Genomic DNA, 284,413 nt, shown 5'->3' with positions numbered 1-284,413 from the left:
GGAATGTAAGGTTGATTCAATATTTGAAAATAAATCAACATAATCTATTCTACTAATAGTCTAAAGAAGAAAAAATATGTGATCATATCAATTGTTGTAGAAAAAGCATTTGACAAAATTCAGTGTCCATTCATGATAAAAAAAACTCTCAGAAAATTAGGAATCTAAGGGAACGTCCTCAACTTGATACAAGGCATCTACAAAAAATCTATAGGTAACATAATGGCAAAAGACTGAATGTCTTCCCCCTAAGATTGAGAACAAGGCAAGAATATCTGCTCTCTCTTCTCCTATTAAACATCATAATGAAAGTCCTAGCCAGTGCAAAAAGGGGGGAAAAAAAGAAAGCAAGAAAAAGCATACCAGTTAGATTAGAAAGAAAAAAACCCAAATTAACCCTATTTTCAGATGACATGATTGATTGTCCATGTAGATAATTCCAAAGAATATACAAAAAATCTTCTATGGGCTTCCCTGGTGGCGCAGTGGTTGAGAGTACGCCTGCCGATGCAGGGGACATGGGTTCGTGCCCCGGTCTGGGAAGATCCCACATGCCGCGGAGCGGCTAGGCCTGTAAGCCATGGCCGCTGAGCCTGCGCGTCCGGAGCCTGTGCTCCGCAACGGGAGAGGCCACAACAGTGAGAGGCCCGCGTACCGCAAAAAAAAAAAAAAAAAAAAAAAAAACTTCTAATAAGTGAGCGTAGCAAGGTCACAGGATACCAAGTCAACACACAAAAATCAATCACATTTCCACAGATCAGCAATGTACAACTGGAGACCAAAATTTTAAAAACAATACTAATTACAATCACTCACCCCATAAATGAAATAGGGAAAATAGGTTAAAAATACAAAATAAATATAAATAATGATAATATAAAATAAAAATATAAAAATAAGTAGGTAAAAAAATCTAACAAAACATGCATATAATCTGTTTACTGAAAACTACAAAATGCTGCTGAAAGAAGTCACAGAAATCACATAAGTGATGAGACACACTGTGTTCATGGATTGGAAGATGCAACATCATAAAGATGTCAATTATCTTCAAAATGATTTACAGATTTAACATAATTCCAATAAAAATCCCAGGACAATTTTTTCATAGATACAGACACACTGATTATAAAACTTAATGGTTTTATAATCAGGCAAAGGCAAAGAATATAGATTAGGTAAAAAAATAAAGTGGGAGAAATCAGTCTATCTAATTTCAAGACATTATATAGCTATAATAATCAAGAATGTGTGGTGTTGGAGAAAAGATAAACACACAGACCAATGGAGCAAAACAGAGAACCCAGAAATAGATCCACATAAATATGATGAGCTGATTTTCACAAATGTGCAAAAGCAATTCAATGGAGAAAGCTTAATTTTTTTCAACAAATGGTGCTAGAATAATTGGACATCCATCCACCCAAAAAACGAACTTTGACCTAAACCTTATTTCTTATACAAAAATTAACTCAAGGGGCTTCCCTGGTGGCACAGTGGTTGAGAGTCCGCCTGCCGATGCAGGGGACACGGGTTCGTTCCCCGGTCTGGGAGGATCCCACATGCCGCAGAGCGGCTAGGCCCGTGAGCCATGGCCGCTGAGCCTATGCGTCCAGAGCCTGTGCTCCGCAGCGGGAGAGGCCACAACAGTGAGAGGCCTGCATACCGCAAAAAAAAAAAAAAAAAAAAAAAAAAAAAAATTAACTCAAAATGGAGCATAGATTTAAATGTAAGATGTAAAACTATAAAACTTCTAGAAAAAAACAGGAGAAAGTCCTTATGGCCTGGACTTAGGCAAAGAGTTCTTAGGCATGATACCAATAGCATGATCCATAAAAGAAAACACTGAAAACTGTACTTTTTAATAAAAAAAGTTTTGCTCTGTAAGAGATATTGTCAAATAAAAAGAGAAACTACAGATCTGCAAATCACATTTCTAACAAAGGACATCCAGAATATATAAAGAACTCTCAAAATATAGCAGTAAGAAAACAAACAACTCAAATTAATGAAAAACCTGATCAAATACTTCACCATAGAGGCTATACTGATGGCAAATAAGCACATAAAAAGATGTTTAACACCATTTTCAGTTAGGGAAACAGAAATTAAAACCACACTGAGGGACTTCCCTGGTGGTCCAGTGGTAATGAATCTGCCTTACAATGCGGGGGATGCGGGTTTGATCCCTGGTTGGGGGACTAAGATTCTGCATACTGCTGGGCAACTAAGCCCACGCGCCACAACTACTGAGCTTACGCACCTCAACTAGAAAGCCTGTGTGCCCCAAGCTACAGAGCCCATGTGCTCTGGAGCCCATTCACCACAGCTAGAGAGAAGCCGTCACACCACAGTGAAGATCCCGCATGCCTCAACAAAGATCCCGCGTGCCCCAACTAAGACCCGACGCAGCCCCAAACAAAACAAAACAAAAACCCACAATAAAATACAACTACACACCAATCAGAATCACTTACATAACAAATATTGTCAATATCAAGTGCTGGTAAGGATCTGGAGTATCGGGAACCGTTATACTTTGCTGGCAGGAATGAAAATGGCGCCGCCTCTCTGGAAATCAGCTTGGCAGTCATTTACAAGCACACACTTTCCATATGGCCCAGAAATCCCACGCCTGGTTATTTACCCAAATGAAATGAAACCTATTATATTCATATAACAACTTTAATGCAGATGTTTAGAGCAACTTTATTCACAATTGCCAAAAGCTGGAAATAACCCAATATCCTTCAGCTAGTGCATGGATAAACAAACTCTGGTACCTCCGTAAAGTGGAATACTACTCAGCAGTAAAAGCGAACAAAGTGTTGATACACACAGCAGCATGAATGAATCTCAAATGCATTAGGTAAATGAAAGAATCCAGACTCAAGAGGCCACGTAATGTATGACTCCAATTATATGACATTCTGGGAAAGATAAAATTATAGAATATCACAGGGAAGGAGGATATATCAGAGGCTGCCAGAGGCTGGGGGTTAAGGGAGGGGTTGACTCCAAACGGGACAGGATGAGGAGATTTTTTGTGGTGACAGAATTGTTCTATATCTTGACTGTGGTAGTGGTGACATGACTATCTATTTGCCAAAATTCATGGACTGGACATCAAAAAAAAAAAAAAAAGGCAAAGTGTACTGTATATAAATTAGAAAAAATAAAAATAAAATAAAACTTAGAATAATTGCCTCTAGGGAAAGAGGGAAAGGAGGGGATAAAAGGGAAAAAATAAATAAACAAGAGATGGGTTTGAAGTGGGTCAAGACTGATATTGTCTCGAGAAGTTAGTAAGGAGTCAATTAACTTAATCCTCTGCCCCTGGGGGCCAAAAATAAAATAAGACAAAAATCCCAAACCAGCTGCTATTTCTTTCATCGAAAATCCAGAAAACAAAACTCCGTTGACCCTACTTTCCCCTCAAGCTAGTGCCTTTTGCTGTCCTTTAACTCACTGTCTTCACTTCCTCTCCTCCTAGTCTCCCTTGATCTTACTTCTATGGGGCATCTGCCACACCGCGCCACGCAAACTGCTTTTCTAAGATCACCAGTGATCTCCATATTGCTAATCCAGTGATCAGTACAGTCTTCGTGATTCCTAAATCATACAAGGACAACACAAGAATGAAAAGTAGTGACAACATGGATGAACTTTGAGGATATTATGCTAAGCGAAGTAAGTCAGACATAGAAAGACAAATACTGTATGATCTCACTTATATGTGGAATCTAAAAAAAAGCCAAACTCAAAGAAACAGAGAGTAGATTGGTGGTTGCCAGGAGATGGTGGTGGTAGGGGTGCGGTGGGGATTGAGGGATGGGGAGATGTTGGTCAAAGGGTACAAGAATAAGTTCTGGGGCTTCCCTGGTGGCTCAGCAGTTAAGAATCCGCCTGCCGAGGCAGGGGACATGGGTTCGAGCCCTGGTCCGGGAAGATCCCACATGCCGCGGAGCAGCTAAGCCCGTGTGCCACAACTACCGAGCCCGTGTGCCACAACTACTGCAGCCCGTGCGCCTAGAGCCCATGCTCCGTAACAAGGGAAGCCACTGCTCGCCGCAACTAGAGAAAGCCCGCGTGCAGCAACGAAGACCCAACGCAGCCAAAAATAAATAGATAAATAAATTTAAAGAAAAAAAATGTAACTATCCAAAAAAAAAAAGAATAAGTTCTGGGGATCTGATGTACAGCATGGGGATTACAGTTAGCAAAACTGTATTGTATACTTGAAAGTTGCTAGGGGAGCAGATCTTAATTGCTCTCACCACAATAACAACAAAAATGGTAATTATGTGAGGTGATGGATGTATCAGCTAACTTTATTGGGGTGATCATTGCATAAATGTACACAATGCTACGTGTTAATTATATCTCAATACAGCTGGAAAAACAAACAAACAAACAAAAAGAAAATTATGTGCCCATTTCACTTTTGAACATAGATGCAAAATCTTAAACCAAATGTCAGGTAACTGAATCCAACTGTATTTTTCTTTTAAAGTACACCAGGATCAAGAAGGTTTTATTTGTAAGAGTACAAGGAGAGAAAATCATATGAAAATCCTAATACAGAAAAGGCATTTGATAAACATCCACATCTATTTATAATTAAATAAATAGACAAAAATTCTTAGCAAGCTAAGAATCAAAGGGAACTTTATGAACTTGATGCAGCTTATATTTGCAAACCATATCTTTATTTACAGACGATATTAGGTTTAATGGTAAAGGCTCAGACACATTTTCTTTAAAATTTGGGACAAGCCAAGGTTGGCCACAGTCACCACTAATTGATGTCTGGCCAATGCTCTAAGGAAATCTTGAAAAAGGCAAAAAAACCCAAAAAAAACCAACCCCCCAAAACAACAACAAAAAAACCCCAAACAGTGTAAGAGTTGGGAAGTATAAGATAAAACTAACACTATTTATAGATGGTATGGTCCCTACAGTGACAAAAAGAATCAATATACCTGAGAGTTCAGTAAGGTTGCCAGATGCAAGATTAATTTATGAAAATCAATAGCAATTTTCTACACCAGTAAAAACCACCTAAAAAATATAATAAAAAAGATAACATTCATAAGAGCAATAAAAATGAAAAGTATCTAAGTATTAAGCAAAACTCGAAGGACTGCTATATAGAAAGATAATCTGAATAAATGAGACATTCTATTTTAGATAGGACCATAAAAACATTATAAAAGATGTTATTTCTCCTGTAATAAACTGTAAATTCAACACCATCTCAATCAAAAATCCAGTTGGATTTTTTGAAGACCTTGGTAAATTTACTCTGAAATGTGTAACGAGGAATTTAAAAATCCATAAAAATCTAGAAAGGAAGAGTAAAGAGGGAGTTTTCCCTATTAGATACTAACACATATTCATAATCACTGTAATAAAAATTGTGAGGCTGGTACAAGAATGGACGACAACTCCATCCTGTGGGGGCTCATGCCGAAACCCTGGGCATAGACCTTCCTCCCAACCCTCAATCCCCACGCAAACCCTGCCAGCGCTACCCTCAACCTGCACCTGCCTCTGAGCCCCTGTGGCACCTCCACTGCCCCCACCAGGCTCCAGAGCTCCATCATCCCTCCCGGCTTCTCTCCCTGCTTCTGCCCTGGATCCCATCGGTCTATTTTTGAAATCGTGCTGGAGGAAGCTGCTGAAGACATATCCTCAGGTACCCCTCCGTGCAACAACCTCCTGCACCAAAGTCCTTAAATGGCCGGTAAATGTGCTCCCCCGCCCCCAGCTCTGACCTCATCTCCCAGGTCCCTCCCTTTGCCCTCCCGCCTTCAGCCACGCTGGCCCCTCTGGCCCCTCAAGCCCACCAGGCACACTCCCTTGCTCTTCTCTCTGGCTCGAATGCTCTTCCCTTGGAGCCTACATTTCCTTCAGGCCTCTGATCAATCATAACCTCCTCAGGGGTGTCACACACACCCCGCGTTCCTATCTATCCCTCGTCTCTGTTTTACTTTCTTCATTTGGCCATGACTCCCTGGCATAGGCATAGTTCTCTGTTTACTGGTGCAATGGAGAGAATTGTGTCCCTCTCTCCCCGACACATATGTTTAAGCCCTAACCGCCAATGTGATGAGGTCTTTAGGAGGTAATTAAGGTTAAATGAGGTCATAAAGGTGGGGTCCTAATCCAATAGGTGATGGTGACCTTATAAGAAGAAGAAGGAGAGTGATTTCCCCCTCCAACATGAGGGGGAGGAAAGGCCATGTGAGGACACAGCAAGAAGGTGGCCGTCTGCACACCAAGAAGAGAGGCCTCACCAGAAGCCAACCCTGCTGGCACCTTGATCGGGGACCTCCGGTCTCCAGAATTGTGAGAAAATAAATTTCTGTTGTTTAAGGCCCCTGGTCCGTGCTATTCTGTTATAGCAGCCCGAGCAGAACAAGACAACTGGCTCTCCTGCCTGCCCTCTGCTGCACCCAACCCTGGAACAGTACCTGTATGTGGGGCACGCTCTGTAGCACATGCTGGATGGGCGGATCTCCCATGGCTATGTTTGCTTGGGTGGGTTCGTGGATTATTGCCTTGGGTGTCCATTTTAACGCCTCTAGTCCAGGCTTACCTCCTGAAGCAACATGCCGTGTGGTTCACACCTGTTGGGCAGGGAGTGGGTGGGGAATCAGAGAGAAAGGTGATACTCCAAGACTCAGGTGCAATGGCAGCATGGTCAAAGGGCACCCTGGGCAGAGGGTCCAAGGTGAGCCAAGGGATATATGGGCACGGGAGCCACGGAAGGGCCAGAGCGGAGGAAGGGCTTGTCTGATCTTCATTCCAGAGTGGCCACTCTGGCCTTGGGTGTCAAATGAGGTGACACAGAGAAGAGAGACTGGCAGAAGGTGTCAAGAAGGAAGAAGCCACTACCCCTGGCTACCAAGTGGACCAGGGCTTGGCGGGCAGAGCCCAGGATGACCTCATGTTTCTGACCTGGGAGACTAAGTGACTGCTGGTGCCTTCCACCAAGACGCGGGTGTTGATTACCCAGAACTGGAAGATAAGGCAGGAAGATCGCCGAGGGCTTTACAACGTCACACTAGAACACTTGCTTTAGGAAACTCTGCTTGACTTATGTTCTATCCATCAGAGCCCAGGTGCTGCGAAGCTAGATGTCAACCAGACTGATAGGTTGCAAATGACTTGTGTCCACTAGGGACGGAATGATGTCCATCCTTGGAAAATATGGCCCTTAACGTTACTGGCTATTAATTTGCCCTTTGGGACATCAACCAGTTTTGATTCCTATGTAGCATCAGTTTCTGAAACAGCTTTGCTCTCCTGCTTTTCCCTAAACAAGTGAGCGTCAAGTTTTTAACTTTGACACTTGCACTTGGGCCGGCAGAATACAAGAGGCAGAGGAAATCCCCCGTTTCTTGGCTTGGGAAACAGCTACCAGTTCTCTACGCCCACCCGACTCCCGGGCTCTGTGGACCCTTCCCCATCCTCCTTCCTGAGGAGCTGGCTGCCCCGTCCTCCAGAAGCCCGATTCCACAGCATCCTGCCCAGCCCGCTGGCCTCACACTGGGCTCTGTGGGGTCGTCTCAGAAGCAGGGGGCCCGGTTCCTTCCTGACGCCCATAGCGTCAGGCCAGGTGCCAGGGACCCTACCTGCTCCCAGGGGCGCTGGAGGTCTCTCCTGCCTCTTGCACAGGAGAAATCCACAGGTTCCTCCCTCTTTGGTTAGTTTCAGTGGAGACGCAGCCAGATGTCTTAGGAGCTGCCCAAGACATCATACCCTCCTTCTGCAATCACAGGTGCACCGGCGATGAACGGACCTAAACAGCCACCTGCACGGCTTTCCTCAACACGCTGAGGAGCCTTGTTTGGCAAAACTGTGAAGTCAACCTGCCTCTATCGTCTCCCTGTGCTCAGCCCTCCCCTCCCCTCTCTAGGGGCTAGTCCGGGGCCATCCCCTCCCCATTAAGTAGTATTCATTGATAACCAGAGGGTCAGCAATACAGATTTCACCTCTCTATCAAACAAGCATTTTGTCAAAGGAGTGAAAGCATGAGGCTTGAAGAGAACTGTTTTAAGGCTAAACGTCTCAAGGTCGTACCATAGCCTGATAGGTTACAAACCAGGCTTTCTTCCCACTGTGTAAAAGTCTCAGTCCCTGTTCCCGTCCCCCACTCCACGCAGCCCCCTCTGTGCAGGACCCACCTGCAGGGGCCTGGGAAAGGTGGCTCCGAGTCTTTCATTCTCTGAGCTAAGGGCACCAGGTACTGGGTGAGGGGCTCTTTTCACCTGCCCCCGTGCAGGAGCCTTCCCACAACCCTGGCTGCCCCGACACCTCTACGAGGCTTCCCACTAGGCTGCTTCTCCTGCCAGCCAGCACCCAGCTTTGCTTCCCTTGGCAGCAAAACTCCAAGCTGCTGTCCACACTCAATGGCTCCAGTCCCCCTTGAACCCAGCTGCTGGTCAGCATGCCCTCGGTGGGCTGCGGTGCATTCCTGCAGCCTGCAGTGAATGGGCAAATCCAGCCGAAGACTTAGCACATGTAGGAACCAGGGGTGGGGGCACTGGCACAGCCAACAGGCAGACCAGCTCCAGATCAGGGTGCCAGCGAGGCGGGGGCACCAGGCTTTGTTGTGATCGAATTTGAGAATTCACAAGACATCCATGTGGTCATCAAGGGGAAAGCTCAGGGACTTCCTTACACCAAGGCTGGGTTACAACATGAAGCTTAATTTGATTTACCAATGGGAGGCTCTATAGTCCCTGCATTCTTGGGGCCTCTGAGTCCTCCATGTGGTCCCCACACTAGTGACCTAACATCATACCCCTCCTTAGTGAGTGTGGGTTGAGGAAGAAGGCTGCGGTGACTTTGCATGATCCAAATTAAGCCTCTGGGGACCAGGAGGGAAGACGGTCCTAACACTGCCCCAGGGAACCAGCCTCTTAGGGATACAAGAGCTCGGCTCCCAAGAGCCACAGATGAGCCTGGAATTGCCCACAGGTGCCTCTGGCTGATGGTTCACGAGGGCTCAGAGAATAGGAGGCTAGGCCTCCAGCACACAGTGAAACGGGCCCCCACCCGCCCTACTGTGGGTGAGAGGCGCTTTTTGGTCTACGCCAATGCATGGGCCTGGCGTGGACTCTCTGGGCTGCTCCAGACGCCGTTGCAAGGCTCCCCTGAGGCTGCGGCATCTCCTCTTGACGCCTCCAGCCATGGCCATCTTGGTTCACATTCCCCGGCTCCGGCCCCTCTTGAACTCAGCTGGCGGATCTCATCCCTCACTCTCTGCTGGTCAAGTGACACCTAGATCTTGGGGTCCCACAGAGAAGCCCCAGGGACTGCCGTGGGGTAATGGGAGGCCTGTGGAGCAAGACTCCCTTCTCAATCTGAGCAGCGCCCTTTCTATGTGTCGGGGGTACAGGCTTCTAAGTAAGGCTTCTTTTGAGGTTCCATCAAGCTGCTTTGAAACCTCTGACTGTGTCTAGATGTGCAACCACCAAGGCACTGACTTGGGGAGGTGGGGAGGGGGCCTTGCCTAAGTCCCCCAGCCCACAGCAACATCAGGCCTGGGCTCCAGCCCACCTCCCTGTCTTGCAGAAGCCACCCACACAGAGCCTGCCTCTCTCCTTCCCTTTCCCAGGCCCGGGGGCCCAGGAGCCAGGACCTTACAGAGCACACAGTGAAGGACACCCACCGTGGTGAAGTGCCTGTCAAGTGCACCCTCCTCTCCCGAATTTGGGCTAGGACATTTTTGGTAAGAAATGACGAGAGCTAACACATACAGCACTTACTCCACGCCAGGCCCTGCTTTTATGAGCTTTGCGCACATTCACGCAGCTCTACGAGGGAGACTTTTCCCACTTGGGATATGAACCCAGACAGCTGCTTCCACTTTGGACTCCTGACACGTGCACTGTAGGAGGCTGGGACACAGAGCTGTGTGCAAAGCCGCCCTAGCTGTGCAGAGTTAGAAATGCATCCAGGACGGGTGCGCCAGAGTTCGAAAAGGTACTAGCTCTGCCACTCCCTGAGCCTCAGTTTCCTCATCTGTAAAGTGGGCCTGCTGTTGAGGACAAAATTATGATGTGTATAAAGTGCCTAGTGCAGACAGCGCTCACTAGATGCCAGCTACTGTCATTGTCATTAGCATCCCAGATCTGGAAACTCTGCCCAGGGGCTGCAGGAGTCTTGAGGGACTTGCAATTTACCAAGAGTGGTGGACCCCGCCAAGGAGAAGGGAATCCAGGATGCTCAGAACATCACCACGCCCTCAGCAAAGGTAGCAGAGGGTGTTGGGGGGAAGAAGAGCAGGAGAAGGAGTAGGAACAACAGCAGACCCGTGGGCCTGCTCCAAGCCAAGAGCCGGCTGTGGACCCACCGGGCTCCCAGGTCACCTTTGCAAGGCCAGGTCCCCATGGGCAGCTGTGCAGAGGGCAGCTGCAGAGGGCTGGGGCCTCCACCCACTCAGAGGGAGCAACAGGGTGGTGGGCCAGGCTGCGCGTATCTCTGCCGCGGGCACTACTCTCTCTTGCTCTGCCCTCTATACCTACCTGTACTCAGGCCCTCACAATCCAGCCTCCTTGATGCCACCCCAGCCAGAGGGACCCTTCCCTCAGAGGGCACCTCCCAGGGCTGCCCTAAAGGGAGGGTCAAGATCCTGCATTGCTTGCATTCCTGGCAGCGTCACACTACCTGGCATACAATGGGTGCCCAACAACTGTGGCTGAAAATGGCATATGGTTTACACAGACTCAACACCTGCTGTTTGCCAGGCAGTGCTGGGCACACTCTGGGGCCACAAGTTCATGGACACAAGACCGTGCCACCCTTGGAGAGCTCACATTTGGTGAGGACAGGGACATAGAAAATTTCAGGACAGTGAGAAAATTTCAGGACGGTGTCGTCTAATACAACCTGAGGGTCAGGGATCCAGAAGGGTCAGGGCAAGTTCCCAGGGGAGATGGTGCCTCTAATCCAACCGCCCACTTACAGACAAGGAAGCAGAGCTCAGATAGGAAAAGTGATTTTCCCAAGTTAATGACAGCAGGTCAGGGACCACATCAGAGCTGAAAGGCGGTTCTCCTAGCCCCAGGTCAGAATTCCTTCTAGAGCAAGGATGCTCATCCTCACCACTGACATTGGGCCTGACCATTCTTTATGGTGAGGGCTGCCTGTGCTTTGCAGGGTGTTTAGCAGCATCCCTGGCCTCTGCCCACTAGATGCCAGTGGTATCCTCCCTATCAACCGTGACATCCAAAACGCCTCCAGACTTTACCAAATGTCCACTGAGGAGCAAAACTGCCCTTGGTCGAGAGCTACTAGTCTAGAACTTGGGAAATCTGAACCGAGATAAGACAGGCAGCAGCCAAAGTCAAGCCCTGCGCCACAGACGTGGACGAACAAGTCTGGTGTCAGGGCTGGGCCAGCCTTACAAACAGGCACCAGGCTTACCAGCCCAGGCTCACTTTTTACCAGTGTGCCCGCACTTCTGAGATCCCTTAGATTTGAGTCTCGCTTGTAACTTTTTCAAAGTGCGTCAGCTCACCACACCCCTGTGAGGTGTATAAGAGAAAATATTCTGTTATTATCCTCATTCTACAGATGAGGAAATGGAGGTTCCAGAGGCTTAGAGGCACCAAAGTCACCCAGTGAGCTAGTGGCCAACCCCGGCTGGAACTCCCCCCGATGGAGCCGCCCCAAGACAGAGACTGACAGGGCGGAGAGAGGAAGGTCCTTCAACTTCATCTACTTCTGGAAGCCTGCGTTCCTAGAACTCAAATCCATTAGTTCCTAACAATCCCCAGGGGCACCACAACTCTGGTCCCTTACAGATGAGAACTACGGGGGCTCAGAGAGGACAAGGGCACATCCAGCTGCACACGAGAAGGCCTGGAGGGGAGCTGGGCACTAGCCCCCTTCCCTCAGTGCCGGCTCACCTCCAGGCTGGGGCCGAAGGGTCTGGGCCACTCCCAGTCCATGACCACCCCTTAGACACTGCCTGACCAATGGGTCCTTCCAGGCACTTAGCGGGCACCACTCCCCAGCAACATGAAACATCTGGTACTTATAACTCCCTCCCTCTGACGCAGGCAGGGGAGGCCTGTCTGAGTGAGAAACGTTTTCATCTGTGAATCAGTTCTTCTATTAAGAGTAATCATTCTATCGCTAATTATTGGTGATAGCAATGGTTCACAACGTTTGTGCATTTATTACACACCAAGAACAATCCTGGGGGCCACTAAAGCCCTACTGACTAAAGTGTGCCACAGCTCCAGGGGGCAGGAATTATTGGCCCCACTTTACAGATAGTCAAGCTGAGTTTCAGACAGGTTAAGGAGCTTTACGGCCAGTATGTGTGGGTGACAGGATCCCAACTCAGACCTGGTTGACTCTAAGGCTCTGTGCTTCTCCCACTGCATCGAGACCCCAGAACTCCAAGGGGCACAAATGGGCAAATGTACCAGAAAAGACAAACTCATTAGAGCCCGAAGTGGGTTTTTTAGCAAGTTGAATAAACCATCTGTAGTCTTGCACATCCGACCCACCCTGTAAAGAAATCCCTTCTCCTTAGAAATCACAAAGGTAAACTTCAGGCTGCCAGACCTGTGAGCATGTTGGGCTCGGTTAAGAAGGGTTTGTATACTAAGTAGAGTGAGATCGGCTGCTGCTCCCGGCCTCTGGTGGTCCCAGGAGGGCCCAGGAAATGGGGAAAGGGCAACATAGTGGCCTTGGTTTCCCGAGTACCAACCACCCCACTGCAGTCTCCAGATGGGGAAAGGATAGGGGATAGTGGGCACGCTAGTGCCCCCAGGAAGCATGGGTCCTCATGGCACAGCAGTGTGGGATGCCCACCTACCCCTACCTGTATTGCCTATGGAGTCGCCTGTCATAGATTCCTCCTGCCAGCGTCAGCATCCATCCAGCCAAGTGCAGGCCCAGTTTGGGCAATTTTCTTCCCCAACTAAAATGTAAAGTTCAAGGTGGCACTTCTCAGAGCCACCTTGAGCAAGTCCCTTCTCTCTGGGCCTCCTGAACTCACCTAGAAAAGGTGTGATGCCGCCCAGTGGCTTCTGAAGGGCACATGGCCGTGGACTTCAGGTAAAGAGCCAGCCCTGGGCTCTGAATGGAGCCGGGCCTTGCTTCCTGGCCCTGGGCCCCTTCCTGCCCTCAGCAGCCGTTTGCAGGGGGTTGGGGCGCATCCCTAGGCCAGAGAGAGGGGCTGCGGGGTAGTCCAGCGGCAAGGACAGGCTCCTCCTCCTCCCCTCTCTGGGCCTCTGGGTCTCAGTCCCAGGAGCTGGAGCCTGGCAAGGTCAGCAGAGTGCTGAGGCAGGCAGGATGCCCATCCTCCTCTGAGAGGACAGCAGGGGCACACAGGTGACAGGAGCAGGACTGGCTGGCCCCTTCCCCACAGTGCAGAGGTTCAGGGCGCAGACGATAAGTTACAGCCCTGGTGGGTCAAGGTCCCCTTCACAATGGGTGTGCCCTGGAGGGGCTCCTTCTAACCTGCCCAGAAGTGGGAGGGAGGTGCCTAGGGTTGGGAAGCAACTCTAAGGGTCCCTGTCAGGGGTCCCAGAGAGGCCATCAGTGTCTGATTTAAGGGTAGGTCTGTCTCCTCAGTTAATATTTTATTGGGACCGAAATGTGGCGCCTGAGGGTTTGGTTACCTATCCCTGAGCCTTGCCTGGGGAAGGGGACTGTGGGCTAAGAGTCGAAGGAACGGCCCATCACTCAGCAGAGGTTTTATGTTACTCGCTGCTGCAGCCTGACGCCCTGGGCTGAGGGTCCTTCCTGTTATCTTCACCCTGTGCCACCCCCCACCACCGGGCGGCCAAGCCGGCCGTGCTCACTGGGGGCGGCTAAGACCGGCGGGCCTAGGACAGCCAGGGGTGCCCTCTCAAGGTGTCACCCGGCACCTCACTCACACCCACCCCAAGCGCCGCGGCTCCATCCCCTCTGGGACTCTTCAGAGCCCGAGCCTTCTCTGCCCCCTTAGTCCCAGGCCAGCCCTCCGGAGCCGGGAGGGGGCGGCGGCCGAGGCGGGCAGGGCCGCGGAGCGCAGCGTCCCTGAGGGCCGCTCCTCGCCGCACCCGGGAACCCGCACCCCGGAGCGCAAGTGCTGCTCCCTCCCCTCTGACCGCTGGCCCCCGGCGCAGGGCAGCGGAGGGGCGGGTGGCCGTGCGTTACCTTCCATGGACATGGGCTCCAGGATGCCGAACTGCTTGAGGACGGCGATGAACAGCAGTACCACCACGGCCATGGCGCACAGCTCCATGCCCTGGATGCCCATGGCGGCCCGGGCTACCTGGGGCCGGGGCGTGCCCCTCACCCGCGCGCTGCCTCTGGAGGCACCCGGGCGGGTGCAGCCTGCCCGGCCTCTAGGGGAGACCGCGGCTCACATGCCCCAGGCAGGCGGGGCTGCGGGTGTCGGCGGGGCCGGGGCCCCGCGGAGGGTGGCGGCGGCGGCGAGCTGGGACCGGCCAGGAGGTTGGACCCCGCGCGGCGGCCGAGCAGAGCGCAACTTTCCGAGTCAGCCGGCAAACTTCGAGGCGCGGCGGCGGCGGCGCGGAGCGCAGCTCGGGCGGCCGGCGCGGGCCAGAGGTGCCTCCATGCCCGGCGCGGGCGCCGCGCGTCTTTCGCCCCCTCTCCAGCCTCACGGGCTCCGGGGCGCGGGGGCGCGGCGGCTGCGGGGGTCCCGGGCGCTCCCGGGCACTCCCGGCCGCCCCAGCCTCCATCGCGGCTCCCGGCGCGCTCATTGGCCTAGGCGCGGCGACCACCCGGGGAGGAGTCCCCTGCGGCCCACCCCGCGCCAGCCCGAGAAGGGGCGGAGGGAAGCGGCCCCGCCCCGCACGGGCCAGCCCCCACACGGAGTCTGGCTCCGAGCCACCGCTACCCCGCCAGCCCCCGGGAGGCCGCGCAGTCGGCGGTTTCACCGAACCGCCCGTGCAGGGTGGGGCCGAGTGGCTGGGCAGGGGGCCGGGGCCGGAGAGGAAGGGAGCCGCAGCGCCGCTCCCAGTGGGGAGTCGGGGCTCCCCTCTCCTGGCGGAGGAGCACTGAGCCTGGCCACCGCCAATCTCCGCCCGGCGGCCCAGCGCAGAGCTGGCCTTCGGAGGATCCGGGAGGTCCTCTCGCCCCAGGGTATTTCCCACAACCATCAGCCCACGGCCGGAGATTGAACTTGGCCCGGGTCTGGCCCCCGCTGAAAATGGAAAAGTTGGTATCCAAAGTTCTCCAGTTCTGGAAACCCGCATGCGCTCGAGGCTTTAGGAGGGAGTTGGGCTTTGGCATTAGAGTCTATGGAGCTGAGTTCAAATTCTGACTTTGCTGCGTGACCTTGGTCGAGTCACGGACTTGCCGCCGCCTCCTCCTCCTCCCCAAAGAGGGGCTGGTGCCTGCCTTTCCGGCTGTGGGAAAGAGCTGAGCGGATGCCAAGTGCTACGCGCGGGCAGCGCAAGGGAGTGCTAAATCGTCTGTGGATCGATTTCTTCCAGCCCGGGGACACTGGGTAGAAAAGGAAAGCCGCGGAAAGGAAGGAGAAAGGAAGGGGAGAGGAGGGGGCGTGGCAGGGCGGAGCCCGGAATCCTCCAAGCCCCCAAACTCCGGGACTTGAGGGCCGGAGCCGTGACTCTCTGCTGCCCTCCAGCGGGCGCTCCGCACCGCGGTGTCCTCACCAGCCCAAGACTCCAAGCGCTGGAAGCGTGCGCTGCTGTGAACACCAAGTTCTCCTTTTCTCTGTTGTCTTAGCGGAGGGGGAAATCCAGCCCCGTACCACGCTTGTGAGCGTTAACCCTGTTTGGACCTGGGGCCTGAACAATGGCAGCTTCCATTTATGGAGCCTCTGCTACCCACTCTGTCATTCATTCAACAAATACTGAGAGTGTACTGCGTCCCAGGCGCAGGGGACAGTTCCCAGGGCAGGGCAGGGCCGGGCGGGAAACCGCCGCGTGCGCCGCTGAGGGCCCCGCAGAAGCTGCAAGCGAGCCAAGCCTTTAGCTTTACTTGTAATCCTTAAGGGCTCCCCCAGTGGGCATTCCTCTTCCCCCATTTTACAGGTGAGAAAACCGAGACCTAGAGGGTGGATTATGGAAGGGGATATAGGTGCAGCCCAGGCCTGCTGGATTGCAGAGCAGATGCTGTCCCAGGGAACCGCACTGCTCCTGGTGGACGCTGAAGCAGAGAGAGGCTGTGACGTCTCCTTCTGCCTGTGCAGTTCAACCTCACTATTTAACACACCTGGTTAAAAGACTGAGTTACTGGAGATATTTTTAAAGAACTGTAAATGCACAGCTTTCAGTTCCATTTAAGTGGGCATGTGGTGAGTCTCCAACAAAGGCAAGAGGTCTAAGTAGAGATGCTAACGATTGCAGGAGAATGTGGTTCTGTTAGAGCCCATGAGTTGCTTGTGTGTAAAAGTCTAGAAAGGTTAAAAAGCCTCCTGCCATCTAATTTACACACTTAAGTGCTGAGCAAAATCTAGCCTGTGTCGCAGCTAGTTCCCACCAATCCTCGCTCAACAGCCTGGTTAAGAGCCCAGCAATACGAAACCTCCCTAAGCCTGTTCCTCATCCATCAGATGGGGGTGATAATCCAACCTCTCCAGGGGCTTGTAAAGGATTGAATAAGACAAGGACTGGCATGTGTCGCAGGCTCCGATGGCCCCTGTTCTTGGAGCAGGGTGTGTACAGGGTGCCAGACCTAAGACAGGTGGGGCAGAGAAGACAGCAAGCAAAGGAAGCCATCTGTGGGGGGCGGGGGGCGAGGTGCAGGTCCTCCTGAGCTGCCCCAGCCCTGCTCCCTGCCTCAGTTTCCCCTGGTGCTCCCGAGCATCTCCCCTGTGAAAGCTTCAGTGACTGCCCATAAACAGTGAGCTAGAAACGAGACATCGATCTCTGGCTCTGCGGCGTAAAATATTAACGACGCCTAAGTGGATACCAGGGCTGAGAGCAGAATGTCCGCTCGGCATTAGCAGCCCGGGCCAGGGGCCTAATGGATGGGAAGCTGATTCCCCTGCTCGTTCACTAGTCCGGGGCCTGCCAGCTCTGGGGCCAACCTACGTCCACTGAGGCTGTGCTGGCAGCCCTGTCACACCTCCTCTTGCCCAGGACCTGGAGAGGGGAGCTGGCAGACAATCCCCCAAGTCCCATACCTCCTCCCCACACCCATGAAGTGCCAGGCCAGGCCTTTCCCAGCTGCCTCTAGCTCCCCCCAGGGGGGCATTTGCCCTGGCATGCACTCACCCCTCCCCCACCCCCCAAAGGCAGGCTGGGTGTCGGAAGTGCTCCCTGCCAGCTCCCTGCCTTGGGGGAGGGACAGGCTCGGGGGAGGGGCACAGACACAGAAACCTCTGCAGGGCAGGGGGCTGAGGGCTGCCACAGATGTAGAGAAATAAGAGGGAGCCACTGGCTTTTCCTCAGATGACGAGGGAAGCCTGGAGGGCCCTGAGCCCTCGCTGGAGAACTCAAGAGGTGGACGAGGTCCCCGAGGCACTGGTGTCCTGATCTAACTTAGAACGTTTCAGAGACCCAGCTGCTTCGGAGCTGGGTGGGGTGCCCTCTAAACCTAGGCTTGCACCCCGACGCCTGAGGTTATGGTTTTCCTTGGGCCTGGAATTTTGGGGGGTGTTTGTGGCCTGGAATATTTTTGATGCCACTCCAGTTGTGCCTCCAGGAAACCAGCCCGGATCACACCACCAACCACCTGCATTAACCCTCTCTCCCCTGAACCCGCAAGGCCTCTGCTGCGTGGGCCACTCCTTCTGCGCTGTGTGTCTCAGCTGTCAGCCCAGACATCTTCCATGTCACCCGTGCTGCCCCACCGCTCTTGTGGGCAGGGACCCTGTCAGTTTGGCCAACATTCATTGGATGCCACCTGCCTGCTGTTCCTGATCACCTAGCTGCCCAAGGATTTCAAGAGGCCTTTTGACTCTTAAGGGAGGAATGGAGACAGACACATACTGTTTAGAGGGACACGTTGCCTGCAAACAGCCCAGCAAGTTAGTTGTTCCTGTCCCAACTCTCTGGAGGGCAGGCCTCCCTTGGTTCTAGTGCATTCTACTGGGCAGAGCAGACGTCATGCAATTTATTCATCCTTCTCATATTTCATAACAACCAGACAAGAATTCCACAGGCCAAAGAAATGCCTCTAGGACTCCTCTCCGCGATGTCCCAGGGCTCCTCAAATGCAGCTCAGCCAAAGCCCAATACTCAGTCTTGCCCCACACCAGCCCCTCCTCAAGCTCCCTGTCTCGACTGCTCAGGCCCAAACCCCGGCTCTTAGACTGGGCTCTGCCTGTCCCCGCTCCTGCCCGGTCTGTCACCTAGCTCTGGCACCGTGCCTCCTTCTCATCCATCTCTGCTCCCGGTGGCAACCGGCCCAGCCACGCCATCGTCCCTCTCCCCTGTACTCGCGACATCACCCACTGCCCCAATGCCTCTCCCCACCTCCACTCTGTCCTCCTATCTCTTCTCCATTCGGCAGCCAGGATGGTCATCTCAAGGTGAATGTCAGGTCCCATCCTTCCCTGGCTTGGTAATCTCCAGTGGCTCTCTGACTCAACACTGGTTGTGTTTGCCTGCTTGGTATCCCTACCCCTGATTTGGTAACAGCACCCTGATTTTCTTTGTTGAAACCCCTGCCCTTGCCAGGCTCAGGCCAGTGATTTCAGGGGTTTGGGGATATGACCGGTCGATCAGCATCAGTTCCTCTTTTCCTACTCCACAACACCCCTCTGCTGCCATGTGATTGGCTCAGGAATGGCCACCACATGGGAGCCAGGATGATGAGAGACCTCACGGGACTGGCCCTGGACAAGCAGGAGAGAAGCAGTCTCTCTTACTATGGCAGCTAAGTGTCCACCCCACCACCATGTGAGGACAGCGAGCCTGAGAATGTAGTCGCCTCATGAGAAAGCAGAGCAGAATGTAGAGAGAAAGAAACTGAGTCCGGTACACAATACTGTGTCCCTGGATCCAGCTGTGCCTGATGGCACATTCAAACCTATATCTTTCAGTTAGAGGAGCCAATAAATCCTCCTATTGTTGCTTAAGCCAGTGTGAGTTGGGTTTCTGTCCCTCGCAACCAAGATGGTCCTGATGAATGCATTTTCCACTACTCACAGAACAAAGACCAAAATCCATAACAAGCCCCATAAGAGCAGCGGACATCTTCTGAACACTTACTGTGTACCAAGCACTTCAACACAGCTCATGTCCCTCATTCCTCACAGATCCCGATAAGGCAGGGGCTTGGCAAGAGGAAGACATTGAAGCACAGAGTGGTTAATGCTTTGTTTAAGGGCACACAGCTGATAAACCACAGTGTTAGGATTTGAACCCAAGCAGTCCAGCTCCAGAGACTGTGATTTTTTTTTTCTTTTTTTTTTTTTGCGGTACGTGGGCCTCTCACTGTTGTGGCCTCTCCCATTGCGGAGCACAGGCTCCCGACACACAGGCTCAGCGGCCATGGCTCACGGGCCCAGCCACTCCACGGCATGTGGGATCTTCCCGGACCGGGGCACGAACCCGTGTCCCCTGCATCGGCAGGCGGACTCTCAACCACTGAGCCAACAGGGAAGCCCCAGAGCCTGTGATTTTAATTCAACGCCACCCTGTCCCTGTAGACCCATGTGGTCAGGCTCCTCCTCCTCTCCTTTGCTCATGTGACCCCAGCCACACTTGCAGGTACCAGGACTCTCCCATCCCCAGGTCTCTGTGCAGGCTCTTCCCTGAGCTGTAGAACCCTTCCTCCTCCTCCCCTACACACATCCTACTCGTCCTTTGGTTCTCAGCTTAATGTCATGTCTGCAGAGGTGACTTCCCTGCCCTCCTCCCCTTTATTAGTCTCTACACGGTCCCCATCCCATTCCCTTTTTGCAGTTATCACAGTGTGAACTTAGATATTTATTTGTGTGTTCACTTATTTGTTTATGCTCTCCCACGAGATTGTAACATTCCTGAAGATACAGGTATTACCTGCCTCGTATGAGTATTTGCAAGATGGCAGATGATGCCTTTTCTCCAATTATTACAGCAGAGGGTGTCCTGTGTCACTAGCAGGAACATTAGACTGGGAGTCCAGGAGAACCAGGGCCAAGTCCCTAGGTCCAACCCTAGCCTGTTAACGGACTTGGCCAAGGCATACCACCTCTCTGAGCCTTCCTTTCCTTCTTGCAAAATGGGGTAACTTGCTGACATTTACCTGCCTGTCACACTATGAGCTATGAGCATCTGATAAGCTGATGGATGTGAAAGAATCCAAAAACACACATGAGGGACCTTGTTCCTGAAGGAGCCTGCTTCCTCGGAGCCAGGACCAGTTCTCTTTGCCTTGTAGCATCACCCAAGCGCTGCAATCAAACAGACCCGTGGGGCCACACAGAACCCATCCACACAAGGTCTGTTCCAGCCCAGCTTCAGATGAAATGTGAGAGATTTATGGCCACAGGTAACAGAAAACCTCCATTCATTAGCTTAAACTATAAGGAACTACAGCCTGTCACACACAGGAAGTCCAGTAGGAGGCTGGCTCCAGGGGCAGTCAGCTCAGATCCAGCAGCATATTTAAGGATCTGGGATCTTGTATCTACCTACACTGCCAGCCACAGAGCATCTACCTTACCCACAGCGTACTGACCTCATGATCACAAGATGAATGCCTAGTTCCAGACATCACGCCCTGACATGACAACGTCCTGGGAAAGAAGGGACCATCTCTTCCTATGTCTCTTTCTTACAGCAAGGAAAACTTTTCCATTAAGCTTCTCATGAACAATCCCTCATGTTTCATTGGCCGGAATTGTTTCACATGCCATCCCTAAATCAGCTGCTGGCAAGAGGAGTGAGACCACCACTGTAGCAGAGACTGCTAGCCCTCCATCAAAGCTCATTCTCTTCTCTTCTACAGTAAAAAAATGTCTTAACCAGGGACATGGCTGCCTGATAGTGACAGCATTTCTCAGACTCCTTTGCAATTAGGGGTGGCCATGTGACTAAGTTCTTGCCAGTGGAAATGATAGGCTGCTTTGGGCACACTGTCACTTAAGACAGTGAGTAAGTCTCCTACTCATTGTCTCTTCTCTTTTCCCACTGGCTGGAACCCAGACATGTTGATGACCAGACTCAGCCATGTATATCATGACAAACTTGGGAGGGGGCTGGGGGGATGGCGCCACAAGATGGAAGGGCTCTGGCTCCCTGAATGACCACATGGAGCACAGCCTCCCACCCATCTGGACCACTCACCATGAGCTGTTAAGGGAGAAAGAAATAAACTTTTAAAAAGCTCAAGTGAAAGTTGGCTGTTTTGAAAGTAGACATGGAAGAGAAGAGGGAAATACCAGATATTGAAGGCTTCACAGTGCTGGAAAAGGAAAGTGCTTTTGGACCAAACAGAAGAGAAAAGTGCAAAAAAGCATCTTTCAAGGGTCCTTTAAGATTTACCAGCCAGGACTTCCCTGGTGGCACCATGGTTAAGAATCCGCCTGCCAATGCAGGCGACGTGGGTTCGAGCCCTGGTCTGGGAAGATTCCACATGCCGCGGAGCAACGAAGCCCGTGTGCCACAACTACTGAGCCCATGTGCCACAACTACTGAAGCCCGCATGCCTAGAGCCCGTGCTCTGCAACAAAGAGAAGCCACCACAATGAGAACCCCGCACACTGCAACGAAGACCCATGCAGCCAAAAATAAATAAATAAATTTATAATAAAAAAATAAAGATTCACCAGTGGAACATTTAGCCAAACAAAGGTGAGAGGAAGTGATGGGTAGGACAAGGAAGCTAAGAAATAGAGCAGCTATCAGAACTATATTCGGAAAAGAACTTTGGCAATGGTTACTGACCAAGGAACCAACTGGAAGCAAATGGATCAGAAACTGACCAAGTCTTTGAGGGAATTATATTGTGGTCAGAAGCCTAGTCCCCAAAAGCCTGTGACTAATTAAGACTTACAATAACTCTTGGGCCTCCCAACTTGCACTAGCAGAAAACTTGGGCAGCTCTATGGCCTCAAAGGAGGGCACACCTCCCAACACCTACTTCCAATGTGGCCAAATGAACACAAATGGGAAATGGAGAGGGAAGGTCCTCCTGGAGGGTAAGGCTGGGACCTTGGAGGAGGGGACATGGTGGGTGGTCTCAGAGAGCAGAACTGGGCCGATTGAGCTTTCTCATTTCACTGCCAGGGCAGGTAGCCCAGGAATCCTCACTATACAAATCCTCACTCTACGTGTTTCCTGAAGTCAGATAGTGAGTTATTTTTAGTGAGTTTCTTAGGGAACCATTGACTGAAACCGCCCACCCTGGCAAGTCAGGATAAGGACAGCTTGCATGAGGTATCTCACAACAGGAGGTCCCAATAAGGAACAAAGAACTAACAAGCTACCGCCAGCTGGAAGAATTCGGGAGGGGCCAACAGGAGGAAGGAGACATCAGCCCATAATATGTCCTGCCAACCTCCCAGAAACCTTCGAGCTGGAATCCATCTTGGCTGAGAGATGTACGCACCACCAGGAAGGACTCTGAGTCAGACCAAATATGGGCACAAGCAAGATGATTGGCCAGAGACACCCTGGAAACGAACCCCATTACCATAAAACCTGAGACTGCGAGCCACGTGCAGAGCAGTTCTCCTGGGTTCCCTTACCCCACTGCTCTCTGTCCAGGCGCCCTTTTCCAACAAAGTCTTTTGCTTTGTCAGCACGTCTGTCTCCTCAGACAATTCATTTCCAGGTGTTAGAGAAGAGCCCACTCTCGGGCCCTGGATGGGGTCGCCCTACCTGCAACAAGTTCAGGTCATGAGTAATGTGTTACCCAAATCGATCAGATTCCTGAGTTTTGGATAACAAACATGAGAGTCCATGAAGGAAAGACAGCTCAAAAATTTATCTGAATCTGTGCAGTTCCTGAGTTTGGATAGGGAGAGTTCTGACAGCAATGATACTTCTATTTGTAATTTCCATCTAGCAGGATTTGATAATTGCAATGGACCACTGTCTACTGTGTGTTTCCCGTTCTTACCTTATCTCCCTTAGGTTGGGAGGAAGTGTGCTATAGACATGGAAGAAGGATGGGCACAGGTGTTTGCTGGTGAACAGGGACAGAGACTGCCAGTCCCCCACCAAAATTCATTCTACCCTTCTGTGGTGACAAACAGAGTTGTTCCTGAACACATGGAGCTTGGGACTGCATTTCCAAAACGCCCATGGCCTGGGAATGTGATTAAGTTTCCTCCAGCAGAATGTGAGCAGAGGTGAAGTGCGCCCCTTCTGGGTGGAGCCCTTACTGCACTGGGCCTAGCTTCCCCTCCCCAACCCTACCGCTGGAGCCCACAGGCGGTGGTGACCAGCCTTAACCACGTTAACAGTGACACAGCTCTAGAGGTTGGCAAAGCCACAAGGTGGAAGGCACCTGAATATCTGTATAGAGCAGAGTCTCTGACCAACCTGAACACAGAGCTCAAGATGGTCAAGGAGAGAGAAATAAAGTTCTTTGTTCTTAAGACACTGGGTTTTGGGTGTCTCACTGTTACAGCACCTGAGCTACCCTAATTAATACAAATGTGATGGCTCAGATCAATCAGGACTACCCCCTGGGGCGAGGAAAAAGGCTCAGCTCTTCTCATGGTTGAATCTGGGGCTGAAACCAGAGCTCTCTAAAGAGGGAGAAGGTAAGGGGTAGATTGGGGCAAATAAGCAACACTGTCTTCACTAATACCCCTCTCCTTATAGTATCTAAGCCCAAGGCCCACGGTCTCACCCCTCTACCCTCTGAGTAAAGAGATATTGAGTAAAGAGAGTCAACTTCCTCCAATGCAGAGTTTTAAAAAGGGCTGTGTCTCACCAGCCTCTACTGATAGGCCTCTCCTTGGGTGGGGCTTAGACAAGTCAATGCCGCAGTATTTATTGAGCCCTCACTCTATGGGTGGTCCTGGTGAGCGGTCTGCAGAGGAGTCAGCCTCTTGTGAAGACATTTCTTATTTATTTATTTTTTTTTTGGCGGTACGCGGGCCTCTCACTGTTGTGCCCTCTCCCGTTGCGGAGCACAGGCTCCGGATGCGCAGGCTCAGCGGCCATGGCTCACGGGCCCAGCCGCTCCGCGGTATGTGGGATCTTCCTGGACCAGGGCACGAACCCGTGTCCCCTGCATCGGCAGGCAGACTCTCAAGCACTGAACCACCAGGGAAGCCCTTGTGAAGACATTTCTTAGATGGGCCATTACAAAAGTTCAAGTTCAAGAATACTCACTGCCACTTACTGAGCCAGGTACCTGCTAAATGCTTTATAAGAATTACCTGGTTTCATCCCCACATCAACCCTAACAATGGAGGAAACAACATCATTTACCCTTGTGGCAGAGACTTCTGGTTACATAGACTTAGTATCTGTTCTTCCCTTCTTTCTCTCTAACAGAATCCTAATTTTGTAGAGGGGTAACCATGTGTTCTGCTAAAAAAACACTACATTTCCCAGCTTCATTTGTGGATAGAGATGGCCATGTGACTCAGTTTGGGCCAATGAAATATAAGCAGAAGGCATTGGGTGGGGCTCCTAGGAAACCATCCTAAAGGGAGTGGGACAGACATATGCCTTTTTGCATTTCTTCCCCTGCTGCTTTCTGGAAGGGGGTTATGATGGCTGTACCGGGAGCCACGAGAGAAGAATACAGGATTCTGCTGACTTGAGCTGCCAAACTAAACCTAACAACTACCTACCTCTGGATTTCTCATTATTTGAGAAAACTAACCCCGTCTCCTTTAAGTCATCATTACTTAGGTTTTCTGTTCCATGAAGCTGAGGAGAAACTGAGGCTCACGAGATGTACCCCAAGTGTTCCCAGCTGGTAAGAGGTAGAGCCAGGGCTTGAAGTCACTCTAAAGTCAGTGCCACAGAGAGATGGCTGTGTGCCCCACAAGCCCTTCCCCTCCATCCTGTCCTTGAGGCCTCTTCCTTGCCAGTCTTCGAGGTGAGAACTTCCTTCTAAAGGTCCAGCCCCCACCTGAGGTCTCCAGCTGTTTGTCCTGCTGCTCCTCACCACCTCCAGGTTGCCCCACTCTCTAGCCCAGTGGCTGAGTGGGTTTTCTTGGCCCCAGTCCTCATCAGCACTCCCCAGCCTACCTTCCTGCCTTTCCTCTCTGGCCCTGCTGCTCCAAGAACAACCGTGGAGGCACAGAAGCCCACGATGAGGACAGAGGAGAGCTTGGCTGAAAGATGAGGGTGGCCTGGATGGAGGGAGAGGCGGAAGGTCTGGACAGGAGGGAACCTCACTGAGAGAATGTATGAAGCCGACAGATTCTGCACATCCCAAAGGCAGCTGGGGAGGAAAAGCTGTAGCTTTTAAGTCTCTGCTGCTGATACAGCGATACAGTGATCTTCTCATAACTTACTATTTATAACAAAATGGTAAAAAAAAAATTGAAATTGTTTTTAAATGGCAGTGAGGTGTAGAGGTTAATAGTGCAGGCTTTGTAGTCAGGCTGCATGGGTTCAAATCCTGGCTTTTCCACTTAGCCATGTGATCTTAGGCAAGTAACTTAACCTCAATATGACTCAGTTTCTGCAACTACAAATGGGAATGGTAATACTTATATCACAGAGTGAGTGTGAGGGTAAAATAAATTAGTACATGTAAAACACTTAGAACAGTGTCCTTTGCCAGTTTGAGGGCTGTAGCTTCTGTTGTTATTACAGAGAAAGGATTTATGGCACATCCTAATGACACTCAGAGACCAAGCAGGAACATGGGTGAGTTAGCATACATCGGTGTTTTTAACCATACAAATGTCACTACCTCAGCTCCCTTGAGTGCAGAAAAGGAAGTTCCAATCACAATGGATTAGCTGGCATCAGACTTATCTTACCACTAAAAACAATTGGACAAAATATGTAAAACAACTCTATGCAGGCACTGGACAGCAATGAACACAGAGTAATGGTCCTTGAGAGAAGGAATCACATTAAATGATTCCCACGTTCATTTCATCTTTATCCCTGAGCATATTTTCCAAAATGCTGGGCAGTAAAACCTCCCAGCACTGGTGGTCACACTGGGTGGATGAAAAAGAGATCAGAGTTCAGAACTGTTAAAGTGGACATGATTTGAGGGGGCAGGGGTCTGGAAAGGAAGAAGCCACTGACAAAGATCAGCCCCAAAAATCTACATGAAACTATCCCCTGCATTCCTGGTCAATTCTTAGGCTGTGCATGAGCAGGGAGAGACTCCAAGATGGCTTGCAGAGAATAACTGCTGGAGAAGCTGATTGCTGAACAGAGATTTCAGAGGTCATACAGCTCCAAGGAAATACTGAGGTTCAGGCCCAACCAAAATGGAGGACACTGGTGAACCCCTGTGCTTTCTTTTGAGATCCCAGAAAGGCCACACTCTGGGATTAAGACCATGCCTTAAGAAAAGAGCTACAGTCTATAAATAAGGAAAAAAGCTGAAACAGACGTGCCTTAACAAAGCCTAAAAGCAAGCTTTGACAGAATTAGTGTGACTTGCCAGGAATTTAACTGCCTGCCGAAACAAAGCTTAACACTCTTTACAGGGAGAGAAACTAATCCAGAGGATCTACCACATATCATTTACAATTCTCAGCTTGTAATAAAAAATTGCTAAGGGCTTCCCTGGTGGCGCAGTGGTTGAGAGTCCACCTGCCGATGCAGGGGACACAGGTTTGTGCCCTGGTCTGGGAAGATCCTACATGCCGCGGAGCGGCTGGGCCCATGAGCCGTGACCGCTGAGCCTGCGCATCTGGGGCCTGGGCTCCGCAACGGGAGAGGCCACAACAGTGAGAGGCCCACGTACTGCAAAAAAAAAATGACCAATGGGCTTCCCTGGTGGTGCAGTGGCTGAGAGTTCACCTGCTGATGCAGGGGACACGGGTTCGTGCCCCGGTCCGGGAAGATCCCACATGCTGTGGAGCAGCTGGGCCCTTGAGCCACGGCCACTGAGCCTGTGCGTCCGGAGACTGTGCTCCACAATGGGAGAGGCCACAACAGTGAGAGGCCCGTGTACCGCAAAAAAAAAAAAAAAATGACCAATGACTTAGGGGATGGAGAATCTCAATAAAGTGATAGAAAATATAAAAGAATCAAATGGAAATTCTGGAGATGAAAAGTGAAATAACGGAAATTTTAAAATTTGTTAGAAGGGTTCAATAGCAGATTTGAACTGGTAGAAGAAAGAATCAGTAAACTTGAAGACAGATTAATAGGAATTATCAAAACTAAAGAACAGAGAGAGAAAACATTGAAGAAAGATGAAAAGATGTGGGCAAATATTAAACATACTAACAATATTAAACATACCAAATTAAACAATATTAAACATACCAAAAGATGTGGGCAAATATTAAACATACCAACATATATGTGATGAGAGTCCCAGAAGAATAGGAGAAAGGAGCAGAAAAAATATTTGGAGAAATATTAGCCCCAAATCCCCCAGTTTGATGAAAAACATAAATCTACAGACCCAAGAAGCTCAAATAATCCAAAATATAATCATGAAGATATCCACACCTATACACATCATAGTCAGTAGTTGAAAAACAAAGGCAGAAGAGAAAAGCTCAAGAGCAGCAACAGAAAATTGACACATCATATACAGACAACAATATGAATTTAAGCTGATTTCCCATCAGAAATTATGGAGGCTGGAAAGCAGTGGAATGACATAATTAAGGTGCTGAAAGGAAAGACAAACTATCATCCAAGAATTCTTTATTCAGCAAGAACTATCCTTCAGAAATGAAGATAAAGACATTCCCAGATAAACAGAGACCGAGAGAATTCATTGCTTTCAGACCTGCCTTATGAGAAATACTAAAGGAAGTCCTTCAGGCTGAAAGAAAATAATTCAAATCCACAGGAAAAAAATGAAGGGTGCCATTAATTGTAAATATGTGAATAAATTTAAAAGACTGCATAAATATATTTTTTAAAAGTTCTACTCTTGGGCCTCCCTGGTGGCACAGTGGTTGAGAGTCTGCCTGTCGATGCAGGGGATACGGGTTCGTGCCCCGGTCTGGGAGGATCCCCTATGCCGCGGAGTGGCTGGGCCCGTGAGCCATGGCCGCTGAGCCTGCGCATCCGGAGCCTGTGCTCCGCAACGGGAGAGGCCACAACAGTGAGAGGCCCGCATACCTCAAAAAAAAAAGTTCTACTCTTAAGTTCTTTAAAAGACTTAAGTCTGCATAAACCAATAATTATAACACTGTATGCTTTGGCTTATAACATGCATAGATACAATATATGTGATGATAAAAGGAGGAGAGAGAAAAAGAAAATATATTGAAGGAATGTTTTTATATTTTACTGGAATTAATTTAATATTATTCTGAAGTAAACTGTGATAAATTAAAATGTATACTGTAATCCCTAGAAGATCCACTAAGCAAGTAACTCAAAATAATATTTTAAAAAATCAATAGGGGGATTTAAATAGTACAGTAAAAAAATATTTGTTTAATACAACAAACGGCAGTAAAGGAGGAAGGGAGAACAAAAAAGAGACAATTAGAAAAGAAGTTATGGGCTTCCCTGGTGGCGCAGTGGTTGAGGGTCTGCCTGCCGATGCAGGGGACATGGGTTCGGGCCCTGGTCTGGGAGGATCCCACATGCTGTGGAGCGGCTGGGCCCGTGAGCCACGGCTACTGAGCCTGCGCGTCTGGAGCCTGTGCTCCGCAACGGGAGAGGCTGCGATAGTGAGAGGCCTGCGCACCGCGATGAAGAGTGGCCCCCACTTGCCGCAACTAGAGAAAGCCCTCACACAGAAACGAAGACCCAGCACAGCCAAAAATAAATAAATAAATAAATAAATAAATTTAAAAAAAAAAAAAGAAAAGAAGTTGTAAGATGGCAGAGGTAAATCCAACCATAACAATAATTACGTGTGAATGGATGAAAAATGAATGCAAAAAAAAGAAAAAAACAACAGAAAAGAATATAAGGAAGATATGGGACAAAGGCAAAGTTTAAAAAGCCTAACAAATGTGTAATTAGAGTCCCGGAAGAAGAGGAGAGAGAGAAAGGGACAGAATTAAAATCTGAAGAAATAATGGTAGAAAAATTCCCAAAACAGATGAAAGATATCAACACACAGTTTCAACAAGCTCAACAAAACCCAGGCAGAATGAATACAAAGAAAACCACAGCTAGGCATGTCATGGCCAAACTGCTGAAAACCAAACGGAAGGAGAAAACCTTAAAGGCATCCAGAGGGAAAAAGACATCCAAGGGAATAACAGTACAAATGATGATAGAGTTTGCAACAAAAATCATAGAAGCCAGAATACAATGGAATAACACTTTTTTCAAAGTACTCAAAGAGGAAAAACTGGCCAACTTATAATTCTATACCCAGCAAAAATTAAGACATTCAGAGTTTAAAACTGACAGAATTTGTCATCAGTAGACATGTTCCACAAGAAGTACTAAAGAGATGAAGTTCCCCATGTTGGAACCAGCTTCTAGGAATAAGTCTTTGCCCATCACAGGAATCATGGGATCTCTCAGCATCTCGGACCAGAATCAGGGCCAGTGGTCTCTGGGAGGAAAGGAACTTCCTGTTCCTTAATTAAGCAGTTCTAGGTCCCACGGTTCTCATGGTCTGGAAAGACTTAGAAGGCATGAGAGAACTGAGCTACTTGACCATGTGCACACATCTCCAAGTGTCACTGTGATGGTGGACCCCTCACTGCCTACTGAAGGGAAAACTCTCTTTTGATTGTCCAGTGACCTGTTTGATTCCCCCTTGGTCAGAAGGAGAGGATCTCTCTTCATGCCTCCATCCCTACACCAGGCATATCCAAATCCCCTTCTAATGTCCCAGGGGTTTACAAGAGTCTAGTAATACTAAATGAGTGATGGAAGGAGGGATGCTTGAGGGCACCCTGTTCTCAGGGCCCCTCATCCTATCCCTGGTCCACCATGATGGACAATTCCCATTCCCTCTGTCACTTGGAGGACTTCTCATTTCTTCCTGTGTCTTTTCTTAACCTTACCCAGCTCCAGCCCAGGGGAACCAACCAGCTCCAGAATGACAGGACTGGATAAAGCCATCCGTAGCTCTTCTCAGCAACTTCACTTCAGACCCTTAGAGTTTATGCAATGTCCACCATGTTGATTTGTGTCTCTTTGGGTAAATTTATATTTCTTGGCTGAACTTGGCTTTCCCATCTCTCTGTACTGGCAAGAGGATTGGGTAATGGTTAGTCAGGAGATCTAGGGCTGTGTAACCTAAGTTACATTGCTTCTCACTTCCTTGGGCCTCAGTTCTTCATCTCCAAAGTCGGCGATTCCTTAATCCCAAGGACACCACCTCATATGTTTTCATGAGACTCAAGTGCGCCCAGGCACGTGAGAGTGCTCTCTGCACTGAGGGGGTCCATGGACATAATAACTACTGTCGTGGTATTTTAACGCCATGCTGAATTAAGGCCGGGGCCCTGTGTGCAAAAGGTACACGGGAAGCATCACTGGCCAACTCAGAGTCTGCTTGTTCCCCCTGGCATTCACCCCAGTCACAGGGGCTCATCAATCCTCATGTTTTATGACACCGATGCTAAGTGCTCCTTGTTGCTGATCTGTGAAGATGTCTGGACATAAGCATTTCTTTGTTTGAACTTGAGCTGAGGGCCCAAGGGTGTCCTGGGGAATTTCCATCTGGGATGCTTGGTGCCTGTTTCTCGTCTTCTGCGGTGGCCTCGGGCAGCTCAGGGAGGTATGTTTATTACAGATGCTCTGAGTCAGCTGGATGCAGATGAATGACTTGGGATCTGAGATAGAAAACAGCAGGGGAGAAGCCAGAGCTCCAGACTGGGAGCTGGAAGTCCAGGATCTGAGTCCAGCCTTTGCCTCCAGCCTGTGGCCCCAACCTGTCCATTCTCCTCTCTGAGCTCAGTGAAGTGAGGGAATTGGGTAATAATAATCATAGTAGCAGCTTCATCTATTGAGTGCTTACTGTGCGCTAGGCACTCTCCTAGGCACTGACATACATCATAGCATTTAATCCTCACAACGCCCCCATCAGTATCCCCAATCACAACTGCAAATAACAGAAGCTGCAGGACTTGCCCTGCATACTGCTCTCCAGATGCATCAGGATTCTAACCTGAACACGCGCACTGAGAAGTTCCTTGGAAACACCCAAGCATTCTCCCTTCTCAGAGGGCTGGACTGCCCAAGGGCGGGTCCTTGTGAGGCCATCACGGAGGAGAGGTCAGGGCCCAGAGGAGTCTGTTAGCTAGACCCAGAGGAGGAAAAATGGTTTTTGATTCTTCCTTCAATCTGGCGAGTTCAGAGTTAGAAGAGTCTTCATTCGTGCGTTTACCCATTCAACATATATTTTACCGAGTTCCTACCTTGTGCCTGGCAGATACAGTATTAAATGTGGCAGACACAGCCACTGGCCTCAAGGAGCTTACATTCTCGAGGGGAGACAGACAATGAAACAGTTATAATCGACATGGCAAAGACTGTGATGGGAGAAATACAACAGAGGAGCTCCCATCTCAGACTCGAGGCCCAGAGCAGGTTTCCCAGAGGGAGCTGGGATGTGTCCAGGCAGAGGTCTGAAGGCAAAGAAGGGTGAGAGGAGGATTTGGAGCGGATGGGCCAGGCTATGGAGCTCCAGGGCAGAAGAGTGCCCCACAGCGCGAGAGCAGGGGTGGGTGCGGTGTGGGACTGAAGGGGTGCCGGTAGCGTGGTCGTAGTGAGCAGAGGCCAAGGTTGTGGGGGGAGTAGGAGCCTGGGCCAGGGAGGGGCCCAGGGTCAAGCTTGAGTTGGGACAGGGCTTCATCCAGAGGGCAAAGGAGCATTTGGTCTGCCTTCTCTATAGCAACCACTCTAACTGCAGTATGTGACATCACTTACTGTAGAATCTAAAAAAACACAACAAACTAGTGAGTATAACAAAAAAGAGGCAGACTTGCAGATATAGAGAACATTCTGGTGGTTACCAGCGGGGAGAGGAAAGGGGGGAGGGGCAATATAAGGGTAGGGAAGTAAGAGGTATAAACTATTAGGTATAAAATAAGCTACAAGGGGGGCTTCCCTGGTGGCGCAGTGGTTGGGAGTCCGCCTGCCGATGTAGGGGACGCGGGTTCGTGCCCCGGTCCGGGGAAGATCCCACATGCCACGGAGCGGCTGGGCCCGTGAGCCATGGCCGCTGAGCCTGCGCGTCCGGAGCCTGTGCTCCGCGACGGGAGAGGCCACAACAGTGAGAGGTCTGCGTACCGCAAAAATAAATAAAAAATAAGCTACAAGGATGTATTGTACAACACGGGGAATATAGCCACTATTTTATAATAACTATAAATGAGGCATAACCTTTAAAAATTGTGAATCACTATATTGTATACTTATAATTTATATAATTTATATAATATTGTACAGCAATTGTACTTCAATTAATTAACTAACTAAATACAGTAAGTCCCCCACATACGAACAAGTTCCATCCCAAGAGCACATTTGTAAGTCCAATTTTTTCATAAGTCCTAGGTACCCTAGGTACCTAGGTACCCTACTAACGCAATCAGCTATATAGTACTGTACTGTAATAGGTTTATAATACTTTTCACACAAATAATACATAAAAAACAAACAAACACAAAAAATAAAGAAAACATTTTTAATCTTACAGTACAGGACCAAAAAGTACAACCACTTGTAGAGGATGCACGCACGTGACAATGTATGCCAGACACGTGAACTAACTTACGTGATTGGACGTGCAAATGCACGTTCGCATCTTTGAAAGTTCACAACTTGAAGGTTTGTACGTAGGGGACTTACTGTAAATAAATAAAACCTGGAAGCAGCTTGAGGGGGTGGGGGGAGCACGCACAGCCCACGCCACCGCAGCAGCAGGAGGGACGGGCCTCTGGCTGCCCTGTGCTGTACCCCAGTGTCCAGGGCACAAGGACAGGTGCCGCCCAGGGCTTCCCTGAAGTGAGCATCCTGGCCTCTTCTCATCACTCACATGTTTACCAAAAGAACAGACTGGAGTCCAAATAAATTGTGTGTGAAACGTTGAGTCTGTACAGCTGCCCATCATAGCCTGAAGCAGCAAGTAGACAGAGGATTTAGTGACAGAACTCACGGGAGACAGGATGTTTTGTATTTGTACAATCTTATACGTTAGGGGCAGTTTCACAGCAAACATTTCCTCTGGCCCCTAAAGCCTGGAAGACATCCAGGGATGTCAGGGATGTAACTATGATTCCTATTTAACAGATGGGAAAACTGAGGCCTGGCAGGGTGGGAGGGTAGGGTGGTGGTGCAAAATGTCTTCCCAAACGTCATCCAAAAAAAAAAAGAAAGAGGCAGAGAAACATTGAGAACCCAAGTCTGACTGATTCCAAAGCCAGCCAGGGCTCTTAGCCACCACATTGCTTTCAAAATATAAAGAGGGCATCAATTCATTAAACCACCTCTGCTAGTACTTCTCAAATGTGTTTGCAACAGAACCCTTTTCACGGAACACATATTAAGGACCCATGGCCCACACTTGGAGAAACTGTTCTCCCGTGTAAGCTTTGTAGGGAGTAGCCAGCGTGTCTTAGCGTGAGCCCAGCTCTGGAGTCAAGCAGACCTGGGGGCAGATCCTCGTCCTAGCTGTGGGGACCTGGAAAAGCCCCTTTCCCATCTCCTCTGGGTTCCTCACTGCCTTGTTGAGAAAATTAAATAAAATGACGCTCAGAATTTTTCTATTAATAGTTCCTTCTCTCTGTTCTCCCAATGCCTGCTTTCTGGAACTCCTTTTAGATGAAAATTGGACCTACTGAAATCTCCTCCATGACCTTTAATTCTGTTTCATATTTTCATCTCTTTATCTTTCAGTATATATAACTTGATAGAAATTCTAGGCTACAGTGCCTTGCCTTTTAGGGTAATCATTCTGCTATTCAACCCATCTACGACATTTTCTACATTTCAGCAATTATAGTTTCACCTCTAAGATCGCTGATGCTTTTGTATGCAGATAACCTCTTCTTGGATCTCTGAGAATATTAATTATACTCATTCTGTTCTATACTTTTTCTCTTGTTGGTCTTAGTAACTCTGTGTTATCTTCATTTCATTGAGCTTAACGCCTCTCTTTGATGTTGTTGGTTTTCCTCAAATGTTGGGTGGCTCTCGGGCCTGTGTCCACATCTGCTTGTAAAGCGCGTATGGACCCATCCCTGCAGAGAGGATGGGGCAGGTGGGGTAGGCGGAGCATGGGGTGTACCCGTGGCCCGTCTTCTGGGACTAGGATCCCTGTGCTTCTGGGGCGTTGCCAGTCACCCCAGGCAACTGCTCTGCTTCTGAGGTCCACATGCCCACACTTAGCTCTGGTCTGGTGTGGGCACCTCCACACACAGACGGGTGGTAGGGGCGGTCCTCACCGGGACGCTGCTCCTTCTGGACCCCTTCTGCCTCCGCCCAAGTCCAAGGGCTGCGGCACTCTCTCAGTCCCTTTGTTCGGTGGTTTCCCTCTTCAGTGTGATCCCACCTGCCTTCTGCCTTTTGGGGATTCCTCATAATTTCTGGCCCACTGAGGGCACCCCTTCTACATTCTTTTCTGGCTATCTTTTCTGCCTTTCTAGGAGAGCTGGAAGCACATATGCAGCGTGCTGTCTTGGTCCCGTCTCCTAACACGTAAAGCAATAGGAGCTTGATCTCAGTAACTCCCACCTCTCTGAGGTTTGTGAGAAAGATTCACGAAGGCGACACTTGCCGAGCCCTGGTGTGTGCTGGGCCCTGAGCAGGGATGCCCATCTCGGTTCAGCTCTCCAGGTGCATGCAGTCTGGTTTATCCATTGCTAAGGATGCACCAAACAAGGGACCTTGTAAAGGCCTGAGCCCAAAATGCGAAGGGAGCACCCCTGAGCCTTCAACCCCCAAAGGACCCCCATTACCTGCAAATGAACCTAATCCATATATTCATCATTTCCCTGATTCTTAGTGGAGGAAATGAACAAACATGGAAAGTCAGACCTCTGTCGGGAACCCAAATGAACCAAGATAGGCCTTACGTATATTTTAAAACAGTGGACTCCGAGTACAGTCGGATCCCAGTGAAGGCTGCCTGGCCTCAGTGACCACTGGTGTGTCGCATGCTCCTCTTAGGCTTGGCTCTGGGCAATCTGTCCAGAGCTTAGGAGAGTCGGTCTTTCCCTTGTGTTCTGGGCATCCCTGGCTCCCCTGTCCACGCCTCCTCTCTCCATCTGACTGCTGAGATGCTGTATTAGCGTTCCCTAGATCGAACTTGCTCAGCAAAGGGATTTACCAGCCCTTAAACCAAACTGCAGGAAGAGAAAGGACAAGAATGACCAGACACATGGGCTCAAACTGGGTCTCACCTTCTGACTCTGCATGTCAGCCTCTCTCTCCCCAAATGGCTTCTTCCACGTGGCTACTAGAAGACACCAGGCCTGTAAGTCACAGCCTCTCTGTTCCAGACCTAGGGCCACTCACTGTCAAAAGATCCGAGAAAGGCTGTCATTGGCCCAGCCTGGCCTGCCCGTGGAGTTTCCCCTCCATTACTTGGCCGGCTGGTTCGGGGGTCCACCTCTAGACCAAAAAGCATGTGAAAAGCTGGGGGCCCTCATCCCAACCAATGTGTAGCACAAAATGAAGGTCTGGAACACGGATAAGTGCTTTTCTGGATAGAATGAACAATAGAACCCTTCTGCAGATGCCAGGGGCCAAGCTCTGGGGGTGGGCACAGGAGCCAGAGACCTTTAAGTGCTAATGATTCCCAATTTTCTCTCTCCAGTCCCAACCTCTTTCATATGCCAATTGCCAAACGCCTACTCAATACTTCCGGTAGGATGTTTTTAGATGTTTCAAACTGAACACACTAGAGCCGAGCTACCGCGCCCCACCCGCGATGGGGAAACGGAGGGTTTTCCCACCACAGTAAATAAGCGCTCAGATCTCCAGATGCTCAGGACAAAAACCTTGACCCATCCGTCATCCTGGACTCCTCTCTTTCTCCCTTACGCTCTACAAGCTGTCCATCGGTAAACCCTTTCAGCTCCACCTTCAAAATGCCTCCAGGACCCGCCTGCCTCTCATACTTCTGTTACTTCCACCCTGCCCCAACCCGTGGTGCCTGGTGACCGGTGATCGCACAGCCCGGCCACCCTCCCAGCCCCTGCGGCCTATTCTCCACCAGCAGCTGGAGGGGCAGCTCCCGGCACGGCGCTGCTCAGATCCCTGGGTTCCACCTCACTCCTACGAACAGCTGGAGCCTCCACAGGGGCGCACAGGTGCTTCTCCACCTGCCCCCAGGCTCTCTGAGCATCTCCACACGGGCCACCTCTCTGTTCCACAGACACACCAGCTTGCCTCCACCCTGGGGCTTTGGCCCTGGCCCTCCCTCTGCCTGGAAAGCTTCCCCTCTGGCTCTTCTGTCACCGCCTGAGGTCTGTATTCAAATGTCACGTTCCCTCCAAGCCTTGCCCTGGGAGCCCCAATCCATCTTCCCTGCCCTGTGTAATTTCTATAGCCCTACTCTTTTCTAACTATCATTTATTTATCACTCATTTTATATCCTATAAACTCTAGGGGGATTTTGATCTGTCTAGTTCCCTGTTGTGTCCCCAGGGCCCAGGACAGCACCTGGTAAGCAAACTCGAGGGTTTGCAGAGTGAAAATACAACTGGATGCTCTCAGCCTGGCCTGGGGCTGGAGGGCAGGGGGTCCTGGAAGTTTACACGGGGCCAGGACCAGCCCAGAGACCTCGCTGGGATGGGAAGCCCTGGCCCAGTTGTTCTGCAGCAGCGGGTGCTGGCCTAGGACAGGCCACCACCGCTGGTTCCCTCCTGACTGCTCCCACCATGGTGTCCAGCCCAGCTGGGCCTGGCCCAAGTGGCCATGAGGATTTCACCGGGCAAGATGCTCTGCCTGAGGAATCAGGTAACTCTTCCTTAGCACCCCTGTGTCAGCTTGGCTGGACCTCGAGGAAGAAGGGATGTGGAGCTCAGAGTGGTGCTTCTAGTAGCCCCTGCTCACCCAGCCAGGCAGGGGTGGAATCCAGTGCAGGCCCCCGGTCCCCCCTTTATGGAGATGGCCCCCAGAGGGCGCTGGAGAGCACCGCTAGCCGGGAAACCCAGCACAGGAGACCTGGCCCGGAGATGCTATAATATTGATTTGGCTCCACCCGCAGCCCCCTGGCCCAGGCAAGAGAAGTTTCCGGCCTGAGGCTTTTCCAGGGACCCATTCAGGATGGCCTCCCCTGTCACCCCAAGAAAGCTGGTGTCCTTGCCCCTCCCCTCCATTCTTCAGCGCTGCAGGGCTGTAGCCGCACCTTCCTGCCCCTCCCAGCTCAGCCCTGAAGCTCAGCAGCTTGAGCTGCTCCTCCCTTTGGCCACAGCAGCCGGAGCGGGGAAACACCGGAAACCTGGGCCCCTCCCCGAAGCGATCGCAGGCCAGGCAGGGGGGCAGGGTCTGCAGCAGAACCCGGGTGAGGGCCCCACCCCCCGCCCCCGGCAGGGAGGACGAGAGAAGGACCCGAGCGGGGAGGAAACCTGAGTTGGCATTTTCGGGTTTGTGTTGGGAGCTGAATTATTAAAGCTGTGTGAGAGAAGAGGCCGGTTTTAAGAAAGCGTGAGTAAGCGGGACTCTCACAGCAGGGCACGGGATCGAAGGCAATCAATTGCCATAATGGCTGCAAATATTTACTCGGCTTAATTGTGAATTTGTGCGCCAGCCACGTACTTAACACGGGGCGGGGGTCCTGCCCAACAGACCCCCATCAGGCTGCCCAGAGGGATACACCCCCTGGAGACTGGCCAGTCCTGTGTGAGGGGCCCCCATGCCATAAGCTCCCCCGGGGGCACAGGCTGTGCTTGGTCACATCTCACGGGCTGCTCAACCTCCCGGGTCTTCTGGACTCATCTGTGAAATGGGTTGATGAGGCCCACCTCAGCGCACGTGAGCCCTCCCAGTGCAGCGCCCAGGAGGTCAGCACTGGGTAAATGCAGATCCTGTTGGCAAGGGCCCAGTGGGTCAGGAGGTGGAGGCCCGCCTGGGAGCAGATGCTTGGGGCTCCAGTCTTACCCTGGACCCTTGCTCAGTTAAAATACAGGATCAGCTTAAGTCTCAGAAGTGGGGTGCTCTAAATAGGAGCCCCAGAAATGTGAGATGGTTGGTGTGGGGCTGCCCTGAGGCTTGGCCTTGAGCCGGGAGCCGGAGCATTTACTATGTACTCACTGTGTGCCAGACACTCCTGGGCTAAGTGCTGTGTCTTATTTAATCTTCACGGCAGCCCAGAAAGGAGAGTTCTTTGTCTTCACTCCCTATTTTACAGATGAGGAAACTGAGGCTCAGAGAGGTGGAGTGACTTGCCCAAGGTCACACAGCTGGTAAGTGGCAGAGCTAGGACTGGAGTCCAGGTCCCTCCCGCCCTTTCTAGGAGCCCCGGGGCTACGCTGGGACCTACCCATTCTCTGCTCTCTCCTCCTCCTCCGTGGCGCCCCGTCTTCCTTCCACAGGCCACTAAGAGGTGCCCCAGCCCCAGCCAGCCGCCCACATGCCTGAGGGCATATCTAAAGGCCGGTCTTCTGTTTATTTCTCTGCCAGGTGTGTTCTACCCAGCAGCCCCTGCACCCGAGATCCACGCTGGAAGGGGGCCTGCACGGACCAGGCTGTCCCAGGGGGCGCTCAACTGATCTCTAAGGACCCTCTCGGGACCTCCCTGGCGGTCCAATGGTTAGGACTCCTCGCTTCCACTGCAGGGGGTGCGGGTTCGATCCCTGGTTGGGGAACTAAGATCCCACATGCAGTGTGGCGTGGCCAAAATTTTTTTAAATTAAAAAAATAAGGACCCTCTCGTTGTGGACTGAGGATGTCGCTCAAGGAAAAGCACCTGGTCTCTTCCTCAATGAAGCCCACGTGGATCGCAGCGGACATGTAGATGGTGAGCACGTGTGCATGCACACACACACTCTCACACACGTACACATGCGCACACCCACGCGGCGGAGACAGCGCGTAGTGGTTTCCAGCCGCCCCACAGACTCACCTCAGCCACCTTCCAGCCGCCCACTGCACACCCCACCGCCCTGCTCAAAGCGCCTCCCTGTCTGGGTCCCTCTTATTTCCCAAACAGGGACACTGAGGCTAAGACAGCTGCGTGGAGTAGAGGGCAGAGCACGGTCCTGGGAGTTCCCAGACCTAGAGCTTGGCCAGTTCACATTGTCTTCCCAGGCCTGTTTCTCCATTTGTACCAGGAAAGCTCGGCAGGTCCAAGAGTAAGGAAGGCAACAGGGGCTGGGGAGGGGCGGAGGCTGCCGTTGTATTGATTTCTGACGCATCTTCCCAGGCCCAGGGGAGATGGGGGAGGGGGGATTTTGAGATCCTGGTGGGGGGCGAGGATAAACTGCTCCCAGACCCTTGCCTCTGTTCCCACATCCCCCCTAGAGGGTGCAGGGCACCTGGAGCTCCAGATCTGTCCAGCACAGGCTGGCAGCAGGTCTTCAAATATCCCCAACGAAGGCCAGGCCCCGACAGCCCAACCACAGCAGGTTCCAGGTGTGTTTGGGGGGACAGGTCCGATGGGGCCCTGCAGGCATGGGGTGGGCAGAGGGCAAGGCCTCCCCGGCTCCTGTTCCCTCCCAGCTGTCCAAGCCCTGCTCTATGCCAGGTGCAGTAGGTGCTTCATAGACGTGCATTGGACGGATGGACAGATACTTCCCTCTGTCAACCTCAGGCACTCCTGGAAGGCGAGGGTGATGGTGATGCCCACCTTGCAGGATCAGCGTGAGGATGAGCTGAAGGCAAAGGCGTGGGCACCAGCACCTGGCCACTCCGGTCCCCTCTTCACCTGGGACGGTCCCTTGCTCAGGCCACAGCAGGTGCTCAAAGCCGCACAGACTGTGGCTGTAAATGAAACAATGCCCCCCCCCCCGCTTCCCGGTGTACCAGGAGGTGTGAGTGTTTATGTGCGTGCCTGCGTGTGCAGGCACGTTTCCTGAGTGAGCCAGCAGGGGGCCTGCCTGTCACCTCAGAGTCATTGAACTGGGATCCCTGAATGCAATGGGGCCATGAGGATCCTAGGTGGCAAAGCCAAGCAGTGGCAATGAATGGCCAGAGATGAAGTGGACGTGGTTAGCGTAACGCATAGGCAGCAGTGTAGTCTGACTGGCAGGACGTCTGGCCTTGGCTAGTTGACCCAGGGTCCCCAAAACTGAACTGGATGAGCAGCCTCCTAGATGTGCATCTAGCTCTAGATCTAGTGAACAGAGTCTGGCTTGAAGCCCCAAAAGACACAGAGCGATCTTTGCAAATGCCATTTGATCAGGCACCTGGTATGTGCCGGGCATGGTGGTGATGTGACGGGGCAAGTCCTTGGAGGAGCTGACATTCGAAGGGGGAGAAAGACCAAGAGGATGGCCCCGGCTCACATCCTCCCGGGGAAGAGCAGGACGACGGCGGGGCCAGAACTTATTCAAGGTTCAAGGGAAACCACCAGGGGGGTTTGGCAAGAGAGTGACTTGTTTCAGTTTGCAAAGCTGCCTCTGGCAGGAGAGACAGAACTGAGAAGAGGCAGAGAGGAACAAGCAGCTAACCTCAGGTGCTTTCCCCACCTTTACAAGTGCGGCCAGAGGCTCACACAGGTGAACTGGTCCGCAGGGGTTACTGGCTGATGGAGCAGACCTGGCGGGGGGCCCTGGCCTCCCCAAACCCTCACACTCCAGCCCAATGCTCCCAGCCTCTCCATCCACCCCTGACCTGCCCCCGCCCTGGCTTCTCCCTCGCCTCTGGGGGCAGCCCCTCTGTTTGGGGGTGGGGAGGGGACGTGGTAGCCTTGCCCTGTGAGCCTCCTCTCCGGCTGGGGGCCCCCCCCGCTTGCAATCGCCCCGCTCTCAGCCAGACCCCGGGGCTGCCCATGGCTCGTGAGCTTCTAGTCACCCTGTCACTGCTCTCTTTCTCTTTTCTTTTGCAAACTTGGAGATGGTTCGAGGCTTCCGTTAGCTTTTCCCTCCTGCTGGGCTGTGCTGGGTCAATGCTCTGGACGACTGCTTCCTTGGTTTCTCCTTTCTCCCTTGCCCGGCCTCACTCCCTCATTCATTCACCTACTCGGGGCTGTGCTCGGTTCCAAGGCCGGTGTGGTGTCTGTCACTCCCCTCCCCAGTCCCAGGATTCTGGTCACTGCTCAGGACCGATCCTAAGCTTGTCCTTCTCTGGGAGGGACAGCTCTTGGTCACCAGAGTGGGGGGCCCAGGCCTGTGGACCCACCAGCATGGCTGCCCCCTGCTCTGCAGGGAGGCCCAGCCAGCACACCCGCCCTCCCCACCTCGTCCCTGGTCGCTGCCTGTCGCTCCTATCACTGGAGCCCCCTTTCGACCCCCCAGCCCAGCCTCAGCCAGGCAGGGCTATAGACCCCTCATATTTCCCTCCACACTGGGAAGAGGTCATAACAGTGTTGTCTTTTATTTTGCAATGCAAGGGCAGGAAAAACAAACATATTTTTAAAAACCCTAACTACTCTCTACCTTCAGCATTATTTCAAAAGAGAATGAAGAAGCGAAATTGTTCAGTTTACTGACAGTTCACTGCCCATCTTTCTGAATTTCACCTTGGAGACCCGTACCAGCCTACAGACTGGCAGTCAGGAGCCTGGTCTGTCCATCGTGGGAAGCATTTCCTATCAGATCCTTATAGGCTCCCCCCACTCCCCATCTGGCACAAACCCATGGCTCCTGTCCGAGCCTGGTCCCTTATCCACAGGAGCAGGACAGCTAAAGAAGATCTGCTTTGTGACACACTATGATCCACCCTGCCCTCCTGAGGCCTCTGGAGGTGACCTGAGAAGGCAGTACTGCCACCCAGGCACACCCCGGCTCAGTGACTTCATGGGCAGCAGCAGGAGGGGAGGGCTGTTGGGGAGAGGATCCCCAGCCAGCCCTGGGCTTAGCTCAGGACATCAGGAGACAGGATGTGTCCTGGAAGAGAGGCCCGGGAAGCCCAGATCCCTCTGTCCTTAAGCCCCAAAGGTGTGAAGATGCGGGGTGGATGGGGCAGGTTGGTGACAGAAAATGCAGAGCTGGTGATTTAAGATTAAAATAGTCCTGCATGGTGGACATGCTGGTCTCTGCCCCCTGGTGGGCACATGGGAGAATGCCTATCAAGAGAGACTGGCAGGAAAGGAGTGAGGCAAGCAGTGGTGGCCAGGCCAGTGAGCACCAGGCTCGCCAGCCTGTAAGCGTCTGCCCAGCAGCTCCAACCACCTGGTCACCGGGGTTCTGCCTTTTCCCTGAGCCGCCCCAAGTGCAGCACAAACGTTTCCTCCCATCCTGGAGCATCTGGAAGCTATTGTTTTCCCTCCCCACCACCCCAAATAACCCCCAATCTTCCTCCACCCCAGAGGGCAGGGAATTGGCTCCCACAGCTGCAGGGCCACCTCCCCAGTACACACACCATGTGGACACAGGACCATTGGGCCCCTGTGTCTGGGCGGGTGGCTCCCAAACACCTTTCTAGGGTCCCCCTGCCCACCCTTCCAGTCAGTGCCCAGTGACCCCTTCCTCTGTATCCCCATCCACCCCCTCCTGCCTTTTTTTTTTTTTTTTTTTTTTGCCGTATGCGGGCCTCTCACTGTTGTGGCCTCTCCCGTTGCGGAGCACAGGCTCCGGATGCGCAGGCTCAGCGGCCATGGCTCACGGGTCCAGCCGCTCTGCGGCATGTGGGATCCTCCTGGACCGGGGCACGAACCCATGTCCCCTGCATCGGCAGGTGGACTCTCAACCACTGTGCCACCAGGGAAGCCCCCTGCCTATTTTGATATGGACATTTGGAGGCCGGCAGTCGGGGAGGCCAGGTGGGCAGAGGCCGGTGCAGAGGTGGAGACCACAGCAGCCCATTATATCCATCTGGAGAATGCCAACCTCCCTGCTAACGCTGAGGAAGAGAGTCAAGGTGCTCAAGGTTGACTTTTAATGAACTTTACCTTGTTAGCAAGGCCCTGGGGAGAGGTTTGGGAGGCGTTCTGAATGCTGGAAGGGCACAGAGTCTCTCAGGACCCAGAAGGAGCATCTAAGGAGAAGCCAGGAAGAGGCAGGAATGGGCAGTGGCTGTAAAGGCAGGAGTCACAAATATTTTGGTTGGCCAAAAAATTCATTCAGGTTTTTCCGCAAGATGTTACAGAAAAGCCCGAACGAACTTTTGGGCCAGCCCAATACATCCCAAGCTCCCAGGCCCCTGTGCCTGGGTAAAGGGGATGGGGAGAAATCACAGATTTTCGAGCTGGTTCTTGGCCTTGAAAATCGCCCTCTCCAGCTCTAATTTCACAGATAGGGAAACTGAGGCTCAGAAAGGGGGAAAACTCCAGCTCAGAGTCACACAGTATATCCCCATTATCACCAGCGATGCCTCTAAAACCATAAGGGATAGCGTTACCCTAGCCCTTTACAGACTCTGGTAGAATCCCCAAAACCACCCTCTATTGTATCTATTCAATGGATGAGGAAATTGAGGCTCAGAGAGACCAAATAACTTGCCCAAAGCCACATACCAACAAAAGGTAAGCCAGTACAGGAGACCACCATGGTATCACAGTGGAGAAGGTAAAAAGCCATGCCACAGGTGTAGAGGTTTTCGTGTGCATATGACAACAATCTTCTTCTTTTTTTTTTTTAAGATTTCTTTTTTTGATGTGGACCATTTTTAAAGTCTTTATTGAATTTGTTACAATATTCCTTCTATTTTATGTTTTGGTTTTTTGGCTGTGAGGCATATGGCATCTTAGCTCCCTGACCAGGGATCGAACCCGCACCCCCTGCATTGGAAGGCGATGTCTTAACCACTGGACTGCCAGGGAAGTCCCGACAACAGTCTTCTTAATGACCTCATTATTCTTGTAACCATTTTACAGATGAGGGAGGAAACAGGCTCAGAGAGGTGAGAAGCAATTTGCTTCATGCAGAGCTTGGTTAAATATTTAAACAAGGAGGCCATTGGACTGAGGTGCCTCTAATGCCTTGGTAGCCTATGGAAGCAAGCCAAAACCTTAGTCTGAGTCAATGTACTCAAGCTCGAGAAAATAAAATTTAAGAACAACCAATCACAAACAGCGAATTAGGCTTTCCGAAATAAGACAACCGCGTATGCTATAGCCAATCAAATAATTTCCTTGCCTTGCTTCTGCATCTCCTTTATAAAACCACTCCCCTAGCTCCTGTTGGTGGAGTGCTCCCAACCATCTTTGGTTTGGCACTGCCTGATTCAAATCAATGTTTGCTCAGATAAACTATTGAAAATTTTAGTGTGCTTATGTTTACCTTTTAACGGCTCTGGTGTCAAAAGTGGGATATGAAGGTGACCTCCCTCCAGTGGTTCCCTGGAGCAACATGCAACCAGGCATAGCCACCTGCTGAGCCCTTTGCACTCACTGCTTTCTCAATGCACCTAAAGGTCATGGGTAAGTCCCTCTTGGATAACTGAGCTCCACAGTTTATGCATCATGAGCTCCCTCACTTTGAGCATTTCTCTTACCAGACTGGGTCCAGAGTTGCACTGGGTCCACCTTAAACATTATAAATGTTTCTCTGACTTAAACTGGAACGGGTCAAACTTAAACTGGACTAAGGCCTCAGAAAAGCAAATTTTGTTTTAAGGAAAGGAGAGGAAGGAGAAAATGGGTCCCTCCGAGTCCAAAGAGTCTGGGACTCCCCTATCTGGTCTAACTATATGTATAAAAATTACAGGCCCAGAACCTGTGTCTGTCTGAACAAGTGGGTTAACCTAACTAAAGATAATCTTGAATCACAGTGGCTGCAGTGGGGAACTTTTAACTAGATAAGCTTATCCATTTACGAGATGCCCTAGAGATTAAAGGAGCCCCCCCAAAAAACTCCCCCCGAAAAATGGGATGCATTTTTGATTGGTACACAGAAGCTTCTGAGACTAAATGAATCAAAATTGTCTCTTTTAAAGAGTTCAGTACTGCCAGGAATATTTACTGTTTGTCCCAGCTAAAACCTGATGGTAAGATATTGGAAAGGATTTTTTTCTTTAAGAGGAACTCTATGGTCAGAAGTTGGCTGAATTGGAGACTGATATTCAGAGCCTGATAGGAACTTTTTTGAAGCCTTCTTTCCTAAGCTAAAATAGAACTATGGGACTTCCCTGGTGGAGCATTGGTTAAGAATCCGCCTGCCAACGCAGGGGACATGGGTTCGAACCCTGGTCCGGGAAGATCCCACATGCCGTGGAGCAACTAAGCCCGTGCACCACAACTACTGAGCCCGCACGCCTAGAGCCCGTGCTCCGCAACAAGAGAAGCCACCGCAATGAGAAGCCCGTGCACCGCCACTAAGAGTAGCCCCCGCTCACTGCAACTAGAGAAAGCCTACGCACAGCAACGAAGACCCAATGCAGCCAAAAATAAAAATACAATAAAATAATATAGAACTATGTATCCAGAGGGAAAGACAGTATTCTGAAGCCTCTGTGGAATCATGTGTTAAAATGTTCCAAAGATACACAGCTCTAAATCTAGAACATAGAAACCTTTTAATTTCCATCTTAGTTGGAAATCTCCCTGATATAAAGAAGCAAATTGGATGGGTGGGTCCAGCCCTTGATATCATTTAGGCTGCAACCCAGTTCTTTGAGGAACTGAAAACGAGTGCTCTTGCCTTTCAAATTGCGTCTTTACAAGAACAGAAAAAGCAGCTATAGAAGCAGTTCTAAGCCCACCTATTCTTTTCACCAGTCCCAAGGGAGAAGAGCACACAGTGCTGGTTTCCAATCCCAGGGAAGGATCCTAAACACTTCTGCCCACTGCATCTTCTTCTATTGGCGTCTCCAAGGAAAACAACACGGTCAAGCACTGGATGGAACGCTTTACTTACATAGAGAAGAGACCAAGCAAGATAGATTCTGATCATGGAGGCTGGTTCCCCATGGCCAGCAGGTCTCTCCTGGCAGTGGACACAGGGCAACTGACCTATGAGCTCTCTCCTCTCATGCCACAAAGGAAGAACCCTGTCCCCTCCTCGCAGAGGACAGATACAACAGTGGGTCGGCCAGCTACCATAGGACACACACGCTTTAAGCAGAGACAAAGGAATACTCAGAAAGTTAAACAAGGAGGGATATTCCCATACAAGGTGAAAAGCCCAGCACAAGCTGTGTGAGCTCTTTATCTCCTGGTAAAAAAGTGTTCTGGGTCCAAGGCCCATTCTCATGCGGCTGAGTGAGGGGCTCAAAAGACTGCATATATGAGTCTGCCTTCCCAAACAACTTTCACATAAGATAAAATACTGAAACACAAAACATGTTTATTAATAGACCCAAATATCTTTAGTCCCTCTGTGATAAGAAGCCAAAAGTAGATAAACCTATGTTCAGTAATTAATGTTTCGGGATTTTATCTCACTATGAGGAAGAATATGCTTCTAGAAATTATGAAATGTATTGATAAGTTTGCCAATGTACAGAATGCTGGTGTAACAGTCCACAATTGCTCATTTCTTGGTTTCAATAGAAATTAAGGTTTCTAAGGGTTAAGAATTCTAATCAATGTATGTAATCAAAACTACAAGAAGTAATAAGAAAAATGACTCTGTGTACAATAAAAGTAGGATGTGTTTTGGTAAGAAAAGGTATGGAATGTGGAAATGCAATTTTAAGGGAAAACAGAGTTATTTTGTTTTAAAGCAGAATAACTGGTTGTTTTAGAATGAGAAATTGTATAAAATTCCTAGAGATCTGACATGTCCTGGCATAATATAATCATAATTCTACTTATTATCTTAAAATGTACGTCACAGAAACAATAAAAATTCCTTCTTAACTGCATTATAATGAACTCTCATCAGATATTTAGCCATGGCCACTTTTAAGTCTTTTGACATTTACAGACAGTTATGGTTTTACTCTGATCCAATTGCAAAAGTGCTTCCTCTTCAAAGAGCTTCATTGAAAGAATTCTTACAAGTACAGATTTCTGATAACTTTAAGATCATACCACTGAACTGAATCAGAATTTTCAGAACTCTGATGGAGAAACTGATGAATTCACAAAACTACTGACCCAAGGTCAAGTACTAATCAAGAATTAATTACATGGTGTTGGTGGGAACATAAAGTGGTATAGCCACTATGGAAAACAGTATGGAGGTTCCTTGAGTTGCCATATGATCCAGCAATCCCACTCCTGGGCATATATCTGAAGAAAACACTAATTCAAAAAGATACATGCACCCCAGTGTGTTTGCAGCAGCACTATTTACAATAGCCAAGACATGGAAACAACCTAAATGTCCATTGACAGATGAATGGATAAAGAAGATTGGTATATATATATATATATATATATGAAATAGAATACTACTGAGCTATAAAAAAGAATGAAATAATGCCATTTGCAGCAACATAGATGGTCCTAGAGATTATCATACTAAGTGAAGTAAGTCAGAAAGAGAAAGACAAATATCATACGATATTACTTATAGGCAGAATCTAAAATATGACACAAATAAATTTATCTATGAAACAGAAACAGACTCACAGACATAGAGAACAGACTTGTGTTGCCAAGAGGGAGGTGGGGTGGAGGAGGGATGGATTGGGAGTTTAGGATTAGTAGATGCAAACTTTTATATATAGGATGGATAAAAAATAAGGTCCTACTGTATAGCACAGAACTGTATTCAATATGCTGTGGTAAACCATAATGGAAAAGAAAAGGAAAGGAATTAATTACATGAGAATGAATGAACTGATGAGGATAATTATAAATTTTATGACTTTGAAACATTGCTGATTTTTCAGTGGTTTGTTTTCAGATTTAAAGAACCCCCTTTCTCCTTTCATTTAAGTAATCATAGCAATTTGGTAAAGTATACTTTTGTAAACAGAAATGGTATATATTTATTTTTTTCTCTCTACCTGATCTCTGCAGGATTCAGAAACTCTTATTGAATATTCTTATTTTTTTATGACAATGTAGGTATTTGCAAAAGTTCAATAAGAATCTGTCCTCCTTGTAACAGGACAAAATTGGACAAGTCCTTGACTTGGCTTCTTAGACTAAAGAGGCTTTTAAAAATGTAATAAACTAGGGTTGAGCCAATAAAGACCCAAGGTATTACCAAGCTTTAAGTGGAATATCATATTTAAGAATAGGCATACGGGCTTCTCTGGTGGCGCAGCGGTTAAGAATCTGCCTGCCAATGCAGGGGACACGGGTTTGAGCCCTGGTCCGGGAAGATCCCACATGCTGCGGAGCAACAAAGCCCGTGCGCCACAACTACTGAGCCTGTGCTCTAGAGCCCGCGAGCCACAAGTACTGAGCCCACGTGCCACAACTACTGAGCCTGCAAGCCACAACTACTGAAGCCCGAGCACCTAGAGCCCGTGCTCCACAACAAGAGGAGCCACCGCAACGAGAAGCCTGCGCACCGCAACAAAGAGTAGCCCCCGCTCACCGCAACTAGAGAAAGCCCGTGTGCAGCAATGAAGACCCAACACAGCCAAAAATAAATAAATAAAATAAATAAATTTTTAAAAAAAGAATAGGCATAAAATCACTATTCTTGCTGCTCTTATGCAAATAATCAGGCCAAGTTCAATGAGACTAGGCTTATTTTGAAAAGAAATTCATCTTACTGTGATTAGAGGGGTAATTGTAGAGAGTAAAATTATGTTTCTGTAGAAAACTTTAACACCCCCTTGTGGAGGTCAGATTCATTGTCTCGAGGTTTTGTTATCTACCTGTAAACTGCACTGGATCCTAAATTCTTCTAGTTTCCTCCAGTATCTGGCTACAACCCTCCAAACTAATGTTTCCAATTTTCTTCCACCCTTCTGACTTAGAATCTCTGAGAACAAAAACTGTCCTTTTCCCCAAGCTCTGCAAACTACAGCTGAACGACTTGATACGAACTTCAGAGAAATCATCACACCAGCTCACGGATGGATAAACTTTGTGCCTGTTGTTGTGTGGTCCACTGAGAAAGTTCACTAGAACATCCAATGATATCACCAGAGACATTCAAACTACAAAAGATGCTTCCAGCCCAACATCCAGGAACCCAGCATCCAGAAATCTTCTCAACTGGCTGTCCTCTGGACTCAGAAACTGATCTATAACCTGTTCCAACCCTTATCCTTTGTTTTTCTTTTGTTTCCATAGAAACACGTCTTATTAAATACGATTGCTTGTACCATATAGGCTTAATTTTGGAAACCCACCAGCAACACCTCTTCCTGAAATGAGACTCAACTGTTTAACTGAACTGACCTGCTGTCAGGAATAAGAGACTGGTTCAGTGAGACGGAGACATCTACCAACTCGAACTCTAGACTGTGAGACTTCTTGGAGAAATTTCAAAGGCAAGGAACACAGGGTAACAAACTATGCCGCCCCAAAATGTGCCTCTTTGGCTTATGGGTTATTTTGAGCTGATAAAATGGTTTCAGATAACAGAACTGCTTTAGATTATTTGCTGGCTGAACAAGCAGTCTGTGCCATAGCAATGACCTCCTGCTCTACCTGGATCAACAGCTCTGGTATAGTAGAAACTCAAATACAAGAAATTAGCAAACAAGCCACTTGATTTAAAAAGGTTGATGCCTCTTCAGGTACGTTCTTTGATTTACTTGATACCAACTGGTTTGGTTCATGGGGACCCTGGCTAAGGAGCACACTCAGTCTCTTGATATTATCCTCCTGACATTCACCACCGTAGTCTCCCTGGGGACCTATGTTCTCTTAGGGGTCTTAAATACAAGTTTGAAGCCATCTGATGTACTGTACTCTCTCTATATAAAAAATAGAATACCACTCAGCCATAAAAAAGAATGAAATAATGCCTTTTGCGGCAACATAGATGGCCCTAGAGATGATCATACTAAGTGAAGCAAGTCAGAAACAGGAACAAGATGGACAACGAGAAGAAAAGCAAAAACAATTCTCCCATGGCCCGACATCATAACCTATGAATTTCACGATGACATAAGTCCCCTGAGGGTGATGGACAGTGGCAGTAATACCAAATTGTTGGTCAGTCTCTCATGCATGAGAGGATGACCAAAAGGGAGGAATTGTTAAAGTACTTAAGAGGCTGTTGGACTGAGGTGCCTCTAAGGCCTTGGTAGCTTATGTAAACAAACCAAAACCTAAGCCAGAGTCAACACACTTAAATCTGAGAAAATGCAACTTATGAACAACTAATCAGAGACAGGCTCTCCCAAATAAGACAACTGCTTAAGCTATGACCAGTCAATTTCCTTGCTTTGCTTTGCTTCTGCAACTTCTCTATAAAAACCTCCCCATTAGCTCCTGTCAGTGGAACACTCCTAACCACCTTTGGTTTGGTGCTACCCAATTCAAATAAACTCTTGAATTTTTTTTGCCCACACGGCAGGACTTGTGGGATCTCAGTTCCCTGACCAGGGATTGAACCCAGGCCACAGCAGTGAAAGCCCAGAATCCTGACCACTAGGCCACCAGGGAACTCCCTTGAAATGTTCAGTGTGTTTTTTACCTTTTACCCTTTAACAGCTATGAGTGGCAGAGTTAAGATTCTTTGCTGTTTAAAAATTGTTTTTAAAATGTGGAAATAAAGCCCAAGAGCATTGCATGATCTTCCGGGCCCTGCCTGCCCAGGGCATCTGACTGGCCAGGGGAGCAGAACTAAGCAGTGCAATTGATTAGGGCCCAGACATTGTACAAGCTTGTAAAGCTGATAAGATGTGATGATTTCCTCTTCTCTGTGTCAGAGGGTGGTGGTTTCACTGCCCTGGATCTTTCTTAGTCTCATACCTGAGCAGTAATACCTCTGTGTTCCTTTTATTTCCATCCTCTCTAAAACTCCCTGTGTTTCTTTCTCTTTTGCATCAGCTTTGTCATTCTGCTGGTTGCCTCATTAAGGACTTCAATAGAACCTGACACACGCTGTCTATTTGTAGGAGAATGATATTTTTAACACATCGAGAATGATGCTTTGACAATTCAACCCAGCTGTGCCCAACTTTGTCTGTAACCTTGGGTCTCTGCCATCTCAATCTGGAGCCCAAGCCCTCTCTCCTGGCCCCTCCCAGCCTCTGCCCCATACCTGCCTTGTCCCTGGGAGCCCCGGGCCTGGGCACTTGCTGCAGGGTGCGGTGAGAGGCCCAGAAGACAGGGCTCTCCCCGACTTACTGTGGACTCCATGTCTCATGTCCAGGTATTAAATGTGATTTTTTCCTGTTGAGTTTGGGCAGAGGTCCAAAGGCAAAGATCAGCTCTGCAGGTCACACTAGGGGACTGAGAAACTGACTCTGTGACTCACCCCTCCTCACCCAGAGAAGAGAAAGGTTGGCGAGGCAAAGGAAGGGAATGTCTCTGGAAAGGCTGGTTGGTGTGCTGGGGTGTCACCCCTCCTCCTCCCACAGGGGGGCTTTGGTCCTCTGTCCAAGTGAGGGGCTTCTGAGAAGCCTGTGGGGATCTGGGCACGTGTCCCTGGAGTCTGGGGGATGCAGGGCCAGGTCGGTCTGACCCACACCTGGAAGAGGTCAGGGTGATTGTCATGGCTACACTGGTCAGAAGTAGCCAGGGTGATGGGAGGGACGTGGATACCCACATAGCAACAGTCATGGAGGCAGAGGGTGTGTTTCTGCAGGGCTCCCTTGGACCCTGTGGAAGAGGGCTGGGGGCCCATCCTCCTCCAAGAAAGACTGCCTGGAGAGGGGAAGTCTCAACAGTTGGGTGTGATAAACAACAACTGGGCGGTGGCATTGGCCTGGCCCCGGCACCCCGCAGGAACAGAGTGGAGAAAGAGCGGAGATGCTCAGAGATGCCCACGCCCTGCCCTCTTGCCCTGCCCTCTTGCTCCAGCCGTAAACCTGAAACAGTCAGGGGGAGGGGATTCCGGGGTGAATGAAGGTCTGGAGCTCTAAGGCTTCCCTGAGTACCCGCTAACACCTGAAAGATGACCACAGGATGTGCACAAAATTTCATCTGAATGGCTGGGAAGAGCAATTCCACAGAGCAAACTGAAAGGCTCAGAGGTGACAAAGAGCCGCACTTCCTCCAGCTTGTTTCATACGTTGATGTCAAGTATTTGTGCTTTAGCAGCCGCCCACGTCCCACCTCCCCGCTTCCTGCCCCCAGGCAGCTCCTCCCACCCTGGCCATCCTAAGAATGCCGGAACCAGCATTCCCCGGAGCTGGAAGGGGCTCAGAGGGAGCCCAGGCCTTTGTGATTGTTGTCAGATGAGGGACCTGAGGCCTGGGAGGCAGACTGCACCCTTAGGTGACACAGACCTGCAGTATCCCCTCCTTCCCTTTCTAGAAAGACTGAGACAGAGAGAGCAAGAGAAAGCACCCATGAGCCTGCAGCGGTATCAGACGGGTAAGGTTTAGAAAAGGTGCATAAAGCTACCAGCAGTAAAGACACCCATGGATTGAAGCTCCACTAAGCCAGGGCGCTCACTGACCCTTCCAGATGCCCTGCGGAGCAGGTGCCGTTTCCTACACCCCTGCCGGGTTGGACAGATGAGGAGGGGGCTCAGTGTGGGCAGGAGAGATGCTCCAAATCACCAGCCAGCAGGAGTATGTGGGAGTAGCTAGAAGGATCATGGCCAGAGGCTTCGAGACACACGCCAGGCACCTCCCTCTGCCCCTGGGCCCAGCCCCCAGGCATCTCTCTTCAAGGACCACCATCTTCAAAGTTCCATCCTCCCCCAAAATGACAGCTTGGAGAGAGGAATTCTCAGCAGCTGGAAGGCAGGGCTTAGAGGCATCATGGGCAGAGACGGCATTTCCCTTCTTTTGAAAAGCCCGGGGTGACCCTGGGCTCCCATTCCCAGCAGCAGCGGTGGTCCAAGTGCCCCCCGGAGGTCCCTGAGGTTGCCCCTCTGCCTTAGACTCACATTCCCATCTGAGCTCCCTCTGCAAACCTTCACTGTATCAGAATCCTGTCTTCTGATTCCTAGAGATTTATTATTGCTTTTGAGGGTTTTAAACCATTATTATTCGACCAATTTTGAGATGATTGATTATATGCTCAATTTTTAATTTTGATCCTTCTTAAAATAGCATTCATTAACTTGGCAAGTATTTGGGGCCTGTGCTAGGCAAGCACCAAGCTCTGTGCTAGGCACTCGGGACAGGGCAGGGAACAAGATGGGGGACCCGCCCCTGGAGAGGGGACAAAGGTCAGGTTTTCCAGCCCAGCCCCACTCGGCCTTGGCCCTTTGTCCCTCAGTGTCCATGAGCTTCTTTGAGCAGCATAAGCAGCTTTCAGCTTTGGCTAAAAAGCCAACATGTCACATGTCTACACTGCCTCATCTTTATGTTTTAGAGATTGAATTTGATTTCTCTTTAGGGAATCATGTGATTTCTTTAGCTTCCTTCGCATTCCTCCAATAACAGGATAGAACAAAAGGACACACAAGACCCAAGCTGCTGAGGGTCTCTCCTTCCAGGGTCTGAAGCTCCTGACATCACCCCTTCCTGGGGCGTCCTGCCAAGGAAACTGCAGGGCCCCAGACGCAGGAGCCCCTCTCCCTGTGCCTGGTCTGCATGGTCCACATGGCCCAGCCTGGGACGAGGTCCTGCTCAGCCCTTGAGCACCTGGCTCAGAGGGGCAGTGGGACCCAGCCTGCTTGGAGTCACTCCCACTCAGGCCTCCTCCCGCAGGCCTGAGTCTGAGAGCACAGGCTCCAGGGGAGCCCCCCGCTGCATCCCTGCTAGAAATTCCAGGTTGGTGGGTTTTATAGATTTTGAAAGATGGCTATCACTGATTGAGCACTTTCTAGACACAGGCCTTTCTACACGCTTGCTCGTTTTATTTAATCCTTGCTACAGATGTCATATCTGTCTTTGCTAAGGGAGGAGAGGGGTCCCCAGTGAGGGAGGGAAGAGGGGAGAGGACCCCCGGCCCGAGAGCCGCCAGCTCCCTCCCAGCCTATGCTCGCTGTGCCTGAGCCGGTGCTCCCTGGAGAAGGAAGCCCCCCTCCCACCTGCTTTCCCTCCCCAGACCCACGGGTGGGGGAGCCCCGGCTTGGCACTCACCGTCCACCGGTCACAGGGCAGGACTCCAAGGCTGGGCGTCCCTTCCAGTCCTGCTCTCAGGACCGCTGTCCCCCGTCCCCCCTGCCCCATTCAAGGTGGGCACAGTTTTAAACCCCAAGCCTGCCCCTTCCTGCCCCCTTGTCCTCAGTCCTGCCAGAGCAGTCCTCAGCTCGAGCCAGGTTCCCAGAGATGAAGCGGAAGGAGAAGCTGATGATGTTGCCCAGGTGTTTCTTGCAGCCATGCTGGCACACCTGCAGCCTCAGGGCAGCCCCCTGGGCCGGGCCAGGGGCCTCGCCGCGCCCCGCCATCGCCATGCCTGGCCCAGGGGCCCTTCTCCTGCCCTCGCTCTGCTCAGCCAGCCACAGTACCGGCCCCCCAGCCTGCTCTGTGCCTCCTCTGCCTGCGTCTCCCCAGCTTGGCACTCAGTCTTTCCTCTAGAACCCTCTCTCTCTCCCGCCTCTGGTCTGTCTCTCAGTCTCAGCACCAGTCCTGTGGGTCTCAGCCTGTCCCTCCGTGTCTCGGCCTCTCTGGTCTCTCCTTCTCTCCTCTGATCTCTGGCCCTGCCCTCTGCCCTCTCTTGGCCTTTCCCAGGGCCGCCTGTCCCTCAGCCCAGCCCAGAGCCCCCGGGGGCCGGCTGGTGCCCTGCCGGGGTCAGCCCTGCTCCTGCCCCAGGGCCGGCCACTCCCCTGGCTCCTCGGCGGGGCCCAGTGCTCACTCTCCCTGGAGGCAGAAGGGCTCCTGTGGCTTCCTGGGCTGGGAGGGCGTGAGGGCGGGGGTGGGCACTGCTCCTGAGCTCCCAGCAGCAATGGGGGAGGTGCCCCTGGTGTGATTTTCGGCTGAGGCTGTGATCTCATTGCACAGGGGCCTCATCCAGGTCCTGGGGCTGCTGTGCAGCCAGAAAGGGAACAGCCCTGCTCCCATCCACCCCCTGCCCAGGAGGCTCAGGGGCCAGGGACCCTGGGCAGAGCTGGGGGATGAGTGGGGGCCTTGGCCTTTGGCTAGCTCTTCACCTCTGCCCTCTGCTCACTGACCCCAGCCCCCAGCCCTGCGGGTGCCTCTGTGGAATGGAGAAAGGGGAGATGGGAAGGGATCCCTGTGTTGAGGGGGATAAGGAAAAACCAAGGATGTGACTGGAGCAGGCATTGCTGAAGACCCACAGCCCACATTCTCGGAGCACCCGGTGCGCACAGGCAGCTCGCTAAGGCCCTTCTGGGCATCAGAACAACCCCACGAGGTACGTGTGGCGGAGAACAGCACTGCAGCATTCTCCTCTGCTCTTTCACCTACAGAATTCAGATTTCGTTGGGGGTGGAAATGTGCCCAGCTTGAAAAAAAACGCCATCCCCCGCCTTCCTTGCAGTTCGGGTGGCTCAGTTCTAGCCAGTAAAATGTAAGCATAAATCTTCCAGAGATTTCTGTGAGAGTGTTGCTTTCCTGATGTAGGCATTACCACTTCCTCCTTTCCCCTGATTTCTCCTTTCTCTTGTGGAGAACAAAGCCATGATGGCTGGAGCCAGAGCAACAACTTTGCACCTGTGAGGGAAGAAGCAAAAAACCCCAAAGACCTTGACTCTGATATCCCCAAGCTGCTAAACCAGTGCCAGCCACTGCCTAGCCCAGATTTCTCAGATAGGAGATACATACCTCTGTCTAAATTAAACTACTGTTGTTTGGGGTTTCTGTTGGCAGGCAAGTAAAAACATTCCTTCCAAAGTGAAAGACCAACCGTTGTACCTTGCACTCCTAGCCAGTGAAAGGACGTACACAAGGGGCTTCTTGTGTACCACAGGTGCTGTGCTGCTCCAGACTGTTTCCAGGCACAAGAAAAGGCTGTGCGGCAGGTCCAGGCTGCGTACAAGCAGCTCTCCCCTTGGGCCTGACGCAGCACATTCAGTGGTGCACAGTGTGTCTGTGGAAAGTTACGGTGCTCTGCGGGGCCCAGGGTAGGCCCCGATAGGAGCCTCTGCTTTTGAGCAAAGCCATGCTTTCTTTGGAAGAAATCTCTTCTTCTTTTGACACTACTTCTGGCTCACTCCTGGGCCCTCGGGGAGATGGAAGGCCTGACTGTGGGACACCAGGTGACCCTGAGACCTGAGCTGCCCATCAGGAACTAAGTGTCCACCTCTCCCCCAGCTCTAAAGGGGCATGCACCGCACGCCACCATCACACACAGGTGCTATGTATAAGCTCAGGGTCTGGGGTCTAGAAGGCTCAGGTAGGTGTCTGCTCATACATGGGGCTCAGACCCCCATGGTAACAGCTGCATCACCACCTTCCCCTCAACCCACACTTGTGGCCTCATGGGGAGTCCTAAGACCGTTAGAGGAGGAAAAGCACGTGTATGTAGTTTATAGACAGAGCTGCAAGAAATGCTGGCACCAACTAAAAGTTGACATGGCAGCCCACTCAGTGGGGAGGGGCAGTGGAGAAGGGACATCTTCCTGGTGGGCAGGACGTTGAGCCCATCTGCTTGCTCACGTTGTCTGGAAGGAGGGGTGGCCTGAGGTACAGATGGACATTGACTCAGGGGTGGGTACTAAGCATGCGTTCAGGGGTCGAGGAGGTGGAGGGAAGAAGATTGGAGGAGTGGTGACTAGGAGGTGTGAGGATGTCACAGTCCTTTGTGGATGCTGTCCAAAGGGCAGCCAGGCCTGAGGAGGCACTGAGCGTCTGGTGGACAAGATGGCCTGTCCGTGCACATCAGTCAGCCTGCATTCCTGGCCATGAACAAAGGGCCATGGGGGACTAAGATTACTCACAGGTCCACGAAATGAACTTCCCCTCACCGGGCTGATCTGGCTACCGCTGTTGTCGGGTGCCCAGCCTGCCAGCAGGGTGACAAGCCAGCCACCAGGTGGCAGGTCAGCTCCACCCTGGCAGGGACCATCATTTACTCTTTCTGGAATTGACATTCATTCTGAGTACAGGCCTCGCTTTCTGCCCACCTTGCTTCTGCCAACAACACCGCCCATTGCTGTGTCTTACGCATCATTGTTACTGACTCAAAGACTCCCTTTACAGCAAAGAATTGTGGCCAAAGGCCAGTGCTTACAAGACCCACGGGCCTCCCCCTATTCCCCGTGCCCAGAAGCGGCTGGACTTACAGAACAGTGAAGGAGCCCGCCGTACACTGGTTCCAATGCCAGTGGTGAGGTTCAGGTGCTGTCCTGGATGTGCCACCATATATGGGGCTGCTCCTCCAGCCAGAAGAATGGGTCCAGAACCAAGGGAAGCACCAGCCCCCAACCACATACTTGCAGCATTTTTGCTTCTCATCTGCAATACTTTGGGCTCTGGATAAGAGGTTTTAGATCCCTAAAGAAGAATGCTGGGACTTCCCTGGCAGTCCAGTGGTTAAGACCCCGCACTCCCAATGCAGGTGGCGGGGGTTCGATCCCTGGTCAGGGAACTTAAGATCCTGTATGCCGCACTGCACGGCCAAAAAAGCAAAAGAAGGAGAAGGAGAAGGAGAAGGAGAAGGAGAGGGAGAGGGAGGGGGAGGGGGAGGGGGAGGGGAGGGAGAGGGAGAGGGAGAGGGAGAGGGAGAGGGAGAGGGAGAGGGAGAGGGAGAAGGAGAGGGAGAGGGAGAGGGAGAAGGAGAGGGAGAGGGAGAAGGAGAAGGAGAAAAAGAAAAAGAAGGATGCTTCCCCAAATGGGAGACACCAGTGCATCTGCTGAACTGGAAGCTGAGACTGTCCCCTGACCATCTGGGGCTCCCCACACCACTCAGGCCAACTGACATGAAAGGGCGTTGGCTGGGATGCTGATTATCCAGGGGAGAAGGTGTTAGCCCTACATGGGGTGGAGGATGGGAACTATGTCTCAGACCTAGTGAATTCACCACACAACCTATTCATATTGCCAAATCCAGGGATCAAAGTGAGTGGAGGTGGGGTGGAGTTATAGGTAGGATGACCAAGGGCTCAGAGCCCTCAAGAATGAGAGTTTGGATCACTCCACCATGGGTTGGTTCTTAGCTGAGGGCCCTGTGGTGGATAAAAATGGCCACAGATTTCATACTGCAATTCCACGGAAAGGTAGTCTATTTCCCCTCCCCTAGGCTGAGCCTATGATTGTTTTGACCAATAGCATGCAGCAGAAGTGATGCTGTGTGAGTTCTAGAGCCTCAGCCTCAAGAACTCTCTGCCTTACTTATTGGAACACCCCTTCCTGGAAGTCAGCCATCTTGTACCTGAGTCCACCATGCTGTGAGGGTGCTCAAGCAGCCATATGGAGAAAGACAGGCACTGAGGCACCAGACGTGTGGGTGGAACCTTCCTGAACCTCCCAGTCCAGCCCAGTCACCAGCTAAGCAAAGGCAAGTGAGTAATCACAACTGATGCCATGTGCAGTAGAAGAACCATCCGGGGGGAAGGTAGGGGGGGCCCGCCCAAATGCCTGACCCACAGAATTGGGAGAAGAAAATGGTGGTTGTTCTAAGCCACTACATTTGGGGGTATTTCGTTAGGTAACAAAAGGTAACTGAAGCATCTCTCCTTCACACTGGGGGGTGCTGAACTCTCCAGAGAAATCCTCTTCACAAATCATGTTCCCGCCAGGCTCTAACCATTCAACTTTCTATACTTTTGATAAGGGTAAAAGCTTCAAAAGCCATGTACAGTTTTCAGATAAATCCTTGAAAATTTGCACCTGATCTGGCATCTCACTTTGAAACATGATGTTGAGTATATCTTGGTGCTTCAAACACATTAAAATTCTGTTAGGGACTTCCCTCCTGGTCCAGTGGTAAAGAATCTGCCTTCCAATGCAGGGGACGTGGGTTCGATCCCTGGTCAGGGAGCTAAGATCCCATGTGCCTCGGGGCAACGAAGCCCACGCACCACAAGCGCCTCAATGAGAGAGCTCGCGTGCCGCAAACTACAGAGCCCCGGCGCCACAACTAGAGAGAGAGAACGCTCACGCCGCACCTAGAGAGAAGCCCGAGCGCCACAACGAAAGATCCCACGTGCCTCAACGGAGATCCCGTGTGCCGCAACTAAGACCCAACACAGCCAAATAAATAAATAAATAATTTTCTTAATTAAAAAAAAATCCTGTTAGTATATAGTTTTATATCCTTATGTATTATAGACAAGCTAATTTACCTTTTCATCCCCGTACCTTTCTACTACCACTCTTTTTTTTTTAACATCTTTATTGGAGTATAATTGCTTTACAACGTTGTGCTAGTTTCTGCTGTATAACAAAGTGAGTCAGCTATATGCATACATATATCCCCATATCCCCTCCCTCTTGCGTCTCCCTCCCACCCTTCCTATCCCACCCCTCTAGGTGGTCACAAAGCACCAAGCTGATCTCCCAGTGCCATGCGGCTGCTTCCCACTAGCTATCTGTTTCACATTTGGTATCTACTACCACTCTTTTATCATGCGTGCTAGTGGTGGTGGTGGTGACTTTATGATTTTACATGGAGGTGACAAAACCCCAGGAGAAATGAGTATCTCCCAGAGATGGAGGCGGTGGCTGAGAATCTGGGTCTCCACTTTGGGGGAAGGCGCAGGAATGTGTCCCTTTGCGTGGGGAATGGTCACACCGTGTCACACAGGAGCATGTGGCTGCAGCTCCGGCGTCCCTACCGGAATGGGCTGGGACGTGGGGCGTTTCCCATAGCAGCAGGCAGGGCCCTGGCCTTGTCACATCCAGGCCTCCTTCTCTGGTCCTGTAGTTTCTGCAGACTTCCCAACAGCCGAGAGTAAATGCCTCTCTGCTTAAACCAGCCAGCCTGGATTCAGGCGTCTGACACGAAGACCCCAGGTTACTGTGTGGGTGATATCATTATTCCAGGCTTACAGTTAAAGGCACCCAGTCCCACTGTCCTCATGGGAGCCAGACTTGAGAAGTGGGTCTGTCCGGTTGGTGGCTCAGCCGTGCCCCTGGAGAGGGGGCCTGACATTCTGATGTCAGAAGGACATCACCCAGAAGGACTTTCAGGTGCCGGGGAGATAAGCAGAGCAGCTCAGAGTGCCAGCCTCTGGGTCACTGAGGATGGCCTCCCAGCGCTGGGGAGGGATGCACTTCTGGGGCCATGCCAACAGCTCTGAGCGGCCCGGTCCCAGGCCCACCCATCTTAAAAGGCCACCGCTGCTGACTGGCTCCCGACTCCATGCTGGGGCTTTTACAGCCCAGGAGTGACCCCCAGGGCGCAGCAGCAGCAGCTGGCCTGGCCCCCTGTCCTGGTGCCACCCGGTCCCTGAGTCCCGCCCACTCCTTGCCGAGTTGCCGAGGCTCAGGCCACCCTCGTGTTCCACTGGGCCACGCTCCTCGGGTCCTGCTCTAAGATGTCCCAGAAATCTGTGGCTCAGGCCGCTTCTGCTGAATGGAAACCACCCCTACCGCCAACAAGGGTGCAGTGTCCCGGCCACCTGCCCGCCTTCCGCAGGCGCCAGCCCAGGACACCCAGCTGGGCCAGGCTGAGCGTGGGGACAGAGCCACACTGAATGGCACGATTGTCCTCTGCACCCAGAGCCCCGGGAGGCTCCTGAGGAGCCGAGGCACCTCGTCTGCACACGGCTGATCATTTCACGAGCACACGGAGCCCTTGGTGTGAGCAAGGTGTCCTCAAGGGATGTGATGGGACTGCAGAGCGATGCTCAGTGGAGAGAGGGGTGCACTGGGGTCCCGGCTCCTCTGCCAAGGAGGGTGGCTGCAGCCTCCGCAGATCCCAAGCCCCGCCTTCCCGCAGCTCCCGAGAGAAAAGTCAGGGAAGACGCACATCAGGGTGGGCGCCCTGCCCGCAGCACATGGAAGACGCTCCAGGTCAGAGACCTCGCTCAGCCCCTGACCCGTGGGACCCGCTGACTCGTGTGACCTTCTTGAGGGTCTGTCTGCTCTTTTACTTTTAGTAAAACACAGTGACCCTCCGTGCCAGCCTCACACAACTAAGGATTGCGTTTTCCTTGTTCCACATGGCCTGGCAGGGTGTCTGGTAAACATGTCACCAGGGGAATGGGCAGGGCTGGGCAGAGCCCTTGGTGGTGTCCTGGGCCCTGCACCCCTTCCCCACCCCCACTGCTGCATGGCCGTGACCAGCCATTCAGCAAAGGCTTCCACACGGCTCTAGAAGGAGCTGACGGGAATAGACGCTGCCATCTAGGAGCCCACTGAGCTAAAGGTGGGACCTGTGGGCGTGGTCCCCTCAGCCCTGTTTCCTCTCGTTGTGACCCCAGACACACCCAGCCTGCCCCCCGGGCTTGCTCTTCCCCGTGTCCACGCACACTCAGGTGTGCAAAAGGCCTCAGCAAGGGGGGCACACGACACCCCAGCCCCATCCTGAAGACCACCGTGTGCCAGATGTTTCTGCTGGAAGTTGGAAGCTGGAGCCAGGGCTCAGCAGGAGAGAGGCCTGGGAGTGGGGTGGGTGCTGGATGCCGAGGACCGGGGAGGGAGAGACAGACACCGGGGTCAGGGAGGGGTTGCAAGATCCACAGGAGGAAAAGGAGGAGCCTGAGCTGCTGCCAAGAAGACCCTGGAGATGCAGGCCGGTAAGAATTTGAGCCTCGAATGAATGGAGAAAGATGTGGTGTACACATATATGCAATGGAATACTACTCAGCCATAAAAAAGAACGAAATAATGCCATTTGCAGCAACATGGATGGACCTGGAGATTATCGCACTAAGTGAAGTAAGTCAGACAAAGACAAATACCATGTGATATCACTTATATGTGGAATCTAAAATACGACACAAACGAACTTATCTACAAAACAGAAAGAGAATCACAGACATAGAGAACAGACTTGTGGTTGCTGAGGGGGGAGGTGGGGTGAAGGAGCGAGGGATTGGGAGGTTGGGATTAGCAGATGGAAACTAGTATATATAGAATGGATAAACAAGGTCCTACGGTAGAGCACAGGGAACTCCTGTGATAAAACATAATGGAAAGAATATGAAAAAGAGTATATATATATATGTATAACTGAGTCACTTTGCTGTACAGCAGAAAGTAACACAACATGGTAAATCAACTATACTTGAATAAAATTGGTGGTGGTGTGATGAATTGGGCGATTGGGATTGACATGTATACGCTGATGTGTATAAAACTGATGACTAATAAGAACCTGCTGTATAAAAATAAATAAGTAAAGAAATAAAATAAAATTCTTCAGATCGTAAATCTAAAAAAAAAAAAAAAAAGAATCTGGGCCTCCAGAGAGGCGAGGCTGGGTCCATCAGAGCACACCCGAGCCCGTCGGGCGCACAAGGCCGGCCACACGAGGGCGCCACGGCTCACCTCTGCTCCCTGTTCCTACCCTAATGGAAAACAATTGCTTTTACTCTGCTGCAGAATAACAGCCCTGTGAAGATGTGAGCTTCCCAGTTAAGCTGTTTGTATGAAATTGTAGTAACCTCATGTTTCTGCGTCGTCCCAAGAAGCTGGAGAGAGAGAGCGCACATGGACCCCACAAGTGTATTCACAGGCCCCAGGGCCTCCACGGAGGCTGCTCTGGGTAACGGAACGGTCAGAAAAGGGTGACGGAGCAGCACAGGGGGCAGGGGCTCAGGGAAGCAGAAGGCAGGGGACTGGAATCATGCTGGGAGCGCCCTAGAGTGGGTGTGCAGGTAAAGGACAGGGGCCTGGCCTGCACATACTGCTGGCGCCACCCCCATCAAGCCTGGGAGGCTGGGGCCATGAATATACCCATTCTCCAGGCAAGGGGCCTGAGGCTCCCTGGAAAACACAGTGTCTGAGACAATGAAAAAGACACAGCTGTCAGGGTCCAAGTCTGCACCTTTTCCTTAAAGTCAAAGAGGCAGAGTCTCATGCACGCCTATGTGTGTGGTCACAGGAGTGTGCATGGTGTGGTTGTGGTGTGCACACCTGTGTGTGCACCCACATGTGCTTGGTGGGTGTGGGTGTGCACAGGGGTGAGTGGGTGGTATGTGCACACTTGGTGGGTGTGCACAGGTGTGAGTGTGTGGTATGTGTGTGAGAGTATAGGGGTTGCATGAGGTTCCCCCTGCATCTCTTACTGCATCACAGACACCAAATATCGCCAACAGCAAGTGCCGGCCAGCCATTTCTGCCACAAACTCCCAGAACGCAGCATGAGGTAAAGAGCCAGCCCCAGCCCCTGGGCTGCACTGGGCAGGACCGAGGCGGGGCCGAAGCCCGGGCCTTCTCCTCACCAGGCCCCTGCACGTGTTAGCACCCTGCAGGTGAGTATCAGCGCCCCTTTTCACAGAGGACGTAGAAAGGAAGACTGTCACCCAAGGTCATCCGGCCGGCGAGGCTCTGAAGCCCCGCTCCATCCTCCCAGCTGGGAAAATTCCAGCACAGTCCTAAGGATCTGTCCCCACCTCCCTGGGTCCCGCCTTGAGGTCAGCACCCTGCTCGGAGCAGGCACCGATGAATGGGAACAGGCGTGAATGAATAGAAACATGTCCCGGCAGAGGCAGAGGTGGTGTGGCCCAGGCTGGGGTCCCAGGGTAGGTCTCTGCGCTCAGAACAGACCCCCACCTTCTTCCCAGCCAGCCCAACCCCTACCTGAGCCCTGCGGGGCTGTGCTGGACAGGATCCACTTCACCAGGCAGCACCGCATCAGGGCCTGGCGGGTGAGCCTCGGCCGCTGCCACTTGACGCCCTCCTTCTTGCTCAGTGGTGTGCGCCCGGGGTCCCCCAGGAGACTGCCGTCTGACACCTTCATCACCTCCTGCAGCAGGAACAGGCAGAGTGGCCCTGAGCCCTTGCTCCCCCAGGGGACCTCCAGGTCGTCCCCAGGCCAGCCCTGAGGGGGTCCTTCCCTCCTCCCAGGGTCTTGCCTTTCAGGGATGCATGCCAGGAGCCCGCAGTCCCACTGCTGCCCCCGCCCCTGGTCATCTCCTGCCTGGTTTCTTAGCAGCCCCACTCTCTCCAAGAGCCCTTGGTCACTGCGTGGCGAGGCCACCTTGCAGGCACGGACAGTGTCCGCTAGAAAAAGCTGTGCCAGTGATCCAAGCTGGAGGAGTGGGTTGAGAAAGACGTTAAAGGCCACCGTGGGGCTCTGTGCACCCTGTGCTCCTACACACACTCCCCACCAGCCACAGCAGGCTGCTCTGTGAACACACCCCTTCCACACTTGAACCCTGCTCATGCTTTAAGATCCTGCCAGCAAGTCACCTCCCCCATGAAGTCCCCCTGGCTTCTAAAGCTGAGGGAGTTGGGGCTGTCCTTGCATCGATAGTTCCACAACAGCACGGACCGTGCAGTGGGAATTTGCTGGAAGAACTCCCGACTGAAGGCAGGGTCTATGGGCAGGGTTTCCCCCACTGGGCACCCTGGTCTGTTACGTGATGGGGTCCCTGGAAGGAGGGAGGTGAGGGTCCAGACTTTCTCATCAACACCCCCGACCCTGGCACGGGCCTGGTTGTCAGAGCCAGACAGTCCCTTAGAGATCACAGTCCAAACCCCTCACTGACTAAAGCCCAGAGAGGGGAGCAGATCTGCACAGGGTCACACAGCAAAGTTGGTCTCCTCACTTCACGCCAGAGCCCTTGATCTTTTTTCACCTGGAGGCAAATCAAGGCCGCATCAAAGGCCCGAGGACCTCCCCAGGAGGGGGCACATGGATGCAACCCACTACTGTACCCTGTGCAACCATCTGAAGAAACGACTCAAACAACTGATGGGGGAGGGACTTCCCTGGTGGTCCAGTGGTTAAGACTTCGCCTAATGCAGAAGGTGCAGGTTCAATCCCTGGTCCCCTGGTCGGGGAACTAAGATCTCTCATGCCTCACAGCCAAAAAGCCAAAACATAAAACAGAAGCAATATTGAAACAAACTCAATAAAGACTTTAAAAAAAAAAACCAAAAAACAAAACTGACGGGTAGAATCTTGGAAGAGGGAGCTGTGGGTGGGATGTTAAGATGCCGGGCTGTGAGTGTGGCTAGGGAAAGGACAGCCCGGGGTCACAGTGGAGGCCCGGAGTGGTGAGAATTGTTTTCCTACATCAATATTTTGAGCACCCTCACCTGGCCTGCCAGTGGCCCACCACCCTCAGTGCCCAGGCCGGCAGCAGGATGGCCCTCTGGGCATCTGTTGAGTCTGGTTTGCTGCCCTTGTGCCATGCCTCCTGCTTGGGGCGGCTGTGCCATAGGTGTGGCCTGGCCCGCTGGGTCGCTGCCGCAGGTAGCCCCAGGTCCATGGTACCCAGGATGTGCGGTCTGAGCTCCAGACGTGGGAGAAAGCAGCGCACCCCCGTGGGTACCAGTTCTGAGTGGGTGGGTTGACTGGCCAGGACAATGGCCAATGGGGTGACGGGTTGGTGATGTCCCTCCAGGGTTGTGGGGTGTCACGTGGGCTACATTTGTACAGTCCTGAAGAGTATATGGGTGTCCGAAATAAATCACAAACAGATGTACATTCGAGCAAGTTCTGCAGATGCTGAGACCCCAGCGCAGCCCCTGCCTCGGTCAGGTTCTCAGGTACAAGGAACAGAGAGACGGACCCAGGCTGATGGTAACTGGAAAGGAATCAGCAGTGGGGAGCCCAGGCCGGTCCTCCCCGGGAAGGACAGAGAGCCCAGGCTTGGAAGACAGACCAGAGCAAAAAGCAGGCTGCTGGATAGCCAGACCTCAGCCACGCTCACCCACGGGACAGCAAGGGCACCTCCGCTGCTGCTGAATAACCCGACCCTGGGGCTAGCACTGCCATCCCAGGGGCGCTGGGCCTGGGACCCCCCACGGGTGTGATGGCCCTGTTGCCCCTGGAATGTGGAGGCTGCTGCTGGGGGAGTCTCGGTTGAGGCCCTAGCTCCAGGTTCAAGGTCAAGAGCAGAGGGGTCACATTGTCCCAGCCCAGGCCATATGCCTAATCCCTGGCTGCAAGGAGAGCTGGGAAAGCAAGCTTCTGGCCTTTTAGGTTCTTTCATGCCCTCTAGGGAGGCTTTCCTGACCTTGAGGAATAAGAAAAACCCTACAAATATCCCCTAAATTGTGGAGTTTGTGCGAATGCCCAGGTGAGGGGAGGCTGGTGCATGGCCTCCTGCAGGCTCTGGTTAGGAGGGAGAACTGTCCAGGTGCTGAGCTGGCTCATGACCCCATGAGGCCCGTCCACATTTGGGGCTGGGCGACTGGCCTCCTGGTCAGCTTTCGGTGAAGTGGCCGTCTAGACAGGACAACACCCAAACCCCTGATCCTGACTTTCAGGACCTTCCAGCCAGGTCCCAGCTGCCGGTTTTCCCTCCTGTAGTCATCACCCCCCCAAGCCACCTCCCCAAGACACACCCTCGGCGGCACCCGCCACATTCTTCCTCTTCTCCAAGGCTCAGCTTGCCAATGGGGGGGGTGGTTAGTGGTGCCCAGAGCTGCCGTTAGGGTGGGCACTCACCATCCCAATGGGGCAGAAAGAGGGGGTGAGCGGGGGTGGCCAGGGGCCCCAGGGTGCCAGGGATGCTGAGGGAGGTACCCTATACACACGCACGTGCATCCACACACATGCACACGCACCCACACACGCACATGCACACACACGCAGCCCATCCACACACACATGCACGCACACGCACGCACATGAACACACATGCATGCATGTGAACACACACGCATATCCACGCACACATGCACGCACATCCACACACATGCACACACATCCATACACACGCACACGTGCACACAGGCACTGCCCAGGCTGTCAGAGAGAGAGACCTTCTCCATTATTAATGATCTGCTTCAGCAGAGAAATGGCCTCGATGAATAAAGTCTTTCTTTCGGTCCAGGAGGCGGGTAGGGGGAAGTCAGGCAGCTGGTGCTTCGTTATTTCCTGAATTCTTTGCTGTAGGCTCTGAATATGGGCTTAGGAGAGAACATCAGAGGGAGAAACTGAGGTGGCCCTCAGCATCCCAGGCAGGAGCTGTCTGTAGGGACCCCACCCCCCATCTCAGGACGGCGCTGGCGCTGCTGGCAGGGGCCGCCCTGGCAGAGCCTGCGGCTAGTCCTGGGCACTCTGTCTTGCAGCCAGGCCTGAGCTGATGTGGAGAGACCCAGCTGGTGGCCCAGGGTTCTGTCCTCCTGGGATGGCTGGGAGGGCCCACAGGGAGGGGCTGAGAGCCCCCCTCATGCATGTCTATTCTGGGCCTTAAGGTCACCTCGTTGTCATGACAACCCCAGGAGGTTGGCAACACCATGCCCGTTCTAAAGATGAGGAAACTAAGTCTCAGAGAAGCTTGGGGGCATGCCAGGGTCACACTGCACTCATGCCCTCCTGGTTCCAAAGTTCAGGCAGTCTTGGCCACAGGCTGTGCTGCTTAGCTTTCCTGGGCCAGGCCCCTGACAGGCCTTGGAAGATGGGGAGGGGCTCCCAAGCCCCCCAGCCATGTCAGAGTAATGGTTTACTAATGTCCCAGGCTAAGGAGTACCTCTCCTGGTGGAGAGGGTGCACGAGGGTGGAGGAGCCCTGGGCCATGTCCTCCAGCTGGCTGAGGGCCAGGACCCCGCTGTGAGGCCCACAGGCAGGGCCTGGGATGGCCTCCCGCTTGAAATGGGTGAGGGGGTCCTGACAGCGAGGAGAGGAAGGGCCCACAGTGGCTGGGCACGAGCAGGGCCACACAAATGCCAGGAGGGGCCGAGGCCCGTGTACTTGGCCCATCAGAAGGTGGGGGAGGGAGGAGGCCGGGGGAGTGACCACCGGCTCATCCTCAGGACTAGTTGACACTCGTCTGTCTGAGGGACGGTCTGCCGGGGCTGTCAGGGAACGGTAATGGCCACTCCAGACTCCCTCCTCCTGAATAGGGGGGCTCTCGGGCATCGAAGGGGGGAGCCCCGCGAGGGGACACCACCTCGCTCCCTGACGCTTCTGTGCAGGGAGGTGACAAAGTTGACGAGGCCTGGGTTGCTGAGGAGACAGCAACAGAAATTAAATCCCCGGCCAGCCTGCTTTGAGGCCCCAGTGGTTTCTGCTGCGTGTCAGTAAGACCCAGGGCCTGTGCGGGCCTGCAGACCCCTCCGTCAACCCCGCCTGACCCTGCGAGTCCATCGCACCTCCACTGCCCGCCTCAGCTGTTCTGCGTGTGCCCGCATGCCCGGCTGGAGCACCCCACAGCTGTGCACCTGCTGCTCCTCCGCCACACACTCCTCCCCGCACCTCCACACTCCTCCCCCGGGCCCTGCACACGCCTCCCCGTCCCCCTGCACACTCCTCCCCCTCCCCCTGCACACTGTTCCCCCCTGCACACTCCTCCCCCTGCACACTCCTCCCCCCTGCACACTCCTCCCCCCTGCACACTCCTCCTGTACATTCTCCCTGTCAGGCCTCAGTCAGACCAGGTGATGGGAGACCCCTCTCTCTAGGTTGCCGTTCATCATCCATATCAACACCTGCTGTGCTTCCCAGCACACTGCTTATGAACCTACCCCATTTATTTGTTTCCTGGTGCATTTCTTTCTCTTTCTCCTGGAATGTCAGCTCTGAGAGCTGGCCCTGGCCTGCTGTGTGCGCTGCTCTTCCGCATCACAGAGTCCGACACCCAAGAGACCCTCACGTCCAAAACTCAACAGTAAAAGAACAAAGCATCCAGTTAGAAAATGGGCAAAAGACAGCCACAGGCATTTCACCAAGGAAGACATGCAGGTGGCAAATAAGCCCACGAAAAGTTGTTCCACATCATTAGCCATCAGGGAAAGGCAAATAAAACCATAAGGAGATATCACTTGTACCATGGGAACGGCTAAAATCTCAAAAGGTCACATACTATATGATTCTATTTATACAACATTTCAAAATAACATTTTAGAAATGGAACAGATTAGTGGGCCAGGGGTTCAGGATCGGGGGAGACGTGGAAGGGGGGAGGTGGGTGTGGATATAAAAAGGCAACACGAGGGGTCCTCGTGGTGATGGAACTGTTCTGTGCCGTGACTGTGGTGGTGGAAACACAAATCGACATGTGATAAAAGTGAGCAGCACTACACACACACGAGTGCATGTATTATAAAACTGGGTAAAGGGTATTTAGGGGCTGTTTTATTTTCTTTTAGTTTACATCTTTATTGGAGTAGGATTGCTTTACAATGGTGTGTTAGTTTCTGCTGTATGACAAAGTGAATCAGCTGTACATACACATATGTCCCCATATCTCTTCCCTCCTGCGTCTCCCTCCCTCCCACCCTCCCTATCTCACCCTTCTAGGTGGACACAAAGCACTGAGCTGATCTCCCTGTGCTATTCAGCTGCTTCCCACTAGCTATCTATTTCACCTTTGGTAGTGTATACATGTCCATGCCACTCTCTCACTTCGTCCCAGCTTACCCTTCCCCCTCCCCGTGTCCTCATGTCCATTCACTATGTCTGCATCTTTATTCCTGTCCTGCCTTAGGGGCTGTTTTATTTCTTACAACTGCAGGTGAGTCTACAATGATCTCAATAAAGTTTCCATTAAAAAAATACTCTCGTACATACAAAAAAAAAGAATACTTAAAAAATATAAACACACACAAACTCTTCAATGAATACCCTAAAATGCCCCGGTGAAAGCCCCCTAATGCTCTCGCCATAATTTGCCTGAGACCTTCTCCCCGCCTGCTCTTGCCTGATGCATTTTAACAGCGGATGGAGCCATCCCTCCACCCTCCATGGGCCTCAGGGGATGGTCAGAGTTGGGTGGCAGAGACCAGTGAAGCCAGAAGATCTGGGTCCTGAGGTCACACAGCGTCCCCAGCAGTACATCTGGCCATGTAAGCATTGTGGGCCAGGTCCCAGAAATGGCCCTAGGCTGGCCCCAGGGACCTGCAGTCTCCTCGGAGCCTCACAAGGTCCCCTCAGGGCAGGGGCTGCAGGTGGTCTGAGCCATTTCCGGCCACTCACCCCAGACTTGCAGCTCCTGCCCAGCCAGTGGGGTCCAAGGGCAGGTCTCAGCTTCCTTCCAAGTCCCCGGGTCTGTGGGCAGCAGAGGAGGGACAGAAAGGGCACTGCACTGGCGATGCACCTACTTTCCAGCAGGTACTGAGCTGGGTGCTTTATTTAACGCTCACACCAATCTTTCGAGGTTCCGTAGGCCCTCCTGCAAATTGCCCAGCTGAAGCCCAAATCCTGTAATAGGACTTTCTCACACCCTCTCACCAAGCTCACCACGTTACCTGTGGTGTGTGTTCTCTCTCGGCCAAGGGCAACAAGGAGTCAACCAACTTGTTCACCTTCAGGTGTGTCCTGCTGGGCTTTGGCTGGAGGGGGTGGAGCATCTGGGAGAATCTCGTGCCTGGTACAGGGGATGAGTTAGACTCTGGGTGCCCGTAGCATCCCTCTAGCTCCAGCTCTGAGACTCAGCAGCCCACATAGTGGGGGAGGGTGGGAGGGGCTGGAATTTAATGCTGTTGTTTTGTTTTCACGGCGTTGTTATGGTTACCTCAGCGCCTGCTACTAGCTCTCCTTTTACGATAATGATTTACAGGTTCCCTTTTAAATGAACTGACTGAAATTTAAAATGTGAGTTAATTGAAAGGAAAAACAAGAAACAATAGCACAGGTTGTAGCAGATAAAACCAAATCGGGGGCTTCCCTGGTGGCACAGTGGTTAAGAATCTGCCTGCCAATGCAGGGGACACGGGTTCAAGCCCTGGTCTGGGAAGATCCCACATGCCGCGGAGCAACTAGGCCCGTGAGCCACAACTACCGAGCCTGTGCGTCTGGAGCTTGTGCTCTGCAACAAGAGAGGCCGCGACAGTGAGAGGCCCGTGCACCGTGATGAAGAGTGGCCCCCGCTTGCCGTAACTAGAGAAAGCCCACGCACAGAAACGAAGACCCAACACAGCCTAAATAAATAAATAAATAAAATAAAATAAAACAAAACAAAAACCAAATCGGTGAAGGCAGAGTACAAACAGCTAGGAAATTTGGAGTCTGATCACGGACTGAGGTGTCCCGTTCAGTGACCACTCCCTGCGTGTGACTACTGAACATTTGAAATGGGGTTAGTCCAAACTGAGATGTGCCATCAGTGCAAATACACACTGGGTTTCCAATCCTTCTTCGTAGAATGTAAAATAGCTCATTAATAATTTTTATATTGATTACACGTTGAAATAATATTTACATTGGGTTAAATAAAATATATTATTAAAAATAATTTTTTTTTACTTTCTTTAATGTGTCTGCCGGACCATTTAAAATGATACCTGTGCCTTGTAATGCATTCCTATTGGCCAGCACTGTTCTAGATGGTTCTCAGAGCTGCCAGTTGGGGGGTTTGGGGCAGCCTCCCGCTGCCAGGGCACACCCTGACCCCAGCTCCCCTTTCCCACCCAAGTCCAGGCTAGTGTCAGTCAGAGCTGTTTCAGAAAGGTGGTCTGGTGGAGTGTGGAGGAAAACTGGGGGACAATGAGGCAAGTGGCTAACTTGGGGGGCTGCCCAAGTTGAGGGGACGACGGTGCGGGGGTTGAGCCAGGCACAGGCAGTGGGATGGGTGGTGGAAATATCAGTGTGATGAGTATTTAGGATCTGCTGTAGGTGTAGGTAGTGATGGAGGGGTCAAGCTGACTTCTCAGTAACTGTGACACTGTCACCATGGAGATGGGTACCGGAAGCGGAACAACCCCTCATGCCTTCCAGCTCCCCACACATATGGTCCAGATTCTCCACAAGGACACTCCATTCTCAACCATCATCTGAGAGTTTTCACCACCCCATAGAAAGAGGCCAGATCACTTTAAACAAACCACTGGCACCTGGACCGGGACATCCCACCTGGTGGCTCCTCAGCCCCAACAGGCCCCCAGAAAGGCCAGTAGTCCACATGGTGGCTGCCCCTGCTCACTGCCCCATGCCCAGCGTGCACAGCTCCGTCCTGTGGAAGCCCATCTGGTCAGGCTGTTAGGGGCACTCCAAGGCCAGACCATTGAGCAGCTGGCTCAGCTTCTGTGGTTCTCGTCAGCTGGGCTCCAGAGAACCCCCAAAGAGTATCTCAGAGAAGGCTCGGCAGAGGTGACCTGTGGGCACGTGGCAGCCTTTGGGGCGAGAACATCCAGGCTCCCTTCCTCAGAGGTAATGTTATTGAGTCAATGCATATGCAAAAGGCACAGCTAACTTCTCCCAAATGTTTACAGGCATTTATGCAGGAGACACAGCATGAACAGTTTCGTAAGAGCCACCAGGACCCACTGGATGCTGGTTCAGAGACACACTTAGCTGAGGAGGGGGAATTTCAAGCTGCTTGATGTTATTGCAGTCAGGACAGTGGGAAGAGGTCTGTGGTCAGCCAGACAGGGACTTGATTCCTGGACCCTCACCTCCTGGCTGGGCCACCTTGGACAGAGTACTTGACCACCCTGATCCTCAGTTTGCTCATCTGTAAAATGGGGATAATAACAGGGCTTCACGGGACCATGGAGAAGGTTAAACAAGGTGACATATACAACCCCCCCAAGCAGGAGTGATTAGCACTATTCTTCACCCTTCTGATGCTCAGTGCAAGGGGCAGGCCAAGCCCAGGGCCCAGTGACATCAGCGGGGACACCCAACTCGCTCCGCTCAGCTGGCTGCACATGAGAATCACCTGGGAGACTTCCCCATCTCTGCCTGCCCGGGGGGCTGCATTATTGACTCAGTGGGGCCTGTGCTGCTCTATTTTTATAAAGCTCCTCAGCCAATCTGAAAGTGCAGCTAAGGTTTAGAGTGCTTATCCCACCGGATAGGAAACTCTTGGCCTTGTCTGTGGGAGGAAGGACTCTGGGGTTCGCAACCTCCCTCCTTCCCGGGGTGGGGGGGAGGGCGGGGCGGGGCTGGAGCTGCCTCGAGGCCAGAGCCTGGGCCAGCGGGGGACGTGTAGCCCTGCTGAGCCGTGGGTCTGCCTGGCGCCCTGACCCCGTCCATGGGTGCTCCTGCAGGCAAGCTCACTGAGCGCCCACTCATCTTTGCTTGCTCTATTTCCAGCACTTGGGACAGATGGCAGGAAGTGGCAATGGGCGTTGTGTCGTGCGGGCCCCAAGGATTTGGGATAGGGAGGCTTCGGGGAGCCTCGATTCTCCTTCCACCCCTGAGCACCAACAGATACGGGCCAGGCACCCTGCCTCCTGAGAGGGGAGCTGAGATCGTCACGAGTCCCTGAAGAACACAGGCGTGCGCGCGCGCGCACACACACACACGCGCGCGCGCGCGCCTGGGTGCCGCCCCTCCCAGAGCACTGGAGCAGGGGAGGGGAGGACTGGCTTGTCCCTGCCCTGCCTCTCATGCTGCCACCTCGGCCAGGACACTAGCTCTTCACCTGCCTTCTGCTGCCCAGGCAATGAGGGCTTCTCATCGACCCAGGGGTGGACTCTGAGCTACTCACTGACAGCATTCTCCCGTCGGGGTGCCCTTCCCAGGCTCTACTCAGTAATCCCAAAATGATAACACTGACACTCCAACCATTTACGGAGCTCTTGCAATGCGCCAGGGGCTGCGCTCAGCGGGTTGGTGTAGGATCTTATGTATCTAGGAGGTCGATGATATTTCCTCCTGGAAAACGAGGAGACCATGGAACAGGGGAGCTAAATAACTTGTCTGAGGACACACAGCTAGGGCAGGAGGGGGCTGGGACTGAGCCCAGATCTGCTGATGCAGAGCTGGGCTAACAGCTGGTGAGGCGCAGCTGTGTTATCTCCGCAGCCACCTTCGCTCCTGGCCGGGCTGGTCAATTACAAATAGCGGGCGTGGGCCTTGTGACAGGCCAGGAGGCATATGTGTGGGGCGGGGCGATCTGCACCACAGCATCCTGGAGCTTTTGGTGGTGGCCTCCCCACCTCTACACCCAGCCCCCACTGCTCAGCACAGGGCCCGACCTCAAGTGGGGGCCTGGCAGAGGCTATGAGTGCATCTGAGGCTCAGATGGGGTGACTGAGGCCCAGGGAGGGGATGGACCCTGCCGGAGCTCACGGAGTCACTTGGGCAGGGTTGGGGCTAGAATTTGGCTCTCTGGGCTCACCGCCCAGAGTGCCCATCTTGAGAGAGGATTTCTTTTTGGCCTCACCCCACAGCATGCGGGATCTTAGTTCCCCAGCCAGGGATCGAACCCACGCCCCCTGCAATGGAAGCGTGGAGTCTTAACCACTGGACCACCAGGGAAGTCCCAAGAGAGGATCTTAAAACAGGGCCAGGCATAGCACCAGCAGTGAGAATTCGGATTTACCCCTTGCCTGCCCTGGAGGCATGTGCTGGAAGCAGGGGAGGACCGGGGGCGGCCGCAGAGCCGGAGATGAGGCCGGCAAAGGCCAGCAGCTGCTCTGCCTAGCTGAGGCAGAGGGCCAGCCTGATGGAGGGCAGAGCTGGGCAGAGACTTCAGGCGACAGATCAGAGCGGGGAGGCTGGGCCAACCGGGAGACGGGACAGGCCCCTCTCAGCTGTCCTGCCCAGCTCAGCTCAGCAATCCCCCTCCAACTCAGGTGCTTGCAGGTCCCCTTGGTTCTCTCCCTGTCACATGGCCGCTCTGTGGCGCTCTAGGATGTGGGCTGATCACAGCTGACAGATGCACCCGTTCCAGGGAAACATCAGTCAGCTGGGGATGGGGAGATGGGGAGGGCAACACAGTGACTCACTCCACACTGCACCCTCCTTTCTGTTCTGTCTCCTTCCGGCCCGGGGCTGGAGGACCAGCAAAGGAAGACTTGCCAAGTTCTTTCCCTTCTCCTTTCTTTGCCTTGGAAACCAAACTTGCCCCTCTTCCTCACAGAGGCCACATTCAGGGCTCTGCAGCCGCTCCTGGCCATCACCAGAGATGCCTTGGGGTGGGGCGGGAGAGTAGATGGGCCCCAAGCCAGCCCGAGGTGGCAAAGCAGCTCCCTCTCTGGCAGAAGATTTTGATGAGAAAAGGGCTCCTGATATCAAAATGCTGGGGTCCTTTCCTTTGCAGCTCTGGATCTGCAGCCCAGACAAGGGGCTGTGGCTGGCTCAAGGTCACATGGCTAACCGGGAGACGTGGCCAGGGGCGGGATCTGACTTATGTGCACTCTCCAAAGGATTCGGAGGGTGCAACAGGCCATAACTCCATGGAGCCAGCCCCCACAGGGATGGGGCACCTCCTCAGCTGCCTGGTCACAGGCACGCCCCTCTCTCCCTGTAGCCTTCTCCCATGACCTCCCCATCCATCCCCCCAAGCCCTAGGCAACTGAGCTTTAGAGCAAGACAGAGCAGGGTTCAAATCCCAGCTGTAACACTTTATAGCTTGCAATCATGGGTGGGCCTCAGTTTCCTCATCTGTAAAGGGAGCGCAATACCAAGAGCGACCTCAGGGCTGCCTGGGGGTCCAGGGGAATAATGCAGGTGCAGAGCCTGCTGGAAAGACCACGGAGGGAGGAGTGGCCACCTCAGGGCTCCTGCCCTTCAGCCTTGGCCTTGTCCCAGGCTCCACCTAGAGAAGAGTCAGAGCCACCACACTCCCCATTACAGTTCAGGGCTTTGATTACTTTGGAAATAGGGGAGAAGATTAGGGCCCACCTCCCACAAATGCCCCACAGGAAGGCAGGAACCGGGGCAGGTAGCGGGTCCCGATGGACATGCCGGGTCATGAAGACATCCCTCCCTGAAGACCCAGGAGCACAGCCTGCAGTTCTCTTTGCTCCTTTCTCCTAAGAGTTCACGGAGCTCAAGTCCTGGTGCTGGGCTGGACGAGCCCCTCCCACCGCCCCCCCGTCCCCACCGCACTGGAGCCTCGTGTCTGTGAAAGGGGAAGTGGCAGTGCCTGCCCTCCCAGGACACTGTGAGGATCCACAAATGACAGTGACAGGCACTGAGGGTGGCTGAGTCAGGCAACTCCCAGCCTGTGCTCTGAACTGTAGTCCCTGTTGCCACTAGAGGGGAAGGTGATTTTCATAATCCTCCTGCTGACCTTGGTGAGGGACCCAATGGTGGCTTCCCTCAGACCGCTGGCCCTGCCCGGCCCAGCACCAGAAGGTGAGGGGCCCACTCCAGCCTCTGGCCAGCCCAGCTGCAGGAAGGCCCCCGGCAGGCACCGCGAGATCCGCTGGGGCCCGACTGTGAGGGAAGGCGGAGGCCAGTGTGGGGTCACAATGGCCAAGGGAAGGGGAATATGCACCTGCGGGACTTGAGCCACTCACTCCACCCATCCGGCAGGGACAGGCAGTGGCCTCCTGGCAGGTAGGGCCAGCAGAGGAAAGGCAAGAGAAGGAGGACTGTCCCATGCCTGGTGGACGGAGTGGGCTGTGTGCACACCTGCGTGCCGCCTGACTCTGTAGAAGTCCCCACCCCTGTGTGCACACGGGCTATGCAGCACGGGCAGCTGTGGGCACAGTCGCAGGGCGTGGCTGTGCATTGCACGTTCATAGTGACGACCCTGGATGCATGGGACCTGTGCCAGCTGTGGCACGTGTGTGCAGCGAGCACATGGCACGTGAGCGTGCGTGCAACAAGGCGCTAAGTGTCTCTACTTCTGCCCTGTCTGCCTGAAGGTTGTGGGAGAGGCTTAAGGTGCCTGGAGAGAAAATACCTTTTCAACATGCCCTGTTGCCTGCCTCGAAGGGTTTCCTGTCAGCACTTCTGCCAATCCTCCTGGCACCCCTGAGCAATGGAACAGATAGAGCAGGGGTGGCCTGGGGCTCTGGGGTAGTGTGGCCTGGAATCAGCAGCCACAAGCCCACTCTGGGCTGCTTGTCCTCACGGGTGACAGAGAGGCAGGAATCCATCTCTGGGCGGGGGGTGGAGTTGGGGGAGACTGCCACATGCCAGCCCAGTATCCATTCTTCCTCACCCATAAAACCCTGATTTTAGTCGAGATTTATTTTTGCCCTTCTTTCTACTTCCTGCTGCCTGTATGTGCTGGCTGGAGCTCCAGCAGCCATTTTGGACCTTAACGTAACCTCAAGAATAGAAGCCAGTGAGACAGATGGAGCCTAGTCCCTGCTGACCGTAGGGCTTCTGTGCCAGCCTTCTATTGCCTCCCTCCGGACTTCTGCATGAGAGAGAAATGCAAGCAACCTTGGTCAAACCACTGTTATTTGTTCTGTTACGAGCAGCCAGATCTAATCCTGGTCTGTCTTCTTCCCTCCAAAGCAAGACTGTCCCAAACACGTGGGGAGCTGGCAAGGCATCAGGACAGATTTTCTGAGTGTTAACTATTCTGGGGGTTAGCTTATTTTCCTTTCCCTCTTTATTTTTCATTTAATTATCCTTCATCCTTCCCAACACCTCGCTACCATCTCTTGAACTTTGTTCCAGGCATTTTCCTTGCACTCTCTGTCTCCAACCTCCCAAGCGCCCCACAGAGTAGGAACTAATCACATTCGTCCTTGTCAGGGGTCTCCTAGCCCTTTAGGAAGTGGATATTCATTAATTACTTGGATAATTAAACGATGCACTCACTGACCAGCCTTCAAGAGTAAGACACCGCCTCCCAGCACTCAGCCTTCCCCCAACGCAAAAGGCCATGGGCCCAGGCTCAGGGTCAGCACTCTGGCACCTGCCCCAGGGACTTAACTGTACCAGGTGGCTGACCCCAAGCTCCTCTTCCGTCCAGCTTCTGTTCCACAAATACCTAAAGCCCCTGCCGTCCAAACGGGGCCCCAGGAGTCTAGCCTCCCAGCCAGGACACCCCAACACTTACTTTCCCAAAAGCGACCCTACAGGAGACAGCAGGGGCTGGGGTCAAAGGAGGAGGCACAGCAACGCTCCCTGGTCCTGGGCAACCCCCAGAAGCTCCCGCTCTCCACCCGCGCCGGCGCCTACCTTGGCCCGCTGCATCCTGGGCACCAGAGGAAACTGTTGCCGGCTTCCCCACCGCGCAGCCGAGGAGAACAGGACTGCCGGGCCGGGCTGGCAGCTGCCTCATGTTTGCTGGGACCCAGACGTAATTGTTACCGGCGGCTCCGCGCCCGCCCCCTGTCCACCCGCCCTCCCTGCGCGCTTCTACCCTAAGCTCCGCCCCTTCTGCTCTGTCTCCTCCCCCGCTCCACCTCCCCCCACCCCGTGTGTGTCTCTCCCTCTCCCTCTCGCATCTTTTCCGTCTCTCTCCCAGGCTCTCCGTCCCACTCTCTGGGTATAAACCACTCCTAACCCTGCCCTCTCAGCCTGTCGCCGGGGGTCTCTCTCTCTCTCTGTGTGTCCCCCTCCCCCGCCCCGTCTGTCTGTAGCACACACTCTGCTCCCCAGCCTTGGAGCGGGGAGGGGTGGGGGCTTACCGAGAGCCCGGGCTGGGGGCAGGGAGCTCCGGCACAAGTTCCTGTCCCAGCACGGGGAGGTCAGCCCTCCCCTCCTCGCTGCCCCCTCTCTCATCCTACTGGTTCCTATGGACACCAGGTGGAGTGACACCCCCGCCCCATGACCTCGGGCCATTGCAGTCAAGGTGGGCTGTGGAGGGGGATCTCCCTGGTGTCCCTCCAGCCACCCTGCAGATGACCCCTCGTATCCAGAGCATCCTCCTGGTGGGGACATCGCTCCGGGCACTGAGCCCTCAATGGCCCCATTGATGGGCTCGCACCACCCAGAGATGGTGATGGCTACCAGGGCCACGTCGCGTGGGTCACAGGCAGGGGTCCTTCAGCTAGTTTCATGGGTGCCCCACCCTTACTTATCTCCTTTCACCGCACGCGGGGCCTTGCCGTAGGGGAGCCCTCTCCAAACCTGAGCTCCTTATACACTCCAGGGAGCCTGGCATCTGTTCCCATCGTCTGTGTCTCAGGTTGGGACCACATCAGGGCAGCTGAGGGACCTGACCAGACCTCCTGGGGGTTGTGGTGGTGGAGGAAAGGGGTGAGGGCCCCTGAGCATCCTGGGGAGGGGGGACCCTTGCCCCTCAGGAGGGCAGACTCCTGGGCATTTGCTCAGCCCCCAGGGAAACCACCCAGGAGCCAGGTGCCTGAAACCTCAGCCAAGTTTCTCTTTTCTGCACCCTGAGGAAGGAGCCAGCTTGTGCCACTGGTTCCCCTGGAAACAGAGCCCTGAGACACCCCCTCTTCTGGGCACACAAGAGCACTTGCACGTCCTTCTTTTTTTTAGTTTTTTGTTTTTGGGTGTTTTTTTGTTTTTTTTTTTTTTGAGCCAGCCAATCAGCTCCAACTTTCAGATCGTGGGAGGAAGAAAATAGTCTGGAGCTGTTTGCCCATGGAGGGAGGAGGACTATTTCTAGACAGGAGGCAGCCCGTGTGTCTGGCCCCACTGGACTTCCAGGACCGCCTGGGCCTCATGCCAGGCAGGAACTCAGCAGACCCTGGCCCCCCTCCCCGCTGCCCATGGCTGTGTCCTGGAAGAGGTGCGGGCAGCTGTAGGGTGAGGCTCAGAGGCTGAGCTCCTTGAGAACCTGGGGCCCTTTTCACCTGGTGACCTTGGCTCTGAGCAAGCAGGGATTCCCTGAACATGTTGAGTCCTCACAGTGGCCTTGGCAGGGAAGTGTCATTGTCTCTGCAGATGATGAAAGTGAGACCCAGAAAAGTTAAAGGATTTGCCCAAGGTCATAGGCTAGAAAGTGACAAAGCTGGTGCAAAAAGCCTTTTCCTTTCACCCCTAAGTGAACACATGGCTAAGACCCGCCAAACTTCCCACGCTCCATACATCAACTTGGACACTTGCCAGTTGTGCTGTCCAGGACAGGCCTGGCCTTGGTTATGGCCTGGTGCTCGGAGGTAGAACCAGAGAAGACCCCTGACCCCGGGTTTGGCGTCAGGACTGAACTTCCACTACCCAGAGATGCTTTCTTCTGAATTAACAAGTTAATGAGCTTCCAGCTACAAGAAAACAGGGCAGCCGCCCTCCCCCGCCAGGCCCCCATGCCCTTGGGCCTGGGGTACCTCCCACTTCAGCTGCCACCAAGGGGGTGCACCTCATAAAACACACATGGGGGGGTGGCTCGCCGTGATCTGTGCCCCCCACCCTCCCTCCTCCCCCAGCACCCTCGGGGGCTTTTCTAGAGCGCTTCCAGCTGGTCCCACACAGGCCTGTGGGGAATGCAGGGATGAGAAAGGGCAGGAGAGCGTGGAGGTCAAGGACACCCCAGAGCAGGGCTCCCCACGTGGGCCTCAGCGGGCCCGACAGTGCTGTGGGCACATGGGCAGCAGCTGACTCTCCCTGAGAATGTCTGGGAGTTTCCGGAGATTCTTTGGCAGCGCATCAGACCCAAAAAAGATTAAGGAAGGCTTCAGGACGACCTTGCCTTGTCGGCCACGAACTCTTCAGCCTGATGGGCTTCAGCTGTGGTTTTCCTCACACTGCGGAGTGGCGAGCCCGAGGATGCGGGAGTTTGGAAGGGGGAAGGAGGGGTTCATTTCAAGCCTGGAGGAAGGCTGAGTAGCTTGTATCTGAGAAGAGGCATGCCATCTGAGCTGGCTCAGGGCCTCACTCTCATCCCATCGTGGTGAGGGGCTCACACCACCCCTACCCACAAGCCTTGGGGGTCTTCCGGACCTTCCTCAATTGTTACACACAATCCTCTCCACTCCAGGCCCAAGTTCAAGCCCCTCCTCCTCGGTACCCCACACCTGGCCCCGCGGAGTCCCCAGTCTGTATGTTTCTTCCGGACCCTTTCGGGCCCTGGTCCTGCCTTCCCCTGGCTGAGGGGCACAGAGAGACAGACAGACAGAGACAGACAGAAGGATGTTCAGTACAGTTTCACGGTTTGGGCCCTTGCTCCACCAAGAGCCCTTGCCTGTGAGGAAGGCCCCCTCTGGGTGGAGGTGGGTCTCACCAGGCATGTGGAAGCCCCTCCCCACAGGAGCTCAAGAAACGTCTGTTGCCCCAAAACAGTGCTTCCCCGGACACCACAGCACTCAGGTGTCACCATGAGCTGGCACAGCTGTGGAATTGGAAAGCCACCGAATGCAGCCTTATTTGTGTCTTCCACTGGCCCTGGAAACCTCTTCCGCTGCCCGCCGTCCGGCGGCTGGATGGAAACCTAGCAGACCCGGGATGCCGCTTGGTAGGGAGATACGGCGGGTCACTTCACCTCACACAACAGCCTCAGCTGGGGTCCAGGCCCTGCTCAAGGCCAGCCCTCCTGCTGCACAGCCCAGGCCTCCGCCCAGCTCAGGTGGGCTGGGGCCTCCCACTGGAGCTGTCCTGAACGTCACTCTGGCTTTGGCAGAGGTTGGAAACTATACCTCTCCCTCCTGCGGGCACCTCCCTGAGTCCTCAGAGCCTGGCCACCACTGGGCACCTCTGCAGCTTCCCCCTGACCAGCGTACTTCACGTAGGTCTCAGGGGTGCCAAGGAGCCCCACCCCCCCAGGCAGCTCCATCTCCGCACAGCTGAGGCTTGTCCACGCCCCCCCCCCCAGGCAGCCTCCAGCTGACCCTCCCTCCCACGAGGCCCTTGTCTGGGCCAGCAGCCTTCTTCCTGGCTCTGCCGGCAAAGCAGCCAGCCTGTCTCTTGAGCTTTAGGCCTCGCAGGTGGGGCTGGGACTCGTCCGCTGGATTTCTCAAAGTGCAGGGGACACGTGGAAGGCTCTGAAGGCTTTCTTTAAAGCCCCCTCCTTCTGGCTTGATGCCAAGGGAGGGTCCCCCACCCCTCCCCTTGGGCTCATCTCACCTCCCCCAAATCTCTCCCCCAGCCTCAAAGCCTGACTCCTGGGTACCCTCAGTATGGTGAGGGCTCGGGCTGCTGAAACTGTGCATCGCTGCTGGGCAGAAGTCAGGGGCCGGGTGGCGTCATCTCTGTGCACACCCTGCCTTCCCCTCCCCCGGTGCTGCAGTGCTCAGTGTTTGTAAGATGGGTAACTGCTAACTGCTCCAGGAGTGGCACATCCGTGAAGTGCAAGGAAGGATTAGGGGCCATGGAGAAGAGGCTTCATTCCAGCATCCTAGGGTGTGGCCCAGGCTGGCCACCAGCCTCCTGGTTCAGTCCCTGCGTTCAGGTCTGGAGAGACAGGGCACTAGGAACTCAGAGCCCTGGGTCCAGGAGGGTAAGAGGGATGCTGACCTTGACCACCCAGAGAATTCAGGTATCACCTGACTTATAAAGTGCCCCCCTTATCAGTTGATTCTTTGGGGTACGTTGTGCCCTTTCTACTCAGCCCACATCCAGTCCTGTGCCTTAGCTTTCTCACCCATAAATAGGTAAATAACAGTGTCTATCTCGTAGCTAATACATGTGAGTCCTCAGCACACTTCCCGATTTATACTCAGAGCTCAATAAATGAAACTGTTTGTCCCCTCAGGGAGCCTAAGCAGGCCCCTAACCGTATGGCCCTTCCTCTGCACACCTGGGGCCAGACAGAACTACACTGGCCAGCCACCTGGGACCCGACACCCTGGCCCATGTAGCATTTCTCTGGCAGAATCTGCCACTCATTGCTTATGGCCTTTGCTCTGGGATGGCCAGGCTGGCAGAACTCCCAGGGCCTCCAATCTGTCATCCCTCCTGCTACAGGGACAGCAAGGACACTTGGATCACACCTCCTGGGAGACGGAGCCTCCCTCCCACACACCCACAGGGAACGCGGCTGACAGCGTGCCCAGGAGGAAACCTCCAGGGCCCAGGGTCAGGGCATCTGAATCAAGGCCTGGCGGGGCTTCAACTTATGGGACCTTGGATCAGCCACAGAGCTTCTCAGAGCTTCATCTGCTCAACCGTGAAACAAGGATGACGATCCCCACCTGCTTCAGGGAATGTCGTAAGAACAGATGAGACTGTGACCTCGAAGGGGCTTTGTTTCACACATAACATAGGATGAGCGTTGTAGGATCGCAGCATTTTAAAACTGGGAAAATATGTAATATTATTTCTCTCTGTGGCTATTTCTGTCTGTCACCTGCTGAGTGCCACCCCACCCCCAGGTTACCAGAGCCCAGGGTGATGCTCTCTGAACTGAGCTCCTTTGAAAAGTCCATGTGCAATGCCCTAGGCCAAGGTTTCTGGATACTAAATTCAATGAGTGGCAGCCTTTCCCAATTCACAGGGGGAAAATCAGTTAATTTTTTAGGACTATTAACTTCTGATCATGCTGGACTAGGTAATTTGGACTAAATTCCCAACTGAGGACAACTAAAAGCTGCTCAAAAAATATACTTTTTAAAGTTTGATTCAGGGGTATCAGGGAACAAACAAGGCAGTAAAAACATCACAGGGCCAAGATCTGGGAAAAGAAGGAAACCCAGAGATGTGTGCTGGCAGCTGGGGTTGCTTTCTCCCTAGGGGGTCTGCTGATCCCAGAAGATACTGCAAAGGTGCTGAGCAGAGCTGTTAACAGCCTCTGGGACTAAGAAGGTCAAAACTAGGCCCACCAAGAGCAGGGGGTACCCGGCAAATCTTTCATGCTTTGGGTTGGGACCCCAGAGGGTTTCACCCCCAGAATATGAATGAACTAGAAATAGACAAGTGCTCCGAGGGACTGCAAATCATCTCAGTCCCTGAAAGTAAAGTAAAAAAACCTGGTTTGCAGGATCCCAAGGCATCTGCCCAAGGTCAACATAATCCTCATGGAGCAAGATAATTTCATTCTGTGCCTCAAATTATTTCTACAGGTTTTCATATAAAATGTGTGGCACTCCATTTTTGCCAAGTATGCGAGGAGACAAGACGATACTAACAAAAACCAAGAGAAACAACAGACACTGGAAACAGACTCACAGAAGGCTCCATATCAGGGAGTTATTGAACTTTAAAATAACCATACTTAGTTTGCTCAGATACATAAAAGATAAGATGGCAATTTTGATAGAGAACTAGAAATGATTTTTAATCATTTTCTAGTTCTATTTTTATCCCATCAATCTCATTCTTAAAATGCAGGGTGCTACAGTGCCCCACACAGGGCAACATGGAAAGCAAGCCAAGAATCCTCTGGGAAAAGCCCAAAAGAGGCGATTGTGCTACATTCAAGGATGCTGGTCTGAGAGTGTGCGTGCAATAGTGACAATACATTGTGTAGGCACCGTCTCAATTTCTAGTAGCAAATTTGTTGCTGGTTTGTAAGATGCAACTAAACATAGACACCCTCTGAAACTCAGCAGACTCTAATCTTGAAGGGCTTTGCTCCTTTGAACAGGGACCCATCTCCCTCTTCGCTTGTATCTGCCCAGACCCAGCTCTGCCCCTGGCCCAGAGCAGTCATGGCAAAAAAAAAAAAAAAAAAAAGCAGCATTTGAGTATTTGTTTTGTGCCAGGCCCCTGCCAAGGGATTTCCACACATTGTCACATTATTCACAACCCTAGGAGGCGGCTATGACTATTTTCCCCATTTTATAGGTGGAAAAACTGAGGTCTAGGGGGCCCATGGGTCATGTTCAAGGTGCCCTAGTTACGTTAGAGCCAGGTGTGAACCCAGGTCTGCCTGCTCTCAGTGTGGGCTCCACTCCCCACCTGCTGATTACTGGGGGGACCCCTGGATGCCTGTGGTCAGAGGAGGCCTTGGATTCTCCTCTCCACAAACACTCACTAAGCACCAGCCACATCCAGGGCCCTAGCCTTGGAGAGCTGAAAGATCCAAGGCCAAGACTTAGCCAAGTGAGAACATTTTAATGCATCCGAGGTCCTGTCCACCTCTTCTCCTCTCCCCTCCTCTTCCCCATTTCTGGAACTCAGGGTCCAGCACGCAGGGAGGGCACAGGGATGGACTAGAGGTGATGCCCAGTCACGGGCACAGGATAGAAGAGGTAAGGGCCACAGTGCAAAATCCTCTGTGGCCACCAGATCTCTCCTGGGAAAGCTGGGTGTTGACTGTCGAAGAAGCTACCTTCTGGGGAGCCGAGGGGGAGCCCCCGCTCCAGCCCACATCCCAGGTCCCTTCTTAGGGAGTCAATGCTCCCTAAGCCGAGGACAGCAGTGTGACTTCCAGCCCAAGGTGCAGACGGGGGCTCAGCCTTCCCACGGGCGTCCCACACCCCCTGGGGGCCAGACATCCAGGCCGGGGCCTGTGGGGGGTCCCACCCCCTGAGCAGTGGAGGGCTCAGGGGCCACGAGGCAGAGCCTGCAGCCGGCCCAGGCCCAGGCCATGGTGGCCCCTGGCCTGCTTGGTGGCTTTACCTGATTAGTGTAGTTGGGCAGGAGGGGTCCCCGTGGCCGACAGGTAGTGGCAAATGGTAAAGAGGGGACAAAGCGGGGAAAGGGCTTCCCTGGGGGGAGGAAGTGAGGGCTGGGGAGGGGATAGAGTGAAGTGGGGCAAGTGGGGGGTCAGAGGAGAGGGGGAAAGGGGGCAAGGAGCTTGGAGAGGTGTGCGAGGCAGGGGGAGGGGCAGATGGGACAGACTGGGGCTGGGCAGGGCCTCTGTCCTGCCCAAGGGGCTGAGGAGGAGGTTCCACTGGGTGGAGAACAGGCTCTTCCTGGAGCTAACATATTGCAGCAAGGAGGATGAGGGAGACACACCTGGAGGAACCTGCTGGCTCTGAGATTCAACAGAAGGTAAGTGTGTTTTTGAGCATGAATGAAGGGATCATGAGCAAAAGGGGTGCAAAGGGAGTAGCAAGATGGGCTCAGGTAACTGGAACTGGGGGACAATCCAGGCCTGGATGCCAGCCTGGGCTCTGGTGGCAAAAGCGACAGAAATCCTCTGGTCCAGGCCAAGTCAGCAGGGAAGGCAGGCAGCCCCATGCATCACCTTGCGGGCCATATCCCTGTAGCGGATTAAGAACAAACAGGGGAGGGGGAGGGGGAGGGGGAGGGGGAGGGGGAGGGAGTGGGGGGAGCTGAGCTCAGGCCTATCAGTCCCAGCCAAGTCCCAGAACCTTCCTGCCCTCCTGGGCCCTGGAGACCCCAGATCCCAAACCCTTCCCTTCCCTTCTCAGTCCCACCCTTGGCAGCAAGGAATTAAGCGGGGGGAAACTCACTCACTGGGGTCCTAGAGCTTCAGGGAGGTGACCCGGGGGATGTGGAAGGGCTGAGTGTCCTCAGAGCTGGTGGAGCTGCAGCATCACAGGGAATGAGTGAGTGAGGCCCCCAGGCCCAGGCCCTCAGCCCCGACACAGGAACAAGCCCAGAGCCCGGAGTTTCCTGCCTCAGAAGCTCTTCAGGGGTAGCAAGAGTGCCCAAAAGTTAGGTCTGGCTGATGTGTTGCAGCAAGCAGGATTCGGGGCAGACACATGGAAGAACTTTCTGGACCTGGAGCTCCTCAGATTGTGTGACTCTTCAGGGTTAGGCGTAAGCCTCCCCTGCCTGGAGGTCTCAAGACGGGGTGCAGCAGGGCCCCGGCCCAGCAGCTGGAAGGGCTCCTTCCTGGGCCCCTGGCAGCCTCCTCACCTGAGGCGTTTCCGGATGGGACGGAAGTATTTGGAGGTCTTGACAGCAAAGATGACGCTGGGGATCAGGAAGAAGGTGCACCAGCCCAGGCAGAACCAGAAGGCGTTCTGGAACAGAGCAGGGGAGGTCAGCGCACGGTGTCTGGGCAGTGGCGTTTTCCCACCCCACTCTGCACCCCCAGTCCCCCCGCTGGCTCAGTGTGGGGCACGGGGACGCATTCTCAGAGCTGAGGGAAAGGACGGGGGTGCAGGCCCGGGGCAGGGCCCCGCTCACGCTGCTCCTCCTATGGGGGCCTCCACGTCCACGAGCCCTGGTGGGCGGGGGGTCACTCACCCAGGGGTCAGCCACCATGTCACACAGGATCACACGGCCATTGTCCAGGGCTGTGGACAGGGGCTGGCAGGTGGCGATGCGCTGAGTCACCTGTGGTGTCAACGTGAGGCAGGTACATGCAGACACACCCAGACCCACAGGTGCTCAGAGGGAGGTTGCCAGGGACACAAACAGGCCCAGGGACGCAGTGGGGAGCCACTGCACGGCTGTACACAGACACACGGATGTGGCAACACAGAGAAGGGAGGACACACTCCATCAGCTCGTCACTCACCTCCTGCCTTTCCCACCCTGTTCACCAGCCTGGGTTAAGCCCCTACTGTGCGCCCAGAGCTGTTCTCTAAGTCACACTCTCACTGGGAGGCAACACGTGTGCACACACACACAATGCACTGCACACACGTACATACTCGCACACACATGTACAGACACACCCAGGGTTAAGCGAGACCCCTGCCGGTCCAGTGTGGGTGGTAGACAGCCCGGTCCACGCTCAGGCCTCAGAGAAGGGCTATGGCAGAGGTTGGGGGATGGGCAGAACCCAGCCAGCCAGATGCCAGGTTTGGGAGGCTGGGTTCAATCCTGCAGGCCTAGGGCACCCCCAGGGGCTCTCGGGGGGCAGAGGAGGTTGAACAGCTGGCACCGCTGGAAGCTTGCCTGAGGCCAGGAGGCTCTGAGCCCACACTCACCTCCTCTCTCACCCAGGCCACGTACTGGGAGAAGTAGCCCATCTCCCGGGTCAGGAAACACTCACTTTCCTGCAGGGAAGACAGGAGCCCTGGGCTGGTCGTAGTCTCAGGGCCAGCACCCCTGCCCCCCATGCCTGGCACCATCAGAACAGGCCAAGCTGGCTTTCCTGGGAGTCATGGTGAGGGGGCAGGGCTGGAGAATCCTGGGGTGGGAGCCCTGCGAGCCTTAACCCTTCAACTCACCTCTGACTCTGAAGCCCCACCCCCACCCCCGCCCCATCCTCCCACTCACATTCTTCAGGATGCGGGTGGCCCAGGTAGGCAGCTCCCCTTGCAGGTGAGTGACTCTGTCCAGGACATCTGAGGTCTCCAGCTGGGGGAGGGGAGAGGGGCTCAGTCAGGGGACAGCCGCTCGTTCACTCATCCATTCATTAACTCAACGTACGACACACAACATACTCACCTTGGGGTGGGCGGTGTTAGGCCCTAAGGACAGAGGCCACCTATGGTGGTCCTCAAGGAGCTGCCCACCCACCCTCATTTCTTCCCACCCCACCCTCAACTTCCAGTGCGCCTGGGCAGAGCAGGCGAGGCCCCAAGCCAGCTGGGCCCGCACCATCTTCCTCCCTCTGCTGCCCACCTGCTCCCCCCCCACACATCCACCCCCAGCAGCCACCTGGAGAAGTGGGGCGGAGGCGGCCAGGGCATGGACACTGAGGTTGAGCTGAGCCTGTGAAAAAGAGATCAGGGCTGGTCAGGGGAAGGAACTGGTAGGAGGGAGCGTTCCAGCATCCCTCTCCTCTTCCTTGCCCCCTGCCTGCATCTCCTCTCCAGGTCCCGGCCTCCCTGAGCCTCCAGACTTACCACAAGCCTCTGCTGGAGGAGGAGCTTCTCCTGATGGAGGTTTCTGAGCCCCTGGGCCTCCTTCTGCAGCTGCTGCCCCAGCACAGTATTGTCCTGAGGGGAGACAGATCAGAATGGCACTCTGCCCGGGCCGAGACAGGCTTTGGCGACACATCCTTCACCAAACCGTTCGACCAGACATACTGAAGGGATGTGGAAAGTGCTGGAATCAGAGGTTGGGCTCAGAGGCAGAAAGCTGAGGCCTCCTTAAGTTCCTTGGCCAGATCTGGGTTCGGGGGCCTGAGCCCAAGTTCCAAGTCCGGCCCTAGCTTGCTCTGAGCACCGTGGCGGGTAGGGGAGGGGTGTCTATGAGATGTCTTGAAGAGAACTTTTTTTTTTTTCTTTTTGCGGTATGCGGGCCTCTCACTGTTGTGGCCTCTCCCGTTGCGGAGCACAGGCTCCGGATGCGCAGGCCCAGCGGCCATGGCTCACGGGCCCAGCCGCTCCGCGGCATATGGGATCCTCCCAGACCGGGGCATGAACCCGTATCCCCTGCATCGGCAGGCGGACTCTCTCTATATTTATAAATACAAAGTGCTACTTTTCCCAGTACATTTTAAGCTAAGGCAACTATCATGATATCTGATCCATCGGGCTGTCCTCACAGCATCTGTCCCAGCAGATTCCACAAGCGGTGTGCACCTAGCAATGCTTGCCCAGCTGTGCAATGTCAGACCACATCTGACGTCATCTGATCTGAGGTGGGTGATAATCCACTTTAGAGATGAAGATGCCGAGGCCCAGAGGTGAGGAATGATTTGCCCAAGGCCACACACAGCCAGTTGGTGGTAGAGCTTGAGCCAGAACTGATGCTACAGAACCCTTCATCCCAGCCGGGGGTCCAGAGTCTCAGCCCTCGGTGGCAGGGGCCCTCAGTCCCCTCCCCAATCCAGGCACTCCCACCCCGTCCCCCCTCCCAGGCCTCTGGCTCCAGCCTGCCAAGTGGGGTCTCTGCTCCCTTCTCACTTGGGCCTGGGCCAGTCCCTCCAGCTCCTGGGCCAGCTTCTCCACGCTGATATTCACCACAGGCTTCTGAATCTGGAGACGGACAGGAGAGGCCAAGAGGGGATGAACCCCGGCTCCCCCAGCCCCAGAATTCCCAGTCTTCTCAAAAGCACCCACACCAGCTAAGTCTATTGTGACACATCAGTCACAGTGGGTCTGACCTGAAATTGTGAAACACATGAGACACTTTCCATTAGGAAAGAAAAAAAAATGAGGCGCCCTCTGGTGTAACCCAACGGAGAGGTGACGTCCCACCAGCATTCACCACAGCAGTGGGTTCAGGACCATGGACAGCAACACACGCTGTTGGGTGGAGGCACACTCATTCTCGCCCAGCCCATGTGCTGGCAGCTGGGGCACGTGGTCTGGAGACACCCCCAGCAGAAGAGGCCCCAGGGACACGTGGAGGAGTCCAGGGACAGTGGAAGGCCAAGACAAGGCGAGACAGCTCCCCGACCCCCAGCTCCTCTGCGGGCCCCTCCGCTCTGCCGTGGTCTGGCCCGAGGTGCCCACTGCTGACCTCAACAAGGAAGCCTGGGTAGTGGATGCTCTCGAGCCCACTGCTCTGCAGGGCCTCCAGGTCCTGGCGGGCGGCTGGGCTCAGCAGGTCCAGATTCTTCACGTCCACTCTGAGTTTCTGCAACTCCTGCTGCAGCTTGGCAGTGTACTGCGAGGGTGGGAGCAGGGGGGAGCGGTGCTCAGTGGCTGAGCCAGGACCCCAGAGTTGCTATCCTAGGTGAGGGGTCAGCAGGCCCTCAGCGCCCTCCTTCTGGATATCCAGGGCCCCTACCCTGGACACTCCCAGCCCCAGAGAGGCTCCCAGACCTCTGCTCCCCACCCACCCCCGACTCCACCTTACCCCCACCAAGACCCAGCTCTCCTCCAGCACCTATCTGTCTACCGGACAGCAGTACAGACCTTCCCAGGCCACCCAGAAGAAACATAGCTTCCCCGGCCCACCCTTATCACGTCACCTTGTGTTAAGGTCTTCACGGCACCTGATCTGGGTACTAGTTTACTGCCACCAGCTCCACAAGAATGGCACCTCACCTGCCCACTGTGTACCAAACCCTCAGCGTCTACAGCAGAGGCTCATACGTGGTGGGTGCCGTACAGGTTTGTTGAATGTGTAAAAATGAGTGAATGAATGAATGAGTGAATAGACACGATCACATTTCTAAGACAGAGCACAGTTTAAAGAGGGACTCGAGGGCTTCCCTGGTGGCGCAGCGGTGGAGAGTCTGCCTGCCGATGCGGGGGACACAGGTTTGTGCCCCGGTCCGGGAGGATCCCACGTGCCGCGGAGCAGCTGGGCCCGTGAGCCATGGCCGCTGAGCCTGCGCATGCGGAGCCTGTGCTCCACAACTGTGAGAGGCCCGCGTACCGCAAAAAAAAAAAAAAAAAAAAAAGGGACTCGACATTTTCCAACCGTTGCTGGGAGAGATTTAAAGGGCATGAAATTCAGCCTCATGTTTCACAGGTGAGAGGTTGAAGACAGGGAGGAACCTCAAAGCATGGAGCCCAGCTCAGCTCACCTCTCACCATCCCTCACACCGCCTTCCCCAGGGGGAGAAAAGGCCCATCCTCTCAGAGGCAGGGGTCTTGGACCAGCATTTCGGGCACCAGTAACACACAGGTAAAGGAGAGGTCTCAAGGCGGGCAGAGTCCTCCTGGTGCCGGGAAAGCACACCTGTCTTAATTATCTCTGCATCATCAGCTCACTATTATCTCCTTCGAGGACAAGTTCTCCTAAGGTCACATTTGGTTTGTTGCCAGATGGCCCCCAAGGACTGACCAGTCCCTCTGGACCTGAAGCCCTATCTGTCCAGACTCTTCTGTGACCTGGACCCCTCCCTTCCCTGGACCAGGGCTGAGAGCCCTCCCCTTTCAGCCAGCAGAGCACAGGGCCCCCTCCTACAGCCCTCCGTGGCCAGCCTTTACCCCGTGGCCTTGCACCAGGACAGTGCCGGCTCAGTGGACCTCTCCTCTGATTAGAGACGCTGAAAGAGGAGATGGCTACGGCATTAAGGAAACTGCCCCAGGTTATAGTTTAAGGCGTGGAGTTGGGACTGAAATCTGGACCACGTGGCTAGGCTACCCTGCGGACTAGGGGCAGGTGGTGGGTTCAAGAGGAGTTGGAAGGTTTCCGGAGACAAGGCAGAATTAGGAGTTAGCAGTTTAGGAGGGGTCGGGGGAGAAGCACGTGGGAGAAATGTGGTTTTCCCAGAATATGCTTGGGAAGGGCTCCTGGGGGACCCTGGGAGCCAAGGCAGCTCTCCTCCCACCTCATTTAGGCGTGAAGACAGGAAAGGAGGGGGTGTTTTACAGCTTCTGTGCACCCTTAGGAGAACCACGTTCTCAAAGTACGTCTCCTCTCATGAAGGAGCACTTCCTTTTCTTTGTTCTAGAACTGTCTCTTGCCAGTGTGAATAAATCTCTCCAGTTCTACATTGCAAGTTCTGGCAAAGTCCAGTGGTTAGGGAACAGGCTGTGGGGAGCCCTTCTCCAGTGGCACCCAGCTTCATCACCGTCGTTTTTACTGTCACACTCCCTCGCCAACCACCCCCCACCCCACTCCCAACTGGAGCATCCAAACCAATGCCTGTCCTCAGTCAGGACACACACCCTAGTCCTCTCACTCACTGTCACCACCCTGTCCGGCCTCAACCTCACCTGTGTTCAGTTTTTCCGGGAGCACAGTGCTCAGGGCTGGTCCGAGCCTCCAGGCATGCATGCACTCACCCACACACTCTGGAAGCTGCCCTGGGCTCTAGCCCCAGGCAAGGTCCTGAGCTTGCACCTGGGTTCTCTGCCCCTGAGGCACCTCAACTGCTCTTGCAGACTTCTCGGGTTCAAGGAGATGGTCCCTCAACAAGGCAAGATCAGAAGAGGGGGGATCTGCAGGAGGGGTCCCCACTGTGTTCCAGAAGTTTCTCTCACCTGGCTGATATCCAGGTGTTTCTCCAGGTCATAGGAGTCATTGAGCTGCAGGACCGTCCAGAGCGCAGCCCCTTGCTTGCACTGCCTGGGGAGGAACGACACGCATCAGAGGTGAGAGGAGGGAGGGCAGGTGGGGGCTGACGTCATCCTAATGGGATGCCCACCTCAGCCCCTCCTCACACCCCGTCCCCCAGCCCAGTCTTCCCGCTCACTGATAGGCCAGGAGGACGCTGAGGTTCTTCTTCAGGCCAAGAAGTTGGGACAAGTTCATGCGTGACGGCAAGTTCCCCGGCGTGTCTGCAAACTGGGGAAGGAACACAGAGGAACGGGCCTGGAGCAGGGAGTGGGGGGCAAGGCCACCCAGCTTCCCAGGGCCTAGTCCCACGCCGCCCTGGCACAGCAGAGACCACAACCCTGTGACTCCAGCCCACACCTGCCTCTCACTCAGATCACTCCTGGGCCCTAAATCCTGGCAGGGACCCTCCCCGTGACTCTCCAGGAGGGTGGCCAGCCTGGTCTTCAGCAGAGGACCCAGGCCAGCATCTCGGCTCACCTGCTCAATGCAACAGAAAACAAGGATCCCCAACTCCCAGACTCAGTGTTAGGAGGGCGGAGGGCCTCAGGTCTGGGCGCCATCCTTCGAGGTCCCTGCCTGGGGCCTGGGCAGCCTTCCGGGGACTCACCGGCTCTCTTCTCTCACTGGGGGTTTTCCATCTCTTTCCTTGGCCATCTCCATCATTCCTCCTGTCTCTCTCTCTCCCTTCTAACCCCTCGGGCTCCTACGTCCCTCTAAACCTCCTGCTCTGCCCACAGCTCTCTCCACGTCCCCCTGGGTCCCAGAGCGGGGCAGGCCCACCTCATATAGCTCCCCGCTCTCCCAGCTCCGGCACACCAGGGTCTGCACGTTGCCACCCAGCAGGAAGGTGGCGAAGACGAGGAGGATGAGGGGCGCGGCGAAGAGGAAGCTGAAGCCCACACCCCTGGGGAAGGCAGAGGAACAAGGTTGAGACAGGAGGGAGGATGCCCTGCACCATGCCCTCCATCCCCATCTCCATCCCGGGGCCAGCATGGTCAGTGAGTCAGCCCCGGGGCAGAGCCCTTCGGGGAGAGGAGCCGGAGGAGTCAGCCTCCAGGGCAGGAGAGAGGACTCAGAACTGCTCACCGTCCCCACCTCATCCTCCCCCATCCCCACCCTACCGCTGCTGCCCTGGCTGGCCCTGGCAGCCTAGAGGAGAGCACAGCTGTTTTGCTCAAAGAGCCAGGGCTGCCGGCCTCTGGGCCGAGGACACATGGAGGTGACCAGCTCCAGAGCTCGGCCTCAACAGGGCCACCTGGCATGGCCAGCCATGACCCACCAGCAGAGGCAGCAACCTACAGCATCTGAATAGGACCTGTGCCACTGACCAAGGCTTCTTTGTGAGACAGGCATGGCCCCGTGCCAGGATTTGAGGCTTGGAGAGTGAAACATGGGCTGGATTTCACTCTCCCCTTTGGCCAGGCACCTTTATACAGTGACCCTCCTGCACAACTGAATGTGGCAGCCCTGGCCTTAGAGACTATCTAGTTCACGGCTGGCAAACAGACTCTACCTCTGGTGCCACCTCCGAATGGTAGTGCTGCCTGGACACTGGGTTAAGCAGGATTCTGAGGCTGTATCTGGGCTCAGAGAGAAAAGGTGCCCATTAATTATTAAAGTTGCCACTGGTGTGGGAAGGGGAAGTGCTTCTTATTTGCATTCCTGCTCTAGGCCAACCCTTTTATACAAACGAGGACACTGAGGCCCAACTGGGTTATCATTTGCCCAGGGCCACCCAGCAAGTCAGCCCAGAGCCAGACCACAGCTCAGTCTCTTGATCCCCAGGACTCGCTCCGGCAGCTACACCAGAAGCTGTCCATGGGCATGAGAGGAATGTGCCAGCCCGGGGGTGGGGGGAGAGACCCTCCTCCTCTCCCCAGCCCTTCTTACACCATGAGGAAGCGGGTTCCAGCCTTGCCCTTGGCTTCCGAGTGGCTGGGGTCTTCCCCGTTACAGAGCCCCCAGATGCCCAGGTTGAGGCCCAGCAGGTTACAGACCACCACAAGCAGGACCACGGAGCACAGCACGCAGCCCACAATCCACCTGCCACAGAGAAGCTGGGACGTCACGGAAAGGGCAGCAGTGGGCACAAGAGGGGCTGGTGGAGGACCTAGTGGCTGGGTGGGGCCACTACCCCAAGGCTGAGGCTTTAGAAGTGTGACTTCCTATAGGGTTCCCAGGCTCAGATCCCCAGGGCACACAGCCAAGGTGGGGACACGGAGGCCCAATGAGAGAGGGGTCTTGGCTTAAATGGAGGCGGAGACTTAGTATAAGGAGGGTTGATGAGGGCTGGAAGTTGGTTCCAGGGTGGCTGAGAAGCGGAGCTGCCCGTTCCACCCCCCTCCACGGGTTCCCAGGCACCTGTATTTCTCGTATCTCTGCATCTCCTTCAGGTAGGGGCGGCTGCTCTGTTCCATCTCCTCCAGTGCTTGGCTCCAGCGAGAAGCCGCCTCCCAGCCTGGGAATGCTTCGACCAGTGTCCTCAGCTCTCTAGGCTGCTGGGCCACCACCTTCTTCAGCTCTGCCCAAAGCAGCAGGGGCTTATGGGATGGGGAAGACCCCCAGGGGCCCAGGGAGGAGATGGATGCACAGGAAGAACATCTGGGATGCACAGAGATGGTTTACTCTCCGTCCAGGCCCAGCCAAGAGGACAGCCTTCACCTCCCCCACCCCACGACCCCACTCGTCTCTCAAGAAGCCTCGTTGGTAGGGGTGGGTTGGGGGGCATCCTAGGCAGCCAGCCTGGCCCCTGGGCAGGGCCTCACCTCTGATCACGTCGGCCGTCTGCAAGGTAGCCAGAGCTGGGAGGGCGTTGAAGGTACTGTTCTCCTGCCGGAACCAAATGCAGCTGTGCCTCCTGCTCTCCGCCCGGGTGTCCTAGCTTGGGGGACCCCTGCATCGCCAGGTCCAGTGGGAGAGCATCCCCCCTCGGTGCTCCCAGCCCAGGAAATCAGGAAACAGGCTTCCCTTTGCTCTCTTGGTCAGTGCCTTCTTCTCCCCTCCCTCGGCCTAGCCTGACTCAACTCCCCCAAACATTGCTCCTTTCTGTCCCCACCCCTCTTGCTTAGACTACTGCAGTAGACTCCTAGCCATCCTCTTATCTCTCCCAGCCACTCTGCACAGGACCACCAGGTCTATTTCCCTGAAGCCCAGCTCCAGTCTATTCTTCCAGCCTCAGGCCCCATTTCCCTGCTCCTGGAACATTCTGCTCTAGTTACCCAGCACGACTGACTCACCGTTTCCCCAACCCCGGCATTTTCCAGGCCCTGGGTCACAGGTGCTGACTCATGCTACACCTTTCCCCTCAGCCCGTCTCCACCCAGGAGAGCCCGCTTGTCGTCTGGGGCTCAGCTTGCATGCTCGCTCCTTGGCCAACCCCAGACCCCACCCCCTGAGGGTCCTAGCTCTTCCTTCTGAGCTCCAGGCCTGCCTCCCCGACCAGACCCCGTGCACACAAGGACCAGCATCGTGAGCCTCCAGCCCAGGGTGCCACGTGGTAGGCGAGGCCCTGATGTGACCCAAGTCTTAGGTTCAACTGGGTTCCCACCCCAAAAGAGAAAAACGGAGGCCCCTCACATCAGAGTTCCCAGCCAGGTTGCAAAGAAGTCGGGTAGACTGGGGCAGGCACTCACCTCCTGCACCATGCTGGCGAAGTTGGCCTCTGGGACACCCTTCAGCCGATGCAGGACATCATCCACAGAGGGCACCTGAAATGGTTTGAGGGGGTTGTTATGACAAAGTCCACGGAGAGGCCTGGGAGGGGTCCTTGGGGAAAGGATGGGGGCAGAGGTCTCTGAATACTCAGTGTCCTCGTGTGCAAGATGGGCACCACCACAGCCCCGAAGGCCCTGGCTGGCAGTGAGAGCTCAAGAAGCGAAGTCACATGAGGCTCACGGCACAGTGCGTGGCCCAGGGAAGCTCTCACCCCACTGCCAGGCTGACCATCATTAACCCTGGGTGCGTGGAGAGGGGAGGGGCAGCCCAGGGAAAGGGATCAGGAGTCCACTTCAGGAAACACCCAGAACAGAGGCTGCCCAGGGATTCCTGGAGCAGTGGGCAGAGCAGCCCCCTTCGCCCCAGGGGCCTCAGTCCTGGGCCTGCACCTGGCTGAAGTCGGCTCCCAGCTCCAAGGCGTGGGCTCTGTCCAGGGCCCCTGCACAGCCCCGGCAGCCAGGCTCCTGCAGCAGGGCCAGGAGGCGCTCCCGGTGCCCCTGGACAGCCGGCGCCAGGGGCTGCTGCCCCTCCTGAAGTTCCACGGAGGTGGCGTTCAGGGATTGGAGGTGGTCCACGGCGACCTGCAGGGCTGCGAGACCCACATTTGGACTGACTGGTCTCCAATGCTACAGCATCCTTGGAGATCTTGCAGGAGGCAGAACATCTTTCCCTCCCAAACCCAAGGGACTGGTGATCCTTAATCTCTGTAGTTATAATGGAAACTGCCCTGGGGCACGTTAAGCCAGGAGTGGGCAAAGGTGCCAGAAGGGATCCTAGGATAAAGCAGTGAGAAAGTCAGGGGTGGGGACCGCTGACTTAGTGTAAGAAATGCAGGGCTGGGCGAGGGCAGGGCCTGCCCCCCAGCGACACTCACCCTGGCCCAGGCTGAGCACGGAGGCCAGGACCTCATACACAGTGCTCTTGAGCTGCGTGTGGATCGTGTTCCCAATGCTCCTGTGGACACCTGGAGAGCACAGGGCAGTCTGCAGGGCTGGCCCCCAGGAGACTAGGGGCCTCCCCACCCAACCATCCTCCTCCCCTGGGTTCCGGAGGGTGGTCTTGCGGCAGAGTGGCTGCCGTGCCCCCCAGCTGGACCCTCTCCCCGCCTCTGCGAGGGTGTTCCCAGGTGGAGCCCGGGATGAGGGGATGAGAGGCCTCCCCAAGGCAGGCCTGAGCTGGAACCCTCACCATCCAGTTCCTCCAAGACTTGCTCCTGAGGAAGGGAGAACTGCTGTGCCACGGCCTGCAGCTCCTAGGCAAACACAGGGCCGTGAGGCTGCTCCTTCCTGTCACTGGACACCCCAGCTCCCGTCCCTTCCCCAGCCCTTATTCCCTACTACCCGCCACAGCTGGGCGTCTGTCCTGAGAATACGGTGGGTGCCGTCGTGGATTACAGTGACTCTCCAGCAGGGGGCAGTCAGGTGCGTGCTGGAAGGGGCACCCTCTCTAATTCGCAGGCTACGCACGAATTTGCAGGACCTACCCTGCTCTGTCCCGCCCATGGCTGGCGCTCATGGGGGCACGTGCGGGGTTACTCGGTGCTCACCTGGGGGACATCGGAGACCAGGCCCCGGAGGCTGAGCAGAGTCTCCGGCAGGGCCTCGGCACTGGGGCCCATCTGCTCATGCGTGCGCTGGTTGGTGACAAAGGCAATGACCACGCCGATCCTGCAGGGATGGGGGAAGAGGAAGGGGCTGGCTGGATGCCCGTGGGCACCTTGGGCCTCGGCCCACGCCTCCCGCCTGACCTGGGCGCCCCTCACAGCAGCACGAGGGTGGTCAGCAGCAGGAAGGCCACGAGGGTGCCTCGCTCGCAGGCCGCCGTCTTGTGCTCCGTCTTCACTCGGCCCCCACAGCACCGGCGGCGGCGGCAGCAGCAAAAGCAGAGCCCAGCGGCGGGCACCACCAGGAGGTAGAGGCCGGTGAGCACGGCACACAGCACGTAGCCTGCCTCGTACCGCACCACCTGGGCAGGGCAGCAAGGCATGAGGACTGTCCTGAGCCTGCCATCCCAGCCGTCTCCCGCCTGACTCCGGGGGGAAACCCGAGGGGAGGGAGGCACGCTCGGGGGCGGGGGCACTATGCACACATCTCGCATCTCCTTTAACTCTTGTGAGGGGCACCGGGTCCTTAGTGTTATTTACCATCCTACAAACAAGGGAACTGAAGTCCAGGGAGGCTATAGGGCTCCCTGCAAACCCCACAGCCGCTCCGTGGTCAGAAATCAGGTGCGCGGACTGCAGTGCTCACGGAGAAGGGGAAGGGATGCCAGAAAACCCCACCCTGGGGCACACCCAGCAAGGCGGGCTGAGCCGACGAGGCCCTTCTCAGGCTCACCGATGAACACCCTCCCCTCCCCCGGCAAAGCCCCCAGCCGCTCACCTCATCCGCCTTCACGGAGGATGGCTCATTCAGCAAGGCCTTTATCAGCTCTAGGAAAAGAGTCAAGCTGGGTCTGGGGGCAGCGACTGCCCTGCCCCTGAGTCCACCCCCAATGCCAGGCAAAGGTGGGCTCTCCGAAGGGGGTCCTCCCACCACCTGGGCACCCTCGGAGAAGGCTGCGTCACCACAGCCCGGAGCCCTCGTGCCTCAGCCGGGCTACAGGAGGCTGTGTCTGCAGGGAGGCCTGGCTCACCCCGCCTCCTGCGCCCCCCAGGTAGGCCCTGCAGCGGGGAAGCCGGCAGCCCGGTTAAAAGCAGAGAAGGGGCCTGGCCTAGCAGCAGCTCTTCCCTTAAGAGGCAGGGGACAGGCTGGGAGCTGTCCTGCTGGCCACCCTGGTCCTCACAACCTCCACGGCGCCACCAGACCCAGAGAAAAAGCTCAACCGCCTCTTGGAGAGCTTAGACTGTAACTTCCTCTACCTTAGGACAGAGAAACCGCGGCTGCGAGCGGGAAAGGGGCTTGTGCAAGGTCACACAGGAAGGTGATGCCCTGGGTGCCCGGGCCTTCTGGGGAGGAAGATGGGGCTGGGGAGTGCTGGGGACCCTGCCCTCCAAGTGCCTGCCGACGGTGGGTGCGCCCCTCGGTGGAGAGAAGATTAGGGTGCACAGGGGGGACCCAATACCCGCCGAGGCCCGCCCGGGGGAGGAGCGCACTCACCGGCGGGGAAGGAGTTGAGCTGCACCACGGAGAGGAAGCGGCGCACGGTGCCGTAGAGGGGGTCCAGGGGCCCCGGCGCGCGGACGCGAGGGGCCAGCCAGCGGGTCTTGGCCGCCGGGGCGAACGCCAGGCGCTCCGCCGGGCCGAGGGCCCCGCAGTCCGCCGCGCCCGCCCGCCGCAGGGCCAGGGCCAAGGCCAGCCCCAGGCCCAGCAGGGCCGCCAGGAGGCCGGGCGCACGCACCATGGGGTCGGCCGGTGGGCTGCGGGCCGGGCGGACGGGGCTCAGGCGGCCGAGAGTGCGGGCCGCGCACGGGGCAGGCCGTGCATCCTTCACCAGCCTCCGTCCCGCTGCTCTCGAAACCGGCCCGACAGGTTTGGGCTACCTGGGCACCCGCCCGGAGCGCGGCCGGGGCAGGGGCGGAGGCCTGGGCTGGGGGTGGGGTTTGCGGGGTGGGGGGCAGGGCCTGGTCCAGACCCGCTCCCAGCGGCCTGGGGTGGGAGCCTGGGCGCCCTCTCCCCTCCCCAGATGCTCCTGGGAGGGCTGCCTCCGGAGCTGGGTGGGGAAGGCACCTCAGTACCTCTGGGTTATCTAGGATAGCCCAATTTCAACTATTACATCCTGCGCCCAGACGCAGCCGCCAAATCTGGGGCCTGGGAAAACAACCACCCCGTGAAGGTCTGGCCCACAGTGCGGCAAGACCAGCCACCGGGCCCAGGAACCAGGCTCCTCCCCCAGCTTCCTCTGGGGCCTGCTCTGTTTCCTCGGGTCATGCCTGCGCCCGTGCCAGGTCATTCTGGAGCACAGAGGCCACAGGGCTTTGTCCAGAGCCGCTCTCTGAGGGGCCACTGAGACGGGCACAATCCTTTGGGAGAGTGAATCCCAGCAAAGCTGTGCCCAGCAATGTCCCATCCAGTCATCAGCTGAAAGAACTATCAGGAATATGCCCAGAGATGAAGTGAGAGAGAGGCATGGACATATATACACTACCAAACGTAAAATCCATAGCTAGTGGGAAGCGGCCGCATAGCACAGGGAGATCACCTCGGTGATCTGTGACCACCTAGAGGGGTGGGATAGGGAGGGCGGGAGGGAGACGCAAGAGGGAGGGGATATGGGGATATATGTACATGTATAGCTGATGCACTTTGTTATAAAGCAGAAACTGACACACCATTGTAAAGCAATTCTCCAATAAAGATGTTAAAGGAAAAAAAAAAAAAGAATATGCCCAGAGATGTGTCTGCACAGGCCTCTGTTTTGTCAGTGGCTGTAAGCCCAGTACCCAGAGGGTGCCTCTGGGGAAAATATTGCTAAATGGATGGAAGATGTTCCTGGCAGCATTATTCATGATACCGGAAGCATCCCCGATGGCACTACCGTGAAAAAATTGGTGAAATGACCACCTCACACACTGGGCTGTCATTAAAGAAAGTGATGTGGAAGTGGCTCTTTTGACCTGAACGATGCTCACAGTGCACTAACAAGTGTGAATAGCTGATGACAAATGGCTATTGAATACACGGAGTGAAGGCATAAAACGACGGTCATCTCCAGGTGGAATCACGGGCACTTTTTAATTCTCTTCTGCTCATCTGTGCTTCCTAATGTGTGTGCAACAAGCATGCGTTAGTTGTGTTCAGAGAAGTATTAGAAGTTTGTGAGTTTCCATAGCAGCCCCCATGGGAGCCCTGGAGGGGGAGGCTGGGCCTGTCCCTGCATCCCCCCAGCTCAGCCCTGGTCTGTGGGAGGTGTGAGGGGCACAGGGGTTTTTGGCCGCTCACGGGAGTCTGCAGTAGGGAAGTGATTTTTTTTTTTTTGCGGTACGCGGGCCTCTCATTGTTGTGGCCTCTCCCGTTGTGGAGCGCAGGCTCCGGACGCGCAGGCTCAGCGGCCATGGCTCATAGGCCCAGCCGCTCTGCGGCATGTGGGATCCTCCCGGACCGGGGCACGAACCCGTGTCCCCTGCATCGGCAGGCGGATTCTCAACCACTGCGCCACCAGGGAAGCCGTATTGTTAATTCTTTTTTTTGTGGGGGGGAAGTGATTTAAATTCAAGTCACGGCTGGGCCTGCAGCAGAGTGCCTACGCTTCCCACTGCTGCCCTCACAGTTTTCTCAGAGCCGGGGGATAAGGGTACGCAGTTGTGGAAGGAATAGTCTAGTTAATAACGGGGTGCAGACGGGAATCGGAACCTCATCAAAGGGTGACTCAGAGATGAGGGTCACGGCTGCAGTGGGGAATGGGCTGGGGGTGCGCTAGTTCCTCAGGTCCAGGGCGGGGGGTGCAGTCCAGGGCCAGCACTGACCCCTGGAGCCCAACCACAGTCATGGAGGAAGGCCCCTGACCCCTCCACCCTCTGACTGTGCTGAAAAGCTAAACGCAGGCCGTGCCCACCCCTCACCCTTCCCATCTGACTCACCTGAGCTCAGCAGCTGTGCTGGGGGTATCTTGGCCTCCTGGAAGCTGCCATCAGGAAGGGCTGGTCTCCCCACAGCCGGCCCGCCCCGCCTCGATCTCCTCCAACGTGAGCTGTCAGAAGGAATGGCTCCTCTGGCCATCACTTTCTGTCAATAACTTGAGTCCTGCGACCAGCAGCATGGAAATAGCCCTTTCCCAAGTTGATATAATCCACCTATGTGATTTAGTAACTGCCATTTAGGCTTTTTTGTATTTTCTGACTTGGGTGCACCCAAGAGAGTGCAGGAGGTTTGAGGTCCCAGCTTCCTGGGGAGGATTAGAAATCCTTGGAGCTTTGGGAAATAAGCAGCCCAGGCCCCCAGGTCCTGTCTCCCCACCAAACTCTTCTCAGCTATTGTAATTAAGCCAATCAGTTGTTACTGCTATTGTTTTCCTGTGTCTCTAATAAAAGCACTGCACTTTGAAGATAAAGCGTTCACCCAAGAAAAAAACAAAACATACCAAGCCTCTTTTTTAGCATAGGGCCAGGAGGGTTGATAAAGATACTGAATCTGCCTATTTGATAGGTGGACAAAGTGAGGCATCGAAGAAGGGATTTTCCCAAGGCATTGGCCAAGCCAGGAATCTCCTTCCTGAGCCAGATCCTGATGGAACAATCTATCATCAAACTGGCTGGTCAGCCTGAGTCTCCTCCCCTCCCCCAGCCCTAACTGGGAGAGCAGGTGGGGCTCAGGGGTCAGCCCTGGGTGCTGGGCAGAGGAGGAGATGAAATTGCTGCTAGAATTGAATTCCTTGGAGGAACAGCCCGAGCAGACTGTGTGGGGCTGGGCCCCTCGGCAGCAGGGATACCCCTGCAGCAGCCTCTAAGGGCATGGGGCTGGCAGGCAGCAGGGCTGGAGGGCTTCCAGATGTTGGGAAGGGGGTCCAAAGGAGGTTCTGTCCTGCGCCCTCCTGTTAGTCACGCCCTTCTGGGCACACCTGCACATCCCTGCCTCCTGCTGCTCCTGGGCCCCGCTACCATCCATGGAAATTCTTTTTTTTTTTTGCGGTACGCGGGCCTCTCACTGTTGTGGCCTCTCCCACTGCGGAGCACAGGCTCCGGACGCGCAGGCTCAGCGGCCACGGCTCACGGGCCCAGCCGCTCCGCGGCATGTGGGATCCTCCAGGACCGGGGCACGAACCCGCGTCCCCTGCATCGGCAGGCGGACTCTCAACCACTGCGCCACCAGGGAAGCCCCATGGAAATTCTTTGGTTGATCTGGGCTAAGCTGGCCCTTGTTACCTTGGGAACACTTCCCAGGGCCACTTTCCCACACTTGACTTCAAACATCATCAGAAGTTTGATGGTCCCCAAACCCCACAGCCCTGAGGTCAGGGAGGGGAGAGTGGAGGTGGAGACCTGGGGGTGAGGAGAGGGACTCTGCCCTGATTCAGAAAGCACTTGGGCCCAAGGACACCAGGTGCGGCCCTCTGGGCTACCTCACGCCGCCCACCCTTGAAACAGAGAGGAGGAGATATCCAGCAAGGAAGCAGCAGGTGAGAGGGCTGGTTCTTCTTCCTTCTGGTCTCAGGAGTCGATGCTGTGCCCTGGGAATGGGATGTAAGTCAACCCCAGGGAACAGATCATCGAGGCTAGAGCACAGCGTTGCCTTAGTCAATGCCCTTTTGATGGCAGGAATCAGAGATCCACTTTGGTCGCTGAAGGACCTGCTGAAGGATCTAAAAAGTGAGCATTTACTATAGGGATACGGGACATCTGAGGAGCCCAAGCATGGGAGGTGGAGCCGGGTCTCAGGAGGGCTTGGGGCTGGAACAGGAGACCCACTGAGTGCCCCCTGCTCTGTCTCTGGGGGTCTCTGGGTGGAGGCCTCCCCCGCTGCACGCTGGCCGGTATCCTCTGCAGACCAACAGGGCAGAGAGGGCCGTGCTGCCAGCCCAAGGCTACCTGTTCTCCCAGGTCTGCTGGTGCCAGAGGTCATAGCACCGCACGCCACATCCTGAATCAGAGCCGGAAGAAACCGATGGTGCCAACCTGAGACAGCGTCCCCCAGGCCACGGCAGTCCGGCCCTTGGAGACAGCCTTGCGTGGTCCAGTCACTGCTGCTGGGCCCACTGCGGTGGCTGGTGGGTGTGTGGGGGGACAGTCCCCTGAGGAGGAGGTAACATCTGAAAGATGTCGGTCCCAGTCATGGGAGCTGGACTCTGGTTCCAAAAATCCAGCAGTGTATCCTTCTGAAACGCTTTTGGTTCAGAACTCAATGAGAGGAGAAGGGGTAACTGGGGGTATATTTTGGAGAATTTCTACCATCGTGAACCCTGACCCACGAGAGCATCCCTGACTTCTCGTCCCTCATACCTGCATCCAGCCACTCAACAGTGTCCTTCCAGTGCCCCCTCCTGGGCATTTCTTCAGAATCGAAAGTGGGTATCAGGCTATGTGACTCCTTGGCGTCAAACCCTCCAATGGCTCCTGCACCAGCCTCGGGATAGAAGTGAATTCCTTCACTCGGCTCACCAGGCCCTGGGCCACTGGTCCCACCTCGGTCCCCCTGGCAATTTCCCGAGTACTCTGCCCTCCCTGTGACATTCCCCCTGTCCTGTTCCTGTCACAGGATCCCCTCTTCTTCACTCTTGTTCCCATCTTGCACCCCACTTCTGTTCATCCCCTAAGACTTGGCTTGGTGGTCATTTCTAGGAGGTTCCCCAGACTGCACCCCCAGGCTGAGTTGGGGGCCCCTTCAGGCTGCTTCCCCATCACCTGTTCACCAGTCTGTCTCCCCCACATAAACAAGCTGTATTTATTCATTAGGTTTTTTTTTTTAATTTATTTTTTGACAGTGCAATGCGGCACGTGGGATCTTAGTTCCCCTTCCAGGGATGGAACCTGGGCCCCTGCACTCAAAGTGCAGAGTCTTAACCACTGGACCACGAGGGAAGTACCAACAGGTTGTATTTTATTCACCTTCACCTCCTCCTCAGCCCCATGCACTGTCCCTGGCACACAGACTGTTCTCCATAAATGTTTCCCTAGGCTTGAGGAAAGCAGATTTCAAAACCTTTAAAGATAAGATTCTCTTGTAGCCAGAGACTACGAAAGTGAATGTGATTCAAGAATAGATGGGAGACGGGACTTCCCTGGTGGTCCAGTGGTTAGGACTCTGTGCTTCCACTGCAGGGGGCACGAGTTCAATCCCTGGTCGGGGAACTAAGATCCCACATGCTGTGCAGTGTGGAAAAAAAAAACCAAGAATATGTGGGAGAATTTCCCCAAACCGAAATTCCCCGTGGTGGTGAGTGAAGCTGGCGAGGAAGGGGTGGGGTGGGTGGGGAACGGGAGTAGGCTCTTTGGGGAAGAGTGTGTCCGTGGGAACGTCTTCATGAGCCTTGCCCAGCAGTAAGGATGGGGCGCAGCCCAGAGGGAGGCCACAGGAAGCACGTGGGGCTTTCAGCAAAGTGCTCCAGCATCGCAGTGATCACTGCTGCAGGCCGGGTGCAGGTTTCAACATGGCCAGCTAGCTGTGGCCAGAAGGCAGCAGGTGTGTCGGGACCTCAGGCAGGCAGCTTTGTCAGAAGCAGTCAGAGTCAGGAGGGCAGGGGCCCAGGCAGACAGAGATGGCCGCGCTCTGGTTTGCCATGGCAGGATGAGCTTCTAGAAGAGGCAGCCCAGAAGTGAACAGATTCTCCAGGCAGACTTGCCGTAGGAAGGTTCTTGGTCAGCTGAAGACTTCAGTCTTTGCAGCCCAGGGCCCCTGGGTGGGCTCAGCATGGCCAGGGGAGTCCCCTTGAGACCTGAGGGTCACCATGTCCTCAAGGCTTGACCTCTGTGTCAGTTGGGAGGACAGCATCTTCTGGCCTGAGCCAGACTTCCTCGGCTGCCCTCTCTCTCCAAGGTCAGGGACAAGGGCTTGTCCCAAGGTCAGGGCCCAGGCCTCATGTGACACTGACATCAGCTCCCTCCTCACCCTGTGGCACTTGCGGCCATGGCCTCTCGGGGAGAAGACAGAGGCCTGGTTTGCAGAACCTGGGGGCCATCTGGGGAGTCGTGTGGTCCAGGAGCACCACGGGAGCCGGCTGCGCCTCCCCTAGAGCCTGACTTAGAAGGGAAGGAGGCCCAGGTTGGAGATGGGCCGCCGGCCCTATTCTCCGGTGCAGCCTCCTCCCTTCACCACAGTAGGTGCCAGGGAAGGTTGTTGATGGCCCCTCTTTGGAGGTGCCATGTGTCCATTGCTTCCCCTTGGGTGCTTGTGACAGTACCACTGACCGGCCCCTCAGGAGCTCTGCTGACCCCTCAGTCTCCTCTTGGGCACATTCAGGTGCCCAGGAGGTCCAGACCCAAAGTCTTAAAGAGCAAGATCCTATATTGTAGCTCGGAAAAGATGGCTTCTCCCTCTGACCCCTTGAGACAGCTCTGCGAGGACACAGGCTATAGATGCAGAGGCTCCCCGGGAGTGGAGGCCTGGGAGAGGGGGGTTAAGCCCAAAAGACAAGCCCACCCAACCATGACCAGCAGATGCGTTACATCGTGGAGAGTTGAAAAGTGATATCTAAAGTCCACGGGGTAGTTTCAGGTGGCGTGTTGCCTGCTCTGAATCAGAACCTGTGTCCTGTTCAACATCGACTACGCGAAAGCAGGAGGAATGGTGTGTGGTCCTGATAACAGAGTGAGGATTTGAAAGAATCTCGATCCACTGGACCGGGGGGTTCAAACCCGCAGCATGAAATGGAGCCAGGAGAACTATAATAGGCAATTCACAAACAGATTCCTAGATTCATAACTGTTTGTGGAAACAAAAAGACCATAATGGGCCAGCTGACCACAAGGTAGCATAAGGTAGCACCTCAATAATGAGGTCAGACAGCGAAGATGCCTTTGTAATGCTAGCCAGCCTGAGAGGTCAGAGGTCCCCCCTGCCGAGGCCCAGGGCCATTGTCCTGTGCTGCTCAGCCCTGCCTGCTCAGCCCTGCCTGCTCTGGAAATTTAACTCCCTCCCGTGACAGCCACGACTAGGTAGGTGAGGCAAGGCCAGAACACCAAGCCAGGAGCGGCCACCTGTGCCCAGGAGAGGACCACCCCCAGAGGGCAGGAGGAAGGACAGGAGAGTCAGGGAAAATACCCCGTTGGCTTCCAGTCTTCCATGCTGGAAGCAGCCAAGAGACCTGCCCTGCCTGTCCCCCTAGCCCCGCCCCGACACGTCTCCTTCCTTCTCTGCCCCACTGCAGACCGGGCCACGAACCTGGTCACAGCCACTGAGGACAAGGTCGGGCACACGCAGCCGGGGCTCCACGCCAGCAGCATTTCCCCTTTTCCATGCTGCTGGTGTGTCCTCCAGGCTGACGATGGGGCTGAACACGTCAGGGTCCCCCTAGACCGTGGATGAGGACATAGGAACCCCCCTGACACCCAAGAGGTCACAGGCACTCCTGCACCCCTGCAGCAGGCCCCTGAGAAGTATGTCTGCAGTGACCACCCTCTAGGGGGCAGGACGCTCTCTGCAGGAGGGAACTGGGTAGTTGCCTTTCCGGGACTCTTTTTTTTTTTTTTTTTTTGCGGTACGCGGGCCTCTCACTGTTGTGGCCTCTCCCGTTGCGGAGCACAGGCTCCGGACGCGCAGGCTCAGCGGCCACGGCTCACGGGCCCAGCCGCTCCGCGGACATGTGGGATCTTCCCGGACCGGGGCACGAACCCGTGTCCCCTGCATTGGCAGGCGGACTCCCAACCACTACGCCACCAGGGAAGCCCATCCGGGGCTCTTTTGAAAGGGAAGGTCTTTCCTCTCTGGGTGACTTACAGTGAGAGCACTGCCCTCACCCCCATTTCATTAAAGAAGGACAAATCCAAAGTGAGGGTCTCATCACGCTGTGCATTTATCCGACGCACGATCACTGCTAATTGAAACACAGGTACCACAAAAGAGAAAGTGTGGACATACTCTCCTAAGAGTGTGAATTACACATCAGTCTGTGTCTTTAAAACGTAAGGAGGCCACATAAAACTGTGGGAGGGGCTTCTGAATCACATACTCTCACCCAGAGAAATGCCAGCTTTTGAGGAATGGGGACAATGGCAAAAGCATTCAGTCTCACCGGAGACCTTCTCTTCCTGATAAGATGCAAGGCCCCACACTTCAGTGTGGAGAACTGGTGTTTTCAGGGCTGGGAGGGAGCTGTCCTCTGAGCCGGAGGCTTGGGCTCCGTTAGCAAGAAGAGCAGAGACGAAGGCTGTCCATCCACACAGCTGGGGTGTGGGGCTCTCGATCAGGCTGCAGATGCCCAAACCAGAATCACCGGCAGAGATCTGGGTAGCATCCCACTGAATTAGAATTTTGGGGTGGGGGGGCTCAGGTGGATGCAGGTTCGTGAGCTCCCTGGGGCTCCTGATGGGCCAAGTGGACCGAGAGCCATTGCCGTGGGCAGTCCAGGCCCCGCCCCCCAGGTGAGCAGCCCTTGTCCTGGAGGACAGGGGTCTCCACACCTCACACACTTGGAAAATTTCCTGCGGGGATGTGGGGAGGGGCTGTCGGGACTCCATTCCTGCCTGCGGCCAACTCCATCTCCACCCCCCATAGGAAGGTGCCGCGGTGCCAGGCTTCAGGGACCAAATCAATACAGGTCTGGGGAGTATATGTGAGAAGCGGGGATCACGTTGGGCCCCTCAGCTGCTCTCAGGGTGTGAGGGGCAGGAAGCAGCCGGGTGGCAGGGAGGAGCTTGGTCGTCAGAAGAGCCCAAGAAGCACCTTTTGGGAAGCCTTCAGTTAGATGTGGACCAGCCGGGATTTGGGGAGTAACACCTGTCCCCAGAATGTTTGGAGATGCGGAGACCTCCCTGCCAAGGCCCAGCAGCCTCTGGGGTTCCTTGGGGGGGCGCTGTTGGGGGCCAGTGAGGCCACAGTGAGCTCTTAGGGATGGGCTACTGTGCTGGCAGGAAAACAGATGAGTCAGTGACCAAAGCAGTGGAGTCCCCACCACGCGCCAGCTGGTCCTTCAGATGCAGAGGACAGTGGGAGAAGGACCTCGAAATCAAGACGACAAGGGGGCAGTGACGTCCACGTGCAGTGGACAATGGAACAGTGTTTTCGAAATGCAGAAGACAGTGGGGGCCGTGCCTCCTCTGAATGCAGGGGAGGATGAAGGGGTCTCTCCCAAACGCAGGGGAGACCGGCACAGCGCCCTGGGGATGCAGAGAACTTGGGAGCAATTCCTTCAACAGCAGAGGACCGTGGAGCAGCGACCCCAGACGCAGAAGATGGCAGAGCAACGAAGGGACGTGGAGAGCCGAGCGGCGCCTTTGCATTTGTAGAACAGTGGGCAGTGCCTTCGAAATGCAGAGGGCATTGCAGCTCTGCCTTCAAACTGCACTGGACAGGGGAGCAGGAACCCCCAGCGAAGCCACGAGAGTGGCAGGGATGTCTTAGTACAAGAGACCGTCGAGCAGAGGCTCCGGACGCACAGAGTGTGGTTCAGCACCTTCCACACATGGGGGAGAGGGGAGGACCACCTCCAGATGCAGAGGATGGTGGAGCAATGACATCCAAAATAGTTGGCAAAGGAGCAGTCCCGTCAAAAGGCAGTGGAGGGCTTCCTTGGTGGCGCAGTGGTTGAGAGTCCGCCTGCCGATGCAGGGGACACGGGTTCGTGCCCCGGTCTGGGAAGATCCCACGTGCTGCGGAGCGGCTGGGCCCGTGAGCCATGGCCGCTGAGCCTGCGCATCCGGAGCCTGTGCTCCGCAATGGGAGAGGCCACAACAGCGAGAGGCCCACGTACTACAAAAAAAAAAAAAAGGCAGTGGAGCAGTGCCTTTTCAGTGCAGGTGATGGGGAGCATCGGCTTCCAAACGGAGAGGAGAGGGCAGCAGTGCCTCCAGCTGGGCCCCCACTTCCTGGCGGGCTGTCAGCCTTGGGCAGATCCTAGCAGCTGCTCTGTGCTCCCGCACGTGGGCCCCTACATCCCTTAGCCGGCGATGGTGCCTCCGATCCTTCCCGTGCTGACTTCCCCATCAGTCATATTTCTCTTGCCTCTTCTACCTCATCTCTCTGGCCAACTCTTCTTCCCAGTCTGTGATTAGGGACTCGCAGCTGGATGTTCCAGGACTGGCTTTCTATCTTAAAGCCAGAAGATGAGTAACCTTAATTACATCTGCAAAATCCCACCACAGCACTGCCCAGAATAGTGTTTGTTTAATAACCAAGGGACAGGAATCTTCAGGGGATATCTCTAGATGTCTGTGTATGATAGGTTTCTTTATTGTAAAGCTTCTCATTTGTCTTTAATTTGCTAATAGGAACTCTGAGTCTCCCAAAAGGAAGTCTTCTATGCCAGCCGTTTCTGTTAAGATTAGAGGGCTTCCCTGGTGGCGCAGTGGTTGAGAATCTGCCTGCTAATGCAGGGGACACGGGTTTGAGCCCTGGTCTGGGAGGATCCCACATGCCGCGGAGCAACTGGGCCCGTGAGCCACAACTACTGAGTCTGCGCGTCTGGAGCCTGTGCTCCGCAACAAGAGAGGCCGCGATAGTGAGAGGCCCGTGCACCGCGATGAAGAGTGGCCCCCACTCGCCACAACTAGAGAAAGCCCTTGCACAGAAACGAAGACCCAACACAGCAAAAATAAATAAATAAATTACTAAACTCCTACCCCCAACATCTTAAGAAAAAATAAATAAAAAAGATTAGATTCAACTGACTACGTCAGAAAATCCAAAATAACAATGTGTAAACCAAAACAGGAATGTAGTCTCACAAAAAGTGAGACTGGAGGTTGGTCATCCAGGGCTAGCCTGGCAGTTCCATGAAGCAACAACACCCAGGCTCCTCTCTTTTGTTTACTCTGGCAGTTTCTAATCTGGTGATTGCCTCCTGGAACAAAATGAGGGTTGGAGGTCCAGTCGTCACATTGACATTTCAGGCTGGGGAACAGCTGGGAGGGGCTGATATCCCTCCTGGCTAAGGCAACTTCCTTTAAAGCAGCCTCTACCCCCCAACAACCCACGCCCCCATGTCACTCCCAGACCTTGAATTTACATTTCATTGACCAGAGCTTGATCAGAAGGCCACACAGAGCTACAGGGAGGTTGGGAACATGCTCTTTGGGCTGGGTGCTCTATGCCTGGAGTAAAGCCAGGGTTCTGTGGCTCAGGAAGAAGTGGGGTGTGGACACTGGGTAGATCCAGCTTTCACTGCTACCCTGGGTGCTCCAAGCATATTTGACTACAGATGCCTTTGTTCTCAGAGCACAGTTCAGAAAGTGTGTTTTCCTTTAACCTGCAGAATAATGTGTTACGTCTAGCGGCCCAATACATTTAGGTTCTATTCCTCTAGTCCCCAAGTAGTGAAAGTATTTTAAGACCGAATTATATAGTACTGAAGAAAACATAAACATTCATCCCTAAATTGTATCAGAACAGGATCCTGTGCTTGCCAAACCCAAGCCACATCATTCGGGTCTTCCCTTTCCCCTTTCACTCGTGTTTGACTCTGCTGGTACTCAAATGTGGTACAGCACGCATGGCGGGTACAACAGCTCCAGGCAAAACCTTCAAGGCGCAGGGGAGCTGCAGGTCCTGCATTGGGGCCCATCCTGCCAGCTGCACCCTCGGGACTGGACCCCTGAGCAGGGACTGCTGCCTGGAGGTCCCCAGCTCCTCCTCTTCTCTCCTGTCCCGGTCATACGGCTCAACTCCTGCCCCTCATCATCCTCCTCCACTTCCTTTCAAGGTCACTTCTCTGTTGGAGACCTAGGAGCAAAGGAGGACTATCTCAGGGCCCCTGTTCACCTTGCAGCAGTCACCACCTGGCATCTGGGGAGCTGGCCTTTTTTCTTCATCCCTGACTCACCACTAAAACAATTATGTAAAGATCTCTGACTAATGGCTAGGGGGTAAAGGAAGGTGACTGCCGCAGATGAAGGAAAAAATCCTCAAACTGAAATGTCAGTCCTCACGTTCCTAGCAACCCGCTCAGCTCCCGCCAGGAGAAGTTTCTCCGGGTCTCTGTCCATCCTCAGGCCCTTCCTCCACCGTGTTGTCTTAAGTCTTCCTCCTGTCTCAGGTCCTGGTACTGAAAACCCCAACTTGTAACCTGAGGGTACTGTCATCAAGGGATTCTGTTCTGGCTGGGATATGAGCGCCCTCCGTGTACACAGCAGGTGACACTTCAAGGACACGTCTGTCACACTCAGAGAGGTCGGCTCTGGGTTCCGGCCTCTCACTTCAGACTCATTAACCTTTAGGACCTCAGTTTCCGCAAATGCAAAAGGGAGGTTTGGTCTTGCCTAATTGCTGAGGTTGGCCCCTCATCCCCATAAAGTGACGGCTGACTTCCGCTGATGGCAGCAGGACGAGCTGTGGCCCAGACAGCATCGTTCCCGCAGAGGAGGCAGGCCTGGGACGAGAGGCAAGGGTGCCCGTTTCCAGGGTTGAACCAGAGCCGGGGTCTTTCTGGCCCAGAGGGAGGGAGGGTGCAAACCCAAGAGACGGAGAACATCAGGGCGTCGATGGAGGGGCCGCCGGGGTGAACGCTGATGCCCCGCGAGGTGACCCGTGGGATGAACGACTGCAAGCTGGGAAGGGGACTGCTCGAGGATGGCCAGGCCAGGAGCACACTTTGGGGATGAGGGCACTGCGCCCCAAAACAGGCTGGGCCCTTCGAAAGGAGGCGGGACCACGCAGGGATGTGGGTGTCAGCAGGATAGCTCAACGAGAGGAAGAGCTAAGGGAATACACTGGGACCAAGGATCTAGACTAAACTGGGGACCAGGCAGGGTGTATGGAGTCCAGACACACACATCAGTGTCAGCGTAAGGCGATGAGGTGGCAAACCTTCGGTGGACAGAAATTCGGCATCGAGGGGCAACAGCACGGGAATTCCCTGGCGGTCCAGTGTTTAGGACTCCGCGCTTTCACTGCCAAGGGCGCGGGTTCAATCTGGTCAGGGAACTAAGATCCTGCAAGTCAGGCTGCGAGGCCAAAAACAAACAAAAAAGAGGGAGCAGCAGGCTAAGGACAGCAGGAACTAGATATGCACGTGGGACCCAGGTGAGTGCAGATTCCAAGACACCAGCAGGGGAGCGTAAGTCTCAGCAGGCAACAGGCAGCCAGGGCAGGAAAGCTGTCCCAGGGTGGCGGGAAGAAGGAAACCCCGGCTCTGGAGCCGGCTGGGAGCCCTCCAGGGTCAGCTCAAGGACTCAGGTCCCTCCAAACCCAAGTTGTCGTCAGGAGGCTTGGGCCAAACATGGCTCCTCTTGGGTAAATGTAAGGCACTCAGGAACACCTGGAAACTTTCAGGGAGAAATGGCCTTTGCTTCAGGTCGGGGAAGTGGGCACAGCGGGAATCCCTTCCCCTGATTCTCTGGCAGATGAAAATCCTTGCGATTCAGCAGCACCTGTGGAGCCCCTGCACCTCCCATCTACCTGTCCTGGAGAATGGCCCACAGGGGACCGCATCTGGTCATAACACCCCGCTACGTGAAATACTTCAGGGCTGCTCGTGCCCCTAATAATGTTCCATCCCCAGCGCTGGTCAGATGCTGCAGCAGAGACAGTGTCCACGTTCACCAGCCCCAGCCCTGGTGCAGCCGCCTCTCCCGGAGGCCGAGGCAGACTGCGTTTCCCAGCCTCCCTTGTAGTTGGGTTGAGGCCATGTGATTGGTTAACCCTGGTGAATGGGCTGTGAGCAGAAGTAGAGGGAGTTATTCCGTGGCCAAAGCACAGGAGGGCAGGTATGAGGTCCCACAACTCTCTCCCTCTGTGTCGGGCCCCTGAAGCCGCACATCAAGATGAGGATGTTACAGGACAGTGGCACCTCCATCAGCCTGGATCCCGGGGCCTTGGCAGAGCTGCCAAACCCACACCCTCCACCCCTGCCCCAGACTACACTGGCCCCCCAACCCTGGGCCACCAGAGTGAAAAACAAATCCTCGTTGGATTAGGCACTGAGGTCTGGCGTTCACCTGTTACTGAAGCGTAACCTAGACGATCCTAACTAAATACATTCCCTCCACCCACACCCCGTGGATCAGGCGCTCTCCACAGGGCTTCATGTGCTGGTCAGACTTTTCATAATCAACCATTATCTCCAGAGACTTCTGCCACACGCCTCCAACCCCAGACAGCCACGCTGAAGTTGCTCTGCCCCCAGCCTGCCGGTGTTTCATGCTTCTAGTTCTCTGCTGTTCAACAGGCTGTGTCCCGACCCAAGTGCCCTCCTGAAGTTCCTGGCGGCTAAGCCTCTGACTGCATCGCCCAGTGGGGCTGAGGCCCGAGCACCTGTCTTGCACCTCGGCTCTGAGAGTGTAACTGTTTCTGCTCCTCTCTCCACTTGACTCAAGTTTCTGATAAATGAGTCTACAGCACCAGATGCATTTGGAGCAGGCTCACCAGGATGCTGGACTGGGTTTCTGTGTGAAGGCCTCACTTGGACCAGAACCGCCCAAGGGCATGTTTCCGGGCAAGGGGTCTTGGGCCTCACCTCAGCACACAGTCAGAAGAAACCTCAACTCAAAGGCACGGGGCCCTCCTTCTTCCTGGCCGAGAAGCCGGGGTCAGAGCTACCTCCCCACAGCAGGTCATGTTCTGCTCCCCCATCCTTAGGCCTCCGGTCATCTCCGTGGCAACGACTTTACAGACCTGACTCTGTGGGAGACGGGGTGATGAGCCATGTGTCAGCTGTTGGTTCTGCGGGGCGGCAGGAGCACAAAGCAGCAGCCCCAGCTGAGCAAACGTGTATATTGAAAAGGAAAAGAACTATTAAAAACCTATGTGTGGGACTTCCCTGGTGGTGCAGTGGTTGGGAGTCCGCCTGCCGATGCAGAGGACATGGGTTCGTGCCCCGGTCTGGGAAGATCCCACATGCCGCGGAGCGGCTGGGCCCGTGAGCCATGGCCACTGAGCCTGCGCGTCCGGAGCCTGTGCTCCACAACGGGAGAGGCCACAACAGTGAGAGGCCCGCGTACCGCAAAAAAAAAAAAAAAAAAAAAAGAAAAGAAAAAAAGAAACCCTGGGCGAAAGTGTGCTTCTAAAATCTAAAACCATAAGCCTCGAACGTGACTTGAAGTCAGCCCCGGAGAAAGCGCATCTTTCAAAAACAATGAGTCCAACAGAGAACAGGACATCCCACATAATGAGGCAAACTATCATTAGAGAGCTAAAAATAATTTCAGGTGTGTTTTGCCAAGAATTCAAAAGGCCTTTCAGTCCACAAACCTCCACTGAGTACCCACTGTGTATCCACCACCATGCTGGGAGCTGGGAGCATGAGGCGATGGAGGAATATTTCTACAACTCTGTTTCTTGAAGATATAAAAGGAACAGCCTAAATTAGCAGGAGCCATGGCAGGGATCTCGGTACAGAGATGTGCTCAGTAATGACAAGAAAAGACAATCATTTTCCTGTTGTGGTTTCTCCATAGACAAGGCTTCAAAGAGACCAATCACCTCATTCCTCTTTGAAGCAGACAAGCTGAAAATCCTGTTGGCAAGTCCACAGGATGTCCTAAGAATGACATGCACTGAAGTGGTGAAGCCACCCCAGAGTTTGGAAGGGATGAAAAGCAAAGTCCTGTCATGGAAACGTCAAGCAAAACTTGTCTCCTATTGTTTTGCTCAGCAACGAGACCAGGAGAGTCCCAGGTCCACTCGCCTTGACCGTGGCCCCGGAGCCCGCTGCTGGGGACACGCCCAGCTCCCCTCTGCCCTGCACTGGGACATCACAGGACCCTTTTCATCTGTTTCTTCACCTGAAAGTTTGGTTTATGAATAGTCCCTCCCTCCGGAAGCAGAAATGACATAATGTATATTCAGCATTTACACAGCTCCTGCTGCGTGGCAAACGCTCAGTAAATGTTGGTAATTATCCGTATAATGAGCCTGGGGCTCATTAATAAATTGAAAATCGCGGGGGCATGGCTCTGTGAAGGTAAATCATTTTCCAGACTCCTCCACAGGCTGGAAAAAGATGAGTCATTTTCAGCTGAGACTGGTAAATTAAATAGGTAATTGAGATGAGTAATGTCATCTGCCCAAAAGTGGATGATGATGATAATGATGACAAAAAGGAAACCAGTTCTCCATAGCAGCTCTGGACATCACAGGTATCTCCAGAGTTCTGACTGGTCCCCGCCCCTGACTGATTGGTACAACACTGCCACCTGGTGAAGCCAAAGGGAACTACAGGGCAGTTCTTAAAAGGACAACAAGCCGCTTAAAAGGGCAAAACCGAAGCTGAGCTCCTGGACAGCAGTGCCGGGGGATCCAGCACACTGCAGAGATCTCAGTTCCCCCTTTCGCCTAATCTTAAATTAATGTGATCTACTCAGTAAATTCTGAGTCTTTGCCAGGCAGTTAATATTTCCTTCCTTCAAGGGTAAGCTGGGATGAAGTGAGAGAGTGGCATGGACATATATACACTACCAAATGTAAAATAGATAGCTAGTGGGAAGCAGCCGCATAGCACAGGGAGATCAGCTCTGGGCTTTGTGACCACCTAGAGGGGTGGGATAGGGAGGGTGGGAGGGAGGGAGACGCAAGACGGAGGGGATATGGGGATATATGTTCATGTATAGCTGATTCACTTTGTTATACAGCAGAAACGAACACACCATTGTAAAGCAATTATACTCCAATAAAGATGTTAAAAAAAATTTCCTTCCTTCCCTGTTTATCTCTTTTTAAACGTGGAGATGTGAATCATACACACATACTCACATACATTTATTTGCATTTTAGAAAAATGTCACGTACCATGCATACATAAACCTTAACTGTACAGTTTTGACAAACAGATACACACTTGTAGAATCCACATCCAATCAAGAAAAGGAGGAACATTTTCATCACCCTAGAAAGTTCCCTGTGCCCCTTCCCACGCAGTGCTCCCTCAAGAAGCAGTGACTCTTCTACCTTCCATCACTATAGATCAGTTTTGTCTTTTCTAGACTTTCATATAAATGGAATCGTATTGCATGTACTGTATGTTGACTTCTTTCACTCGCATGATGTTTTCTAAATCCGTCCATACATCAGTAGCTCATTCTTTTTATTGTTGAGCAGTAGTCCATTGTGTGAATATGTTGTCCTTTAGTTTTCTATTACACTGCTGGCGGACATTTGGGCTGTTTCCAGTTTTGGCTACTAAGAACACACTACTAGGAACAATCTTGTGTAAGTGCTTTTGGGAACAAATGTTTTCATTTCTCTTGGGTAAATATTTAGGAGTCAGAGTTCTGGGTCAGTGGGTAGGTATATGTTTAACTTTCTAAGAAACTGCTAAACCAGTTTCCAAAGTGGTAGTAGCATTTTTACCTTCCCACCAGCAGTGTATGAGTTTCTTTTTATTTCTAAAGTTTGGAGAAGTCCAATTCTATATGAGCAGCAAAACAAGGAGAATCAACGTTCATATAAACTATTATGTCAGCATTCAGTGAGGCAGATGTTCTTTCTAAAACTCCCCACACAGGTGGAAATGCTGGATTAAAACATCATAAGTGGGACTTCCCTGGTGGCGCAGAGTTTGAGAATCCGCCTGCCAATTCAGGGGTCACGGGTTTGACCCCTGGTCCGGGAAGATCCCACATGCCGCGGAGCAACTAAGCCCGTACACCACAGCTACTGAAGTCCACACGCCTAGGGCCCATGCTCCGAAACAAGAGAAGCCACTGCAGTAAGCCCGCGCACCGCAATGAAGAGTAGCCCCTGCTCTCCACAACTAGAGAAAGCCCGCGTGCAGCAACGAAGACCCAAAGCAGACAAAAATAAATAAATAAAATTTAAAAAAATAATAAAACAGCATTTAAAAAAATAATAGGTCTGCTCATAGAAATGTAAGAACTACTTTCAGACGTCAAAACCAAAATAAATAAATTAAAAATCGGGCCTTCCTTGGTGGCGCAGTAGGTAATGCAGGGGGCCTGGGTTCAATCCCTAGTCAGGGAACTAGATCCCACATGCCTCAACTAAGAGTTCGCATGCCACAACTAAGGAGCCCACATGCTGCAACTAAGGAGCTGGTGAGCCTCAACTGAGACCTGGTGCAACCAAAATAAATAAATAAATATTTTAAAAAATCATTTCTCATTAAAAGGAACCAAGGATCCTTGGAGAATGGCTGATTCCAGCTTTGGTATAAGGAAGGAAAAAAGTAGGCCTGGAACCTTCTCCCGTGTCAGACAATAGGACAGAACAGCCAGCATGAAGGGCTCCCAGTTTCCACATTTCATCATAACAAAATGATGGGAGATAATATTCCCAATACAGATATATGCAAAGAACTTGTATCAAGAATATATACAAAGAACTTCCACAAATGAATCAGAAAGACAGAATCTTTTTTTTAATGAACAAAAGACTTGAATAGTTGTAATAGGGAAGAAACTTTGTGTTCTATTACAAGCTAATCACTAAAGGGATGTTACCTATAAGCTTAAATTATACATAATGGTCCATCTCTGAGAACCCTGCCTCCCAGGTAATGAGTTTTAAGCTAAAATCATTTTGTTTAGTTCACAGGAAGCATGCTGACCAGACCTGCCTGTGAATGGCTGCAGGAAGGAAGAAATTAACACATCCCCTCTGAAGTCTGGCCAGAATCAGGACTTTACCTCTTCCCCTTTTAGTATAAAAGAAGCCTGAAATCTAACTCGGGGAGGATGGTTCTTTGGGACACTAGTCCACCATCTTCTCAGTCTGCTGGCTTTCTGAATAAAGCCTTTATTCCTTGCCCCAACAAGTCATCTCTCGATTTATTGGCCTGTCATGTAGTGAGCAATAAGAGGTTGGACTGGGTAACACAGTCACTTAAAAAAAAACCAGACATCCAAATATCCAATTAGAATTTGAAAAAGTGATCAGTATCATTAGTTATTGGAAAAATGAAAATTAAAACCACCATGAGAGACCACTACACATGAACCGGATGGTTAAAATTTTAAAGACTAAAATTACAAAGTGTTGACAAACTGGAACTCTCATGTTTTACTGATAGAGGTATTATAAATTGGTAAAAGTCATTTGGAAACCATTTGATATTATCTTCTAAAGCTAAATATATGTCTGCTCCATGACCCAGGAATTCTACTCCTAGGTATATACTGAAGAGAAAAGCATAGGCCTATCAGGAATGTTCACAATAGCCCCAAACTTAAACAATTCAAATATCTATCCACAGTAGAATGGATAAACAACTATTGTATATTCATACAATGGAATACTACACCATCAGTGGAAAAGAACAAATTACTGATACATCCAAGATGGTTGAATCACACAAAATATGGAGTGAGGAAGCCAGATATAAAAGAGTACATACTATATGATTTCATCTGTAATTTTATTTATTTATTTATTTTTGGCTGTGTTGGATCTCCGTTGCTGTGCATGGGCTTTCTCTAGTTGCAGCAAGCCGGGGCTATTTTTCGTTGCGGTGCATGGGCTTCTCATTGTGGTGGCTTCTCTTGTTGCGGAGCATGGGCTCTAAGCGCCTGGGCTTCAGTAGTTGTGGCTTGTGGGCTCTAGAGCACAGGCTCAGTAGTTGCGGCTCATGGGCTTAGTTGCTCCACAGCATGTGGGATCTTCCTGGACCAGTGATCGAACCCGCGTCCCCTGCACTGGCAGGCAGATTCTTAACCACTGTGCCACCAGGGAAGTCCCTATGATTTCATTTCAATTATGATTTAAAATATGTAAAACTAGTTGAGGATAATAGAAACCAAAACAGTGATTACCTAGTGGGGGCAAGGAGGTGAGAGGTTAGGAAGATGAGGTGGGGTGGGTGCATTGACTGGAAGGAGGATGTGGGAGACTTCAGGAATAATGGACATGTTCTGTATCTTGACCTAAAGCTGGTTTGTTGTTACATGGATTTATGCATATGGAAAAATTCAGCAAACTGTATACTGAAGATTTATATATGTTAGGAATGTTAAACCTCAATTAAAATAATTTTTTAAATCCATGATTCATAATGATACTGAAAAAAATAGGTGGGAGGTAAAGATGAAAATCTCTTTTGTTTTCATAATAATGTCAGCTACTAAATATAGAAGAAATAACAGAGTTAGAAAAACACCATTTTGTAAGCAATAATGTTTACAAAATGAATTCCGGCAAGGATCTTCAATGGAGTCCAAAAACACTGTGTGAAAGTTTGTTACGAAACAAGATATTCATAGATGACTTACTAGGTCGAAAAGGAGAGATGATTAATTATAATGAGGGAATTTGGACAACATGTGAGGCAAAGTAATAAACTTAGCATTAGGAACAAGAGACAAATTGGCATCTTGAGTTTCTTGATGTGATTTGAGGATTACACAACAGCTACATAGCTTTCTTGCCAGAAATACTTAATCTGGATCTAATCATGAGAAAATAATCAGGAAATACAGATTGTGGGACATTCCACAAAACAACTGGCCTGGACTCCTCAAAATGTTAATGCCATGAAAGACAAAAAGAGGTTAAAAGACCGTTCTAAACTGAAGCAGACTACAGAGGCAGGACCAAAACAATGCAATGTGTCATCATTGATTGGAAACAGACGGTGGAGCTGTAAATGACATTTTGGGATAACTGTGGATAAATTAAGACTGACCAAGGACTTCCCTGGTGGAACAGTGGTTAAGACTCCACACTCCCATTGCAGGGGCCCGGGTTCGATCCCTGGTCAGGGAACTAGATCCTTCATGCTGCAACTAAAGATCCCACATGCCGCAACTAAGACCTGGCACAGCAAAATAAATAATAAGTATTTTAAGAAAAAAACTGACTACATGTTAGATAATATTATTGCATAAATGTTAGATTTTTAGGGTTGAATAATGGTATTGTGGTTATGTCGGAGAATATACTTGCTCACACGCTGATACATATTCTTATAAAATATATGACATCAGGGCTGAAACTGGATGTCAGCAATCTAGTTTCAAATAGGTTGGCAAAGGAAAAACATACACAACCAAAAGTAACTAAATAAATTTAAAAAAAAAAGATCAGGAAGATTTAAGCTCACAACTCATGACTATGAAACCATGAAAAACGAAACCAGAATAAAAGTAGAACAATATCTTTAAAGTGCTGAGGGAGGGAATTCCCTGGCGGTCCAGTGGTTAGGATTCAGTGCTTTCACTGACAGGACCCAGGTTCAATCCCTGGTCTGGGAACTAAGGTCCCGCAAGCCAATAAAAAAAAATGCTGAGAGAAAAATAACAGTCAGCCTTGAACTCTATACCCAGTGAAAATATACATCAAGAGCTGGGGCAAAAATAAAGACATCAATCAACAAAAAACTGACAATTTACCACAGATCCTCACGAGTAACCTCTAAAAGATATCCTTCAGGAAGAAAGATGATTCCAGAAGGAAGGTCTTCTGGAATGCAAGAAGGAATAGAGATAAATCTGTGGGCAAATCTAAATGAACATTGACTTTACAAAACAATGACAATGTCAGTACTTATAACACTAATATTTAAGATGGGAGGGTGAGTGTGGTATATCAGTTGCAAAGACTGACCCAATTCCTCACCCCTCCATGTCCACAGCCTTTGTAATGTGACTTTATTTTTATTTTTTAAAATATTTATTTTCCTTTTAAAATTTTATTTATTTATTTATTTATTTTTGGCTGTGTCGGGTCTTAGTTGTGGCACACGGGATCTTCATTGAGGCACGCGGGATCTTTTTTTTCCTTACGGCGAACGGTCTGCTCGGGTTTCTCTCCAGTTGCGGTGCTTGGGCTCCAGGGCACATGGGCTCTGTAGTTTGCGGCACGCGGGCTTAGCTGCCCTGTGGCACGTGGGATCTTAGTTCTCCGACCAGGGATCGAACCCTCGTCCCCTGCATTGGAAGGCCGAGTCTCTACCACTGGACCACCAGGGGAGTCCCTGGTGACTTTAATACAGAGATAGAATCTATTTCCCTACCTCTTGAATCCAGGCTGGCCTTGTGACTTGCTCTGGCCCAGGAATGTGATGAAAGAGATGGTGTGCTAATTTCTAGCCTTGCATGCTTCCACTCTCTTGGACCCCTGTCCCCAGGAGAGCATGCCTGAGCTAGCCTGCTGGAATGGCCGAAGGAGTGCAGTGCCATCCCATCCAAGGCCATCCTCGGCCAGCCAGCCTGTCTGCATACACATGACCGAGCCCAGCTGAGATCAGGTCTGTAGCACCATCCAGCTGACCCAGAGATTCATGGAGAATAAGACACAGTTATTGTTTTAAACCACTAAATTTTAGAATGGTTTGCTACGCAACAATAGTAGCTGATATAGGAGTGATTGAAGTTAAAGGATTCTGAGGTCCCTAATTTCTTTGTAGGAATGAAATTGATTAACTAGAGTTTCGGTCAAACATGCTTTAAGCTAACTCAGCTTGTTAAACTATTAACAGTAACCACTAAAAAGAATAGAAAGAGGGATATATATGTTTCAAACTCATAAAGTGAAAAAAAGACATTTAATAAAATGTATTAATTAATACAAAAGAAAACAGAAAAGTGGAGAGAGGCAAAAAAAAAAAAAAAAAAAAAAAGAAAGCACAAGACTAAATGGTAAAACTATACTAGTGTGATGGCCAAGTTTATGGATCAATTCGACTGGGCCTGGGGATGCCCAGATAGCTGGTTAAACATGGTGTCTGTGAGGGCGTTTCCAGAAGAGATTAGCATTTGAATTGGTGGACTGAGTAAAGAAGAGTGCCCTCCCCAGTGTGGGTGGGCATCGCGCAACGTGCTGAGGGCGTGAATGGAACAAAAAGGCAGAGGACAGGTGAGTTGGCTTTCCCTGCCTGAGTGCTGAGCTGGGACACAGGCCTTCTCCTGCCCTCAGCACCCCTGGTTCTCAGGTCTTCAGAATTGACAGCGTTGTTCTCTGGCTCTCAGGCCTCTTCTAACTATATACCAGCTTTTCCGGGTCCCCAGCTTGCAAACAACAGGTCATGGGGCTTCTCAGTCTCCATAAATGCAGGAGCCAATTCCTTACAATAAATATCATTATTTATCCGATTGGAGATATAGATATCTATATCTATATCTATACCTATATCTATCTCCTATTGGTTCTGTGTCTCTGGAGAACCCTGACTAATACAGAGTTTGGTACCAAGAGTGGTTCTAGAAAATCAAAACTTTAAGGATGAGATTCCTGAATTGGTCCTAGGGGTTCTGGAATCGGCTCTCTAATCTGATTAGATTTAAAGACCCTCATGACTCTATTTCCAGTAGTAAAGAGAGCACCGATAGTCTATGATGTGATCTGGCCACAGAGATATGCAAAATATCTGCCTTGGATACTCTTAATCATTTCAACCATTTGTAAAAAGGCAAGAAGCTGGGAGGAACACTTGTAGAAAACTAACTGTTGTATGTCTGACATTAAGCTTTTGATTGCCAAGACATCCACTTCAAAGATATCCATCTCAAATAGACGCACTGCCAGTTGTATGACACACTTACTAGTAGAGCAACTAGATAAGAAACCGGGCTGCCCCACCCATGATGTATGTTCCCCTTTTAGAAAGCCCTAGGCAACCTAGGTAACTGACTACTCCAATGACCCTGCTTTTCTCTTCCCCTGCACTAATTCCTGCTCTTATGTTTTAAATTCACAAATAAAGAATAAAACTGTGAAACCCTCAGACCCCAATAAAGGCAGAGTCCCAGGTCCACACTCTCTCTCTTTCTACCCCTGACCATGCTGTATAGCCCTTGGGCCTGCCAGGTACCCTCTACGACCTGTGAGTAACAAATCTTTTTTTCAAAGTACTCTGATGGTTGTTGCTGAAGTGCATCTTGCAGTCATAACAAGAAACACAAGGGCTGGTCCAGCCACAACATTGGCTCTGGGCTCCCTACAAGTAGTATGGGCCTACGTGAGTACCTCAGGCATTTCTAGCCAATAGCATCATTATAGGCTGAGACTGACAACACAAAAACAAACAAATAGAATAAAGTTGGCTGGTTACTCCTGATGTTGTTGGGCAAAGTGGTAAAAGAAAAGGATAAACTCAGAAATTTAAATTCCCTTCTCAAGTGCATATGGAACATTCTCCACAATAAATCACATTTTAGGTCATGAAACAAGTCTTAAAATTTTTAAGATTGAAATCACACTAAGTATCTTTTTTGACCACAGTGGAATGAAACTAGAAATGAATAGCAAAAGGAAAACTGGAAAATTCACACATATGTGGAAATTAAACAACACATTCTTGAACAACCAATGGGTTAAAGAAGAAATCACAAGGGACTTAAAAGATATCTTGATCAAAAAAAATATATCTTGAGACAAATGAAAATGAAAACACAATATACTAAAACTTATGATTTGCAGCAAAAGCAGTACTAAAAGGGAAGTTTATAGTAGTAGCTGCCTACACTAAAAAAGAACTCAAATCAACAACCTAACTTTGTACCTCGAGGAAGCAGTAAAAGAAGAACAAACTAGGGACTTCCCTGGCGGTCCAGTGGTTAAGACTTTGCCTTCCAATGCAGGGGGTGTGGGTTCGATCCCTGGTCGGAGAGCTAAGATCCCACATGCCTCGCGGCCAAATAAAAAACCAAAACCAAAAACAGAAAAAAACACCAAAACATAAAACAGAAGCAATATTGTAACAAATTCAATAAAGACTTTAAAAATGGTCCACATCAGAAAAATCTTTTAAAAAAAAGAACTAAGACTAAAGTTAGCAGAAGAAACTAATAAAGATTAGAGCAGAAATAAATAAAATAGAGAATAGATAAACAATAGAAAAAAATTCAGTGAAACTAATAGTTGGGTCAATGAGATTAAAGGAGGAAAGAGAGAAGGAAAGAACCATACTATAAACACACACACACGTTTGGTGGTTAAACAGGTAGTATATTTATCAAACTCACTGGACACTTTAAATGGATTAATTTATTTATCTAAAAGTATATTTTAGTAAAGTTGATTTTATAAAATGCCCAAAAGCCAGGTTTTTTTTTGGAGTAGTAAAACTGACAAACCTCTGGAAACACAATCAAGAGAAAAGGAGAGGATAAAAAGAAGCAATTCCAGGAATGAAAAAGAGAACATAACTACAGATAAAACAGGGATTTTAAATAAAATAAAAATATTTGAACAACTTAATGGCAAAAAAGATAAACTTTTAGAAAAGCCTAACTTAAAAAAATTCAAGAAGAGATAGAAAATCTGAATATCCCCTAAAACCAGTCAAAACACACACTATACAACAATAATCCCAGTTTAACAGGTGAATTTAACTAAACATTCAAGGAGCGCAAACTCTTCCAAGGGTAGGGAAAATCGTTAAGCTGTGTAAATCCCAGGAATGCAAGTGTTCTTTAACATTAGGAAATTTATCAATGTAATTTACTACATTAACAGATTACAGAAAACCATACAATCATCTCAAAAGATGCAGATTTTACTACTGTTCATTAAAAAAAACCTTTTTTAATACAAGATTAAAAGACACATGTTATATTCATCATCATGTTATTGGGCTACACCATCATAACGCTTACATGATGGACAGGTCATATAAACAGCTATACCAATACCTAATAGTCATACAGCACTTGATAGCTTACAAATCACTCTGCACCCATTATCTACCTAATCTAGCCACTCTCAAGGAGGTATGACATTTTAAAATATATATAAATGAGGAAACAGATTTAAAAGGGTGATGTGATTTGTCCCAAATCCCAATTATTTTCCTTCTTTATTTTGTTGGTTCTCTGTGATATCCACACATAGATAATACATAATAGGAAAAAACCCACAAAATTCTGAATCTAATTCTCCAGTGGTTCTCACATGTTCTTGGAGCAAAGATACAAATAAAAATGTTTAACCTCATAGTTTATATTCTTAGTCATATCTATCCTTCCTTCTTGAATTTGTAAACTACCATTAAATGCCGGTATTTCCTCAACTTAAAAACTATAGTTCCCTCAAAGCTAGATGACGCTTGCAGCCTGATAGTTTCTACCTTCCAACTAGGCAATGTATCTTTGGGGAACAAGTGAGCATTCCTCTTGGTCCTTACTTGGTTACAAATGCCCGGTGTAAGGTACAAACCTTTGATGCAACATGACCTGCCATTTCAGTGTCAGATGGAGGATGTCATGGGAAAGATGGAGTGGTGACTTACCCTATTTTTCTAAGTATAGCTAAAACCCCTGCATGTTCTATAGAAAAAAAACATAAGATTCTGAAAGGTGGAGAGAATACAGACAGGCTGGGGACCTCTTGACCTGAAGAACAACACAGGGCTCCTTGGGTTTTCTTTTTGCTTCATTTGTCCCAGACTGGGTTCTGAAGAAGCAGGCAATCCAGAAACAACAACAAACACAGACCAAAAAAAAAAAAAAAAAAAAACCCAAGAAAAGTCTGCTCTTTCTAGCCAAAGGACTAGGAAAAGAGCAGCTTAGCAAGACAGAAAACTTTTAGACAAGAATCACCCTACTCCGGCCAGAGACCATGGAAAAACACTGTGCTCTTATCCACAACCAACAAAAGCCAAGTGGGGAGCCTACAGATCCACCCTCACAGGCTGTAATGAGGCTCCTCAATGCCCCATCCCCACCCTGAGTGGTGTCAGAGAAGGTCAAGTGCGGGACAGGATTGTCAAAGCCAACCCCTCCCCCATCCCACCCCAGCAGTGTCACTGGGGACCCTCTGGGGAGACTAGGCTTCCAACCCTACCCAGGGACAAGACGTCTCTCCCCTTCCTTACAGGTGTGGTGTCAGTGGAGGCCACGTGGGGAGCTGGAACTCCTCCCCACCCCCAGCCCAGCAGTACTGAGGATCCCTGTCCCACGTGTCAACAGAGGCCAATGATGGACCGGGACTTCCAACACCAACTTATAGTCATAAGGCAGTGTCCCCCCAACCCTTTCCACCAAAGCAGTGTCAGAGGAAGGCTGCCCAGACAAAAGCTCCAAACAGAGTCAGGGCCTCATAACACTCAAAATGTCCAGAGTTCAATGGAAAATCACTCATCACACGAAGAACCAGGAAAATCTCAACCTGAGTGAGATGATCCACAGATGCCAACACTGACATGGCACAGATGTGCGAATTACCTGACAAGGATTTTAAAAGTCATTAGAACAATGCCTCGGTGAGCAATTACAAGCACACCTGACACAAATTTAAAAAATAGAAGTCTCAGCAGAGAAATACTAGAGGATCAAATGCAAGTGAAAAATACAATAACTGACGTAAAACCCAATAAGGGGCTCAAATAGTAGAATGGAAGGGACAGTGGAACCAGTGAGCTTGCAGACAGAACAACAGAAAATACCCAATCTGAACAACAAAGAGAACATTGCTATGGACTGAACTGTGTCCCCCGAATTTCTATGTTGAAGCCCTAACCCCCAATATGACTGTATTTAGAGATGGGGCTTTTAGAAGGTAATTAGGTTAAATGAGGTTATAAGTATGGGGTCTTAATGTGATAAGACTGGTAGACTTCTAAGAAGAGGGAGAAAGAATTCTCTCTCTCCACACCCATGCACTGAGGGAAGGCTGTGAGAACACAACAAGAAGGTGGCCACCTGCAAGCCAGGAAGAGAGTTCCTACCAGAAACCAAATCTGCTGGCCCCTTGAAACCAAATCATCTTAGCCTTCCCAGCTCCAGAGCTGTGAGAATTAAATCTCTGTTTGAGCCACCCAGCCTATGGTACAGGCACACCTCAGAGATATTGTGGGTTCAGTTCCAGAAAGCCACAATAAAGTGACTATCACAACAGTGAGTCACATACTGTTTTTGGTTTCCCAGTGCATATAAAAGTTATCTTTATACTGTAGTCTATCGAGTGTGCAATGGTATTATGTCTAAAAAACAAGTACGTACCTTGATTTAAAAATACTTTATTGCTATGGGCTTCCCTGGTGGCGCAGCGGTTGAGAATCTGCCTGCCAATGCAGGGGACACGGGTTCGAGCCCTGGTCTGAGAAGATCCCACATGCCGCAGAGCAACTGGGCCCGTGAGCCACAACTACTGAGCCTGTGCATCTGGAGCTCCGCAACAAGATAGGCCACGACAGTGAGAAGCCCCCGCACCGCGATGAAGAGTGGCCCCTGCTTGCCACAACTAGAGAAAGCCCTCGCACAGAAACGAAGACCCAACACAGCCAAAAATAAATAAATTAATTTAAAAAAACAAAAAACAACAAAAAAAAACTTTATTGCTAAAAGATGCTAACTTTCAGCGAGTCATACTAGTAACATCAAAGACCACTGTTCACCAGTCACCATAACACATATAATAATAATGAAAAAGTTTGAAATATTGAGAGAATTACCAAAATATGAGAGAGATACGAACTGAGCAAATGCTGTTGGAAAAATGGCACCAATAGAGTTGCTCAACACTAGGTTGCCACAAACGTTACATTTGTAAAACAAAAAACAAAAAACAATCCCACAGTACCTGCAAAGCGCAAATAAAATGAAACACAATAAAATGAGGTCTGCCTGTATTTTGGTTTGGAACCCAAACAGATTAAGACAGGTTTTGGTACCTAGAAAAGGGATGCTGCTCTAACAAATACCTAAGAATGTGGAAGTAGCTTTGGAACTGGGTTACGGATAGAGGCTGGAAGAGTTTTGAGGTGCCTCCTAGAAATATGGGTAGTAAAGGCCGTTCTGGTGAGGTCTCAGACCTCAGAAATGAGGAGCACATCATTGGAAACGGGAAGAAAGGCAATCCTTGTTGTAAAGTGGCAAAGAACTTCACTGCACTGTGTTCCAGTGTTCTGTGGAATGTAGAACGTGTGAGCAATGAAACTGGATGTTCAACAGAGGAGATTTCCAAGCCAAGTATTGAAGGCACAGCTTGGGTCCTCCTTACTGATTAGAGCAAAATTCGAGAGGAGAGGGACTTCCCTGGTGGCGCAGTGCTTAAGAATCCGCCTGCCAATGCAGGGGACACTGGTTTGAGCCCTGGTCCAGGAAGATCCCACATGCCGCAGAACTAAGCCCGTGTGCCACAACTACTGAGCCCGTGCGCCACAACTACTGAAGCCCACGCATCTAGAGCCCACGCTCAGCAACAAGAGAAGCCACCACAATGAGTAGCCCACGCACCACAACGAAGAATAGCCCCCACTCGCCACAACTAGAGAAAGCCTGTGCGTAACAACGAAGGCCCAACCCAGCCAAGAAAAAAAATATTCGAGAGGAGAGAGATGAATGAAAAAGGAATTGTTAACCCAAAAGGAACTAGGACTTGGAGGTTTGGTAAATTCTATCCATGTTGCAAAACGTGAGAAAACTTGTTCTGAAGAGAATACTAAGGGCGAGGCTGAGCAACCATTTGATAAAGAGATCATGGGTGTGACTCGTAGATTTAATCAGCAGAAGCCAGGGACAGAAATGGGACTATACCAGCAGAAACACAGCCGGCTGGGACTAAAGGGGAGCGAAAAACCAGACAAATGAAGGAAGGCTGTTGGACTTCTTAGATCCTATAGGGCCAGCCAATAGAGCTTATTCAGCTGCAAACGTGCGCCGTGCTTCAAGAAAGGGAAGAATGACTCTGAAGTCCACTCAGAGATCTTGAGGCTGCCTCCTCAGTTTCAAAGGGTGGGGACATCACCTTGGTTTCAACAGGCCAGACAGCCTCCAACCACAGTTTGGAGGCAGGGCTGCCCAGCAGAGCTTGGCAGCAGGATGGGCTGCATGAGCAGGTCTCGAAGGTGGGACACAAGCCAGAGAGGTTTATCCTCACCTGAAGATCTCATGGGGTTTGCTTTGCTAGGTTTTGGGCTTGCTTGGGATCCATCAGCCCTTCCTTCTTTCCTATTTCTCCCTTTTGGAGTAAGAATGTCTATCTCATGCTGTCCCACAATCGAATTTTGGAAGCACATCACCTATCTGGTGTCACAGGTTCACAGCTGGACGTGAATTTTGCCTCAGGATGAATGATACTTCAAGTCTCATCCGTATCTCATTTATGTGATATTTAGATGAGACTTTGAACTTGACTTTAGAGTTGATGCTGCAATAAGTTAAGACTTTGGGGGTTGTTGGGAGGGAGTGGATGTATTTTGCACGTGAGAACATGAATTTGGGGGACCAGGGACGGAAATGCTATGGACTGAATCGTATCCCACCAAAATTCCTATGTTGAAGTGCTAACTTCCAATGAGACTGTATTTGGAGATAGGGTTTTTCAGAGTAAATTAAGGCTACATGAGGTCATAAGGCTGGACTCCTAATCGGACAGGACTGGTGGTTTTACAAGAGGAAGAGAGCAAGCGCTTTCTTTCTCTCCTTCCATGCTCAGGCACCAAAAGGTCATGCGAGGACACAGCAAGAAGGCAGCCATCCGGAAGCCAGGAAGAGAGCCCTCATCAGAGACCAAGGCCGATACCTTGATCTTGGACTTCCAGCCTCCAAAACGGTGAGAAATTAATCTCCGTTGTTTGAGTCACCCAAGCTATGGCACTTTGCTATGGTAACCCATGCAGACTAAGATAAAAACGTACCAAAAAGTAAGTAAACAGAGTCTCAGGAACCTGTGAGACTAAAGATCTAACATTTGTTAGAAGGGGTGGGGGTGGAGGCTGAAAATGTATTCAAAGAAATGGTGGCGGAGAATCCCTCAAATCTGGCAAAAGACACACACCTACAGCCTCAAGAAGCACAGAAAGCAGGATAAACTGAAAGAAATGCACACTAAGACATCACAGTCATACTTGTAACCACTAAAAACACAGTACTCAAAATGTTTGCAAAAATAATCTTCAAAGTTTCTGTGAAAAAAACAAATATAAAGATGTCACCTGCCTCTATTTAAGAGTAAAATGATGAAAAGTATTTCTAGTGTTTTTAAGTTGTTTACAACCTAATATGCAGCGTCAGTTCAGGTCTACAGGTAAATTAAACGATGGTATGAAAAAGCCTAGGGTACAAACTACATACAACTGAGGCAAATTTTTATAAATATGCACATTCTCAGGTAACTCAGCTTAAAAAAGATTGAAAGCATCAGAGGTCCCTTCTGTAATCCCCCTTTCTAGGTTGTCAGTCTTGACCCTTGGAGTTAATGTGATTCTTAGTCGGTAACTTCTCAATGAACATGGTCTAAAAGACCAAAAGTGCAGAAGTGGACTTGCCAGGCCAATATTCCTTGACTTCAAGATGGAAACTTTGTGACCAACTAACAAGCCTGACTGATATTTTTCCTGGTTCTTGGTACTCATTTGAGTAGTTATCTTTCTATCCACCTCCTAAGTGCTCTGGTATTTAAGACTAAGGACAATGTCCCTTCCACCACCACTCTCAACCCCATACAGGTTCATTGTGAACTGCCAACCTCTTATTTCCACCCTTGCAATTTGCCTAAAAGGACCATTTATCCCTTCAAAACTTCATCTCCTTCGCATTATGAGACCACCTACCCCAGCCAAGACGGCCTCTTTCCATCATGGCACACCCTATTTCCCTCGCAAGGATTTGGTAGCTCACATACACATTAGGGTGTTGGAAATAATTTTCCTCTCTCCCCAGGGAAATACACAACATCCTCTGTTACTTTAAAAAATGTAAAACCCTTCTTTCACACTCTAAATAAGCTATGTCCCATATCAACAATGACTTCTCAATTCAATCTTTTTTTGTAACACAGTCTTAAATTTCTTTGTAGTCCTCACAGCATGTATAGTAATTGTTCAATAAATATGTTCTGAACATACCACATGTACAGGGCCTTTATCCAGTATGAATTCTCTTTTGCTGGCCAAAGGCTGAATGCTCACTAAAGGCTTTTCCATATTCCTTGGTTTTCCCTCCAGAATGAGTTTTCTGATGTTGAGAAAGGGATGAACTCTGGCTGAAAGCTTTTCCACATTCCTTACACTTATAAGGTTTTTCTCCAGTGTGAGTTTTCTGATGCTTTGTAAGAGATGAGCTCTGGCTGAAAGCTTTTCCACAATCCTTACACTTGTAAGGTTTCTCTCCAGTGTGTGTTCTCTGATGACGAATAAGGGCTGAGCGGTCACTGAAGGCTTTGGCACAATCATTGCATTTGTAGGGTTTCTCCCCAGTGTGAGTTCTCTGGTGTTGAGTCAGGGCTGAACAGTAGCCAAAGGCTTTCCCACATTCATTACACTCATAAGGCCTCTCCCCAGTATGAGTTCTCTGGTGCTGAATAAGGCCTGAACGATCACTAAAAGCTTTCCTACATTCATTACACTTATAGGGTTTTTCTCCAGTGTGAATGACCTGATGCTGGGTAAGGAATGTGCTTTGGCTGAAGGCCTTCCCACATTCATTACACTCATAAGGTTTCTCTCCAGTATGAATTCGCTGATGTTGAGTGAGGTATGAACTCTGATTAAAGGCCTTCCCACATGCATTGCATTCATAGGGTTTCTCCCCAGTATGGATTATATGATGCCGAATAAGGGCTGAGCGGTGACTGAAGGCTTTTCCACATTCGTGACATTTGTAAGGTTTCTCTCCCGTATGAATTCTCTGGTGTAGAGTAAGGTGTATGCTCTGACTAAAGGCTTTACCACATTCATTACATTCGTAGGGTTTTTCTCCTGTGTGAATTCTCTGATGTAAGACAAAAGCTGAGTAGTAACTAAAGGCCTTTTCACACTCATTACACTTCCAAGGCTTCTTTTCTGCACAAATTTTCTCATGTTTCATTAGATCTGAATTTTGTTTCAAGTTCTTTTTAAATGAATCACCATTGTGTCGTCGCTCTCCTTGCTGCTGAACAAGTAATGTCCTCCGACTAAAATTTCTTCCAAATCCATCACGCTGGTAACTTCTCTCCCCAGAAGGTTTCTTCTGAGGGACAACCTCTTGTATTAAATGTTTCTCATGGTTTTCCTGCTGACTCTCTAAAGAATCCTCACATTCACTGGAACTTTCCTTTGGAAATCTCTCTATTAACACCCCGGTGTTAACAGGGGCTGATTCTTCTTCAGAAATGTCCTGCTCTGGAGTTAGCTCCTTGCATTCCAGTCCTGTATCCCAGTCTGAAAGAAACAAAAATACAATGTATCATTTCCTACACTCAGAGAAAAATAATTGCTGTGGTAGGAAAATAATGAAACAAACAAAAAATGCTTACAGGGGACAGAGGAACTTGTAAATTCTCAAAAATAGCCCTGCAACCTTGAGAGAGCATGAGAAAAGAGAGATGACTGGGCAAAGCAGTGCTCCACGTTCCTGTATCCAGCAGGGGAGGAAATGAGAAAGAATAACAGAAGAAGACTAAACAGAGGTGATGGGGGAAATAGCAGATAAGAAACAGGGTCTGGTGGAGATTGGACTGGGATCAGGAAACGATGGTCTCCCATGATTGCCCACTGTCGCCACCTCACCAGAGCATCATGCCCTGAGAATGTCCATCATTAGCTGATCTTACCACCAATCTTTTCTTGTTCCAATATGTCCCAATCACTGCTAGCAGACTAACCTTTTAAAAGCATACCTCTTGGGCTTCCCTGGTGGCGCAGTGGTTGAGAGTCCGCCTTGACGATGCAGGGGACACGGGTTCGTGCCCCGGTCCAGGAAGATCCCACATGCCGCGGAGCGGCTGGGCCCGTGAGCCATGGCCGCTGAGCCTGCGCGTCCGGAGCCTGGGCTCCGCCACGGGAGAGGCCACAACAGTGAGAGGCCCGCGTACCGCAAAAAAAAAAAAAAAAAAAAAAAAAAAAGCATACCTCTTACACAAAAATCTCTGTTGGCTCCACTGTCTCAAGGTGAGACACAAATCCTAGAAGCTAGCATTCAAGGTAGTCCAGATCTACAAATTCAATTAGTAATTAAAAAGCAACTGATCATCTCTGATCACGCCACACCGAACAAATTGGAAACAGCAAAACAGAACCAACCTTTACAAAAAAATAAGTAGTGTGTGGGGAGGGGAAGGTCAAATCCCCACATGCTCAGATTGGTCCCCAACCTGTCAGGACACCTGTCCCCAAATTCCAGGCTTCTTAGGAAGAGTTTGGGGGAAAAACCTGCACTGCTAGAAATGTTTAAATATTCTAGGCTTAAATGGTCATTAATATCCATTCCAACCATGACTCTCCATGAAATAAATCAATACAATACAACGTTCTCAATGACGTATCATAATCAAGGAAGTGGCTAGGATTTTAAGGATAAATAGGTAGAGACAGCTTAAAGGCAAATGGACTTTCAGCTGAGGCGAGTGGGAGAATTGAAGCCCCAAACATTTGCAGAAAACACATGGTTAGCGGAGGATAGTCAAGAGACTTGCCTGTCTCGTGTTAAGGGTTCAAGTTGAACAGAGAAGATAAAATGACTAGGCAGGTAGGTCTTGAAGGCAGGTAGAGGAATACAGAACCGGCAGAGTAAACAACTCACTGTGGGAAATCTGGCAGTATTATGCTGCCTAATTAGACAAGGATAAGAAAGTATAATTAAAAGCTAAAGAAAGTATAATTAGCTGGTAGTCTATTGCAGTATCCAGTTTGACAAAAGTGATAGGCTCAAATCCATGACATCTTTCAAAAGAAAAGTTAGCAGGACTTAATCATTAGCTATCATTTGCTTAGCATATAGCCAGGTACTGTTCTAAGCATTCCCTTGGATTATTTCATTTGATCCTCACAACAACCCTATGAGTTAAGTGCTATCATTACCCGCATTTTACAGTTGGGGAATTTGAGTCACGGAAAGAATAATTAATCTGTTAAAGCTCACAGAGTTAGTAAGTAGCTCAGATTGGCTTTGAACCCAGGAAGAGTGGTTCCAAAGTCTGCACTCTTAACCACTATGCTATGCTACCTCCACTTAGACAGAGAAGAAGGCAAAGGACGACTCAGAGATCAATTTATAGTCATTGTTCTGAGACAAAAAGTCACGTTATCCTGCAGAGATACAATAACATATATGAAAAAAACTGGTTTAGAGCCTTGCACCCAAACAAATTATTAACAAACATTAAAATGTTGATTTCATTTCACCTTATTTGGGAAAAAGAATTGGTTTGAAAGGGTGGAAAGTACTGACTTTCTAAAAAATAAAGTTATGACTCTATAACAGATCAGCATCCACAGAGCTGGAGTATGGCCCAGGAGAAGGGCACTTCACTTCAAGCTTTCCATGGGTCTAGCGAAATCTGCAAAGGCTCCTCCACAAGCATTGCAAAGATGCTTTTCCCACTGACCATCTGGGTTTTACGTTCACTGTTTCCAAAAATCACTCACCTGGACTAGTTGCTTTTGAGACTTCTCTCTCCAGCTCCTCCCCACACTCTAACTGAGAGATTACATCAGGCTTGGAAATTGGAAGCCCTGTTCGTGGGGAAAGAAAAAGGAGTCTGGTAAAGAGCTCGGTGTTAGCTCCTTGGTCGTTAGAAAAGACAGTCAGTATAAGAGAGAGAAAGGTCGGTTCTGGATTTCTCCCCCAACAGCGCTCAGAAGAAGGTAGGAAGATTGATATGGGGTCTATTTGAATTCAGAATAATTGAATCACTTGTTTTTACCTCTCCCTATCAAAAGAATAAGCACCCATCTCTTAAGAGGTGTTTTTATTAGAACTTTGTCTCAACATCCTTGGTCAGGGAGTAGGGAAGGATGCTACCGCCTAGGCAATTACGATATAAAGGTGTCCACTTCGGACTCTAGAAGGTTTAAACTTATATCCAGAAACAAAAAGAAGAAATTGCCTGCATCAGACCTTACACAGGGATTAAGAATCTTTGAATCTAAGAATGTCAGAGCTCCTAGGAACTGAGGAAGCAAAGGTACCACACTGGGTAAATTCCCACACTGGGTGGGGGCCGGGGTGATGCTTACCCAGCAAGACCAGATTCCTATGCTTCTCAGGCACATCTCCTTGAGGAGTGTTCAGCTGCCCCCACTGGGTGAGAGCCTCAGCCATACCCCTGATCATCGACTCCTGAAAAACCGAACACATCAAGTGCTCACCAAGGGACATCCTTCCAGAAGCCTCTGGGCAGGACTCAAACAGACGGCATAAGAGGAGAAAGACAGGAAGGGCAGGAAGGTTAGACAAAACGACCTCTACCATCCCTTCCAATACTAAGGTTCTCTGGTGTATTTGGAGCCACAGACTCACTCCTTACCTCCACGCATCAGAATCGCATGTAACCTGCAAGTGGGAGAGAACACCTGCGGGGTAAAATCTGAAGGTACCAAGTTACTAGTTTACGTGGTGAAAAGTTAAATTATAGAACTACAGAAATCCTTACTATTTAGATATGGGGAAGTGGAGAAAATAGAATTATGAATTAAGTATTTTCTTTATGGTATGGTTTTAAAATACAAGAGAGTCAAGAAATATGAATTATTTTCCTCTCTCGTTTTCCTTTGAGAATAAAACCAGTCCAATATAGTTTCTAAAAATTAAGATGTTTGCTACACATGTCACAGTACATAGATTTGTAAAACAGTATTTCAAGCCCAAATTATCAGCGTTCCGAAAGCATTCTTGCCATTTCTCCCCAGTCAGTCTGACCACTCTCCCCCCGCCCCCACCATCTCCTCTCTACCCCATCATACACTGCTCCCCCTGCATCCTCTGCGCTCCAGCTGCCGGCTGCCCTTTGGCTGCCTGAAATGTATGTCACACTCCCTCCCGTCTGCCCCTTTACACACACTGCTTTCTGTCCCTGAATGTTCCCGCCTTGCCCCATCCTTTCAGCTATTTTAATCCTACTCACACTTCGGATCTCAGCTCAGGGGTTACCTCCTCAGGGAAGCCTTCCCTGACTCTCTGGGTGGTAGCACCATGTCCCTTCCCTCCTCTTGGGTTATGCACGCAGCAAGGGGACTTTGTGATTAACGTCTATCTGTCCCGTTAGAAGCTAACCTCCAAGAGAATAGAGGCCAGGTTTAATTCTGCTCAGTGAAGCAGCCCTAGTCTTTGGCACAGAGCAGGAACACTGTGAATATTGGTCAAAGAATTAAAAAAAGGTGAAACACTTGAACAAGAATTAATAGAAACAAGAATTAAGCTTAAATGGCGTGTTCTATAAAAGTGTGCCTGGGAACAGAGGTGGGAGGGGAACAGAAGTGTATCAAACATTGAAAACATTACAGGAGTGTTTACTTTACCTTACCTTGACCTAGATGACAGGCACAAAGTTTAGATCGTCTACTAAAATGTAGGGAGAGTAAGCAGGGTGGGTAATGCTCCTTTGAATCTAGAGCTGAATCTGTTTACTGCTGATAAAACAAATGTCTAATAATTTTTCTAAGTCTATTAAAATTTTTTTCTCTACAACTTCAATGTAATGGAGTCACATTGAAACAGACCAGTCCCTGGGATGCGAGCAAATGAACCAGTCATGGCTTTCTTTGAAACACCACTTTTGCCATAGCCTCTGAATATATATGTATATACATATATACATGTTATATGTATACACACACACGCATATATGTATACATATCCTCCAAAACCAACTGGTAAAATAATTCACATAATGACATAAAGTTAAGAGAACTACCTACTTTGAAAATCCCCTGCTCAAAATAATTTAAATCTTCTTCTAATACTTGAACTATGGAATCACTTCCCTTTTTATTTAAGTTATGGTCCCTTAAGGCCACATGCCTCAGGAGTGCTCAACACAAGCCATGTAATTTGTACAGTCTCTTTTCTTTACAAACAATGCAGCAGTAACAGACTACCTAGCAGTTCCTTTCAGACTTTAGTTCTGAGAAAACCTCAGCCATCAAACTCATTTAAGGAGCTGCTGCTCAGTGTGAGTATGTGGGGGGCTGGAGGGCACAGGTAGACCAATCGCCCACTGTCCAGCAGAGGCTACTGACTCTCTCCTCTTCCCTCTGAGAGAGATCTACCCATTCAGATCAGAAGCAGTACTGGTGTTGCTTCCTAGCGTTTTGCATGGACTGTCAGCACCTGGATGCTGCTGTGAGGCAGGTCTGAGGTTGACAGGCAGCCCCAGTGCCTTTACCACGGGGTCTGCCATTCCCCCAGTATCCTAGGCCAGATCCTACAGAAGTATCTTGACTAATCTTCTCTCTCCAATCATTCACGGCATGTTTCGTCTTGCTGGGCCTCTAAACATTTTCATGGGGCCTCATCTGCCTTTGGAATAAGATCCTGCGTGGAGTTTTCCTGTGGTCTGGCTACAACACGCCTACTCTTCCCTCATCACACTCCAGCTCACTCCACAGTGACACACATTCTCCCTGAAGACCTCTGACTCTCTCATCACTTGGAGACTTTTGCCAAAGCTGTTCTCTCTCTTGGAATATTCCCATATTCTATTTTCCAACTATGTACTCTCTCTTGTCTTCCAAAATGCAGCTTTTATCCCAGCATTTTACCCCCCAATACTCTAGAGGATGGAAAACCTCTTCTAAGGTCTTTTATGACTTGTCTGTACTAGTAATTTCTCTATTAAAAATATACATATACATATTTCTTCTTGCTGTTTAACTATTTTACTTATCTATATCTTATTTCCTCAGTAAACTTCACAAGGCAGAGGCAACTGGCTTTCATTCCTTTGCATCTCGCCAGGAGGCCAATTACAGCACTGAAGAGCTTATAAGTGTGCATCTAGCACGAAGCGGATAGAGAAGTGACGCCAGGAGGGAAGGTTCTGTCCATGTGAGGAGCATTTACTATCAGGTTCACCGCTCATCATTTTATTAGGATGAAGCCAGTGGTCTAGGAACCACGGCTGAGCAAGTCCATAACAATGCTAGAAACCATATTCATGTTCTGAGAACAGAAAAAAAAAAAAGAAGAAATTTAAACCCACCTGGTATGCAGGGGTCAGCACCACAGTGGTCAGGCCATTTTCTTTTGGGTTTCCAGCGTGGGGAAGGTCTGAATTCTCAGAAAGTGACCCTACAAGTGGACATAGGAGCCCCAGTGATTACTCTTGCTTGCAGTATACTCACAGAAACTGCCACACACAACTACTTGTCACCTAAGGAAAGTCAACACAGGGAACCAAGGGACAATCCCACAACGTCTCTTATACAAGACAGTCATGACCATGGCTGCCTCAGGTTCCTCCTATACTCCTCTGCCCTTAAACTCCAGTAGAACTCTGCTACGAGATCCTGGACACTTAAATACATATTTCCACTTCTCATCTGCTGAGTGTAGTCAAAATAATCTCAAAGTCTCGGTGTGTCAATCCGTGCCTCAATGAGTCACTCCTGTTCTATTCCAGGCTCACAGGATGAAAGACTAGTTAAATTCTTTTTGAACATTGGCTTTTCAGATACAAAACTGGCTTTCTCAGAAAAGTAATGGGCCTGTGGGGAAAAAAATCCAAGTACTCTAAACAAATCCTGTGACTTCTCGAATCCTCACTTTCCCCATCTGCCAAATGGGTCTATTTGATAGTCTCCTTCCTCCATAACCGCCTTACGAGGTTCCTGTGAGAACAAAAGAAAGTCATTATCAAAAGCCAAATTGTCAGATCTGGTGATTTGGTGGGGGGCGCGCAAAGGAGGTATACATCATCCTAAAGACCAGCAGGGCAATGGAGGTAGCGGGCTCCCTTTAAACCCCAACGTGAGACCAACTGGTAGGAATGGGCTCTCTCCCAGAGAAGACGTGATGCTTGTCCTTCCAGAGCTTGCCCCAGCCAGAGGGCAGCCTTTCTCCTTTTTTCTCTCCAGCAGGCGGCATCCCTCTGAAATTCTCACCTCTGCCCTTAGGCTCCATGGCGACTTCCTCCCCGCCGGCGCAAGTGACGACCGTGGGAGAATGGCGCGACGAACGCACTAGGGGCCGGGGGTCCACAGCTCTAGTCCACCCCGAGGCCCGGGAACACGCGCGCGACCCTATAGCTGGGCAGCCCGGTGTCCTCCACCCGGAGGCCCTCCACCGCCCTCCTTCCGGCCACTCAGACTCCGAAGGACACGCGCTCAGCCATCCTAGAGCCCAAGCTCGACCTCGCGAACAACGCTGTGAAGGCCCGGCTAGCGACAAAGGCATCTATGAGCCGGCCGGGCCGAGTCGCGCCAGCCCGAACTCGCTAATGAACTACAACTCCCAGAATCCTCCGCAGGGCGCGGCGCGCGTCACCGGAGGACGCTTCCCAGAGGACCCCGCGGGGCCGCCTCTCCCTCCGGCCCTGCATCTCTGCGATGGCGCGGGGCCGTGCTGCGTCTATAGGAGCGCTCGGCCCCTCGGAGAGCTCTTTCCTGGACGCTCCAGGGGCCGCCCCTTCCTCAGTGTGTACTCTGGGCTCCGACCCCGGAGGATGTGTTCGGCCGCGCCAAACCCCGCCTCGAGAGGGAAATTCACTCCCCGCCAACTGTAACTGGCAGAGGGCGGCGCCCCACTACCCACTCAGGATTCCTCCCTGGCTGCCGTGCTCCCTCGGAGGGAAGGCGCCCGCGTTCCAAGGATGTTCACCCCACCACGTCGCTTCCCCTGTACTGCGCCTCCACGACTCATTGTCGGGGGGCAGAGATTACCTCAAGTAACCAAGGATGTTTATTCCATGCTGCACTTCGAAATACTGAAAAGCAGAATCTCAGTCCTGGAAAGCACCTCAGGCCGGTCCCCAAGAAGCTATTAGTTAATAGTTGGTACCGCTGACCTTAAGGTGCCTGGAACATGAAAGTCTTTCAAACTCCCAAGGAGCTCTAGGAAACGTCAGCTGGGAGTGGGGTTATCTTCAGGCTGGTGCATGTTCTCACCTTCCTTCCCACAATAAAGTGGCCAATTTTCTATCCAGCTCAAGTTCCCAAGAAAGAAAATCAAAGTACCTAACTGTCCCTGCTTGGGTATAAGCCACAACGTCTGTTTGCCCTTTCTCTAATAGAATCCCCAACTTTTAGCTAGGCTTAAGGCTGCCTGGAGTAAAAATGACATTTCTCATCATCCCTACCTCTTGCCAGGGGGATGAGAGCAAAGTGATTCTTTTTTTTTTTTTTTTTTTCCGGAACGCAGGCCGCTCACTGTTGTGGCCTCTCCCGTTGTGGAGCACAAGCTCCGGACGCGCAGGCTCAGCGGCCATGGCTCACGGGCCCAGCCGCTCCGCGGCATGTGGGATCTTCCCGGACCGGGGCACGAACCCGTGTCCCCTGCATCGGCAGGCGGACTCTCAACCACTGAGCCACCAGGGAAGTCCTCAATTTACTTTGAACAAGGCAATAAATTAATAAAGATTCAGAACTCTCAGAGACAGTCATCAGCCAAAAGTCTATCAGTAGTTTCTTTTATTTTGTACTTGACATTATTAAATAATATTATCCACTTCTGTAGATTCTGCACTCTGTTTTTCCTCAAGTTACTTTGAAAGCCCACATGTGAAAAGTCTTCCTGCCGCTTATCTGCTTTAAGAAAGGTGGATCAATAGGGTTGTGAGTAGATTAGGGAAGGGTCTGTTTGGAATTCCAGCTTCTTGAATCAGACTTTTTACTCCCAGGGAGAAATGCATGTTGGTCCACTGGGATTCATGCAGGGTGAGGTAAGTTCCAGACGGCCTTTCAGAATCAAGTCCTCTTCTGGGCTTCACCTTAAGCAAATAGAAAGGGAATGCAGAGCCTAGAGTCAAAGCTGCCTGGTGCCTGACTGTCAATAAAATAAAAATATAGGACTGGGCCCAGGGAATAGCAGGGTTTTGGGAGTCGAGATTTCAAGTTTAGCAATGTGGGATCACCTCATGGCAGACCTTAAATATTCAGAGACGTTTTCATTAAACAGGGAGCTATTTTAGGTCTTGAGTAAGGCAATGATGGGCAGGAAGGGATCATTTGGAAAGACCGGCCTAACAGTAATATGGAAAATGTAACTTGTGACAGAGGCTGTTTATATTAACCAAATGCTGAGGTGCCTGTTGACTTTCCAAGTCTCTTGGTGCTGGGTTCTGGTTTATGAGATATAAACAGAAGTGATGGCCCTTAAAAATATCCCAGCATACCCCCCAGCTTTCTCTTCCATGATGACCTTGGAGGCAACATGTTCTAAATGATGAGGATGAAGGAAGAAAGACTCACATCTGAGTTTATGTGAGAAATGAATCTTTATTTGGGGTTCACTTATTGCCCCATAGCTTAACATCCCCCTCCTCAATAATGAAGAGGAAAGAATTCAAATCAAGGAGTGTCTACTGCAGTAATGGGAGCCTGAGATGATAAAGGTACAGGCTGGACTGTGAAATTCAGAGAAAGGATGTGAATCTAAGAGGTGTTTTAAATAGAACTTGGTAAGTCAAAGAGTCATTAATTTAGATAACTATTTATTGAGCACCTATTATTTGCAAGGCACTGTGTGAGATACAGACACATATAAGTCACAACTCCGAGTGCTTACAATCTGGTTGAGGAGATAATACATGTAAATAAATTATAAAACAAACCTTATAGCATTATGGTAAAGACAACAGACTTTGAAGGGAGACCTGTATTCAAGACCTGGCTTCACCTTTTACTAGCTGTCATATTGGGCAAGTTATTTAATCCCTCTAAACTTCAGTTTGCTCATCTGTAATATGTGGGTAGTAACAGTACCTACTTCAGAGGGTTAGTGAGACGAGCAAATAATCTACTCCTTGCAAAACTCTCAGCTGAGTGCTTGCCCCATAATAAGCGCTCAATAAGTGCTAGTTACTAGTAGTAGTATTAAGAGATCTAGAAGCTGGGACACAACAGAACAAGGTCAGTGCCCAAAAAATCTCCAAGAGAGAGGGACTAACAGCTATAAAGAAAGAACTGTTCTGGAAACAACAGTATTGCTCTGACATTAGTGTGCCTTCCCCTCCTGCTGTGGCCTCCAGTTATTTAAAGTGTAGTGATACCTGGGGCCTAGGACGAGAGGTCTGAGGATCGCCTCCTAACGTTTGTCCCTATCGTCTGACAAACCTCTGCACAATGTTGACTCTAAAGAGTCACATCCTAATTTCTGGCATCCCACATCAGCTCTACAACACAGTGGGTAGAGAGTGTTCCTTCACACACTGTGGTAACAGAGGCAGATAAGGAGAGTAGTAGCCAGAATAGGTGCAATGACCGGGAGATGGGTTTAAGATGGGGAAGACCTATCTTGAGTTTGCATGGAGGTCCTTTAACTAAAGCTTTTGCTCAACTCAGTCTATTCCCTGTTTGGCATAACGCCTTTGATGTTGAATAACTGATGATTTGGAACTGAAAACCTTCCCACACACGCTGCATTCAAAGGGCTTCTCTCCTGTATGAACCCTCTGGTGTCGCGTAAGCCGGCACCTCTGGCTAAAGGCTTTCCCACATTCGCTGCATTCATATGGCTTGTCTCCAGTGTGAATCTTCTGATGTTGAGTAAGGGAGGAGCGGTCAAAGAAAGCTTTCCCGCACTCGCTGCACTGATAGCGAGGCTCTCCAGCGTGGGCTTTCTGATGTCTATTCAGTGATGAGACACCGTAGAAGGCTTTCCCACACTCATTACATTCATATGGCTTCCTGCCCGTATGGATCAGCTGATGTCGAGTAAGAATACTTTTCTGGCTAAAGGCTTTCCCACACTGATTACATTCATAAGGACTTTCTCCGGTATGAATTCTCTGGTGTCGAGTAAGGGACGAGCGGTCAAAGAAGGCTTTTCCACACTCGTTGCATTTAAAGGGCTTCTCTCCAGTATGAATTCGCTGATGTACAGTTAGGGATGAACGGTCGAAAAAGGCTTTCCCACAGGCATTGCACTCGTAGGGGCTCTCCCCAGTGTGTGACATCAGATGTCTACTGAGACTGCTCCTGTGACTGAAGGCTTTCCCGCACTCAGGACAGTCATAGGGCTTCTCTCCAGTGTGAGTCCTCTGATGGCGAATAAGGGAGGAGTGGTCAAAAAAGGTCTTCCCACAGTCACTGCATTCCTGGTCTCTCTCTTTAGTGAGAATTTTCTTGGGAGGGGTTGCCCCATGCTGCAACCTTTCCTCCTGAGAAAGGGATTTCTTGCAGGCCTCCACTGCAGGGCTTTCCTTCTCTGTTCCCAACCCACCATCCATTGCATGAACTTCAAATTTAGGAGATGGAGGACCTTTCATTCCAAGCTTTTCCCTCAATGTTCTTTCTGATTTTTCTTCTTCTGAAGCACCTTGAATCTCAGGCTTAGTCTCCCAGTCTGGAATGGACAGAAAACACAGATGCATGTTTCTTTCTTGGGCTAGGAAATGTTACAGCAGAGAGGAGAGATGCTATGATAAATCTGAAAAGTCATGTACAGTCACCGCATTGCTTGCTCCCAGAAATACTGTTACACTCTAGGGAGAAACCGAGACTTGGGACCGAAACGGGGAATAGAACTGGTAGTGGAAATCTCAGAAAAGAGGAGAATTTCCATTGGGAGCATGGCCAGGTTAATTAGGAGAGGTGGCTAAGTGGAGGGGATGGTGAGGAATAGGAATATCAAAGCGTGAATGGATAATGTGACAGGTCTGAGAAAGTAAACATTTGGTGAATAATAGTGAACAGAACTTTAAAGGTGTAGAGAAAAAGAAAAAAAAAACGCTTGTGGGGGACAGAGAATAAATAATAAAGCAGAAGATTTGAATTTGAGAAAAAGGTGATACCCAATACTCCGTCCCACATACACCTAAATAACAGCCACAAAACAAAACAAAACTCTGCCCTGCCCAGTTCATACTCAATTACCTTGATAGACATTCTCTGCACATTCTTTCCCCTCAGATCCATGAAGCTCCACTATCCAAGGCTCATCCCCTCTCTTCAACTGAAAAATCACATCAGGTCCAGGAACTGGAAGTCCTGCTCATGGAGAAAGAAACAAGCCAGGTGGTCATGTGTGATTAAATATACAGTATGATTCCAAAGCTAATCCCAACCTCTAAGTCTTTCAGAGAGCAAATGCAAAAGGCAGAAAGTGCACACCAGGAATACAGAGTATGAAGTCATATAAGGAATTCAGGAAACTCTGAATGGAGGTCAAGACTGAAGTTCTAAAAAGGAACAAATAGCATTTGGTCAGAGAATTGATAGACTCCATTTGAATTAATGTGTTTATTCTTCCCCACGAAGTGAATGGGATGATCCTAGCTTTAGCACTGGTAGGATGGGGGGAAGAGTCCTTAACTCAGAGAAGATGAAAATGAAGAAAGGTCACATTGAATAAGAATGTGTAATGTGGGGGCTTCTCTGGTGGCGCAGTGGTTAAGAATCTGCCTGCCAATACAGAAGACACGGGTTCGAGCCCTGGTCTGGGAAGATCCCACATGCAGCGGGGCAACTAAGCCCATGCGCCACAACTACTGAGTCTGCGTTCTAGAGCCTTCGAGCCCATGCTCCGCAACAAAGAGAAGCCACCATAGTGAGAAGCCCGCGCATCACAACAAAGAGTAGCCCCCGCTCACTGCAACTAGAGAAAGCCCATGTGCAGCACCAAAGACCCCACACAGCCAAAAATAAATACATTTATTTTAAAAAAAGAATATGTAATGTGTATTATGTAGGTGCCCATTTTTGTTTGTTTATTTACCCTTTACTATTGTGATTTTATTTAAACAAGTGGATCATGTTCATTGCAGGAAATCTAGAGGCATGTACAAGTAATAAGAAAAATCACCTTTCGTACTTTGCATTCATTTCTTTCTTTCTATTCACTTTGATACTGAAAGATACCTATAGATACATTTTGTTAAAAACTGGATAATGACAATTATATCTCAATTTTTGAAAATAAAAAAAAACGACTGGAGAGCGATTTTGGAAAATAACTAAGACTACCCCAACTAAAATCATTCTTATTTGATTTATTTTGACATTGACAAGTAGATAATTTCTAAATCCATAACGATTCACTATATATAATATATGTCACTCCAGGCACTTTTACACGTAAAACATCATTTTGGGCAGAAGACTCTCAATTAAAAAAAAAAAAAGGAAAACCCCCAAATAACTGGATAATGAAATAATGCTAACTTTTAAACTTGATTTTTTCACATAATAATAAATTTAAAATATTACTTTAATTAGCACAGCTCTACCTCACCATTTTAATGGCTACATGGTATTACATTGTATGGAATAACGTCATTTATTGAATTAATCTCTTGCTGACAGACATTCCAGACTGTTTTCAATGTTTTGCTAAAACAAACAATGGTATGATGAATATCTGTGTACACCACAGGCTGCTAATCTTATATTTCCTTAGGACAAATTTCTAGAATTGCATCTGTCCATCTTTGGTTACATTTAAAAAACAGATCCCTTCCTAGAAATAGTCTTGAGGTCTAAACTTCCCCTGCATTGGGACCCCTGACTTGGGCAAGAGAGGTACTTTCTTCTTGGGCCCAAGGATCATCGATCTGGTTGTATGCTGACTCTCTGCTGAGAACGGCCACATCCATCACCTGCCCATGGCTTCCTGTCTCTGTCCTTAGATTTCTATTTTTCCCACCAAAGTGACAAAGGCTCAGCAGTCTCCCTTAATGCTCCCTAAACATTCTCTTCTATTTCCAGATTTGGCCTGTTTAAGCTTATCCAGGGTGTTGTGCTTGCTTTTTTGACCTGCCTTGAATGAAATCTGCGATGTGACTCCTTTTACTGCCACCTGCTGCTGATTTTAAGTCTATTCTAAATCTGTACACACTCAGCCTCTTATTCTGGAAGCTCCTGACAGGTTCTCCTTACAGGAGCCCAACTTTACTCTCACGAATACCTCACATCAGCAGTAGCTCTTAATTTTCCTTTGGTCACACAAGTCTCTATCATTGCAAAGTGCCTTCTGCAGGCATCTAAGATGTCCTTAAGACAAATATTCAAAATCAAACACATTTCTAGTGACCTACTCTGAGCTACAACCTTATAATCTCACCCCTACATGCCCTCTTTTTTTTTTTTTTTTGGCATGCACATGTGGCATGCAAGATCTTAGTTCCTGACCAGGGATCAAACCCACGCCCCCTGCAGTGGAAGCGCAGAGTCTTAACCACTGGACTGCTAAGTAAGTCCCCCTCTTTTTTTTTTTTTAATTGAAGAATAGCTGATTTACAATGCTGTATTAATTTCTGCTGTACAGCAAAGTGACTCAGCAATATATATACACATTCTTTTTCATCAATAGATTCTTTTCCATTATGGTTTATCCCAGGACATTGAATATTGTTCCCTGTGCTAAAGAGTAGGACTCTGTTGTCCATCTGCCCTTTTTTTAAAAAAAGGAAACACTTCTTTCCCCCTCCTCTGTTTCTCTGAGGAACAATTTTCCCTCAACGAGAATGCCCCTTGCACTCCCCCTTAGTACTCTGGATGGAGCTGAGTTAAGTTACTGCTGAGCTGAGGGAAGACCTGGGCATAGGTAACTCGGCCTCTTCTGCTGGCCCCAACCCTCTGGAGAGCAGTTCCCTGCAGCAGGCTCTCACATGCCCCGCTCCTCCTGGCCCTGGCCCTGGCCCTCCGTGTTGCAGGGCCAGGCTTCTCAGCAAGGGCCCCTTGGTTGTCCAGTCTGCTTACAGCTCAGGGAGCAAGGCTGTCCCAGGCTGGGGTTCAGGATTAAGAAACCCACTCTTGCTGTACACCTAAGCCACATCCCTCTGCTCTTCGATCCTGCCTCTCAGGGGTTCTGACTTGGGTGGGAGGAGAAGAGGTGGCAATTTATTAGCCTCTCAAGCCCACATCAACACAGTACAGAGTGTACTCCTGGTGGGAAACTCTCCTTACCCAACGAGACAATGCTCTTATAGTTCTCCAGCATCACCTCCTTGTAGAGGTCCCTCTGAGTAGGGACCAGACGCCTCCACTCTTCATCTGTGAAAACCACTGCCACGTCCTCGAATGTCACTGAGTCCTGGAAACACAATTACGTTCTCCTTATTCATAACCCTTCTCTTTACATGGACCAGACAAAACTGTCATAATAATGACAGCCTGGAGGATGCAGAGGGAGTGGAAAGAAAATGGTTCTGACAAAGTAAGGCTTTGAAGCATTTGGGGAAAGTGCTATAATCCCCCGAGGCATGAAGTTCTTGGTCACAACCCCACGCTCCCTTCCTAGCCGAGCCTCTGAATATCAGGGGCTCTTTTTTCAGACTTACAGAAAATGTGCAAGAACAGAACCAAGAATTCCCATGTACCCTTCACCCAGCTTCCCCTAATTAACATTTTCCACACTGGCTTTATCTTTCTGTCCCTCTCAGTACAGCAAATTCACCTACCTTCTTCCTGAACTTCTTTAGAGTAACTTGTAAACATGATGTCTCTTCACTCATAAACGTTTCAATGTGTATTTTGTAAGAACAAGGATATCCTCTTGTATCATCACAGTATGATTGTAAAAATCAGGATAGCAGTGATATTATATAATTATCTAATCTACAACCTTAGTCAAATTTCACCAATTGTCTGTGTGTGTGTGTGTGTGTGTGTGTGTTTTAACAAATCCTCCAAATAATGGTGTAGATTAGATCATCTTTAAGATCTCTTTCATTTCACTCTGCTGTTCTGTGATTCTGTAAGGTTGCATCTTTACCCCCAATCCTGAAACCCAGAGGAGTCTCCATGGCGTCTGCAGAAGCTCTAAGCCAGAGCATGGAATTCAAGACTCTCTGCCCTTGGGCAGGAAGGGGGTAAACCACATGTCTCTACCCAGACAAAACTCTCTTCAGGACTCTTTCAACCTCACTGAGGTGCTTTACAGTATGTGCCACGTTCTCCGCCTAACCCAACAACTCCCTGGGATGTGGGGGCCTACTTTCAGTCCATACATAGTGTATGTACTAAAGGGAAGTCAGAACTAGAAACAGCCCGCTGTTCCCCAAACCTTCCAATCAGACGCGTACCATTGGTTTTTAGGCAAAATTGCTCAGGGTGAAGGCCACAGGGGCTGTGTGCCTGGTGACAGGCTAGTGGGCACATATTCAAGGCAAGGAGGCATCACTGAACGATATCACAAATCAAATGGGAAGGACACACTCCCTAAGGAGTCCTTCCTCCACCTGGTTGGGTTTGATCAAAGAAGCTCCAAGATAGAGAAAGAAAAGTGGTTACACTCTGGAGCCTGATAAGAGTATTTCAGAAACACAGAGTCCACCTCACCTGGAATCTGGCAGTTGGAGACACAGAAGCCATTCCCTCCCGAGGGCTCTCCTTGCAGAGAAGAGTCGAGTCCTAATGAGGCAGAGGTGTGGGATGAGAAAGAGGGTATAAGAGCAGTCTTGTTTTGTAGTTTTGTGACCCATGAAGCAAGAAATCTCCACACACCAATCTCCACACACCAGTGAGTTATGTACTCACCTTCATTCTCAATACCCTACAAAAAGGGAAGGCAAGGTAAAGCAAGGCCAAGAGCAAGCCCACCCCATCCCAGAATTAGAGCGAAAGGCCATGGATATTGCTATGCAGAACACAATGTGGTGCTTGTTTTACCATAATCTTAGAGGCAAAGTTCTGTTCCTGGCAGTCAAGAACATATTAAGGCTCATACCGTCTTTATAAATTCACATTCAACATTTCTCATAATGATTAGTAGACAAAAAGCATAAGAGGGCTTCCCTGGTGGCGCAGTGGTTGAGAGTCCGCCTGCCGATGCAGGGGACACGGGTTCGTGCCCCGGTCTGGGAAGATCCCACATGCCGCGGAGCGGCTGGGCCTGTGAGCCATGGCCGCTGAGCCTGCGCGTCTGGAGCCTGTGCTCCACAACGAGAGAGGCCACAACAGTGAGACGCCCGTGTACCGCAAAAAAAAAAAAAAAAAAAAGCATAAGAAATTTTATGAATGGCTATACGGACAAGTCCTGTCAAGGAAATACCCATAGCCTCTTCAAAGGAAAAATGTCCCATTCACAGCAATACCCGATGCTAAAGGAGCAGCCCTTGGGCAGCCACAGTTTGTTCCACGTGACCCTGTGTCTCACTCCCGGAGCCACACTGATTAGGCCACAGGTGGGCAATGCACAGGCTGACCAGTGGACTGACGTATGGTCTGGCTTGAAAAGATGGCATCTATCCTCAGGATCGTGAACTAAGAAATGTTGGGACAACGAGTGGGTGATGAGCTGAAAGGATACCACGAGGGACAGAAGTAGCCACGGGGCTCAAGGAGCCAAAGGTACCAGGAAGCAGAATCCATGAGCATGTGGAGGCACGAGGTAGAGAACAGGCTGTAACAGACTAAACACAGGCGGGCACGTTGGTGGTGAAGCACTGAAGCAAAGACCCAAGAATTCCTGGCCTTGAAGGCCCTAATTCACCTAGCACCACCCCAGACAGCAATTTGCATGCAGACCAGCCTTACTTATTCTTAGATTTCCATAAGACTCTAACCTCTCAGGCTTTGTGTGAATCTTTATCACCAAACTTTACTTGCATTAACTGAGTACATCTCAGTTTCTCACAATCAAGAGTCTAATTAAGACACAGTCAAATCAAGCATTTTGGGGATTCATGAGTGGGGTGTGGAGAGAGTGTGGTCCTGAGAAGGAGAAGGAAAGGGTGTGTATGTGGCTCAGTGACTACTGTCCTGCAGCCAAGGGAATGTATTCATTGATCCTTGTTATTCGTTCATCCATCTATCCAACCAACATTTATTCAGCACCAACTGTTTATACCAAAGCAAAAGAAGTATGACACAGTCCTTGTCTTTCAAAAGCTTATGGACTACTACGCAGGACAAACAAGTAATCAAGTTAATACTTCACTACAGGATGAATAGATGCTCTAAAGAGACGTGCACAGCTAACGATGAGATAGAACATCAGAGGCTCGCCTAACCCAGACGGGAGGCAGGGAGGAACACTGCCGGTTTCTTGGCAGAAGTGGGACCTAAGGTAAGTTTTGATTTGGGGGAGGCATTAGAACATTCTAGGCACAAAAAAATCAAGTTTTCCAAAAACAAGGAGGCAGGTCTTTGCAGCGAAAGGATTAACAACTGTAATGAGTTTAGAATGGCAATGTCTAGGTTGGGGCAGTGCTGGGGGGGAACATGGGGTTGAAGAAGCAGGCAGAGACCAGCTAGATCAAGGAGAGCTCTGCGTGGTCCTACTCCCACTGGCATGGGGATCACAGAAGGATTTAAGCTTGGAAGGGTCACCACCAGATTTGTGTTTTAGAAAGATCTTTGAAATTTGTATCAAGGGCCTTAAAGCACATATCTTTGACCCAGCAATTTTCTCCTTGGAGTTTCTCCTAAGGAGCTAAGTAAGAACACATGCAAAGCTTTTTAGTAATCATCACTAACACTAACCTTTACTGAGTGCCATGTGAGGCAACCTCCTAAGCACTCTACATGTGTCATCTCATTTAATCCTTACAATACAGCAAAAATTTGAAATAGCCTAAGTTTCTAAAATAGGAGATTTGAGGGCTTCCCTGGTGGCACAGTGGTTAAGAATCCCCCTGCTAATGCAGGGGATACGGGTTCGAGCCCTGGTTTGGGAAGATCCCACATGCTGCAGAGCAACTAAGCCCGTGTGCCACAACTACTGAGCCTGCGCTCTAGAGCCCACGAGGCACAACTACTGAAGCCCACGCACCTAGAGCCCATGCTCCATAACAAGAGAAGCCACCGCAAGGAGAAGCCCACGCACTGCAATGAAGAGTAGGCCCCGCTCACTGCAGCTAGAAAAAGCCCGCGCACAGCAATGAAGACCCAATGCAGCCAAAAATAAATAAATAAATAAATTTATTAAAAAGATAAAATAAAAAATAAAATAGGAGATTTGATTAAATAATTTATGGTCCAGACCGTACATACAATGGAATGCCACTGATATTATCATATTAATATGATAATGTTATCATATTTTAAGTGTTATTTTATATGATAATTAATATCATATTAATAATAACTAGCATTTATTGAACTTATGCTACTTACCAGGCACTGTACTAAGTACTCTTTATAAGAATAGTTTAATTCCATCCTTATGAATCAATAAGGTATGTACTGTTTCACAGATTAGGAAATTTAGGCTTTGTAAGAGGCTGAGGCAGAATTTGAACCCCAGTCTGGCCAGCAGTTTTTAACCTCTATGCTGTAATGATTTATTTTCATGAAAAGATAGCCACACAGATAACAGACCAATAGACTAGAAAATACCAAAACATATCCAAGCAGGTAGGAAAGCTTGATACATGACAGAAGTGGCATCACAAATCACTGGGGGAACGATCACTAGTAATAAACTGCAAGCAACTTACATGTTCATCAATAGGATAAACTGTGATTTTATATGTGTATGTGTGTGTGAATATTATACCTTGATTAAGGTGAATGAACTAGAACCTCATGTTAGTAATATAAATTTCAGAAATATAATTACTGAGCAAAAATAAAGTTATAGAATGACTTACTATGTAATAGTTATATAAAATTTAAAAACAGGTAAATGATATCTACAAAAATCTATATGGGACAATAAGCAACAGATTGTGAATATCTCTGGGAAAGAAGGGATATAGGACTGGGGAGGGATACCGAGGAGACTTCAACTTTGTAATGTTTTGTTAAAAAAAAATCTAAAGGGAAAAAAACCCAAAGAAATTCACATAATATTAAGTGAAGAATGCACACTTTTAAAATTACATAATTGAGCATGCACACACGTACAGAAAAAAGACTGGAAGAATATATATTAAAATGTAAATGGAATTTGAGTGGTGGCATTACAAGTGATTTTTATTTTATTTCTTACAATTCCTTATATTCTGATTTTTTTTTTACAAGAGTTATGTGTTTACTTTGGTGTACAGGAAAAATAACAGGAAGGAAGGAAAGGAGGTGTGCAGAAAGTTACAGCAGACCTGAGACTGCCGTTCTTGGGAACATCTACTTGCAATGTTGGCCCTTGGCTGGGGTCTGGGAACTTCAATTTTAAGAGTGTTTCCTACGAGGTAGGGTGGGTCATTATGCCTAAACTATTTGTGCAAACAATATGGTTTCTGCTGAACACCTGCTGTCCTGCTAGAGGGCCTGGAATTTTGGTATATGTTAGGCAGGAGGTGCCTACGTGACTATCCCTCACTAAAAAGCTTGGGCTCTGAGCCTAAAGAACTTATTTGGGCTGACACATCATACACATGTTGCTGCATTTTCATTGTCGGAGGAGGAAGTGCTCTGTGTGACCCCTCATGGGAGGGAGAGAGCATGAGAAAGACTTCCCATGGATTCCTCCAGACTCTGCCTATCTGTCCCCCTTATGATCTGGCTGTGTATCCTTGCGAGATCACTGTCATCATCTTAGCCATGAGTACAACTGTGGGCTGAGTCCTGAGTCCTTCTAACAAATCCCTGAACGAGGGGTGATCTTGGGCACCCCCGACACAGGCGGCCATACCACTCTGGGTAGCTGTGGCAGAATGGGAACAGAGGAAGTGAGTAGACCGGTGAGGAGACTATGAACTAAGCAAGAAATGATGAAGACCTGGACAGCAGACATAGAAGGGGAATTAGTGTTGAGATATTAAGAATAGACCATAGATTGGAAGCGGAGGCTGAAGGTGATGGGAGAGGCAAGGCTGACTCCAGGCCACAGATCTGAGTAATGTGTGAATAATGGCACCATTCATAGAGATGAGCGACAGAAAAGTAGTTTTGGAGGGAAAGTTAAGAAGTAGTTTGGGGCATTTAGAATGTGAGCTGTTCCCACATCTTTGGATAGGAAAAAAATCAGATGACTCTGGCTCCCACTGACCAAGTTGTAAAAATTATTATTGCCAAATGAAATCACTTGAATTTTGAAAAACTGTGAGTTTCATTCAAAATAGAAAAGTTAATATAAAGTATTTTAAAAATGGTTATAATACAAAGAAGGCAATGTTCAAGCCTTTAGTTATATATAATAGTACTTTGTTTTTTTCTATTATTTGTAAGACTATTTATTGAAGTATAGACGTACCCTTGAGATATATAGTTGTATTCATTCACATAAGCATGAAAAAAGAAACCTAGGAAAAGGGGATAAGCAAAGTAATCCCAGAAATAGGAATTCCGTACCCAAAACAGGAAGGGCTAACCAGCAATGGGACCAGGTAGAAAGAACATGGGCTCCTCACAATGAACCAACCTCAGGTTCTAAAGAGGCAAAGTAACTGCAGACTTAATCCTTCTTCCCTTAGGAGATGAGTCCTCCAGCTGGTCTTATTAATTATAAGATACTAATAAGGTATGTTTTCAAAAATGCCAAAAGCCTAGATCAATATATACTTACTAGACAACGGGTTAACACCGGCCAAGCAAACTTTAAAAGAATATTGCCTTGGGCTTCCCTGGTGGCGCAGTGGTTGAGAGTCCGCCTGCCGATGCAAGGGACACGGGTTGGTGCCCCGGTCCGGGAAGATCCCACACGCCGCGGAGTGGCTGCGCCCATGAGCCATGGCCACTGAGCCTGCGCGTCCGGAGCCTGTGCTCCGCAACAGGAGAGGCCACAACAGTGAGAGGCCCGTGTACCACCCCCCCCCCAAAAAAAAAAGAATATTGCCTTGAGGGTGAACAACAGTTTGCAAAAACTAAAACCTATGTGAAAGGCAAAAACTTGAAACAAAACTTACTGGAAAAAGAAGTTTGGTGTAACTATAAAAAAGAATCTCAACCTGAGGAGAGATTGGGGTTTGAATCTTGCTAGGAGGCCAAGAGGATACCTGTACAAATGGAAACAAATATACAACATCAGTTGGCAACCAGAGCCTCCAACTTGTGTTGTCTGCGGCAATATGTATTCTTATCCTTGTTGGTCTGTCAAGATTCCTCCATCCCCAGGAGGGTCTCAAAATATTACCCTTGGGTCCTATGGAGATGTCAAAATTAGCATTTAGAGATACAGGAGAGTATAGGAGTAAAGGCTCTGGCAGACCGCTTGAAATCAAAGTCCAGCTCTGCCTTGTCCTACCTGTGTGACCTTTTCTTTTTTTTTTTTGCGGTACGCGCGCCTCTCACTGCCGTGGCCTCTCCCGTTGCGGAGCACAGGCTCCGGACGCGCAGGCTCAGTGGCCATGGCTCATGGGCCCAGCCGCTCCGCGGCGTGTGGGATCTTCCCGGACCGGGGCACGAACCCGTGTCCCCTGCATCGGCAGGCGGACTCTCAACCACTGCGCCACCAGGGAAGCCCGTTAGGTAAGTTTCTTAACCTCTCAGTTTGCCCATCTGTAAAATTGTGATAGTGAAAGTACATTATCTCATAAAGTTATTGTGATGCTTAAATAGGATAATACGTGTAAGGCATTTAGAATAATATGCTAAGTAAGTGTTAGGAGTCCTAGGAAGGTAGAAATAAAGAAAATATTAATTACACTGTGTTGCTGCTGTTTGAGTGGGTTTTTTTTTATTATTAGCTTCTGCTTTATAACAAAGTGAATCAGTCATACATATACATCTGTTCCCACATCCCTTCCCTCTTGCGTCTCCCTCCCTCCCACCCTCCCTATCCCACCCCTCCAGGCGGTCACAAAGCACCGAGCTGATCTCCCTGTGCTATGCGGCAGCTTCCCACTAGCTATCTACCTTACGTTTGGTAGTGTATATATGTCCATGCCTCTCTCTCGCTTTGTCACAGCTTACCCTTCCCCCTCCCCATATCCTCAAGTCCATTCTCACGTAGGTCTGTGTCTTTATTCCTGTTTTACCCCTAGGTTCTTCATGACATTTTTTTTTCTTAAATTCCATATATATGTGTTAGCATACGGTATTTGTCTTTCTCTTTCTGACTTACTTCATAGAGTAGGTTTAAGTGTAAGTGTAGCCACAATATTGGGATCAAAGTATTTGTATATGTTGTCTAAAGCATTAGAACTTTTTGAACAAATCACTTGAACTACATCTGAAATTGTGGTTGAAACTGCCCAATGTTTAAATGCTTAAAGACAATTTTCAAAGTTTCATTTATTAGATTATAACTTTAATACACTGAGCATTAACCAAATTACAAACGAAGGTGAGCATAAAAGCTCCCCAGCCATTAAACGACCAGCTAATATTCCCAAGGTGCTCATCATCCGTGGGCTCCCTGCCAGGCCAACTTCATTCCCCATCAGGTCTAGACTCCACCAGCAGTCACTTCGGTAAGCTCTCAATGGTACTCAGGACTCCTCAAATCCACCAAATTCACATGGAATCACTGCCAGCAAAGGGTCACCTCTGTTTTTCCTTTCCCTGTTTCTGGATCTCAGAGTATTTCTGGAGAAAATGCTTTTCAAATTCTTATTCTACACCTTCAAAGGGTGCTCACCTAGAAAGCTTTTACTATTCCTATCTTAGCTACACAGCTATTCCAAACCTCCATGGCTACCCTTCAATTTCAGCAGAACACTGTCTTTCACGACACTGAAGCTTCGCAAGAGTGAGTTCTGAGCAAGGCAGGACTGTGGTAGAAAGCATTCCACAGGCCTGGATTACTGACTGTGAAGGCTTGGGCAAGTTACTTAAGCTAACGGTTTACCCCCCCATCCCCTGTTTTTTAATACCTATTTCACAGGGCAGTTATAATAGTAAATGAGACAATTAATATAAAGCATTTATCTTACAGTCTGTTCAGTAAATGGAAGCTTCTTTCCTTTCTACTGCCCAAAACCAACCCATTCAACCAATATTTCCAAGTACCTGTTATGTGCTAGGCAGCCTGGGTGTGAGGCCAGCAAAATGGAAATGTCTCTTCTCCAGGACTTTACCTTAGTGTCCTACATCTGTGTCCTACTTTCTTTTCCACCATTGTTTCCTCTCAGAATCTGCTTCCTGCATGACCCACTCTTCCTTTCTCCAGCATCTCCCATCGCTTCAGTAGCTTCTTCACATATCTTCAAACAGATATAATCCTCCTCGATGTGAAATTATCTTCACTGAATCCCAAGGCCTCCCTCTGGCAAAACAGTTCTCATTTAGATTTTCCTTTCATGATCAAACTTCTACATACCTACTGACGCCACATCATCACCACCTACTCTTCTCAAAGCCATTTTTCTGCTCCTGCCACCCTCACACACCTGAAACCGCATGCTTGAAAACTGCCAATGCATTTCTGAGCTCTAATTCCGATAGTCCTTTTCTCCTTATTCCTCTGCAGCTTTTTGACTGTTTTGATAAGTTTCTGATGCTGCCCAAGGCTCAGACTGTGTACAGTATTCTTCTCGCTATCCTGCAGAAAGTCCATCCACACCTGGTGCTCCATTTCCACCTCTACAGAAATGCTTCCCGAGCCTAGTCCCAGTCCCTCTTTCAAACTCATCCTGCATTTCCAAATGACTAAGAATTTTGAATTAGGCATTTTGTTGGCATCTTAAAACCACCTTCCCCTATGCAAGTCCCCACATGAGCTCCTCTGCCTGTCCTTACATTTCTAGCAGATGTTCTATTATTCTCCCAGGTGCCCCAAACTCAAACTCCTACCTAGCTCTCTTTCCTCCCAAATCTAGTTAGTCACCAGATCCTTCTGAGTCTTCTTTTGCAATGTCATTTGTATCCTTACCCACCACCGACACCATCATAATTCAGGTCCACAACAGCTTGCTTCAGGACTTCTACCACTACCAAGCATTCCTAACTGGTTCCCTGCACTAGTCCCTTCCCCTCTCTAGTCCTGGATGGAACCTCTAGAATAACTGTACCAAAATAGTTTTAGCCCTGTCAGTCCCCGATCCGTCCCATACAATCCACCCTGCTGACCGTGTCTTGTCCTGACCCTCTATGCTCTGACCCCACTGTGCTTTTCCCCACCCTTGTCTCCCACTATTCCTCGATACTTCACTCTTATATATAGCATTTCCTTCTCACATCTGCCTAATGCTTCGCTACTTCTTTCCTATTTTTTTTCACATCAAATTCTACCTCCTCCACGAAGGTCCCCTGATCTAGTGCGGAGGCCTATGGTAGGGAGCTAAACGAGACAATCTGATGCGGTTTCTGGGAAAGACAGAGGGACTGAAGTGGGCGGCACCCTAGGTTTAGTGTCAATTCCACCCACGTTTATTAAGCACCTATTACGGGAAGAAGGTACGGGAGGAGCAGAGGAAGGCTCCAAATTTCCCACGGAACACACGCACACACGGGGGCTGGGGGGTCAACTTTCCGTCCGCACCTGTCCGAGCCGGGACGTCGACACACACACGCACACACACGCACACGCACACACTCACGCACACACTCAGACTTCTGCAGGTTGGCTCCGCCCGCGTCACCTGTTCTACTCCCACAGCACCTCCCCCAAGTTCTCAGTGTCCCCTTCTCTCGGCCGCTGCGCTCACTCGGCTCCGCCAAGACACACACCCACAGCCCTCACCTCCGGCACAGACTGCTCGCGACCCAGGAAGACGGCGCCTTTTCAGGTCGGGAAAGCAGTGCGCCGGCGCAGGGGGTTCTGACGTTCGCGCTCCCCACCAATGCTCGGCTTTCGCAGACTCCATTTCCCAGAAGTCTCAGCGGTTGGCCAGCTTTAATTTGATGTCTAACGATCTGCGCAAGCGTACCCTTCTAATGAAGGGGTGGGCGGTGCCGAACCGGATCCGACGCGGCAGTGCGGCAGCCTGAGAGCGGAGAGGGAACCGTCGTGGATGCCAGGGAGGCTTGTGGTCAGCCTGGAAGTACTGCCTATGTGTGATGTCACGTCCCTCCAGTCCTCCGATGGGAGGGCCGTCCTAAGGAAATGTGCCTCTTTTGGCTTTGGGGGCCGGTCCCTACTGAGAACGACTTCGAGTCTTCTGGCCCTCGGAAGGGGCTTGTTTCTGCTTCAGCTTGTTCACTTTAAGGAATTTGGTTGTAAAATTTGGGCAGGAGTGACGCAGAGTTTGGTTCTGAGGATGGGGCTGGGTATGTGCACACTTTTGTGCAGAAAAGAGAAGAGCCCAGGAGCAGGGCAGGTAGCCCGACTCCCGACATTTTGACTGCACACCAGCTTGTCTTCCTTGGTGCTACTGGAAGGACCCTCGTTGGAGTCTCGCAGGGCTTCTCAACCTTGACTGCACGCCGGAATCACTGAAGAGCTTTGGTATATTGATTCCTGGGGCCCACTATGAGGAGTAAGAGTTTGAAAAGATCTGCAGGTGATCCTAATGTGCAGCTAAAGCTAAGAATCACTGCTGTATAGCTTCAGGGAAGACTTGAGATTAGACAAAGAATGTGGTGAAGTTCTACAGTTAGGAACAAGTCTACACTTGCACTCAGAAAACCTAAATTGCCTGCCATAGGCAAGGCATTGTTACAAATACAAATAGGACACAGTTACTGCCCCAAAGGAACTCGTGTTCCAGTGGACAAATCAGAATTTGAAATTTCAAACAATTTGAAATTGTTACAACACAAAGCAGTGTGTTCTACAATTAGGTCACTATTGGGAGACACTATTGGGAGTACAACTGAGGAAGCAATTAACTATGGCCGAGAAAGTTGGAAAAAGCTTCCTATAACTGGTATACTTGAAGAAGAGTAATTAGAAAAAATGCAGAGAGAACAGCATCTGCAGAGGTATAGGCTAGAGGATAAAAGTGCAAAGAATTAGTAGCAAGATGAGTGGCTGGTGGATAAGGTTTAGGGGCTGATAACCGTAACTTGGAGCCAGATGGAGGGCGATTTTTTGCTATAGCAAGGGGTTTGGACCTTCCAAGAAGATTAGGATTTGGAAAAGTTACGATGTCCAAGACGAATTTTCTTGCTGTTCCCTTCTGTGGGTGGTTTTTATTACTCGTTTAGCCTTATGCTGAGAGTGGAAATTTGGGGGTCCTGGGTGAGTTTCTTAGAGTTCCCTACCCTTGGGCAGGCCTTAGGGTTTCATCGCTACCTTAACTCCCCAGGTTGCTGTCAGAGTGGGAGCTTAAGTTCTCCAAGGTTTAGCAGGGTAAGAGTTGGATATGCTGCTCACTCACCTCTCAGGGCTCTAGCTCGCACTTCCTTACTTTTTCAAATTGAGATATAGTTGATTTACAATATTACATTAGTCTCAGGTGTACAACATAGTGAGTCACAATTTTAAAAGATTATACTCCATTTATAGTTATTATAAAATATTGGCTATATTCCCTGTGCTGTACAATATATCCTTGTTGTTTATTTTTTACATAGTAGTTTGTACCTCTTAATCCCCGATCCCTATCTTGCCCCTCTCCACTTCCCTCTCCCCACTGGTAACCAGTAGTTTGTTCTCTATATCTGTGAGTCTGTTTCCGTTTTGTTATATTCACTAGTTTGTTGTATTTTTTAGATTCTGCATATAAGTCATATCGTAAAGTGTTTGTCTTTCTCTGTCTGACTTATTTCACTAAGCATAATACCCTCTAAGTCCATCCATGTTGTTGCAGGTGGCAAAGTCTCATTCTTTTTTTATGGCTGAGTAGTATTCCATTTGTGTGTGTGTGTGTGTGTGTGTGTGTGTGTGTGTGTGTACGTGTGTACACACACAAGTCCTCTGTCCTCCTTGGCAGCAGATGCCCATTGAAGGAGACCCAGCCCAACCTACCCCCATTCTTTGCTGGAATATTTTATACCACATCTTATTCATCTGTTGCTGGACACAGGTTGCTTCCGTATCTTGGCTATTGTAAATGATGCTGCTGTGAACATTGAGGTGAGTGTATCTTTTTGTTTTCGTTCTTTTTTTTTTTTTAACTTTGCAAATTCCTTACTTTCATGACTGTGTGTTTAGAGAGATGATTTATAAGTTTTCAGCATTTTTAGTTTTTTAGTTTTTTTCAATTAGGGTTGTTCAGGGAACCCAATCTGCCATGTTGCTGGAAAGATTAAGAGAATTTTAGCCAGTTTTCTTAGAAGAGTTAGGAAGGGCATATGGATGCTGAACAGCCAAGAAACAACGTTGTTTAGAATAAAACAAGGCCTGCCAGCTGGGGACTCTGCCAAATTGCAAGATGTTATGGCTATCTGCTGCTGTGTAACAAATCACTTAAAACTCAGTGGCTTAAAACGTTTATTATGCCAATAACTTATGTGGGTCAGAGACTTGGACAGGGCACAGCAAGGGTGGCTTGTCACTGCTTCACACTGACTCCATTGGGAGGACTCAAGTGTCTTCATCACTTGTGTGTCTGGCACATGGACTGGCATCTGTGGCTGGGCTCACCAGGACTGTGGACCAAAGTCCCTACACGTAGCCCCTCTTTGTACTTGGACCTCCTCACAGCGTGGTGGTCTCAGGGTGGTCAGACTTCTTACATGACAACTCAGGGCTCCGAGAGAGAGTCCCAGTGAACAAGACAGAAGCTGCATGGCCTTTTATGACCTAGCCTCGAAAATCAATTGTCACTTCTGCTTTACACTGTTGGCTGAAGCAGTCACAAGCTTGCCCAGATTCAGGGGTAGGGCATTACAGCCCACCTCTCAAAGGGAGGCATGTCAAAGAAACGATGGTCGTTTAAAAAAGAATCTGCCACATAGGATTTTAGCCTTCCCCTTTCATGGGTGTTTCTCTATGAGACAGGTGGGGCGGGGGTGGAGTGTGGCCTTGCAGTGTCCCTGTTTCAGCGGACAGTTTTGCTGTGTCTCGTTGTTTTGCTCAGCTGTGTTGCTGACTCCTGAACTGCTGCAGTTTGCTTCTAACAGCAGCCCCTGCTCCTCCCAGGACCCCTCTTGCAATTCTAAGACCCCTCTTCTTGGACACCCTTTGACCTTATTTCTCTGAGCGTCTCTTCTCTTTGCTGCTACTACCTGGTACTCTGTATCCAGATCTACATCTCTCCAAACTCTCTGTCAAGAGAAAACATCATTCTTTTATATCATGTGGCCTTTTAAGAGGTGTTATCTTAGCAGAAGAGCATGGGCCCTTAGTGATAAGTTTTCAGTTTTACCACTCAGTCTATGGGGTAGAGGATGGTTTGTCCCCTAGCAAAGGGATTTGGCTACTTAGCAGTAATATTCTTTATTTTCTACTATCACCTGTCTTTTCCTGGGGTGCATGTGTATCATCAGAAGCTGGGTAGATGAGGTGGAAGAGAAATATTCAGGCACAATTTTACACTATACCTGAAAAGCATTGCTTCTTCTGATGCCTAGGTCTGATTCCAGGTCAGATTGGTAACTTACTTCTATACCTTTGTTTAATATATTTTTTTCAAAATAGATAGCATCGGGTTTTTAGTCCACTCTAAATGATTGTGTATGCCTGAACCCTAATTGTGAACAGGTTCCTGCTTTTACCGTGGGACTCCTTACCCAGGTAAGTCAGATGGTGGTGCTCTAACATCCCACATTAGTTAAGGAGGCTCTGTCTGCCAGAGCACACGCTGGACCTGCAGAAATCTCTGTGCTTCAGTTCTGCCTTTCAAAAGCACCAGCCAGTCTTTCACATTTTTGTTTCTTTTAATTAGTTCTTAAAATTCCTTTAGCTCTTTATTTATTTATTATTATTATTATTATTTTTTGCAGTACGCGGGCCTCTCACTGTTGTGGCCTCTCCCGTTGCGGAGCACAGGCTCCGGACGCGCAGGCTCAGTGGCCATGGCTCATGGGCCCAGCCGCTCCGTGGCATGTGGGATCTTCCCGGACCGGGGCACGAACCCGTGTCCCCTGCATCGGCAGGCGGACTCTCAACCACTGCGCCACCAGGGAAGCCCCCTTTAGCTCTTCAAGCTAGAGTAAGCCATCTCCTTCGGGCTAATGTGAGTTAGAGAGAAGCTCTTGCTCTCTGATTTTCCTCTGGATAAACTACAGTTTATCAATATTGTTCTTAAAATCTGATATTTCCCATTATTTTTCTGTGGTAATAGAATTTTAGCCAGGCACAAGAATAAAGACTACATTTCCTGGTAGCTAGATGTGGTCATGTGTTCTGGTAAATAGGATGTAAGTGGATGTGTTGTGCAGCACCTTCTGACAACCTTCCCTAAAGGAGAGCTGGACTCAGAATAAAAAGGAATGAACGACTGGTACACATGACAACATGGCTGGATCTCAAGGACTTTATTCTGAGTGAAAGAAGCCACTCTCAGAAGGTTACATACTGTATAATCTTGTTTATAAGGTATTCTGGAAAAGGAAAACTACAGCACAGAATAGAGCAGTGATCACAAAGGGTTGGGATGGGGGAAGGGTTTGAGTACAAAGGAGCAGCAAAAGGGAATGTCAGGGGTAATAGGGAAACCTATCAGGCTGCTGGGGACCAGGGCTCCCCTGACTGCACTTGGCGTCAAATGGCACACCAGAGCACTGTGAGTCGGGGAAGAGACATCACTGTTAAGCTACTGATTAACTCTCCAGGGTAACAGATGAGCATTGTAACAAGGGCCTCTAGCTCAAGGTCTGTCCCAAAGGACGGAATTTAAGAGTGGGAAATGTCAGGCACAGTAGCAGGCCAATGCCTAAAGGAAAAGGTATCAGGGGCAGGCAGCGCCCCTCAAGTTCATCTGAAACAGTTCCATTTCTAGTTATGTCAGCCACCAATGAGATGACGCTCTTTTCTCATGTGTCCATACCCTCCCCTTTTTGGTTCCAGAGCACAGAAGAGAACAGAAACTCCTGTGCCAGCCATGGTTCCCAGGCAGCCCCCGCTTTCCACACCTCCTCGGCTTGGGAGAAAGAGGGCTTACTTGCCAGGCAGTTGCTGTACCACCCTGTGCCGCGGACCAGCCAGAGAAAGAGGATTTCACCGCCCAGGGTCAGCAGGGAAGGGGTAAGGAACTGAAATAACACCGACGAATGCGGTCTGAAGGACCAAGACAACTGATGGTTGCAAGGCAAATTTTATTATGCTACAGTTGCAGATTATATGGACTAGAAAAAGGGAGGTTGGTTGCCAGATGGTGGTTTACATCATCTACAGACTGTCTCGGCTTCAAGGTTAACTTCCCTGGGAGGAAACCCATAAGCCCAGAATCATCCAAAATAACCTGCACATGCAGGGGGGAGACAGCTTTGCTTGTCTCATTTTACATTCTTTCTGATCTCTGGGCCCTGGTGATTTATCTCCCATGGAATGAAACAAGGAGGGGAACAAGTAGGCACAGTCCCTTCGAGCAGCGGCAGCATGCCTGGCATGTCCGCAGCTTGCTCTCAAGGCCGACTGTTTCCCACAACCCTGGCCATCTGTGCCACCGGAAGTGCTGGCAGAAAAGTGAAACAGATTGAAAGAACAAGAAAGGAGAATGGGGACTTCCCTGGTGGTGCAGTCGTTAAGAATCTGCCTGCCAATGCAGGGGACATGGGTTCTAGCCCTGGTCCGGGAAGATCCCACATGCCGCGGAGCCACTAAGCCCATGCACCAAAACTACTGAGCCTGTGCTCTAGAACCCGTGAGCCACAGCCACTGAGCCCGCGTGCCACAACTACTGAAGCCCGCACACTCTAGGGCCCGTGCTCTGCAACAAAGAGAAGCCCCTGCAATGAGAAGCCCATGCACCACAACAGAGTAGCCCCCCTCACTGCAACTAGAGAAAGCCCACGCGCACAGCAATGAAGACCCAACGCAGCCAAAAATAAATCTATTTAAAAAAAAAAAGGAGAGTGGACTTTTTGCCCTGATTTAATAGGTTATTCTTCCTTGAACCCCTAATTAGGGTCTATAAATCAACCTCTCAGTCCTCACAAATCCCCTCTCTGGTTGAGGAGTGCCCCCAGAGAACCACTGTTTTAATATCCAGACCATTTCTCCATTTCTTTTAGGTCCTAGATGATACGTGTTTCCAGAAGAGGAGGGAGTCCAAAGCCCTCCCTTCTTTGAGTTCACCCTTTGCTGAATCCAAAACTGGGGGGCAGTGGGAGAAAGACAGACAGGCACGTTAACAGCATGTAGAATAGCAGTTAGTAGCCTGCAATTGATCTCAGGTGACCTCGGCCTGCAGCAGCTTGAAGCAGGATTTCAGTTTGAGCCAGAGATTGAAGTCGGGCCGTGGCAGTGAGAGTGCTGAATCCTAGCCTCAGACCACCAGGGACCAGTGGCCAGTGACAAGGCCCTGGCCCATCAGCTGCGTAGAAATGAATTTCCACATAGAGTCAGAAAGTAGTGAAACAAAGTACTTATTAGGAGGAAAAAGGGTACGTGTGGATAGGCACACAGGTGGGCTCATAGAGAGGGTCCTGCCCCTGTGGTAGTTTGAATCACTTTTATGGGGCATTTCTTCCACGTTTCCTTTGGCCAATCATCTTGCTTTGCCTGGTTCTGAGTTGGTATTTGGTATATCTCAGGGTCCTCTCACGTGTGTGCATGCACCTCTTAGCCAAGGTGGATTCTAGCGAAGAGGCCTATGGGTAGGTTGACATCCCCTACTATGTGGTGGCGGCCCCTCCCTTTTTGACCTTCAAGGAGCCTTTCTGCGCATGTGTAGTCAGGAAGGTCTCCTTGACCTCGAGATGAGAAGTAAGCGGTCTCTTATCTGGGCAGGGCTTAGCTTCTCCTCCTTCCTGCTATTTTGGCCCCTTCCAGCCTGGGATCCATCTATCTCCTGCCTCACCATGGGCCATCAGATCTCCTGGGCACTTTATAAGAAATACACATGTCTGGAGAGCCTCCTAGAAATTCTTATTTGGCAGATTAAGGGTAGGGCCCAGGCTTTTTAACAAATCTCCAGTGACTTCTGTTGAGCAGCCCCAAGCCAGGCTCTCCGGCCCAGGTACTAAAGGCACTCCCAATATGGGGATTGCTTCCGGTTCCCTGCCCGTGGCTGGGAGCAGGGTGAAACCTCCATCCACGTAGCTGATGCCCTCTTTCCCCACCCGCAGCTGCGGGAGCGCAGCACCCAAGAGTCCCCAGTTGCCAGGGCGCAGGCGCTGCTGGGTCCCGCCCTGCAGCCCCGCCCCCCCGCGTGGCGGCCGGTCTGCGCAGGCTCAGGATGGGTCTCGGGAGGTGGGGCTGGGGCTGGGGCTGGAACCCGGGCGTCCCTTGGGTCTTTGTGGGTTTAGCGACTCCTGGCGCGCAGGCCTGACCTGGGCACCGCGCCCCGAGCCCGTGACAGTGGGGAGTGTCCCTTCGTGTGCCCGCCTGCGAGGGGCTGAGGAAGCCTGGAGCTGGGCGCAGAGTTGCGGGGCCGCTCGTTTCCCTGTGAGGCTCTGCCCAGAATCCCTGCTGCCTCCGGGCAGTGGAGGAGCGGGCACCGAGGTCGCAGGTGTGGCTGTGGCCGTTTTTCCTGGTGCTCTGCGTGAGAGCTGGGTTCCAGAGCCTGGTCCCTAGGAGGAGAGCGGCGGAGCGGAGCCCGTGGGCGGAGGCCGGGCGCATGAGGGGTCTGGGAGTGGGAGCGGGAGAAGAGCATCGTCCCCGCAGCCATGCTGCGCGCCGCTGGGAAGTGGACCCGGGTTTGACAGCCCTGCTCTGGGCGCTGCGGGTTGCCTGGGCGTCGCTGCCGGAGTGGGAATGCCTGGTGTCACCCAGCTTGCTCCCCGCTCCCTGAACCCCGGGAGGACCGCAGGGACCCGGCCGAAGGACAGAGATTTGGACCTAGTGAAAGGACATCGCTCCTTAGCACCAGCTATGGACTCCACAGCATCAGGTTTGGCTCTCGAGGGTGCTGCGGGCCAGGCCCCTCCTGGGGGGTTAGTGCTGTGTCGAGGAGGAGGGCCCTAGGAAAGGGCCTGGGAATCCCACTGGAGAGGCAGAGCCAGCAACCGCCTTCCCTGTGGCGGTGCCTTCCAGGCTAAGCAGCGTGAAGTCCCAGCATCCGGAGACCATGGAGGGCATGGCCATGGGAGACTTATCCTAAAGGACAGAGGGGAGAGCAGGAGGGGATCTCTTCCTGCTGTGGCAGGGAGACGGCAATAAACCTGTGAGGGAGTGGCCCTTGGCCAGGGATCAGAGGACAGTGGGGCCATTTGGAGCCTTGCCACCCACTTCCTTTATTACTTCATTAAGTAGTAATGTTCTTCCGGAGCAGCTGGGTACCAGGTCAGCAGTGTACACGGTGGGCACCTCCTGTGACCACCGTCCGCCCCAGTGTTGGGGAGAGCGCAATCCAGGTGACCCAGGAGATTTTAAGCCATTCCTTTCTTAGTTTAGAATCTCCTGTCCTTCACCAAGTGGGCATTTTATTTTATTTTTGCTGCGTTGGGTCTTCGTTGCTGCACGCGGGCTTTCTCTAGTTGCAGCGAGCAGGGGCTACTCTTTGTTGTGGTGCACGGGCTTCTCATTGCGGTGGCTTCTCTTGTTGCGGAGCACGGGCTCTAGTCGCACGGGCTTCAGTAGTTGTGGCACGTGGGCTCTAGAGAGCAGGCTCAGTAGTTGCGGTGCATGGGCTTAGTTGCTCCGCGGCATGTGGGATCTTCCCAGACCAGGGCTCGAACCCATGTCCCCTGCATTGCCAAGTGGGTTCTTAACCACTGCGCCACCAGGGAAGTCCCGGGTGGGCATTTTAGTTCTTCAGTGCACATGCTCAGGGTCATAAAACTGGCCAATGACAGAACTGGGCTAAATCTCTGGGACTCTCACCCCCTCTTTTTTCCTGTATGCCTTGTGGTCTATAGACCAGCAGCACAGGCTTCCCCTGCAAGCTCTCTAGAAATGCAGACTCTCACGCCCTACCCCACATGCCCTGAACCAGTCTGTTTAGCAAGATCCTCAGGAATCCATATGCACATTAAAGTTTGAAAAGTGCTGACCTGTGCTATACCACGCTGCCTGCCTACCTCCCTGCTTTTGTTGGTGGTGGCTTTAGCCACTTCTCTGGCATGTTTGGGGTTAGTTTTTTGTTTGTTTGAAGACTTTAAAAAGAGTATGATACAAAGGCCTATAATAGAGGGGCTCTCAAAATACACTCTAGAGACCTAACGGTGGTTAGAACATAGAGGACAGCTTCTCAGGAAGAGCTGGCCTCTGCGTTGCTTCCCAGGGATAAGGAGAGAGGTGTAACTTCTTCCCCAAAGTCCTATATCCCTATGTGGCCTCGTCCTAGGCCTTATTTTGTATTGTTAACCTGTCTTATACCCTCAGGTTACATTAAAATTCCTTGAAGTTCTTATTCACGTTTATATTTTCAAAAGGCCTCGTAAATGACCTGCATACTGGAGGCCCAGGAAATAACTCTCCAATACAGTGACCTGACTGTGGTCACACTTCAGCTACCTACAGCTTGCTGTGGCCTATGGACAGGTGGGGACCTCACGCAGCTGTGTACAAGGCCAGCCTCTAGCCCGTCCGTCAGCTCCCTTTGGCCCAGCCTTGTCCCCAGAACCATGGAAGTGACACACTGACTTGGGGAGTCTGGGAGCTGTAAATCTCATGAGGGTTAGCCTTCCTTATGGCTCCTTTTACCTTCCTAGTTCTCCCTTCTCAGGACCCTGCTCTTCCTCCAGAGAGATGCCCAGGAGAAAAGGGAATAGCCAGCTTATGCATGAAAGCCAGGCCCCAGGTGAGTTGGGGTTCTCTTAATTTTTCCTCAATTGCCTGAACTATGGATAGTTTTGCCTCCTTTTCTCTGGAGCCTCCTCGTTTGCCAGAGGGAACTGACCCCAATTCCTGCTCTGCAGGAAGCCAAGCCCATCAAGGCTTTTGCTGGCCTCCTTGTGCCTTGCCCAGGGCCCTCTCCTCTCTGCTCAGGGTGCACTCACTCAGATCCTTTGGTTTATTTCTGTAACGGGCACTGTGGTGAGTACCAAGTAATGTAAGAGCACCCTGGCCCTGAAGGAGATGTCACAGCCACAGAGGGGAGAGGACCCGGGATGCAGCCCCAATCACAGTAAGGATGTGCGTGGTTTGATGGCAGATGGAATGGCACAGACAGGCCTTTCCATCAGAGTTTGGGAAAAGGAGAACCAGCCTGTGCTGGAGAGGTTGGGGAAGGTGCATGGACAAGTGGGGACAAGGAGTTTCTGAGGGTCAGACAGGTGAGGAGGTCATTTGAGGTGGGACCCCTGTGCAAATGTTATCTTCCCGGATTAGTGTGGCAACGCGCTTAACTTCACTGCTTCTGGCTGCGTGACCTTGGATGAATCACCTAAACTCTCAGTGCCCTGGTTTTGCCAACTGTAAAATGAGGATGATAATCATGTTGATGATAATGATGAAAATAATAAAAGCTATTATTTGCTGAAAACCAAATAGGCATCAGGAACTAGTCTACACAATTTATTTATACTAATTAATTTCATCTTTAAAACAGTCCCATTTTGCAGAATGGCAACTGAGGCACAGAGAGGTAACCTGAGGAAACCAAGGCACAGAGAGATAAAGTAACATGGTCCTGGTTAGCTAGCTAACGATGGGGGGAGCCAGTTTCAGATCTGGGTTGTCTGGCTCCAGACTCAACCACTCAGTAATACATCCACCTCATGTAGTTGTTGGAGTCTTCTGGCAAATGGAGTTGCCTAGTCCTTGTCAGCTTCAGTTGTGATGGGGATGAAGGGGTTAATGGTGACTGACTGTAGAGGTGGATTCAGGTTTGGCTGTAGGAGGCTGGATGTGGAGGGAGAACCAAGTGGAGGGCTGTGAACACCAGCCTGCATCGTTTCCTATCCATTTCCTATCATCCAAGATGGTGGTTTAGTGGGATTCTGGCTTGATAATAGACACTTATAATTAGTTTTCTCGTCAGTAGGGGAAACCCTCACCAATAAGGAATTCTCTCAAGTAATTAGTAGAGTAATAAAGAGCTTAAACCTCTTTGGCCTTGAGGTACACCATTCAGAGCTTCGTCTAGTTGTGCTGTGGTAGCAACAGCCCCCAGCTCTCACTGGCCCACAGTAATGAAGTGTGTTTCCTCTGTACGTTACCTGTCATTAGTGGGCTGGCTGTCACTCTGCTCCATACCCTCTTCACTCTGGGATTCAGGCTGAAGGATCAGCCCTCCTCTGGGGTGTGCCGTTCTTGTGGCTGGGGGAAGGTGCAGTGTGAGGTTCAGGAGACGGCTCTCCAGGCTTCTGCTGAGAACTGGCACGTGCTGCTTCTGCTCACAAGCCATTGGCCAGAGCAGGTCATGTGGCCATGCCTAATGTCCGTGAGGTGGGAAGTATAAGCCTCCCATAGTAAGGGGCCCAGAGGGAGGGGCAGTAAACATTCTGAACAAACAATTACACTGTCTGTTCTCTTGCTCACAGATGTTCACTTCCCTCCCTCCTGCACACAAGATTTCTCCCCAGGGGAGATAACCCAAAAGCCCCATCCGGTCAGAGCATCAGGATTCAAGTCCTGGATGGTGTGATATTTTGGACATCAGGTCTGGATATTTCTCCTCTGGATATGGAGATCTATGAAAAAAGACAGGCTGCCTGAATCCATATATCCCACATACAGTGGAACAATGGGGCTGGATAACCACAATAAACACCCCTGTTCAGAAAGGGGAAAATGGGAGGAGCCCAGTAGTCCCTGGTCTGTAACAGTTATGAAATTCCACTGGGCAGAGCGTGCATATGGCTGATTCACTTTGTTGTGCAACAGAAACTAACAGAGAATTGTGAAGCAGTTATAAAGATCTCTTAAAAAAAAAAATTCCACTGGGCAGATTTGGTGAGGACCTTGGCCTTGGGAGTGGGGAAGTCTTTCGGTTAGATGCGGGGGTTCTGCTCCCTGGGTACAGCTCCCCAGTCCAGTGTTCTCCTTGGCTCTTAGCTCTGCCCTCCAGCAGTTCCTTCCTTTTGCAGTATCCCCCTCGGTCACATATGAAGATGATGTTGGAGAATAAACTCTTTTGAGGGCTAAGCAGCTTTTTCATTCTGCCTGGGTAGGTTGATGGCCCACGGATTGTTTCAAGTCATGAACATTCAGTGTGACTCTCAGAAACTCGACCAGCTTTTTGTGTACCTCCTTCCATTAGCTCCCTGTGTCAATAGCTGTTCCCACAGTGCTTGTTGAAATATGCCCCTCTCTTTAGACTTAATTGTGGAGCTTTTGGGGTTTCCTTGGGAAAACCATACTTTTAGTCACTCTGAACAGATTGGTCCCACTGAAAGGATTTACTGGGAGCCAGCTGAAATTAATAAGAGGTTTAAACAAAAGGTTTGACAATCACACCCATGATTTGGTCCTTGCCATTAGGCTGAGTTTTAATCATCCTTTGTCATGCAAAAGCCATATTTATATTGTCTTTGACCAGCTGGAAATGAGAATTGGTTAAATCTCCAACCCTGCGAGTCCTGGAATTTCTGGACACTTTCTTTGGCCTTCCATTTTTATTTTGCAAATCAGCAAACTCTTGAGCTCCTTTTTTTTCTTCCTGTAATACTGTCAAATGACAGTGCCAATGACAACCAACTCATACTACCGATATTAAGTTTCCCTCCTTTTTTTTTTTTTTTTTTTTTGTGGTACGCAGGCCTCTCACTGTTGTGGCCTCTCCCGTTGTGGAGCACAGGCTCCGGACACGCAGGCTCAGCGGCCATGGCTCACGGGCCCAGCCGCTCCGCAGCATGTGGGATCTTCCCGGACCGGGGCACGAACCCGCGTCCCCTGCACTGGCAGGCGGACTCTCAACCACTGCGCCACCAGGGAAGCCCCATGTTTCCCTCCTCTTTTCATAACATCACAAGCTCATGCTTGCATTGTTCATCTTTCAAGTTACTGCAGCAACAGCTTTACCCCACAGTTCACCACCAAATTACATGGGTTGCCATCTTGCCAATAAGTTTCCTCACTGCCTGGCCCTGAAGACAGTGTCACGTATTTTAGGCTTTTTGTCATGGCAGAACCCTACTTGGAGTACCAGCTTTTTTAATGAGTCAGTTCAGGCTAGTTATGCTGTGATAACAGCAGCAAACCCTGAGAGACTTACCCCAGCAATGGTTTATTTCTTGTCCACATTACACACAGGCTGTGGTTTTGCCCCACATCTTCACTCTGGGATCATGTGCTGTTCTCAAAGCAGAGGAAAAAGAAGCAATTGCAGAACCTCCACTGACTCTGAAGGCTTTTGCTCATTAAGAAGCTCATGTCACTTCCTTCACATTCCGGTCTGCGAAAGCAGATTATTTGGCCACACCTGAGTCAGTGGGATAGGAAGATCTATTTTGTAGGGAGGGCCAATGACTATTTTGAACAAATAATAGTATAATCCATCACAAGAGGTTACTAAAGTAGTGAGTTTTCCACATTTGATTATTCTGGACTGCCTTTAACTTAATATAAAATTGTTACTTTGGCTTATTCTATGGAAACCTTAGCATCCAAATGGGATTTGACTTTTAAACGTTTTGGGGGGAAAGTAACAGTACTACCTTCACTTATCTGCTTTTTAGTTCATAGTTGATGGATTATTGTACAGTGTAAGTCAAATGAGAGTGTTGCTGTTATAGTGACAGGATAGTTCTGGTTGGGACCCACAGAATGGTTGTACCTTGTGAGGACCTGAGATCCAGGGTCTCACTCTCAACTTTGCACATTCAGGAACTGAAAAATGATTAGGCTTTGGGGGAGAGGATTTATGTTAATCAAACTCACAGAAGTCTTAACTGATTCACTATAAGGCCACTTGATATACTTTCAGTGAACTGTGTGCTGGCAGGCTGTTTTGGGGATAAGTTATTCTAAGCCCCAAATGATTTTATTTGGCCTTAGCAACAGTTGTCATTGAAATCCTAGGTCACAAGTTTCAAAAATACTTAATTAGAAAACTACTGATACCATTGCATTTCAGAATGCAGAGCATGAGTTTGTTCCTTGTAATTGATTTTATTTAAATGTCACTAAATTGAGAGTGAAACCTTTTGAAAACTGAGGAAATGGATTGTATTTCTCTCTCCCATATAAGCAGAGTGTCTCTGTAGGCCTGATTCTCCTGAGACCCCGATTACATTTCTGAGCAGCTTGATGTTGACATATGTGGGCACTGGGTGGGATGCCAAGTAGTAAGGATGACACAATCCCTGGAGCAGCTTAAAATATTTTTGAGATGATAAAACCCAGAACAGGGGCATTGCGATAGCTAGGAAGTCTCGGAATCCCTTCCTGTACATCCTGAGGTTCTACTCGGACACCAGTCTACTCTCCTTCCCAGGGCCGTGAGTGTGCTCCCCGAGGGTGCAAGAGTGTCTTCTGTGTTTCAGGACCTGATGACATTTGAGGATGTGGCCGTGGAATTCACCCGGTGGGAGTGGGGGCAGCTGGACCCTACTCAGAAGGACGTGTACCGGGAAGTGATGCTGGAGAATTTCAAGAACCTGGCCTCCCTGGGTGAGCTCAGCTCCTCCAAAGCCCAAAGCCTGCCCATCATGCCATCTTGGTGTTTAAAAGCTAGGGGTGTCTTGGCCTGTCGGCTGATTTTTGCCCTGGGATTCTGGAATTAGACATTTACGTTCTCTTTGGGGCCCAGAGATACAGTATTTCTACTCCTTGCTCCTAGGAAAAGTCCCACTCCATCTGAACTCAGAGTAAGAAGTTTCATGACTGCTCCTGATACTTCACAGTGCTTGTTCTTTGGAGGCTGTCTACAAGCCTTGACCTCTGGCATACACAGTCCTGATCCTTTTCCTTTCCCACCAGGGTTTCCAGTGCCCAAACCGTATGTGATCTGCCGCTTGGAGGACGGGGAAGAGCCCTGTCTGTTGGAGAGAGAAATCTCAACAGGTGCCCCCGCAGGTGAGTGAGTTGGACCAAAGCAGATAATAAGGTCCAACTGAGAGTGGGAGGTTCCCCTGAGCCCTTGGTCAGGGGGCTTTTCTTTGAAAAGGTGAGGTCACTCGCCAGGAACCCTCAACACCAGTATTTTGAATACCTGTAGGCTTTTATAGTGTTTTCTGGTGGGAAACGAAGAGATGTTCCTTTTCTTCTCTAGTGTTTATATTTCCCTTGTTACCTAGGTCTGCCCACCCTTCAGGGTTCTTGGGGCTGTGCATCATCGCTAGATGTCACACGGTCAGTATTAGATGGAATCTAAGGATCAACAGATGTAAGTGCCCAGCAATCCTATATCAGCAGGGCTAAGAGAGTGAGCAAGGGACCGGACTGAACAGTTAAGAAGCCCAGAAATTAAAGGGTTACTGGCAAGGACATCCTGATGGATAAAGTCAGGAGGATCAAGGTGAGGAGGCTTTACGCTTGGTTAAGCTAAGCTGCAACACAGGTAATTCCAGGAACAAAGATGACTCCTTACTGGCTGTTGATGGAATCTCTTTGAAACTGTTTATTCCTAGGTGATTTGAGAGTTCCCTGTAGGCTCCACCCCTTAGGGTAGAATTCTGGACACAAAGCTCTCCTGACTCCCACGTGTAGCCCGAGCATACTGGAGGTGACAGTCTGTGTCAGTGTCCATCTCTGAGGCAGAGTCAGCCTCAGGCCAGAGCTAACGCTCCTGAAAGCAGGGCTCAAATCCTGACAGCACAGGCTGGGCCACGTCATGGGAACCTAAAAGAGAGGAGAGACAGGGAGGATGCTGATCTCCTCTATTTAGTACTCTCTTGATCTTGTTTCCTTCCAGAATGAGGGCAAGGGTCTGACATCTGGATCTAGTCTCATCACAATATCTGTCTGTTTACAATGTTCTGCAAACACGGCTGTGTTTCAGGCTCTCTCGGGCAGCTTGATAAACATGCATATCCCCAGGAGCCACACAAGACCTACTGGCTCAGAATCTGGCCTCTGGGAGCCCTGGTTAGGCATTGCCAGTCATTTTACTCTTCAGAAGGGTCACTGTTATTGTATTAGCTTTCTGTTGTTGCTGAAACAAACTGTCACAAACTTAGCGGCTTTAAGCAACATGTTTATTATCTCACAGTTCATAGGTCAGAATCAAGCATGGGCCTCACAGTGTTACAACCAAGGTATCAGCAGGGCCGAGTTCCTTTCTGGAGTGTCTAGGGAAGAATCTGTTTCCTGTCCCTTTGGGTTGTTGGCAGTACCAATTCCTTGTAGTTGTAAAACTGAGCTCCTCATTGTCTTGCTGGCTGTAAGCTGAGGGGCGTTCCTAGCTTCTAGAGACTGCTACATTCCTTGGCCCCTGGGGCCCTTCCTCCACCTTCAAAGCCAGAAATGGTGGACTGAGTCCTTCTCACACCACATCTCTCTGACTCAGCCAGGAAATGTTCTCTGATTTTGAGAACTCTTGTGATTAGATTGGGCCCACCTGAATGATTCAGGATAATCTTCCCATCTCAAGGTCTGTGCCCTTAATCACATCTGCAAAGTCCCTTTTGCCATGTAAAGTAACATATTTATATGTTCCTGGGATTAGAGCGTGGAAATCTTTGGTGGGTAATTATTCTGCCCACCACAATTACATACAGTAATATAATACATGGTATATGTATATTATATAATACATAATAATGTGTGGTGTGGACTGAGGTGTTGAGGGAAGATTTTTGTGGAGGGCATCTTCCTAACCCTCCTCTCGTCTTTACAATCTTTGGACTTACCTTGTGTCCTGCAGTCCAAACACTGTTCTCTCAGGTTTTCCTAATCTCCAGCCACCTGCTTATCTTATTCTTGACACCTCCAAAACTTTCTTCAGACATACACCATTCTTGGAAGAAACTGTACACCTCTTTTAGATATTATTTTATTTATTAAAATTTTTTTTAAATTTTTATTTTCGGCTGCATTGGGTCTTCGTTGCTGTGTGCGGGCTTTCTCTAGTTGTGGCGAGTGGGGGCTACTCTTTGTTGCGGTGTGCAGGCTTCTCATTGTGGTGGCCTCTCTTGTTGCGGAGCATGGGCTCTGGGTGTGTGGGCTTCAGTAGTTGTAGCACGTGGGCTCAGTAGTTGTGGCTCGCGGGCTCTAGAGCGCAGGCTCAGTAGTTGTGGCGCATGGGCTTAGTTGCTCCATGGCACGTGGGATCTTGCCGGACCAGGGATCGAACCTGTGTCCCCTGCATTGGCAGGTGGATTCTTAACCACTGTGCCACCAGGGAAGTCCCGAGATATTATTTTAAAGGTTAATTATCTTACGTCTATTATAGGACTTTACTTCCTCTTGGCACATGGAACAGGTAATAATAGACTGTCTTTCTTTTTTTTCCCCAGACTGGGAGAGAAGGCATCAAGCCAAGGAATCAATGCTAAGTCAGGGAATTTCCAAAGAAGAATTATTCCAGATAGCATCAGTGGAAAAACACATGAGAGGTGAACTCTGGTCCTCCAAACTGAAAGCAACTTGTGGTTGTGATGACCAGTTAGAGATGCATCCAAAAAAGCAGGAGAGACATCTGAAAGAAATGTCATTCACTCACAAATCTACTACCACCCTTAGGAGAGATCATGAGTGGAGTGAATTTGGGACAAGTTTAGGTTTAAGGTCAGTCCCTGTTAACCAACACAGTGTTCTCATGGGAGAAGGATACTATAAATGTGATACAGATTTCAGAGAGACTTCAGGGAGAAATAACTCTCAGAGAACCCATCCAGGGAAGAAATCTTGTAAATGCAATGAATGTGGGAAATTGTTCCATTTCCAGTCAGAACTTAGGCGCCATCAGATGTCACACTGGAGAAAAGCCCTATGAGTGCAGTGAATGTGGAAGAGCCTTTGGTCATATTTCATCCCTTATTAAACATCAGAGAACTCATACTGGAGAAAAGCCCTATGAATGCAGTGAATGTGGGAGAGCATTTAGCCAGAGTTCATCTCTTGTTCTACATTATAGATTTCATACTGGAGAGAAACCCTACAAATGTAATGAATGTGGAAGGGCCTTTGGTCATACTTCATCCCTTATTAAACATCAGAGAACTCACACTGGAGAAAAGCCCTATGAATGCAGAGAATGTGGGAGAAACTTCAGCCAGAGTTCCTCTCTCATTGTACATTACAGATTTCATACAGGAGAGAAACCCTACAAATGTAATAGATGTGGGAGAGCCTTCAGCCAGAGTTCCTCTCTCACTCAACATTATAGATTTCACACCGGAGAGAAACCCTACAAATGTAATGAATGTGGAAGAGCCTTTGCTCACACTGCATCCCTTATTAAACATCGGAAAAGTCATGCTGGGAAAAAAACCCTATGAATTCAGACAGTGTGGGAAGGCTTTCAGCTGGAGTACACACACCACTAAACCTCAGAGAATATATGTATATTATATGAGTGTAATGTATGTGGGAAGGCTTCTGGTAGGAGGACCTGTCTTGTTAAACATCAGACAGGACATACTAAACTGAAGCTCTGTTAATATCAAGAGAGGGAGTGGGCTTTTGTCACAACTCCTCCCTTATCAAACACCAGAGAATTCAAACTAGTAAGAAACTGTGTGAACCTAATGGATTTGGACACACATTATTCAACATCAGACAATTTATACTGGGGAGAAGCCTTATCTGTGTAATGAGTATAGCACAGCCTTCAGTTACATATTATTCCAAAAAAAAAAAAAAAAAAACAAACCAACCAGACAACCATACTGGAGAGAAACTCCTCAAGTACGGTAAAAGCTGTCAGTAATACTTCTCTTGCCTTACTAAGCATCAGGAATACATACTAAAGAGAATCGCTGAGAAAGCAGTAAATGTGGGAAGGCCTTCAATCACAGCACATCCCTTACTAAGCATCAGAGAATTCGTTCTTGAGAAAAACCCTGTGGACATGGTGAATGTGGGAGAGCCTTCAGCCAAACCTCTTCCCCTTATAAACATCAGCAAGCTCACCCCACTGGTTAGAAACCCTGGGGATGTAATGCATGTGGGAAAGGCTTTGGTGGATGTTCTGCCCTTTTTGCACATCAGAGAATTTGTACTAGAGTGACTCTCTGAATTTAGTGAAACTGGGAAAGCCCACTAGCCAGAAGCCAGAACTACACATATTGTATAGTTCCCTTTATATGAACTCCACTAGTAATAATGTGTGTCCTCTAACTAAGGCCTTTCCAAATCCAAAACCCTCAGCATACATTAAGGCTTCACCCAAAAGGGAAACCCTGGGAGCTTAATGAATGTGAGGAAAGTTGATTCATAAAGCTAGAGCTGAAAGGAAGCTAAGAGACCACCTAGTCTGGTGATTTCCTACCTGCTGGGGGTTGTTTTTATAACCATTTGTGTTGTCTCCCCATCCTGTTACTGATGGGAGAGGGGGTGCTGTGTGGGTGAAGAGAGTGAAGGCTGAGGAAGGTGGAGGCACCAGTGACCTAGCCCAGCCATATTTTACAGCTAAGGAATCTGAGGTTCGGAGAGTGCCACGCCCTGGTCTATACACCTAACTGCTGGACTTCTTTCCTCCTGGTTCACAGCTATAGTTTGGGGTTTGAGAGACGGCCTTCCCTGCACAAAAGCTCCATGCACTTGTTTCTCTATAATGTTACTTTTATGAGGCAGTAGAGTACTCTTAGTAAAGTTTTTGTGAGCAAAAAGCAATTTTAATAGATCTTGACGCTACTCGATTTGGGATTTTTGAAATAAAAAAATTTTAAACATCAATTAAAATATGGGTATTATTAAAATCAAAACCTCAACAACATTATCCTAAGTGAGAGTAGCCAGATGCCAGGGACCACATAGTGTATGGTTCCCTTTATATGAGATGGCCAGAAAAGGCAAATCTTCAGAGACAAAGTAGATCAGTGGTTGCCTGGGGCTGGGAGTGGCAACTGGGAGTGACTGCCGATATTTCAAGGAATCTCACTGGGGTGGTGGGGCTGTCCTAAAACTGGATTATGGTGATGGCTGAACAACTTGGTAAATTACTAAAACTCACTGAAATGTGCAAATAAAATGTAAATTTTATGGTATGTAAATTATACCTCGACTGTTTTTCAAAAATCAAATATACAGACATACCAACTATTGCTAAACCAATTTTCCTATCTCGTCTGTTACTTCAAGCCATCTGAGTGTCTTTGCTATCACTTTCTATTTTCTGTAATGGTTATTCCTAGGCTTACTGGGTCTCAAGTTCATACCATGTTGTCTCTGCAACCTATGTGGAGAAGCCTAGACCAAGAGCTGTCATAGGCCAGAGGAGTCTTGACTAAAGGAATTAACTTGCACTAAGGACAGTCCTCCAAACACTTAAAAGTCCAGATGAGGCAGCTGAGCCCAGAATTCAGGGAACCAGCTCAAAGTGGGGCCATGCAGACAAGCAGGATCTAGGGGTACAAGAGGTTGGCAGAGGGGAGTAGGCAGGTAGAAGGCACAGGAGGCATCTGGACAGCTAAGATCACGATGCCAGCCTAGGAGCCTGAAAATCATGGGAAATTCTTCCCAGAGGTTCAAAGTTCACAAGCAGAAATAGCACATATTTTACATTAGTAGCAGCTCAGTTTGCTCTGTCACACTTTTTCCCTCCAGTGCCCTTCTCTAGCCCCCGCCCAGGTCACTTTATGTACCTGGGTACCTGCAACAACTTTGTAGCTGGTCTTTGCCTAACATTTGTCTCTTCCTCTTGTATCTCGGCCACGTTAACCATTCTCATCAGCGTGCACCCATTCGCACCCCTGAAAGCCTTTGTACTGCCTACAGGATAAATGCTCGCCTCTCCGTTGAGCATTTACTGCCCTCTTCAGTCTGCCCTAATCTCCTGCTGCTCCTGACAAGAACCTCTATTTCAGAAAAACTAGCTTGCCTGCCATACTTAAGACATGCCTCTGCACTTCCCAGCCTGGGCCGTTCTGCTCAAGCCGTTCCACCAGCCTGGAATGCCCCCTCCACTGTCTAAAGCCTAATAATCAGTCAGAACCCTGTTCAAAGGTCCACTCCTTGGGGAATAATTCTCTTGAACACTGATGAGAAGTCAGGTCTTATTCATTTGCAATTGTAAAAACATTTGTTGTATCCGTAAGTATTTTAAAATGAACAATATATACATGGGGGTAGTTCTTATCACTGTCTTGATCTATTTAAGTCACGGGGTTGCTTATCATCCTGCCACTTTCTTGTCTCCTGAACCAGATTATCAGCTGCTTCAGGTCATTTCTCATACTTGCTCTCAGAAATGAGCACCCAGTAGGTCCTCGCTAACCATGTATTAATTTGAAAAACAACTTGTATTGCCCAAGTTTTCTCAGTGCTCTGACTACACAGTTTCTACTAGATGAAAACCTTTCCTTCTAGAACACTACCAATCAAAGGTTTTCTTAGAAAAATACTACATTGCTCCTGTAATTATTTTTCAATTTCAAATATAGATTAGCATTGTTCCATCTTTTGGGGTTGTTGTATGCGTATATGAAAATTCACTGCTGTTTTATTATTTATTTTTTTATTTTTTTATTTTTTTGCGGTACGCGGGCCTCCCACTGTTGGGGCCTCTCCCGTTGCGGAGCACAGGCTCCGGACGCGCAGCCTCAGCGGCCATGACTCACGGCCCAAGCCGCTCCGCGGCATGTGGGATCCTCCCGGACCGGGGCACGAACCCGTGTCCCCTGCATCGGCAGGCGGACGTTCAACCACTGCGCCATCAGGGAAGCCCTCTGCTGTTTTATTTTGTAGCACTACAATGACTTCTCATTCCAGCTACCCAAAGGTGGGCCAAACTTCACAGGTTAAGGAAACAGTCACCCACAAGGCTGCTCTCACTTTAGATACCAGCCATGAATTAGGTGTCCCTAAGTCACCCTTCTGACTATCTGGCTACAAATTTGGGAGTTCCCACTACTCTTTCAGACTTGGTAATTCTATATAACTACTCTCAGAACTCAAAAAAGTGCTGTATTTATTATGATAATTTTATTATAGCAAAAGGATACAAATCAAAACCAGCCTAAAGAAGAGACACAGAGGGTAAGGTTTGGGAACAGCACAAATGTGAGGCTTCCCCAGGAACACATTACCCTTCTGGCATATTGTTGTGTAACAACAATACATAGAGTGCTTCCAGGCCAGGAAACTCACCTGAGCTTTGTTGCCCAGAATTTTATTGGGGTTTCATTACGTTGGCATGATCAATTGACCACACAGTTGAATTCCATCTCCAGTGCCCTCCACCCCGAGGTTGGGCTGATACCATGTGGCTCAAAGCCCCAACCCTCTAGTCACTTGGTTGATCTGTCAGGCATGGCCAGTCCCCATCTTGAGTCATCTCATTTGAGTGAACTAGGGGCCAACCACGAGTCACTTCATTAGCATAAACTATCAGATATGGTCTCTGGGGGGGTCACTATGAATAACAAAGATATCCTATCCCTGGGGGGGGTCACTATGAATAACAAAGATATCCTATCACTCAGGAAGTTCCAAGGATTTAGAGGTTACCTCCTAACACACACTCAAATCAATGTAAAAATGCTTCTTCAATTATTTTTCAAATAAGTCATAAACATAAAGACTGTACTTTAAACATTCCTCATCAAATAATTGCAATATACCACTTCTGCTTGCAGACCACTGGCAAGAACTTGAACATAGGACTATGGCTGATGGCAAGGGAGGCTGGAAATGGAAGTGTTTGTCCTGGGCAGCAATGGGGCCAATGAAAATTGGGGGATTCTATTACTAAGGAAGAAGAGGAGGATGGATATTGACAAATGACCAGGAATCTGTGCCTGAAGACCCCAATACTTCAAAGCCATTTGGGAATGAGATCATATCCATGATCCTCTCTGGGTCTCAGTCTTCTCCTCTGTAAGATGAAGGGCTTTGCACTTGTGGAAATAAATGAAGACTACCCAAATGAGAAGAAACAGGCTGTTTATTCAGAGCTTGCCATAGCAAAGGATCAGCCACTATCACCTGCACCTGGCAGAGACCCAAAGGCGTGAAGGGATTAAGAAAGCTTTACGATGAGAAGAAAAAAAATGAAAGCTTCAGGTATGCCCTGACTGGAAGTTGTCGGCATGGGAAAACTGGAGGGGGGCTAACTCGGAGCAGGATATCTTATGTGATTGGTTTGGGCAGCACATTTGGTTTTCTGTGTTTGGTTCTAAGTTGGAAGTGAGGGCAAAGAATAGGGGGGAAGTAGCAGTCATCTGGCTGTTCTGAGCTGATTGCTGCAGAGGCTGTGGTCTGGCATCCAGGCTGGTTGCTGCAAAGGTGTGGGACAGAGTTCTATTGTCATATAAGGTGTATCCATTGTCCATTGGTATATTTAGTCCCTCAGTTCTCCCTTTTGGTCACTTTCTGGCTTGAGAGAGGCTGACCAATTCAGAGATGCTGGAGAGCTAGACCTTTAGGGAGGATTGTTTGGTTTTGTCTCCATAGTAAACTTATCATGAGATCTTTTTGATCTTTTTGTTGTTGTATCATCATGGCAATCAGATCTGATGAGAGAGAAGCTGTGCCGAAGCATTGAGCCAAGTAGTGTTTTCTTTAAGGTGATGTACTGCCTGTTCTACCATGCCTGTTTCATTGAGCCAAGTATAGCAATGGCATAGATGCGCCCTTGATTAGTCAGTAAGAGGTTTAGTGCAAAGCAATCGCCCATAACTACTTGAGCCAACGAGCTGAGACAAAAGTACAGATCTTCACTCTAGGGAAGAGGTGCTGTCATAACTTCTGGCAGAGTTAGTGAGTCATAGGCCTCTTATAGTCTCTTTTGTCTCCCACCGTTGGAAATACGGCTCTGATGGTTCACATAAACAATGGGTCAGCAATTCCCCAAGGCAGAGTGCATGAATAATTAAGGGTGGCCACATTTTGGAGCTCTTGCCCGGGTTGGAATTTCCAGCACTGGTGATTTATAAAGTTAGGATTTCTAAATACAGTTTTGGGATGCTATTCCTAAAGTGCATGAAGTTTTAGTCTGAGGAAAACGAGACCTGTTGACCTGGTTACAGAGGAAGTAGAATCCAGTAAGGGCACATAGAGATCCAGGAAAAAAGTCGTTCATGACATGAGATTGGAACCAAAGCCTCACATTAGCTCTGCTATATATTTGGATCCCTTTACTGTCTTCCTGCTGATAAGTAACTGGCCTACTACCCTAATGAAGGTTGTTGAATTCAAATTCAGAATTACCTGGATTCTGATAAAAATTGGCTCTTTTTCTGGGAGAGTGGGACACTGGCAAAGTCACAGGTTGATTTGTTTAAGGTCATTTGTCCCTGTAGGTGCTAATGGAAAAACCACTGGCTTTAATTCTCTCTAGTCTCATTTGGTGAGACCAGAACCGTTCATATATATTTATCATGATGGTCTGCCAGTGGATGGCATATCCAGCAGTTGGTGAGATTTAGAGTAGTGGCTACTATTTAGGATAATCTAAGAATGGCATTAGAATGAGTACGCTCTGGGGACTTCCCTGGCGGTCCAGTGGTTAAGACTTTGCCTTCCAGGGCAGGGGGTGCGGGTTCAATCCCTGGTTGGGAAGCTAAGATCCCACATGCCAAAAAACCAAAACATAAAAGAGGAGCAATATTGTAACAAATTCAATAAAAGACTTAAAAAAAAAGAATGAGTACGCTGTGACCTAACAGTTATAATGAAGAGGGAAGAAAAGAGAAAACGGGTCATTACGGGTGGATGACAACCAGGAATCAATAGAAATGAGAAGAATAACTATAAGCAAGCAGATGAAAAACAAAACAAGACTTTTTTTGAAGTATAGTTGATACAGTATTGCGTTAGACAAAACAGGGCTTTGACACAGGTCTTGGTCTGACATCTTGGGCAGAAGCTATCTGTGATCTGAAGTCATCTGTTTATTCCAAAGGTCTTTGGTCAGCTGTATACTTCTGAAGACCAGCTGCTTGTAGAGCATCTGGGAGAATCCTCAGTTTGAAGTCCTCTACTGGAATAGGCTTCCAGTTGTGTCATTTCGGAAATTCTTCTTTAGTTGTAAAATAGGTATTGAAGAATTGAGCCCCTGGAGTTTTCACTGCTGTATTTGTTAACAGTACCCAAGAAGGTTCAAGAACAATTTTTCTCTGATGTCTCAGACAAAAATCTCATGGTTGAAGATCACAAAGAGGCTATTTAGGAAGATGCTGTGGGAAGATGTCCTTAACCTGCTGATGATAGGACTGGGTAGAGTACATGAATCCCCTGTAATATTTTGCCACGTCTGCATGCAGCAGGGTAGAGTCTAGTATTGGAAGTGGAATCTCTAAATAAATGGGTTCAGTTCTTAGATAACTGATGTATCCCCAAGGGAGTGAACCATATGGCCATAAGGGCTTCTGGGAGTACCCTTGGCCAGGGAGCTAAAGGGTTTCTGGGATTTTTGCTAATTTTAAGTTAAGGATGTCATTGATTCCTGTAAAGTGTGTGCTTTGATCACCTGATATAAAAAATGGGATGTGATAGGTTGGATACACAGAATCAAGCAGCTTTTAGTCAGGACTGTAGCTTTTCATAGCAACTAAATGCTTCAGTCCATCATGAAAACAGACATATTAAAAACTAAGACACATTCCCATTTCATGAAGGGTAGGAGCTGGATAAAATCCAGCTGAAGGTGTCCAAGGATCTTGGAGGCTTTGGTTCCAGGCCATGTCCCACCTTTAGTTTTTTTTTTAATTTTATTTATTTATTTATTTATGGCTGTGTTGGCTCTTCGTTTCTGTGCGAGGGCTTTCTCTAGTTGCGGCAAGTGGGGGCCACTCCTCATCGCGGTGCGCGGGCCTCTCACTATCGCGGCCTCTCGTTGCGGAGCACAGGCTCCAGACGCACAGGCTCCGTATTTGTGGCTCACGGGGCTAGTTGCTCCACGGCATGTGGGATCTTCCCAGACCAGGGCTCGAACCCCTGTCCCCTGCATTGGCAGGCAGATTCTCAACCACTGCGCCACCAGGGAAGCCCCCCACCTTTAGTTTTGTCAAGATTATGATTATAGGTGACACGTGACCTAAAAATAACCTGTTAAAAAGTTTTCTTTTTAAAGTTTATTTACCAATGTTAATTTAAGATGGTAACCAATTTGTATCATGATGTGTAGTTTCATGGAAACATTTAGCTATCATCTGAAATCATCTGGCACACCAAGTGGCCATCTTGGGAGCACCAGTGATGATCTGAGTGAAGGTTACATTTTTAAACATTCTTCTTTTTCAGAATCAGGGGCTAAACACTGATATTCTATACTGGCCTCTCTGAATTCCTCCAGAGAGTTATCCTTTGAGGGTTTCGTTAGGAACCTCACCTTGGTTAAAGCTGCTTGTCTGGCCTAAAGACCTGCTGGTGCATTTCCTTCCACTTCCATATTATCTCTTTTGTATAAGCCTCAGCCCTTATAATAGCCACCTCTCTAGGAAACAGGAGTGAATCCATAAGTTCTTGTTGTCCATTTTTGATGGGGATTTTAGGAGAGGCTAGGAAACCTTCTTTGTTTCAAAGTATCTCAAAGTCATGTTCTGATCTCAAGCCTATCTCCTATGTGTGCATATGCTTACCCTCTGGTCTTTGGCCAGTCGACTAACTGTATATAGTAAGTGCAATAAGTTCTGCCATCTGGGCTGATTGTAACTCAGGTAGAGGACTACATTCTAAAGAGAACTTAAATTAGTGACACCATATCCTTCTTGATAACCTTTGGTTTCATATTTGAGATATGCTTCATCAACAAAAAATATTAGTTCAGAATGCTTAATTGGAGTCTAGTAAATCCGAGCAAGGCACAGAAAGTTTCCTAACTAAGGTAAGACAATCATGAGGTTCTCCTTCTGTTAGGGGCAGGAGTGTGGCAGGGTTCAGGATGCTGCAGTAGTGAACAGAAATGTGAGAGGGACAGAGTAACAGAATAGAACATAATAAGATGTTAATTAGCAGGCTGACAGTGTAAACTCTCTCTTTTCACAGATGACATGATCTGATATGTAGAAAATCCTAAGAAATACACTAAGAACCTATTGGAATAAATGAATTCAGCAAAGTTTCTGGATATAATCAGATCAATATACAAAAATCAAAAATATTTCCATACATGATCCATAAAAGAAAAAAACTGATAAACTGGACTTCATCAAAACTGAAACCTTTTGCTTGGTGAAAGACCCTATTAACAGGATGAAAAGACAGGCTACAGGCTGGGAGAAAATATTTGCAGACAACTTATTTCAAAATGTACTCCCATCTGGAATATACAAAGAACTCTCAAAACTCAATAGTAAAAGAAACCAAACAATCCAACTAGAGAGTGAGCAAAGATTTCACCAAAGAGGACATACAGATGGCAAACAAGCACGTGAAAAAACATTCAAACATCATTACCTATTAGGGAAATGTAAATTAAAACCATGATGATTTATCACTACACAGCTATTAGAACAGCTTAAAAAAGTGTTTTTTAAGTGACAATTCTAAAAGCTAGTGAGGATCAGAGGAACTAGATCTCTCACACATTGCTGGTGGAAATATAAAATGGTATGGCCACTATGAAAAAGAGTTTGGCCATTCTTAAAAAACAAAACATACCTTTACCATGCAATCTCACTGCTTGGCATTCATTCCAGAGAAATGAAAGCTTATGCCCATACAAAAACATGTACATGATGGTTATATACCTCTAAGTATTGAAAGCAGGGACCTGAAAATCTATTTGCACCCCATGTTCATAGCAGTCTTATTCACAATAGCAAAAAGGTAGAAGCAACCCAACTGTCCATTGGCAGATGGATAGATAAACAAAATACAGTATATACATACAATGGAATATTATTCAGCCTTTAAAAAGGAAGGAAATTCTGACACATGCTACACAAGGATGAACCTTGAGGACATTATGTTAAGTGAAATAAGCCAATCACAAAAGGACAAACACTGTATGATTCTACTTATAGGAGATAGTTAATCAAATTCATAGAGACAGAAAATAGAATGGTGGTTGCCAGGGACTGGAGAGAGAAAGGAATGGGGAGTTTCTGTTTTGCAAGATGAAAAGAGTTCTGGAGATGGATGGTAGTGATGGTTGCACAACAATGTGAATGGACTCAGTGCTCTGAACTGCACACTTAAAAATAGTTAAGAGGGCTTCCCTGGTGGCGCAGTGGTTGAGAATCTGCCTGCCAATGTAGGGGACACGGGTTCGAGCCCTGGTCTGGGAAGAATCCCACATGCCGCGGAGCAACTGGGCCCGTGAGCCACACCTACTGAGCTTGCGCATCTGGAGCCTGTGCTCCGCAACAAGAGAGGCCGCGGTAGTGAGAGGCCCGCGCACCGCGATGAAGAGCGGCTCCCGCTCGCCGCAACTAGAGAAAGCCCACGCATAGAAACGAAGACCCAACACAGCCAAAAATAAATAAATTAATTAATAAGTTAAAAAAAAAAAAAAAAAGCAGAGCAATAGTGTTAACTGGAGCTTTAAAAAAAAATAGTTAAGATGGTAAATTTTATGTTACGTGTACTTTAGCACAATTTGAAATTCTTTAAATGTCAAAAAATGCACATGAATATTCACAGCAGCTTTGTTTGGAACAGCCAAAAATTGGAGAAAAACTACATATCCTACAATGATGAATGGTGGAACAAAAGGAAGAAACTATTGATGCATTCAACAACTTGGATGGACATCAACGGTATTATGCTGAGTGAAAAAAGCCAATCTCTCTAATTCCATTTATATAACATTCTCAAAATGACAGCATTTTAGATATGGAGAACATACTAGTGGTTGCCAAGGGTTAGGGATGGTTGGGGAAGACAGAAGAGGGAGAATGTGACTCTAAAGAGAAAGCACAAGGGATCTTTGTGACGATGGTCCTGTATCGTGATTGTGGTGGTTATCGAAATCTACACGTGATAAAGATTGTATAGAACTACACACCACCCCCAAGAATGCATGTAAACTGATAAAATCCAAATGAACTCTGTGCGTTGTATCAATGTGTACAATGGTTTTGATACTACTGTATTATAGTTATACAGTTGACCCTTGAACAGCATGGGTTTGGACTGCATGAGTCCGCTTATATGCAAACTTTTTTTCCATAAATACTGCTGTACTACATGATATGCGATTGGTTAAATCCATGGATGCAACACTACGAATTCAGAGGGCCAACTATGGGACCTGATCACCCGTGGATTTTGGTATCCGTGGAAGGTCCTGGAGCCAATCCTCTGTGGATACTGAGAGATGACTGTATAAGACGTCACAACTGGGAAAAAGTGGGTGAGGGGGTGCATGGGACCTTTCTGTCCTATTTTTGCAGCTCCTTATAAGTCTGTAATTATTTCAAAATGAAAAGTTTGAAAAAACAAGCCAACCAGAACTTGACTGCTTGGCCATGGGCCAGCAAGTTCCCTTGTGACCTGAGCTGTCCATCATGAACTGGGTGCCATCTGACCCACCAAGCCATAAAGCTGGGCACACAGCAGCACGCCATCATCAAATGGAAGTGGTATATATGAAGCTGGGCTCAAGCAGATCCTGAAGGCACAAGAAATTGTATGATTTCCTCATGACCATGGCCTCTACTCTTGCGACATTATCTTCTCTCTCCAAACCCACCTACAGCTTCACGGTAACCTCCCTCTCACCAGTTGCCTGAAGAGGAAAACTCTTGGGTTCTGCATAGTATGCAAGCATCACCTAAAAGGACACAGCTGCACAACATCTCACTTTGGGAAGGCTCTGCGGGACAGCGATGAAGGGAAATCCTCTCAGTGGGCAGAACTTTGAGCAGTGCACCTCACTGTTCATTTTGCCTGATCAGAAGCACAGAGCTATACTTTTTCACGCGCTGTGGCTATGGCTTGGCTGGATGGTCAGGTACTTGAAAGGAGTATGATTAGAAAATTCAAGGAGGTCTGACAAGGAGTCTGGGGAGAGGTGTGTCGACAGACTTCTCTAATTTGGCACAGAATGTTAAGATAATTACGTTCCATATGAATGCTTACCAAAGGGTGACCTCCACAGAGGAGGATTTTAATGAGGTGGACAGAATCACCAACCTGTGAATGTCAGTCAGCCTCCTTCCACAGAAATGGACTCGAGAACAAAGCACTAGGGATGGAGGTTACGTTTGGGCTCAGCAACATGGACTGCCACTCACCAGGGCCAATCGGGCTCCAGCCACTGCTTAGTGCCCAATATTCCAACAGCAGAGACCAACACTGAGCCCCCAATATGACACTACTTCCCGAGGATTAGCCAGCTATCTGGTTGCAGATTGATTACATCGGGCCCGTTCTATCAGGGAAGGAGCAGCACACTGTTCTGACTGGAACAGACACTGGATATGGATTTGTCTTCATTGCCCGCAATGCTTCTCCCAAAACAACTATCCAGAGCTTTGCTGGAGTTGGGTATGAATAGCTTTTTTATTTTCCTATTTATTCCCCCCTCGGACCTTCACTGAGACCCTCTCCGTGCTCGTCTGTACCTCGCACTTCTGGTTGGGAAGAGTCCGCAGCATGAGCTCCGTTCCGAGGGAGGAGGATGTCACCGGCTCGCGGTCCCGCCGCCCTGTAGATCCCGACGGTGCCGCCGGGTCCCTGGAGAGAACACCATGAGCCAGCCCTGCCCACACCGGCAGCCAGCCCAAGCCCCGCCCCTGGGTCCTAACGCGAGGTCCTCCGCGGGGGCTGTCCGAGGCTGCGCCGGACTCATCCCACTTTGTTTCCCGTCCAGACAACCCTTCACTCGGGCCTACGCTGCGGCGCGGCCCCCTGGCCTCGAAAATTCAGTCTCGGGCCGAGGTCCGCGGCCGTTGGACGAGGAGCAGTCGCGGCAGGCGGTGGGAAGGCTGCCCGAACGGAGGCGCTCGTGGGTCTCCAGCATGGCTGCGACGGTGCGCGCTGCGGGAATTCTCCCTGTGCTGTGTGGCGCGTCGGCGGGTGAGAGCCAGGACGCTGGGAGCAGGGGCTCTGAGCGGGGCGGGAGTAGGGGTTCGCCGGGGCCTGCAGACACCCGGGTGGAAAGAAGCGAGAAGCCGCGGCCCCGGCCTCTCACGCCCGGCTCTTGTCCCGCTGGGACCTGCTGTGTGACCTTGCGCGCGTCCGCATCCTCTCTGGGTCCCAGGGCCCGGGTCTGTAAAGTGAGGGTGGACTGGACGCTGTCCAGAGTCTCTTCCAGTTCACCAGGCCGCTCGTGCATGCTCGGTTAAAAGGGACAGGGTAGTGGCAGGCAAGCATCGCCTTCCCCGCGGGCGTGATTCACAGGTTCATTTGGTGATGTTGATGTGGGGTTCGAGGTGGATGGCGGCCAGCGAAGCTCGAAAGGGAAATAGGCTGTCCTCCAGCTTGAGTCGGATAGGATTAGTGTCAGTTATTTTAGATTCCGGGCTGATCAGTGCCCTTTATTAAAAAGAAGGATGTTTGGAATGTCAGTAGTTTTTGCTCTTATTGTCCTCCCCCACCCCTAGTTGGTTGTTTGCAGCCCGAGGAAAGGCAATCTGCTATTCTCCAGCCTGATGTTTATCTCTAGGAACCACTTCGTAATTAATTGGACCTCTATTCTCTCTATTTTATTGTAAACCCACAATCCAGCACTCGTAATTCCAAAATCCAAAGATCTGTAAAAATCGAAAAGTTCTTTTTATGAACTCATTTTGTTGGGAAATTTGACCTGCAATCGTTTGTAGGAAAATCTGACCTGAGCATTTTTTACTTTTGTTTATGTTGTCACTACCTCCTCCTTTTCCAAAGCCCCGATCAAATAGCACTTAGCACGTGTAGCTTTCTTTCATGAGCTCTTATGTGTAGCAGGGACTGTCTTAAACTCTTTATGCTTTTTTCCTTGCTTCATCTTCACAATGCCTTTGTGAGATAGATGCCTTTATTCCCATTTTACAGATGAGGGAATTAAGGCACACAGAGGTTGAGAAACTTGTTCAAGATTAGACTGGGAGGATGTCAGGTTTTTGCACCCACACCACCTGGCTCCAGAGCCTCTTTCTTTCTTTCCTTTTTTTTTTTTTTTCTTTTTCTAGTGTATAAACTTTTTTTGGTAGTGGCTTTATTGGGATGTAATTTACATACCACAGGATTCATCTTAAAAGTATACAGTTCAGTGGTTTTTAGTGTATTCACAGAGCTGTGCAACCATCACAGCAGTCAATTTTAGAACATTTTCATCACCCCAAAAAGAAACCCTGTACTCTTTTAGCTAGCATCCCCCCAGACCCCCATTGCCCCCATCCCTGGGCAACCACTAATCTACTTTTTTTCTCTATAGTTTGCATGTTCTGGATATTTCATATAAATGGAATCAAGTAATCCGTGATCTTTTGTGACTGGCTTCTTTCACTTAGCATAATGTTTTCCAGATTTGTCCATGTTGTAGCATAAATCAGTACTTAATTCCTTTTTATGACTGAATAATATTCTGTTGTGTGTATATGCCACATTTTGTTTATCTATTGAGCATTTGGGTTGTTTGTACCTTTTGGCTATTATGCCTAATGTGGCTGTAAATATTTGTGTGCAATGTTTTTGTATGTACATATATTTTCATTTCTCATGTGTATACACCTTAGAGTGGAATTGCGAGATCAAATAGCGACTCCATGTTTCACTTTTTGAGGAACTACTAGACTGTTGTCTAAAGTAGCTGCACCTTTTTACATTCCGACCAGCATGAGGATTTTTATTTCTCCACATCCTTGTCAACACTTGTTATTTTCTGTCTTTTTGACTGTAGTCATCCTAGTGGGTGTGAAGTGGTATCAATTTGTGGTTTTGATTTGCATTTCCCTGATGGCTAATGAAAGTCTTTTTTTGTGCTTCTTGTCCATTTCTATATGTTCTTTGGAGAAATGTCTATTCTAATCTATATCTATTTTTAAACTGGGCTGTCTTTTTATTAGTGAATTGTAAGAGTTCTTTATATTTTCTAGATACAAGTCCCTTTTCAGATAAATGATTTGTAAAAGTGTCTCCCCCTCTGTGTGTTGTCTTTTCATTTTCTTGATAGTGTCCTTTGAAACACAAAAGTTTTAAATTTGGATACTGTCTGATTTACCTATTTTTGGTTTTTGTTGCTTGTACTTTTAGTGTCATATCTAAGAAACCATTGCAAAATCCAAGGTCATAATTATTTACCCTTATGTTTTACTCTAAAGGTTTTATAGTGTTTGCTCCTACCTTTAGGTCTTCGATCCATTTTGAGTTAAGTTTTATGTATGGTATAAGTAGGGCTCCAACTTCATTCTTTTTGCATGTGGATACTCAGTTGTCCCAGCATCGTTTGTTGGAAAGATTATTCTTTCTCCACTGGTTTTTCTTGGCGCCCTTTTCAAAAATTAGTGTCCAGTGAATGCTGTCAGAGTCTGTTCTGAAGTGCTGTACTGTGTGAAGTGGTACACAGTACGGTTACAGCCTGGCGCTGCAGGGGCTCCTGATGAAAGAGGGGAGCAGAGTGCTGTGGGGATTGGGGAGCCTTCACCGGGGGGTGGTGTTTCAGGCAAACCAGGAGAACCTGTCAGAGGCACACTAAAGGATTCGAGAGCTGAGTGTGTTCCAGACTGACTGCGAGCCTGGTGTGGCCAGAGGGGGATGGAGAAGGAGAGTGGTGGAGATGAGGCTGATGTGGAAGGTTGGGGCCAAGTCGCAGCCCTGTAGGTGATGCTGAGGAGTTGTGAATTTGTTCTGCAGATAGTAGGGAGCCAAAGAATGATATATCAGGGCTGTGCGGTGACTAGACTTGTAGTTCTAGAAAGGCCTGCCTGTTACCAAAGGGAAAAGGGGAGGGGGGTAAATTAGGAGTTTCAAATAAGCAAAAAAAAAGAAAAAGAGAGAGAGAGAAGGGCCTGCTTGACAGCAGATGGTGAATTAGAGGGAGACTGGAGGCAGACTGGAGACCTGTTAGGAGACTGTCAACAGGAGACTGTCCTTACCATGTGGCTGAGGGATGGAGCCTGAACAAAGAGGGGCAGTGAGACTGTAGGAGGGTGTGCAGCTGAGAGGGGGATTGATTTTTGAGGAGAATTTATAGGGCTTGGTAACAGGTCAGATGTGAGAGTGAAGGAGCCAATGTGATGTGATTTCATTTACTTGGGCAAGTGGTCATGGAGCCCAGAAATTACTCATTTACTTGTCTTGGTTCTTTTATTCTATAGATAATACTATTCTTTAGGTGTTAAAAAATTCCTTTTCATGCAGAAATGGATCTTAATTTTTTTTTTTTTAATTTATAGGTCATTTATGGTCCAGGCAGCTTTACCTAAGCAGCTTTCCAACAGCTTCCATTTTGGCATTGAAGACTGTTCCCAGCAATGGTGAGATTTATTTATCTAACTACGTTTTCTTATAAGAGCTAGTGTTAAGAGTACTTTATGTAGTTTTTTTAAAATGTAAAGGAATGAAGTACATTCTTTGTAATAGAAATGGATAAGGTCTAAAGAGTACTTTTCAAATTTTTAATGATTACAGCTGTTATAATTCAAGGCTTTAAAAAATAATAGCCATGATTTATTGAGTAATGACTGTGTCAGGTTTATAGTATGTTATCTTGGTTAATCCTCACCCCAGTTTTTGTGGGGAGTTGTTATTCCCATTTTACAGATGCTGAAGTGAGTCTCTGAGAGGCTAAGTGACTTGCTTAAGGTCACACAGCCAGTAATGGCAGGACTGGGTCCTGAGCTGTCTCGGATACTGTGATGTGTTCTGGAAACACAGTGTTTGTAGAAGGGGTGGGAAGAGTGCTGACTGGTGGAATGACCGCACGGTTCTCGGCTCCTCCACTTTCTGCCTGTGCAACCATGAACTAATGACACCGCTTGGACCCTCAGTTTCCTCTTCTATAAAATGAGGATGGTAGTTCCTACTTTAAGATTGTTATCTTAAAACATTGTACTTCCGAAGAGTACTAAAAGGTGTATATCTTAAAACCACTTCCCTTTTCTAGGCCTTCTCATCTTCCAGTGACACCTTAACTTCCATCTGGTTATATTTCTAAACGGATAGTGTATATACTTGTTCTTTTCTCTGTTAACATCGTTATGCTAATTGAAGATTTAATTAGGCACCATCCCTGCTTTTTCTGAGCATAGTTGTAAGCACAATTTTGGTCGAATCTATAGGCAGTTATGTCTTTGTTCTTCACAGCTGATCTAGGTAGTACAGTTGACCCTGTACGACCAGAACGGATTTGAACTGCACAGGTCCAATTATATGTGGATTTTTTTTCAAGAAATAAGTACTACAGTACCATGCAATTCGAGGTTGGTTGAATCCAAGGATGTGGAATCGCAGATAGGGAAGGCCAACTATATGTTATACGTGGATTTTTAACTAGCGGGGGGGTCAGTGCCCATCACCCTCACGCTTTTTAAGGGTCAACTGTATTCTCTTATTACGTTTCCTTTCTCCTACAACATTTTCTTTTTCCTAGAGTTAGTAATTGCCTTGTTTTGCTTTGTATTCTTTGTACCTGTTGCAGTATTTTCCTGAAGGCTGCAACAGATTGGTCAGAAATAGCAACGATTTTTCTAAAATCCCTGAAACACATCACTAATTAACCAATTTGGTTTAATAGAAGAGATTTAAATTAGAAGGAAGAAATTCTTCGTGGTGAAAACTGTTAAAACACTGAAGTGAAACCTTCAAGGGCAGACTCTGTCTTTGAAGAAGTCCACCCAAAGGAGCTTCCTGGGCTTGCCCCTCTGTGGACTCCATGCTGTTCCTGAGATGGAGACTTCATGGTCCGAAATTAATAAGCATTCAAAGGATCAGAGCAAAACTGTTAATGGATCGTTGGTGGATGATGATCTGTAATTGAACTTCAAATGGGATTTAGCATGAGTTGCTGCCACCTGCTGGTTTAAAAAGCACAATGCAATTTGAGCAAACTCAGTTGTAGCCACAGTACATTAAAAGAGATTATTTCTGAATTCTGAAGTTGATTTCTTTCTACTTTTGACAGTTGGACCTTTGTAGGCTAACTACATGATTATTTGTGAATAGTATTTTGGTCTTTTGAAAAAGATTAAAGAATTCTAAATTTGATGGTAGTGATTTTTACACTCTTAAAGTATGTCAAGGATTGTAGTTCTAAACTACAAGAATAAATTCATGTGCACTTGATATTTTGTTGAAGGTTAAGAAGGCTACAAGAAAAACTAAAATGTGTCCAACATAATGGGATTTAGAATGATTATTGAAGATCTGAATTTATTTAAAATGAAAAGCCAGTATTTTCTATTTACTTTGAATTGAGTAATTTACAAAGTAAGCTGATAGGTCCAGAGAGACCTCACTATGTCATCTGGGCCAGCCTCCAGAAGTTTTATTTTTTACAGAAAGACTGTCCTCAAAATATGATTCTAAAAAGTTCAGGATTTTAGTGACTTATTTTTATTAGTAACAGTTAATTTTTTGGTGCTGGCGGTGTTTCTCCATAGGTGTGGATCATCTAACAAAGTTTTATTCCATCTACCCTGCAGGCTCTTTGTCATCTCCAGGAACCAGAGACAACGGTCATTTTATCAGCTTGACCCGTGCGCTACAGACACAGTGCTGTATTTCTTCTCCCAGTAACTTGATGGGCCAACAGTATAGATTCTATAGTTTCTTCACTAAATGTACGTAGACTGGCCACAAACTTCCCATTTCATGAAACAGGAAAATGAAAGGTGCTTTTGTATCCTAATTTTTCTTCTTTTTCTTTTTCCTCCTTAAATGAATTAACACTTCAGAGATTAATATATGATGTACAGGCATACCTCATTTTATTGCACTTCACTTTATTGTGCTTTGTGGATATTGCGTTTTTTACATATTTGAGGTTTGTGGCAACCCTGTGTTGAACAAATCTATCTGCACCATTTTTTCCAACAGCATTTGTGTATTGTCTCTGTGTCATATTTTGGTAATTCTTGCAATATCTCAAACTTTTTAGTTATTATATTTGATATGGTGGTATGTGATCAGTGGTCTTTGATGTTGTTATTGTGACTGGCTGAAGATTAGCAGTTTTTAGCAGTAGAGTATTTTTTATTTATTTTTTAAATTAAAGTATATATATTGTTGTTTTAGACATAATGCTATTGCATGCTTAAGACTGCAGTATAGTATATACATAACTTTTATAGGCACTGGGAAATGAAAAAATTTGTGTGACTCACTTTATTGTGATATTTGCTTCGTCGCAGTGGTCTGGAACCAAACCCACAGTATCTCCAAGGTACGCCTGTGCTATTAAAATAAAAATGTTCCTCCGTGTACCTCCTAGAATTATCTCACATGCTACCAGTTGTACTGTGCACACTTTTGGGAGTACTAGTTTACTTTAATCCCCTCATTTGGGGCACCTGAGGTCTAAAGGACCTGTGGAATCCCTGGAATTCCGGGATGGAATTGTGGCCCAAATCCCTGCTGATTTAGATTCACACCAAGAATATACTCAAAATCTGTTTTCAGTTGCACTTTAGTTGAGGAGATAGGACTAATCAGGAAAAGTTAATTTTAAGTAGATGTTGTTTTACTAAGATTACTCCTATCTGAGATAGTATTTGAGAGTCCAGTCTGAACTGAAATTAACTTGTAATAAATGGAGATTGAATCCACGATTCAGCATTAGGCAAATTAAAAGAAATTAGGATTATAAAGCCAATTCATTTTAGACTATTTGGTAAATACAGAATCAAAAAGCAAAAAATCACTTGTAATCCTACTACCCAGAAATCCTGGATTTGCTGCTATTTTCCTACAGCAGTACGCTATACATTTTCCCATGACAGTACATGGGCTCCTCCAGTGCAGTGTCATAACTCTAGAATATTTCATTGTGTGGGTACAGATCACTTTAATTTGGATTAAATTAAATAATGACCTACTAGGTCATTCATGTAGCTATGCAGAAAAGAGGACCAGATGATGGGGAATTGCAAGTAACACAGTCTTCCTTGTATCAGAGGATTTTGGTGGAAAGAGAAAAGAGAGGTGGGTAGAGCTGGAACCATGAGGCTCTTCCTTGGTGCCCCCAGCCCCAGTGTTTTCTAAGAGCTGACTTTGTGCTTTGATGGTGGTGGTTGGGGGGTGTCGGGTGGGCGTATATCAGACTTACAGGCCTTTTTAAAAATAGTCTTTTCCCTGCCCTGAAAGGCCTTTTCTCTAACTCTTCTTGTTCTAGAGGTGCCCCTTGCCCTCTGAGACCCCTCACACCTGCCTCTGACACTCCATTAGCCTCCCTTCTTCCTCAGTCATAGGACTCTGTACCCTTATGAGTTTATTGTTCCCAAGTCAGGGAGGGGTGGGGGTGAACTCAGTTGAAACCAGCATGGGGCTAGTTTTTGCTGTTTTAATAGGAAATAGTCTTTGACTTTCTAAATCTCTTCCAAGAAATTTAAAAAAAACATAATTTTTTCAAAACTCTATAAGATTTCCTAAAAATGTTTAACATTGTATTTGTAAATCTATCCCTCTGCCATAGAGGGTCCACCATTAAATGGTGGAGTCTTTTAAATCTTCGTCTTATTATTGTTTCTTTTAAAATCGAATCCCTTTTAGTCTTAATGAGTGGTTTGCTTATTCTGATTCTAAGAGAAACTGTAAGTGATTGACCTCCTTATGCCTCCATTAAAAGTGCTCTCACTGTGAACTTTCAAGTTTTTGATGGCATTTATATATACCATCATTTTTAAGCAATTAGGAAAGAAAATCAGTCTTTAGTGAGAGTTTAGTTTGAGGTTGGTAATTTTATTTCAAACCTGTGGTTCTTTTAAAAGAATCAGTGTCAGTCTAAAGTTTGAAGTTAACCCTTTGGTTTGATCAGGGATACACAAAGCAGCATTGATGTGGAAGCTTACTTACTTTCGTGAGCTTCAGTTATGCAGATCATCTGTAATAATACATTTGTATTTTTAAAAACAGCGTACTGTATAGCTATAAAGCATTAAAAAATATTCTAAATCCAAAGCATTTTTCCCTTTTCATGTTATCTACCCAAAGGATCAAGGTGTAAGGCCTTCCAGGAAGCTAGCAGGTAGAACTTTCATTTTTATTTTTATTATTTTTAAAATTTTTTATTGGAGTATAGTTGCTTTACAATGTTGTGTTAGTTTCTACTGTACAGCAGAATGAATCAGCTATATGTATAATATATATCCCCTCTTTTTGGGATTTCCTTCCTATATAGGTCCCCACAGAGCATTGAGTAGAGTTCCCTGAGCTATACAGTAGGTTCTTATTAGTTATCTGTTTTATGCATAGTATCAATAGTGTATATATAGTGTATATATGTCAATCCCAATCTCCCAATTCATCCCACCGACCCACCCTTACCCCCTTGGTATGGTAGAACTTTTAGCTTAAGGACTCAGAAGAGGAGAATGAAGATACTCATTTGAGTTCTAGAATATGTTTAATATTTCAGGCACGTAGATATATGTATCTTAGATTTTTGACTAGTACAACATTTGTATGGCTCTCATTCTTTATTAAATTGGTAATGGAACAGTCTGTGGTCATAAAATCAATTGGTGATACTGTGAAAGGTAGAAGTCCTTGTGAAGACAATTTAAATCTAATAAACGGCATAGCTATACCAATAAAATTCAGAAGTGGTCAAAAGTAAAGAATCTGAATATTCCACAAGTACAAAGGGGAAAATACTGCTTGCAATGTATGATAGAAAAAGATCTGGGGACCCTGGAAATTCACAAATGGAAATAACTCAGCAGTCTCAGGGTCTATATATAAAGAAAAAGACAACAACAATGATTTAAGAAATACACACATACACATGCAGGTATTAACTATCAGACCTCCACATACTCATTCTTTCGCAAGTATTGGTTAGGCTATAATCAGAGTTGAAGGTGAATTTGGGCATCTCATTTTGAAGGATATACAGAGATGTTTAGGGCATTTACAGAATAGAGCAGACAATCCAAATTATTAAGATTTTTGGGTTCAAATTGCAGTGTTGGTACTTTGGGCTAAGAGATCTGTATTTTGGAAGTCTAGTTACTGATTATCTCAATAGTTATAATGGAGGCAAGAGGGCAGGGAAGAGACCGGTCACACAGTTGTTAAAATGTCTGGGAAACAAATCTACTGGAAAGTAACAGGGATTGAAATATGGTTGTCTTTTGTGGGGGAGGGCCATATTCTGTAAAAGGAGTAGAATCGCTTCCCCTTGGGCTTTCCAAATGTAACCATGTGATGTGTGCAAAGAATGTTTTAATTTTGCTTTCATTGCCGTAATGATATGTGACCCGACTTCTTCCAGCCTTTTGTATTCGACAGGAATAAATCAATAGACCGTCGATCATTGCTTGAAGAAATTTTTTAAAACCTATTTCTTTACAGTGACAGCAGATGAGCTGTGGAAAGGTGCCTTAGCAGAGAGTGGTGCCGGAACAAGAAAAGGAAGAGGCAAAAGAACTAAGAAAAAGAAAAGAAAGGATTTGAACAGGGGTCAGATCATCGGTGAAGGTAAACTTATTTATAAAAGCAGCTCATGTGCTTTCTAAGATGTTTTCTCCAAAATTTTACAGATATTTTACAAACTAGAAGCATAAAACATTTCTCATGAAGGGTATTAGGTTCTGTGATTTTAGGGTCCAGCCAAATGGCTTAATGCCCCATGATTCAGGGAAAGGAAAATCCCATAGAAAGGGATTCATTCATTTAGTTATTCGTTCAACAAGCCTTAAGTGCCCTGTGTGGCATCTGCTGCAAAAGTCCCTATCCTCAAAGAACTTATGATCCAGAGGTAGAAGGTGGAATAACTGGAGAACTGGCTTAACTTTCTCTCTGAAGGGCCAGGTAGAAATACTTTTTTAGCCTTATGGGCCACATGGTCTCTGTTCCAACTATTCAACTCTGCTGTTGTAGCACAAGAACAGTCATAGACAATACGTAACCAAATGGGCATACCTGTGTTCCAATAAAACTTTATTTACAAAAATAAGTGGTGGGCTAGGGCTTCCCTGGCGGGGCAGTGCTGAAGAATCCGCCTGCCAATGCAGGGAACACGGGTTTGAGCCCCGGTCCGGGAAGATCCCACATGCTGCGGAGCAGCTAAGCCCATGCGCCACAACTACTGAGCCTGTGCCCTAGAGCCCACGAGCCATAACTACTGAAGCCTGCGCACCTAGAGCCCATGCTCCGCAACAAGAGAAGCCACCGGAATAAGAAGCCCACGCACCGCAACGAAGAGTAGCCCCTGCTTGCCACAACTAGAGGAAGCCCACGCGCAGCAACGAAGACCCAACGCAGCCAAAACTAACTAACTAACTAACTAAATAAATTTATTAAAAAAAAAAAAGTGGTGGGGTAGATTTGGATTGTGGGCCTTACTTTGCCAACTTCTGGAACACATGATTGTTTATACTTGTGTTTTTTAAAGAATAAAAATAGTATACTTGAATCAACATTCTTTACTGTGGTTGCTGACAAATTATCTTTGATAGTAATAGCCTTTTGGATGTAAAGAAAACACCTTTCACTGCACTTGTAGCTGTTGCATGTCTACTTGGATGTTTTCCTCCATGACTTCCCTTATATCTTATTTATTTATTTATTTATTTAACATTTTAAACAATCATATCTGTATACTTTCTCAACTAAAAAAAATAGAGAAACCTAAAGTCCCCCTTGATGCCTTTTTTATCTCCCCCAATCCCAGTTGCCTCCCCTAAGGAAACCACTGATTTCATTTTGATGTGTTTCCTTCTGACATTTTCTAATGCTTTTATATATATAAATACCCTAAAAGGAGTATATATTTTCTTTTAAAAATAATTAGATTATGTACAATATGGTACATATTGTCTTATAATTTCCTTTTTTTCACTCAGTGATAGGTCTTGGAAATTGTTCTATATCAGAACCTATAGTGCTACCTTATTCTTTGAATTTAGTACAGAGTATTTCATAGGTTGGATATGCCATAGTTCATTTTACTGTTCCAATATTGCTGGACATTTAGATTGTTTCTGTTTTTTGCCTTTACAAATAACACTTCAGTGGACATCCTTGTCCAAGCACACATATGCCTCATACCTGCATGGGAGTGTTTTTCTAGGCAATACCAGTAAGTGGAATTACTAGCTGTTACGGTAGGTATGTTTAAAATTTTAATGAACAGTGCCAAGTGGCCTGTAGAGTGATTATGTTAGCTTAAGCTCCCACCAGCGGTATCATTATCTATATACACATTGCCTGGCATTTTAATACTCAAGAAATGAATGCTTTTAAAAAATCCTGATTTATGTATGTTTTTAAACCTTCAGGGCGTTGTGGCTTCCTATGGCCTGGTCTGAATGTCCCTCTTATGAGAAATGGAGCTGTGCAGACCATTGCCCAAAGAAGCAAGGAAGAGCAGGAGAAGGTAGAGGCGGATATGGTCCGGCAGAGAGAAGAGTGGGACTGGAAGAGGAAGATGAAAGTCAAACGGGAGCGAGGATGGAGCGGAAACACATGGGGAGGCGTCAGTCTTGGCCCCCCTGACCCTGGTCCCAGTGGAGGTAGCAGAGTCCTGGTTTTGCTTACATTGTGACAGAGAGAGCACTCCTATTTCTGGAATTCTTTGATACGATTTTATTTACTCGTCTGTTTAGATTGCCTTCTTCCTAAAAAGGATTTGAGCATCATTGAAATAACTTCACATTATTACCCAAATGTATTTTATGGAGCACTAGAGGCCTATAAGCCAAGAAGTATTCCACAAATAGGGGGCAAAGCACTGGGTTCTGGTGTCTTTATTGTGTGGCTTCTCAGAGCATTTGAACATGGTGGTGTGCATTATGGCTCTATATAAGTCATCTGTGGGATGCAGTTTCCCAAATGCTATTGGTCATGGGGTATGGAGCAGCATGGCTTGGGAGTGCTATTTTGATAACAGAAGAAACCAAATAGTTGTCATTAAGCCTCATCAAAGTACACACGAAATAAAAGTTGATAATATTTATCAGGCTAAATTAGAAAACAAAGTCATCTCCCACTGCTTCCTGAGTACGTAAAGAAGTAAAAATCACCTGAAATAGTCATTCTTGTCAATGAATAGGAGATGAAGGAATAGACAAGGATTCCGCTGCTTTCTTTAGTTTGGCTCAGAGAGGAGACGAGAGGTTGAGGTGGAGAGACTCAGGCCAGCATGCTTAGGACTGAGCAGAATGCTTGCATTGGGAGAATGAAGATACGGGAGGGAGAGAAAAAAACCCATAAACTTAAGTCCCTAGGGAGGGCCCAGATTTAGAGTGTAGATAAATGGAGGAACTTGTGATGGAAGAAAGGGCAGGGGACAGAGTCAGGTAAGCTGTGTTGGTAGTGGAAGGAGTGGGTGGGGCCTGTGTGAGCCTTCAGTTAGTCTGTGAGGAGGAGATGGACATGGATGAGCATGGCCACCAGAATATTTTGATGAAAAGGTAGGGTATCTGGGATGGGCCTCAAAATTATCCAGTGGAGTGGGACTTGGACAGAGTTTAGAGGAAAGAAGATTGGCTGTGAGTTGATAATCGTTGAAGCTAGCTAATGGTACATAAGCTCACATTTTGCTCTTTTGGGGGGGGGTTGCCTATGAATGTAAATTTTCTATAGTAAGAAGTCATTAAAAATAAAAGAACACAGAGAGTGTTTGAAATGGCTGCTGTGGTGAGAGGAGAGAGACCTAACTAAAAGGATGTAAAAGGCCAGCAGGCAGCAGGGAGGACTTGACTGAGTTGGAGACCATGAGTTTTTAGTGGCCCAAGTGTGTCCCATGCTTTGACTTCTCTACAGCAGCACCTGGCAGGTCAGGTGTGCCCAGACAGCTGCATTGATTCCATCCTGGATAGTGTGGTGGAGAGGGGAAGAGGCGAGGGAGTTGAGGATATTCACAAGACCTGGTGGAAGTGTTGGACTGTGGTGTCTTGACTGACTGGGAGAGACTGGAAGACCAGAGGGGTGATGGGGAAGGGGAACAGTGGTCAAGAGTCTGGAGGTGCTGGGGAGCCCCAAGGACCATCACCTTTCAGTCACTGAGTGAGAGCTGGAGAGGTGGGAGGATGCAGTCAGGGTGGTCTGAGTGGTTGAGTTTATGAATTTAGTGGTAGAACAGTTTCTGGTGATGATGGAGGATCAGGGTGTTGCTTTGATTGTGGCACCAAAGTATCTGAGACTCTTTCTTAGTTAAAAGTCAGTGATGGGGCTTCCCCGGTGGCACAGTGGTTGAGAGTCTACCTGCCGATGCAGCGGACATGGGTTCGTGCCCTGGTCCGGGAGGATCCCACATGCCGCAGAGTGGCTGCGCCCGTGAGCCATGGCCACTGAGCCTGCGCGTCTGGAGCCTGTGCTCCGCAATGGGAGAGGCCACAACAGTGAGAGGCCTGTGTACCGCAAAAAACGAACAAACAAACAAAAAACTTTCATACACTAATTATATAGACACATTTATCTGTATACCTGTTTCTTTTCTCCCTACAGAAACATATGATGATTTCGATACCAGGATACTTGAGGTGGGCATGCTGAATTAAATACCCAGTTAAGCCTTGGGAGAAGTTGGGATGGATGGAGTGGGGTGGGTGGAGAGGGTAAGGGGAACAGTGGGGAAAAGCCTTTGATGAGTGACTTTTTCTGAGCCACAGAGCTGCTTCGGGTAAGGAAATGATGGAACTTTAATTTCAGTTACTTGATCATATTGGCTTTTCTGACTGCTGCCCTTTTGGGGGGCCACCCATTAAGGTCTCAAAACAAAGCAACTTCAGTGGTATTGTTGATAACAGAATTTGGAGATTGCATTTACGTTTCCTCCTTAAAGGTTGCAGTAGCAATTTCGCCTTGAATTCGGTGTATCTGGCACTCAGTTCAGTGGGCAGAGATTGAGGGGAGCCATGGGGAAGGGTAGAAAGCTTGGAGTTACTGTGTATGTCCAGCTCTTGGTGGGGAAATGATCTGCTGGGCTGCTTGTAGGCCCTTGAAACTGAAGCCTGTATCAGGTAAATTGCAGTCACTCTTTCCAGGGTGTTTCCTAAAATAGTCAACTTCCCTTTGAGCTAGTGCTGCACACTTAGTGTTAAATGCCATATGGAATAATCATGTATTGAGTTTGTGATTGAATGTGTATATTGTTTCTTCAATATCAATTGCATTACAGAGTTTAAGATATATTTATGAGTATTTTAAGTCTTTGGGTCCTAGCTTACACCCTTTTGAAATTAATTCCTTTGAAGAACTCTTGTCTATGTGGGTGATTGATTTCCTGTAAGATTATCCACAGGAGTGGGCTTGAGCTCCCTTTTCTTACCTTATGGGAAAGGGGCTGCCATGTAAGCAGTTTAGTTAACGTTTCATAGTTCTTGGTAAATTTATAAATATGCTCAAAAATGCAGATTTTCTTGTAGTTCATAATAAGCAGGTATTTCCAAATTTTCTATTTTCAGTTGAGCCTAACCCACAGAGATCCGGTCCTGTGCTAATTATTTCTATACACTGCATTTTATCATTTCTAAGATGCACATTTTTTCATATTTTAACATCTCTGATATTGGGATGTGATTGATTGGCTGATGGATTGACTTTTGGCTGCTCCACGCAGCTTGTTATATCTTAGTTCCCCGACCAGGGATGGAACCCAGGCCCCAGCAGTGAGAGCGCAGAGTCCTAACCACTGGACCTCCAGGGAATTCGAAGGATGTGTTTTTATAGTCAGTTAGTTGTAAACTATGTCAGAGTTTAATTGGCACCTTTGTATCTTTCTTGTGGTGCATTCATTAAAATAGGGTGTATCGAGTTTTACAGTTCCAAATCCTTTAAAAGTTGTCTCAGTCAAACTTTCTAACAAGCCTGTGAAATAAGAAGAGAAAGCCTTACTTCCATTGTACTCCTGAAGAAACAGTCCAGATGGAGGTTTCCCATTGGAGAAAGCGTGCTGTTGGTGCTCGTAGGATTGAGGGATGATGTGTGTATTCATCACGTGTGCCTGTGTGTGTGTGAGGAGGTCACTCCAGTTCCCTACTTCAGAATTTTCTTAAGGTGTAATATTTATGAAACACTTTCTTTTAGGTGAGGAATGTTTTCAATATGACAGCAAAAGAGGGAAGAAAGAGATCATGCCGTGTCCTGGTCGCTGTGGGGAATGGCAAAGGAGCTGCAGGTGAATGGGGGTGTGATCACATACGAAGAGCTAGTGGTGGAGGGACAGCTGTGGCCTGGGCTCAGCCGTGGAGTCAGTGGGTTCAGGCTTTTTTGACTAATTAAATCTTTCAGCAGCTCACAAACCTTGTGGTAAACCCATATAATCCCTTAGAGTCAAAAGAAGGATCTTCCTACATCTGCCTTTTTCCATGAAGACAATGAATATTTTAAAAGGCTTAAGACACTATAGTGAAAAACAAGGCGGGGGGAAACACTAAATGTTCCACAGTAGGGACACAGTTACAAGAAGAGTATAGCTATACATTATAATAGTCTATAGCCTTAAAGAATTATGGAAAATTACTTACAAAATAATGGTAAGTCAAACGAACAGACAAAAACCCACTTCATATAGAACTGTGTAATATAATCCCAGTTTTTTAAAAGTATGTTTATATGCAAAGAAAAGACTGGAAGGATTGCAAGGATATACACTGAAAAGATTAAAAATGTTTAATTAGTATGTTTGCCAATCATTTAAATTTCTTCTTGATACTTTTCTCTAAAGTTTCCACAGTGAACATCTGTTTTTGAAATGTATACATGAATACATTTCAAAAGGGAAAGAAAAGTGGAAAGAAAAATGGAAAACTGCCTATTTAAATCCATACTGACACTTTCAAAACAAGTAATACCTATAGATAGTATGTTGCCAAAGGAAACCACTCTTAACAATTACTTTTGTATCTTTTCAGAAATTCTTTGTTCCCATATCACCATATATCTTTTTAAAAAAATATATACAAAGGGTCATATTACATCCATAATTTTATAGCCTTTTTTTCTTGCTTAGTATTATACCCAGAGATTTATATATTAGCATCAGTGGATTCCCCCTCATTTTTTTGTATTGATTGCATAGTGTTCCAGTGTATGGATAGCATAATTTTTGTAACCTTTTACCTATTGCTGAATATTTATGTTGTTTATACTTTTTTTTTTTTTTTACTATTTATAAAAACAGTGAGCTTCTTGTACATGTCATATGTTGTACTTTTGCAAGCATATCGATAGGGGAAATTTCTTGCAGTGAAATTGCCACCTCTAAGTTACATACATTTGAAACGTTAATGAGTATTGCCAGATTGCACTCCCAAAAGGCTGCATCCATTTGTTTATCTGCACCATCACACCCTTGCCAGTCCTGGATAGAGTCACACTCTACTGATTGTAAGTAAGTGACGATATGAAACTTAACTCTTAGTTTTGATCTGTATTTCTTTAGTTATGAGAGTTAGGACACCATTTTACATGTCTGTTGGCCATTATAATTTCCTTTTTGAGATCTGTTAGTTCATGTGTTTCACCCACTTTCTGTTGGGTGATTGTTCTCCTCATTGATTTTTCTCTTTGTATGTTAAGGACATTAGTCCTTTATCTATCATATATTTTGACTTAGTTTTAAATTTTTTCCACACGAAAGTTTTTAAATCACAGAAGCTTTACACCTTTAAATAGCAAGTAAGTTCACCCATATATTCCTCAAGGACTTACATGGTTTAATCTGTTTTTTTAAACTAGTAATTGTAATCCACAGCCCCTTTTGCCCCAGCTTCTCAGATGTCTTGCATATCTCATGGAACAGTATTATGTTACTTTTCTGTGTATAATTTAAAAACAAAATACATTCTTCAAAATAAATAATGGTGATAGCAAATAATGCAAACATTTTCTTAACTTGTGGTAAACCTCATTTCACAGGAGTAAGCATTTACAAACTCAGGAATCATTGATTTTTATTTCCGGGTTAACTGAAATCTGAATTGCGTTTGAAAGTTCCAGTGAAATCGTGGTTTTACTCTATAGCAGCGTATGTTTTTTTCCCAACTGTTCTGGTTATTTTAATCTGTTTTCAGAATTTGTGAAAATCATTTACCTTATTAATTTAGCATGGTTAGGGTTTTTTTGGGTTTTTCGTTTGTTTTTTTATTCAGTGTAGTTTTATCTAGAAATTTATAAAAGGTAATGTTACGCATCTAACCTTGAATTTCTTAGGTACGTTCAAATGTAATGTTTCCAAAATGCCCCAAAACAAAGAAGCAAATCTCTGTAGCCTCATGCTTTGTCATTTGTTTTGGATAGCGGGTTTTCTGTGGGCAGAAGAAAAATGAACTACTGTGAAATGTTGTAGGAACTGAAACTTGAAATGTGGTAAAAGACATTATGTGCCAAATTTATGCCCCGTTTCATATTTTTGCTTTTTCTTTTAAAGGTTTTGCCATTGGGAAAGCCACTGAACGGGCAGATGCTTTCAGAAAAGTATGTACATTTTCCCTTTGTTAACAGTAAAAGACCAATAAGCTATGTGCTAGACATTGTGGGAACCACAAAAAAATACTTACTGTCAAAGGTTACTTACTTACTGTCATATACTTACTGGCAAAGGTTACTTATCTCAGAAAAAGCAAATTTAGAAGTGCCTGTATTCTTGCATCATCTCTATCAGACTTGTAATTGCTTACCAAAATTACGAGACAACAGGGAATGTTTGAACACTGTCAAAGATATTAAGGAATTGTTTGGGGTTTTTTTTCTGGTGTGATAGTGATGTTATACTTATGGGTTTTTTAAAATTAAATCCTTAGCTTTTAGAAGTATATACTGAAATTTTTGTGTAAATTTGAAATTTTCCGTAATAAAATATTTTATAAAAGGTATTTTTTGAAATCCCTGAAGAAATGTAAATTCTAACAATAGATTTAAGAAAAATATTTTCCTTCTTTCTTTCAGGCAAAGAACAAGGCAGTTCACTATTTGCATTACATAGAACGATATGAAGACCATACAAGTGAGTTTTAATCTTTTCTTTTAAAATTTGCAGGATTATATTTGTTTCATTTATGTGTGGCAGTATATCTCTGTGGGTGTTTCTGTGTTTCCCTGCTTGTTACTGCATTCTTACATATAAATATATAAAATGTAGAAACAAACTTTCTCTCCTGAGAAGGTTAGTAATGAGTGAAATCGGAGTTTGTTGCTCATCCTTGGCCAACGCGGGGTGGCTGCTTAGGGTAGTATTGGTTGCTTTGTGATATTTGCAAGGGCATTAAAGCTATACCCCTAACCCTTCTTATGTTTATGTTTTTACCCTCCAGTATACCATGATATTTCTTTAACATTTAAAAGGACGCATATCAAGATGAAGAAACAACCCAGAGGTAACTAAAAAAACTCATAATTTGTTGAAGATAAAGCAGAGAAACTGTACCAATTTCATCCTGCCCTCTATTTTTGCTCACCTTTACCTGAACTCATTTTGAAAACACCAAAATGTAAAGGCCTAAGTTAGATTTAAGAAGATTGAGGCTTTTGGGGAAATAAAAAGCAGTCATCCTACCCAGGCTCTCATGATTACAAACACTTCCAGGGGTGATTGTAGGTGGGAAGAGCACTGAATGAATAAGAAACAATAACTGAGTGAGTGAATAGTTGGGTTTGTAGTGGGAACATTGGTTACTCCTAGACAATTCATTGATGCTACTAGATGTTTTTTTTTTTTTTTTTTAATTTATTTTTGGCTGTGTTGGGTCTTTGTTGCTGTGCGTGGGCTTTCTCTAGTTGCAGTGAGCGGGGGGGCTACTCTTTGTTGTGGTGGCTTCTCTTGTTGCGGAGCACAGGCTCTAGGCACGCGGGCTTCAGTAGTTGTGGCGCACAGCCTTAGTTGCTCTGCGGCATGTGGGATCTTCCCAGACCGGGGATCGAACCCGTTTCTCCTGCATTGGCAGGTGGATTCTTTTTTTTTTTAAATAAATTTGTTTATTTATTTTGGCTGCCTTTGGTCTTAGTTGCTGCACGCAGGCTTTCTTTAGTTGCAGCGAGCAGGGGCTACTCTTCGTTGCAGTGTGCGGGCTTCTCGTTGCAGTGGCTTCTGCTGTTGCGGAGCACGGGCTCTAGGTGCACGGGCTTCAGTAGTTGTGGCACGCGGGCTCGGTAGTTGTGGCACGCGGGCTCAGTAGTTGTGGCTCACGGGCTTAGTTGCTCCACAGCATGTGGGATCTTCCCGGACCAGGGATCGAACCCGTGTCCCCTGCATTGGCAGGCGGATTCTCAACCACTGTGCCACCAGGGAAGTCCCTGGCAGGCGTATTCTTAACCACTGTGCCACCAGGGAAGTCCCAGGTGGTTCTTTTCTTACAGCTTGTTCAGTTCCACTCAGTTATTCTCATCATCAAGTATTGATTGAACATCTTCTGTGAACCAGGTGCTGCACTGAGCTCTGAGGTTCCAGAGGTGGACCTTCTTCCTGTCTTGGAAAGAGCAGGCAGGCAGAGTTCAGGGTCATGGAGCTATGCCAGTCATGCCCAGTGGTCTCGAGGTGTAGAATTCTTGAACATTCTGATTTGTGTTTCACTTGTGGTTCTACAGTAAAAATTATTTCATATAACTCTAGGTATACTTACAAGGTCTGGATCAGAAGGTAAAATATTAAACAGTATTTAAATTTTTCATGTCAAAGCTTCTCATACAACTTTGCTAGAGCTATGGCACGGAAATAAACCAAGAGAAAAAAAATCAAATACAGTACCAATTGTATTAGCGCACCAAAACTTGTCTTCTGCTTTAAAGTCATAATTGATCATTCATATGCCAGATAAAAACTGTTTATCTTATTATTAGAAAAAGTATTGAGTTGAACACTTAGACATTAAGGTTTAGACCTGTGCTAAGGTGTGTCCCATGTGGTAGTTGCAGCCTGTGTGGCTATGGAACACCTGAAATGTGGCTTCTGAGAGACCCTGTAAGTGTCAAATACCACCAGATTTCAAAGACTTAGTATAAAAAAAAAGAATAAGAAATATCTCAAAAATATTACTGTATTGATTACATGTTCAAATGATAATGTTTTAGACCTACTGGGTTAATTAAATATATTACTAAAATCAATTTTACCTGTTTTTAAAAACACTTTAAAAAACGTATCTGCGAGAGAATTTAAAATCATATATATGGCTTACATTTGTGGCTTGTGTCATGTTTTTGTTAGACATGTTACTTTGGATACATCTTTATCTGAATGATTTTCAAAAGACTGCTACAATTTTAACTGCAGAGGTTACCTTTTTTATCTTCCCTGTCTTCTAATCAAAGCTGTATTTTTCAGTCCTGCCTTTAAGGCATGTGCTGAGGTCCATGCCTGGTTAATCAGAATGTTAAGAGTCTAAATTTGGGCCTTTTCTCTACATCATTCCCACCTGCATTTGCCAGGTGCTGATCTAGGCTCTGGAGATACAGCAGTAAGCAAACAATATCCTGGCTCTCGTGGAACTCGCATTCTGCTGAGGGGAAACATCGGATAACAAGTTCGGCTGAGTGCTTGAAAGCAGCCATCAGGGTCTGGTTTGCAGGGGAGGGCATGGGGAGGGAGGGAGGAGGCCACCTTCACTAGTGGTCAGGGAGGGTCTCTTTGAGGAGGACATATCTGAGTGAGACACTGAAGGTAAGAAGGGGTCATGCAGGGAGAGCAGGCTGAGGGAAACACTGAGTGCAAAGTCCTTGCGGCGGGAAAGCCAGCACACGGAGGGTGGTGTCTCTGGATGAAGTCGGTGAGATGTCGGTCACAGAAGGCTTTGAAGGCCGTGGAGTTCTTTGTTACAGTCGACCCTTGAACAGCACGGGTTTGAACTGCTCGGGTCCACTTATACTCGGCTTTTTTTCTAAATACTGCAGTGCTTCACGGTCCGTGGCTGGTTGAATCCATGGATGTGGAACCTTGGATATGGAGAAACTGAGGACATGGAGGGCCGACTATAAGTTAGACTCAGATTTTCCACTGTGTGGAGGGTCGGCTCCCCTAACCTCCACACTGTTCAAGGGTCAACTGTACTTATTTTAATTCAAGGGACAGTGCGAAGTGAAGGGCTTTAAATGGGGAGTGATGTGTTTGCTTTGTGTTTTTAAAGCTCTCCCTAGGGAAGGGGTTACAGGTAGACAAGAGTAGGGCGAATGGCTGGAGGGGAAACCACCCAAGATTTAGAGGCCAGCAAGGAGGTGAGAAGGATGGGCCAGTAGCTAGGAGGAAATCTGGGAGAGGCTGTGTTACCGAAGCTAAAAGAGTTTTTCCAGGAGGAAGTGGATGTCTCTGCTCAGTGCAACTGAGCATTCAAGGAGGGTGAGAACAGATGTGTCCATCGAGTCTTAGTTAACATGGACATGGAGCGCCAAGAACCTTCAGGCATCTCTGTTAATCTTCACAGCCCTGGTTTTTTTGCCCATATGTTTAAGAAACTTATATATTATTTCTTTAATCCTTACAACATCTCATTTAAATAAGTGTCATTGTGGAAGTTAAGTAAGTTGTGAAGTGTCACCCAGCTGGGAAGTGGTGAAGCTGGAATGTGAACCAGCGGCCCCTACACCCAGAGCTGGAAGCTGTGCGAAGCCAGCAGGTGATGCCGCCTGCACTGTGGGCAGTGGGCAGGTGTTTGACTTGTTCTTCCTCTTTCTAGGCTATGGCCTCCGCTGCCACCGGGCCATCATCACCATCTGCCGGCTCATTGGCATCAAAGACATGTATGCCAAGGTCTCTGGCTCCATCAACATGCTCAACCTGACCCGGGGCCTCTTCCATGGGCTCTCCCGCCAGGTAACTTCCCTGGGCTCTGAAACAGAAGGGCTAGTTTGTATTTCATTTGTGTGCTCTGAGACCACCGTCTCCTGGGCTGTCCTGGAGTTGCTCTCAGGCCACCTGAGGACTGGGCATTCTTTGTTGTCTGTGACTGCATCAGGTTAGTTAATCCAGCTGACAAGTTAGTTCATGAGAATTATCCTGTAGAAAAATACTCCATGGGTGTTTTGAAGTTTTAAAATTAAGTATTTTTAAAAGCCAGTAATTATAATCTGTTTTATTATGGAAAGAATACCTGCTTGTTCTAAAGCTCCAACAACATAAAGATGTAAAGTAAAAAGAGAAAGTCTGTTTCCTAATTTCCTCTGTTCCTTTGGAACTGGGGTGAAGCCCCTCAGGCACCTCTACTCGAGAGCGGTCTTCAACTGAAGCACAGTCAGTTTTCAGGTCACCTGTATAGGTAGTTCAGAGGGACATCTGAGTCAGTAGGAACATGAACATTAGTAGTTCAGGTAATTTCTCCACATAGATGGGAGCTCTGGGCTCCTGCCCAGCTCACCCCCTCAGCCTCGGCTAGGCTCACAATCACTCCAGCAGTAGGGAGGCAGGGCTGTCGCTGCACGGGGCCCCCCTCTTCTGGGCTGCCTCTCTGCCAGCTCGGTGGGGCTGGCTTGTGCCTTGAAAGGATGGGTGGACCTTAGCAGAGCTGGGTGAGCAGAAAGACAGCCAGCTTCAAGAGACATTTGCTGACCTCCATTTGCTGAGGACTTTGACAGGCTTCCTGACAGAGTGTGATGGCTGTTTCTGAATAAAGGGATCCATGGAATAATTGTAGCCATCTCTGTTTAAAATAGGAAAATTAATTGAAAGAAAAAGCTTTGCTTAAAAAACCTTTTTTGAACGCTGTGTTCGTGTGTGTGTGTGTGTTTGTGTGTGTGTTACTACTGTCTAAAACGTGTGTGTGTGTTACTACTATCCAAAACGTCCTTCAAAAGCACTTCTAAATTTATACTTACTGTTAAGAGGTTTAATTGTTTGATGTAGCTAAGATATTTGTTTTAGATAGGTCATATTTATGGTCAAATAGACCTGTTCTAAAATGCCATCAGCTACAAAAAGTTGCATTGTGCTACTCAAAGAAAAAAAATGACACCAGTGTAAGCAACATGCCACTGATTATAAGACACTCCAATTTAAGTTATTTTATGGTTTTTTTTTTTTATGAATCAGCTCTTCTCTTTTCTAATTTCAAACGTATATAGAATTAGAATAGTACAAGGTGTGCATAAAGTCTGGAAACATGAGATTGTACATTTCTCATGGTATTTTAGGTATTTTAATTACTATCAATAAACCATCCATTGAGTTTATTCGCCTTTTTCTGACTTTTATGGCTACCTTCTGTTATGAATCCCCATGGCTCTCTTATACAGCATCAACAGCAGCTCATGGCTAGTTTTGTTTCTCTAAACCACCCCCAACCAGCCCTAGTCATTTTGACCCAAATCTCAGATATCAATATATTTCACTCATAAATATTTTATCATGTATCTCTAAAAGATAAGGATTAAAAAGGACCCGACAGGGCCTCCCTGGTGGCGCAGTGGTTGAGAGTCCGCCTGCCGAAGCAGGGGATACGGGTTCGTGCCCCGGTCTGGGGGGATCCCATATGCCGCGGAGCGGCTGGGCCCGTGAGCCATGGCCGCTGGGCCTGCGCGTCCGGAGCCTGTGCTCCGCAACGGGAGAGGCCGCGGCAGTGAGAGGCCCGCATACCGCAAAAAAAAAAAAAAAAAAAGGACCCGACAATACTACTATCATACGTAAAAAATTAACAGTAACAAGATATCAAACATCTAGTCAGTGTTCATAGAAATGTATCCATTTGTCAGATTAAAAAAATTTTTTTTAATTAATTTATTTTTGGCTGCTTTGGGTCTTCGTTGCTGTGCACGGGTTTTCTCTAGTTGTGGCGAGCGGGTTGACTCTTTCACTGCGGTGCACAGGCTTCTCATTGCGGTGGCTTCTCTTGTTGCGGAGCACGGGCTCTAGGCGCGCGGCTTTCAGTAGTTGTGGCACGTGGGCAGGCTCAGTAGTTGTGGCGCACGGGCTTAGTTGCTCCGCGGCATGTGGGATCTTTTGGGACCAGGGCTCAAACCCGTGACCCGTGCATTGGCAGGCGATTCTTTTTTTTTTTTTTTTTTTTTGCGGTAAGCGGGCCTCTCACTGTTGTGGCCTCTCCCGTTGCGGAGCACAGGCTCCTGACACTCAGGCTCAGCAGCCATGGCTCATGGGCCCAGCCGCTCCGTGGCATCTTCCCAGACTGGGGCACGAACCCGTGTCCCCTGCATCGGCAGGTGGACTCTCAACCACTGTGCCACCAGGGAAACCCGGCAGGCGGATTCTTAACCACTGCACCACCAGGGAAGCCCTAAAAAACTTTTTTTAATACAATTTGTTTGAATTGGGTTGCAGAAAAGGTCCATACATTTTAAATCTTTGCTGTCTTTTAAGTCACTTTTAATCTGTAAGTTCCCCTCTTTTTTTTCCTTGCATTTTTTTATTGTTGAAGAAATCAGGTTGTTTGTCCCAGTCTGGTGCTAAATATCTGAGGATCCTTAACATCTTCTCTCCCTGCATGTCCTATAAATTGGTAGCTAGAGCTGGGACACGATGAGGTTCAGGTTCAGTTTTGGGCACAGTATCGCACATGATCAGGAGGGTTAGGAAGGCAAGAGACCAGAGGGCAAGGCCCTTCCTTTATCCCATGGGGGTGGGGAGATGAGGCTGAGATGATTCTGCCCACAGCAGGTCACCATAGTTTAGCCACAGCAAGTTCCTCCTCTTTAAGTTACAGACTTAAGTTTATTGTGTGTGTGTTTTTTTAAAGTACAATCTTGTTTTTAATCACTCTTAAATAATTCAGTAAGCAAATAAGCTTGATATTATATTACCTGGGCCATGTTTCCTGCTGTAATAATCACCCTCAGTTAATGAATTTTCAAGAGTTGCTACATTTTAATCAACCAAACAGTTTTGGCCATGTAAGATAAGTATCAGGGGTGGACCATGTTAGACCAACCTCATAGACCTAACCTCGTGTTCTCAATTTGGTCGTGCCCAGGAAACCCATCAACAGCTGGCTGATAAGAAGAGTCTCCATGTTGTGGAATTCCGGGAGGAATGTGGCCCTCTGCCCATCGTGGTTGCCTCCCCCAAGGGGGCCTTGAGAAAGGACCCGGAGCCGGAAGATGAGGTTCCAGACATCAAACTGGACTGGGAAGAAGTGAAGGCCGCACAGGGTATGAAGCGCTCTGTGTGGTCAAATTTAAAGAGAGCCGCCACCTAGGCCTCCCTCTGGCCTGGCTCAGCCTGGCATCTCTTGCTTCGGGCACCTGGGAAAGACTCAACCCCTCACCCTTTGGATTGTCACTTTTTTTTTTTTTAAAGGAAAGGCCAACCTTACATTTCTTTATTTACAAATAACAAATAATTATAGATTTAATTTATTGAGCACGTCCTATATACCAATTACTGTGATAGGAACTTTACATACATATCTTAGTTAAAAACTATTTTAAATATTCATTTAAACCAGCAAATTAGGGAGGCAGGGTTTCTAGTCTGACCTAATAAGAAATAATATGCAGTCAAGCTATAGTTACTTGACTGTAGTCACACAGCTAGAAAGTAGAGGAAAATGGGCAAACTTTGTTCTTTTTGACTCTAGAAATTCTCCTTTTTAGTAAACCTCTTTGTATCGATGTTTTAGTGGTTGCTCTAGGTATTATGTTATACCTATATCACTTATCACCAGTCTACTGGTGTTGACTTTTTACCAGTTTGAGTGAAGTATAGGAATCTTACTTCCCTTTAAACCCCTTTACCCTCACCTGTTTCTATAATTGTTTTAAAATTTCCTCTGCCTATACTGAGAACCACATTAGACAACATTATAGTTTTGCTTCAACCATGAAACTTAATATAAAAAACTAAAGAAGAAAAAAAACAGCCTATTATATTTACCCATGTTTTTGCTCTTTCAGTCGTTCGTTCTTCTTTCCTGATATTCCGAGAGTCCTTTTGTCATTTTGAGTGGGGAAAAGGCAAGATCCCCTCCTGTGTGTCTCCTTAACTCTCACAGTACTACCACACTCCCAGCACTTCTGACAGCAGATGTGGGGGGTTTCCCCTCACCAAGCAGTCCTCTGCAATACCAGCTGCATGTCCTACAGTTTAACTCAGTTCTGACACTGTCTACCTGGAGGTAACATCAAATTCCCCTGGTTAAAGGCTCAGTCCCACAAGACTGCCCCCACCCCACTTCACACCAATTGCAGGTCTGGTGGTCACCTGTGCTTCTGTCTCATCAGCTGTAAATCAGAGGTTCCCATGACTCCCTCATTGTGTTTGATTAATTTGCTAGAGTGGCTCACAGAACTTAGGAGTACAGTTTATTTATTGCCTACCAGTTTATTATAAAAGGATATGATAAAGGATACAGATGAACTTCCAGATGGAAGAGATACAGAATTTTAAAATTTTCATGAAGTCTAATTTGTCTGTTTTTCTTTTGTTGCCTGTATCTTTGGTGTTCTATACAAGTAATTATTGCTAAATCCAGTGTCGTGAAGCTTTTGTCCTATGTTTTCTTCTAAGAGTTTTACAGTTTTGGGTCTTACATTTAGGCCTTTGATTTCTTTTGAGTTTGTTTTTGTGTATGGTGTTAGAGATCAACTTCATTCTTTTGCATGTGGATATCCAGTTTTCCCAGCAACATTTGTTGAAAACACTGTCCTTTCCCCATTGAATGGTCTTGGCACCTTTGTCAAAAATCATTCAACCATATATACAAAGGTTTATTTCTGGGCTCTCTATTCTATTCCATTGGTTTACATGTCTGTTTGGGTGACTATACCTTTGTTGGATATTTTGAAATCAGGAAGTATGAGTCTTTCCGTTTTGTTCTTCTTTTTCAAGGTTGTTTTGGCTAGTCAGGTGTCCCTTGAAATTCCATATGAATTTTAGGATGGGTATTTCTGTTTCTGCAAAAAATATCTGTGGGATATTGATAGGGATTGCACTGAATCTGTAGGTCACCTTGGGTAGTGTTGGCATCTTAACAATATTAAGTCTTCCATTACATGAACGTGGGTATGTGTTCACTTACTTACCTCTTCTTGAATTTCTTTTAGCAAATGTTTTATAGTTTTCATTCTACTTTCACTGCCTTGGTTAAATTAATTCCTACGTATTTTATTCTTTTTGATGCCATTTTAAATGAAATTGCTTTTGTAATTTCCATTTGATAAGGGATATTGGTCTATAGTTTTCTTGTAGTGTCTTTGGCTTTTCTATCAGGGTAATGTTAGTCTCATAGAATGGGTTAGGAAGTATTCCCCCCTCTTCAATTTTCTGGGGAAAGTTTGAGAAAGATTAATATTAATTCATCTTTATATGTTTGATAGAATTCAACAGTGAAGCCACCAGATCTAGGGGTTTTCTTTGTCAGGAGATTTTTGATTACCTACTTAATCTCCTCAGTAGTTAATAGGTCTATTCATATTTTCTATTTCTTCATGATTTAGTTTTGGTAGGTTTTGTGTTTTTATGAATTTGTTAATCTCATCTAGCTTACCCAATTTATTGGTGTACAGTTGTCCAGTATACTCTCTTATAATCCTTTTTATTTCTATAGAATCAGTATTAACAACCTTACTTTTATTTCTAATTTTTTAGTAATTTGAGTCTTCTCTCTTTTTATTCTTAGTCCATCGAGCTAAAGGTTTGTCAATTCTGTTGATCTTTTCAAAGAACCAACTCTTGCTTTCACTGATGTTATTCAATTATTTTTCTATTCTCTATTTTGTTTATCTCTGCTCTAATCTTTATTATTTCCTTCTTTCTGCAAGTTTTGGGTTTAGTTTATTCTAGTTCCTTAATTTATAAATTACGTTGTCAATTTGAAATCTTTCTTGGTCTTCAGTGTAAGCATTTATAGCTGTGAAATTCACCCTTTGCACTGCTTTGTTGTGTCCCATAAATTTTGGTATGTTGTATTTTCTTTTCTATCTATCTCTAAGTATTTCTAATTCCCTTTGTGATCACTTTTTTGATTTATTGATTGTTTAAAGTGTGTTGTTTGATATCTACAAATTTCCAAGTTTTCCTTTTGTTATTGACTTCTGACTTCTTGTTGTGGTTGGATAAGTTACTTTTTATAATAGTTATCTTTTAAAACCTGTATGACAGTTTCTGGCCTAACATATGATGGAGCCAAATTTTCTGATGAGATTTGCTGGTAGTTTTAATGAGGATCCCTTGTATGTGATGATTTACTTCTTGCCTCTGAAGATTGTCTCTTGGTGCTTGTCCTTTGAAAATTTGATCATAATGTGTCTTGGTGTGGATCCCTTTGAGTTTATCTTACTTGGACTTTATATTTTAGATGTTTATATTCATGTCTTTCATCAAATTTGGGAAGTTTTCAGCCATTACTTCTTCAAGTGTTTTATTCTCCCCTTTTATCTTTTTCCTGGGAGTCCCACAATTTGCGCGTTGATCTGTTTGATGCGGTCCCACAGGTCCCTTAGCGCTGTTCATTTTTCTTCAATCTTTTTCTTTCTGTTCCTCAGATTGATAATTTCTGTTGTCCTGTCTTTAAGTTAATTGACTCTTTTGCCTGCTCAAACCTGCCTTTTAATCCCTTTAATAAAAATTTCCAGTTCAGTTATTAAAATATAGCTACAGAATTTTTTTGTTTGCTTCGTTTTAGGTGTTCGATATCTTTATTGGTGTTTCCATTTTGTTCGGACATTGTTTTTTTTGGTTTTGTCCCCATCTTCCTTTAGTTCTTTGAGTGTCTTTAAGACAGTTGTTTTAATGTCTTTGTCTATTAGATCTGCCATTAGGTCTTTCTCAGGGACAGATTCAAAAGTAGACATTTTAATCTAATAATGTGGTAACTCCAGAAATCAGATTCTCCTCCTTCCCCAGGGTTTGATGTTTTTAAATGTTTTAAATTTATGTATGTATGTATTTATATTGTTGTAGGTTGCCTCTATGTCAAGAATATGCCAAGATGTAAACTTAAGGTCTTCTCAGGTCTTTTCTGAGTCTGTGCCTTTCCCTGGGTATGAATGGTCACTTTATAATGTTCCTTGTATATGCAGCTCCTTTTGAACCTCCTACTCTTTAATGTGTGACCCCCAAAAGATGAAAAAGAGAAAAATGAAGAGAAGGGGAAAAGGGCATTATCCCTTTAAATTCCCTTAGAGTCACTTCAGCTGGAGGTGGAGGGACTTCGAACAGTTGTGGGAGGTGCAGCAAAATTAGCCACCAGCCTTTTTGTCTACACCTCTGTGATCAGAGGCAGCAATCAGTGATCAGAGCAGAGATCCCTGGTATTTGGGGGACAGGGTCCTTTTTGCTCACCCTGGCTTCAGCAGGCTGTGTGCAGGCTGCTCCAAGGACACTTGCACAGCTGCCTGCCACGTGGCTTAAAGCAGGGGTGGGTAGCTGCTACTGTGCTGAGTGACGAAACTGACCAAAATTAGCCACAATTTACCGTCCATGCATTTCCCTGAAAGTCAGAAACCTTCAATAGACTCCACAATTCCAAAACAGTTACATCAGATTCTGCCAGCCCAGTTGTTGTTTAGATGGGGAGACAGATTCCTGGTGCCTCCTACAACCAGGGGGTTCTGAGAACCCTTTCTTGTTGCCCTTGTTCTCTGTTCCTATTGTTGTCTTCCACCCCTGTCTGCTTTGTGTGTGTGTGTGTGGTTGTAATTGAGCATTTTATATGATTTCATTTTCTCTCTCAGCATGTCATTATACTTTTGTTTTTTAGTGGCTGCCCTAGAGTTTCCAATATAAACTTACAACTAATCCAAGTCCACTTTCGAATAACACTGTACCACTTCGTGGTAGTGCAAGTACCTTATAATAATAAAGTATTTCTAATTCCTCCCTCTCGTCCCTTAATGTCATTCTTTTCACTTATACATAATTTATAACCAATGATACACTGTGACTATTTTTATTTTGAACTAACCGTTATATGTTAGATACCTAAGAAAACATTTTTATTTTTCCTTCACTTATTCCTTCTTTAATGCTCTTCCTTTCTTTAGGCAGACCTGAGTTTCTGGCCTAGATCATTTTCCATTTTTCTGAACAGCTTCTTTTAACATTTCTTGAGAGGCAAGTCTACTTGACAAATTCCCTAATTGTTGTTTGTCTGAGAAAGTCTTTATTTCTCCCTTGCTTTTGAAAGATAATTTTACAGGATACAAAATTCAAGGTTGGTGAGATTTTTTTCCCCTCAACACTTTAAACATTTCATTCCACTCGCTTCTTACTTGCATGGTTTCTGAGAAGATGGATGTAATTCTTATCTTTGCTTCTCTATGGGTGAGATATTTTTTCCTTTGGCTTCTCTCAAGACTTTTCTTTACCTTTGATTTTCTGCAATTTCAGAGGGTACTTTTTTTTTTTGGCCATGTGGCTTGTGGGATGTCAGTTCTGTAACCAGGTGTTGAACCCGGGCCACAGCAGTGAAAGCCCGGAATCCTAATCACTAGGCCATCAAGGAACTCTCTGATTTTCTGCAATTTCAGACTTACACATATATGGTCCGATGATTTTTGACAGACTCCAAGGTAATTCAAGGAGGAAAAGAATAGTCTTTTCAACATTTAGTGCCTGGAACCCGTGGATATTCATATGGAAAAGAAAAAGCTTGACCTTACTTTAGGCTACACACAAAGGTTAACTCAAAATGGACCATAGACCTGAATATAAAAGTTAAATCAATAAAATTTCTAGAAGATAATCTTGAAGACCTCAGGGTAGGCAATAACTGATGTCTTAGGAACACAAAAATATAAATCATAAAAAAGATACATTGGGGGCTTCCCTGGTGGCGCAGTGGTTGAGAATCTGCCTGCCGATGCAGGGGACACGGGTTCGAGCCCTGGTCTGGGAAGATCCCACATGCCGCGGAGCAACTGGGCCCGTGAGCCACAATTACTGAGCCTGTGCGTCCGGAGCCTGTGCTCCGCAACAAGAGAGGCCGCGACAGTGAGAGGCCCGCGCACCGCGATGAAGAGCGGCCCCCGCTTGCCACAATGAGAGAAAGCCCTCGCACGGAAACGAAGACCCACCACAGCCAAAAATAAATAAATAAATAAAGCAAACTGTCAACAAGTAAAAGTAAACACTATTATAAAAAAAAAAAAAAAAGATACATTGGTAGACCAGTTTTCATAAAAAATAAATGTTCTGCTTCTCAAAAGACAGAAAAAAAAAACCCAAAAAGTCAAGCCACAGACTGGGAACAAATATTCACAACACATATAACTGACAAAGGACTTGTATCCAACTTGGGTCATGCATCCCTCTGACAATATGTACACTTGCTTCTCATTATTTGTTCTGTACTGTGAATTTGCCAACTTGCTAATACTCATTTGTACCCCTGAAGTGGATCCTTATGGTACTTCTGGGTCATTTGTGGTCATGTGCAGAGTACTTGGGAATTTGAGTTGCCAGATGTGCACATTCTGGCTGAGGTTGAACAAGGTGATGCTCTGCTTTCATGTTTCAGCCCTCGTCCTGTAGCCAAGTATCCTTTTCACGGTCTGTTTAGCGCCATGTGTTTTGCATTTTTGTGCTTTTTGTTGGTGATTTTACTTTTTAAAATGGTGCTCAAGCACAGTTAGTGCTGACTAGTGTCCCTAAGCGCAAAAAGGCTGTAATGTGCCTTATGGGGAAAATACCTGTGTTAGATAAGCATTCAGGGATGAATTATAGTGCTGTTAGTCATGAATTCAGTGTTAGTGAATCAACCAAATACATTAAATAAGGTGTCTTTAAACAGAAACAGATAAAACAAGGTGATGTATTTGCCAATTGGTGAAAATGTAGTGACCATAGGCTTATAGAACCTAATGCTGTATTTATCCTAGGAGCAGTAGTTCAGTATTTACTAAGCCAGTGTTTGTGGTGACTTTATAGAAGCTAGTTATTGTGAATAATGACAATCAAATGTATATCTGCCATGTATATGTGAAGCATTGCTCTGTTGCATTCAAGATTTCAGAGCTATTTATTTGATGATTGGAGGGAAATTATTTTTAACCCAAATTGTATATGCTGCTGAACTATTAATCAAGTGCAAAGGTAGAATAAAATATTTTCAAACACAAGCAGTCTAAAAGCAATCACCTCAGTCCCCATTGAACTATTTCCTAGGAAGTAACTAAAGCATGTGCTCCCCCAAATGAAGGAGTGAGCCAAACAAGGGGCAAGGGTTGTATGGACCACAGGAAACCAGAGAGCAACGTGGCAGGGAGATGAGGGAACATGCAGAGTGATGATGAGGGGACAGCTGGGCACAAGGTCCCAACAGGACAACCAGTTCAGATTGCAAAGCTCTGGGAGAGACTAACGTCCAAAAAACTGAGGGAATATCCGACACATCTCACAACTTGAGAGATTTAGAAAACTGCTACAGTATTTTGGTTAAATTAATGATAATAGAAAAAATAAATCCCTCCCCTTTAAAAACAAACACAAAACAAAAAAACCACAGATATTAACCCTATGGGAAATAAAAAAATTATTTTAAGGAAAAGAAAAGTAGCCATGTTACCGACACTTTGGATTCAGGCCCCAACAAAGGTCCTTCTGGCCGACATCACTTGTGCCAATAGAACGAGAGGGAGTTCCATTCGGAAGCGAAGGGAAGTTTTGTTCTCTGGTAAAAGAATGGAGAGGGGTGAGCGGCCTCGAAAGGCTACGGGCTGGGCTGCTCAATCGGGTTCTCTTCCATGGAGGGCCGGGTGGGCTCCTGCAGGTCCAGCGCAGGCGCATTGCTCACGGCACTTAACACTGAAGGGCGGGGCAACGTCTCTGCACACCGCCCGCCGCCGCCATGTTGGATTGAGTGTCTTGTGCACCATCTGCACACGGCCCGCCGAGCTGAGGTGTCAGGTGCACCCCTGGCTGTGGGAACTCTGAAGTGCCGGGTGCGAGGCCTCTGCACGAGGCACCCTTTGACGAAGTAACACCAGACTAAGCACAAAGGAAAAGAGAAGAGGAAAATAGATTAGGCTTTATTATTCAGATTCTGTTTTTATATACTAGGAATTGTTAATGAGCTTTGCCAGTGACGCTAGTGCCCACCCTCTGGGCAAGTGACAGGAGAGCCGTCTTGCATGTCGCTTTGGTGCCCTTGTCCCGGGCACCTCTCCCTGCCTCCTGCCAACTCCGGACCCCGGCGGCTTCTGCAGCCGCGTCTGTTCCTGTTCACAGCTGTTCTGGGAAATGACTTCTCTGGGCCCAGGAGACCGGAGCTCGCGGAGTCCAGCTGGGGCTCCTTACTGCTCCTCAGGGTTGGGGGTGTGAGGGGGGCGTCCATTCCCTGTGGGTCTGTTCTCTCACCCCAGCGGGAAGAAGAGTCTCCTTGAGAGAGAGGTTTCGGGGCCGGGAAGGATGGGATCCTGGTGGCCAAACACCCTTAAATCCTTCCTTGCAGATTTTCAGGGTCTCCTGCTAAAATGCAACATCCTCGGGGGCCGTAGTCCCTTTAAGCCCCGAAGGTGAACGGGGGCAGCTGAGAACCTGTATGGAGCTGGGGGAGCGGGGGAGGCAGGTGCTCGAGGGGACGGGGGAAGGTGGGGAATGCGATGCTTCTTTGGGGATGGCTCCTTCCCTGCCTGGGCGCCCGCTCAGCCTGCCTGCTTCAGGGCTGGGCTCAGCCTCTCAGCAGCGGCCTCCGCGGGGCGTGATCCAGAGGCTGCACCGTGGAAACGGTGATCACACCTGCCCGGTAGGATCGCCGCGAGGTGACGGCAGAGAACACGTGGGGAGCTGTTAGCTTCCGTCCCACTGGGGATGCACGCCAGCCACTGGGGGCCCTCGTGTGGATCCCAGGAGGGAGCAGAGACGAGCGGGTGGTGAGGGGGCAGGATGGGGCCCTATGGTGACCACGTGGCAGCTTCCTCTCCCCCTAACTCTCCCCCACCTCCCTGCCTGGTGAGGCCAGAGTCCCCTGCGCCTTCCATTACCACTGAGGGCTGTGCCGGGCCACGGAGGACACCCTGTCGCGAGACCCCCGAAAGGGTCCAGGATCCTTCCCCTGTTAGAGTCAGAGGCCAGAAATCCACCTGACTTAGGAGAGTGGGGCGAAGGGCGGGCAGCCCTATCAGAGCATCTGGTGGAAGAGGCCCGCTCGCCAGGCACGCTGTCTCGGGGTGCATTCCAGGCGTTGTTTGCCCAAGGCAGGGCACAGGCCGAGACTGGAGGCCCCTGCCCCACTTTCAGAAGTGAGGGCTTGGCAGAAATATGCTGTCTGTCCACCTGCACTTGCCTTGCCTGCCATCCCTTCCCGACCTGGACGATAGGAATGAGTTCCACGGGGGGCCCTTGGGACCAATTCACTTCTTCCTCCTGGGAGCTGCTGAGAGCCCCTCGGTCCTTCTAGTCTCCCTGTATCCTGCTGGGGGGTGGGTAGGGCGAGCATCTGCAGAGAAGCAACCAGTCAGGGCATCTGCCTGGGAGGTGGGGGTGGGCGAGGTGCGTGTAGGTTTAAGCAGCACAGGCCGGCGGTGTGGAGAGCAGGACACCGGGAGCACGCTGGGTGTGGGGACGCGTCGGCAGCGTCACAGACGTTCGTGGTACAGTGTTCGAAGAGTGGGCTGGGTGATCTGTGCATGGCTCCCGGGGACGGCCGTGCCCCTCCCGAGCCGCTGGTGGATGCTGTCCTGTGATCCGCAAGGTTGTCAGCCGTTCTTACCCCAGAAACTGAAGCCCGCAGGGCAGCTGGTGGGCCCCAGAGCCCGGGCACGGAACCTCCACGCTCACAGGGATGGCTCTTTTTGAGCTCCTGCCCTGTCGTCAGTGCAGGTTGCTAATTTAGCCCCTCTCTCTCTGTTCTGCCTCAGTGCAAGTGGCAGAAAGCGGTGGGATATCTTCAAAGAGGAAGACATAACGCCCTCAAGTTCCTGTCAGTGGACACTTAGATCGTTTCTGTGTCTTGGCGACTGTAAACAATGCTGCAGTGAACATGAGGGTACAGGTGTCTCTCTGGGATAGTGATTCCCTTATGCTAAGTGAAGTCAGTCAGAGAAAGTGCATGATCTCACATATGGAATCTAAAACCAACCAACCAACCAAAACTAGCTCATAGAAACACATCAGTTTTGTGGTTGCCAAAGGTGGGGCTAGGGCGTGGGAGAATTGGGTGAAAATGGTCAAAGGTACAAACTTCCAGGTAGAGATAAATAAGTACCAGGCATGTTTGTACAGCATGATGACGATAGGCGACAACACTCTTCTGTATATTAGAAAGGTGCTAAGAGAGTAAATCTTACAAGTTCTCATCCCAAGGAGGAAACATTGTGTCAACTATGGGAGGTGATAGATGTTAATTAAACCAGTTGTACCATTTCGCGGTACATACACAGCTCAGATCATCATGTTGCACACCTGACACTTCTACAATGTTATATGACGACCGTATCTTATTAAAACTGCAGGGACAAAGAGGAGGGCAGCAGGGGCAGGACAACAAGGGCGGCAGCTTTCAGAGCAGGGTGCCCAGGAGCCCTGAGGCTGCGTGCCCACTCCAGCACTAACTTACTGGGTGCTCAGGTGAGTCTCTTGGCCTCTCCAGCCTCCTGTTCTCCATCTGTAATGTCCCCGACCCCTCCCATCACTGCCCCCAGGAGGGAGGAGTGAAGCTTGTTAGGTCTGGCTACTCATGCCTGGGCAACTAAGGGACTGAAGGGTCTGGTCAGATGACCATGACCATGACAGTGACCTGCACTTGGTGGTCAGAGGGCTCTGGCAGAAATGGCTTCCTTCCCAAGGGACTGAAAGTCGGTTTACTATGTTAATCAAAATTTGGGGAATGAAGACTTAATGCAAATACAGAGGCATTTATTTGGGGGTTTTTAGGACTCCTGCCCAGGAGAGCCAGATTCAAGAAGCACTTGAAGTGTCTTCTGCTGGACTACAAAATGGGAAGCGCTTATAAAGGCAAAACCCGCAAGGCCAGAGTGAGTTACGAGTTCTTGATCAAGAATTATAATTAGAGGGCTTCCCTGGTGGCGCACTGGTTGAGAGTCCGCCTGCCGATGCAGGGGACACGGGTTCGTGCCCCGGTCCGGGAGGATCCCACGTGCCGCAGAGCGGCTGGGCCCGTGAGCCGTGGCCACTGAGCCTGCGCATCCGGAGCCTGTGCTCCGCAACGGGAGAGGCCACAACAGTGAGAAGCCTGTGTATCACAAACAAACAAACAAACAAACAAAGAATTATAATTGGAGCTGGCGGGACGTAAGGATCAGTTGGAGTCTGCAATGATTGTATAGTTAGAAGGGGGAACAACCTTGAGACCACAGTTTTGCAGCTGGCAGATGTTGTTTTAAAAACAACTGGTGTCCTTGGTTTGACATAGTTAAGAAAGTGTTGAAGTTCCCAGTGGTGCAGGGACGTGTCTGAGACAAGATTCTCAATGGCCACCTGCCCTGTTTTGTATTCCTGAGCTGTGATTACTTCCGTATGATTTCAGTCTGTCATCAACTAAGTGGGGCTATTTTTTTTTAACATCTTTATTGGAGTACAATTGCTTTACAATGGTGTGTTAGTTTCTGCTTTATAACAAAGTGAATCAGTTATACATATACATATGTTCCCACATCCCTTCCCTCTGGCGTCTCCCACCCTCCCACCCTCCCTATCCCACCCCTCCAGGTGGTCACAAAGCACCGACCTGATCTCCCTGTGCCATGCGGCTGCTTCCCACCAGCTATCCACTTCACGTTTGGCAGTGTATATATGTCTATGCCACTCTCTCTAGGTGGGGCTATTTTAAAGTATGTCATGGCTGATTAAATGTTCAGTTCTGTGGGGAAAAACAAAAGTGTCAGTCCAAGTTTCTGACAATGTCAGGAACATGGTTAATTAATAAACACAATGCCAATAACCATCATCTGCCCAGGTTAGAGACTTAGGATCATTCTAGACCTTTCCCTCCTTCATTCCCATGATGGTGAGCCCAGCTGACACTTCCTCAGCCTTCCTTGGTCCTAGGTGCTTACCTGGACCAAGTTCTTGAATCCTCCCAACAACCTGTAAGGCAGGATGAATATTCCCCTTCTGCAGGCAAGGGCCCTGAGGCTGAGAGAGAGGTCACACACGTGTGCAGGCTCAGGGTCCGTGTCCTCAGCTGCTGCCTTCCATGGGACCTCTGTTCACCAAACCTGGTCAGGTCTATCCCACCTGCCCAGCCCAGCCTGTCCGCCGCTCTTTCCCCACCACCCCTGCTCCTGCCCACAGCCATAGCGTCTCTCACCTGGAGAGCTGCACCTGCCAACAGGTACTCGCCTTCAGGGCCATGTCAGACTCTCCTAACCTCTGGAGGCCTCCCCTCCCCCACCCCACCTGGCTGGATCATTGTCCTGGCTCTGCTTAGGGAAGACTCCTGCCTGCAGGTGTTCTCATCTCAGACACACTTTCTTGGCAGGTTGGGCTTCGGTCTGCATTTCCCTGAAAATCCCTGTGTGTAGTTTGGAACCTTCAGTATCGTCTGTCAGTGTTGTGGGTTTGAAGGACTTGCCTGGCAAGTCCTTGCCCCCTGGTCCTATGAGATGCGGCACATGACAGGTAACACTGGGGGCTGAGGAGCCAGACCCTTGGAACTCGAGTCACACCTACTTGCTCTGTGACCTTGGGTAAATCATTTAACCTCTCTTCGCCTCAGAGGCCTCATCTAAACAGTATCCACCACATAGGGTTGTCATGAGGATTAAGTGAATAAGTGAAGTGCTTTAAGCAGCACTGGGCAGCCAGTGTTGTTGGCAAGGCTTCTCCCATCATGTCCCTGGGCGCCTGCCTCCTACCAGGCTCTCCCTGACTACAAATTGGCTGAAGGACATCTTGGAAGCTGAACTCCCTGCATGTATCAAACCTCTCTGGGTACGATCTCTAGAGCCTGGCACTGGGATTGTCCCAGATTACCTGTGAGAGAAGACAGAGGGCACAGCTAGGAGCCCCAGCATCTGCCTCCAGCACCCCAGTTCTTAGAGGCTGCCATGACCATATGATGGAAGCAGAACAAAGCCCATGAGAACAAAGCCCATGAGTCATGCGGAGAGTGGGGAAGATCACTTTAAATCTTTTTCTCAAGTCGTGTTATTCTAAATGCCCTGGGTGGATGCCCATGTGTGCAGGAACACTCAGCCAGGCCAGAGGCACTTTGCCCCTCAGAGGCCCCATTGTGACCCCGAGCAGGCCCCAAATGATCCCGGGAACAATAATCCCTTGTGTGGGCCTGAAGGCTGCACTGGCCCGCGGCCCACGGGCCACGGCTGGCAGTGCAAAGCCTCTGTCTCTTTAAGGTCAGCATGAGGAGGCCTTAAATCCCCCATGTGGGCTGCTGCAGGGGCTCTGATAAGAGGTACTTTTTTTTTTTTTTTTTTGCGGTACGCGGGCCTCTCACTGTTGTGGCCTCTCCCGTTGCGGAGCACAGGCTCCGGACGCGCAGGCTCAGCGGCCATGGCTCACGGGCCCAGCCGCTCCGCGGCATGTGGGATCCTCCCGGACCGGGGCACGAACCCGTGTCCCCTGCACCGGCAGGCGGACTCTCAACCACTGCGCCACCAGGGAAGCCCCTAAGAGGTGCTTTCTAGAGTTCGGTTTGGGCATGTCGGTGAAGCCCAGCTCCTCTAAACTTTGTCCTCTCCAGGAGAAGGGCAGATCTGGTGGGACCCACTGGGAGCACAGCAAGGGGTAGGGGCTCGGTTCCCGGAAGAGGACTACGTGTGATGAAGCCCCTCCCAGGCCACCTGCCCTGCACAGGGAAGGGCCTTAGGATGTGTCCCCGGAGCCCCCATAGAGCAAGGGGCCCACAGGCACTGAAGTCACAGGTAGGAGCATCCAGAATATCCCGGTGGGATTTGATCCACGGCTGCCTCTCCTTCTTTCCGTCCAGAGATGCACACCCTCACCCAAGTTTGTAGTCACCATGGTTGGTTCTGTGCTGCAAGCTTTGTCTCTTGGTCACATACAGACATTGACTTCTTACTCCTTTCTCAGGCCCGTGGAGGGACATAGCTCTTTGTTCTATGAACTTAGAGACACCCAGTTTTTCACCTTCTTCACAAAGCATCAGCTGGCCTGGGGGGCCTTTGGCTTTGTCAGGGCTGCAGCGTGGAGCTCGGCAGCTGCCTGGACGGGCCTGGTCATGACTTTGCAGCTCAGAGCAGCCAGCCTCTTTCAGGAAGACAGTGGTGTCCAGGACCTGGACTCGGCCATGTGGCCTCCTGCAAGCCCTGCTAGTGGTCCAGGTCTGTCCCACATGCCCGGCTTCATCCCCCTCTGACGTCCTCTGCCCACTGGTATCAGGTCTACTACAAGGTCTTGTCTCACTGTCACTTCCTGAGAAGCAGCCAGAGAACAGACCCTCATGGGGACAGGTCTGGACACCTGAGGACAGTGAGTGAGCACAGGGCTTCTGGGACAGGACAAGTTGGCTCCAGACCCAGCTCCAGTTCTCATCAGCTGAGTGAGTCTGTCTCCTTACCTGTACAAGGACAGTCATAGCTGTCTACTGTGCCCACTGGGAGGATGACAGGAGGCTCTCTATATGGGAGGTGCTTCCACAGTGCCTGACCCAAGGCAGGAGCTCCGAACATGGCAGCCAAGGTGGTCACACAGTGCAAATTTGGGTCCTTTGTGCAGTCACATTTGGGTGTTGGTGTGACTTGCCCTTTGGTCCAAGTCAGGGCCACCAAGCAGGCAACCTCTAAGGCGTGTCCCACCTGCCCTTGGGGTGGCAGCCAGATGTGCCCCATAGGAGGTTCCTTCTTGCCCAAGACCCAGAGGCCGAGCTGAGGCATGCCAGCCACGAGAAGCTTTGGGGGGCAGACACCATCCCACACCTGGAGGGACCAATGGTCCCAGCACACAGTAGGTGCTCAGTTGACGCCCAGTCTCTGTGATCTGAGGACCTTTCTGCTGTTGCCCAGCAGGCTTCTTAAATGCCCCCTTCCCCAGGCCACGTGGGTTCCTGGGAGCACTGCCCTCAGCAAGGAGGCCTGCCCACTGGCCAGAAGTTGTACCTGCAAACACTTCCTAAGTAGCTGGATGCAGATGGAACTGAGCAGTGAGATGCACCAGCCGGGAGACTGGACCAGGGTCTGCTGGGGGTGGGGAGAGGCGGGGTGGTCTGGGTGAAGGAAAACAGGACCAGGAGAGGGCATTTTTTGAGGCTGCCCACGCTTATGACACCCAATGCAAGAGAAGGCAAATCAAATGCCTAATGAAACTGCAAATTCTAAAAATGACTCAGGATAGAAGGAATGAGAAGGTCATGTCGGAGACTCTTCTGCAAAGCTTGGGATTAATGAGGGTTTAGAATTAGACAATTCCCAACTGAAAGAGGGAAAATAGAGAAAGAGCACATCAAATTTCCTTTAAAGAGGATAACTGAAAAAACATTGAGAAACCGTTGGGAAATTCGACTAAGCCTCTGGTTTCTTTTTTTTGATGGGGTCGAATATGAGCTTCTGTTAGCATCTTGGTGCATGATGAAAAAATTATAGCCTTCCCTCAGTCAACAGCTGGTAGCAAATATTGTTAAACACGTGACAAACTTCCTATCATTTCTTAACTTGTATTTTTCAGGATATAGCCCCAATCACCTTTTGCTCCTAATAATGTAAAATTTTACCTTAAATTTAAGTGGACTCCGTGAAAGTGGCCTTTTCTGGTACAATTACCCTGGAATAACAGCTCCTGAAGATACCACTGAGATCCAGTTTAGTCACAGGGTCCCCATGTTGGAAGGGGAGTAAGATGTCAACTAGTCAGACCCCTGCTTGAGGCTTCAATGTTAGCTCTGCGTGCCCGCTAGCAAGCAGTCGTCCAGCCTCTGCACCTCCACCTCCACACTGGAACGTGACCAGCTTTTGAGACACCTGTTCTGGTGTCCCAGCTCTAGAATATCATTACCTTCCTTTAATGAAGGGATAAAGGAGCATTTCGTAATGGGAGGCGGAGTTTTCAGGATTCCTTACTGAGTGCCCTCCTTCCTAATCATCCTTTCTCCTCCCGACCCAGACATCTCATACCTGAAAGGGAGCACTGCCACTTGTCATACTACTTCCCTTCACACTGTGGCCCGGTCCCCTTCCTCTACAACAGTGTGGTCCAAGGAAATTCGAAAAACAGTTTCTCATCCACGTTCTTAATGGGAATAGAACATGGAAGATACTGCCCAGAAAATTTCTGATCAGCTTCACATAGAGTGAGAAGAAACTTCTGCCCCTGTTTTCTTTTGGCTTAAGGATTTTCTAATTTAGCACAGACCCACCCCTCTGTTTTGTAGGAAAAAGAAGGGGTCCCCCAGGCTGATACTTGGTTAGTTTCCAGAGATGGTGAAGCCCTCTGACCTCCCTGGTTCCTGGGGAGGATGGGATACCCACGGTGGGCTCTCTGAGATGCAGTGGCTGGGCACACTGTCACCTGAACTGCCCTTTGATGATGCCCCTAGAGATTTCGTCCAAACCAAGGATTCCTCAGAAAGCTGACGTGATTGTGTTCTCTATACTGGAGAATTAAAAAAAAACAACAAAACAAAACCGAAAAACACCCCCATAAAAGTATTGAACATGAAGGTACTTTATAAAGTATTTCAAAGATTTATCACATCCCACTGTGGACATCTGCAAATATTTCTTGGGTGAATTTTATTCCCCATGACAGGTAGAATATTCTTGAAGACAGAGAAACTTGCTGCAAGATGGACACTCAAAAGAGCCGGAGGAAAATTCCAGTAGACGGTTCTCACGATCCGCTCCAGGAGTCAGCAGTCCAGTTTTGTGGTCTCTCAAATCACAGTCCTCACTTCCCACTCCCACTGCCCCCTTTCAAATAGGAAACGATCCTGGAAAGACAGCTCAATAGCTGGAGGATAAATGTAGCAAGCCTCCTACTCTGACATGAAGGTATATGGGAGAGTAAACCTCTTTCTTTATCCACTATCAAGAACATTTCTGCATTCTAAAGTGTTATGCTGGAAGGCGGGCCGATCAGTTAACAGCCTCTTGGTTTTCAGCTAAAGTTCTTCTGCTGCTTTAGGAAGACTTCCATCTGATTAGAGAAAACACTGCGTGGACCACGTACAGCAGAGTGACTACGAACGAAAACACCTGAAACCAAGATAAGTGACAATTAATGGCCGTGCATGGGGGGAGGGAGAGGCATGGGCTGCCCACACTGGGGTCGCCACGTGCGTGGCTTGCGGTTGACAGCCCTTAAGTCTGTGGACTGCCACTGCTCCCCATCACACACGCAGATGTGCTTTCCCGCAGAGCCTAGGTGCGACCCAGAACGCTCTCAGCACAGACTCCAGGTGACCTAGTGGTATACTGAACTTGGTGTGCAAGGTCAACTATTTGCCATCACACACCATCATATTGGTGCCATCCAACTGGAAACGAGGGCCCTCAGAGACCCTTCAGGTGATCATTGCAGGGAAGGATTCCCCTGCTCTTCATGGAAGACTTCCTTCCTGCACACCAATAAGACCAGAGTCCACCAGCTGTGACCCCAGCGGCCTTGGCTAAGAGAGTTGGAACACATGGGTTTGCTGCCTGGACGTCTTCAGACCCCGACCAGAATTTTATTCTAAGATTCTGAATGACACAGGCATGAGCCAGGGAGCCAGGCCCCAGGAAGTGAGGGACTGGGATGGAGAGGAGGGATTTTGAGCTTTTGGCAAAAGGAGGGAGCTTACTGAGAAAGCTGCTACTGGGAACAGAGGCTGGGAAATGTGGCAAAAGGTCGCTTTGTGCCCTGTCAAGGCTCTGACCTGCCGTTGTGCACCTGGGCACCATCTGTCCTATCACCCTGCTCTGGGTGGCCGGCCCTGAGGGCTGCTTGCTCCCAAGCCAATATCTGCACCTGGCTTGTGACCTTGGGTGTAGGGTCAAGAGTTTCTAACCCAGGCATAACATCAGGGAGGCTACACTCCCGTGACTGCTGAAAATTCCCCTAAACCCAGCCGTAACTGTGCCTGCTCTTCCGCTGCCTCCACACCTGGGCGCACCCTCACCCTCACTGCCGGAGGCGGTAAGTCACCTGAGTTATTTAATAACCAAGGTAAGAAAATGCATCTGGGAATCAAATACCCTGTCTGAAGGGAGCAGTCACACACGAGTGAGAAGCCCCTTGAAGACCCCCCTGCCCATCAGGAGGGAGCAGTGTACTGTGTCGGGGACTCCGAGCCCAATGGAGACCCTTGGCAGGAGCGCCTCAGAGGTCCCCACAGGAACAGGAAACACTTACTTTAAAGGGGGGTCAAGAAATGGCACACGGGACATTGAGAGCCAGGGCCATGAATGGATATGAACTCAGGCCCTTATAAACCCCTCTCCCGGGCTTCCCTGGTGGCGCGGTGGTTGGGAGTCCGCCTGCCGATGCAGGGGACACAGGTTCGTGCCCCGGTCAGGAAAGATCCCACATGCTGCGGAGCGGCTGGGCCCATGAGCCATGGCCGCTGAGCCTGCGCATCCGGAGCCTGTGCTCCGCAACGGGAGAGGCCACAACAGTGAGAGGCCCGCGTACCGTAAAAACAAAACAAAACAAAACCCTCTCCCAGGGATCCCTCGGGTGCAGCTTCTCTGCTGCCAGCCGAGGAGAGAGGGAGAAGCTCAGCTTTTGAGACAGGTGAGGAATCCCAGAGGGGTGAGAGGAGGCCAGATGCTCCCAAAGGCCAGGGGTGTGCGGGAGGCCGTGAGATGCCTGCTCACATCCCCAGACTGCCCCAGCCCCGCCCCCCTCCCCGGAGACCATGGGAGGGGCATGTGGGTGTTGGGCAGGGTCTGGGGTTAAATCCTGAGCGTGTCATCATGATCCCGTCTCCCATGTGCACAGACACAAACTGATATTTTGAACAGAAAGGCGTGAGTTTACATTGAACTGGGCTCATATTTCCCCCGGGGGGCTCCAGCCCAGCGTTTCCGTCTGCTGGCAACATTTAGATTCCTGGTTCCAGCCCTGCTGACTTTGCCTGGGCCCCCTCATGGTTCTCCAGCTCAGCTCCCAGAGATGTGGGGACATGATCAGTCGTGGAAGGGATAAATAGATGTTGGTATAGTCCTCAGTGGAACACTAAACACTAAACAGCAAAGAGAAAGAACCTCTACATCCCCACCCAGCCACGTGGATGAGCCTCACAGACCTGAGGTGAAGAGAGAGAAGCCAGACATGGGAGGAGGCACATCACGCTCCTGAAGATCCAAAGCAGGTGAAGTGGAACCTGAGCTGGAAGTCAGGACAGTGCTTATCCTCAGTTAAGGGGCACAGTGACTGCAGCGGGACAAGAAGGGGACTTCTGGGAGCTGCTTATTATGTTGTTTCTTAATCTGGATGCTTTGTTACACAGAGGACTTCTGAATTATGAATAATGGATGGATTATGGAAATTCATCAGGTTGTACACGTGCATCCAGGTCACCTCTCTGGATGCCTGTTTACACTGCATTTTGATGGAAAGTAAAAGGGAGAAGTCAGTCAGAATATGGTAGAGCCTGGTAGAGCCCAGTGGTTCCCAACTAGATATCTGCCCAGTGGGCAGGTCATTAACTCCCCCCTCCTGCATTGTTCAGTCAAGGGCTGGCCCACTATCCACATTCCATCTACATTTCACTGCCCTCGTCTGCAATAATTTTACAGAAATGGTTGTCAAATGCCTGGCTGGAGTCTGTTCAGAGAGAAGGCTTCTGGGGTTGGGATGGGGGAGGTGTGTATGGGTTCTCTTGTGAGGGGGTGATGAAATCGTCATTTGAAGGTGACAGAGGAGGCAGTCTCCCAAGAGAGGGAAGAACAACCAGGGTGCTGCCTGGCTGTGCTCCGGGTTAGGAACCAGCCATCTTGGGAGATGAACCCACATGGGGGAGGGTCCCACACGGTGGGACATTTGAGGGGATGCCAGGGACCAGGAGGTGGCCATGCTTATGGAACTGGAGAGTGGCTGGGAGCTGAGGGGAGTGTGTGGCTTCCCCAGGAAAGGGGGTGGGCCCCTGGGGACCAGCAGACAGGCTTTGAGGAGCTTTCCCCCAGACCCCTCCCTCTGGGAACAGGAAGGGCACCCTCACTAACCCCCTTCCCAGAGCCCACCTGCGCCCACCCTGTGGGTTTTCTCTCAGCCTCTGCTCTACCCTTCCCAAAGAGAGGCGGGGGTGGCACAGATTTGGCACCTGGGGCAGACATCTTGTGGTGTGTCATCACATTTGACCTTGGGATTTGCTTAATTCATAGGTCGATCGCTAGAAATCTGAATGCTATTTCTGAAACTTTTTCTTAGTTTTTAAGCAATATCCATGGTTAGAAATACATCTGATGTCATGAGTTAGCACACTAGTGCAAGGACACACATGCACAACTCTGGGAAAGAGTCTCATGAAACAATACATTCTCATATTCCCTGTCATTCTGATCCATTCCATCAACAAGAAAATCAGGTCATAACCTCACAGCCCGCCATGGATCTGGTCCCCGAGTTGGAGGTTGTTCCTTTTAAGGCTCAGAGACCTACATGCAGCGTGCTCCCCAGACACACAGTTTCACCCCCATCTCACCTCCTAATAGGGTGAAGGAGGTTACAGCCCTGTTCCACCCATTGCTCATCATGAGGCCTTGGACGGAAGTGGTTTAAGAGCTGCCTCATTCTCCAGGGAAACAACAGGAATTACTGTCCCATTTTATAGATGAGCAAACCAAGGCTCAGAGGGCACAAAGGGACTTGCACAAGGAATGGGCGAGTGTGAACTCCAGGCTTCCTCCTGCACAGGTTCTCAGAGCTGTCAGGCAAAGAGACACCGTCATCAAGAGACGAAGGCCTAATCCAAGCAGCAACCATCCACGGCTGGGGGTCTGGACATGCTGCACATGGCAGGGCCTCCCCACAGCCGCAGAGCCTCCCCACAGCCGCAGAGCCTCCCCACAGCCACAGAGCCAGGGCCTGGGAGACACTGGCCACTTGACTTTCCATCTGTGGTCTCAGCACTGGCCCTGCCCCGACTGTGTGCTTCCCTGGAAGACACTCATGGAGAGCCAGGAACCCAAGTGGCCAGATGTTCTGCTCACACTGGTGCTAAGAGTGTGGGGGAAAGAGCACCTGGCCTCTCCAGTTCCTGGTGACCCTGGGGCAAGTTGTGCATGCTCTTAGGGCCCTAGTTCTCCATCTGTGAAATGGGTATAACGGCACTTCCCTCCTAGGGCGGTTGTGAGGGGTAAACAAGATTGTTCACTAGGGCTCAAGACAGTGCCAGGCCCCACGGTCATGTCTTCTCCCGCATCTGCCTCAAAGCCCGCCCAGGCTTGGACCCCTGGTCAGTGCAGGCCTGGGCAGTGCAGCACTGACTGGTGGCTGAGGGAGTCTGGGGCCCATCATTTCCCTTTTCTGAGGCTTTGTTTCTTCAGAAATGAGGAGAAGGTTTATTTTATTCAAAATTTAGTGAACTAAAAAACTGTGGGAGGGCCGGGCAGCCTTCCACTCAGAACCTTTTCAGTGGGAGCTGTGAACAGGGCACATTGACTGGGGACTCACCACAGCAGCGATGTTTTCATGGTAATGTTTGTAGGTGAAGCCCACTTGAAGCTGGATGGCGGCCAAAGCTTCCAGGACAGAGGCACCAAAGTAAAACAGGGAGGCGATACAGTGGTAGGCTGCATCCTGCAGGGTGAGAAAGGGCCATTAGAGAGCTGGGGCACCCAGATATGGAGATGTGGAGCAGCTGTGGCCCCAGCAGGGCCTGTCCACCCCACCTGTCCCTGCCTGGCCCGGACCAGGTCCCCCGTCGTCATCTGCTACTCCCTTTGACACCCGCCAACCCTGCCCCCCTTCCTCAGAGACATTGATTCACCAGAGCTGCCGAGCTGAGTAATCTCACTGGTTTGGGGCCACAGTAAGGACTTCGATGGAGGAAGGATACTGCTTTCCCTTGAGCTGGGATCTAGTAAGGGGTGGGGAGGTGGCCCTTTGGGATTGGTGGAAATTGGTTCTGGACCTGAGAAGTGTCAGCTGCGGTCACAGTCCCCAGTTCGGGTGTGGCCGATACAGAGTGACAGGCTCAGGCCATTTTCACTGCTGTGTTGTAGTTAGCTTTTTCTTGGGGAGAGCCAGGGACTGGGGCTCCAGGTATGTTTTAAAAGCAAAAAAGCACTAGGACAGGGTTTTGAGTAGTTACGACTTGGAGGTGGTTTCTAAAGTCTAGGTCGCAGGCCCCTTGAGACTAAGAGGCCTGGCTAACAGCCCCGCCCCCTTCCAGGGGAGGTAAGGGAAGGTGGCCCCCGTGTAAGTTTACCCCCTTCATGGGCCTCAAAGCAGAATTCATGTGCAAGAGAGATCACAGGACTTCCCTCTTCCCGGGCCAAGTCCCTCTCTGGCGACCCTGCTCTAGAAGGTGGTGACTGGGAGCTGGGCAGTGAGCGTGGCGTCACGCTGGGCAGCCAGGACCAGCCCTCAGCATCCTGTCCCCTCCCCCAAAACGGAAGCCAGCCCTCCTGGGTGGTGGGAGATGCCAGCTGGCCCCTGGCAGGTGCAGGAGGTACAGGGAGGGTTGTTGGACTGCCGGTTAGCATGAAAAGGGCGTTCACCCAGGAGAAAGCAGAGCAGGCCCACAGAGGATCAGGCAGCAACAGTGATAGTCAGCTTCTGCCTTACCCTCTGCCCGACCTCCTGCGCTGGGGAACCCTGGGCTTCTATGGGCAGCGCGGAGCTGAGGGCCTGGCCGGCTCAGCCTTGGCACATGGGTGGGAGACGTGTACAGGGCACCTCACCCAGCACTGGCAAAGCCAACCTGCCAGGGGAGAGGCTCCAATGCCGCACCCCACCCCCACCCCCACCTCAAACGTCGCAGGACTGGGACTCACCAGGGTGATCCAGGAAGGTCTGCTGCCGTGGGCACCAGTTACATACAGGAAGTACAGGAGAGTAGTGGCTATGAAGCAAAACACAGACGTGAACATGACCCAGCCCTGGATCAGTGGGATGGGCACATGGGACGAGGCAATCAGGATCCACACCAGCCCCCCAAAGACCTGCAGAGGGAGGGAGAGAAGGGGTGAGGGTCAGACCAGGAGGGCCCATGCCCAGGTTGGGCCAGACCCAGAGGTCCCGCTGGGGAACCAGGGGCACTCTATAATTAACTCAGTTAATCCTCACAACATCCCTGTGAGTGTGGTACTGACCCATTTGTGAGATGGGGAAACAGAGGCACCTTTGAGTTAAAAATTTGTTATCCCTAGAAAGGACTTAGGCCATCCAGTTTTTGTTAGTAGAAGGGCAAACTCTGAGATTATATCCTTCCTAGTATTTTTTATAGAAAAATATCCTTTTTGTTTTGTTTTGGCCACGCTGCATGGCTTGTGGCCCAAGGCTTGAACCCAGGGCCATGGCAGTGAGAACCCTGAGTCCTAACCACTGCACCACCAGGGAACTCCCAAAAGTATTCTTTCTTTTATAAAATGGTAGTGGCCAGCTGATTCTTTTGGTCTTTACTTGGCAAAACAAATTAGCCATACTATATATCATTAGCATTTAAGAAAAAAACTTGACCTTTCAATCCCCAAGTCCCAGAAGTTCTCTGACTTTTGGAGATGGGGTTGGAGTGGGGAGGGCCCAGGTCAGCCTGGTCTCCTCAGAGGTGAGAGAGGCATTCCTCCCCCTGTCATTATCCAGAAGACAACCCACTTGGTGTCCTCAGGGTCAGGGAGCCCCATGTTTTCAAGAGAAGCATAAGGACAGACTAGGGATCATAATCTCAATGGTACAGTCCGGCTCCCCCTGTGGACAAGGTACAACCCAAGCTGGGATTTCCTGTACTTGTCTTCCCTTCTCCTTGTCCCTCTCCATCCCGGTGAAGTCACCTCAGCCTCCTCCACCGCCCCCCGCCCCCCCCAGAGAAGGACTGGGCTGGGACACGGGTGGAGATAGTCACAGGGTCCAGGGTACTGCAGAGCTTAGCGCCATCCTCCTAAGGGTCTGGGGGCTAAGGACGGGCTGCCCTCCCAGCCCTGCATCCCCTGGGGTGTAAATGCACGTGGTACCCTGACCTTGTCTCCCTGCACCTGCTGCCCACTTGCTGGGTAAGAGATAGCACTTCCCCAGGTGTTCTCTGAGCCTCTTAGCAGAGAAGCTTCAGGAGACCGTCATAATTGGGTAGAAAAATCAGTGCAGTGAAGAATCTGGAGTTATCAAAACCAAGTTGGGTCTGAGGAATCATATGTGGGCATCTCTGATCAGAAAATTCCTCTACTGATGACTGAGAGGCAGTGGAACACACTTTCCAACTTACAGTAAGTGGAGCAAAATCGATTGGATAAAAATCCTCAGACTGCCGTAGAGTAAGATGTGTGTGTAGATTCATCCACAGTTGCCTTTAAGATCAAACAGGTTGCTGGGCCTTTTTCATAAGGGACGCTTAACAAAAGGGTGTGATTGTGCCAATGGCTGAGACAGACTTGGATTTAGAAGGCACGAGAGTGTGGCACGGAGAAGAGGGTGGGCCTGGCTTGCCCATCTTGTGAGCAGAGGGCTGCTGGTACACGGCGTGAGAGGGCCTCTCCACCGAATCCGCTGGAGGATGCTGTAGCATGTGGTTCCACCTCTCGGGCCCTGGCTTCCTCCACTGTAAATGGCACTTGGCAGCTCACTCTGCATGTTGCCGGCTGGTGCGAACCGCCTGAAACTGTGGGTGTGAGTGTGACGCTTCTGGCCCTGTGCCCCCTCACCACCCAACAGCAGAGGGAAGTCTGCTCACCCAGGATGCCGGCAGCCCAGTGCAGACAGACGTAGAGTCAGCCAGTGACAGCGCAGGACGATTGGGAAAAGCAGCCCCGACTGGGACATGGTCCCAACTGTCTTGAAGGGAGAGGTGGACTTAGGCCAGAAGGTCAGGACGAGGCTTTCCAGGGGAGAAGAGGGTACATGCCAAGCCCAAAGGATGCTGGAGCAGCAGTGAGGGCTTGGGAAGGCCGTGAGCTGGCAGGAGGTTGGGGAACAAGGAGTGGCAGGGGGTGGGGCTTGAGGAAGGGTGACCTTCACACAGCTGATCGTGGGGCCACCTCAAAGGCGTGCCAGGCCCTGCTCAGTGGAAAGCCGAGATTCAGCACGAATCATGGGGCAAAGCCAGTGCCTGCCTCACTCCACCTGCAAAGTTTGCAGAGAGCAAACAGAGCAAGTACAGCACCCACACCTAGGAGATAAGGCATCCCAGGCAGGGAGCAGTCCAATTGGAGATAAGCCATCCTGGGCAGGGAGCAGTCCACTCCACACTGGTCTCAGAACGCTACTGGCCAAATATTTGTCAAGAGCAAAGGTGTAGGTGAGGGTTCAAGCACTTCCCTTCCTAAAGAGAACCCGAAGGGGCTCCCAGCTCTCAGGAAGCACACTGAGAGGCAATCGTTTTGACACATCAGTTACACAGGTGGAGGCATGGCTCCAGTTTCTGTTCATCTCCGTCAACAGGCCAGATTCCCACCACCCGCACCTGCGCCCAGGTCCCCGTCTTGCATAACATCTCTTAGCTGAGTGGCCCAAGAGCCACCAGGATTGAGCTCGCTCTCTGGGTCCCAGATCCCCAAGCTAGAAAACGGGGGTGGGGCCTGGACTAAGGCTCAGTGGTCCTCAGCCCTCATTCTGCACTGGAATTGCCTGGGTCACCTCGAAAACCCCAGTGCCCAGGAGAGAAGCAGAGTGATAGGAAAAGAAGCAAACACCCCAGGCTCTTTGCCAAAGGCTTTGGAGTATGTTTCCATAACACAAGCGGTCCATGGATGGAGTTTTGGTAACTCCTGTCAAACAAGGAGAAATGGCTCCTGTCTCCAACGTCCAGCAATGCCGTCCAAGATGCCTCTCCAGGTCCTGACTGGCTCTGATACGAAGTTTCCTTTCCTCTCCTTAGGCTTCCATCCCTGTCTTGCTCTGAACATGAGAGTCGCTCATCCTTGGGTGTCCTCTAGACACGGGGACACAGCCTCAGTGTCCATGAAAGGGGTGGAGCTGGGGATCTGAGGCCTCTCCCCGCCCTGGTGTTTCAGGACTGGAAACCGCCCATCTTTCAGTCAGTGTGCTTTTGGAGGCTGAGCAGAGGTGAAGTTCTGTAAGAACCAAGGATATTGTACAAATCCAGACAAAAAATTTCCAAGGACTTAAAAAAGTTTGAATCTGCGGTCTACCTCATCAAATGATTTTTGGGGAAAAAATTTCCTCAGGAGATGGTCTTGGGGAAGGTCTCACGTGAACTCAAGAGTAGGTCCTTTCTTTTCTTTTCTGAATTAATCCAGAGGAGGCAGGCAAGGGTGGTTAAGGGTGTAGACTTCAGAATTACTGAATCTGAATCAGCTCTGGCACATTTTGCTGGGTCACTGGTTGTCTCTGGGCAAGTTACTTCCTCTCTGGTCCCTATCTGAAAAATAGTGATTGCAGTGGCGCCCACCCAATGGGACCGGGTGAAATGAGTTTATATCTACAGGTGCCTGGCACACGGCGAGTGCTCTAAATACTTGCTGTCATAACTGTCGTACGATGGGGCGAAGGCTCTCTTGCAACCACGTGGAAACCCCAGTAGGTCAAGATCTCAACATGCACAATTATCCCCTCCAGACCTTGTGGGGGCCCAGAATTTTAAAATAACTTCAGAAGTATCAACAAGAGAAAAACCTACAATCTCCCAGAAATCAAAAGCTGAGGAAAATGTGTCTGCCTCTGCCGAAGGGAACACAAAGGACATAAACATATGAGAAAGGCTTCCTTCCAACAATGAGCTTTGGTTACAAAAGTGGGAAAAGGACTCCTTCGGCACATTCTTGAGATTGGCAGAGTGTCTCCATTGCTTGTGCAGGGCTGAGAGCTCTGGGTCCACAATTGTCCAGTGTTTTTGCTGCAAGACTTGGATCATTGAGGTCAAGGCAGAAGAATCGCTCAAATTCTCTGAATATTTTTCTGGGGCTCCATTTTACTCTGTCAGGGTTGCCACAAGCAGGCAGCCTTCCAATAACAAGGCAAGGCGTGACCCAAGGAGGACGTCCACGTGGGGCTGGTCACACACACACCTGGTAGTAAGTCCCTGGGGGCCCAGCGTCAGAATTCCCAAGCTCCGGGGGCACGGTGTGGTCTTGAAGGCACATGTGAACAGGAGCTTGTGCCTTGAACTCTTGAGAAGGAAACTGGCCACAGAACACGGGGGGCGCACCCAACCCTGAGCAGTCAGTCCTGCTACTTTGGTCAGGTGGGCAAAAATTACCTCCCCAGGAGGGAGAAGAGAGATGGACACACCAATGAGACTTGTCCCGACTGCCGAGAGCTCAGAGCCCTTAGGTGCTCTCCCAAGGCCACCAGGAACAGCAACTCCAATTTGTGTTTCTGGAAGTGTCTCTATCCACTGAACTCTTTTGGCAGTCAGGGTTCATTGCAATGCTGGGAGGGCCTATGCAGATGACTTGACCAGTAGAGTAATGGTGTTCCAGGAGAAACAGCAGTCCCAGCTCTGAGCCTTGGTTGACTAAAAGAATCAGTCATTCCGTGAGGTAGAGTAGAGGGCATTTTCTTGTGCGTGCGTGTCTGGAGGCTGAGCTACTGCAGAGAAGGGATTAGGCACCAAGTCAAGAGGACATAAGCACCAGACAGCAGGAGAGTATAGGGACAGGGAGGTCAGAGCACTGAAGCCTTCCCAAGACCCACAAAAAGGGGTCTGAGAGGGAGGCTGGGGACTCTTCCTGTTCTGAAAAGCAGAGGGAGCAGGAAGCAAACACTAGTCGTCATATGAACCCCACCACCCTTGTATGGAGGAACTGGGCTGCCAGCAAGTCAAAGGAAAGGCTTCCTTCACTTGTTCACTTACTCAGCCACCCATTCATTCATTCACTCACTTATGCATTTCACAGATACTGAGAGGAAATGGCAGCACCAGGGGCAGGTACATCCAGGGAGACAGACTTTATTCTAAGACACACAAGTAAATGGAGCCCATCTCTCCCGTCCTGGCCTCTCTCCTCCAGTCTTGCTGCCAAGCCCCACTCAAGCAGCTCTGGGGCCACCAAGGGCAGAGGCAGGTCCTGGTGAGTGTCGGGGCCCCAGTGAGGGTGACCAGCTGAACACCTCTGCCCAGGAGAGGGAAGGAGCCCAGAAATTCGCACAGCGTCCTCTCCTTGGACCTCATGGAGGTATCTGGGGCAGGTCAGAGATGCTCTCTGTGGGGACCCTCACCCCCTCTGCCAACTGAGGAGTCTGACCTCTGAGTCTACTTCCGCGGTGAACACCAGGGGTGCTGCTGAGGCTCCGTGACTCAGTTTACCTACGCCAGCTGCTCTGCCCTCCTGGCCCCATTGTCAGCAGGCTCCTTCCTTCTGGGGAACCGTCGTCACATGACCCTCCCAATCTAGACTTAGATAATGTCCCTTTAATCTGAGGGTGAGACCAGGACTCAGGGGACCCTGAGTCTGTTTGTGAAGAGGAGGATAGAGGTCTGGGGTTCAAAAAGACAGGGTGTGAGTTCACGTCTGTAGTTGATATAAACAGGGTGAGTGTGGACTGGGAAGTGGCCGCCTGTCCAGGCCTGAGTCCCTCTTCCCCCAGGTGAGTACCCACCCCCCATAGCACTGGTCATTAGCATGCGGGGGTGCTTCTCCTCCTTGCCCCCGTCCCTCTCTTTCTGGCCCCTCCCCTCCCAGCCTGACTGTATTCTAACAGGAACCAAGGCTCCAGTGTGGAATTTCAGGTCAGCTGAGACTGGCTGTGTGGCCCTTTTTCTCACTGCACATGCACCTCGATGTGTGATGGCTGGTGATAAGGCTTTTCTTTTAGTTCCTACATGTATCTTCTAGGTCCTAGGACCTTGGTGTATTAAAATGATTCAACACAGGGGTTGTTTTGCCCCAGCATGAACAGAATATTTTTCACATGGTGGGAGGGACAGAGAGCCTTGGCTAAGTATGGCAGAGAATCAAGGCCACTACATTAACCCTAGGAAGTAGTTATGCCACTAGAAGCTACCCACCCAGAAGCTACCAGGAACCACAGCTTCCCACCAGAATGCAGAAGACAGGTCAGAGCCCCACGATGCAGAGAGTACCAGGGCCCTGCTTCATGCTCTGAGGAATAATCTGGAACCTGTGAGGAGTTGGCCCACACCTCCCCAAGGCATCAGTGCTTCAGGGACCAGGGCTGTCATTCATCTGCTGTCCTCACTTTCATCAGCATCCAGAGAGAACACCTGCTGGGGCATCTCATCAGTGCCTGACCCTGGTGGCCTCTGGTCCAAAGCACCAAGTCCAGGGACCTATACTTGAGAGCCAAGAAGAAGTGCAGCTGGGCTTGTATCAGGGGTGGAAGCCAGGGCTCAGCACGGAATCCAGGAGGAGTCAGCCCCCAGCCCCCATCCAGGTCCAGCCTGGCTGGCCCCATCCTGCCTGGAGGCAGGCCCCAGGTGGCCCAGTTCCCATGCCCAGCCCTTCCCTCAGATAAGGTGTCCTGAGTCCAGAGCAACGCCAAGCTATTCCTTGGATAAAGAAGATGCGGTACATGTATACAATAGAATACTACACAGCCATAAAAAAGAATGAAATAATGCCATTTGCAGCAACATGGATGCAACTAGAGATTATTATACTAAGTGAAGTAAGTCAGAAAGAGAAAGACAAATACCATATGATGTCACTTACCTGTGGAATCTAAAATATGGCACAAATGAACCTATCTACAAAGCAGGAAAAGGCTTACAGACATAAAGAATAGACCTGTGGTTGCCAAGGGGGAGGAAGGGAGAGGGATGGACTGGGAACTTGGGGTTGGTAGATGCAAACCATTACATTTAGAATGGATAAACCACGAGGTTCTGCCGTATAGCACAGGGAACTATATCCAATCTCCTGGGATGAATCATAATGGAAAAGAATATTTAAAAAAAGAATGTCTGGGGCTTCCCTGGTGGCGCAGTGGTTGAGAGTCCGCCTGCCGATGCAGGGGACACGGGCTCGTGCCCCGGTCCGGGAAGATCCCACATGCCGCGGAGCGGCTGGGCCCGTGAGCCATGGCCGCTGAGCCTGCGCGTCCGGAGCCTGTGCTCCGCAACGGGAGAGGCCACAACAGTGAGAGGCCCGCGTACCGCAAAAAAAAAAAAAGAATGTCTGTATGTGTATAACTGAGTCACTCTGCTGTACAGCAGACATTGGCCCAATGTAAATCAACTATCCTTCAATTAAAAAAAAAAAAAAAAGCAAAGCCATTCCTAAGGTTCTGCAGAACCAGCCTCAGCTGGCAGCACAGCACACCTCCCCAACGCTCCCTGGCAGCCAGCATGGAGGGAATGGGTGCAACAGCCAGCCTCTGTCCTGGCCTGACTTGAGTGTGAGCTGTGCCTTGCAGGGGCATCTGGAACCTGCCTACTCTCTTCTGAAAGCACTCGGACAGAGAGGGGGGCCCATCTGCATCGAGTTGGGGGTGACCTATGGAAAGCGTAAAAGCAATCTTTTTCAAGGCAGCTTGGTTGTGATGACGTATGCATGAGGATCCTGAGCTGCGTCATCACACTTAGCGGTTTCCAGAGAACAGCTCAGAGTCACTGACTTCTGATCAAAGCAGGCCTCCCGTTCTTGAAACCCTGGAAAAGTCACTTCTCAGCTCCAAGGACAAACCCCTGAGAGACCTCTACCTATAATTCTTCCCCTCCCTTTAGAGAAGAGGAAAGGAGAAAACCCAGCAGTACCTTTACCTCCTTCTAAACAGCTCCAGGGAGGGGACTGCAACACGAGGAGAGACACAGGGCCAGGAGCCATTGGGCACAGCCAGGGAAGTGAGACTCAGCCACCGCCCTGCACTGGCAGCAGGGCCGGCCCGCACTCTCTGGTGACTGTAGGAGAGGTCCCTGGCTAGGACAGCAGGAAAGTTTCCCCAGGAGCAGAGACGGTGCTTCCCCTGAGCCCAGGAGAACCTCGGGGCACCTGGCTTCTTGCCCAAGCCTTTCACTGAGAGCTGTCTCCAGTATCCTGTCGCCCATTTAACGTTGAGGGGTAGACTGGCCTCCCGCTGACCACTGCAAACCTAGCTGGATGATGCGGGCCGTGCAGTGCTTATCAAATGCAGATTCTTGGGCCGGCCCAGGACCTAGTGACCCAGGACCTCCAGGGTGTTTTTTTTTTTTTTAAAGAAGATGTTGGGGGTAGGAGTTTATTAATATATTTGATTTATTTTTGCTGTGTTGGGTCTTCGTTTCTGTGCGAGGGCTTTCTCTAGTTGCGGTGAGCGGGGGCCACTCTTCATCGCGGTGCGCGGGCCTCTCACTATTGCGGCCTCCCTTGTTGCGGAGCACAGGCTCGAGACGCGCAGGCTCAGTAGTTGCGGCTCACGGGCCTAGTTGCTCCACGTCATGTGGGATCCTCCCAGACCAAGGCTCGAACCCGTGTCCCCTGCATTAGCAGGCAGATTCTCAACCACTGCGCCACCAGGGAAGCCCTTCCAGGGTGTTTTTGACAATAAGGCCTAGGCAGCTGTGAGCTCCCCAGTGGCTCCCTTCACTCCCTGGGTGTGGGGGTGGGGAGAAAAGGGAACCGGGCCTTGCCCAGGACTGCCGGGTGGGCAGTGTGGTCCCTTCTGCTGCAGGCGGAAGGTCATCGTGGGTGTTTGGGTGAATGCAGGAACCCGCAACAGCTCTGCTGTCACTGCAAGAAGTGCCACTGGAGGGCCTCCCTGGTGGCGCAGTGGTTGAGAGTCCGCCTGCCGATGCAGGGGATACGGGTTCGTGCCCCGGTCTGGGAGGATCCCACATGCCGCGGAGCGGCTGGGCCTGTGAGCCATGGCCGCTGAGCCTGCGCATCCGGAGCCTGTGCCCCGCAACGGGAGAGGCCACAACAGTGAGAGGCCCGCGTACCGCAAAAAAAAAAAAAAAAAAAAAAAAAAAAGAAGTGCCACTGGAGACGGAGGTACCCGGCGAGCTGCCTCCCCTCTCTGAGCCTCAGTTTCCCCTCACCTCTTGAAAACTAGGTTTCTGTGATTCTACATCTCTCATCTCCTAGGATTCCCAGTGTAGCCAGAATGTGGACCACCCGTCAGAAAAGTGCTTTGTCATCCTGCTCCCCCCCGCCCTGCCAGGTGCTGCTGTTCCCCAGACAGGTGAAAATCTAGGGCAGGTCCCAGGACTTTTCTGGTCACTCTCAAATAATAAAAAGTCCCCAGTCACTTTGGGTGCTAGAAGCAGTCTCATTTCAGTAACTACTACGTCCATGTCACTGTAAGAATCGACACTGCCAGCTGCTTCCGGGTGGCTTCCCACGCCCACCCCCGCCCCCCAAAGGGCACACGGCAGGCTTTGCCCTGAGCCAGCTGACCTTCTCTGGTCCTCCTGTGCACTCTGAGGTGCACACACTCTTTCCAAAGAAATGTTCTCTCGAAGTCCAGCCATTCTATCAGCGGCTCCACCTCTAGCAGGCTGGGGAAGAGGCGGCTGGGTTAAAGATTCTTACCTAACCTGTTTTCAGGTATCCCCTTCACAAGTTTCGAAAGGGAGGCGTCTCTCCCAGCACTTGGGGAGACCAGAGCTGGCCAGAGCTGAGACAAAAACCACCCTATGTTAACATCCCATTTTCTGAACATGTCCCAAGTGTCACGAAGCCCCTGGCTTAGAGGGAAGACGAGGAAGGGAAGCCAGAGCCTTGGCTCCAAAAGGAAACATTTCCTTGGGTGGCAGTGGGGGAACAGGCCAGAAGCAAAGCCCTGGGGGGAGTTGTTGGGGGAGGGGACACATTGGGCGTTCCACCTGCACCTGAATGGGGGTATACCTGTGACCCCACCGCCCGCAACAGCAGCATGGCCTCTGCGGTTCTGGGGTGCTTACGGAGGCAGGGTCACAGCACCTGGTTGGGCCAGCCTTCCCCTTCCTGTGAAGACCCTGCAGCTGTCAGAGGTCAGGAGCTCAGGGGTAGGGGCGCAGGGCCAGAGTTCAGCGGCCCTGCGCCACCCTGAGCTACCAGCCTTCCCTGCCCTGTGGGCAGTTTCCATGTCTTGGGAGCTGGGCAGAGCTCCACCCTGTTAGTCCTGGAGGCTGAAAGTTTGGCATCTGCACCTCCCAGGCTATTGGGAGGTCAGGCATGAGAATACGGACTGGGAGTCATCAACGACTCGCTGGACCACAGAGTTAAAAAATAATCAAGCATTTCACAGCCTCTGGACTAGCAGAAAATGACAGTCTGACTCTACCAAGTGTGGCAAGATGAGGAACAATGGAGACTTTCATAAGCTGCTGGTGGGGTCAGGAAGTTCTACAATATGGGGACCCTCTTTATGAAAGCATGCAGAGTGAGTCAGAGTCTTGGAAGGGTCCTGAGCAAGTGGGGGTCCTGAGCTTAATTAAGCTTCATCAGCTTCCTGGAAACTTCACTTCTGGCTGTGTAAGTTGGAATAACCCTTTTGGACATCAGTGTGCTAACATCTGGGAAAACAAGGGTGTGCATTCCCTATGACCCAGCAAGTCAAATCTCTGTGTGTTCCCACAAGAAATTCCCAAAAGTAAAGAGGCAAATACAAGGATGTTCTTTAGCAGTTCCATCTGCGCTACCAAAATGCAACAAATTGGAAATTGCCCAAATGTCCATGAATAGACGACTGAATAAAGAGTGTCAACATGTATAAACCTCAGAACAAGGTTGCATGAAAAGCATTGCAGAAGGATGTATACGGGGTGATAATACTTTCAGAAAGCGAGAAAATATATAAAACCACACCGTGTGTAGTCATAGATAGTTAGGGGTGCAGTAAAGGTCTAATCCTGAACACACATTCAGCTCAGGGGTCGTCCTGAGGCTGGAGGGGAGGAGAGATAAGATAAGATAATAGCAGAATATCCAGGGGGCTTAGATGTCATCTGAAAGCTCTATTTCCTTAATACTGAGAGTAAATAAGGCAAAATATTAAGATTTGACAAAGTTGAGTGTTAATTACATGGATGCCTATTAAAGTATATATACTTTTCTGTCATTTTTGAAATAGCTCTTAATTTTAAAAAAATTGATTTGAAGTTGGTACAACAGACAACCATTTAAAATGGATCAGTTCGATGGCATTTAATACATTCACGATGTTGTACAACCATCACCTCTAACTCCAAAACATTTTCCTCACCCTGAAAGAAAAGCCCATACCCATTAAGCTGCTCCCAATTTCCCTCTCCTCTCAGCCCCTGGCAAACCACCAATTTGTGTTCTGTCTCTATAGATTTACCCATTCTGGACATTTCATATAAATGCAGTCATACACTATGTAACCTTCTGTGCCTGGCTTCTTTTACTTAGCACAGTGTTTTCAGGTTTATCAACCTGTATCAGCACTTCATTCCTTTCTACAGCTGAATAATATTCCGTTGCATGGAATATTACAGTTTGCTTATCCATTCACCCGTTGATGGGACATTTGGGCTGTTTCCACCTTTTGATTATTGCGACACACTTGTTCATGTACCTATTCAATTCAGGGCAAGAGGAGGAGGGTGTGCTAGAGTCTTTTGCCTGAAGCCCAATTAACACACTTTAAAAAAATTATTTATTTATTTGGCCATGCCGTGTGGCTTGCGGGATCTTAGTTCCCTGGCCAAGGACTGAATCCGGGCCCCTGGCAGTGGAAGCACAGAGTCCGAACCACTGGACCACCAGGGAATTCTCAACACACTTTCTTATGATTCTTGTTATAATGCTCCCCAAACAGCTACAAAGGCAGAGTCAAAAACTCATTAGGGCAACTCAAGAGATACTAGCAAGCCATTCTGTTGCTCAAAAATCTCTCTGCCCCATCTCACCTCACCTTTAGCCATCATCACTTACAGTCACCAAATTCTGCCTTTGTAAATAGAGTAGCCTCTGAAGGAACCACCTACTACTCATCACACATGCTCATTTTCAGGCTAAGTGCGACTGGAAGCGCAGAGATGAGCCATTTGGGGAAGGAATGTTCCAGTGACTGCAAGCCCCTTCCACTTTGGGCCTGGGTGTCCCTGCCTATAAATGGTGTGGCTCAGCTTAGAGGTGTGTCCAGGGTTTCTCCTAGATGTTACTTCCTCGATATGGTGCCATCAAGCGAACTTAACCCCCCCTTCCCTCTCCCCCAACCCTCCACGGATGACAGAAGCTGCTCCCTTTGTGCTTCTCACCCTCCCTGACCATCAGGAGATAAGAAGCTGGGGTCCCGTTTTTAAACAGGCTTGGACGTTTTCTTTTCCAGCTGACTCTCCAGGCAGCCACTTCTGCGGTGGGGACGCAGGGAAAGGAGTCTCGGAGCCCGTGGAACGGCACCTACAGAAGAAATACTGCACCCGCCCCCCGCCTTAGGTAAGGCCCTGGGGCCCTGGGGAGTTTAGGCTGAAGGCGGGTCTGAAGCCTCCCGGCAGTGAGCACTTTACAGGAGCCCAGAGTAGGAAGCGCTTTCCCGCAGCCGCGATCTGAGGCTGTGCAGCTCCAGTGTAGGGAGGGACCAGCCGCGGTGCAGAGGTCTCCAGACTGCTCAAGGTCAGCCAAGGCAGCGGACGGCTCTCACAGGTCCCTCTCCCCTCGCACACCCCACACTGGGCACCATGGCTGTGGCGGAGCAAACGACAGCGTGTTTTATTAGTTCCAGATCAAAGTTGTCGCAAATACTTTCACCAGAGACGTTCAAGAGAAAATAATCCGGATTCGGCTCCTCCTATGACGCCAACCCAATCTCCACACTTCGCTTGGTAATCCTCAAATTTCTTTGGATGATTTTTAAATTTTTAAGCAAAATCCTAACCCTGGAAAGAGCTGGGCCCCTCTACAGGACGTCGCTCTCCAATAAGGGCCTCCTCTGCGCGGCCCATAGGACACAGGTCGGGAGCGCAGCATCGGAACCGGCGCGCAAAGAGTGGACCGGGGCCGCCTTCGGATATCTGACCCGTGTTGCGAGTTCGTTTTTTCCACCTAAGTCTTGGAGACGGTTTCCCCATGGCCGTTAGCTAGAACGGGCCAAAGCATTACTGCGGGGTGGGCGTGCGGGAGAGTGTTTCCTCCCCGGGCCCGGCTACCGAGGCTCAGGGACCCTCGCTGCTTGCGGATCAGTCGGCGCGCTGTGCGGATCCCTCAGGAGAGCGCGCGGCACGACCCATCCCATCCCGCCCTCCCCGGCGCGGGCGCGGGGCGCGCCAGCCACTCACAAACTCGAAGATGAAGAGCATGTCCGGGAAGGTGATGAAGACCGCGAAACCGCTAGGCAGGCTGCTGCCGCCCGGCGCCGCTGAGGGGGCCATGCTGGTGGGCTGGCGACGGCCTCGGAACCGGACGCGCGCAGCTCTGGCTCTGCGCTGAGCGCTCTCTTGCTCGGCGGAGCTCAGTGGCCAGGGCGCCCCCGCGCGCGGGTTAAGAGCAGGGGCGCCCCTGACGAAGAGGGAGGAGCCCGGGCCGCCGCCCGGTCCCGTCCTAGACTGAGGGGCGCACCCCAAGGGACCTGCCCAGCGCAAAGGGCGCAGCCCTGAACCACCCCGAGGTTGGGGCGGGGGGTTGACACCTGATTCCCACGTCTGGGCGCCACCTCCCACCCGGAGCCAAAGCTACCGCGGTGAGGCGCTTCGCACACTTCGCACACTTTGCACTCTCTGCAGGTGATCGCCATTTCTTAAGAATGATCACCAACAACCACTAGGCCCCCCCAAACTCTCCACCGTGGCACCCCTCGGGTCACCACTGCTCGAACTGTTCTTAAGTTGGAGCTCTTTCATCTTTCTGCTGGGTGAGTTAATATGCGTGACCTCTGGGTCCAGGCTCACCGTGAGACCAGTTCCCTGCCCTGCAGAGGCGGTGCTGAGACCAGCTCCGGCCACCCATTCCTTCTCCCTGCACCCTCAGAGCCCGGAGCCCGGAACGCTGCACCCCGGTCCGCATCACTCCGTGGTGGAGCTGCTGGGCGATGGATTAAGGACAGTCACAGCTGCCTTGGACATTGGAGGGTGGAGGAGAGCCAGCATTGCTGAGGGCCTACTAAGTGCCCAGCACTGCCATAGGCTCTTTGCACACATGACCTCATTTAATCCCACAGAGCATTTCCAGTAGGTGTCACCCCACCTACAGGCTCAGAGTGGGGAAGGAACATGCCCGGGCCACATGGAGGGCAACTGGGCCTCTTGACTCTAGAAGGCAGACTGTCGCACTGCCTTCGTGCCCCCTGCATAAAATCCACACACTTGAAAACTATATCAGTGAGTCTGCTTCTTTTATGTTATATTCAATAGTTTGTTGTATTTTTAAAATTTCACATATAAGTGATATCAACAGTATTTGTCTTTCTCTGTCTGACTTATTTCATTTAGCACGTCTTCCAAGTCCGTCCATGTTGCTGCAAGTGGCAAAATTTTATTCTTTTATATGGCTGAGTAGTATTCCATTGTGTGTGTGTGTGTGTGTGTGTGTGTGTGTGTGTGTGTGTATCTCACATCTTCTTTATCCATTCTCTGTTGATGGACATTCATGTTGCTTCTATATCTTGGCAATTGTAAATAATGCTGCTATGAACATTGGGGTGCATGTATCTTTTCAAATGAGTGGTTTAGTTATACCCAGGAGCAGTGTCAGATGGTAGTTCTATTTTTAGTATTTTGAGAAACCTCCATACTGTTTTCCAAAGTGGCTGCACCAATTTACCTTCCCACCAACTGTGTATGGGCTTTCCCTTTTCTCCACATCCTCGTCTACATGGGTTGGAAGAATTAATATTGTTAAAATGACCATACTACCCAAGGCAATCTAAAGATTCAGTGCAACCCCTATTAAAATACCAATGGCATTTTTTGCAGAACTAGAATAAATAATTTTAAATTTTGTATGGAAACACAATAAACCCTGAATAGCCAAAACAATCTTGAGAAAGAACCGAGCTAGAGCAATCATACTCCCTGACTTCAGACTATACTACAAAGCTACAATCATCAAAACAGTATGGTACTGGTACAAAAAACAGACACATAGATCAATTGAACAGAATAGAGAGCCCAGAAACCCACACACTTATGTTCAATTAATCTATGACAAAGGAGGAAAGAATATACAATGGAGAAAAGACAGTCTTTTCAATAAGTGATGCAGAGAGAACTAGACAGCCACACATAAAAGAATGAAATTAGAACATTCTCTAACACCATATACAAAACTAAACTCAAAATGGATTAAAGACCTAAATGTAAGATAGGAAACCATAAAACTCCTAGAGGAAAACATAGCTGAAACATTCTTTGAAATAAATTGTAGCAATATTTTTTGGATCTGTCTCCTAAAGCAAAGGAAATAAAAGCAAAAATAAACAAATAGGACCTTAGTAATAAAACTTAAATGTTTTTGCACAACAAAGACAACCATTGACAAATGAAAAGACACCCTACTGAATGGGAAAAATATTTGCAAATTATATGACCAATAGGAGTTAATATCCAACATATATAAACAGCTAATACAACTAAAAATAAAGAAATAAATAAACCGATTTAAAAATGGGTAGAAGAACTGAATATACATTTTTCCAGAGAGGAAATGCCTACGGCCAAGGGGTGTGAAAAGATGCTCATCACTAATCCAGGAAATGTTAATCAAAGCCATGGTGATATATCACCTCACACCTTTCAGAATGGCTGTCATCAAAAAGAACACATATAACAAATGTTGGCAAGGATGTGGATCCCTGCCTTTTTGAAGCTTACCCTAGGGAAAGGAGAGAGAGAGATCAATCAAACACTGCATGATAAATGTGTAAAGGGTTTGGTGCTGGAAGGAGAGTGCAGGGATCCTCAAGGGCACCCAGCAGCCCAGCCTGCTTGGCCTAGGGGTGGAGGGAGCTTGTGGGAGGAAGTGACCCTTGAGCGAGTGAGCAGTGGTTAACTAGAGGGAGAAGGCGGCCTTCCCTACAGAGGAACAGCAGGCACGAGCCCTGGAGGATGGTCAGGCCCTGCTCCACGTGCTGCGAGGGCTGCAGGATAAATAAGCGAATCCTTGATAAGAGTCAGAGCCACTGTCCTGGGAGAGAAGGGAGAAGAGCCATGGACATCTAGGGCAGAAGGAAATAGGCACAGACGGTGGGTTCTGGGAGAAGACAGGACAGATGCTGATAGGGGAGTCTGTGCAGGAAGAGGGAGGCAGGGTGCACCTGGAAGGGTCCTGGAGGCTGGAAAGCCTTTGATCTCTGTGGGGAGCAGGGTGGCTCCTGGGGCAGAGCTGGAAAGGCCAAGGGCAGGTTGCGCTCAGAGGAAAGGGGCAAAATCTAAAGAGTATTAAGCATACCTCAAGCTTAGTCATTTCCCTCTATTCAGCCCTGAGAATAATCAGGTTCATGCTCTCTGCCCCAGAGAGGGGTGGGGACCCTGCCACTCTGCAGGGGAGCTCACAGCCTGCCCAGTGAGTTACACCCAGAGTTTGGCCCAAGTTGCCCAAAACATCAGGAAGCATCAGATGCGCAGAGAGGGCTGGGCCAGTGGGTCCCCTGGATGCAGACTCACTACTCAAGCTGTGCAGGTTGGGGCTTGGAGGCTACTCCCTGTTAAGCATGTTCTTTCCAGGTTTCACTGACAGCACCTCTCAAATAGCCTTTGCCATGCAGCATGCTTCTAAGACTCCAAAGAATTGCTGAGAAAACACCAGAATTTAGCAGGTGCATCCTGGAACAGCCTTGATCCTGGGCCTTTCACTCTCAAACTCAGGCTTCCTCCGAAGGCCTCCCCATGGGAACTGACCCCCTCTTGGATGACCAGGAACCCACCACCTTCTAGAGAAGCCACTTGCCTCCAGGTATTGAGAAAGTAAGAGAAACATTTACCCTCCCACCTGCTGTGCCAGAGGGACCTTTCTTGTTATCTTTTCTCTGCATTTGTTTTCTTTTGGAAAAAAATACACTTAAACTTAGAAAACACAGAAAGGAAAATTGTACTAATACTCCCTGATTCTTCCAAATCAAGGCAACTGTTTTCAGCTCTGCATGTTCCCTTTTAGGAGTCATGAAGGAGCAGACTTGCTACCTCTCTGAGCTTCTGTTTCCACCTGGTGACTTGTCCGTTCATTCAACCTAAAATGTACCCTCAAAGTGCCACGCCCAAGCCGTCTGAGCACAAGTGACCAGGCTGGAGAGGGAGGTATATGTGGGAGCCTGGGTAGTGGAGGTGAGGCCATTGTACCTGGGAGCATTCCAGGTGGCAGCCATGATGGCCTTTGACAAGGCCATTGTGAGTTCTCCTCCAGGGAAGAGAGGGGATTCCAGCAGGTCCCCATGTTTCTTCAGTTCTTGGAAGGCTTGGCCATTGCAAAGCACTTGGGACAGAGCCTAAAGAAACAGGGGTCCAGGGACCAGCCCATAGTTCTCTGAATCAGCGTAGGGACCCTCGATATCTGGGACAGCATGAATTCAGAAAATACAATAAAACTATAGAAAACCTCAACCAAGTGGAATTTGAAACTTGGTGCAGAAGAAGAATGGCATGTCCTTATGAAGAGTAGTAGAAACTTGTTAATTCACCTTTCGGTGCTCAGTACTTACCCACAGTGCCTGGTACATGTGAAGGGTGATGAGTGTTTGTTGAAGGACAGGGAGAGAGGGTGGGGGGAAGGAGGGACAGAAAGAGGGAGGGAAATATTAAGCATGCAGGCAGGTTTCTGGAAAGCCCAGGAGCCTTCCGCTTCCACAGGGGCTGTGTCCCAGTGGTTTCCTGAACTTGCCAGGAAGTGTGTCCTTTGGGTGAATTGATTCCTATCACTGTAAACAGACTGGCTTTTCCAGATGTGGGGAATAAAAAGGAGGAAGAGCTCTTGGCTGCGCCAGGTCTTGGTCTATGACTTGGAGCAGCCAAGCCCTTGCAAGGAAGGGAGGGCGCCTGTCGCTGCTTCACCTGGATGACAGAGGAAGCTCCGGAGAGCTGCACCCAGAAGTGTGCAGGACACAGCCTGGTTGAACAGGTTGGACAGTGCCACAGACCCTGGGGATGAGGCCTGGCCCTCATCTGACCAGCCCAGCTGTTTTGGTCAGCAGTCGTGACTGTGCAGAGCAGCCATTGCATCATGGGGGGTGATTCAGACCCCAACTTAAACATCAGAAGGACCAGAATCCTGGCCTTACCAGGTTCTCTGAGACACGACATACCCTCCCCACATCTGGTCAGTCGATGGGAGGGAGCAACTCTGTGGGAAAGACAGCCCATTCTCAAGAAGCCCTGTGACCACATCCACTCAGAATAGGACAAGTCACCCAGACACACGAGGGCTGTGTCCATTCTGTGGGAGGCCCTCTCAGAGCTGCAAAAGGCACAGTAGACATCCATGTGCTGACACAGGAACGTGAGCAGGAGATCATAATTTGGAGGTGAAAAGAAGAAGCTGCAGACCCGTACATAGAGACGTGAGGCTGAGCGTAGAAGAGAAATGACACTTTTTCTTGAATAGTGGACATGGAACATAGAACTTGTCGTTGGAAACCCCATTCAGGAGAGCGCATCTTGGCTCTTTGCTTGCTTGGGCTGCCTCAGGTCCGCTGGTTGTCACAGTCCTCTTGCCTGGGTTTCCTTCCTGCAAGACGGACCCGAGCACTCAGGCATCTGGCGGTTCTGAACTGTGGCCTCTGGCTTTCTCTTCTGCATCTTGTGTTCCGCAAAGACAGCCACATATGGGTCAGGGCTGCACCCCTAATTTTATCACAGTCATGGCCCTCCCTCTGGTCCCATGTTGAATATACAATAGATACTTAGAGACCTTGGCGAGCCCTCAGCTTATAGAGTGTGAATGTGGAACTTGGGTTAAAAATCTCTCCTGAGAAGAAGAAGTAAATAGAAGTAGATAGAAATATACTCGCTGCAACTTTAGATGAATTACTTCATTTCTTTGCCTTGGTTTGCTTGTCTATAAAATGGCAAGAATAATCCCTCTCTCACAGAGATATTTGTGAATTAAATGAGGTAATATGTGTCAGGTGCCCTTTGCAGTGCCTGCCATGAGGTAAACTGCAAGACTTGGAAGTTTGTATGCGTAGATGCTCACAAAATTCCCCTGGGATTCATCATTGCCATGTGTGTGCCCTTTCACACACCTTCATTCTGGGTCCAATAAGGGAGAGGATAAGTTTTCTCCCTTATTGAACCCAGATTCCATTAGAGAACATTCTGGCTTTTATTCACATCCCTGCATCCCTGCCTGGTTTCCTGGTGGTCACTTCCCGGACCTGAGCCTGTTTCTGTCCTTTCCTCTTTCAGCAAGTGGGAGTTTCTGTTCTGGTCACTCAGGAGACACTGATAGTGAATGCCTTTAACTCAGAAGATGCCAAAACCCTGGGGCCCGATCCACATTTGGCCTCTGAGACCTATACCGAAGGATTATCCTTGTGCATCACCACTGTTTCACTTTGTACTCTTTAAGGGGTCCTCCTGGCCTTCTAATCCCAGGGAAGTAAACAGGTTCAAAAAGGTCCTAGAATTTTCATCAGCAAGTAAAATGTCTCAGCCCAGGAGAGGCCCACCCTTGGCGGACTTGCTCCTCCATGTCTCACTCCCATTGTGCCCACTGTGCCATCAGCTGGCATCATCTCATGATGTGAACCAGACGCCGGCCAGGGCGGCAGCAGGCAGGTGCATCCTCCCCACCCCGCCAGCCTGCTCTGGATATTCCACCCTTGGGTGACCTCCTGGGCCTATGGGGTGAATAAGGGTCCACCCAGCTTGGAAGCAGGGGACAGAAGCAGAATTCCCCCTGGCAGCCCCTCGGGCTTGGCCTTGAGTCAGGCCTGGTCCCTTGGGTGCTGGGCAGCTGCCTTCAGCCCAGGAGGCTCCATCTTGCCTCCACGAAAACCTCTGGCCTCGGCTCCAGCACCTCCGGCTCAGGGGACCTGGGTCCTCTCAGCCACCCTACGCCTGCACTCAGTTTGCGTCTGAGTCCCGGCCCAGGGAGGTGGGGGAGGGCGAGTGCGGCCACCCTGTCACCTGCTCCTCAGCGCTGTGCTCTCCACCCCCAAGGCCTGCTCACACTTCTCCTGCCGCCCTGTCCCAATTACCATCTGCAGGAGCCCCTCCCAGCCCCCAGGCCCCTCCTGTGCAGCCAGTCCAGGCCCAGCTCAGTCACAATTTCTCTTTCCCTCTCCAGAGATATCTTGCAGTTCACACAATAGATTTACATCTTTCTTCCGGTGATACAGTGTGGGAGTGTGTGTTCCTAATTGTGGGAACAATAAGGGATCCCTTTTGTTAGTGTAATTCCCTGTGTTCATTAATTTACATACATTCTCTCATTAACAATTTTACTTAGAAAACAACTTTTTTTTTTTTTTTTGGTATGCGGGCCTCTCACTGTTGTGGCCTCTCCCATTGCGGAGCACAGGCTCCGGACGGACGCGCAGGCTCAGAGGCCACGGCTCACGGGCCCAGCCGCTCCGCGGCATGTGGGATCTTCCTGGACTGGGGCACGAAACCGTATCCCCTGCATCGGCAGGCAGACTCTCAACCACTGTGCCACCAGGGAAGCCCACCTTAACCATTTTTGAGTGTGCAGTTCAGTGGTATTGAGTACATGCACACTGTTGTGCCACCAGTAGCACCATCCAGCCCTGTGACTCTTTTCCTCTTGTGAAGCTGCAGTTCCATAACTATTAAGCAAAAATTCCCCACCCCCCTTATCCCCAGCCCCTGGCAGCCACCATTATACTTACTGTCTTTATAAATGTGACTACTCAAAGTACCTCATATAATTGGAACCGTACAGTATTTTCTCTCTCTCTCTTTTTTTTAACATCTTTATTGGAATATTTTGTCTTTTTTTGTCTGGCTTATTTCACGTAGCATACTGACCTTAAGGTTCATCCATGTTGTAGGCTGTGTTAGAATTTCTTTCTTTTTTAGGGCTGAATAATATTCCACTATGTGTATATAGCACATTTTGTTTATCCATTTATCCTTAGATAGATACCTGTGTTGCTTCCACATTTAGCTGCTGAGAAGAATGCTGCTATGAACCTGAGGGTACAAATATTTCTTCAAGACCCTGCTTTCAGTTCTTTTAGGTTTATACCTAGAAGTGGAATTGCTGGGTCATATGATCATTTTCATGCTAATTGTTTGAGGAATCCACTATACTGTTTTTCTTAGTGGCTGAACCATTTTACATTCTATATTAGTTTTAACAGCTTTTTCTTTTGGTAGAATATTTAGGGTTTTCTACATGTAAGATCATATTGTCTACAAATAGAGATAATTTTACTTCTTCCTTTGCAATTTGAATGCTTATTTCTTGCCTAAATGATCTTGCTAGAACTTCTAGTACCATGTTGAGTAGAAGTGGTGAAATTGGGCATCTTACCTTGTTCCTGATCTTAGAGGATACACTTCTAGCGTTTCACCACTGAGTATGATGTTCATCATGGGTTTTTCGTATATGCTTTTATTATGTTGAAGAAGTTTCCTTCTATTCCTAATGTGTTGAGTGTTGTTATCATGAAAGTTTGTTGAATTTTGTCAAATGCTTTTTCTGCATCAATTGAGATGATCATGTGGTTTTCTCCCCCTTTGTTTTGTTGATGTGGCATTACATTGATTGTTTTTCTTATGTGGAGCCATCTTTGCATTCCAGGAATAAATCTCACTTGGTCATGGTGTATAATCCTTTTAATATGCTGCCAAATTCTGTTTGCTAGTATTTCATTGAGAATTTTTCCATCGGTGTTCATAGGGGATATCACTCTATGGTTTTCTTGTAGTGGCTTTGTCTGGCTTTGATGTCAGTGTACTACTGGACTCATAGAATGGGGATTGAAGTGTTCCCTCCTCTTCAGTGTTTTGTAAAATTTGAGAGGGATTCGTATTAGTCCTTTTGGTGGAATCTACCAGTGAAGCCATCAGGTCCAGGGCTTTTCTTTGTTGGGATATTCTTCATTACTGATTCAAATTCCTTAATAGAAATAGACCTACTCAGATGTTCTATTTCTTTGTTATTTAGTCTTGGTAGGTTTTGTGTTTCTAGGAATTTGTCCATTTCATGCAGATTATCCAATTTGTTGGTATACAGTTTTTCACAGTACTCTCATAATCCTTTTTATATCTGTAGAGTTGGTAGTTATCTCCCCACTCTAATTTCTGATTTTCGTAATTTGAGTCTTCTCTTTTTTTCTTAGTCTATCTGTCTAAATGTTCATCAGTTTTGTTGATCTTTTTGAAGAACCAACTTCTGGTTTCATTGATTTTGTCTATTGTTTTTCTATTCTCTATTTCATTTATCTCTGCTGTAATCTTTATCATTTCTTTCCTTCTCCTAACTTTGAGTTTAGTTTGTTCATTTTTTCTAGTTTCTTAAGTTGTAAAGTAAGGTTGTTTATTTGAGATATTTCTTATTTTGCAATATAAGAGTTATAGCTATAAGTTTCCCCCTTAGCACTGCTTTCACTACACTCATAATTTTTGGTATGTTGTGTTCTAGTCTTCTTTTATCTCTGAGTATTTTCTAATTTTCTTTCTGATTTCTTCTTGATTTATTGATTGTTTAAAAGTGTGTTGCTTAATGGAGAAAAGACAGCCTCTTCAATAAGAGGTGCTGGGAATACTGGACAGCTACACGTAAAAGAATAAAACTAGAACACTACCTAACACTATACACAAAAATAAACTCCAAATGGATTAAAGGCCTAAATGTAAGACCGGACACTATAATACTCTTAGAGGAAAACATAGGAAAAACACTCTTTGACATAAACCACAGCAAGATCTTTTTGACCCACCTCCTAGACTAATGAAAATAAAAACAAAAATAAACAAATGGGACCTAATGAAACTTAAAAACTTTTGCACAGCAAAGGAAACCATAAACAAGACGAAAAGACAACCCACAGAATGGGAGAAAATATTTGCAAACGAAGCAATGGACAAAGGATTAATCTCCAAAATGTACAAACAGCTCATGGAGCTCAGTATCAAACAAACAAACAAACCAATTAAAAAATGGGCAGAAGATCTAAGTAGACATTTCACCAAAGAAGACATACAGATGGCCAAGAGGCACATGAAAAGATGCTCAACATCACTAACTATTCAAGAAATGCAAATCAAAACTACAATGAGGTATCACCTCACACCAGTCAGAATGGCCATCATCAAAAAATCTACAAACAGCAAATGCTGGAGAGGGTGTGGAGAAAAGGGAACCTTCTTGCACTGTTGGTGGGAATGTAAATTGATACAGCCACTATGGAGAATAGTATGGAGGTTCCTTAAAAAACTACAGATAGAATTACCATATGACCCAGCAATCCCACTACTGGGCATATACCCTGAGAAAACCATAATTCAAAAAGAGTCATGTACCAAAATGTTCATTGCAGCTCTATTTACAACAGCCTGGAGATGGAAACAACCTAAGTGTCCATCATCGGATGAATGGATAAAGAAGATGTCAAGCTCTTTAAATTTCACCAAACCAATGGGTCTGAGATGTTATATAGGTGTTCTTTATATTTTCAAGTACTAGTCCTGTGTCAGTTTTATCCTTTGCAAATGTCTTTTCCCAGTCTATGGCTTGTTTTCTGACTAACAGAAATTTTGTTTTTTGGTTTTCGTCTTTTACTTGTTTGCTGTGCCGTGTGGCACGTGGGATCTTAGTTCCCCGACCAGGGATCGAAGCCGCACGCCCTGCATTGGAAGCACGGAGTCTTAACCACTGGACCGCCAGGGAAGTCTCAAAGTTTGTTTGGGTTTTTTTGTTTGTTTGTTTGTTTTTTGCGGTACGCGGGCCTCTCACCATTGTGGCCTCTCCCGTTGCGGAGCATAGGCTCCGGACGCGCAGGCTCAGCGGCCATGGCTCACGGACCCAGCTGCTCCGCGGCATGTGGGATCTTCTCTCACCAGGGCACGAACCCGTGTCCCCTGCATCGGTAGGCGGACTCTCAACCACTGCGCCACCAGGGAAGCCCAGTTTGTTTGTTTTTAATGAAGTAGATACATTTTTTCAGCCTTCTCCCTTATGGTTTGTATTTTCTGTGTCTTAAGAAATTCTTCCCTATCCCAAGATTATGGTTTTTCTTTTCTCATTTAGGACTTTAATCCACAAAGAAGTGACATTTGTGTATGGTGAAGGTAGGGAGCCACTTTCATCTTTTCATACGATGGACCACTGTCCCAGCAACATCCACTGAATTGTCTGGACTTCCCCCACTGTTCTTGCACCTGCTTTTAGATGCCTGTGATATTTTGGACACACACACAGGGGCCTAGTAGCTGCAGCTGCCTCCTGGGAGGTAAGCTGGGTGCCTGGGGGAGACAGACGGAAAGAAACTTATTTTTCCCCATTCACCCTTTTGTACCTTTTGAGTTCTATTTGAACTAATCAATAAAATAAAAAAGGATGATTTATTTTAACAACTTAAAAGGCTATGCTTTTCTCACCATAATTTGATGCTACTTGGAACCTGAAATCAGCTGGCTCAGAGACCCGATTCTCTCGGAGGGAGGGAGAGAGTGACAAGGAACACGTTTACACCCTGAATGGATGTAAGTATGGGGGCCCCTGGGGAATTGACAGGCCAAGAACTGACGTAACAAATCCCCTGAATCTTTCTTGGTTGTTGCTCTTCCTTCCTCCCTTCCTTCCTTCCTTCCTGCATTGGGTCTTCGTTGCTGTGCGCGGGCTTTCTCTAGCTGCGGAGAGCGGGGGCTACTCATCGTTGCAGTGCGCGGGCTTCTCATTGCAGTGGCTTCTCTTGTTGTGGAGCACGGGCTTTAGGCGTGCGAGCTTCAGTAGTTGTGGCGCACGGGCTCTAGAGCGCAGGCTCAGTAGTTGTGGCGCACGGGCTTAGTTGCTCAGCGGCATGTGGGATCATCCTGGATCAGGGATCAAACCCACGTCCCCTGCATTGGCAGGCGGATTCTTAACCACTGCGCCACCAGGGAAGTCTTGGTTGTTGCTCTTCTTAACAGGCAAAGGACAGCTGGCTTCCTGGAATTTCTGAATAACTTGTGGATACGCCGCAGGGACTTTGTAAGCACTGCTAAAGTCAGTATTCATAAGTGATAAGTTTGGTACTAGAGTTTTCTGAGGCCTTGTTCAGTATTTCCCTAAGAAATCTGTCTGCGAGGAGTGTTTAGCTAAGGTGCCCATTGCTAGGCCTGAACATACCCACACGGTGGTTATAATTTTTATAATTTTGAGAAAGGTCACCATATCACAGATGTCACCCTGAGTTTCTCATGGGTTTCAAATGCTACTACACTTGTATTAATTAACACAGCCTTAGAGTAATTTACTGCTTTCTCTTGTTGATTGCTTTGTTCCTGTGTCAACGCATCATTTCCACTTTGTTGTGGTCTTTGTGGGCACCAAGTTCTCTCTGCACCAGAAAGCAGGAACCACTCTGGTGGCTGGCCACCAAAAACCTTCCAACTCTTGGTTCAAAAGCCCACAAGCTGGGGCCAGAAGGAAAGCTGTATTCTTAGCTCCCGGTTCTGGGTTCTGTCTGCCCATACATCCAGTAGAGAAAAGTAACAACTTGGGTTTGTTTTTATCACCTGTGGCCTGATGGGCAGAGTTGATGGCGTGGAGAAGAGAGCCCAGCCCTTGAACGAGCAGTAGAAACTGCAGCTCTGGGCGGGGCAGGGGGGCAGGATGGGACCCGTGCATAAGCGGATGGTGGGAAGGAGGGCGCGTGGAGCCCTAGAAAGCAGCAGTGAGACTGAGGCCAGAAGGCACCGCTCTCCTGCCAGATCCCCAGATTTGTGGACACTGTCGGGCGGCTTGACTTCCCTCTCGTCATCCTCACACCAAAGCCCGTGGAGACCCCAGAAGATTTCACCCTCCGTCCAGTCTCTCTCCCTCCCCCACCACCCTGGTCCAAGCCCAAGGCCTTCCTCGCCACCGCCACTGTGCAGCCTCTGTGCTGGTCTGGAGGTGCTTTCTGCAGCCGTGCTCAGGGCACATCAAGCCTGTGCTTACAGGCTTCTGGTGGCCTCTCCTCCCCAGCGCTGCCTGGCTGCCCTGCCCACCCCCCACCCCGACCCGTCCCTCCTCTCCACTCCTCGAGCAGAGGAAACAGGTTCCCACGTCCAGACCTTTGTGCTCTCCCCACCTGATCACCTCTTCCTGGAGGACTCAGGCACCTGATCTCTTAGAGACCTTCCCTGAGGAACCCTCCTCCCTAGATCATTTATTCTGTCCCCTGATCACTTCTCATGGCACTTTCTTCAATTGAAAATCATCCACTATTTACTTGTTTAATGAATGCTTGCCCTCTGGGACACCTGCCTTGTTCTCCAAGCCTGGAATACCTCTGACACAGAGAGGGTCCTCAGTCACAGGTGTTGCGTGCGTAGATGAATCTCATCAGGTAACATGGTGAGATCCTTTGAGAAACGGGAACGAGGGATTCAGGAAGCATTGCTGGTCCTTCATGTTTCTACACACGAGAATGAGTCTGCAGTTAACAGGATGCTGGAGTTGCCTCAGAGCAAGCGTCAGCAGCTGCGCCCTGGGATGGGGACTGCGGGCTTGTGAGCGGGTCGGGAAGCGGCACGTTCTGAAGTGCCTGGAGTCTGGTTCATGATCTGCGCTGCCTACACGAGGCTGCCCTACTTTCTAAGATTTCCGGTCAGCATCTCATTTTCTCTGTTGATGCGCATGTCCCCTCCCTTGGAGATCAGCCGGAATTCCATCCACGTGCACTCATTTTGCCCTTGAACTGATGTCTGATGTGAGGCTCACAGGTGACCAGAACCTTCCCTGCCTTGTCTGCTTCTGTGCATTCACCTCCCGCCTCTCCTCCACTTGTTGCATCTTGACTCCAGGTACCCACTCCCTGTGTGGTCCCACTATCTCTCCTTCCCACACTCCCAGGGCAGCTCCTTCCCAGGCCTCTGCTGGCACTCTATATTCACTCAGCATTTCTCCTATAGTAATATCTCCTATAGTAAAAAGCAGTGAAAGCACCCAGATCAGTATTAACAAGACCAAGAGTTAATAGCGTGGCGTGTAGTTGTACCAGACAGGCTTTTCGGGTCTGCTGTCGATTTTCCCCCGGCATGTGTTATTACAAATGAGGGATTGGCTGGTTTCATCATTATGGGATACAGTGATTTTTATTTACTGAGTGGACCTTTGGTCTTTTTATCTCTCTTTCTGGTAGTCCACACTATCTGTGGGAACGGCTCTGAGGAAGTAATTACACTTTCCTGGAGAGGGTCCTTGGGGAAGCCCGGGTGAATTATGCACCCTTAGAACCCAGTCATTAAGGAAGGAGTGTTGGACGGTGGAAATTTAGTTTCCAATGGGCCCCATACCAGATGGGCAGGTGCCTGGCCCATGAGACAATCTGTGGTCAATGCGTCCCGAGGGAATATAAGCCCCCGATCTGGCCTCCAGCCCTATGGGATGGGGGCAGGATTGAAAATCCATACAGATAAGGAGAGATGTGAGTAAAGGGCCTCATGTGTAATGAGTCTTCATATATATGAAGTTGAGACATATCTCCCTTTAAATATAGGAAAGGGGAATGGGAATGTATTTTTAAGGTTGGTGTATAATTTCTATATATAATATACATATATATGAACCTCCTTCTGTATCCAGGTTTCTTTCTTCTGGGGGGCTTCTAGCAGCCTAAAGCTGTGGTTTTGTAGTCTTTGTCTGTGATAACTGATAGTGTAGGCCTTCTAGGAGGTTAAGGAGAAGGAGTGGGGAAAGGGCCTCCCCCTCCCAGAGATGGGGCTTTGCATTTAGAAGAGCAATAGCGGCCTCTCCTTGGGACAGCACAGCTGGGCCCTCAGTCTGAGGGATCAGTCCCTTTGCATGTTAATAGTTGGGGGCGCTTCGTCAGGCCCAAGCACCCGTGGCTTGGGCAGGGGCTGGGGGTGGGTGGGAGAACGTGTAACTCACAATACCCCTGAGGGTCTGGGGAGCGGGGAGTGTGCAGGTGAGAACAGTGAGGTATGCAGCCACAAAGACACAGAGGCCGCCAGCGCCACCTGAGCAACACCGACAGTGAGACGGGGCCCATTTCTCTACCTCGGGTGGGGGGGTCCAACCAACACATCTTTCCACGGGGATCACCCAAAACACACAGACAAACCAGAGTCCTGCCCCAAAGGACAATTAAAAAAACGGCACCGAAGACAGGATGAGGTCCTGGATAAATGCTGGAGACACATTGGGACAACCAACCCAGCAAGTGCTGCTCTGGTGACCCACATCACTCCTGTGGCCCTGAAGTGGGCCTCCTGAGGGGGTAGGCAGTCCCCAGAGCTTGGCCAGTTGGCACCCTTCATTTGAATGTTCCCATGCTGAGGACACTTGGGTGAGGGGAGAGGAGCAAGCACACAGCAGCAGCAACAAGCCCGACACGCGAGCCCCAGTCCTGTCCCAAGCCCTCTCACCGTGGTCTACAACCAATAAATAAACCAAGAGCGGTCTCCCGAGAAAGCTCTCCAGAAGCCAACGGTCAGGGCCCCGCCATCCTGCTCACAGCACCAATTGTTTCCTAAGACTTAAAGGTCCCTTTGATGCTGGCCCTAACACAAAGATCCTCAGATATATGAAAGGCAGACTCTGTTACTTACGGCTCCAAGCTGCCAGGCAAGGCCACACAGGGGCTCGTACCCGGGGACCAGGCAGCTGGAGCTGTAGAGGGCAGCTTGTGTGCAGCAAACGGTTAGCTAGGTTTCTCGGGCTCCCTGTGGACTGGCTGGCTTGAGGAATTTCTCATCTCCTAGAGTGAAGCCCTGGGCTTTCACTCATGGTCACGGTGACCCCACCATCTCATCTCCCCAACTGCAGAGACCCCCGCCCCAGCCTCTGATGTGCAGGGAGCTGGAGATGCACAGCGGCCCACAGAGGTGGGGTCACCAACAGGCTCCAGGGTGTACAGCCTGGCGAGAGACCCTGGAATGTAATCTGGGTTTCTGTCATTCCACAGCTGGAACAGGACTGGCCCTCACCGGCCCGTGCTGGGCTGGGCCACAGGTCGCTGGGTGCCTTTAAGTCTCTGTCCGTGGTGGAGGACTGGAGCCCAGTGAGCCCACGGTGGGACGGACTGGGGCAGAGCTGGGCCCCCACCCCTGCAGCTCCACCACCTGCAAGAGTGTTGCACCAAGTGCTCATGGGAAGGCCTGTTCCGACTCCTGGCCCCTGGGGTGGATAGTATGGGAGTTGTAGGGCAGGGACAATGGGGATCTCAGGAAGGGGCCCTCAACGGGTGCTGTGAAGTCTGCTGGGTGTGGGTCACATAGCATGAGTTCAAGTCCACTTCTGTCACCTGGAGGCTGCGTCAAGTCATTTCACGCCCCGAAGAAGCCTCAGTCTCCTCACTTGTGAAGTAGACACACTTGTGGTACCTCCCCTTGGGGCTGCTGAGGGATTAAACCAGCCTTTCCTACCTGGAGCCCATCCCACCGGCGGGCTAATCAAGGACTGCCTCAGGCACTAGTGATGATGCAGATGCCTTCCCGTCTCTCCTCCCCTCTGTAAAGCCCACCCAACCTGCATTCCCCCCACCCCGCCGGCCTTCCCTGTGTCCTGGTCCGGATGGTCCCTTCCTCTTCACCCCCAATTCCTGCTCCTCCAGCAAGCTCTTCCATGAGCCTTCCAGACGGCAGGGACCTCAGGGCACAGGTTGGAGACATCATCTGAGACACTGCTTTGACTGCAGTGGAGCCAAAGGAACAGTGTGGTGTTGAAGAGGCTATTTCCAGGTTGAAAGATGCCCTCATGCACCCCAACCTGCCAGGGAGGGGAGGCTGCTTCCCTCTCAAGGTGCCACACTGCTTTCTAGACAGACAGCTGCCACAGAGACAGGGGACCGCAAGCCAAGCTAGAGGCGGTTTCATCACCCCTGCCTTGCAGAGATTCTGGGATCTGCCATGTGGAAACTCTAATATGAACCTACAGTGACCTGGAGAGATGTTCAAATCTACTATATGGAAGGAAGCGTGTGTAGTAAGAACCCATTTAGCTGCACACGTGTGCGGCGGATGTTAGCACAGAAATGTCAGTTTAGGCAACCATGGACAGTAGATGCTGCGTTTCACAAGAGAGGCCAGACCCCACTGGGTAGAAGGAGGAGGGGGCCAAGTGCAACCTACTAGAAGTCAAGAGGCCTGGCTCTGAACTTGACTGAGGACATGGAGGATGTTGGGGCCCCGGTGCACAGCTGCATGAGAAGGAAAATGTTCTAGAACAGAGACCAGAGCGACTGCTCAGAGTGGAGCCATCTTCATGGGAGTGAGCACAGCACCGTGAGGTCACGTGTGCTAACGTCCATGCATTTACTCGACGAGGAAACCCGGACAGGGCCCAGGGAGGTCATCCCTGCAGCAAGGCCGCCACTTTAGGTCACACTGCGGGAAGCTTTGGCCTGGCAGAGAGGGAAGTTCTCATGGGAACCCCCAGGCACGCTGTGCCCTGGAGCTTTGGAAACAAAGTGATGAAAATCAGTTACAAGACTCCTAACAGTGGGCTCACGTCGCAGGGTAAAAGGCTGAGAGTTGGAAATGAGAAGGAGTTTGGTGGGCCTCAGGAGCTGATCCCCAAGGGGTGGGAGGGGGTATTATCTGCTTCCAGGGCAGGGCTTTAAGGAGCCTGCTTGAAGAGGCTAACATGTGACCCCACGGTTTGGGGAACACAGGGACTAGTCTGGGATTCCAGCCTGAAAAATCCAGAGAGTGAGTGACTAGCTGGTGGTCTGCTCTCCTGCTGGAGCCCCCAAGGGTCGTGGCAAAGGATGCTGGGAAGGTTGACTGTGGACCAGAGAGCGAGGGAGGGGCCTCGCATGGGCTCGCATGGGAAGAGGGCCACACTGAGGGGCTGGAGGCAAGGCTGGCTGCCCAGGGCTCCTCAGTCAGCAGCCAGGGTGCACAGAGACAACCTCCCTCACTGCGGATCTGTGGGTCACAGGTGCACAGCAAAGCACTTGAAGGGGGTTGGGGATCTCCCTAGAAGTCATGAAAACACCTGTCTAAGAAAGAGGCAGCTCCCATCTCTGCCAGTTCCGGATCACACCACAGGACCCGTCTGGTAAATCTGGTAAAACCTTTCCCACTGCCATTCCTTCCTCTTCCCTGATTCACCTGGAAGCAGCAGAAACTGCATTGGCAGAGGAAGCGACATGACCAAGGAGGAAGAAGTCTGCAGCAGGCTGGAGCTGGAGCAGGTGGGATGGGGGGAGTGGGAAGGGATGCCTCATTGGATCCAGTCTTTATCACCTAAGAATGACCTGACCCCCTGTCTTGGCTGGTATCCAGGATGAGAAGTAGCCCTGAAGAGTGAGTTGAAGGGACAGGGAAATGAAAATGCAGCTGCTTTTCAATTGCTTTGCACAAGTGCCCATGAACATGTCTGTTGGAAGGGCTGGGCTTGGTAGGAAAAAGAGGAGCAACTTTCTTTCTTTCTCTCTCACCCCACCCTTCAAAGGCCAGTCAGCATCCTTCCTCTCCCCACTCCTGGATGAACTCTCGGCTTCTCTCCTCACAGCAGCGCTGTCCAACAGAAAGATAACGTGAGCCAGTTGCCAGCGTGCTTAAGTCTAACATTCTAGTAACCACAGTAGAAAAAGCAAAATGAAACAGGTAGAATTAATCCATTTTAATAATGTCTTTTATTTAACCCAGTATACGTGAAACATTATCATTTAAACATGTAATTAATATAAAAATTGAGCTATACGTTTTTTCTGTACTAAGTCTCTGAAATGCAGTGTTTTTAAAAAATTTTTTGTTGATGGTTTCCTTGGCTGTACAGAAGCTTTTTAGTTTGATGTAGTCCCACTTGTTTACTTTTGCTTTCATTTGCCATTGCCTCTGGAGTCAGATCCAAAAAAAAATACTGCCAAGGGCAAGGTCAGGGAGCTTACTGCCTATGATTTCTGCCAGGAGTTTTATGGCTTCTTACATTCAGGTCTTTAATCCATTTTGAGTTAGTTCTGTGTGTATGGTGTTAGGAAATGTTCTGATTTCATTCTTTTACATGTAGCTGTCCAGTTTCCCCAACACCAGTTATTGAAGAGACTGTCCTTTCCCCAGGGTGTATTCTTGCCTCCTTTGTTGTAAATTAATGGACCACAAATTTATGTTTATTTCTGGGCTCTATTCTGTTCCACTGATCTATGTGTCTGTTGCTAAAGGAAACAGAACAAATGAACAAAGAAAACAAACCAAAACAAAAAACCTCATAGATACAGAGAACAGATTGGGGGCTATCAGAGGGCCAGGCGCTGTGGGTTGGACAAAAGGGTGAAGGGGGCCAGTTGTGTGGTGACGGATGGGAGCTAGACTTTTGTGGTGGTCACTTTGCAGTGTATACACATATCGAATGATTATGTTGTACACCCGAAACTAATATACTGTTAATACTGCTTTTACGTCAATTAAAAAAATGAAATGCAGTATGTATTTTACAATTCCAGCACATCTCTGTTCAGACCAGCCTCATTTCAAGCGCTCAATAGCCTCATGTGGCTCTCAGATATCGAGGAATGGTTTTCTTTTCAGGTCTTAAAAACTCTGGTCCAGTCTGGAACCAAAGCTGCGATCTTTTATCCCATTCAGAAGTCCAAACAGACTTGGGCTTGGAAACCAACAGTAGAGGGTGGCGGGGTGGAGGGCTGCTTTTCTCTCTTCCTCACTTCACCTGTTCTCCCACTGATAGGCAGTCTTCCTGCCCCTCCGCCCCACCCCCCTTCCTCTGCCCAGGACGGGGGGCAGGGGCCATTAGAGGACAAGAACAGAATCCTGGGTCGCTGTGTCTCTCCAAAGTTGCTCCTGTCAGGGTGGCAGCCTGGGCTGTCTTCCGCCCCCGTGGGCTTCCTTGCTGGGGGGTAACCACCCCTGGTTCCTTGACAGGGGCTCCTCCCCTGCTGGCTGTTTGCACTCAGCTCTGGGCTGCTGGCTGCTCTCCACTCCTGGATTCCCCGGGGGGAGGTCACCTTGCCTCTCCAGGCCTCCCGGGCCCTTTGGAGATGCCTGTTCCTGAGACTGGCCCTGCTGCCCACCCACGGAGGGCAGTGCCCTCTCTGCATTACTCTTCCCGCTCTGCTCTAGGGGCAGCTCCAGCCCAGCTCTTGCTCTTAGATCCTCCAGGCACAAATCTGGTGCTGCACCCTGGCACCTACCTCCCCACCCCCCAGGCGACCCAGCCAAATTCTCTGGCAGCTCCTTTGATGCCCCTTTGTTTGCTTTGCGGGTACTGTCCTCCCTTACCCCCTACCATCAAAGTGGGTAACGGACAATAATAGTGGTAGAATATCCCTTTGATAAAACCTACGTGGCTGGACTTCCCATCTCTCCACGGAGACGCCAAGACCCCATTATCACCCCGTCACATTTACAAAGACCGATAGGAAGGGCACGCCCGCACCAAATTATTAACTTTGGCAGTCCCCAAGGTAGAAGCGTTCCAAGTGAGTTTTATTTTCACTTTTGGCACCTTGAAATTTCCTAAAATATTATTAAAATGTCTGCAATTTACTATTTCTATCATGAGTTTTTTTTTTTTTTGAGAAAACCAATGAGCCTAGGAATCAAATAAGAATATGAATATTTTAGAGAAAGTACGCATCAGGAGTGAAGTAAATAGCCGGTGTTTGTGTTCCGGGTCTGTGCACACATGTGTAAACAGGCTGCTGTGTATTTGGAGAGTAAAACTTCTCACCCAGCAGCTCTCCTCCCTTCCTGGGCTCTGTTCTGCGTCATCTCCCAGCCTCCTCACTGGCTGCTGGTGTTTTGGTATCTTTGGCCAATGGCAGAATCTAGCAGGATGTTGGAAGGCGGCAGAAGGCAGGAGCAGCTGTTCTTTCGCTCTGCTTCTGGCGGTCGTTCTGGCTGAAGCAGCAGCCCTGGGCTCCAGGGGCCTCGGGGATCCCCTGTGGCCGTGTCCCACTGCAGTAGTGTCAGCAGCAAGACCTCCTGGTGTCTCCACCTCCCCTCCATGTTCCCCTAGCACTTACCTCCTGCGGCTACTAATCTCTGGGTTACCTCTCATTCCTCGTTTTTGCTCCTTCGGCCCTTCAAACCATTGGTAACAACTTCCCTGAGTTAAACCCCCTCTCTGTGGAACACCTCACGCGGTTGCATTTCTCCGCACCGCACTCTGGCTGATTCAGTCAGCCAAGCACTTTCCCATCGTCAGCCTGGGTAGCTATGTGGGCAGAGCCCCACAGTCCGCTTGGCCGTTGCTGCCTCTCTGCCTCCCAGGTCGTAACAACAGGGAGCACCTGGCCCGAGGCCAGCTTGTCCCTGGCCTGCAGCGCCGAGTGACAGCCTCAGGCCCGGACTCCTGGTCTCTGTACCGGACATCCTGTGCCGTGCCTGCCCCGGGACCCCACCCCCAGGGACAGCACACACCCCTGGAGACCTGTCTGTTCCATAGACCCGAGAGGCCTCTCCCCTGTGGCCTCGGTCACACTGACACCACAGCTACAACTCCAGACTGTCCACACTGAAGGACCCCTTTGGGACATTTAAACCTCTATCTTCTGGGTGAGGGAATGAAATTGACACAGAAGCAGAGAGAAGTGATCTGTCCAGGGTCACATAGGGACTTGATGGAACAGCCAAGGCCAGATCCCAGGCCTCCTGCTTCCTGATCTTAACCACTTAAAGTAAAGCAAGGGGCTTCCCTGGTGGCGCAGTGGTTGAGAGTCCGCCTGCCGATGCAGGGGACACGGGTTCGTGCCCCGGTCCGGGAAGATCCCACATGCCGCGGAGCGGCTGGGCCCGTGAGCCATGGCCGCTGAGCCTGCGCGTCCGGAGCCTGTGCTCCGCAACGGGAGAGGCCACCACAGTGAGAGGCCCGCGTACTGCAAAAAAAAAAAAAAAAAAGCAAAAACTTTTGATTTTAGATCATTGCAGATTCCTATGCAGTTGTCAGAATACTACAGAGAGAGACCTTGGTACCCTCTGCCCAGCCTCCCTCAATAAGAACGTGTTGCAAAACCACTGTACAGCATCACAACCAGGATGTGGCACTGGCACAGGCCACTGGTCCTGCTCAGATTTCCCCAGTGTTATTGTACTTATTTGTGTGTGTGTGTATTTAGTTCTATGTAGTTTTATCACATGTAGATTGATGTATCCACCACCACAGTCAAGATATAGAACATGTCCACCGTCACAAGGAACCCTCATGTGTCCTTTATAATCACACTCAGTATTCACCTGCCCCACGCCCTCCTTAGCCCCAGGCCCACTGATCTGTTCTTTATTTCTGTAACATCATTTTTTTTTGATTTATTTATTTTGTTTACTTATTTTTGGCTGCATTGGGTCTTCGTCGCTGCGCACGGGCGTTCTCTAGTTGAGGCGAGCGGGGGCTACTCTTCATTGCGGTGCCCAGGCTTCTCATTACAGTGGCTTCTCTTGTTGTGCAGCAGGGCTCCAGGCACGCGGGCTTCAGTAATTGTGGCACGTGGGCTCAGTAGTTGTGACTCGCGGGCTCTAGAGTGCAGGCTCAGTAGTTGTGGTGCACAGGCTTAGCTGCTTCACGGCATGTGGGATCTTCTTGGACCAGGGATTTAACCCGTGTCCCCTGCATCGGCAGGCGGATTCTTAACCACTGCGCCACCAAGGAAGCCCCTATAATGTTGGCATTTTAAGGATTTTTTTGATAAAATCATATACTATGTAACATTTGGGGATTTTTTAACTCAGCATGATTCTCTGGAAATTTATCCAGGTTGATGTGTATATCAATTGTTCTTCCTTTTTAATTACTGAGCAGTGTTCCATGGTATGGATGTACGACTGTTTGCAGAACTAGTCACCTGTTGAAGGGATCTGGATTGTTTCCAGTTTGGGGCTGTTACAAATAAAGCTGCTGTGAACACTCATGCACAGAGTCTTGTGTGAATGTAAGTTTTCATTTCTCTGGTATAAGTGCCCAGGAGTACGATTATTGGATCATAAGGTAGTTGCATGTTTAATTCCACCGAGTGCTATGCCAATTTACATACACTACCATCGACAATGTATCAGTGATCCAGTTTTTCCATATCCTTGCTAGCTTTTGGTGTTGCCATTGTTTAAAATTTTAGCCATCCTGATAGATATATGGGTTTAATTAACATTTTCTTACTGATGAATGAAGTCAACTTTGCATGTGCTTATTGGTCACTTGTATACCTTTTTTTTTTTCATTCAGATCTTTTGTCCACTTTTTAATGTAGCTTTGTCTTTTTACTATTGAGTTGTAAGAGTTCTTTATATACTGTAGGTACAAGTCCCTTCTCAGATATATAATTTGCAAATATCTTCTCCCATTCTGTGAGCTGTCATTCCACTCTTTTAATAGTGTCTTTTGAAGCATAAATGCTTTTGATATTTATCAAAGCAAATTTATTTATTTATTTATTTTGCTTGTAGTTTTGGTGTCATATCTAAGAATCCATTGCCTCATCCAAGGTCATGAACATTTACTCCTATGTTTTCTTATAAGGTGTTAGTAGTTTTAGCTCTTACATTTAAAAAAATTTTTAATTTATTTATTTATTTTTGGCTGCGTTGGGTCTTCTTTGCTGCACGCAGGCTTTCTCTAGGTGCGGCAAGCGGCGGCTACTCATTGTTGCGGTGCGCAGGCTTCTCATTGCGGTGTCTTCTCCCGTTGCGGAGCATGGGCTGTAGGTGTGAGGGCCTCAGTAGTTGTGGCATGTGGGTTCAGCAGTTGTGGCTCATGGGCTCCAGAGCACAGGCCCAGTAGTCGTGGCGCACGGGCCTAGTTGCTCCGTGGCATGTGGGATCTTCCCGGACCAGGGCTCGAACCCATGTCCCCTGCATTGGCAGGTGGATTCCTAACCACTGCACCACCAGGGAAGCCCTTAGCTCTTACATTTAAGTCTTTGATTCATTTTGAGTTAATTTTTGTATCTGGTGCAAAGTAGGAACTCAAGTTCATTCTTTGACACGTGGATATCCAGTTGTCAGCACTGTTTGTTGAAAAGACAATTCTTTCCCCATTGAATTGTCTTGGCACTCATGTCAAAAAACAACTGACCATAAACATGAGGGTTTAATTCTGGATTTTCAACCCTATTCCTTTGATCTACATGTCTAACCTTTTGCCAGTACCACAATGTCCTGACTACTGTACTTTGTATTGTTTTAAAATTGGGAAATGTGAATCTTCCAACTTTTTCAGAGTTGTTTTGGCTATTCTGGATCCTTCGCAGTTTTGCATGAATTTTGGGGTCAGCTTGTCAATTTCTACAAAAACTGCCACTGGGATTTTGATAGGGATTGCACTGAGTCTGTTGGTTAAATGGGGGAATATTGCTATCTTAATGATATTAAGTCTTCCGATCCATAAACATGGGATATCTTCATATTTGTTTAGGTCTTTTAAAATTTCTTTCAACAATGTTTTGTAGTTTTCAGTGTGTACAAGTCTTGCAATTTATAAATTAAATTCATTCCTAAGTATTTTTTCTTTTTGATGTTATTTTACATGGAATTGTTTTCTTAATTTTATTTTTGGATTATTCATTGCTAGTGTACAGCCAGCAATCACTTTTAATGGGCCTTTGACTAACATTTGTTTTCAACTGCAAACTTACTTAAGGAAAACTCTTCTAACATTTAAAACTTTATAAGTTTAATATACATTTTCCTTTTTAAGTATTTCAATGGTCTGATGACAAAGTCATTTTGAGCCTTTTAATTTCAAATTCTGAATTTGAATATGATGAACCTTACATTCTCTTAAATGTTCCAGCACTGTTTACAAACTTAGATTTCAGCCTAAACCACAAATCTAAAGCAATTACACACCAGAGTCTGAGAGTCCCCAGTCTCTAATACATTACTTGCAAAAAACTCCAGATATGAGACTCCTTCCTGACACCCAGACCCGAATACCCAAACATTTCTGAATTCATGCGGAGTCCTTCTGATCTGGGCATCCAGGTGCCTGCTGGCAAGGACAGTTCTTGTGCCAGTTACCTGAAGACCTTGGGGGCAAATGCACTCACTCAACTGAGAAATGATCTAAAAGTCTTGATCAGGAGCTGATTGTAGCCAGTTCAGACAAACAAGCTTACCCCCAAAGGTATGTACATAAATGCAAGCGCAAGTTTTCTTTTTTTGAAAATGTATTTTGATGTTTCATACCAATTCCACATTTAATATCTCCCCCAAACTTTTTTTTTTTTTTTTTTTTTTTTGCGGTACGCGGGCCTCTCACTCTTGTGGCCTCTCCCGTTGCAGAGCACAGGCTCCGGACGCGCAGGCTCAGTGGCCATGGCTCATGGGCCCAGCCGCTCCACGGCATGTGGGATCTTCCCGGACCGGGGCACGAACCCGTGTCCCCTGCATCGGCAGGCGGACTCTCAACCACTGTGCCACCAGGGAAACCCGTCCCCCAAACTTTTAAATTTATCTTTATCATAATTGTTTATATACCTAAAGATAATGTAATGAATTTTTTCATTAAGCCCTATATAGTTATCTCAGTTTATCTCAATGTGCAAAAAGAGTTGTATTATTTTCTATGTGTTCCACGATGTGTAAAGGATTGGGAAGTAAAATGTAAGGTGGTTCTACTATGTGTCTGGCTGTCGATCTGCATTACCTTACTTCTCACCTCTGACTGCTGACCAGTTGGCTGTCAATAAACATTTGTGAAGGAAGGAATGGCCTGTGCCCGCCACTTACATTTTGGTGTGAAATTACTTCTAGAGCATTACTTCACCTCCATGTGTGACATGAAAGGCAAAGGTTTCATTTAAACTGCATCAGTAAGAGATGCCCGTGGGGCTGGCTGGTTTCAGCCACACAAGTGTTTCGACCCAGGGCTGCAGAATACTCTGGCCTGATTGGGCACTGAAAACCCAGAAGGTCTGTTGATCTTGGGCAGATGCATCCACCTGCCTTGGGAACGGTGACTTCAGGCAGAGGGGAACCAGCAGCTTCCTGTGGTAAACCCACTGCTTTGCCCACTGCTTTGGCCCCAGAGCTGGGGTCATTCATGCCCTGCTTTTTTTCCCCTATCTTTCTTTTTTTTTTTAAATTGAAGTATAGTTGATTTGCAATATTATATTAGTTTCAGGTGTACAGCACAGTGATTCAACATTTTCACAGATTATACTCCATTAAAAGTTTTTACAAGATAGTAGCTCTAATTCCCTGTGCTATACAATGTATCTTTGTCGCTTATCTATTTTATACACAGCAGTTTGTACCTCTTAATCCCATACCCCTAATTTGTCTCTCCCCACTTCCCTCTCCCACTGGCAACCACTGCTTTGTTTTCTATATCTGTGAGTCTGTTTTGCTATATTCATTCGTTTTACTTTTTAGGCTCCACATCAACACTTGGGGACTAAAACATATGCTACTAAAAAAGAAACCAAGAGGTTAAAGAAGAAACCAAAGAGGAAATCAGGAAACACCTCAAGACAAAGGAAAATGGAAACACAACTTTCCAAAATCTGTGGGACGCTGCAAAAGTAGTGCAAAGAGGCAAGTTTCTAGTGATACAGGCCTAACTCAAGAAACAAGGAAAATCTCAAATAAACAACCTAACTTACCACACCCTGCTTTATCTTGCCCTTTCTGGAATGCATGGGAGATATTTATTACTAGCCAGTTTCTCACAGAAGCCACCTGAGGTCAAGGGCGGAGCCCTTGTTTCCCTCAGCTTCCCCTCAGCTGTACAGGCCCAGGGGACCTTCACCGGTCAGATCCAGACCTGAACGCGGCAGTCCCCCTGGTCCTCTGCTTCGTGAACTGTGGCCTGGCTGGGTCCCCCCTTCCACCACCCATAAGCTCTCAGCCCACACCGAGCGAGGACCCAAACCTCCATCCCAGGGAAATGGGCACCGGGCGGCTGACTCAGCTGGGCGACCGCAGGCGTCCCGGAAACAAGCCCACGTGAAGCAGGGCTGTGCTGGGGGCAGGATGGCCCTTCTGGCATCTTTGCAGGTTGCCTGTTGCTCGTCACCTGGCCTGCTCCTTCCCCTCCCTCCTGAACAGAGGAAGACAGAGGCGGACAGGCTTTCCCACAAGACCTGCAGGTGTTCCCTGCAGCTTCCAGCCAATCCCTACAACACAGTACTGGGCGACAGCTGCTCTGGCCTTTGCTTGTGGGCTGAGCCGAAGAGGAAAGGCTGTAGTGTCCACAGGTGCGAGTTCAGGCTCAGAGATCCCACTGTGGGCAGCACCCTATGCTGAGGGTGTGTGTGTGTGTGTGTGTGTGTGTGTGTGTGCAGGTGTGCACACACGTGTGAGCTATGCAGGCTGTAATTTCCAAAACCAAAATGGACTTTTTCCTGCTTTGCACATTCTTTTACATGAAAGAATTTTACGGAAGCATAAAAATGAAATCATAGTCAGCTATGGTTCTAGTGGATCACCTCTGAATAAAAGCAAAAAATTACTTTCTACGAAATTGGGGCTCTTCTAAGAAACTCCAAGATTCCCAGCACTAGAGATAGTGGCTAAAGACAAACTCAGACCAATGGTCAAGTGGCAGGAGGGGTGTAGGAGCAAGACAGGATCCATGGCCTGGTTTGGCCCTGAAGATGGCTGTCCCTGGTGGTGGCCTCCGTGATGCCCACCTCAGAGCCCTCAGCACCTTGCTTGGCCTCTTTCCCCTGGTTTCTCTTTTCAGGGTCTGTGAGCCCCTCGAGGGCAGAGGCCATTTCTTACTCATCACGGCATCCAGTGCCCAGTGCCCAGCCTGGGATGCAGTAGGTGCCCCGAACTTGTCAAGGCGTACCTGAGACGGGGTCCTGGGTGGGGGGGAACAGATGGTCCTGATTCTGTGCTTTGTCCCCTCCCCAGGTCCCAGATCTTCTTACTCTCCTCCTTCACATTTCAAGTGACCTCCAGCCAGGACCAAGGCCTCCCGGCCTCCTTGGAGACGTGGGCTCCGAGTGAACTTGGGAGAGGTCCGTATTTGGAGCACCCCCCAACCCTGCTTTCGAGCTGGAGCCTCCTAGGAGCTCTAGCGTGGGGAGCATCTGGGGCCCTTGGAGATGTGGCCCTGGTGCCAGCCCCACCCCTCCGCCTGGAAGGCCCCACCAGAAGACAGCACTTCCCACTCACTTGCTGGGAGACAGAGAGGCTGTCACTTAAGACCTGTCACGTCTCCTCACAAGTAGACACCCCGATGGCCAAGGGAGAAGAGTCCATGTGGGGGCTTGGGTCTGCAAGGCTCTATGAGAGGGTTGGCCATTATTCTAAATTACTGATCTAAATTACCAATTTATGACTAATATGAAAAGTGTAATCCTCCTTATATATGTATCATGATGTGGAATCCAAAGTAGTAGTGTTTTGTTCTTGGGGAATTCAAGGATACAGATTCTTTTTGGCCACACCCAGTGGCTTGTGGGATCTTAGCTCCTCGATGAGGGATCGAACCCGGGCCCTCGACAGTGAAAGCACGGAGTCCTAACCACTGGACCACCAGGGAATTCCCGAGAGTACAGATTCTTAACCAGGACACAAGTCTCCAAAGATGCTCTGGTCAGCAGGGTGGCCAGTGCAGGCACAAGGGTCAGAACTCCCTGCTTAACCCGCACCTCTACCCCGAGGTCCTCATCCCTGTGGGAGAATCGTGGTAACTGCTAAGACCTGTGAGCCCAGGCGCTGTCATGGTCACCCTCCCCACCCCGGCTGCTGTTGGCTCCAGAAACACAGCTGCTTTGGACTAGGAGCCCTTCCTTACACTGTTCCCCATCCCGATGACCCTCTCCCACCTAAAGGCTGCATCCCACCTTTAGGAACCCAGCCTGCGACTCCAGGTGGGGGAAGGACTCCAGGTGTTTGAACGTGCTGGTTAACTTTCAGGAGGTCCCATTTTCTAGGAGGCCCTTTGTAAATCCCTCCCTGCTATTTCTGAGTCAAGAGATAGATGGGCCCCAGGCCGAACAGCTGGAGTTGGTCCCCTGTGGACAGAAACTCCAAAATAGCAGGAGGGAGGAGAAGCTAAGCCCTGCCCAGATAAGAGATAGGAGACCACATATTTCTCATTCTCAAAGTCAAGGGGACCTTCCAGACTATAAAGCTTTTGGAGGTCAAAAGGGGAGTGATGTCGAGCTACCCATAGGCTTCTTCCCTGGGATCCATCTTGGCTGAGAGATGTGCGCACACACAAGGGAGGACCCTGAGATAAACCGAATACGGACTCAGAACCAGACAAGTCAAAATGATTGGCCGAAGGAAACCCGGAAGAAATGCCCCATATAAGTGATTTAAACTACCACGAGGGCGCGACTCTCTCTGAGCCCGCCTGTGTGTCTATCCACACGTACCCTTTTTCTTCCTAATAAACACTTTGCTTGTTTCACTACTTTCTGTCTCTATGTGGAAATTCATTTCTACACAGCTGACGGGCCAGGGCCTTGTCACTGGCCACTGGTCCCTGGTGGTCTGAGGCTAGGATTCAGTGCTTTCACTGCCACAGCCTGACCTCAATCTCTGGCGGGGAACCGAAACCCTGCTTCAAGCCGCTGCAGGCCGAGGCCACCCGAGATCACTTCCAGTTTGGGTCAGTGCCCCATTGCCCTAAGACGTGAGCCCTGTGGCCCCTGCCATACCCCACTCCTGAGTCCTTGACAGCAGAGCCCTGCCCAGGGCCAGGCATACAGCAGACACTCAGCAAACATGCAGGTGACACAAGAAAACCTGTGAGTTTTTGCTGACAGCAAACATCGAGAGGCTGCCCCTAGGAGGCATGCGCCCTGCCCCAGAGCTCTCAGCTGCTCCCACCCCTGTCTCCTGAGTCCGCGCCAAAGGAACCTGGCTCGGACGGGACCCCCCCGGGTTTGACTTGGGCCTCATGACCTGCCCTCCCAGTGCACAAAAGTGGCCTGGGGTCTCCCTCCTCGATTTTCTCCTCCACCCTCCCTGACCACCTCTCTAGGAGGAAGCAGTGGCCCCAGAGGGCCTTCCAGGGCATCTTTGCATCCACAGAGAAGCAGACCAAGGCACAGAGTGAAGGCACATGTCCAGGGTTGCAGGTGTTATTGCACGCTGGGGGCCCCTCCTCGGACCCAGCTGCAGAATTTCAGCAATGGGTAGGGCCACATAACAGGGCTGGGGCCCAAAAACACCTGCATAAAGGTATCTGTTCAGGGGCGCTGGAGGGGGCTGGGGAGCTGGGTGGGCGGGGTCAGCGATGCCCCTGGAAGCGTCTGGAAACCTGGGCACATACCTGATAGAAGCTGATTAAAGGAAAGGCTGGCTTTTAACATCGTGCTGTAACCCTGGGATCCTCCATGCTCCGCCCTCCCTCCCTCAGTGGCCCCTGGGAGCAGCCTTAGCTCAGCTCCCACCCAGCATGTGTCCATCCCCGGCACAGGCTCATCACCCCAGGGCCCAGGAGTTTGTGGGCGCTCGGTGAACATAGCCCAGTGAAAAGAGTGGAGTGGGTGGTGATGGCTGGGAGGGCATCAGACAGAAGTCCCTCCGCCCCCCTTCCAGGCAGAGCAGACCTCTCCCCTGGCTTGGGCACAGCTATCCCCCTGCCACAGCAACGGCGGATGGACAGAGGGGACCTCCGTGTGACACCCGCCCCCTCTCCTTCAGCCCTGACCCAACATGCAAACTGTGCCAGAGCAGGTCCCTGGGCCTCCTTCCCCATGTGTGAGGCAGTGGGTAAAGCTCCGGGGGCAGGGAGCATCTCTGCTGTCTCCTGCGGCACGGGCCGCCTTTCCTGGCAAAATCCCCAAAGACGCCCGCCTGCGTCGGGTCCCCACTTCCCGCCACTTCCGGCCCGACCACCTCCCGCCACCGGGAAGGTCCGCTCTTTCCCTCATCGGAGCGGAGCCCGCGCGCCACCCAGTGGAGCACTCAGGTAACTGCACCGAGCTCCTTCAACCAGTTTCCCACCTCAGTCTGGCTTCTGAATTATTTTCGCTTAAAAGGAGTCAACTGTGAAAGGAGAAATAGTTTCATGATCTTAATGGAGGTGGAGTCGTTTCCTATTGTTGCTGAAGGGAGGGACCTAACCTCGCGGGCGCCCTCGTGGGTTCCTGCCAAGTTCGATTACACAAGTCAGTAATTATCCCACTTCACAGGTTCCCATCCTACAGCTGCCATGGCGTCGACAGGTGCCCCATAGCTGACCTACACCTTGAGATAACTTGGCATGAGTACACCATAACATAAGCACATCCTGGTATAGCTCCACTGAACCCTGACATAATACTCCCTGACATATCTAAACCTTGCATAACTGCATCTTGACATAAATGCACCTTAATATTACTCCACCTCTGCGTAATTATAGCTTAACATTAGCTGTTCCTGGACCTAACTTCACCTCGGCATAAGCCTACCTTGACACAGCTCATCATGATGCAACTGCACCTAGATATCATAGTGTAGGGATCCCGTGCATCCCACTTTACAGATTGGAAATGTGAGGCCTGAAGCGGTGACGCGCCTTGCCTGAGTTCACAAGGCTGGAAAGAGGCAGAAGCAGCCTCCTCTGCACAGCCTTCCCTGCCCTCCACCATCCCCCGACTCCAGGCCTGCTGGAGTTGGCCCCCAGAGAGATGGCCCCTGCGTTTGTTTCTTCCTAAAGACCTGCTCTCCAGGTAAAGAAACAAAGACATGAGGAAGGAGGTGCCCTAAAAAGAGCAGCCGCAGCCCGAAGCCAGGGTCCTCCTAGTGCAGAGAGGAGGACCTGGCTCCCAGTAACACCCGAAGCTCACAGTTGCCCCTCCCAGCTCCCAAATCCCCGTGCTTCTCACGTCTGGCTCTGACGTTCTTGGAGGCATTGTCTTAACAGTCCCCTCGGAGGAGCCGCCTCTATACCCGGGCCCTCGGAGCTCTAGGGCGCACTTAGTGCCTTTTTATCCACCCTACTGTGTGCTGGGCCCGGAACCAGTGTGGACCAGGAAGCAAGCGTGCCAGATGGGTAGCTCCAGACGACTGCAGCTGGGCCACCCGCGCTGGACTGGGCCCTGGAGGTGGCACACTGGGCTCTTCCTCATTGTGGATGGGATTCTAGGGTGAAAGGAGCTGAACTGTCATGTGAAAGTCCAGGAAGAAAAGGGACAGGACAGAGAATACCCGTTTGCCCCCAGGAGGTCAGACCGGGGGCTGGAGGTGAGACCCGGGAGGGAGGGCTTGGGAGCCAGCTCTGCCACCAGTCCCTGCAGGCTGGCAATGGCCTTTGCAAGGCCACATCTCTGGCATCAGAGCCGGCCAAGCACTCAGAGCTGAGGTTAGGGGGCCCTGGCAGGGGACAGTAGGGAAGAGCAAAGACAATAAAAACATCCAAGACCCAAACCCCTGCCCTTGAAACGTCCTGGTTTGGTGGGGGGACACCACAGCATTTAGAGCAACGCAGTAGGACGGCAGCACACGCCCCAGGTACAGAGGCGGCCTGAGAAGGCAAAGATGAACTCCAGGGGACAAGAAATCCACCTTGCAAGATAAACAAGAGTTTTTTTACGCACACAGGAAGGTCAGGGCCTTCGAGTTCCCAGGAAGAGGGGATGGAATGTCCACCACATGCACAGACACAGCGGCAGTGCTGAGCTGGACCATCAGAGCTGGGTGAGCCCGGGGTGAGGGCCAGACAGCGATGCAGCTGGACTTGGGACCGGGGTCAGACCTGCATTTAGAGCCTGGGCGGTCACTTTCCAAGGGGTTTGGACTTTATTCTGAGGGCAGTGAAGGATTTGGAGCCAGGGAGGGGCAGAATCTTATCCACGACTGGCTGCCTGGCCCTGGGGACCTAGGTCCTGGGATTCCCAGTGATGAGGACCTGGGAGGTAGTACGGAGAAGACAAATTTCAGATTCATTCAGGACGTAGGGTGTCTGGGGATAGCGCTGAGGGGAGGCCAGGCTTTGCGGGTGGAGGGGACGGCAGGAAAGAATACAAGTCTCAGGCAGCTGTGCGTTCAGCCACTGTATCGGCCAGCAGACCACGGTGGATTAAGCAAACAGGGAGTCATCTTTCTCACATAATGAGAAAAAAGTCTGAGGAAAGAGCTGGCTATGTTTGTCCAACAGTCATCAGTGTCTGGGCTGATGTCTTTGCCCTCTCCTTGACAGTAGCCCGGCCATGATGTTCTTGTTCAGGGCAGGAAGGGGACATGGCCGAGCAGTGGGCATGGTGGTGCCTGCCCAGCCCACCTCTTCACACTGATGGACACACTCCCCTCCCCCTCTGGAAACGACCTGATACCAATGATTGCCAATGATGGCTGATGTGGGAGACAAAGGCTCTGCCCTCTGGACTCAGGCAGGGCATCCCTGCAGGGTGGCCAGCTCATCCACCAAGGCCTCGGCTGCCACCTCATTGCAGGCCACCTCCTCCCTCTGCCTGGTCCTGCATCCCCCACCTGTCCCAGGTGCATCTCCCAAGAGCCCTCCCCGGTGAAGCTGCACACACACAGCCTCGGTCTCAGAGTCTGTCCCTGGGGAAACTCAATCTAAGACAACCAGTGATGTCTGACCCCTTTATCCAGAGAACAAAAGGTTTCCCCAATCTTGTACCCCACCCTCCACTAGAGCAGACCTCTGCTTCTCTCTCAGTAGCCAGAATCGAGCCCCAGCAGCAAGGTAGCCTGGGTACATTGCTGCTGTTAGCAATAGCTGGATCCTGCCGGCAAAGGGGGAGCCAGACATGGGTGAGGGAACCCTGACTGTCACACGCGCTTAACTTAACAACTCGGCGCTAACGTGAAAGTGAGAAGAAAGTGTGATTCAGGGATGCACAACCTTCTGCATGTTTTGATAAGCTGGGCCATATTTTTCTGTTTCCTGTGCTTTGAGAATGGCTCCTTACAGCTAAGGGTCAAGACAAGGAAGAAAACTTGGAGAAACACTGGGGCTTTGAGCTATGACTTGATGGTGCAGCGTTCTAGATGTGAGATCCAGATGTCTTCCTCTTCTGTAAGGTAAGGATGCACCGCCTCTGAGGGGGCTGATACAGGGAGGGGGGCTTGTGCAGAGGCCTGGGGGCGGGGCTGGGAGGGGAAGAATGGGCCAGAGATGACCCTCCTGGCTTGAATCCTGCAGGAGATGCAGCCAAAGGCCCTGGGGCAAGGGTGGAAGTGGGGGACTGGGGCCAATGGGACACTTTAAAGTGGGCAGAAACCAGTGTGCTTCCTGGATGCCCTGGTGGATAAGTTAGAATAAAAGAGGTGTCTAGGTGGGGTCTTGACGCATCCCAGGTGCTTAATCACTACCTCTAACATTTCTTCTCTGATAAGACACACACACAGAGGAGATAGAGGGTCTTACACGCCCGTTCCAGATTTGTATGCAGAGGTCAATCCCAACGCAGTCAGGCTGATTAGGTCAGTACAAGTTCCTGGGAGTAAAGCCTCTGTGCAGGGGAGGTCCAGAGTCACCATGGAAATGTCACCCACAGCCTCCACCCCCCGGCCCACGAGTCGCTGAGAGGTGATGGGCCAGCTGCTGTGTAATGACCAGGCTAGGACAGAGGCAGGGACATGCAGCCTTGGAGATGGTTGACCGAGGGACAGCAGTGCTGAGAATAAGATTCGTCATCTTCTGGTGTCCCAGGAAGCACCGGGTCCCACCCGGGAGAATCTAGCAGCAGAACGTGGGATGTGAGCTCTGCAGATGTCAGGGGACGTCGGCACTGCTCCCCCACTGCCCATCACGTTGATCAAGGACTGCCTGAGGTCCCCCATGGTCAACGTCCAGCTTTCGCTGAGATGTGCTCCCCGGCAAATCCCGAACGGGAAAGTCAGTGACAGATCTGGGGGCAGGAGGGGACAGGAGGGTGAGGGTGACACCCTGTCAACTAGGGATTTTCCATTCCTGCTGAGGTAGACCCCAGAGCTAAGTATGTTGTTTATTTTTCAAATTTTAATGGTTGTTTTTTCTTATCTCATTTAAAGAGCACAGCCCAGTTATTGGTCAAAGCAGACCTTCGGCTGTCTGGACAAAGCTGCCAATCAAACCTGCTACCGACTTGTTCAGCCAGGGCCATAGAGTGCAGCGGGCAGGACCCTGCATCCCAATGCCCGTGGCCCCAGTGCCCAGCATGGGCTTGAGGCTCAGGACAAGGTCGTGGGATTGAGGTAGGAGATAGATGGGCCCCAGGCTGAGCTCCAAAATAGCAGGAGTGAGAGAGGAGCTGAGCCCTGCCCAGAT

The 284,413-nt window shown here is 49.4% G+C and overlaps 7 protein-coding genes across 13 annotated transcripts in view; 2 read left to right on the top strand and 5 right to left on the bottom strand.

Moving 5' to 3' along the window:
- KCNIP3 (potassium voltage-gated channel interacting protein 3) overlaps positions 1–77,731 on the bottom strand; it is a gene marked incomplete at both ends in the record, with an annotated part of 91,379 nt that extends 13,648 nt beyond the window's left edge. The window contains 3 exon segments of the mRNA XM_081254400.1: positions 63,495–63,660; positions 77,629–77,709; positions 77,711–77,731. Coding sequence (XP_081110526.1) covers positions 63,495–63,660; positions 77,629–77,709; positions 77,711–77,731 — 268 coding nt within the window.
- A 6,608-nt stretch (positions 77,732–84,339) lies between these two features.
- Positions 84,340–99,180, bottom strand: PROM2 (prominin 2). Its single transcript, XM_081254575.1, has 24 exons — positions 98,820–99,180; positions 98,103–98,152; positions 97,484–97,686; positions 97,268–97,388; positions 96,910–96,973; positions 96,596–96,685; positions 96,111–96,310; positions 95,640–95,714; positions 94,773–94,836; positions 94,369–94,528; positions 93,898–94,050; positions 92,788–92,911; positions 92,144–92,235; positions 91,932–92,016; positions 89,512–89,658; positions 88,953–89,024; positions 87,948–88,040; positions 87,760–87,813; positions 87,376–87,456; positions 87,084–87,152; positions 86,395–86,484; positions 86,062–86,168; positions 85,653–85,727; positions 84,340–85,439 (listed from the first exon to the last, which is right to left on the bottom strand). Exons 1-23 carry the CDS (start codon positions 99,061–99,063, stop codon positions 85,664–85,666), a joined length of 2,502 nt encoding a protein of 833 aa, XP_081110701.1. The 5' UTR covers positions 99,064–99,180; the 3' UTR covers positions 84,340–85,439; positions 85,653–85,663.
- A 25,526-nt stretch (positions 99,181–124,706) lies between these two features.
- ZNF892 (zinc finger protein 892) lies at positions 124,707–139,094 on the bottom strand. Its single transcript, XM_081253480.1, has 5 exons — positions 138,874–139,094; positions 137,973–138,061; positions 135,010–135,112; positions 134,419–134,505; positions 124,707–132,213 (listed from the first exon to the last, which is right to left on the bottom strand). Exons 1-5 carry the CDS (start codon positions 138,890–138,892, stop codon positions 130,934–130,936), a joined length of 1,578 nt encoding a protein of 525 aa, XP_081109606.1. The 5' UTR covers positions 138,893–139,094; the 3' UTR covers positions 124,707–130,933.
- Positions 139,095–140,435: 1,341 nt separating this feature from the next.
- On the bottom strand, positions 140,436–158,650 carry ZNF2 (zinc finger protein 2). Of its 4 annotated transcripts, none has more exons than XM_081254459.1 (6): positions 157,373–158,650; positions 155,701–155,956; positions 148,207–148,278; positions 146,833–146,959; positions 143,803–143,916; positions 140,436–143,272 (listed from the first exon to the last, which is right to left on the bottom strand). In XM_081254459.1, exons 3-6 carry the CDS (start codon positions 148,237–148,239, stop codon positions 142,266–142,268), a joined length of 1,281 nt encoding a protein of 426 aa, XP_081110585.1. In that variant the 5' UTR covers positions 148,240–148,278; positions 155,701–155,956; positions 157,373–158,650; the 3' UTR covers positions 140,436–142,265. The 4 variants fall into 4 exon arrangements, with proteins under 4 accessions (XP_081110585.1, XP_081110587.1, XP_081110586.1 ...); XM_081254461.1 differs by having other exon boundaries at positions 155,769–155,956; XM_081254460.1 differs by lacking the exon at positions 155,701–155,956.
- A 6,230-nt stretch (positions 158,651–164,880) lies between these two features.
- ZNF514 (zinc finger protein 514) lies at positions 164,881–181,050 on the top strand. 4 transcript variants are annotated; one of them, XM_081254229.1, is made up of 6 exons: positions 164,881–165,512; positions 167,275–167,363; positions 171,991–172,117; positions 172,427–172,522; positions 172,744–172,798; positions 174,904–177,770. In XM_081254229.1, the coding sequence occupies exons 1-6, from the start codon at positions 165,377–165,379 to the stop codon at positions 175,004–175,006; spliced, it is 606 nt and encodes a 201-aa protein (XP_081110355.1). In that variant the 5' UTR covers positions 164,881–165,376; the 3' UTR covers positions 175,007–177,770. The 4 variants fall into 4 exon arrangements, with proteins under 4 accessions (XP_081110355.1, XP_081110357.1, XP_081110356.1 ...); XM_081254231.1 differs by having other exon boundaries at positions 172,744–172,832; XM_081254230.1 differs by lacking the exons at positions 172,744–172,798; positions 174,904–177,770 and adding an exon at positions 180,187–181,050.
- Positions 181,051–188,300: 7,250 nt separating this feature from the next.
- MRPS5 (mitochondrial ribosomal protein S5) lies at positions 188,301–219,233 on the top strand. The gene is made up of 12 exons (XM_081253558.1): positions 188,301–188,515; positions 191,815–191,895; positions 194,062–194,199; positions 197,930–198,055; positions 199,858–200,091; positions 202,028–202,062; positions 203,609–203,699; positions 205,953–205,999; positions 206,471–206,528; positions 206,836–206,898; positions 210,187–210,323; positions 213,427–219,233. Exons 1-12 carry the CDS (start codon positions 188,458–188,460, stop codon positions 213,649–213,651), a joined length of 1,293 nt encoding a protein of 430 aa, XP_081109684.1. The 5' UTR covers positions 188,301–188,457; the 3' UTR covers positions 213,652–219,233.
- Positions 219,234–229,919: 10,686 nt separating this feature from the next.
- MAL (mal, T cell differentiation protein (MAL blood group)) lies at positions 229,920–249,632 on the bottom strand. Its single transcript, XM_081254143.1, has 4 exons — positions 249,526–249,632; positions 236,249–236,416; positions 234,924–235,049; positions 229,920–230,521 (listed from the first exon to the last, which is right to left on the bottom strand). Exons 1-4 carry the CDS (start codon positions 249,616–249,618, stop codon positions 230,447–230,449), a joined length of 462 nt encoding a protein of 153 aa, XP_081110269.1. The 5' UTR covers positions 249,619–249,632; the 3' UTR covers positions 229,920–230,446.
- Between the last annotated feature and the right edge of the window lie 34,781 nt (positions 249,633–284,413).

The sequence above is a fragment of the Mesoplodon bidens genome (assembly GCF_964165515.1).
Source record: "Mesoplodon bidens genome assembly, chromosome: 14".
Taxonomy (NCBI): domain Eukaryota; kingdom Metazoa; phylum Chordata; class Mammalia; order Artiodactyla; family Ziphiidae; genus Mesoplodon; species Mesoplodon bidens.
Note: the sequence above shows the minus strand (reverse complement) of the source record. Positions and strands in the feature narration are given on the sequence as shown.

Excerpts from the sequence above, each read along its gene's own strand:
- PROM2 (XM_081254575.1), bottom strand. The coding sequence starts at position 99,063 with ATGGTGCGTGCGCCCGGCCTCCTGGCGGCCCTGCTGGGCCTGGGGCTG. Across the intron at positions 97,687-98,102 it reads CCTCCGTGAAGGCGGATGAG|GTGGTGCGGTACGAGGCAGG; the intron begins GTGAGCGGCTGG and ends TGCCCTGCCCAG. Across the intron at positions 85,728-86,061 it reads CCCATCCGGAAACGCCTCAG|CTCCACCAGCTCTGAGGACA; the intron begins GTGAGGAGGCTG and ends GTGATGCTGCAG.
- ZNF892 (XM_081253480.1), bottom strand. Across the intron at positions 135,113-137,972 it reads TGCTGACCCCTGCATACCAG|GAGTCGATGATCAGGGGTAT; the intron begins GTGGGTTTAAAT and ends TCGGTTTTTCAG. Across the intron at positions 132,214-134,418 it reads CTCAAAAGCAACTAGTCCAG|ACTGGGATACAGGACTGGAA; the intron begins GTGAGTGATTTT and ends TGTTTCTTTCAG.
- ZNF2 (XM_081254459.1), bottom strand. The coding sequence starts at position 148,239 with ATGGCTTCTGTGTCTCCAACTGCCAGATTCCAG. Across the intron at positions 146,960-148,206 it reads CTCCAACTGCCAGATTCCAG|GACTCAGTGACATTCGAGGA; the intron begins GTGAGGTGGACT and ends TTGTGTTTCCAG. Across the intron at positions 143,273-143,802 it reads TGCAGAGAATGTCTATCAAG|ACTGGGAGACTAAGCCTGAG; the intron begins GTAATTGAGTAT and ends TGTCCATTCCAG.
- ZNF514 (XM_081254228.1), top strand. The coding sequence starts at position 165,377 with ATGCCTGGTGTCACCCAGCTTGCTCCCCGCTCCCTGAACCCCGGGAGG. Across the intron at positions 165,513-167,274 it reads TATGGACTCCACAGCATCAG|TTCTCCCTTCTCAGGACCCT; the intron begins GTTTGGCTCTCG and ends TTACCTTCCTAG. Across the intron at positions 167,364-171,990 it reads GCATGAAAGCCAGGCCCCAG|GACCTGATGACATTTGAGGA; the intron begins GTGAGTTGGGGT and ends TCTGTGTTTCAG.
- MRPS5 (XM_081253558.1), top strand. The coding sequence starts at position 188,458 with ATGGCTGCGACGGTGCGCGCTGCGGGAATTCTCCCTGTGCTGTGTGGC. Across the intron at positions 194,200-197,929 it reads CTATAGTTTCTTCACTAAAT|TGACAGCAGATGAGCTGTGG; the intron begins GTACGTAGACTG and ends ATTTCTTTACAG. Across the intron at positions 206,899-210,186 it reads GATGAAGAAACAACCCAGAG|GCTATGGCCTCCGCTGCCAC; the intron begins GTAACTAAAAAA and ends TCCTCTTTCTAG.
- MAL (XM_081254143.1), bottom strand. The coding sequence starts at position 249,618 with ATGGCCCCCTCAGCGGCGCCGGGCGGCAGCAGCCTGCCTAGCGGTTTC. Across the intron at positions 236,417-249,525 it reads TGCTCTTCATCTTCGAGTTT|GTCTTTGGGGGGCTGGTGTG; the intron begins GTGAGTGGCTGG and ends CTCCCTCTGCAG. Across the intron at positions 230,522-234,923 it reads ATGAAAACATCGCTGCTGTG|GTGTTTTCGTTCGTAGTCAC; the intron begins GTGAGTCCCCAG and ends TCTTGGTTTCAG.